Source organism: Miniopterus schreibersii, assembly GCF_964146895.1.
Source record: "Miniopterus schreibersii genome assembly, chromosome: 2".
Taxonomy (NCBI): Eukaryota; Metazoa; Chordata; class Mammalia; order Chiroptera; family Miniopteridae; genus Miniopterus; species Miniopterus schreibersii.
The window spans coordinates 135,362,567-135,650,924 of record NC_138102.1 but is presented as its reverse complement, the minus strand read 5'-3'; the positions used below and the strand labels follow the sequence as shown (position 1 = coordinate 135,650,924).

The following is a 288,358-nucleotide window of genomic DNA, read 5'->3' as shown; positions in this document are numbered from 1 at the left end:
AGCCTAAGTGGCAGATTTTATTTTTATTACTATTACTACTATTTCTATATTATTATTATTATTACCTGGAAGAGAAGCTTGTTGTTGTTAAAGGTGGTACAAGGCACAATTCCATGAAGTGGCTGAGGATTCCCGAGCCAGACTTTCTTACTCTGCTATCTACTGGCTCTGTGACCTCATGCAAGTTATTATTTTTATTCTGTTCCTCTTTTATCTCATCTTTGAAGGAGAGTAAAACTGTTTTTGGTACCCTAAGAATAAAAATATTTCATCTTATAAAAGTGCTAAGAATGGTGCTTGGCAGATAGCACATGCTAAATACCTGCTAGCTATTTTAACTCTAATTAAAGCTGTGAATTTTTTGGTATGAAGTACTGCTTGAGCATTCAGGCCTCAGGGTGTAAAAGACAGAAATGTAAGGTTAGGGCTTAGCATACAGGTCAGGGTGGTAGATGTGTGTGTCTGGCCCCAGGAGTTTTCAGGATGGAGGACTTGCATCGAGGAAGCCAGGAGCTGCCCTCCCTGACCTGGAAGAGATGAAAGTGACGAGAGACAGTGCTCAGCACCAGAGTAAATGTTCTCGCAAGTTGATATCAATCCAGACGCCTTTGAAGAAATAATACCAGCACCTCTAGTCGCTACCAACTTACTTTCAAGGGAGAATGTAGTACTTGGGTGATGGTAGTGCTGGGTGAGATTCTAAAAGCTAAAAATTTCCAAACCTAGCTGTGCGATGTCTTCCTGCTATGAATGTGTTCCCTGACTGAATGACCAGGCCGTTAGTGCTGGGTAGAGACCTGTCTATTTGACTGCTATGTTACTAATCTAAATGTGCTCTTGAGAATTGTTAAACACTGATATTTTTCCTAATGCTGTAGCCTCAAAGTGCAGAGAATAGCCAGGGAAAATCAGTGTCAGTGCTCAGCATGTGGTATTTCCCTGCCCCTGGAGTTTTAAGGGAGCAAGTCTCTTTCCAGTCAGTTACGTAAGCCTCTCAGTTCCTCAAAATCTCTCCAGAATTGCTGTTTATCTCTTTGAGTTGTCTCTCCCACAAAACAAATTCCATGTCTGTGAGATAACCCCGAACACACCATAGAATCTACTGCAGCCAGTGTTACGTGATGAGTCATCAGATAAATGGAGACATGCACAGACATATATATTTTTTTGACTAAAGTTATGTGAAATTTCACATCTCGTGGACAATTCTTTTTTTATTTTGTTTTCCACCAAGGGAGTTTGTGTTATTGTTTGCCTTCTATGCCCAAGTACACATTGAACTTAGGTTGGGAAAATTAAATAAAATTTACAAAAGTTTACCAAAATATTAGAACAGGAGGGGGAGGGTCAGGCATTCACTCATCGGTAGCAACCTTGCCAGAAGTTGCTGTATTTTACATTACCTCAGATATCTCAGGAGCCACATCATATATATATATATGTATTTTCCATTCAAAGCCCAAGGTGACTTTATGCTGCTGGTTGTTCTATTTTAATCTCCAGACCAGATGCTTGAATCTAACACACTCTCAAAAAAATCTGTGTACAATGTTTAAAAAGAATTGATAAGAAAGCTTATATTTGAGTGACATGGAAAAAGGTCAACAGATTTTTGCTTCAGTTTTAAAAATACATTTATATGTGCACAGCAATGGCAAAGAAATGTCCTTTGTTTCTACAAAAATGTTTATTTATTTAACGGTTTACTCTCATGAGGAAAAAGTCCTCAATTTGAAATGATCAATAGGATTATTTACTATTAATAGATTCACATTATACTCTCAGGTCAATGTTTAAATGTATTTTCTGGCAAGGTTGCTACCGATGACCCAGCCTCAGTGTTGAATGGCAGCCAGTGAAGCTCCTCAAGAGAAAGCAAACATTTCCATTTAAAAAATACAAAGTGTCTCAATGCAGTGTAACAAGATGTTTATAGCGAGAAGCATGTAAAGCTCTCAGCGTTTGAAATAGAGCTGAAAGATCCCTGTGGGAATCACTCAGAGGGACGGGACTCTCTCCCTGTGAGTCAGCAGCAGCGTGTTCCCGCTGCGACATCATGTAAGCTGCGGGCCAGGGGCCGCAGGCCGGCAGCCGCCTTCCAGTGCTCGCAGGGGGTGTTAACATGCCCAGCAGCTTAGTGTGAAACAGCCGCTGGGCAGCAGACTTCAGAGAGGGCCGTCAACGGAAGCTAATGTGAAAGACAGAACTGAAGCAACCAAAGCCGACAATCCTTCATCGGGCAATTTAATGTGATAACAGGAATTGGTATTCTTTTTCTTGCCAAAAAAAAAAAAAAAGCCTATAAGAAGCAATGATTGTGGAAACATGAGAATTTACTGCACTAAGCTGAACGAAATGCTTAAAATGCAATTCACCCTAAAGAACTTGAGATTACAAACGGCATACCACTCAGAAAACACATATTTATACTTATCTCTTGTAGAGCATATGGTTCCTTCCAAGCTATGCAAGGGTTTACCATTTGCCGTGTTTCTACAGTTAAATACTGTTAAATGCTCCAAGGCACAGTTCATAGCTACTTTCAAGATTAAAACTAACAAAAAATCTGCTCTAAATACATCCTTGTTATTTGATACTTTAGTGCCTGTAAATCATGTAAAGACAGCCTGTTTTATTGCTTTATAATCCAGTACTGCAAATGTTAGCATATTGAATATTAATATGATCGTTAGCAGAACATCTAATCCAATTGTATGCATTTTTAATTCTACAAAGTAATGTACTGTATACTATTACAAAGCTGGGAGAGATATCAAAGTCTGGAATATTCTTTTTACTCCATTTTTGCTTCTTTGTACAACTATGTATTTATATTTTTATCACTTTTGCTTTTTTCCTAAGAGCCCTTATAAGGACAAAGAATACTTATTTAATATACAGGATATCTTTTGTATAATATTAATCTTTTGTCTCTAAATAGCAGGACTACTGCATTTGGAATTTGGGGATATTATATCTTAAATGTTATTTCTATATTAATAAGTGCTTTAAGGTAAACTACACTGTAAAATTATAAAAATACCTGCATTGTTACTACAATACTGCAAATAGGTGAAACTCTATGCTGATTTATGTTTATTTAGTAATGTTATAATTTATCATTTTAATGTACAAGTTATTTTTGTTTGGCATATCCAGGCTGTTATAAAAATGTGTAGTATATGTTTATATTAAAAAATAAGCATCTAAACTCTCAAAAAACATATCCATTACTCCAAAAATCAAAATAATATTTGCAGACATGTATCATTTAAAGGACTTATATCTAAATATCTAACATAAAACATCAAATATTTACTAATTTAGGGATTCATAAGTGTGTTTAATAGGGCATTGAATTGCTTAGATGCTTAACGGTGTTCTAGCTTACAATTATTTTGTCATACTGTATGTGCTAGAACAGACCCAGAGTTGCTTTCTGAGGGAACTTTAAATTTTATTCATAGACAACCCTCCATTCAGCTCTAGAAAGAATTCTGACTAGTCTCTAAGTCCATAGTGTCTACATAAATTGGCTATAACAAGAGACAAATAAGGACCCACCAATTCCACTTCTGGGCATTTATCTGCAGAAACCCAAAACACTAAATCCAAAGGACATGTGCACCCCCCATGTTCATTGCAGCATTATTTACAATAGTCAAGATATGGAAGCAACCTCAGTGCCCATCAGTAGATGAATGGATAAAGAAGTGGTGCATGTATACAATGTAATATGACTCAGCATAAAAAGAATAAAATCTTGCCATGTGCAGCAACATGGATGGACCAAGGGGGTACTGTGCTGAGTGAAATAAATCATATGGAGAAAGACAAATGCCAGATGATTTCACTTATATGTGGAATCTAAAAAGCAAAGTAAACAGCCTGGTGGGGTGAGGCGTGGCTCAGTGGTTAAGCATCGACCTAAGATCCAGGAGATCGCCTTTTGATTCCCAGTCAGGGCTCATGCCTGGGTTGCGGGCTTGATCCCCAGGCCGGGGGCGTGCAGGAGGCAGCCAATCAATGACTCTCTCATCATTGATGTTTCAACTCCCTCTCTCCCCCTCTCCCTTCCTCTTTCTGAAATCAGTAAAGATATATTAAAAAAAAAAAAAAATAAACAAGCAGACCAGAAACAGACTCATAAATACAGAGAACATTTTGATGGTTGTCAGATGAGAGGGGAGTTAGGGGGATGGGTGAAAAAGGTGAAGGGATTAAGAATTACAAGTTGGTAGTTACAGAATAGTCACGGGGATGTAAAGTACAGATATGGAATATAGTCAATAGTATTGTAATAACTATGTATGGTGCCAGGTGGGTACTAGATTCATTGGATGATCACTTCATAAATTATATAAATGTCTAATCATGGTGTTGTACACCCGAAACTAATATAATAGTGTATGCCAACTGTAATTAATAAAAAATATTTTTTTAATTAAAAAATTAAAATTAAAAATTTTTAAAGAAAAATAAAGAGATGTTTACCAGCATCAGGGTGAGGACTTAGGAATGTCAATTGCATTTAATGACATTAAATTCATTGGAATTCTTTGATAGAGTTACTGTGGTGGAAAGAAGAGAAAGGAAGCCAGACATGAGCAGGCTGAGGGGTGTGTAAAGTGTGAAGAGATATAAACAAGTCTTCTGAAAACTTTGCTTTTCTAAAGGACAACCATGGGGCCAGGAGCTGGCATAGATTTAAGGACTAATTAAGGTAATTTTAGTAAATATTATCCAATTTAAACAACAAAGATTTCTTCCTATTCTTTTCAGTAAAATATAAAGATTTCTTCCTATTCTTTGCAATTTAAAAAACAATAGGAATCATACAGTGAAAGAAAAGGTCAAATAATAAAAACAGGATAATTGATTATTTACAGTCATCAAAGTTGAGAGAGGATAGCGTCCACAACAGTGCAGAATCATCAGCCTTAAGGGAGAGGTGGGCAGGTTCTCTATTTAACAGTATAAAGTGAAGAAAATATGTGTACAAGTGTGGGTAGGTTTTGTATAGAGAAAATTAGGAAGTTTCCATCTGATGGCTTTTTTCCTCCAAGATAGAAGTCAAGGTTACTTGCTGAGAGTAAGCAGGAGAGAGAGGTGCAAGATAATTGTGGAGAATGTAAAAGTGAGTTATCAGAGAATTAGAGAAATGTGGCAGAGCTGAGGGGCCATTTGAAATTGTTGCTTCTCAGATTACTTTGGAATTAATATATTGTCTAATGAGACATTTTCCAGTGGTTTTAGAGTAATCAGTGCAGCCTTAGAGAAAACAGATGGTTAGGTTCATTCAGAGTAGGGATTTGGGCAGATGTGTTCAATTAGAAAGAAGGCAAAGGAGTTTAGTTTTGCAAGAGGGTTACTGAAATGATATACCATGAAATCTAAACAGAATAGGAGTGAAGGGACCGACAAAATAAGTGGTCTCCTTTTTGTTAAAAAGCAAAAGTAAATAAGCAAGTTGAAAAGAGTGTAAGTAGTTTTCAGAGTGAAATGTTTGATTATTAGTTTTATAGTTGTTACACATGTTGACAAGAGCCAAAGTCATTGAAGGTGAATGATTTCAGTCAATGGGAGACCACTGGGTGGAACATACCATTCAATACATATAAGTTACCAGGGCAATGGGTAGATATGAGATATAGAAGGATACACAAGGAATCTGTAAGCCAAGCAATAAAATTGCAAACAAATGAGAGGTGACATGAAAGTTTAACAAGAACAAGGAAGGAAAGAGGGTACTGTGGCTGAATACCATAAATCCCAGAGAGTCTTTCTTTTCTTAAGAAGATAGAAAAGTAATCTTTGGCAGAGGCATTGATAATGGAAGAGAGGCAAAGATCACACACCTCAGCCCCCAAATTAAGAGGAATATCAGCAGCTTGAGAAGAGTTGAGAGAAAATGGGGTGTGTTGGGTGGAACCAGTTTCCCTTAAGTCAAAGAAGTTGAAGGAGCACCTTAAGGAAATATAGGAATCTTCTCCCTGAATTATGACATTTTTATAGGTCACAGTTAGAGGAATCTAATTTGAGAGGCTTGGGTCAAGTCATGGATGTACTAGAGTGTAGGAAAGGCTCAATGGGCAAGGGAAAAGTCAGGCTGTGACTGATAAGAGCTGGAATGTGGGCAGGATGGATTTGGTCTCAACAGTTACTTTTAAGAAGAATATCTTGTATACAGCAACTGCATAAATGTTTATCAGCTCAGCTGATGAATCTTCATAAAATAATTGAGAGGATTAAATAAGATTATTTATGCAAAGGAAAACAAAAGAAAAAATAAACAAATGGGACTACACCAAACTAAAAGTTTTTGCATGTCAGAAGAAAGCATCAACAAAATGGAAAGACAACCCACTGAATGGGAGAACATATTCGCTAATAACACATCAGATAAGGGGTTAATAGTCAAAATTTATAAAAGAACTCATACAACTTAACACCAAAAAAAACCAAACAATCCAATTAAAAATGGACAAAGGACCTGAATAAACACTTCTCCAAAGAGGACATACAGATGCTAACAGATATAGAAAAGATGCTCAACATCACGAATCATCAGAAAAAATGGAAATTAAAACCACAGTGAGCTCTGGAAAGTTTTGCTCAGTGGCTAGAGTGTCAGCCAGCAGACTGAAGGGTCCCGAGTTCGATTCAGGCCAAGGGCACGTACCTCAGTTGAAGGAGGTAACCAATCGATGTGTCTCTCTCACATCGATGTTTTTTTTTTCTCTCTCTCTCTCTGAAAAGCAATGGAAAAAAGTATCCTCAGGTGAGAATTAAAAAAACAAAACAAAAAACCACAATAAGCCTGGCCAGGTGTGGCTCAGTGGTTGAGCGTTGACCTAGGATCCAGGCGATCGGGGTTTGATTGATTCCCTGTCAGGGCACATGCCCGGGTTGCGGGCTTGATCCTCAGTCGGGGGCGTGCAGGAGGCAGCCGATCAATGACTCTCTCATCATTGATGTTTCTATCTCTCTCTCTCTCCCTCTCCTTTCCTTTCGCTGACATCAATAAAGATATATTTAAAAAACAACAACAAAGAAACCCACAATGAGATATCACCTCACACCTGTCAAAATGGCTATCATCATTAAAATAATAAACAAGTGTTGGTGAGGAATACAGATTGGTGCAGCCACCATGGAAAACAGTATGGGGTTTACTCAAAAAATTAAAAATGAAACTGCCTTTTGACCCATTGATTTCACTTCTGGGAATATATCCAAAGAAACCCAAAACACTGATTTGAAAGAATATATTCTCCATGATGTTTGTTGCAGCATTATTTACAACACCAAACTATGGAAGCAACCTAAGTGCCCATAAATAGATGAGTGAATAAAAAAGTGGTGGTACACATATACAATGGAATATTACTAGACCATAAAAAACCCTCGAATCTTACCTTTTGGGATAGCATGGATGGACCTAGAGGGTATTATTCTAAGTGAAATAAGTTAGTCAGAGAAAGACAAGTACCATATGATTTCACTTATATGTGGAGTCTACAGAACAATATAAATGAACAGACAAAACAGAAAAAGAGTCAGAGATACAGAGAACAGACTGATGGTTGCCAGAGGGGAGGGGTGTCGGGAGACTAGGTTAAAAAGGTAAAGGGATTGAGAAGCACAGATTGATAGTTACAAAATAGTCATAGGGATGTAAAGTTCAGCATAGAAAATATAGTCAATAATTATGTAACAACTATGTATGGTGCCTGTTGGTACTGGAAATATCAGGGAGAAACACTGTGTAAAGTATATGATTGCCTAACCACTATGCTGTACACCTGAAACTAATACAAAATAATAGTGAATGTAAACTGCAATTGAAAAAAATAACAAAAATAATTTTTAAAAGATGATTTATGCAAAACACTTTATAAAACAGGAAGTAATATACAAGTGTACATCATTATGGAAATGTCTGAATCACATTAAATGAAACAATTTAGATATCAATCTTCTTCGCTAAAGCTATAAGCATTGATCCCACTGACACTAGAGTTATTAACAATAATACAGAAGAGTATATAACATAATTTACATAAAATCTAAATTTCATCAAATTCTGTTTTTTTTTCAGATGAAATCTCATCATTATTCTAGCTTCGTCACTGTGTGGTTCTAATTTTTAAAGCACCTGATTGCCAGGTTTGCTCCTTCCAATTCCTCTTGATTCCAGTGCTTGCTAATTCTGTTTTTGGCATCATCTGACATTTTTACTTTGAATAGGGGAAACAATAAACCATATGGTGAGATTATTTTAAATGTCAAATTAAGCATGTTTCCAGAGCCATGAATAACCCCAAAGCATGTATTATTTAAAGGCTCTCTTCAAATACTGACCTTTCATTCATTGTATATATAATACCTATCATCCATTACTATTCCCCTGTATGCCAGATATTTTACAATATTATTTCTAATCTTTCCAGGAGAGAAGAATATGCCACCCCAAAATAGGTCACTTTGGCATATTGATTATTTTGAATTAAAGTTACTTAAGAAACAACCAGTGCAAGAAGAATATACTGTCCTCCTGTGTCCCCTGAAAGCAGGAAATAAATCTCCCATTTGAAAGTTACCCTCCCTGGACCAGGGGGGTAGAAGGCATCCTCACCACCAGTCACAGGGAATTTACGGCCAAGAAGGCTGCATAAACAGGCCTTGCTCTGTTTTGCTAATTTGCTACCCCAAGCTCCAACCCCTTTCTTTGTCTTGTCAATTCTTCACAAATTTATTGTTTCCTTGTCTAAAAGGTATAAAAGCTGCCTGCTTTGGTCACTCCATTGAATCTCATATGTTCATAGGCTTTGAAATTAAACTTGTTTTTCTCCTATGTTCTCCTTTCAAAAATGATTTTGAAAGTGCATCCTTCCAGGGGATGGTGCTATGGCGGGAGAGCAAAGCAAAGGAAACTGGGTTGTGCCTAAGTTCTGGCTGTTGTAGGGCCCACGAGTTTAGAGTGAGATTTAGAAATTTATATAAAAATACTTTACAAACAAAACACTTTCTTCATAATTTTGTTCACGGTTAGGCTTTACTCACCCTTTTGATCAAAATAACATGCACAGATGGGGATGAATTTTTCCTTTCTGCCTATAAAAAGTGATCAGAATATTATAAATTATATTTGATTTTTGATATACTGAAGATAAATGGATCATCCCTTTCTTTTATGTTTTCATGCATACCTATCATTCCAACTAATCTTCTTTATGATGTGCACATTTTAAATAGTTGATTTTTTTTTAAAAAATGAATGATTTTTCAGCTTTTGGCAAGTATGAACATGGTAAAATGGCTTTAACTTTTTTTAAAAATTTCATTGTCACTGCTGTATCTGTGTAGTCTCTGGGTGTGTGTTAACTGCCTAAGTACATATACACATAAAACCACATGTTCTCAGGATGCAAGTGGTTTATATTAATTTATGAAGAAAAGAGGAAGGTGAATAATTTCACCATTATTAATTTTATTAAGTTATACCGGCTTTTTGCTTATTAATTCACCACACATTTATGAGACAGATAGTTTGTAAAAATTAAATATTTTGGTTAAGTACAATATATGTACCTAAATGTTACAAATACGCATGTATATATGTATATGCAAGTGTATGTATATATATTTAATAAAACAGTTACATTACAATGCAGAAGTGATGCCTCTATCTCCTTAATTGTCATCTGTATATCACTGAGAGAAATCCTTCTGCTTATAATCTTGAACTGCTTCACTAAACCCTGACAAAAGTTGTGTTGCACATATTAATATAGAAAGATTTAAGTAAGTAAGTCTTTATTATCTTGGTTATTACAAGTCCTGAAAACCTCAGGTAGTTTAAGACCTGCCTTTCATAATGAGATCTGTTTGGTTTAAAGTTAAATGAGGAAACACAATCTCAGATTAGTACAGAAAACACAAATGCTACACTCTGTATTGATTGTTTTCTCTCTAAGCAATATGTGTGTGAGTGTATATTTTTTAATCCTTAAAAAAAATTGAAGCCTATATGAGAAAATGATAGTGATGTGTATAATACAATAGAATACAAATAATTAGCATTTAATAATATTCTGAAAAAATGCTTTATGGCCTCAAATTATCTACATTTAGATACTTATTTATTTATCGTAATTTCTACTGCCATCTGTAGACTCATAAATTCATTTTTTGGGGGAAATAGGGTAGGTCCTTATAATATTTTGTTTTAAAAAGAAGCAAGGATTTTTAGAGCTTAAGAAATGCACTTTATTCAGTCATTGGTAAGCCAGTATCTCAGATGCTTTAGATTCAAAGTTTAATTTTGCAAGTGACTTGCTTTGATTGTGATACTTGAGTAAGTTTCTTTCTTCCAGGCTCCTCCCTTAAAAAATGGGGGAAATAATGTTGATTTCATGGAGTTCTCAGATGGAAAAGCCAATGAAAACAGTAGCTATTCTTAATTGTAGCAGCAAGAAAAGCTCTGATCGAAAGAGTGTAAGATCAGAACATCTGGAGATTGATCTGGATGATGTGTTGATGCCAAACCACCACGGGTGTCATCAAAGACTTTCCTAACCTACTAGAAAACAGAATTCTCCCATGAACTGGAGAAGATATGACCTGTTTAAACAACCTGTACAAATACAAGCAACACCGATGACATTTTGTATTATAAGAAAATTTTACTAAGCCTCGGCCACATCTTTCGTTTAGAGTAATTATTCATTCATGCCCCTCACATGATGTAATGGCCCCTTTTTACTGTGACATGAAAAAGTAGAAAGGTTTTTTGTTATATCTGTTACAGATCATAGCCCACTCTTTCCTTTCAGGCAAGTATTATAATTGATTTCTTTTATATTATTGATAATCAGTTAATTGTTATAGAGACAACAGTGAAAAAAGGAAATTAAGATATTGTGGAAATCATCTGCTAAAAGCCATTGATAGCTGTTTTTCTTTGTCACTATTATAATTTATAAGATTAATTTTTGAAGGAATAATGGAAAATAATATAATTTTAAGGTGGGATAGCCACACCTATTTAAATCACAACTAACAGAAATAAAACTTAAAAGTGAAAATATTAACTAAATGAAGTCATCATAAATAAATAATCCCAAGTCTTTACTACTTCCCTGGCTTGGAGGATCTGTCCTTGGACAAGGTGCTTTGCCTTCACTTTGTAAAGCATTTTGTGAGTGTTCCATTACGTGATCTATCATCTAATAAATTACCTAATATATTATGCTGTAACATTATATGAGTATTATTTTAGGTAATATTTTATGATAGATAATATAGAAAATTGATTCACATGGATTTGTTTTTTCAAACTATGAGAGAAAGTATATTTAGAAAGTCACAGAAATAGAAGAAGTGAGTCGTAGAAAAAATGGGCTCAGGAAACATGTTACAGAGGCAAAAGAAGGGCCCTTGGAGCTTAAAGAAAGAGAGAAACACCCTGGCCGGTTGGCTCAGTGGTTAGGAAGTTAACCCACGGACTGTAGGGTCCTGAGTTTAATTCCGGCCAAGGGCACATACCTTGGTTGCAGGTTCGATCCTCGGCCCCGGTGGAGCTGGTGCGGGAGGCAACCAGTCGATGTGTCTCTCTCACATCGATATTTTTTTTCTCTCTCCCTCTCCCTTCCACTCTCTCTCTGAAAAGTAATGGGAAAAAATATCCTCAGGTGAGGATAAAAAATAAAAATAAAGAAACAAAAAGAAAGAGAGAAGCCAGGAAAACCCACGTGGAAGAGGGGTAGGGAAAGGCCTGGGCATACTCCATAGCGAGAGCCTTGCTGGGTCCTCTGTCCTAAGGGCTTTTAGGGACAGGGACTTCAGGGAGGTCCAAGGGAAGGATCTCAATAAGATATTCCCCAGCTTTCCTGGTGTGCCCTTTCAGGGCTGTGGTCTCCACTGAATGCTCATCGCCAGGAGGTTAACATCGATTTAGAGCAGCGATGTTCAACCTTTTTCATCTCATGGCACACATAAACTAATTACTAAAGTTCTTCAGCACACCAAAAAATATATGTATTTTGCTGATCATACCCCCCAAAATAGATATAATTTTGATTCATTCACATCAGACAGCTATTGTTGTGTTGGCTGTTGTCATTTTTTATTTGACAATCTAAGGGAAAAGAGGTCAGCGCCCCTGACTAAATAGTCGGGTATCGCATGTTTTAAAAATTCTTGCGACACACCTGTGTGCTTCTTGTGGCACACCAGTTGAAAACTGCTGATTAAGAATATAATGAGCACTCAGTGAATGGTAGTCTATAATTTTTTATATCTACATGAGTTTTTCCCTTAAAGAGATGGAGAAGAAATGAGCTCACAGAAATTAAATAAAGGACAGATACACTACAGAAACATTACCTAACAGTAAAATGTCTGACCTATGAAACTTTAATCATGTTCACTCTGTGATGTTAATTGATTCAGGCCACACACTCTTTTCAAACTTGTTTCCATTCCTGGAATTCACTGCCTCTATACACCTTAGCAATTTTGCCCAAACTTGTATAATAGCTTTTTCTTTTCTTTTCTTAAAGGCTTCTCTTAATTATAAACCAGCCCTATTTGTGCAGCTCTTCCTAGGCAGCTTAAATACCTTGGCCATTACCTTTGCTTCTCAGGCCATTATCAGCCATTAATATTTACACAACTACAACCAACTCTGTCCCTAACATGGTGGCATATAGTATTATGGTTTGGAAACTTTACTTCAGGTTCCACTCAGCCATAGTCTGGTCTGGTTGAACTTGACAACTTCCTGAGTCCAACTCCTATTGTAAATTAGTAATAATGTTCATGCACTCACTCTGGAGCAATTTTTTCTTCACTATTGCTATATATTTGTAAAAATCTATAGTGGCTTATAAACTAGTGTTTTTCACACTGTGTGTTACCCAACATTTGCTCTGGAAGTATATTAATCAATATTCCTTTTTCTAAAGGGACTCCTATGATTACATTGTTTTATAAGTGCTAGACTGGAATCATTCCTCTTGGAGATTCACAGAATACATTGGAATGCCAAAGAAAGACCTGGAGAAGTCTTGGAGCAAACACATCTGATTAACTGTGGCAAATAGAAGGCTATGGTTGAAGAACACAATAAATTTAACAGTACCCTCTTTTGACTCTACTTTAGAATATATTCTTACTGTTTTTCTTTACTGTCATAACCCAAAGACAACAAATAAATTACACCAAACCCTTTGCTTCTTCTGGCACAATGAGCATTGAATTAGCTTTGTTTTTTGGCAATTAATCAAGATCAGGTTCACAAATGGCCTCCTACAGAACTCAGAGCCCCAAGGGTCACATGCAGCAGGAAACCAGGAGATAAGAATTCTCGGTCCAGAGCTTTTTGGAGAGCTCATTAAAATGCAGATCTTAGCCCAAAACCATACCTAGTGAATCTGTCCTCTGAGAATGGGTTTCAGTAATCTACATTTTATTATATTTTTTATCTTTATTGATGAAAGTATTACAGATCTCCTCTTTTTCCCTCCATTTGCCCCCTCTACTGTGCTCCTGCCCCCTCCCCAGGCCTTCACCACACTATTGTCTGTGTCCATGGGTTATGCATATATGCATATAAGTTCTTAAATCAACAATCTTTAGTTAGAGTAGGACAGTCAGAGTCCGTTCTTGAAGAAGTACTATGCCCTATCATAGTAGAAAGAAATTCTAGCTGAAAGGATAGCAAGAATTCACTCAGGAAATCTCTCATAGCTTAGTTCACCGACTTCAGAAATTATCTTTCTGCTGTCTTTGATACTGACCTAAATTTTCCCCCCACTCACTCTCTGCTTCCTTCCCAATCTTGGGCTGATAAAAACATTTGTTTTACATCCTATATCTAGCCCTTTTCCATCATTTTTGGGCTCGTGTACATTTTCTAATGAACGCTTACTTGTATCCATCTAATTAAACCTCAGCCCAACGTTTCATGAGTCCTTACATAATTTTGATAATAATTACTTGAAACAACCCTGGTCACTCTTTCACTCTTTTTTAGAAAGTTATGGTTGCTTTCTCCCTCCTGGTGCATGCACATTATTGGGATAGCCTGACAACTCCTACATCTATCCAAGACACAGGGCCTCTTTACCATTAACTTATTTTAGTACAACCCGCTTTGTTTTTTAAATCTTGTTAAATATTTAGGTAGGCATCTCGGAAATAAAGGTGTTGCATGGGTCTCATCTTCCCTTTTGTCTTGCCTTTGGTTAAGAATCTAAATACTGCTTTTGGCTTTTTATTTGTATGTTCATTAGCTTTCTGTTTAGCCAAGAAAATAGGGGCTTGAGAAACACGCAAAAATTGTGAAAGTTGTTTGCATTCCACTAAAATATTTCTTTAGCTGAAGGGCATCAAATCAATAAAATATGATGAAACCATATGCTCATTATTTCAAAGGAGAGCAGCTGCTTCAGGGAATAGTATTGAGAGATTTATTAATTCTTCCACTACCTCTCATTAAGGCTAGATGTCCCAGACCTGATTTCCTAAATAAAGTGCACCTCAGTAGGAAAAGCACACTTGTAGAATTTGTACTGATATTCTATTTGATATATTTACATTATTAGTTTTATGGTAGAGAAAAACATTGTGCCATCTGAAATTATTAAGCAGAGAAAACCCACAAAAAAACATTTAATCAAGGAAAAGGTTTATAGCATAGCCATGGTTTGGAAATGCCATAGAGGAATGAGTCTTGGCAAAGATGAATGCTTACTGCTATGGGCCATATGTGCATTTAATTGAGTCTGCAACTTTCCCAGGCAAGATGCCAAAAGCATAGTCTACCGTCTGGTAAGAGAGGTGATGTGTTTTGTCTTCTTGTACTCACCGATTTCAGATGAACGAGAAGACTCAGGTTTGCTCTTTGAGAGACTTCTATTCAAGTACAGAATCAAGTTAACTGAGCAGCACAGTCAAATAACCAGTTCATTTAAGTGTTTGAGTTTAACTCATGTCTGCATACCCAGCCAGAGTAGGTCAAAGTCATGAAAAACTATTGCCCAAAGAGTTCATCCCAATTATAAAATTTAGAACAAATAACAGAAAGGAGACATTTAATATAATCACATATAACTCTTTCTTTAAAAGAAAACATGCCAAAAAGGCAGAACAAATAAAAACAAAACAAACTCAACTAGGAGGAAATGTCAAAATCTTTATAGAATTTCACAGGAAGGTTTTAACAGTGCACATTAATGCATTATTCTTTCTCATATAACTAGGAGTTAAGACAGATTGTCTAAAACCATTCAGAGGAGATGTTTTTACATCTTTATTGAGACTTAAATGGCATACAATAAACTGCACATATTTAAACAGTACTATTTGATAAATATGGACATTAACATAATCAAGATAATGAATGTATCTATTAATCCCAAAAGTTTCCTTATGCTCATTGGTAATTTCCCCCTCCTGCCCCTTCCCAGCACCACCCCCAGGTAATCACTGACTTGTTTTCTGGCTCTGTATTTTTTCCTAGAATTTTATATAAATGTATTCCTAGAGTAGGCTCTCTTTTGCCTGACTTTAAAAATACAGAATAATCATTCTGGGAATGATAAATGAGATAAGTTCTTATTTTATTGTTGAGAAATATTTCAATGTCTGATTATACCACAGTTTATACATACTCACCTGTTTTTGGACATTTGTGTTATTTGCAGTTTTTGACAATTACAAATAAACTTCTAGGAAATTTTTGTACAAGTTTTTTTATGAGTGATGTCGTGCATTTCTTTTGGGTAAATCCCTTGAATAGTATGGCTGGGTCATAGAGTAGGGATATGCCTAACTATTTTAGAAACGACCAAACTATTATTTTCCTAAGTATCGTACCATTTTTCATCCCTGCCAGCAGTGTTTGAGAGTTTCCAGTTGCTCCAAATCCTCACCAGTTCTTGGTATAATCAGTCTTTAATTTTAGCCGTTCTATTAATTGTGTAGTATCTCTTTTTTATCTTAATGTGCATTTCCCTATATCAGTAATGCTGAACATCTTTTAATGTACTCTTTACCAAATGTGTATCTTTGTTGATGGCATGTGTATTTAAATACTTCACTCACTTTAAAATTTTATATTTATCTTTTTATTATTGAGTGGTAAGAGTTATTTGTATATTCTGTATACACGTCCTTAGTCAGATATATGTTTTGCAAATATTTTTTCCAGGTTGATGGTTTGACTTTTTATTTTTGTTATGGTTTCTTTTCAACAGTGTTTTAAATTTTGATGATGTCTAGCTATAGATTTTTTAATGTAGTTTTTGCTTTCACTGTCATATTTAAGAAATCTTTACCTTATCCAAGGTCATTAAGAATTTTTTTCCTGTTTTGTCTAAGGTTTCAGAGTTTTAGCTGTTATATTTAGATCTATAATACATTGTGAGTTATGTTTGTGTATATGCTATGAAATCAGGCCTGAGATTTGTAGGGAAAGTGCAAACACTTAGGCTTTCTCGCCACCTTCCCCAGGCAAAGGCTGCAGTTATGTAAACGTGATCTGGCACAGTCATAACAGATGCCTTGTTATTTGACTAATGTCTGACCCATCGTTGGCTGAGAGCCACTATTGTCCTGGCTCCTATAAGACTAGCCCGGGACTCTCAGAGATGTGGGTTTGCCGATTTCCCCCCTGGGCAGTTTGTTCCTCCCAGGATGCAGTGTGTCCCCCATGTATGCCTGGCTGGCTGCCACCCAGAGTGGGTGTGGGTTTGTCTATCTTGTACATTTGGCCTGCCACAGCCAAATAAAGGAAACGTCTCATCCTCCTTTGGCTCCTTGGTCTCTGGATTGTCCCAATCTACAGTGAACCTCCCTGCCCATGGTCCTTGGCTCTACAGTTGCGTGATCGATCGCCACTACACTTGGCGTAGTCTTTGGCATTACAAGGTTCATTTGTTTGTGCATATGTTACAGACTCACTTGTTGAAAAGTTTATTTTTCCTCCAATGAATTATCATATAACATATGTAAAAAATCAAGTAACCATATATTTGTGGGTATATTTCTTGATTTCTGATCCACTTCCATTGATCTGTTACTCTATCTTTATACCAGTACCAAAATGTTTACTAAAGTTTTATAACTCTCAAAATCATGTAGTGTATGTCCCTCAACCTTATTTAATGTTTTCAAAGTTGTTTTAGCTATTCTAGTTCTTCTGCATTTTCATATAAATTTTAGAGTCAGCTTGTCAATTTGAAGAAGAAAAAAAGCTCCAATTTTGATTATGATTATTTTGGGTTTATAGATAAATTTGGAAAGGATTGGTGAAGGTATGAAGCAACTACAATATTCACATATTCTAATGAAAATCCAAAGTGATACCATTACTTTGGAAACAACTTAGCTGTATTTTATAAAGTTACACTTACCATATTACTTGGCAACCCAACCTTGAGTGTTTAGTGAAGAGAAATGGAAGCATCTGTTCAAACCAATACTTTTGCTTGAATGTTTATATCAGCTATATTTTCAAAAACCATAAAATGGAAACAAGTTCAAATTTTTTCAGCTAATGAATGTATAGACATGTGATATACTCATAAATGAACTAGTACTCCACCATAATAAAGAACAAACTATTGATACATGTGACAATATGGATGAATCTCAAAAACAACAGGCACAGTGAAAGAAACCAAACTCAGAAGACAATATTATATATATTTTAATGCTATTCGCATGAAATTCTAGAAATGGCAAAACTATAGATTAGTAGTTGTCAGGGGCTGGAGTGGCAGGAGAGAATTTGTTTCAAATGCACACTGGGAAACTTTTTAGAGTGATAGAGGTGTCCTATAACATGACTGTAAGGGTGTTTATATGACTGTATATATTTGTCAAAATTCCTGTAATTGTACACCTATAATTACTAGATTTTATTCTATATAAATTACAACTCAAAAAAGCTGACAAAAATGTGCAAAACTGCAAACATTTTGGAGATCTCTGAATATAATCAAAGTTGAGAAAATTCTATGTGATCCTGCCTTAACAATGTAAGGTGCATTATTTTTTGATAGTATGCTTTTTATGTACATCATATTAGCTATTTAATATAACTCAACCACTAAAGAAGAAAATCCAAATACCAATTAAAATTTAAGGAGAAATTTAGGTAGCTAGGAAGCATTAATACAACCTATAATCTGGAACAAATATACTGTTAAAGAATAAATCCTTTCTGTCAAAACCAAAATTTTTTCAATGAAGATTTGTCATTTAAAGATATTTGTATTATTATTCTTAAAATAAATTTTTCCTATGACCATGAGGCTTAAGAGCATGACATCTTCAACTTAAAGTGGTCTCACCTGATTTGAGTTGATTCAAGTTAGGTCTAATGACTAAGTGTGTTCCCTTTCTGTAGCCCTTCTTTTTTCTGTTATTAAGAAAATGCTACTCAATTTAAGAATGCTTAACATTCAGAGGGTTGTCATATAGCCTTTATTATGTAGCATCAACACTTGTTAATGATTCCAAAAATACTTTGAAATGTTTACTTTGAGTTTTGTATTAAATGTTTTGCATCAAGGGACCATATGGTCAGGTATTTTATAACTTTTCCTGATGATATTACGGCAAAACTACTACACTGAAAGTAGCTGAAAATATATAAAGCCTTACTCACATTTAAATGTTCAAACAAGAAACACATTGAGTAAGTGACGATACCAGTATACAATAAAAGCCCTTTAGTTTACAAGCTACCTGAGGCAAACACACTTTAAATTAGTGTAAATTGAGAAAAAAGTTGCTTTTTGTGCAAGAAAGATGCAATCAAAGAAAACAGGTTTTCTTGTTAACACAAAGGTAAAATTAACATTTAGATTCCCAGTGTCTCCTGTAGGTCATAGATGAGAACACTGTTTTTTTTCCTTTTACTCTCACTTAATTTTTAGCCTGTTAGAGATAAGTAGATAGAGCCTAATTCTAAGGCTATCTATGTTGTAGAATCTATGACATGGCCTAATTCCAAGGTGTACCTTTGGGGCCAATGACATTGCTAATGAAACACTAATCACAGAGCTGATACAGCATTGTGACATGGGTAAATCATACAGTGTAAGTAAAAATGGTTCAAGAAATTATTGTTAAGTAGATAGACAAATTTATCTCTTATCAGTGTGTCAAAATGTTCATATATATATGTATATATACATATATATATATATATAAAATTCATATATAATGACTTCAGATGCAGTGGGAGCACAGACGATGAAGTTCCTGAACTCTGGCTTGAGGGACTTGTTGGATGATTGGAAAGTCAAGGTAGACAGTGTCAGAAACAGAATTCATGGCACAGGAAACAGCTTATGCAAAAGACACAATTATGAGAGTATAGTCATTGTGTAAACAGTTTTATATGACCAAGGTATAACAGTTTCATGTTTGGAAGGGTGGTGCACCGCAGGAAGCTATTAAAAACAGAGTTGGTAAACTAACATAAGCCAGATGGGTAAGGGCCTATTATGCAAGCCACGTAGTTTTATTAATGGAAAAAGGAAGCCATTGTTTATTTTTATCAGAGATACATGTGGAAAGATCTGCATTCATAAAAGATCACTTGATATCTGAAACTAACTCTCATTGTTTCAGAGCTCTTTAAGGGATGATGCCCATCCCTTTGTAAACTAACACGTTTATCTGGAGAACACATTTAACATTCAACAGACGCTTGTGACAGATCATTTTTTCTTCTTGGAACCCTGCAGACAAATATTTTATCATTTGAATTAAATGGCATTATAGTCATTTTCACATATAAAATATTTGAAAGCAGAGATCATTTTGTTCATCTTTATATCTATAATAGTAACTCTTCAGTTAGTGTTTGAAGACCTATGCTCAACTGAACCAAAAAGAATGGTTGGTAATGAGAACAGACTTGATATAGGAGTTCAGTTGGAATAAACAGAAACAGTGAAACACCTGGCAAAGAGCAGGTGTTGATAAATGACTGTTATTTTGATGATAAATTTTGATGGTAGGCAGAAGCTTTTGGCATCTTAAAATCATATCAGCTTTATGTCCTATATTTTGTTATGTTAGATGGCTTAGCTTATGAGCATGAAATTTGAGAAGATAGTAATATAATGCTTATACATATAAAGTCCAGTTCTAAAGAATGTCATAATTACTTTTATATTAATTAAAAGACCTAAGTATATTCATTGCCTGAAGAACTTTTTTGAAAGCAGGAAAAAGTGAATTAGACATCTTATTAAATACTCCTGGAAAAATAAAGTACTTATCCATCCACATGATCAAAACAACCAATTAAAAGTGAATCGTGTAAACAAAGTTATATATGGAAGTAAGAACAGACAGGTTAAAACAAAAATCACTTTGTTTCCCCAAAGTAACACTACAAGAGGAGTTTAACCAAGAATGGTAACTGGTAATTTCAAATTTACTATATTTTTGTCTTTTAAAAAGCAAATTATTATGATCTGTTTGTCAAAAGGCATAATGTAAGGATATTATTCTGCATTCTAATGATATCTCAGAAAACATTCCTGAGCAACTACAAGTGCTGGGGATTTGTGGGAGGGGGGTCGTTATATTTGCTTTTGTGGGTTTTTTCCTTAAACAATGCTTATTTATTTATCAAAGTTTGTAAAACAAAAGACTGGGCAGTCTCTGATGGATTTTCTGTTTAAGGTCACACAAGACTAAGAAATATCAAATAGACCTCTTCTCTGGGAGATCTGGAGAGGAATCAGCATCCATGCTTTTCTGGTTGTTGGAAGTACCCAGCTCCTGTGTTTGCAAGACCAAGGTCTGCATTCTCTTGCTGGCTGTCGGCCAGGTATTGCAAACAACTGCTAGAGGCCAATGCCAAGTCCTTGCACATGGTTCTTTCATCTTTAAGCCAGCAGTGCTGCATCGATTTTTCTTGTGCTTTGAACATATCTGATTTTGCCTACTATGACCAGTTGGAGAAAACTTTTAGAATACCAGTTTATTATAAAAGCTATAACTCAGGAAGAGGTAGAGAGAAGAGATGCATAGGTAAAGGTGAGAAGGGGGAGGAGATTTCATGATCTCTGAACAGGCCATTCTCCCTGAATCTGCAGGTGTTCACCAAGGGCTTTCTTTCTTTCTTTCTTTCTTTCTTTCTTTCTTTCTTTCTTTCTTTCTTTCTTTCTTTCTTTCTTTCTTTCTTTCTTTCTTTCTTTCTTTCTTTCTTTCTCTCTCTCTCTCTCTCTCTCTCTCTCTCTCTCTCTCTCTCTCTCTCTCTTTCTTTCTTTCTCTCTCTCTCTCTCTCTCTCTCTCTCTCTCTCTCTTTCTTTCTTTCTTTCTTTCTTTCTTTCTTTCTTTCTTTCTTTCTTTCTTTCTTTTTAAATATATTTTTATTGATTTTTTTAGAGAGAGAAGGAGGGAGAGGGAGAGAGATAGAAACATCAATGATACAGAAACATCAACTGGCTGCCTCCCTCACGCCTCCTACTGGAGATCGAGCCCACAACCCAGCATATGCCCTGACCTGGAATTGAACCAGTGACCTCTTGATGCATGAGATGACACTCAACCAACTGAGCCATGCTGGCTGGGCCTGGGGATTTTTTTTTAAAAGAAATTAAAGAAGAAATGCTTTCTGGAGTATTCAAAGACTAATGAAAACAAAGTGGCACATTAACAAATAATTATACTGTAGCAAATGGCATAATAGAAGCACAGCATTATAAAATACTATGAACACAAGTGAGAAAACAAAAAACAAAACTAACCACTTTTTTTTTCTTCTGGCCAGGTAAGGGAAGAATACAGATTGAAGTGGTTCCTGACTTGGACATTGTTGTAGGAAAAGAACAAATGGGTAAATAGTTTATTTTTGCTATATGGGTAATAGTTTACTTCTGAAAATTATTTCATCAGAGTAGAAGGTATCTATTCAATATAAAATATGGGAAAAGAAATGGTGGCAATGAAAGCTAACTCTAATTAGTATCATGAAGTTCAGGGTATAATCAGATCCTCTATTCACTTGTACTTGCTAGCTATTTTTGGAATATCTATCATTCAGAATGTAGTGATTCAGTAAGTGAGTACTGGGCTCACCATGTGCCAGGTACAGCTGCTATATGCCAGGTACTCCTCTAGGAGCTGGTCTAGGGCCACAGAGGTGAGAAGCATCTTTACTGTTTAGGGAGCTGCCATTCCAGTGAGGTAGATAAACAATATGTGAGATGAAATTTCCTCAGACATGTGAATGACAAGCAGGAGTCTGTTATGTGACCACAGGAGCAACTAGGGTTGGCTACGAGGAAGCCCTGGACAAAAAAAAGAGAGATCTTGAGAGTTTTAAGAATTTGACGTATGTAAGAAAACAAAGCCATATTTTTTTCTGAATTTAGAAAATTTCTCTTGACTTTTCAAGAAAATTGTACATTTGTTTTAAGGAAAATACCTCCCATGTTTCTAGAAAACAAAACAACTATCGGAATGTCAATGGTTACCTAAGAATCACACCGTCCTTGCAGGTAAAGCACATGCTATGTGTAATTTTTAACCGACGCTGTCTGCAAACCTGTTGCCCTTTGGGAAGAAATGTTACTTGGCCTTGTAAGAATTTAGAGATCAAGGAACTATAAACTGATCTTATACTTGTAGCCTTGGGTAGATTGGTTTTCAAATATTTGTGGACAAAATGCTAAGGGGGAGCAGAACACACAACCCAGAATGTGTCACTTTGGCATGTGCATTATTTCCAACCGAAGACAAACAGGGCCGAGCAGACCCAGGGAGAGCTTTTTACCTCCCCCTAACTGCTTGAAAGAATTTAGATAGGGGGCCTGTACCAGGAAAAAAGCTGTTACCAGAGGTAACTTTTTATATCAGAAAGACTTCTTTGTATAGCATGGCAAACATTTGTTTATCAAACATTTGCTCTTCTAACCTTCCTGTGAATTGTATTCCTCCACTTTGAAGTTCCAGACCCCACCCCCATCTCCCTAGCTCAGTATGGCACATAAGCCTCAATTAACTGACTGTCAGGGAGTCTCATATTTTTATGAGGCTCCCATATGTACAAAATTTTTTTTTCTCCTGTTAACCTGTCTTTTGTCAATTTAATCATTAGACCAAGCAAAGGACCTAAAGGGAAGAATGGGGACGTTTTCTGCCCTTGCGCTGGGTACGATACTTCAGGAAAAATCTATAGGCATGACCTTTATGTCATACAAGACAGATTGTGAATTAGAAGCTGACTAGTATTTTTTAATAATTTGCATATGTGATTATTCAGATGAATGACTTAGCTGTGCCACTCTTGAACTTTTATGTTCCAACTGATAGGGCTGTGGCGGCTGGGGGATGGTCCCACATGCTTTTGGCAGAGGGTATAGGATTTTCTCTTACAGGTGAGGAATGTAGAAGCATCCTAAGAAGTCCTTTGCTGGAAACAAAATAAAATACATGCTAGGAATCTGAAAATGGGAACTCTCTGCACCTTGTGGCAATTTAACTTTAAATTTGGAATCATAGATATGTGTAGAGTACTCCCAGTAGTTTCTTGTGTGTGTGTGTGTGTTTTGTTTTTTGGGGTGTGTGTGTGTGTGTGTGTGTGTGTGTTTGTGTGTGTGTGTTGAGCAGGAGTTAACATCTTCCCATAAGCTAGACAGGGAAGTAAGAGATTCTGAGAATGGCCCTGAGACATGTGGACCCTGAGGACAAGCATAGTTAGGAGCTAATTTTATCTTACGCTTGGTGTTGTACTTCTGTATTCTTGGCCTCACAAATTCAGGGAAATATTAGTAAAATGGTCAGCATCCTCACAGCTGTGCAGCAGTGAATTATGAGACAGGCAAGGTCCGTGTTAAGCACGGGGTGACATTGGAGAGGGCGGAAAGGCCAGTCTTCCAAGTGCTGCAGTAAGTGACAATCACCAGGAGAGGCCGACTGTACCCTGCAGAGAGGTTCTCTGTATGATGTAGTATTACAGGTATGAGTTAATGAGTAAGCTCAAGTGGAAAATTCGAGGAACTTCCTTCTGACTACTTGTGAGATAGCTCCTTGGAGGGCTCTCGGAAATAACTGGAGGATCTTGTGTAAGGGGATTTGGTGTAAATTCAATTGAGGTGCTTAATGAGAATATACACTAATTTCCCCCACTATCATGCGAGGCCAGGATCTGTTGTAATGTGGAAGATAATAAATAGAAAGCTTTGGGTCAATATTGAGAGAAAGATAAGAGTCTGTGTCACCTTGAGTCTGAACTCCTTGGAAATGGAAAATCAGTGGCTCTAAAATGAAGCCACAATAACCACAAAACTGGGGGGAAATTCCATCTCCAGAGGTCATAGAAAAAGTGACATCAGTTGCTTATAAGGAGCTACTTTATTCTAACACAAATGTGACCAAGTGTGAAAATCAAAGGAATTGCTTTGGTCTTATTTATCCCTATATTTCCAATTCCTTGCAGAGCACTCTACACTATGGGAAACTTTTGGAAAAGTTGGTAAATAAGTAGATTTTCTCATTAAATAAAATCTAAATTATTAATTTTTAAAAATTGGTCTCCATTGTTAAAGGAATAAATCACAAACTCCAGAATAGAGCCTGGCTGCAATCTACTAAACCATCTCACCTCCCAACCCTTCTCAACGTGAACTCAGAGATCATTCAACCCCAGCCTTTCACTAGTCACATCTTTCCTAATCCATTTCTCTGTCTTGCTCAGCTCTGCCCTCCATTGACTATACATTTCTCCCAGTCCCAATATCCATCTCTATACTATTTCTATTTGATCTCAAAGGCTCAGCTCGTTCTTTTAACAAGTGTTAAGTCCACAGACAGAATTAATCATGTCTTTCTTTCCACTCCTATAGCACTAGACTTTTCGGGACTGTGCTAATTTTTGATAGGCGGTTATGCCCTACAGTTATTTTCTTGGAAAGAGCCAGAGAGAGGTTTTGTGTATTTGTTTGTTTATGTGTTTAATATCACTCTAGCTCAACTCCTCCAGTGGTTTGCCATCACACTTAAAATCCAAGTTGTCATCGTGCCTGTCAAGGTTCACACTTCTGTGGGGAGCGGCCGCCTCCCCGAAATCACCCCCCACACTCACCCCCCTGGGCCCTACGGCCTCGTGCTCTCCCCAGACATTGCCGAGTCCATTGCAGTTTCAGGACGTTTTCATCTGCTTTCTCCTCTGCCAGGATCTATCTTTTTCAGCCCTTTCCGTGGCTCACTTTCTATTTTACGTATGTTTCTCCTTAAATGTCATCTTCTGGGAGAAATGTTCTTTGACTTAGCTCATCTAAAATAGCCCCAACTAAAACCTTTATCCTTCCTGTCTTCCGCCCTTTAATTAACAAAGAGCAATTATTCACAATGTATACTTAAAAATTCCAGAGCTATCTAATCAAGCACTAGTATATTTCTACAGCAAAAACCCTACAATAGATTAGAAATAACTTGCTTAGTAATAAAACACTGAGAGCAACATAACTCTAACCTACATGCAGCTATTTTGTTCAACAAACTGGACTTATAATAAAACTTAAACAAAATCTTACCTCTTAGAAAGGAATGGGGTGTTGGCTTTTGATCAGTAAATGCTCGTTGCTCTTGAATATTCAGTTCCAGTCTCTTTTCCATGAAGTGTATCAGGATGGAGTGAAAGTAGATCCAGGCCATGTGTGTGGTATTGATACATGCTGTTGGTCTGGATCAGGTTGATTCACTAAGTAGAAAATTTTGTTCTAACCAGAAAAAACCTGATTATATTCTTTACCCTTAAATTGCATAAACCTTAGCCTTCTAACCCTGGTTTAACCTTAGTTGAAACCATAGAAAGTCCCTGTCCATGACTTTTGAACCGTGAAATTCCTTTCTGTATATAAAGTGAATTTGAATTTCCTCAGTTTCCCTGGGTCTCCAGTTGTTCCTAAGTGGCTGCCAGAAGTATATGGCTAATTTCAGTTGAAACCACAAAATTTTAACTCCCTGACTCTGCAAGGCACATAGAGAGGCTTTAGGGAGTTTACCTAGTTGTCATCTTGCCAAAAAAAATTTTTTTCAATTTATATTACTTTGAAAATTATTTTGTAGTGTGAAATTATGCTGAATTTAGGGTGTAAAGTATGTTGTTTTTTTTTGGTTACTCCAAAAGAAGCAGAGGGTAACAAACTATTATATATACAGTTAGTACTTCCATATTTTATCATTTAAAGTAATCTGCCATTAACAGCAGTTAGGGAAATACTTAATTTATGGATATCTATTATTATTTCACATTGGGTGAAGCTTAAGTTAGAAACAAATAAATAACAGAAGCTTCAGTATCCATTGGTTTTATTTTCATCATTAGATATAATCACAAAGATGGAAAGATTCTTACTAATGGAAACACAAAATAAAAGGACTCCTATGCTGCATATTCGCCTATGGCAGTTGGCATCCTTCATCACCCTCTTCTGTTTTCCACTCTATGGCTAAGGTTCTGGACGAAGTCCATGTTTTGCCAAGGACATGTACTCATGTGACAATGGGGAGACTGGAAGCAGGTAGAGGCTCTTCCTGTGGAGACACTGGCTGGCACATTCCACTGGCCAGCACCTTAGGAGTGTGGGCAGCTGGCCATCGCAGTGGAGGGATCACTGACAATAAAACTTTTCCATCCCCTGTGTCATGCCTAGCACAGTGTTATTGGAAGTTCAAAGGCCTAAATCAACCACCTGAATTTTACTCCTCCATCCCTTCCATCGATTTTGAAGCACCTACTTCCCTGCATTAAATCTCATTCTACTTGAAATACCCAAAGTGGTTTCTGTTTTCCGCACTCAAACCTGCCTGGTACTGCACTTAGTGTCTCTGTGTCTTGAGAATACATTGGACATAAGGACCTTTAATTAAAGAAAAGACTTGTTTATCAATGATTGGTATGCTTCAACACAAAAGCCAGATTTTGAAAAATCTTTTAAAGTTTCTTACCTTGCTCCTAAGTAAAGCAAACCTCGAAGGACCACACACACTTGGATAAACTCCTGCACTGCGGAGATGGGTGAGCTGGTTTGAAAGAGAGGACAGCATTGAAGTGGCACCAGTGTCAATTGCCGTCACCTACCCCTAACTTCCCGACATCTTCTTTAACATTCTGCAGCATGACTTGGAGGAATTGAGAGCTATTCTGCTTCCCCAAAACAGGTAACTGTGAAATCCCTGAGTGTAGAAAGTTCACACTCTATTGACATTGCTGAAATAGTTTAGATTATGTTTTACCAAAACAAATTAAATGAAAAAAATTCAGTATTCTCTTTACAATACTTTGTTTACCCTACTGAGATGATGACTAGAACACAGCGGGCTCTGTGGCTTTCGTGATCTATTGGGAAGGGCCTACAAGTGATCACAAATTCTAATGCCAACCCATATTTACCCCTTAACAACGGGTTAAATATTTTAGCTGAATATTTTTTCTAGGAAAATAATTCTGAAGTAATAGCTTTTTATCTTTAAAAATGTTGTTCCTTTATTTTCTATCCTGTATCATTTCTTATGAGAAAATGAGAAACCTATAATTCTTCTTTTCTTTGTTCATCTATATGGAATATATATATATTTTTTCCTCTGATTGTTTTGAAATTTTGCTCTTCGATGGTTTGGGTTTATTAATCTTTCTGGATAAGTGAGTTTAGTTTTCATGATATTTGAATATTTTTCAGCCATTATAAGTTTAATTTGTTTTTCCTATTTCTCCTTTTTTGGTACTCCAACTACAATGATATTAAACAGTTTGTATTATATGTATCCCTTAGGTTCTGCATATTTATTCAGTTTTTATCTTTCTGTGTTTTATTTTTTTATGATTTCTGCTGCAGCATCATAATGTTCACTGACCATTTGAACCCTGCATTATATAACCTGCTAATAATCTCATCCAATGAATTTTTAAATACAGGTATGTGGTTTTTTTGGCTTTTTTTGGATTAGTGATCCTTTTTTTTTTCTTAATTATTTTTTTAAGTTTCTTTATCATTATTGTTGAGAATGTTACAGATGTCCCCTTTTTATCCCCATTGATCTCCTCCACCCCACATCCACCCCACCCCCAGGCCTTCCCCAGGCCAATGTCTGTGTCCATGGGTTATGCCTATAAGCATACAAGTTCCCTGATTAATCTCTCCCCCCCACCTTCCCTCTGCGATCCCTCAGTCTGTTCCATGCTGCTATGCCTCTGGATCCACTTTGTTCATCAGTTTATTTTGTTTATTATATTCCACATATAAGTAAGATCATGTGGTACTTGTCTTTCTCTAACTGGCTTATTTCACTTAGCATAATACTTTCTTGTTCCCTCCATGCTGTGCCAAAGGATAAGAGATCCTTCTTTTTTACAGCTGCGTAGCATTCTATAGTGTAAATGTGCCACAGCTTTTTTATCCACTCATCTACTGATGGGCATTTGGGCTGTTTCCAGATCTTACCTATTGTAAATTGCATTGCTATGAACATAGGGGTGCATAAATTCTTTGTGATTGGTGTTTGGAGTTCCTTAGGATATATTCCTAGAAGTGGGATCACTGGGTCAAATGACAGGTCAATTTCTAATCTTTTGAGGAAACTTCACACTACTTTCCACAGAGGCTGCCCCAGTCTGCATTCCCACCAGCAGTGTACCAGGGTTCCCCTTTCTCCACACCCTTGCCGGCACATGTCGTTTGTTGATTTGTTGATGGAGCCATTCTGACAGGTGTGAAGTGATACCTCATTGTGGTTTTAATTTGCATCTCTCTGATGATTAGCGACATTGAGCATTTTTTCACATGTCTCTTGGCCATCCGTATGTCCTCTTTGGAGAAGTGTCTATTTAGGTCCTTTGCCTGTTTTTTAATTGGATTGTTTGTCTTCCTTTTGTTAAGTTGTATGAGTTCCTTATATATTTTGGATATTAACCCTTTATTCCATCTGTAGCTGGCAAATATGTTGTCCCATACAGTGGGCTCCCTTTTCATTTTGTTGATGGTTTTCTTTGCTGTGCAGCAGCTTTTTATTTTGATGTAGTCCCATTTGTTTATTTTCTCCTTCATTTCTGTTGCCCTAGGAGATGTATCAGCAAACATGTTGCTCTGAGAGATGTCTGAGATTTTGCTCTCTATGTTTTCCTCTAGGATTTTTATGGTTTCATGTCTTACATTTAAGTCTTTTATCCAGTTTGAATTTACTTTTGTGTATGGTGTAAGTTGGTGGTCTAGTTTCATTTTTTTGCATGTACCTGTCCAATTTTCCCAGCACCATTTATTGAAAAGACTCTTTACTCCATTGTATGCTTTTGCCTCCTTTGTCAAAGACAGTGATAGGGCAGCATTTATTCTATCTTTAGCTTAGCTCTCCTCTGTGGGCAAGGTCCTTATAGACTGTGGGCTTCTTGACTTTCGATGGCCAGAATTCCAACATTCCCAGACCCTTGTTGAGGATTTTTCTTCTCATGATTTCCTCCCATGTGTTCCCCTGTGTGTGTTTTAACAGCAGACTCTAGGAAACGTCTATGCAGATTTCTGAAACTTTTTTCATTGCTTGCTCCCTGATGCCCTGCCCCCCAAATTCTGGCTGCCTCTTGCCCCTCATCGCCCAGCTTTGGCTTCTCTATTCCACAGGACTTCTTTGATCTGATGGGGTCTCCCTCCCCATGCACCATCCGAACCTGTCCTCCAGGCAGGAAACTGTGTCAAGTGTAGGGCTCAGTTCATTCAGTGTTCTTCTCTATGAATCACTTGCAATTGTTAGTGTCTAAAAATAATCTTTTCATAACTTTTTTCTACTTTCTAATTGTTTATCATGCAAAGGAGAGTGTGGTCCTAGTTCATTATTACCGCAAGCAGTTTTTGAGCAATTTGCTTATCTATTTGGAGCTTTTCTAGATTCCAGTTCATTTCATTGGGCCACCCTGTAATCTAAGGCCCGGGTGATTTCCCTGTGTTTCAGAAATGTCTCTGTAATGTCAGTCCCAGATCTACTCAAATCAGGCATCTGTCACGTGTAGAAGTTGCTCACAGACAATCTGCTCTTTCGCGAGAGCTCCCTTCTCTGTGAGAATTTGGTTTATCGAGGTCTCTGCACATTCACCACTTTTCACTATCCCCAGAGGACAGTGTGATTTTTATTTTGACATATTTCTTCTTATTACCAGTCGATGAAAATCTTTCACATCCATCTACATTCTGACCAGGAGTGAAATTTATGTACTTTTGACAATATATTTTAGCAAATCCTATTAATACTTCTTTTTGACACACTCTAATAAATTAATTGGTCTCTTTCAGAGAGCAGTGAGGCAAGCATTCAGATTCCTTGAAACATAAATCAACCTATAGGTTCTCTTTCAACATAATTCTTTATGACACAGAATCTAAAGCCTCCCTTTCGGCTCAGCTTTGCTGAACTGCAGCTTTTGGTAAAGGAGCACTTTACAAGGTGAACCCCTTTGGGGGTTCCAAATGGGGACAATAGCGATAGTTCCTCTTCTTTCCCTCATCTTAACATGCTGTCCCCTTCTTGGATTTTAGGGAAGAGAAAACAAGTTAGGATACATGTGTTACAGGTATCCTCTGCCTCCCTGGAGACAAGATTTTCTAGTCTTCCCTCTGCTAATATAGAATTAATCCCTGTCTTTTTTTGTTTTGCTTTTATCCACACCCAAGAATATTGATTTTAGACGGAGAGGAAGAGAGAGAGGGTGGGGGGGAACATCTATGTGAGAGAGAAACTTCAATCGGTTGCCTCCCATACACACCCCGACCAGGGATCAAACCCAAAACCTAAGTATGTGCTGTGACTGGAATCTAACCCTCAACCTAACTGTATGTGACAATATATGACATCTAACTGTATATGACAATGTTCCAACCAACTGAGCCACCCAGCCAGAACCACCCCTGTCCTTTTTAACTCCAGTCTCAAATTATAGCCTTAACATTTGGGGTTTATGCAAAGTAACTGGCTCACTCTAGGAAACAAATCTGTAGAGCTTTCAAAGATACTAGCCTGAAAGTGAGGTTACATGTGGAAACGGTTGCTTTGAAAACAAACCGATATATTAGTGATCAGGATCAAAGATCATAGAACTAAAGTTTTGATGACGTCATGAAGAAGAAAGAATACAGCCTTGTATCTAACTCTTTTTTTTTTTTTTCCCCTTCTGGAACATTGGTCTTCTGCCAACCAGTCCTCAGTGTTCTTTCACATTATATCATTTGATGCAAAGAGTATAATTGAAATTGTTGTTTGGTGTTTACTCTCCAAGGTAAAAGTTACAGAGGCAGCTCCACTAATTTTCAGAAATTCTTTTTATTGAATAAATTCCTTAAAAACGGAGGGTGAGCAGAAGTGAAAGGGAAAAGCTGATTTTTGTTATGTTTCCTTCCTAGGAAATTCTCGCTTCTTCTGAAGCAAGATAAATGGTTAAAAAATGTATGTAGATAAACAAGTACATTTATGAAAGAGGACTGAGGACAGTGGTAAAGATGTATAGCAATTATATGCACAATATTTTTGCTATTTATTAACTAATCCATTAAGCAAATTGTTTTGCAAGCCAATACTACCCTGTCTAATACTGTAGCCACCAAGCACATGTGGCCATTTAAATGGAAATTAATCAAAATTAAATACAATTAAAATTCAGCTCCTCAGTCCCACTAACCACATTTGGAGGGCTCTGTAGGCACATATGTCAAAGTCCTCTAGAGGGCGGCATTGCTTAATTCCAAATGCCAAGCAGGCAGTTGTGGGTCCAGGAAAAAAACACACACAAAAAAACACTGGTGCAATAATTAAGATTAAATTCTCCAGAAGTTTCTTTGGAAATAGAAATAGTTCAACATGATTTTTGAAAGTTATGCTTAATAAAATTTTTGTGAAAAAATAATCTTTAAACATGCACAAAGATAAATGAAACTCAAGAGGTTCAAGCTTTCTCTCTTGACAACTGAGTTACGTCATCTGTCAGGTTCTCCCCACAAGATCCAGCTCTATTTCAATGACCCCACAAGCCCTAGTTCACTTACTTCTCTAGCCAGGGAGCCCTTATTTGTCTTTCATATTTCATGTGTCTATGAAATAGACACGCTTTCCTTAACCATGCCTCCCCTATACACAACTAATGAACAAATTCTCCTGGAAAACAGACGACAGGGAAATGAACCAAGTGTTCCTGGGGAAAAAACCAAGGGAAGGAAGAAAGTGTTTTAATACATTTTTTATAATTATCTTACAGGGTGAGGCAAAAGTAGATTTACAGTTGTGAGTATATGAAACAGAGAATATGTTCTTATAGTATTATTATTTATTAATTATTGTACTATTTTCCATATGAACAACTATAAACTTACTTTTTCTCCATCCTGTATACATTTCAAGAATCAAATTGGAAGTTCCTGAGACCAACGCTTAAAACTAAAAAATAAATGAGTGTTTTGTGTCCTTCTAGGGCCAAAAGGACAAATCAATCCATTAGTTAATAAGTCTTTCATGTGGTTTGTATGTACTTTGAATGATGCTCTTGAATAGAAAATATTCTTGAGTGGAAAAAATATACCTTTATTCTTTCTAATATTTTTTATCTTAAAATATTAACATCTATTATAGTGGTACCACGTGAGAAAATAAAATCATATTCCAATTCTAGAATCTGACATAGTGAACCAAACTTGTTTTTGTACCTATCACTCCCTCGTTCAACTGAGTGGCCAAATCTGATTGCTAAATAAGCTTAAATATTGCACAAAATTTGGATTTACTTTAAGAAAATGAAGCAATTTCTTGGAGTCATTATTTGAGGGAAGCAAGTAGTAAGTTCAGAAAACAGATGTCTGTACAGTCCAAACAGTAAAATCAGATTCACTAGGTAATTATTCAAGTTGCAAATTTCTCTAAAAAGTCTTTGGGAAACACCATCAATTGGCATATGATTTAAAATGACTTTATATCAAAAAAATCATTTTTCCTTTTCTGGCCAAAGAAGCTGTCTAAAATAATTCTAATATGTACTTTGGAAGAACTGCCAGTAATGAATCTAATTTTTATACCACTTAATAAAGTTAAAGATAGCTTACATTTAAGAAAAAAAAAAAAAAAGCTTGTTCTCTATATTTTCTTTACAAACTTTTAGAAGTTCTAATATTTTTGAAGATTAAATAATGTTAGGTTTAATATAACAAAGCAAATCTGTACTTTCTTTTATTTCCTTTTTGTTCATACACTTTTTCACCCCTATCTCTTATTTTCACCTAAATGAACCACATATGCTGCATATTAAAATTCTGTATACAGGAAAAAGACAATGATACATTTCACCGTTGAAGAGCAAATGATGTTAACACAATTGGAAACAGAGGCCTAGGATTCTTTATTCACTCACATTCACTGTTTAACACATTTATTAAAGAAATCCTATATGAACCTCTGTTCTAAGTGCACTGCCTTGTCCTCAGTGCTCCTGTGGCTAATGTATGGGTTATAGTTTTAGCAAGCAAATACATTGTTAAGAAAATAACAATGGGACGTATACCTTTAAAACAAGATAATAATGTTGCCTTTTCATTTTCTTTTACCTCAAGAGGTATTAGAGGGCGTCAGAGAATTGAGAAATCACTTTCACCCCAGGACATTTCCAAAAATTTCAAGAGGAAAGTTGAATTTGAGATAAAAGTTAGAAGAGAGGTAAGATTTCTTTAGGTAGCAAAGGAAGAAGAGTGTGTTGGTCGGAGGGTATAAAAGAAACTAAAGTAGAAATTTTACATAATGATGGCAGTTATGTAGTGCTTACCATGTGTCAGGTAATTGATATACATTAGCTCATGTAATTCTCACAAACACCTCAAACCTCTATTCTGTAAATAGAGAAATTCAGATTCCTAGATACTGAGTAATTTGCTGAAGGTCACACAGCTCCTAGGTAATAGAGGCTGGATGCATTCCTGGGAGCTCTCTGATCTTAATCACCGTATTTAAAACTCATCCACACAGATCTGTTAATGGATTGGAATTCATACTGGAGGGAACTAGACTGTAAGACTAGAAAATTACTCTAGGGAAGCCTGTAAGTGAATAACTACATCTGTCAGTAGCTAAGCAATGCCTTGTTTCCATGACAGACATGATATTTACAGTGAAACTGACCTTTTTTGTATGTAAGAGATTCAATACAGGATTCCATTTACAATGGCAGGATATGAAATTGACTCATGAGGTTTGACCTTCCTAGTACTTTCCAGCAAAGACTTAAAAGAACCCTGAAATTGACAACAAGCATATTACACCTAGTAACTAAATGGGAACACTGGGAGAAGCATAGCTGGAACACAAAAGTTTAGATAACTTCTTATTACACTAGGCTGTCTGCCTGCCTTAGTTTATTGTTCTGATTCCAGATTCCCTGGGGGAAAATGAATTAAGATTGCATCAATACAAAGTAGCATATCATGAAAATTATGTACAGAATATCCCTATGAAATCAGATTTTCCCCATCATTTAAACCAGAGTGTATTGAAAGTATAAAAACTTCTTCCCATAAAATACTTAAATTACATTCTAGCTAACATAAGCTTGATTATATTCTCATCAGCTTTGAATTAATTTGGAAGGTAAAATATGTGTAGTGTGTGCAAAACTCTGAATTTAACACTAATGCAGTATACAGATGATGTATCACAGAATTATACACTTGAAACCTATATAATCTTGTTAACCAATGTCACCCCAATAAATTTAATTTAAAAACAACAACACTGTATTGATTATGGTATTGAGAAGTTAAGAACCAAAGGAGGTCCATGCTTCCATTCTGACTCACATTTTCTATACAGAAGCTTCCATTCATCTCATGTACGCACACACACACACATACACATATACACATATCATATTTCTGAGTAATCTTTTATTCTACTAGGTAGATAAATGTATACTGGAATTAATTATTTTTGTTAGTCAAAGACAGCACCAGTGAGCATGTTCAAATGTTACTTGGCCATCACACACAAAAGACCTACAATTTGTATTGTAATCTTTCTCTTTTTTCACAGACAATAAGATGCAATTCCATCAATAGTGATGGAATTCATTGGAATATTAGAATAGGATATTTGCTCCTGTGGAGATAGGTGAAAATTAACATTTTGAGTCTCACTGGACTTACAGAGAACCAACTAGGCAAAAAAAAAAAAAAATGTTAGAAATAAATAGTAAAATATAAGAAGTTGTTGGCTACCATCAACAAAGGACAAGTGCTGGCGAGGGTGTGGAGAAAGGGGAGCCCTAGTACACTGCTGGTGGGAATGCAGACTGGTGCAGCCACTGTGGAAAATTTTTTGTGGAAAAATTAAAAATTAAACAGCCATTTAACCCAGTGATCCCACTTCTAGGAATATATCCTAAGAAACCCAAAACACCAATCAGAAAGAACTTATGCGCCTCTATGCTCATAGCAGCATAATTTACAATAGCTAAGATCTGAAAACCACCCAAGTGCCCATCAGTAGATGAGTGGGTAAAAAAAGCTGTGGTACATTTACACCATGGAATACTATGCAGCTGTAAAAAAGAAGGCTATTTTATTGTTTGGCACAGTATGGAGGGAACAAGAAAGTATTATGCTAAGTGAAATAAGCCAGTCAGAGAAAGACAAGTGCCACATGATCTCACTCATATGTGGAATGTAATAAACAAAATAAACTGATGAATAAAATAGATCCAGAGACACAGAAGCATGGAACAGATTGAGGGTTCTCAGAGGAAAGGTGGGGATCAGGGAGTGGGTGGGGAGAGATTAATCAAAGAACTTATATGGTTATAAGCCTAACCATGGACACAGACATTGGTCTGGGGAAGGCCTGGGGGTGGGGTGGATGTGGGGCGGAGGAGATCAATGGGTGAAAAAAGGGTACATCTGCAATACTTTCAACAATAAAGATAAAAAAGAAAAAAAAATAATAAAATAAAATGTCATTAACTGTGGGAATATATATATATAGATATATATAAAGTTCAAAAAGCTGTCCTTGAGTTGAGAATTAGCTGAAAAAATGCATTTCCTTAGTTCTTTTAACTTAACTAGACTCCTATGGAAGGAGACTTGACTTGGGGTGGTGCATGCACAATGCAATAAATAGATAGATGATGTGTTATGGAATTGTATACATGAAATGTATATAATTTTATTAACTAATAAATTTAATAAATAAATAAAAATAATAATTTAACTAGATTTATTTCAATAGAGCTTATTATTTAATAAAATGATTATATAATATACAAAACTAAGTTGTAATATCTAAAAGCTAATTTTAAACTAATCAAGGTAATATTTTCTTGAATCAAAGAAAATTATGTCATTAAATATAATTTAACAACTTTTTAAAATGAAAATTTAAGCGAACACTGTACCATCTGTAATTATGATGACTTAAAGAAGAGGAAGATATACTTCTTGGATTTGCATATATTTTATATTGAGTGAATCAAAAATTACGTCTGTGTTTGGGATCCTATCACTGTAATGCAGGTACTCTTTTTACAGTAATAACTTCCTGGTATAATTCAGTTAATTGAAATTTAAGTACAAACTTTGTTGAACAAATCAAGTAGATTGGAGTTATGTTTTCAGGGGATATATAATCTCTTTTGTTTTACAATCAAATCCACTGCTTTTGAGCTGCTGGTGATTCATGTGTATGCCAGTCTGGGTTCCGATTTTTACCTTTGTTACAAGCTATTAAATTAGCCTGTTACTTTTTCATGAATGGTAGGGGAAAACACAAGAATCCAAAGTCAGAGACAAAGGACTTTAGAGCAAGCAGCATGTGAACCTAAGCAGATGCCTCATTCCCTTACCCCCATGTTCTCCACGGATGATGCAAAGTGCCCCAGTGGATGCCTACAAAGGCAAACATGTTGCTACAATCTAGGTGACTGAACCAGAATTATGTTTAAAGCTACTAGCTTCCCTTTTGGTCAGGCTGCCAACCAGAGGGTGTACCAGTCATGCCTACCTGAAGTCACTGGTAGGAAAAAGAAACATATTATGCCCAGGAACAGTCAGGGCAGAATCCTGAACTTTCAAAATAGTTTTATGTCTTTTCCCTCCCATTTCTTCTGATCATTACCTGGGAGGAAGCCAAGAGGAGATCAAGCCATTCTGGGATGCCCGCATTTGGTGACCAAATTGTCTTCAAAGAACCAGGATGAGATATGGTAGATTGAATCAGAAATAATTTAGATGATTTTTTTAAAAATCCACTCAACCTCTCACCTGGCCGTTCAACACTGGTGGTTGCACAGTGGTTGAGTCAGAGCCATAAGCCAAGAGGTCACCAGTTCTATTCCCGGTCAGGGCACATGCCCAAGTTACAGGTTCAATCCCCAGTAGGGGGAGTGCAGAAGGCAGCTGGTCGATGTTTTTCTCTCATCAATCTTTCTATCTCTCTTTCCTTCTCCCTTCCTCTTTCTCTAAAATCAATTTTTAAAAAATCCACTCCACCTCTCAATGATACCAGCAGCCTGAAGATGATGAGGGTCATGAATGCCCATTAAAATCCATGATCATCAGCTGAATTGTTGGTGACCATTATGACAAAAGGTAAACCATTGTTAGACTATAGATAATTTAGAAAGTGGAACATGGGTCAGTTTAGATTTAAGTCATAGTCAGGTGACCAGAGTTAGCTAATTAAACTGGAACAGCAACACCATGACCAGAAAAGTGCAGACAGTCATGAAGTACCACAGACAGCCTTAAGAGAGGGATTAAAGATTCTATGTAGACCATTTGGCAGAAGGTGGCTGTGGCAATGACTTGCAATGTGGCCTCCCACTGTGAGTCAAATGGTTCAACATTTTTTATTTAATTTATCTTTATTGTTGAAAGTATTACAGGTGTCCCATTTCCCCCCACCCCAATTGACCCCCTCCACCTCACTCCCACCTCCTCCCCAGGCCTTCACCCCATCATTGTCTGTGTCCATGGGTTATGCATATATGCATATAACTTCTTTTGTTGATCTCTCCCCATCCTCCATCCCCCTTCCCTCTTCCCTCTGAAATATGATCATCTATTACATGCATCAATGTCTCTGTATCTATTTAGTTCATCAGATTCTTTTCTTCATTAGCTTCTTCTTAAAGAAGACCCTTCAACATTTCCTGTACTGCTGGTCTGGTGGTGATGAACTCCCTTAGCTTTGCCTTGTCTGAGAAGCTCTTTATCTGACCTTCAATTCTAAATGGTAGCTTTGCTGGGTAGAGTAACCTTGGTTGTAGTTCCATGTTTTTCATCACTTTGAATATTTCTTGCCACTCCCTTCTGGCCTGCAAGTTTCTGTTGAGAAACCAGCTGACAGTCGTATGGGTGCTCCTTTGTAGGTAACTAACGGCTTTTCTCTTGCTGTGAGCCTCTTTGGGTTCCTCTTGTTTGGGACCCTCTGTGCTTCCTGGACTTGTAAGTCTATTTCTTTCCCCAGGTAGGGGAAGTTCTCTGTAATTATTTTTTCAAATAGGTTTTCAATTTCTTGATCTCTTTCCTCCCCTTCTGGCATCCCAATAATATGAATGTTGGGCCTCTTGAAGTTGTCCCAGAGGCTCCTTGTGCTATCTTCATATTTCTGGATTCTTTTTTCTTTTTGCTCTTCTGGTTGGGTGTTTTTTGTTTCCTCATGTTCCAAATTGCTGATTTGATTCTCAGCGCCCTCTACTCTACTGTTGATTCCCTGTAAATTATTCTTCATTTCAGTTCCTGTGGCCTTCATTTCAAATTGATACTTTATTATGTCATCGATTTTCTCAATTATTTTCGTCATACTCTTACTAATATCCTTGAGCATCCTTATAACCATTATTCTGAACTCTGTATCTGTTAGCTTGCTTGGATCTATTTCATTTAGTTTCTTTTCTAGAGATTTCTTCTGTTCTTTTCTTTGTGACATGTTTCTTTGCCTCGCGTGTTGGCTGCTTCCTGGTGTTAGTTTCTATGTATTAGGTAGAGCTCTATGTCTCCTGGAATTTGTAGAGTGGCTTTGTGTAGTAGGTGTCCTGTAGGGTTCAGTGGCTCAGCCTCCCCAGTCACCTGAGCTGGGCCTTCCAAGTGCTCCCCTGTGTGGGCTGTGTGCACTGTCCTGTTGTAGTTGAGCCTTGGTTGCTGTTGGCATCACTGGGAGGAATTGACCCCCAGACCAATCAGCTGTGAGGACCAGCTGCAATTACAGCCAGAGAGCTGCTCTGCTGGAGACACCCCTATGGAGCAGGATTTACTTCAGTGGAGCTTTGGTGTTCACCAAGTGCACCCCTTGAGTGTGTCACTTGTGGATGTAGTAGGGTTGTGATTCAGCGTGGTCGAGTCTGACTACCAGGTGCACTGTCTCTGGGGCCTCCCGGGAGGTGCAAAGTCAGCCTGTGCCAGTGCCTTGCCCAGGGTTCCCCAGCATGAGCTCCACAGCAAACGGTAGTTGTCTGCTACTTGTGCTGGGCTTGGAGGTGTCCAGGAGAGGCCAAGCTATGAGCCAGTGCAGGCTGCCGCTAGTGCCAGGCCTGGAGCCACTTATCAAGCTGTATGGGGCCTGCTGCTGCTTGTTTGAGAGATTTTAGGAAAGTCCTAAGCATGAGGCTTGAGAGGCCACTTGCACAGAAAAGCCCCTGGAAATGGCCTGGATGAGCTGTAGGTGGGGAGGGGCGGGGCCTCCGGGAATCACGGGGCGGGGCCAAAGGTGAGAGTCAGGTGCTGGCGATTCAAACATGGCGCCTGCCTGCCGGCTGTGTGCGGGGAGGACTCACCAAAGGAGCCATGGCCTCCGCCAGCCCTTTTGCCTGGGAGGAAGCCGCCCCTCCACCTCTCGCCCGGATTCCAGGCAGGTTAGTTCCCCCCCGAGTGTCCCGGGTCCCTTCAGGCTGCTGCCCGGCGCTGGGCTCAGAGGGAGCGTCCGAGTGAATCCGTGCCGGGCCCTTTAGAGGAGCTGCTGGGGCTCCCGCGGCCTCCGCGACCCTCAGGGACAGTCCCCGCTGGTTTCACAGCCCGGAGTTGTGGGGACGTCTCTTCCCGGCCCTGGAGCCCTGGGCTGGGGGCCTGCTGTGGGGCTGGGACCCCTCACTCCTCCGGGAAACCCCCACCACTGAGATTCCCTCCCAGGTTTTAACCTCGGCACCGGGTGTGGGCCCCCAGCGCGTCTCCTCGATTCAGCCCCGACCCACCCGTGTCTCCGCCCTTCCTGCTCGTCTCTTTGCTTCTTCAGCTCCCTGGTTGTGGGGCTTCTGTGCAGCCAGGTTTCAGGAGGCTCTGAGGGATGGTGGTTCTGTATTTTAGTTGTAATTTTGATGTGGTTGCGGGAGGCAGCGGGTGCTGCTGTTACCTACTCCACCATCTTGTTTCCTCTCCAAATGGTTCAACTTTTGATGAGAGTCATAGTTTGACATGAAGTGGTGACTTCTGCACCAGAAACATATAGTCCTTCATATTATGCCCACTCTATAAAGTGGATGTGTTTCTATGTCCAGTGCATGATAAATTTAGGTAGTGGTCATGGCTATCTAAGTAGGCTTGACAGTAGCTTGATTCCAGTTGGTCTCATCAGAGAATGGGCCTTACCCCTATAGAATGAACATCTATATGAGTGATTTAGTCTATCTGATTGCCAGCTAAGATTTGTTTCAAAGTTTGTGGCTTCAAAATAGCGTGTACAGTATGTAATCTGCTAGTCTATAGTCTTCCAAGTAGTAGACCAAATATCTTGGGCCTTGGCAACAGCCCAAGTATTAATAACAATCGAAAATAATTCATCAAGTTAATATAGACCAAGGCTATTAAGACTGTCTTGAATTCTGCTCACTGGATGGAGTAACCATATGCACTTTTGTTTGCAAATAGCTGGCACTAAGATTGAACATCACTAGTAGCTCAGTGGACACCATTAAGTTTTAATTTATCTGAGCCATCAGTAAATCAGGCCTAGAAATTTATAAGAGCACCCGTGAATCAAGGATACCATTGAATCAGCAGCATTGCTTTATGAAGGCAATGGAGTGAAGATGTTTTCTTCAGTGGTGTAGCTTCTTGTTTTGATGTAAAGACAAAATGTTGCTCCAGCTTGTCCAGCTGTGCTCTTGACTATACCATTTCTATTTGACTAATGAGGCTTGTTGAGTTCCTTTCTTGTTAATGAGCCTGGACATCTTTTTATGTGCTAATTGCTATTTTTATTTATTTTCTATGAACCGTCTACATTATTTGCCCTCTTTTCTATTCAGTTGTTCATACCTGTGTTGCTTTCTTGAAGTTCTTTTTAAATTATGTTTTCCAGTCTTTTGTTGCTGTCATTTATGGCATCTTTTGCTATACTAAAATTTGTAATTTCTATATAGTCAAGTCTGCCATGTTGTATCTATATGCTTTCTGGATTTGGTGCATTACCTCAAAGGTACTTTTTACTCAATATTCTTAAAATATTTCTGTCTGTTTTCTTCCAAATATTATAATGTTTGAATCTTTAATCCATCTAGAATTCCTTTTTATATATTGGGATTAGTAATAAAACTTTATATTCTTCTAAATAAATAGTCAATAACCTAACAGCATTCATTATATTATTCTTTCATTCTCCACTGATTAAAAATGCCTCCTTTTTGCTTATAAAAATTCCAGATATGCTGGGATGTATATGTTGGATTATTCATCTGAGTCTAAAATATTCACAGAATAGTTTTAGCAGGATAGGGAAATAATTATGTGATATTGTTTTGAAATGAAAAATAATTTTTAAAGATATTGCCTAGCAGCTCATAATGTCATTGCATTTCTCAAATCATGCTTAAAATGCAAATTTTTTCATTTTCTTTGTTACAAGCACAATTATTAATAGAGCTTACATTACATTTTGGAAAAAAGAATGAAATTTAGTTTTTATAAGCAACTATTTAATAGCAAAACTAGATTTAATCTTTAAGCATCCTGATAACCAGGATCATCTTTCCAGTAAGGAAAACCATTGCTTCATTCTACTATATTCACCCTTACTACCAAGATGTGAGCAAGGTTAAAGGTGATTAAGGATCTCCATCCTTTTTGGGTTCAATTTGCTTAATTTTTGAGTTAAGACCAAAAGCTACTGAAGTCCATGTAATTGATTCTCAATCCTAAGTGAGGAAATCTTGAATACTTACTATAATTATGGATTACAGAGGTTTCATCACCAAAATGGTAACTTCTCTAACTCCTAAATCTTGTCATATGAAATCCCCCAAATCAATTCTATGTTAACTGACATGTTTATATTGGATCTACTTCAAACTTAATTACTGCTGTTTGGTTCTTGGGTTAGCCTTCAATCATATGTACGTAATGTAGTCATTCATAGTTTGACACTGGATATGCTAACTACTCTAACAAGATGAAAACTTGATTGCCTTTCATTTAAGATAAATAGGTAGTGAATGCTCAGCACTCTTTGCCTAATTATGCTATTTAATTTTCACTATGATCCAGTAAATTGATTTTATTATGTTCACTTTACTAATGGGGAAAACCATACGCAAAGAGATTAAGTGATCTGTCCAATGCCAAGAGCTAACAAAAAAGCGCATTTGGAATTGACAGTCTTATCTGTAGGATTCCAAAGTCTACGATCTTGCTGCTCTATCATCATGCTAATTAAGTTTCAAGACACTAGCTTAAAACTATACACTGATAGCTCTGAGCAATAACTCTACTGATTGAGTGAATGGTAGTGGAAAGCTTACAGAGCCGGGAGGAGACACTTTGGTTACTTCTGGGCACCAACAAATCTCTAAAGAGTTATCGTTATTTTGTTTTAAAACTCAAAGCCTGTGTTCAAAATACATGTTCAACAGTTACTTAGATCATTCCTCCCTGGGCCCCTTGTTTCAGAACAGTTGTGTTATTTACTCGAATACAACTTGGCTCCTTTATTTCTGTTTGTATTCATTCTAAATATGTAAACATTTAACAGGGAATGTTACTCTCTTCCCTCTTTCTACCCTGTTTTCTTCTACTCACTTGCTGTAAATAAGCATTTTTTTTAGTTCTGACTTATAATTTCAGTTCTCTTTTATGAAAAAAAAATAATAAAGCAGATATAGGTATATTTTACTATTTCAAACATTATCTTTTAAAAATACGAATTGTGTCACTCACCCTCTTAAAACCCTCCAGTGTCTCTCATCATTCTCCTGTAAATCAAAACTCCTTATATGATCTAGGATCTAAATTATCTACCCCTCACTAACTCTGACTTCATCATCCAGCATTGGTCCTTCCATTATGTGTAGTTGAGTGCAGTAGTTAAAGGACATGCTCAGACATGCTCAACCTTGGCTCATAGTCTTTGAACTTGCTAAACTCTGCCTGGAATGCTCTTCACACCTCCTACATTATTGCATTCTTGCAATTCTACCTTCTTACAGCGGCCATTTCTGAGAATGCTATTATTATTCTCTATACTCTTGTTTGCTTTGTTTCCAGAGCATTGGACACTTCCTGACATTATATTATATGTTTATCTGCTAACTGGTTGCTATTAGCACCATTCACTATGATTTAACCTCTATGAGGCAAGCACATTGTCTTCCTCACCATTCTATCATCTGTGCTCATAGCAGTGCCTTTAACTAGCAGGTGCTCAAAGAATACAGGGTGGGGCAAACATAGGTTTACCCTTGTTCATAAGGAAAATAATACAATAATTAATAAATAATAATACAAGAATCAATTATGTGTTTTGTCTAACTCATAACTGTAGAGCTACTTTTGCCCCACCCTGTATTTGTTAAATAGTCTGAGTTACGGTTTTTTAAAAATACACAAACTATTTTTTCTGTTTTATTGTGTCAGCTGTCTGTAGTATTATCATTGATTTTTGCCGCTTCCACTGCTTTTAAAAATTTTGCAATCGTGCTTTCTCTTTTCATGCATTTTTTTCACTGATGTCATAATTTCCCTTTTTGTGCTTGATGTCCTCTAGCAGTGTCTTGTCGAAAATCTAATGAGTTTCTAACATCCTACCTTCTATCTCATGGAAACATCATTTCAAAGAAGAATGGTTGTTTCTCAACCATTCTCTTTTTTTGAACTGCTGAAGCATTTCTCATCCCAGAGATTGTCTTCTCTTTGTCCATCTTTTACTGAGGCAGATCTGTGCTCATGCACTCTTGTGTATTGAGAGGGGTTCTCCAAAGAGACTGAGTATATCTCTGGTACAATCTGCCAGGAGAGGTTTAAGGGCAAAGGGGAATTTTTGATTTATTGTGATTGTATTTTGTCAATTTGGAATCAAAGTATCACATGGGATAAAACATAGAAGGAGGAAGTGTTCCTTCTAAGAGGCTTTCTCAGCCAGGAGCAGCATCTCTTTGCTGGATGGAGAAGGTCCTGATAAGTTTGTTACTGCAGCTGTCCATGGCTATTGCCCTATGAGTATGCCAAATGGAGTAAACACCTTTTTAAAATTCTTGCTCTTTTATCTATAGTTTCCCCAAGGATTTTGATAAAATGAAATTGTTCCCCAAGTATACAGTAGTTTACTGTGTGGGGTATTTTCACCTCAGCTTCCTGCACTTCTGACTGAGAATGTACCACCAGAGTTCATTTCAGATGCTGCAACAATTTCTTATATGTACTTTTCACTTTCCTGGTTTACAGACTAAAATAGACTTTCTTATATATTTATATACTTTTCCCCAGTTCAGGGAGAATATTGAGAAGAGGTGTCAATTAAAGATTACATTCAAGTCACCATTACTACTGAAAGTCACCTAATGTCTTAATTTTTAATGCTATACCAAAGTAAAGAGAATAGTATAATTAGCTCTAGATACTCACCCCCAAGTTGGCTTATATATCAAATGTAACTCATCTGATGCTGATATTTTTGTTCACTTACCATATTACAAGGCCAATATTTTTAGATTCATTTTCCTATAATTTGTGATCAGAATAACATATTGCCTGGATCTTAATTAGTTTTTCACTTTCTGTCCTGAACATAACAGTATCTCAGAGCCAAGATTTGCCTTTATTGAATGTACAATTCTAGGAAAAAAGGAAGCAATCGCCAGTGAGAAGAGTGTATAAAGAATGAATAGCAATTTTTAAAATGTTGGGTAAAATGTGTGGAGTTGTTTTTCCTCACTGTGTTCTAGAAGGCTGAGAGAGAAGGGAAAGAGATAAAATCACAGGGGGAAATCCCCCTCAGATTCTGCTTTATTACCTTAAATTAGCCTGATCCACCATGACAAGGTGGCTAATAGTCTTAACATAACATGCAAGTTTTTTTCTTGGCCATTCCCCTGGACTCCCTTACTTTACTATCTCTTTTTCCAGTTCTGCCTGATTTCTGACCTTCTCTCCTTTTAGGTTCTGGTCACACATGCTTGGCTCTCACAGTAAAATTGATTTCCCAGGTTTTGATCACTCAAGCTGTCTAAGCATTCGGGATGTCCTCATGCTCTGGTCAAGCTTCTTCAGTTAAATTTTTATTTCTGATTCAGGCAGCAGAGTATAGTCCATAAGGGCATAGACTACAGAGACACGATGTCTGGACTTGAAAGCTGGCTTCTCATGTAGCCAACGGAGGGCCCTGGGTGGGTAAATTTACCTCCCTAATTTCCTTATCTGGAAAATGGGGATTATAGTAATATGAGCCTTATAGGCTTATTTCAATTAAGAAATAAGTTAATATCAATAAAGTGCCTAGGGCAGTGGTTGATGCCTCACAGTTGTTAAAAACATCTTATAAATAAATAAAATAAGATAGTCCATTACCCCAGCCTGGCTCCTACAGGGTGAGAAGCAAACTACATATTTCTTTGTTTCTGGTTTCCAACAGAAAGCCCTAGTTCTTGAAGTTAAATCATTTTCTGCTTTGGATTTATCATCTTCCAAACCAGAATCTTGGATAGCGGCTTCTCTCTCTGGCCTTTTGTGTCATGCTTCCAGAAAGCCCCAAATTTGTCACTGAACAGAAGTAAAATGAGTGTTTGCAGAATTTAGGGCTCTAATGAACATAAAACTGCTTGTCACGACAAGGGCTTTGCATTTAAAGGAATATAAATTTTATGGACGACAATGAAGCTGGATACTTCATGGGGTGTTTTCCTCAAGTGGACCTGAAAGCTGGGACAACAGGATTTTAAATCTACAATAAATGAGTAAGATACCTGGCTCTAGGTTGAAAGATTAACTCTACTCTCAGTACATCAGATACATCCGTTTTTTCAAGAAAGTTACTTTCAGCATTTGTGTGATCCATATGTTTATAATTTTATCAAATAGGAACCTCTAAAACATTTTTCACTTTCCCATTTCATTTTCTTTTAGCTAGTTCTTGACTGAATTTCAGTTTTTCCCAGTTTAGAATTTCTGATTACTCCTGAAGTGCTGGAAACTTACCTATCCAGATGATCGCATCTGTTTTGCCAAATCTGTGTTAGGGCCAAGCCAACATTTTGTTTTTCTTCCAAGTGCAGATATTATCCAAAGATGGGAAATAGCTTAATTGACATTTACACCCAATTCTCATTAATTCCTTTAAAAAATTCTATCAAACATTTTAATTCTGAAAAATTTTATTCCTAATTTATCTGATGTGTTTCTATTTCCACTTGAAATTATTTAAAAAATTTTCAAGCTATCTCTTTATGTCAATTTGAGGAAAGAATATCTGTATTTGTCATTAATTTAAAAGGGATCGTGCGAGGACAGGTTCTGTCCACACGAAAAGGAAAACATGTGAATCAAAAGATTCAGTCTGGGCCCTGGCTGGGTAGCTCAGCTGGTTAGGGTATCATCCTAATATGTCAAGGTTGCAGGTTCGAGCCCTGGTCAGGGTACATACAAGAATCAACCAATGTATGCATAAATAAGTGGAACAACAAATCGATGTTTCTCTCTCTCTAAAACAAAAAAAAAGATTTAGCATGAATCCAGTGTAATGTAACTACAGGCAAATGTTATGTCTTCTTAGCTACAGGAAAGAGAGGGTAGAAAGAAGAAAAAAACAAATCTGACCTTTGGAAAGGCCTTGAGCAGGAGAACTTCCAAACGTAGAGGTATGCCAAAGTTCCAAGGTTAGACACATTCTTCCAAAAGTAACAAAGAGAACTCATTTAGCTGGGTGGAGCAAGAAATGTTTGAACTTATCTGTTTCCTTGATGTTCAGAAGAATCAACAATATTCTGTTTAGTGGGTGGTAAGCAGATTTGCTAAAAAACTATTCTTTCAAATTTTTCACACATAATGTGTATTTTTTCATACAAGAATTCATTTGAATCAAAGCAGCTGTTATGTTCTCTTGCCTTATTAGCCTTCCCAACTCCCCCCAGTCCCCAATTCATTTGCCAATATTGGTGGCTTTTATAACTGGATATGGTGGTGGCTACTGACATCTACTAGGTAGAGAACAAGGGTGCTGCTAAATATCCTAACTGCACAGGACATCTTCCCACAACAAAGAATTATGCCACCCAAAATGTCAATAATGGCAAAGTTGAGAAACCTTGAATTAGGTGTTTAAAAATATAGGGGATCAAGGAAACAAGGTTATTCGTAACTAGAAACTCATGATATTTCAAGAAACTTGGAGAAACTTTCCTCACCTTTCCACAACAAATGAGACTGACAGAAATCACACAATGCCGTTGCAGAAATAGGACAGATGTAACCACAGTGATATTTCCCTTTTACTCTCCAGCTTGGTTTTCCTGATGCAGGATTTTGGGGGATGGAGGGAAGTGGTTGTTATGTGTTTGAAGTGTTGTGTAATCTGCAGAGAGGTAAAGAGCTACAGGGAGCTATTGTCAAGATAAAAGCCCAGGGCATCCTTGAACAGGGTTCTTTGTTGTCTGATGTTGTTGCTGACTTGGTACACTCTCGACTCCTGGATATTTTATTAACCTTTAAGTCATTTCCTTTGAGCATAATCGTTACCCTTATTCCTTTCACCTAGAACTGCTTTGTGGTGTTTTCAGCACAAACAGACTGAGGCAGTTTTAGTATTAAGCTCTATTTTTCTGAAAGGTCAGAGGTGGAGTTTCAAATTCTATACAGATGAGGAAAACCTAGTTACTCTCCAGTAAAAAATTGTTCGTACAAATGTGTTTCCTGGCAGCTGGTAGACAGACGACCATTGTTGCTACAATCTGATCAAGTCTTTTGAAGGGCTTCCGTGCCCCCCAATTGACCCGATTGTCTCTGGGCCTCTGGATCATGATTTATTACGGTAATACTTCCCATTGCTTTCTCTGGGAGCTTTCAGCAATAGCTTCCTTAGTAGTTCCAGAAGGGTCTGAAGATCAACTGAAGGAGCAAGTGTCAGAGGGAACCTGAACCTTTGCTTTCCTGATGAGAGGGATCAGAGCATGTATTATCATCACTGCCAGAAAAAAAAGTCCTTGCTGTTAAGAAACTGAAGTATTCTTAAGATAGAAAGAATGCCCCTGCAACCTTTATAAGCCGGTCATCTTGTAATGTCGACCTTAAACCCCTTTGAAACAGAGAGAGAGTTTTTCTCCTGTCTAGTGTGTTCCTTCATGTAGAGAATTTGACCCCCATCCTAGGTGAGTAGCTATGAGTCAAACCACAGCTGTGTTGCTAAATCCAGGAAAGCAATATTTCATATCTGGGCCAGATTTGGGCTATTCCAATCATTAGACTTCTTGGCTCTAGATTTTTGACAAGGCATTGTGAATTAGAGATCAAAAACATCTGGGAGTAGGGAAGGCTCGTTTATTTTTGAATACTTTCTCCAATACATTCTCTAGGAAAAGGGTCTGTTTGTCTTTTCTGAAAAGAGAAGGCTGTGTCCCTGGTGTTCCCCTCACGCAGATATGCCCTGACCTTTTCCTGAGCCAATTCCTGTGGATTTGCAATATGACAATCCAGGAGGTCCGTTATTCCACCTTCTAAATCTGGGAAAAGCACTTCTTTGGGGAATTCTGGGCTTCCTCAGTGCCCACAATTTGAAGGGGAAGTAAATTGATGCTTTTTTTTTTTTTTTTGGTATCAGATGTAGTAAGTGGGTATTTAATTCCAAATTAGACTATTTCTTTATATTTTATAGATTGCAAGGAAATGGTTTTAGAGATCCTATCATTTTAGTACATTAATATAAAGTACCTTATCTTGCTAATACTGAGAGAAATACATCAGAATAAGCCACAGGATTGACATTAGCTGCCCATGTAGCCTGGTAAGGTGTTGGTCTGGGACTATAAAGCCATTTTTTGAGATGTGGGTATATGTTTCTAGTCTAGTCTTGAATCTTAGAGATGTAGAGGTGAGGGTGGAGATGAATCGAGGAACAGCTGTCAGAAATGGAAATGAAATGGAAATTTCAAGTAGCTGATGAGACTGCTGTGGCACAGCGTGACTTCTGTGCTCTGACCATAGCTAGATCAGTCTGAAGCAGGAGGTGCTAAATCTATGCCAGTAATCTCCTGCGGCCATAGCCTTTCTCTGATCAATAATTAGATTCCTTACATTTCCCACTTTAAAAAAATCCCCTCCAAATTACTATTCACATTTATGTTTATCTCCTTCCTTCAAATCTCAGAGAAAGTAGTAACATTCGTCCTTTTCAATACAAATCTTCCACTTATGCCTTTAATCTCACCCCTTTGGCCACCTCCAGGGCCTTGTTCTAATTATTCCCAGTGTCACCACTAACCTTTCTCAGTTATTTTGGTTTCCTTATTTCTAACATGAGGATAATGATAGAATCTATTTCATCGATTGCTGCAAGGACTGAATAGGTAATATCAGTAAAGCACCTAGCAAAGCAAGCATTCACGTTTTAGTTATTAACCACTGCACATATTATTATTCATTTAGCAGTTATTTCCTGAGTAGAAATAACTAGCCACGTCTTGAGATGTGAAAGGTAAATAAGGCAAGGCCCTGGTGTCAGTGCAATATGCAAACAGCTTTACTTCGCATTAAGTGGGTAACAGAGCTGTGCCAACTGTGCTGTGGAGAGGAAGGAATGATATCTGTAGGCGGAGCAGATGAAGGTGGGGACACTACAGTCTGTTTATTTGAAACAAGGTCGGTTTTTGGTCCTCTGGAAAAAGAAGAGTTCAGTGTTTTACAGAACTCCAACTTGAGTTTTAAATCGGAGTAAATGAAATGATACTACAAAACCATCTTTATTGGTATGTAGTGGACTAAGGGTAGAAATAGAAAATTTGAAATTTGGCAACACCATCTCATCTAAGTACCAGGTTCGGGAGTTATGCCAACTATTATGAGACCATGTTTACTGAAATATCTGTTTTCCCAATAGAACAATTACTCATCTGAAAATCTTAGGCAAAGAATGGTTTCAGGACCAGCACTGATGAGGGAGGTTTTCCCTTAAATACCAGTTTTATCTCAGGTAGCTGACAAACTGAAAAACGTGTATGTAGTAGAAATGGAAAACTGCTGATTTTTTAGACTGAGATCTTCAGCAGGCAATGAACAGTGCTTAATGCCATATGGAGGTAAATTTAATATGAATTTTGCAATACTTGAACAAGCATCACCACCAAATCTGCTAAATGGAGTTACTGATTTTGTTTCTTTCTAACGTGATGATTTAGTTGTAAGGTGGTACTGTCACCGGATGAGATTAATCACAATAATTATGTGTCTTTTTGCTAAGGACGTTATCATAAATCATTTGAATACAGCCCAAGAGGAAATGTTCCTAGTTAAACTTTCTAAATGTTATAAAATGGTGATAAAGCATGAGCAGTTGGAAATAGACATTATTTTCACTTTACTTGGGGAGCATATGGCAAAATGGTTATTCACTGAAGCTTAAGTGATTTAGCAAACACGCAGACACACACATTGTATCGTAAGAGACACTGAAAATAATGGTATCCTAAGATACCAATTTCATGTTTTTCCGGTTACATTTATGTGACCACAGGTAACTCATTTAAAAACTGGGCCTTAGTTTCCTTATCTGCAAATCAAATATTATATCTATGTCATAGGATTTTTATGAGATAACATCCTAAAAATGTTCCGTAACCTAAAAGGAATTCTCCCTTTCTCTCCTCTGCCTTCTGCGCTCCCACCCCTTTTCCTTTCTGTCCCTCCTCGTACTCATTCCTTCCTTTTTCTACTATTAATTAGTCATAATTTCACCAGGTCAAATATCTGTAATATATAATTTTGTAAGCTTGCTTCAGCATCCTAGAACTAACGCCAAACTCAAGGGAATTCTTCCTGTGTTAAAGTTTTAGATTCCAATTTATTCTAGTTTCATATCATGAGATTGTTTATCCCCCAAATCTGCATACCAATCATAAAGATATAGCCTCAAATTGACAATATAATCTCTTAGCTGAGAGCTTAGCACATGAACTTGAATTTCCTTATATTTAAATAACCAATTTGAAACTATTGTGCATAAAACGCGTTTTAAGATAGTCAACCCGTACTTAATTATAACCATACAATGCATAACATCTACTTTCTTCACAGCGAGTACTGTGGAGGTTAACTAGAAAAAATTACAAAACTCATTTTACTTTCTAAATGATATTGAAACACATGATGGAAAAGTATGAAAAATATTCTCAAAATTCCAGTTCCAAAACTGGTTTGTTTTCAGGTCCGTGGCTTTGACTTATTTTTTACTTTTTGCGATGCTTTCCAGTTTATCATTAATTACTAATGTAGATTCAATGCTGAATTTAGCCACGTGTAATGAAACCTGGAAAGGTAAAGAAAGGAGAGCTGGCCCTAAAATAAAGAGCTAAAGTTTTAAATATTCCTTAGAATAACAATATTTTTCAAAACTTCTACTCATATACACACTTCATTTCATTCCTCTTAATTGATACAGACAAAATGAAATTAATCTTAGTGCTCTCAAAAATTTTTTAAATATCCAATGATTTCACTTTTATAAATAAGGTGAGACCTAGTCATTGATTCATTGAGACCGAGTAACCGAGCACACTACAAAGACCAGAACTGAGGGATTTGGTTTTCCGTGGTGCATTGACTATATAGCTTAATAGTCAACGAGGGCTTAAATGGAAGATGTTGGGGTTCCTTCAGTAGAATGAAACCTCTTGAGGGTGATCAAAGTTGATTACTTGATTATACCTGTGAGGAAAAGGGAAACACTAAGTGTGTGTTTCTTCCAGTTGCTTGTTATTTTGGTGCCTAAGTTATCTCATCTTTAAAAATGGTGATCATACTAGTATCTACCTACCTCATATGGTTGTTGTAAAGATTGAGTTTGAAAAAACACTCAAAAATATGCCTGGCACAAAAGCCAGGAACAGCAGTCGCAGGGAGAGTGTTGCTAGGCAGGCTCTGTTTGGCTCCATATGGTTTTCAGACTAAGCTTCTTCTCAGGGCCCTCGGGCCACCTGTCTTCCCATCCTCTCTTTTCTTCTATTTCTTCTCTTCCTGCCTCTCTTTTTGTTCCCTGGCTGTCCTGCTGCTATGACCATTTATTTTTCTTTTATTTTATGACTCTGAATTTTAGACTTTCTCTCACTGAATTCCTAGCCACCCATTCCTTCTCTCTCCGTCTCTTTCTTCCAGTTCTTGTCTCTTCATTTTTGCTGTTCAAAGATTTTTAAATGAATTATTCATAACCCATATTCTACATGAAATATAATCTGATGGTCAGCAGAGGGGTTGCGTGGTAAGGGGGGCCCTTCAATATTGTGGGTAAAGGGGTCACAGCAGTGCCACCAGGGCTTCCCCGAGAGGAAAAACACAGTCCATAAGTTCCTATGACATAGGACACCTGTGCACTTAGTAAATATCTTTATCCTGACTGCACGGGGAGCTACCGTGTTCATTATTGCAGTATTGATCAAGCTAGGATGAGGTATGGTGGGGACCTAGAACATGAATGAGTTTGTGTCTTTCTCAATTGAGTCACAAAGCTGAATTGAAAGCTTTAGTCAGGCTGGGATCCCAGTGTTTGATTGTATCCCACTCTTGTTTTCTCTTTAAAATAAATCACCACAGTTTCTTTTTTTTTTAGCCAAATAAGGTTGAATCTTACATACTAATAATGGCTGAAATGCGTTAAGATCTGTACTTTGTGTGCCAGGCTCTATGATAGGCACTTTAAAGGCACCATCATTTGTGATCCTTCCACAGTACTAGGAGGTTTTTCTTTTATTATACAAAGAAACCGAGGCTAAGAAGGTTTATGCAATTTGCCAAGTGTATACAAGAGATAAGTGTCAGTAGGGATTTAAACCCAAGCAGTCTGCTTCCAGAGCTCAGACCCTTAATCATTTTAGAGTGATAGAGGCAACCAGGACACTGTGGCTACAGCTACTTGGTTCCCTACAGGAAACACAGAGCTGGATCTTCACTAGGATTTTATTTAGCTAGAAAATATAGAGATATGGCTGTGAACTACTAAGAAGCTCTATATATATATATATATATTTTCATATGGATCTTCTTTCTCATTTGTACATATAATTAATTCAACTAGATGTTCCCTTTTCATTTCTCTTAGTTTTCTTGTCTAACTTGATCCCAGCACACATACTTAGCTTCTTGTCAGGATCTGTATACAGCCACTGAAATAACAATCCATTGATGAGAACTCTCATTATATTCTGAGCTGTATTAATTTTTAATGGGTCAAATGCAGGCAAGTTCCTGGACATTGCTGAATCATCTCAGATCCTGAGGCTCATCTTCAAGGGTGTCATGATCTTACCAGGCAGTGAACCAGTTCTCTGAGGAATGATGACCTTTGAGGACCAATGTGAGCCATGAGTAATTAAGTCATCACAGAAAAAGAAGCATCACTTTAAGATCAGAAAGGCCTCTTCTCCTGTGTGTTTGTTTTGGGGTTGGATTTTAAGTGCTCTGTTTAAGCACAGAATAGCACAACTTTGTTCACATGTTACCTGAATGTTGAATGCACTGTGAAATCAAAAAGACTTCTGTTCAATAAGAGATAATCTTGCTGGGAAATGGAGAATGAGAATCAGTAACAACATTTCTAAATTATAGACAAGAGTCAAGTACCTATACTCTTTTATAGTCATTTTTGTGTTTCATTGCCTAACTAACTCTCCTGAAGACTATGGTGGCCTTGAGAATGGAGAGTACTGTTTTATCTGTTTCTCATATGTGAAAATAACCTATTTGAATACAGAAAAATATTGGAAAATTTGGCTCAATTTCCAAATAGACTTAGGCCTACAGAAGTTATATCACCTATGAAATCTTTTGGATGCTGTGATCACTTTGTTATTTCCTGGGTAAAACTGAAGCATTACCATAGAAATACAAAAAAAATTGATAAAACTAACAATAGCTACATTTTGGAAAATTAGACATTAAATTTCTCTTTTATATAGTACTTCACATGTATATTTCATGTTACTGTAAAACCTTATAAAGTTTTATTAGTAGTCATTAATTAATATGGCAGAAACAAGTAAAAAATGTGCACTATAGTGAAATGTTATATAAAAATATAAGATTAAAAATGACATACAGATTTATAAGCCAACATGATGCGGTTAGATCTCAAAAAGGGAGAAATTTTAATAACTCACTATATACCATGAGAAACTTGAATTATTTTCTGGTATATTATATACCCAATATTTCTCCTTCTCTCTCCCTTCCTATCTCTCTCTCTCTCAACTCTCTCTATGAGGATTTCCACAGGTCATAAATGAATAAAAGTATTCATATGAGAAGCAGATAGAGAGAGGCAGATTTTAAAAGGGCGGCTTTCCTTTTCCTAGGTTTAACTCTTCAGTATTCAGTTGGCTTACTTGCAAAATTGAATGAGAAAACAATTTTACCTGAAACTAATTAATTGCATGACTTTTAATTTGAATGATCAAATTATCTAATTCAACAATTATAATACACATGTAAAAAGGAAGCTTTAAAAAAGATATCTTTGAAAATCTCCTTCACAATCTTTATTCATTTCTGATTCTTGCACAAAGAAAAAATGCTATTAATTGAGCCATTTTTGTGACACAAAATAATTTTCTTTGTTTATAATAACAAAAAAGAACATTGTGTTTGTAAAAGCTATGAGACTTTTAGAAAATTATTTATTATACAAAGTAGAGTCATTAGTTTTGTTTGTGACATATATAAAATATTCCATGGTTGGTATTAAATGTAATTGACTGGATCCTATGAGTTTAGAATTTGTGCTTAAAATATTTGCATCTCTGTTTACTCATTACGTATCAAGTGTATTACCTAATTTGAAATACTGCATATAAGAATTCTGAGGTACATTGTGATATCGCTAACCTTTCGAACATCCAGGTGGATGTTTTCATCTTGAATGTGTGGAATGTCTTCCCCCTTGCCTAACAGGAATTGGTATGTCTTGGCTTTGCATTGGAACAACAAACTTAGCAGCCAATAGATGGCAGTGGAAGTATTCAAAACATATTCTTCATCTTTCCCATTCCATGAATACGATTATTTCTAAAAGTAAATAATTCACATAGTTAAATTAAAAACAAAGGCACATTCAGAAAGTTCATGTTGAAGACATTCAAATATTTAATTGTTGCATTCCTCTTGAAAATTTTAGCCCCCTAACAATATGAAACTATGTTTTCTTTCTCTACCATGTTGTAACGTATTCGTATGTCATTCAAAGTTATTTTACCACCACCTGCTAGGATTGCTGGGGAAGTCTGTAAGCTTACTTGGTATGTATGATGTCTGCAGAGATTTCATTCTTTGGTGCTACTTTACTGCTTATGTGATCCTGGTGGGGGTGAGGATTACTGAGAAGTGTAATTAAGTCTTTTCATTACTGGTCCTCAACTGAATTTTTCTAAAGCCAACTTCACAAGTAATCTTTTCATTCTCTGTAGTAAACAAGCCCATAAAATGTTCAATGAATCATGCAGAGTAAAAGAGAAAATAAATGATAGTACTTCAGCACAGACAGCAGTGAACGGACTAATCCATTTACAGGATGGGACTAATTTCCCTCTAAAATTGGCTAACAGTGGGCTTGGTAATGAAGACTTGGTACGAAAAGCTTCCATGTGGAGTTCTATGGGAATTCCACCTTCATAGGAAGTCAAACGGGAACTATATCAGTTTGTTAAGTGAGATTCAGTGTCTATGCCCCAATCTTTGCCTTTTCTTTTTTCTTTTTCCCCCCAGTTACATCAAGTGTCACACAAAGCCAGGTGATAGTTTCACTGTTATCAGCGTGATGCAGCATCAAACATTAAAGCTATTCCATCTTCAATTACACCCCACCACTTTTATAAAGCTCTGTCTTAAAACTATTGAAGAAACCACTGCCTTCATGTAAAACAAGTATAAATTGTTACTTTATAAAAATTCAGCACCAAATGAAACACATAGATAAAGGCCACATTTCAATCTATTTGCTTATGCATAAAATAATAAAACATTTAAGTTGGAAATGTTTGGTATTTTGTTAATACCATTTCTTTTACATGGACCATCACCTTGAAATAAATGCATACGCACATATATTTATATTCATATGCCTATTTCATGATGATGTCTCTCATGTACATACACATGAAATATGGCAATTATCTGGAGGGCCTAATACGATGCCTGGCTATTTTTTTGAGTACCTAGTAAAATAGGTTGCAGCATAGTCAGCAGAAATAATGTGTTGCCGGCTCAAACACTGAATGTGTATTTTTATAAATAATGTTTGTACACTCCCCCATGCACCTCACTTTACTAAATGGTTCTTCTTTAAGACATTTTCTACATATTGTTTCCCATAGGATACTACTCAGTGCCCTACATATCATTGTATAAGTGTGATCATATCCCCTTAACTCCTATAATCACAACAGCTTTATGTATCGTATAAGGAGTAGGATATTTTTTGAATTTTTCCCAGACAAGATTAGATATATTTTCATGAGTTCTGTGATGCCTGCGACCAAACCAAGGCAATTCCTTAATGTGGCTAAGGATGTTTGAACTTTATATATAAAGTGAGGGGACATACAAAAGAAGTGTCCACCAGTGATAGTCAGAGACTTCTGGAATCCTATAAGGGGAAATTTCTATGGACTGCTGCATTGTGACCTGCAGATACTTTTATCTTTAATACAATAGTGTGACTCTGATGCTTGAGGGTCTAGAATGACAGCATTCATGATATTTCCTCCCTTCTAAATCATTCGGTTCTTCTTTGCAATAAAAAACCAAACAGCCCTGGCTGGTGTGGCTTGGTTGGTTGGAATGCTGTCCCATACACCAAAAGGTTGTGGGTTCGACTGCCCATCAGGGAACATACCCAGGTTGTGGGTTTGCTCCCCAGTCAGAGAGGCAACTGATCGATGTTTCACTCTCACATCAATGTTTCTCTCTTACATTGATGTTTCTCTCTCTCTCCTTCCCTCCCTCTCTCTAAGATCAATAAAAATAAAAATAAATAAATAAAAAAGAAACAAACAGACCACAAGTAACCTCTTGTCTTGAAAATTAGACACAATTTTTAGAGCCAAAAGTCTAGCAGCAAATATTCTGCTCTTGTGCTGCAAAGTTGTCAAATAAATGTTTGCTGCATATGAGTGAATGAATTAATAGGCACACTATATAATACAAATAACTTTAAGCTGGGCCAAATTTAGTAACAGGAAGTAACTTCAACTAAGACGAAATAAGAAATTTGATTGTGTTTCATTCAGTTTACAATAGCTACGAAATAAATGTCAAAGTATAGCTATAAGTAGTCTTTATATCCCAGGGAAGAAAACATATACATCAGAAATGTTTTCCTGTCTGTGTTTTTATGGACTCCAGCTTATGATTGATGAGCTCCAAGTTAGCCTGGAAACCAACAAATTATAGGTGGTGACCTGGGGTAACTTACCTAGCTTCTCAAGCCCTCAGACATCTTATTAATATAATACTTTTATGCCATAGGGGTGTATGGAGAATTATATTTTAAAATAAAAGTACTATACGTAAAATGATGCAACTACTATTGATTAACAGTCTGGCAATATCTCAGTAAGTTAAACATAGACATGAGACTCAACAAGTCTACTCTTAAATATTTACCCAAAATAATTAAAAACAAGCATTCCAATAAAAACTTGTATATGAGTGTTCAAAAGCATTATTCAACAATAGTCAGAAGGATGGCAACAATCCAGCAATCCACCCATGAGTAGACAGACAAAATTTGGCATATACATGTAATGGAATATTATTCAGACATAAAAAGAATTGAAGTATTGGTACCTTTTATGACATAGATGAACGCTGAAAACTTGCTAAGTGAAAGGAGCCAGTAATAAAGGGTCACATATTATACAATCTCGCTTATGGGAAATATTCATAGTAGATAAACCCATAGAGAAGGAAAGCAGATTAGTGGTTAACAGGAATTGGTAAGAGGAGGAAACGGAGCTCATGGGTACGTGGTTTCCATTTGTGGTCATGAAAAAGTGCTGGAACTAGATAATAGTGATAGTTGCACAACACTGTGAATGTACTTAATGTTACTGTATTGTACATTTTAGAATGGCTAAAGTAATAAATTTTATGTTATGTGTATTTTACTACAATTATAAAAAATAAAAACTAACAAGAAAAAATGTATGTGCTGGAAGTTCTAAGCTTGCAGCTATCACCATGGACACAGTTTTGAGCTTGCACAATTCCTTGTGATGTGCTATGTGTGTGAAGATTAAGAATCAGAGAAAGAACTGATGAATGAAATAGGCTCAGTGACATAGATGCACAGAACAGACTGATGAATCTCAGAGGGAAGGAAGGGCGGGTGGGTGGGGAGAGATTAACCAAAGAATTTATATGCCTATATGCATAACCCATGGACACAGACAATAGTGTGGTGAAGGCCTGGGGAGGGGAGTGGCTGGGGAGTTGGAAGGGGTTAATGGGGAAAAAGGGAGACATCTGTAATATTTTCAACAGTAAAGATAAATTTTTTAAAAATCACTGAAAGAAATATTGATAAAAGAGTAACCTTGTTAAACTTCAATGGTGTTATAGCTTCGAATCTTATTGATATATCAGCTAATTAATCACAGCTGCATTGTAAAGAGTTCAAGCTCTAGTCTGGTAGAGTTTTGATAGCTGTTGATAATATTTCTAATAATAATAATGAACAGCCTGTGGCAGAACAGACATTTTGTCTATTAGGGTTGGTCATAGAAAAATGGACTTTAAGGACCACGTCCAGGATCCAGTTATGTTTGGCTTGCCTCAAACAATTATGTTTCACAGTCTGCCAAAGATAACTTAGAGGTCATTTAACCCAACTGCTTCTTCAATTTTTAGATCTGAAAACCAAGACTCAGAATGATCAAATAACTTACTTAAGATTAGTAAATGGAGATATGAGATATCTGTATGCACAGATACCTTCCTGCCTATTCCTGGTCCCTGCCAACCCCTTTATTCAATCAGGCTTGCAGATAAAGATGCTGGTTGTAGAGGTCTGTTACACATTACTTGGAAATATATTTTGATATTATTACACTTTGACGCTAAAATACCCATGCCAAAAATATTACATTTTGCACCGATAATTAGAGGCCTATTGGACAAGAAATGTGTCTCCTGGTTCTCAAGTGACTTTCCCATATTCCAGATACTGGTATAAACAGAACCTAACAATCAGAGTATGTTATCTACCCTTCCGGGTGATCCCTGTCCCCGGGTAACCCTATCACTAAATCTTGTGTATAAATGTTGCACACAGTCCTCTTTTCAGAGCTGGTTCATTTAGAATTTAGAGGAATACTCTTGCTTTCATCATTCCTTAGTGGAGAAACTGCTCAGATAGCATCTCAAGGACATCCCAGGGTTTTAACCCTGGGGCTATCAATAGAAATGTCTAAAAACGATTACAATCTACTCTCTGGTGGGCAGGCCTTAGTAATTGGATGATTCAAAGAGAAGCATGGATTCTGCCCTTGTCACTACCAAAGGCAATGAATCAGTTCGGAATATGACAGGCCATGGCGTAGGGGTGCTCCTATACACCCCCTCTGCCCCTTCTGCCAGAACCCTTCTTAGTGCTTGATAGCTTGCTTTGCACATAAACTGTCCCTCAGTAAAGGTTTGCATAATGAAAGCGTGGGCTCTACATATGTCTACTCTGTAAGAATATAGCCTCTGATCATATCTCTTATCTTCAAGCCATATGCCAATTTCCAGTGAGTATATAGTGCTCAGAGCTGCACACTCTAAACTCCAAAAGGATGCAAACGAATAAAGTTTTACAGATTTTTAAAACAAAAAAATATATTACTTAAGTACAGCTTTAATAATATGTAACTAATATCCATTTCCACTACCGCCATATTCCTGCTTTGGGAATATCTGAACCTTGAAAAACTGCTTGCTCACCTTTACCTTCTGACAAAAAACCATTGGCCTAATTTGACTTGATGTTTTCTTTGATACTGAGAGGCTATGCTAAGTACGCTTCAGGCAGGCACTCTCGGTTGATAGTTTGGGGAATAGTCACCCATTGTTTCAGAAGCTATGATCATGAATGTCTTTTCTAAATCATTTGGCTTTAAAAGAAAATCTAAATATTTCCAAAGAACAGATTAGGAAATTTTGATTACACCATATGATTAGTGGATAATTATTTTCTTGCTTTAATTTAATACCATCATTTACTGTTAAAGTCAGAAAACAGATGAGCAAAAATAGGGAAAAATTACATGTGCACATGCCAATCAAATATTCCTGTTTGACATATTATGGCATATATACTTCTGGTTTTCATAAAAATAATCAACTGCAGAAACCATATTTCATATAGTCTTACCTAGAATGGCTCCATAAAAGTAAATGCTTATTGAATTCAAACTTTAAAAAAATGTATTCCTGACTTACAGTCTTAGCTTAGCCAGGTTGCTATAACAAAATTCCACAGACTGGGTGGCTTATCACCAACAGAAATCTGTTGCTCATAGTCTGGGGACTGAGAAGTCCAAGATCAAGGCATCAGCATGGTTGCCTCCTAGTGTGGGCTCTCTTGCTGGTTCATTAACCAGTCTTCTCTCTCTGTCCTCACACATTGAAAGGAACTAGGGATCTCTCTGCAGCCATTTTCATAAGACACTAAACCCATTCATGATGGCTCCACCCTCATGGCTTAAGCACCTCCCAGTGGCCCCACCTACTAATATCGTCATGTTGGGATTAGTATTTCAATATATGAATTTTAAGAGGGACACAAACATTCAGACCATAGCAAAATTATATAACCCAGGATTTAACCAACCAACAATTTTTATGTGCATTTCTGTATTAATTACAGTAGATTAAGGTAAAAAATACCTTTCCTGGTTAGGAAAATTCACGTGTTGATTTATAGAAGTATACTGAGTTAGGTTGTGTAAGTGTGTGCATGAACCCACAAGCCCACATGTGTTTGGTGCCTATCATGTGGGTGAGGAAGGAAATGAGGTGTGAGAATAGGTATGAATGAGACACAATTCCTGCCCTAAAAACTCATTTTTGCCTCAGAAGCAGTTAAATAAAGAAAATTTATTTTCACTTCCGTGTAAGTGATTTTGATTAATATTTGCTTAAACACTGAAACAGAGAAACTGTCATCCTATGAAAAATTCAGTTGCCTTCAGTGCAGCTCAGCAGTTCTCTCACCTGCACCTAATTGACTTCCTACTGAATTTCCTGCCAAAGTAATTTCGGATTTCCTCTCATCTTCTGAAATGCCCTGCCCTGCCCCTTTTTCTTCTCCCCAAGCAGACAACCCCTGCATTGACTTTATTTAGAATCAGATCATCACAGAAGAGCTGCCTGAACTATCTTTCCCTCCCACCAGAATCGCCTCTGAATGATCACCGGGCCCGCCTAGCGCGTCTATAGTTCCTCTTTCCGGAGAAGCCCGCTCTGTCCCCAAGAGTCCTGGCCCCTTGTTCTGCAGGTGCTCCTCGCCATCCCTGCGTGGCTTCTCGGCCTTTCTCTCCCTGCCCTGAGTTGCAGAAGACCAGCCTCTTCAGACTAATCACGCAGCCACTCCTGTGCTCTGGTTTTCCTTTGGGTTCGGACAACAGCAAGCAGTGGAAGGAAACCAGAGGATGGGAAGACGAACATACCAGGCAATTTATTTCCCCTTCCTGTCCGGGGCCCCTTCGCCCTCTCCTGCTTCACTTCAGTTTAACAGGGGCTGTGTGGGTTCTGGCCTCTGCGGGAACCCCCTCTTCCTCTGCCCTCGCTCTCACTTGTGTTTCACTAGCTCTTTCATCCCCTCCTTGCCCCCTCCGGTCATAAGGACTTTCTGCTGTCACAGGTCCCTGGGTGCCTCACCAGTTCTTCCTGTTCCTTTAATGCTGTTCACACCTCTACAGATAATCCACCCTTAAAAGGAAAGTGACCCCTTTTCTGAACATGCCATCTGCATCCAGTGGCCCTGCTGAGGCAAGCTTCTTTCACCTCTCCAGGTCCAATCTGCAACTGTCTCTTTTTACTTTGTTCATAATTTCACTTTTTTTTTTTTTTTTTTGCTTTCACTGATTTGTAAATATATTTAATTCTTATCAGCATGAGGACACCCTCTCTCATCCTTCTTATTCTTTCCAGGTGTTGCCCTATGGTAATCTTGCAGCCCTTTCTTCAGAGTTGTATACAAACACTAAAATGTGGTATCTGCTTCCATAACTGTTCTAATATAATTGCATCTTGATTTTTACTAATATGGAACAAAGAAAATATAAATGTTCAGCTTAACAAATTGATAGAGGACAAATACCCTGTAACCCCTAGAACACAGCAGATCCCCAGAAGCTTCCCCCACAGGCCTTCCTGATACACCCTTCCCTACTTCCTGGGTTAATAACTATCCCTCTTTACTTTAGAGTTTTACTACCTAAATATGCATCAGTAAAAAAAAAAAAAAAAAAAGTTAATGCTGTTATTTGAATTTTCTATATGAAATCATAATGGTAATTTTCTTACTGTGTTGACTTCTTTTCCTCAACATTATGCTTTTAAGATTATCTCCCCTCCTTTTTCCCTCTCTAAAAATCAATAAAAACATACCCTTGGGCAAGGATTTATATATATATATATATATATATATATATATATATATATATATATATACACACACACATATGTATATATATTCAGAATATGAGATTTTATTGGTTGCATGTGTTGCAAATATGTTTTTCTTATTTGTAGGTTGCCCTTTTTACTTTCTCAGTACAATCCATTGATGAACATGAGTTCTTGATTTTAATGTAGTCCATTTGTCAATCTTTCTGTTTTCTCCTAATTCTTTTTGTCTTACTAAATAAAGGTAACTATTTGGTATTTTGATTATAGTTGCAATAATCCTATATGTCAATTTGGAGAGAGTTGATACAATTCCAATATTGAATTGTCCAACCCAAGAACATAAAAATGTGAAACACTGTGAAATTTATGTATTAGCTTTGCACAGGGCCATGCTACTCTCTGCATTGTTCTAATACAGACTTGGTGCAACTGGAGAACAGGAGTGAGTAAGTTAGAATTAGAGATAGTAGTCAGAAAATGGGCTACTTGAATTTGAAGTTTTAGAGGTGATTGGTGAGGAAAGGGTCAGGGGTATAACCAGAGGAGGAGGGAGCTGAAGGGTGGTGGAAGAGATACTTATTAGAGAGAAGTCTGAGCAACTGAGAGTGCAGGATCGGTGCTCCAGGCACCATTTTTGAGTTGTAGAATGAAGATAATAGAAGTACCTACCACTGAGTATCATTGTTAGGTTTAAATTAAACCATATAAAACACTAAAACTAGTATGTGGAATATTGTAAGTGTTCACTAAATATCAGCTACTATTCTTTTGTACTTTTATTAAATTCCTCTTCTATAATTAAGGAGGACTTGTTTCTCAGAAAACTTCTTGAGCTTATGTACTATTGAATCTAAGATTTCTCCTTTGACCCTGAGCTGTACAGCATTTGAAATGAGGTACAAGAGACACATGTATATACCTATATATTTTAAAATATACGCTTAGGCAATACATTTAGAGATAGAACTATATACAGCTTCTGAAGATATGTGTTAGGCAAGTACACATTCTATGTATGGGCTACTTTGATCAGCCATAAATAACAGTCAAAGAAACATTAAACTAAAAACTATAAATGTCATATAGCAAATCATTTAATTTTCAATTTATTCTAAAATACCTCTTTAGATGCAGTGTTAAAAATAAACATAATCTGTGTAAACAGGATAGTACTAGTGTTTGCTATTTATGTGGTTTCAATCTTTCTAAAAATTATAAAACCAAAAGACAAAAATCAAAACTTCAACTCTGCTGAACACCACAATAAAAGACTGATAATAAACAGATGATGTGATTTCACTTAATAGTTATTCTACTTTCTAAACATTCTGATTCCAGGGAAGATTAATGTATAATTCACTCAGAGCAGTTCTTAGAATGATGACCTAAGAGGCAGACATGCTAGTTAAATGTGTAGCAACATAGCAGCTACAGCCTTCTTAGAAGCATCACATTTGTAGTATAAATGTAGTGCAGCTTCAGAAAAGCCCTGAAGAATTACATAGAAAGATAGACAGTCTGAGTCATAGCAGTGCAAATAAGAAAAGAACCAGCAGAGGTGAAGATATAAAAATATTATCTATAATCCACCCAGAAGCAATACAGGTAGGAAGTTGGATAGGGGCCACCAATTTTAAATCCTTTCCAGTGTGCAAATAGCAAAATCTTAGAGCCACATGTCTCAAAGGACATAACTTAAACCTCCTTAGTCATTCCCAAGACCACCAAGGGGAAAAGTCACCACGATGAAAACTGTCAAATCAGGAACCAAGCTGTGGAAATTAAGGCGAATATTTTGGAATTAAATCCTGCAGGAGGAGGTAGGCATGACAAATTTGGTGGTGACAGTTTACTGGCCCGAATGCTTGTTAGGCTGGACTACCCGCCGAGCACACTCGGGCGGCCAGGCCTGAAGCGGGCAGCAGCCCTGCCAGGGGCAGGTACCAGGACCCACCAGCCACCGGAGGAGGAACGCTCTGCGGCCTTCTCTCCCACGGGTACCCTGGTGTCAGACCCCGGCCGCCCGCCATTCACTGTCAAGGGCATGTCTGAAGCTCATTTAAATATGCACTTGCTCTCTTTGTTACTTATTTCTTGGAGCTTTCAGGTTGGTGAGTAACATGTGACTAAGTGCTGGACCCTTGTCTGAGTTACCCAAACACCCTCAGTCCCTTCTGACCTTGTTTCTCCCTCATTCATTCACTTACCACATTTTATCAGGCACCACCCAGGTGCTAGGCGCTACGGTGGATGTTAGTGACGTTGGTGAATAAAATAGATACTCTCCATGATTTTACAGAATTAATCGTTTGGGGGTAGTTATTCAGTTCCTGTAGCTTCCTCCTCTCTCATTCGTACCTTAGTGGTATTTCCCATGACACTTATCACTACTTTGCAAACAATAAACTTTTTTTAATTCTCACTGTGTTACTTGCAAGTTTTGTTTTGTTTTAAATATATCTTTATTGATTTCAGAGAGAGGAAAGGAGAGGGAGAGAGAGAGAATCATCACTGATGAAAGAGTCATTGATCGGCTGCCTCCTGCACGCCCCTGACTGGGGATTGAGCCCGCAACCCAGGCATGCGCCCTGACTAGGAATCGAACCCCGATCGCCTGGATCCCAGGTCAATGCTCAACCCCTGAGCCACACCCAGCCGGGAAACAACAAATTTTTTAATAAATGTGTGTTCAACAGGAAATTAAAATAAGAGGTTGAAAGGTCATTTGGAGCTTAGAAATTACAAGTCACCAGAAGAACGTTTAAATTGTTTTTCTGAAGCAAGTGTTTACCTCTTCTTTTTTTATCATTCTCTGAGGCTTGAAAATGGCCCTGGCTGCAAGAAAACTCTCTAGAGCGTGGTTGTCTACTCTGCATTAGGGATGTCAGTGCTGATCTCCACTAGTGGGGAGGACCATGTGCTGACTCTGTGCTCAGAGAGGAAAACCAAACGGCAGTGAGTGTGATTTGGAGTTATTAATTTATTATCAGGACGGAAAAGTCTCATTGCTGCTGTTTGCTGCATGTACCTGATAGTAAGAGTCTAAGTACCCACCATTTATTCCCCAGTGACCCTTCATCTGACTTTGGGTTTGTTAAGCTTTTAACATTTATTGATTGCATTTTAAAACAAATTAATTTTGGTTAAGCAAGCAACTTTCATGAATAGAAAAAAATGCAGGATAGTGATTTTACCTGTGGGGTATATGAATTACTTTGTCTTTGCAATGAGCTTATTGATAGGGTCTTCTGACTCTACTACTATATATTGCAGTCGGGTCTAATATATTTTTAAAAGTAAAAAATAATTTAAATGGCTGTCCTTTATAATTATATATATATATTAGCTGACATCAAGTTATGTCTATAACATTATCTGTTTTAGTTAAAAAAAAATCCAGTTACATTGGATTAAATCAGATGATACAATCTTCAAATGAAGGTGATTTTTAAAAACAACAACAAAGATGTAGGAAGCTAATAGCATGCCAAGAAGAGTGGTAATCCTAAATCCAGGGACCTGTCCCTGTGATTAGAGCCCTATCCCTCCATAAATATCCTACATCTGGGTGGTTACAGGGCAAGACAAGTCCTGAAGTTGAGCCAAGTCCAGTCAAGCTTGGAAAAGATGAAGGCACTCTCTGGAGAGTTTGAAAATGTAAGGAGTTTATTTACTGCGTAAAACAAGTCCCAGATATGCAGGGGATAGAGTAGGAATAAAGGGAAGCAGAGAAATAAGACAGATTAGTCGATGAGAATTTGTTGAAGACTGAGGAATAAAGCTGCTTATAATTTCATAGACCTAAACGCGACTGGGATGTGAGGCACAGTGGAAATAGCTAGCTTCGGTTTCCTAAGTAGAAGTCTTATTAGGGCCTCTGTCACATATTAGGCCCTCTATAAAAATTCATTTCATACATAAACAATGTCAATTCAATTGTAATGTCAACCCAGACAGTGACAAACCACAGCTATTGACCACTGGCCCAAACACAGTGCAAGTAAGATGATGTAAAATGTTAATAGTGCCTGACAGAAAGTTCCATATAAAGTGTGGGTGATTAGTATTACAGCTAATTTTTATCATTATTACTATTACCAGTATTCTTCCCTTGGTTTGGAAAAAAGTAATGTTCTCCAGTGGGAAACATGGTCTCTGTGAAAGGAGCTAGGCTTCATCTTTATTTTATTTTATTTTATTTTATTTTATTTTAGTTTAGTTTAGTTTAGTTTAGTTTAGTTTAGTTTAGTTTAGTTTAGTTTTAATTTTATTTTATTTTATTGTTGAGAGTATTACAGATGTCCCCCATCCTTCCCTCTTTGGGACAGCTAGGCTTGATCTTGATTTGTGGTGTACAGAAGGAAAACTTGACTACTTTGGCAGTATTACCTAATTCTCAGGACCCTTACCCATAGGTAAAAGTACACTTCATTTCAAATCTTAGAAAAACTGAACTTGATTTTTCCACAGATGTGATCACCCCATCAGTTATTGAAAGATGTTTTCTATGGTGTGTTAACTCTTTCAAATGCCACTTGGATAGCTTTTTGAGAAAAATAATATATTATATTAATTCAAATAATACCATACCATCTTATGTTTATGTATTCAAATTAATTATAAGCTCTTAAATGTCATGTAGCTAAGGTCTTAATTGTCCCATTTTAGAGATATGTAAACTGAAGCTGAGAGAGGTTGCCTGATTTTATTGACAAGAATAATAAATCTAGGGTTGCTGAGACTTAAAAATCAAGATTTTTTTGCCACTTAGTCTTTCATTCTTTGTGTGGAACAGGTATTTAAGGGACCTTCTCTAGGGAATTTATTCTCATTGAGAAATCATTTTTTCTTTTTTTTATTGACAGCAACATGAAGAGGAAAAGGCAAAAAAGAGGGCAACACATTTGATATAAATTAATTCTTTGCAGAATGACTATCTTAGTACATTTATGCTGCTATAACAAAACAAAAAAACACAGACTGGGTGGCTTATAAAGATCAGCAATTTATTTCTCACACTGGAAGTGTACGATCAAGGTGCCAGCATGTTCAGTACCTGGTGACATCACTTCCTATCTCATGGACAATCACCTTCGTATTGTGTCTCACATGGTGGAAAGGACAAGGGAGCTCTCTGGCATCTCTTTTATAAGAACACTAATCACCTCCCCAAGGTGCCACCTCCAAATACCATTCCATTGGGGATTAGGTTTCAACATATGTATTTTGAGGGTACACAAACATGCAGCCTATAGCAATGACAAAGTTTCATCGTGTATTAATGGACAATATTAATGATAACAATAGTTAAACATATAGCACCATGTGCCAAGCACTGTTCTAAGCACTTCATATATACATTTGTTTAATCTTCATAAGAAACCTTTAACACAAGAACCAGCATTATCTCAACTTTACGTATGAAGAAACTGAGGCACAGAAAGGCCAGCTGATGTTTCCTGTCACACAGTCAGAAAACGGCAGAGCCAACATTCTAACCAAGGCTAGTCAACCCCAGAGGACATGCTTTTAGTCATGAATACAAGAAACCAGTTCCTTACCCCTGGACTCTGATATAAGATAGTGAGAAACCCATCCTGGGTTCCGGAACACTATTTTACTTTAAGGAAGCCAAATTTTGTCTTTTGATCATTTCATTTTAATCATTTTGCTTCCTTTGAATGTAATTACATTTTGCATTTAAATTGGTCTTATTTGGCAATAATGTTATATTATATATATATATATATATATATATATATATATATATATATATCTCCAGAAGTTATTTCAAAATAGTTCTTTAAAAACTAAAATTAATGTTGAGAGAAGAAAAATTTTTATTAAGTGATCTTCAAGCATGATGTCCATGGATTGAATATATAATTACAAATTTTATCACATCGGGTCCCACACTGTTTGTAGTATAAAGATATGACCTTACTCAAAAACACTGAAAAGCAACTCATATGTAGCTCAATACTCATATCTCTAATTTATTCTTTAATTAATAACAGCAACAAATGAACAGTTAAGACAAAAAGGGAAACAAAAACTCATAGACACAAACAGTATGGTGGTTACCAGAGGGAAAGTGGGGTGGGTGGTAGTACTGAGTACTTGGGGTCAAATATATGATGAAGGAAGATGATTTGACTTTGAGTGGTAAACAGTGATACAGATGATGTATCATAGAATTGTACACTTGAAACCTATATAACATCACCTCATTAAATTAAGTTTAAAAATATATATTTAATAACTATGAATTGGAGATACACTCCTCTGCTTCAGAAATGTGAGAAACTACAATTTGAATAACATTTTTATTCAATTGTCCTTAATCTATAAAACAGTAATCACATGATTCAACCTAATAAAATAATGTGTACTAAAATGTAGTCCCTCTGGGCAGGGTGTTTTGTTGTTTTTGCTTTGTTTTCTACATCCTCAGAAATATCTAAAACAGTGCTATAAAATAATAAATAACAATTATTTTCTTAATTTGGGGAATAAATGCAAATATTGAATAGAAAGAGAAAATAAAAATCAAGTTTAATTAACAAGTTTAATTAGTAATGAAAACAATGCCTTCGTTTTTTTAAAGATTTCGTAAAGAGTAGTTTTAGGTTTAAAATTGAGAAGCAGACACAGAGATTTCCCTCATAACCCCTGGCTCAACACGGGCATAGCCTCCCCACTGTCATCTCCCACTAGAGTGGCACATTTGCTACAACTGATAAACCTACCTTGGCATATCACAATCACCTAAAATCCAAAGTTTACATTAGGGTTCACTCTTGCTTTTGTACATTTTATGGGTTTGGAAAAATGTGTAATAATGCATAGCCATCATTACAGCACCATACAGAGTATTTTCACTGCCCTAAAAATCACCGGTGCTCCACCGATTCACCTCTCCCTCCTCCAAGCCCCCTGGCAGCCACTGATCTTATCACTGTCTCCAAAGTTTTGCCTTTTTCAGAATGTTATACAGTTGGAATCATACAATATGTAGATGAGCTTTTTTCATTTATTAATGTGGACTTGAGTTTCCTTTATGTATCTTGATAGCTTGATAGCTCATTTATTAGCAATAAATATTATTCCAATGTCAGGATGTACCAGTGTTTATTTATCCATTCACCTACTGAAGGACATCTGACATTTACGTGCCAGTTTCATGTGACTATAAGTTTTCAATTTTTATGATTAATACCAAGGAGCATGATTGCTGAAACATATGGTAAGAGTGTGTTTAGTTTTGTGAAAATGTCTCTCAAAGTGACTACCAATTTTACATTCCCACCAGCAATAAATAGGAATTGCTGTTGCTCTGTATTACCTATCTGGTGTCAGTGTTCCAGATTTTGGCCATTCTAATAGATTTGTAGCAGTATCTCATTGTTGTTTTAATTTGCATTTCCATGATAACATATGATGTGGAATATCTTTTAATATGCTTATTTGTCAATCTTCTTTGTTGAGGTTTCTGTTTAGATTTTTGGTCCATTTTTAATCACATTGTTATTGTTGAGTTTTAGGAGTTTTTTGTACATTTTGTATAACAGTCCTTATCAGATGTGTCTTTTGCAAATATTTTCTCCCAGTCTGTGCCTTTTCTGTTAATTCTCTTGATATATACTTGCTTTTTACAAAACATAAGTGTTAAATTTTAACGAGATCTAGCTTGTCATTTCTTTCATTCCTTTTTATGTTGTTTCTTTAGTGTTATATCTAACAAGGCATCACCATTCCCAAGGTCTCTATATTCTCCCATGTTATTTTTTAGAAGTTTTATCATTTTATATTTTGCATTCAGGCCTATAATGGATTTTAAGTTAAGTTTTGTGAAGGATGTAATGTGTGTGTCCAGATTCATGTCTTGCTCATGGATGTACCACATATTGAAGAGGCTATCTTTGCTTCATTGCATTGCCTTTGGTCCTTTGGCAAATATCAGTTGACTATATTTATGGGGGGTTATTTCTGGAATATCTATTCTATACTACTGACCTACTTGTTTATTCTTTTGTCGATACCTGTCTTGATTACTAGAGCCTTTTGAAGTCAGGTAGCATTTGTTCTTCAACTTTGTTCTTCAATATTGTGATGGCTAGTCTGGGCCTTTTATCTCTCTTAAGAACATTGCAATCAACTTTTCAGTATCCATGAAATAATTTCTGGGGTTTTTATTGAGATTTTATTGAATCTATAGATCAATTTAGGAAGAACTGACATGACAGTATTGAGTCTTTCTATCCATGAACATGGAATATCTCTCCATTTACTAACTTTTTCTTTGATTTTGTGCTTCACCTTTATAGTTTTCCTCATATAGATCTTGTATATATTTTGTTAGATTCATACCTAAGTATTTCATTTTGGGGGCTGCTAATGTAAATGACATTGTGATTTTAATTTCAAATTCCACTTGTTTATTGTTGATATATGAGAAATCAAGTCATTTTTGCATATTAAACCTTGTATCTTGCAACCTTGCTATAATTGCTTATGAGTTCCAGGAGTTTTTTGGTGAATTCTTTTGAATTTTCTATATGGATGATCATGCCGCCTATAAACAAAGACCGTTTTATGTCTTCCTTCTCAATTTGTATGCCTCCTATTTCCTTTTTTACCTTATCACACTAGCAAGGACTTCTCATATAATCTTAAGCGGTGATAAAAGGGGGTATCCTTGTCTTGCGTATGTGTGTAGTGGGAAAGCTTTGAGTTCCTCACCATTAAGTATAGTTTAACTGCAGGCGTTTAGCCTTTTTGTAGTTAGTCTTTATGAAGTTGAGAACGTTTCCTTCTATTTTACTTAGATTTTTTTGAGAACTTAACTATGTACCAGCTGCTGAGTTCAATACTGTTTTACTTTAAACCTATAGCTTTGGTAATATTATTTACCTTTTACAGTTATTTAGAGATATTCAACCATTTTCCAAAGGCAACGAAGCTAATAAACTGATCTGGGAAATTGTCAAATAATACCTCCTTCATATCACAGTAGTCACTGTGTCTGCTCTTACCTTATAATTCTTTATTTTCTGCTTTTATTTTTCTGTATCCTCCCACTAAAAAAATATGAGAGCAGGGAGTTCTCTGTTTTGTTCACTATTTAATCCCCAGTGTCCAAAATTGTGACTGGCCCATAAATAGTTGCTGAATGAATAAATGAATTAGCAAATTGCATGTGAGTTCAGTCAGTTCTGATACCTAAGCTCATGAAAGAGTCTCACTGAATACCCTCACCCTATGGACCAAAGGTGATCAAGGAACAGTGCCTTCCTTAGGTTCCTATGACTAACAGTATGGGGAAAGATGGATGGTTTTCCATTGTAGAGCTACAATCTTAGCTTTGACAACATAGAATTACACCTAACTATTGGTATCACTGATTAAATCAGACTGTAAGGATTTAAACATAGGAAGAAAGCCTAAAATTAAAAATACTCTTCACCTATTTAATTTAAACCAAAGAACAAAGAGACTTTTGCTGTTGCTCTGAAATTGTTGGCTGCTGTATGTCATTATTACTCCTGAGATCTTTCTATTATTTCAAAATCTAAAGTTAAAATTAGTAAGGGGATTTGAGTCTCTATATTTCCCAGCTGGATTTTTATTTAACTTGAATGATTTGCATGTACACACTCAGGGTTTTGGTTCTATAATTTTAATGCCAGTTATGAAGCACTCGGGTTACAGCACTAAGTTAATAAGTAGAAAGAGAAACCACAGTAGTCTTATAGCAACAGAGCATTTGTGGCATTGCAAAGAAATCAAAGCAAAAGTAATTATGTTTGGTTAGATTCAAACTATGTGACTGTTCAGAGTAAGTTCTGTGGTCCTTGTGTAAGGTCAGTACAGGTATCTACCCATTCGTGTAAGGATGGCACCTTACATTCATAAGTAGCTATATTCTACTACATGTAATTGCTGTGTACAGCTTCCTGCCAGCTGATACTGTACAGATAAGCTTATTTAGAGCTGGTTCCACAGCAGAGAGATTCAAGAAACCAGATGGTTTCTTGTATAGTTTTGCAAAGAAATACAGGCCCTGAAAGACATATATGGAAGGAAAAAAGTCATTTATAAAACTAGAAAATGTAATTGATATTACTTATGTGCTTCCCTAGACAGTTATCCATGCAAACTACTTGACCAAATTAAAGTCTGATAATATAATTCAAATTTATCCTATTAGCCCTGGCTCATGTTGCTCAGTAGTTAGTACATTGTCCCACGCACCACTGAAGGAAGGGTTGCAGGTTCAATTCCCGGTCAGGGCACATACCTAGGTGGTGGGTTCGACCCCCGGTTGGGGTGTGTGCATGAGGCAACCAGTTGATGTTTCTCTCTCTCCCTCTCCTTTCCTCTCTCTCTAAAATCAATGAAAAACATATCCTCGGGTAAGAATTTTTTTTTAAATTACAAATTTATCCTATTTTTAAAAAAACCTCACTTTCTTTACATAGCAAGCCAAAGAGGACATCTCCTTTGTGTCCCACCATATTAAACGCCAATTACTGAAGACTTATTTGCCTATGACTTAGTAGTGTTACCTCTAATCCTCATTACAAACATGAATAGCAATAATTTTAGTTATTCTTTAAGGGGAAGCTAAGGTTTTGGAAGCCTTAGCTAAGGGTTTGTCCACTCCCAGGCATATATTCTACTTAATATTCACTTAAATGCAGATCGAATAGCTTATGATTAGTAAAGTATGTGAGTTTTTACAAAACTAAGGCTTGCTTCTAAGTCACCTAAAAGATCTGCTAATGAATTTCTTTTGATGATGATGATGAGCTTCATGGAAAGCATTTGGGATTTTTTTCTAAAAATAAACATACATTCTCTTTTTATGCCCTTAAGCTATATTTTAGTATATCTCTTTCTTTTAATAATCATATTAGGAAAATTAAGAACAGGTATTGTCTTTCATGAAAAAGTAAAAAACAACTATATCCAATAGATTGGGGAGGAGAGTGTGGATTATTCTGTTACCAGCACAGCTGGGTTTTCCATTCATTCCGTATATTCCATGCCAACTATGTCAAGATACTAGGCCAGGGAAGCATGTTGATAATCTAACATAAGCTGTCTCATCAAGAGACACCCCCCCCCCCATAACTTTATGAAAGTAAAACTTCATGCTTTCAGGTAAAATCAGAGAAATATTTATTTCAATGTTTAAATAAATATTATTTTGCAAGGTACTGTGGCTTAGTGTAGTAAAATTTTTATAGTCTTTGGTCTAGATAGACCTAAGATTCAATCACCTGTTTGTTATTCTCTCTTTTATAAGGTCAACTGAGATAAATTGTTTAACTGCCCTAGGCCTCCATAATCTCATCTCTAAAACGGAGGTGATAGAACTTAACTGTTGTGATCATTAAATGAGATAGGGTGTATAGACAACCTGGTAAATAATTGATACTGTCATTATTGTAACTGAAATAGAACTTTAGACACATTCCAGTTAAAACCTCTAATTTTTCTGTCAAGGAACAGGGAGAACTGAAGAGTTTCTTGGCATCTCGAAGTTACAAAGCAAGGCAGAGATAGTATCGCTTAGTGCTCATGACCATGACTCCTGATCTCCATATTACTCCAATGCTGAGTATTTTGTATTTAAAAAAAAGAAGAAGAAAAATAACCTGATGGAGATATTATGCCTTTAACAAGGGCCAGGTTCTGTTTTCTTCTTCTGTCCCTCCCTGCCTGCCCACCTTTTCACTCTCCCTGCCCCCACCATACCATTATATAGCACACTGAAAGTTGTATCAGAAATTATCAAGGGAATGTGAGTGCTAGAGTGATTTTTTAATCTACAAATTAATGAGTGACCCACAGGTAGAGAAATAACCAGAATTAACTTGCCTCTAACATTGGTAACTCCTGCCTTTTTATCTGCCTTCTAGATTTTGTATTAATAAGAACAGGCTGGTTCAGAACACCATTAACTGCAGAGGTAATTCACAGCCACACATTATCACTTAGATCTTTCTTCTGCTTCACAACCCAGGAATGGCAGTAAGCTAATAATAAAGGACTCTGGATCATTTGGAAATGTCTATATAACCTTGATCGCTTCCATCTCAGGGAGATATTATCACTCTATTGTCCCTGAATGCACACTCAATTTCAGAGGCAGTTTGACTCCTGGGGATTTGGGGAGGTCATGGCATTGGGGGAGCCATTCTTTCAGAAATAAAGTTTCTTATCCTCAGACCTCTTGCTTCCATCATTAGGAAGCAGAAACCCTGACACTTCCACAATGGAGTCTATTACGTGCTGCCTTTTTTGTGGATGTCATTAAATATATCCTTTCCTTTTTGGACTTTCTTTTGATCATCCTGATCCACAACTTTTTTCCCCTCTGTAATTATTCATAGCAAGTCTTCAAGCCAGGCTCATTACGCCATGATGCATTTTGTTGCAACATGATATGATAAAAAGTGATGTTCCAAAATTCTGAATCAATATACTGCATCCAGACTTAGTTGTTAAAATTGAATTAGATACTAAGGCTAATTTTACATCTAAAGTGCTAATATAAATGGAAGCATTAATGAATAATAATGTTGCCAAATCAGAAAATTATTTCTGAATATTATATTTCCTTTGGGCATTTATTTATTTATTTATGGACCAATATTTAGATATAACCAAGATAATATTTAAGGCATGACTCGGTCCTTTAATAATCTATTTAATTTTAAAAATAATATGATAAGAAGACCTTAACATAGGTGTTTTTAAAGTGTTTATGGTTAATGGGAACAACGAAGTTAATTTTTTTAATACATTTTTTGGAATTCTGGAAAAAATACATTCTAATATTATAAGAAAAAATTGAAATAAAGAAAATAGTTATAAGAAGCTCACATTATATTTAGATGATGGCATGCCATGGTAACAAAGTAAAGAGAACAAAATTTACTTCTACACCCATCCCAAGACTCATATATCAAGTGATGTGGCACCCCACATGAAGACCACAGGCCACCTACCTGCAAAATGTATTTCTCCATTATATCTGGAAGCTTGGTTTCATTATATTTGACACAGATCTATAGAACTATTTCCTATGGAAACTCCTTAGTCTGAGTTCAATAACACACGTGATGTGCAAAAAAGTCATCAGAGAGTAAATTGAATTAATTAAAATATGTTTTATCTATTGACTTAATAGAATTCTATACAACATAATGAATGGAAAAGAGCCTGGATTTTAAAGCTCAGCTTTGCTACTAAGACTTTGATGACCTGGGAAAAACTGCTTAACTCCTCTTGATATCATTTTCTTTATTTTTAAAAATGAGGGTAACCAAAAATTACTTTTATCTGTAACTATGTTTTACTAAGTGCCTTTCCATTGTAACATTAAAGAAAGAAAATCAAGATTATTTCTCAAGGTTTGGTTGGAGCAGGTAAACTGAGGATTTCAGCAGCCGGCCATTGACTGGCATCTAAGAGTCTCATATCGGTCTCATATCCTCCTTCTGTAAATTCTGCCCAGCGTATAAGCACTGATTATAGAGATCTGGACAACGTGGCATGGGTCCATGTCCTTCCCTCTTTTATGAGCATCCTCTCCATTCAAAGATTTATTTTACAGAAGGAAGAAATATAGATTATCTCACTGATCAGAGACTTCAGTGTCTACACATGACAAACAATACAGACTTTATGTACTTAGCTCAAGAAGGTCACTAAACAAATAGCAACAACAATAAAATGCACAGAAAATCCTAGGGTAATATCTTATTACTAAAGTTTTCTCCTTATTTTATTTAAAATGTCAAACTTCTAACAAAAAAATATAAGACACACAAAGTATGGACCATGTATAAGATAAAAAGCATCGAAGAAACTATTCATAAAGAAACCCAGACACTGGGGCTTGCTGGACAAATACTTAAAGTTATTTATTTTAAGTATGTTCAAATAACTAAAGGAAAAGATATCTAAAGAATTAGGGAAAAGTAAGAGAATGATATCTCACTAAAAGGCGAATATCAATAAAAATACAGAGATTATTATAGAGGGGAAAAAAGTACTAAATAGAAATTCTGAATAACTGAAATGAAACGTTCACTAGAGGCATTTAAAACCATCTTTGAACTGAGAGAAGAAAGGATCCATGAATTTGAAGATAGTTCAATTACAATTGTCCAATCAGAGAAACTAAAAGATAAAAGAATGAAGGTCTCAGAGACCTATAGGATAACGTTAAGAGTACCAACATACGCATAATGGGAGTCTTGGAAGAAGGACGGGCAAAAAAATTACTTGAATAAATAATAGCCAAAAGGGTTTCAAATTTAATGAAAAATATTTATTTACATATCCAAGAAGTTCAACAAACTCTAGTAACAAAGTCAGAGAGAATCCAAAGAGAATTTTGAAAGCACTAAGGTATAAAGAACAAAATAGATATTATATAAAAGAAAAATACAATAACCACAATTTAATAACTTAGTTGATAGGTTCAGTGACAAAATGGAGAACAGAGAAAAAAATAAGGAACTAGAGAGACCCACAGAAGTTCTTCAGTCTAAAAAAAGAGAAACTAAAAAAAAAAAAAGTTTAAGAAAGCCTCAAGGACATATGGGACTATTTGAAAAAGAAATAACAGCCTGGACAGTGTGGCTCAGTGGTTGAGCATCAACTCATGAACCAAGAGTTCACCGGTTTGATTCTAGGTCAGATCACAAGTCCAGATTGTGGGCTCAATCCCAAGTAGGGGGTGTGCAGGAAGAAGCCGATCGATGTCTCTCTCTCATCTCTCTCTCGTTCACGTTTCTCTGTATATATCTCTCTCCCTTCCTCTCTCTCTAAAATCAATAAAAATATATTTAAAAAAAAGAAATAACAGAAATATCATTGGAGTTCTGGAAATAGAAGAGAAAGAAGGCAGGGCTGAAAACCATGCATTCTACAGAGTGGTCCCCCCGCTCCCCTAAGCACCACCTGGCCGCATACCCAGCTATCTTGACATTATTGACTATATTCCCCATGTTGCAAACTACATCTCCGCGGCTATTCTGCAACTCTCAATTTGTACTGCTTAATTCCTTCACATCTTCAACCAGTCCCCCAAACCTCTTCCCTCTGACAGTTGTCAGTCTGTTCTCTGTATCTATGAGCCTGTTTCTATTTTGTTTGTTTCTATTTTGTTCATTAGGTTCCACATATAAGTGAAATGATATGGTGCTTGTCTGTCTCTGACTGGTTTATTTCACATGTAGAGTTTTAAAGAAGGAGGGTAGGGCTAAAAACGTAATGTCTGAAACCTTCCCAAATTTGGGTGGGAAAAGCATAAACATAAAGATTCGAGAAGCTGAACAACCCCAGACAGGGTAAATTCAAAGAACTACATGCTAAGGTAATCTTAATATAACTTCTAAAAACTAAAATTAAAAAAAAATTGAGCCTGGCTGGGCGTGGCTCAGTGGTTGAGCGTCGACCTAGCATCCAGGCAATCGGGGTTCGATTCCCGGTCAGGGCACATGCCTGGGTTGCGGGTTTGATCCCCACTCAGGTGCGTGCAGGAGGCAGCCGATCAATGACTCTCTCATTGTTGATGTTTCTATCTGTCTCTCTCCCTCTCCCTTCCTCTCTCTGAAATCAATAAAAATATATTTTAAAAAAGAATCAAAAGCAGTCAGCAAAAATTGACACCTTACTTACAGAGAAAAAACAATTAGAATAACAGCAGAACTCTTATCAAAAATTGTGAAAGCCAACAAAGTAAAAGGTGGCACAACATTTTTAAAGTCCTGAAAGAAAAGAACCATCAACTCAGAATTCTACATTAGTGAAAATATCCTTCAGGAACAAACAGAAAATCAAGAAATTCTCAGATGAAGGAACTAATAGAATTTGTCACCAACTGACCTAACTTAAATGAATGGCCAAAAATGTCCTTTTCAACAGAAAGAAAACAATAGAAGAAACCTGGGAAGACTGGGATGGATATTATCCAATTTCTCCACTTTATATTTCCTATTTTTCCCTGTAATGAATGAGCAATCTGTTAGGAGACATCTTAAGATCTTACACACATCCCACTCCCCATCAAAATCCTCCATCCAGATTTAGCATCTATGGATTCTTCTTGATGAACCAATCCAAATTATGATGGTTGTATAATGTCAGCACCTCCTCCACATTTACCAGCTGACACTTCTCTCCAATTTATTTCTTTGGTTATGTATCTATTTAATATCAGCAATTTCTACATCTTTATTTATATTCTTTAGTTTAGTGCACAAAGTGTCCCAGACTTGGCCAGCTGGAGACACTTTGGGCTTTTGTGTTCTTGCGACACGCCCCTGTATTTTATTAGGCAGTTTTTTCATTTCTTACATAACAAGGTATGCCCAGCTCATCTCACTCCTTTCCTGTCCTAGCCCTGGAATCTGTTTTAGCAAGAAACAGTACTAGAAACCAAGTTTTGGGCACTAGGTGGGCTCATTGTCACTGGTGTATCTTTGGTTATAATGCCTTTCAGTGAAAATAGCCAGAAGCTATATGTGCATAATGCACACAACAAATATATCCACATAAATACATTTGTGTATGTATACATAAACACATACATAAAACTGTGAAAATACACATGCAATTACATGTATATATTTTAATGATATCTCCAATTCTAATTCATTGTCACAGGTTTTTCATTTTCTCCTTTCTTCCACATTTGTGTCTTACTTTTTCTACAGTGAGAACCTGGCTCATAACGGCATCAATATCTATATTTATTTGCTCATACTCCTACAATATATCTAAAATAGATTCTGAATTGCTTCACCCATGCATGGCTATATCGATATTCTCTTTCCATCCTGTAAGTCAAACTTCAAAACTAACATAGTTATTTTCAGGACAGTAAGAATTTGTTATCAATTAGTGTGTTTTCAGCTACAAGGAAGCTTGATTCAAGCTGTTTTTAAAGTAACACCGCTTGCCCTGACTGGCTGAGCATCGGTCCATGCACCAAAAGGCCGTCGGTCCGATTAGAGCACATACCCAGGGTGAGAGTTCACCCCGGGGGGGTGGGGTATGGAAGGCAGCTGATCAATGTTTCTTCCTCTCTCTAAAAAACAATAAAGACACATTTAAAAAATGAAGTGACAAACTTTGTTCTTCACTTATTCATTTGAGAATATTGAGTACCTATTATGTACCAGTTATTGATCTAGGCTTTGGAGACACAGCTGTGAACGAACAGTATCCCCAGTTCACAGAGGTTTTGTTCTGGTGGGGTTGTAGACAATGCATAAATACCCAAGTGAATCTGATACCGTATTATGTCATACAAAGTCCATTGTCGGGAAGGTGCTCCAGAGGTGGCAGTTAAGCTCTCAACTATGTCTCCACTTCCCTTGATGTCCCTGTTTTCCTTGATATTGATGTTATCCTCAGGTAGGGAGGAAAACAGATACAAAAGTGTCTGATGCCTACTCTTGCAGAGAAAAAGATAAACCATTCCTTCTTGCTGCTCTCATTTGAGAGAGAGAAAACTTTTCCCAGATCTCTTAGTCGACTTTTCTTCACTTTTAATCCATAAAATTTGGGTCCCATTCATTTCTGAACAAATTATTGGCAAGAAATAAAACAAAGAAATTACCATGATTGAGTCAGAATAACAGTCTGGGAAGGAATGGATGTTGGTGAGTCAACTGCAGTGCCCACTATAATGGCTTTACAGTAATAGATGAGTAATCGATAGATTTAAAATGTAAATATGGTTTGTTTTCAGTGAATTTTTTTCTCTTATATTTTATTTAGTTTGGAATTTTCTGAATAGAAAATAACAAAATAAAAACAGATTCAGAGGATTTCATTACCCCTCTTTTTTCCTCACAATAAGCAAACATCAAATAGCTCACTTTGAGAAGCTTATTTGTGTCTTATTTTATTACAACCTTCCTGAATAATTTTCTTTCCAATTTCAATTAATTTGAAAGCAATCGGGCCATAAATTTATTACAGGGAGAAGTCATAGATTCAACTAACTTTTGCAATATATTTCAAATATCAGAGTTATGTGGAAAATACATTCATAGAAGGGAAGTCACTTAATTTCTAACATGTGGACCATAAGGCAAACTAATTAAATTCAGTCTGATAAACTTGAACTATAGCTGTTTTATAGTAGGAGTAAGTTTTCTGTATTTGTTGCTGAGAATACATGATTTGTTTCATGTTTGTTTATTAGAGTCCATGCCAATTGAAATAGCTGAAAACTTCACTTGTTTGTCTTGGGCCCATGTTTCATAAATATTATGGTTGGTTTCTAGGATATATATTCATTGTTAACAATAGTGAATATTTTTAAGTAACACTTCATTGGTTACATCTAAGCAATGCTACACTGCTGTTCATTTTGGGGTGGTACAAAGGAAACATTGGTAATGTTGTTTGTCTAAAAGCAATTTAATTAATTTCCCACTCTTTAAAAGAGAGTATCTAGTTCTTTATAAATTTTGCATATTAACCCCTTATCAGATGTATCATTAGTGAATATGTTTTCCCATTCAACGGGTTGTCTTTTCGTTTTGTTGATGGTTTCCTTGGCTGTGTAAAAACTTTTTGGTTTGATGTGGTCTTATTTGTCATTTGTCTATTTTTTTTCTTTTGTTTCTGAAGAGATATAGCAGAAAAAATATTGCTGCAAGAAATGTTAGCAATTTTACTGCCTATGTTTTCTTCTAGAATTTTTATGATTTAAGCCTTTAATCAATTTTGAGTTTATTGTTGTGTATGGCATAAGGAGGTGGTCTAGTTTCTTTCTTTCTTTTTTTTTTTTTTGCATGTATCTGTCCAATTTTCCCAATACCATGTATTGAATAGATTCTCTTACCCCATTGTATATTCTTGCCTCCTTTGTTAAATATTAATTGACCATAAAGGTGTGGGTTTATTTCTGGGCTCTCTATTCTGTTTCCTTGATTTATATGTCTGTTTCTGCACCAATGCTATGCTGTTTTGATTACTATGGCCATATAATATAGTTTGATATGAGGTAGCATGATACTTCCAAACTTGTCCTTTTTTATCAAGATTGCTGAGGCTATTTGGGGTCTTTTTGTGTTTTATATAAGTTTTTGGGATATTTGCTCTTGTTCTGTGAAATACTCAACACCAAAAAAAAAAAAAATCCAATTAAAACTGGGTAAAGGACCTGAATAGACACTTCTCCAAAGAGGACATACAGATGGCCAAGAGACATATGAAAAGAGTCTCAACAACACTAATCATCAGAGAAATGCAAATGAAAACCACAATAAGTTATCATCTCATACCTCTCAGAATTCTATCATCAATAAATTCACAAACGACAAGTGTTAGCAAGGATGTGGAGAAAAGGGAACCTTTGTGCACTGTTGGTGGGAATGCAGATTGGTGCAGCCACTGTGGAAAACAGTAAGGAGTTTCCTCAAGAAATTAAACATGGAACTGCCTTAAGACCCAGCAATTCCACTTCTTAGAATATATCCAAAGAAACCCAAAACACTGGTCTGAAAGAATATATGCACCTCTCTGTTCATTGCAGCACTATTTACAATAGCTAAGATTTGGAAGCAGCTCAAGGGCCCATCAGTAGATGAGTGGATAAAAAAGCTGTGGTATATTTATACAATGGAATACTACTCAGTCATAAAAAATGAAGGAAATCTTACCTTTCGAGACAGCATAAGTAGACCTAAAGAGGATTATGTTCAGTGAAATAAGCCAGTCAGAGAAAGGCAAATACCATATGATTCCCCTTATATGTGGGATCTAATGAACAAAATAAACAAATAAAGAAAAACAGAAACAGACTCATAGATACAGAGAACAAACTGACAGCTGTCAGAGGGGAGAGGGGGCTGTGGAACTGGATGAAATAGGTGAAGGGCTTAGGCAAAAAAGAAAATGTATGAACAACAGAATGGTGCTTACCAGAGGGAAACAGGTGGAAAAGGGCAAATGTAGAATGAATGGTGACAGAAGAAAACTAATAAATAAGTGAAAGCTAAAAACAGAGAGCACATGAGTTCTAATGAGTTGACTCACATGGATTTTCTTTTAAAATCAATGCACGAATTGAAAAACAAATTGAGAATACTCTAAGGATAAAGTTTTCAATGCCAGTAATATTCACTTATCTTTGTTTTAGCTTTTTGTGTATTACATATGAGCTAAGAAGATATGTAATGGTATTAATCTTATCAGAAATGTCTTAGTGCTGTGTTCTATCAAGTAATCATCTTGGAAGGCAATGCCCCTCCCTCAATGATGTGGCTCTTTCCATATTACTATTTGTAATGGTTCTTTTTAGAATCCTTTTGGTGTATATGAGAAACCAGTCTCATCACTTTGAAGTCATATCTTTAACTTCCCTCCCACAAATGTTATTTTCCAGTTTGACCACCACATAATCATTAAGTTTGGATACAGTTTGGTTACCTTGATAATTATTTTGAAGGGAAAATACTCATTTGAATCTAATAATATTTGAAGTTGTTAGGAAAACACTCATTCTCAAAGAGCCAAACATGGGATCATATAAAAAAAGTCAATGCCTTACATAAATAACTATATCACCTGCAGTATTAAACATATGTATGTTATTACTGGTAGCATACATTATGCTGATAAGGAGGATTAGGTATCATTTTAGTATTTGAAACAAATATTAAATACATCTAACAGGAACAATGAATTTGTACTTCTCTCACTTGGTGTCTTCTTGGACTGTCTCCCAGACTTTCTAGGGGCTGAGAGGGTTTTTTTGCCTTTGTTTTTGCTTTTGATACATGCTTATATTTGTGGCATAGATAGTTGGAGAGATAAAACAAGGACTTCTTATTCTAAAATAACATTTTTGTTTCTAGAGAAGATAGTGTAACAAGATGCATAATGTAATGATTTGAGCCTCAGTTTGACTGAGGCCCCAAGTCAGAGTTTCTGCTTACTCCACAATAAGACCGACACTGTGGGACTTAGAAAGGAAATGGCAGAACACTAGTTCTTGACCCTTGGTGCCTCATTCACTCAGGGTTTAAAGTATAGAAGGTAAGACATTGGATATTAGATTTGTCTAGAGGAAGTTCTCTGTGGGCTCTGTGAGTTCCATCCTACACTCTTTAAGGACAGTGGAGGCATGTGAACCTCATTTTAAGACAAGAAAAAGATGCTTCATAGACCATGTGTCTCTTGGACCTTGAGTAATGTGCTCACTGGTGTTGGACTCATATCTGAAAACCAAAAGCTTGAGAGATCTAGCTGCTCTGAGAGCTGAGGGAGATATTGAAGATGGCCCGCATTCCCAGTTTTTTGGGATAAAGGATGCATGACTGTTTCCTGTGGAACAACAGTGGTCTGCTCTAGCAAGCAAGGCAAACTAGAGCTGTCTTCGATTTTGCCCAAGAGGGACATGTGGAGCTGTGAGGTAACCCTGGCAGAAACCTGCTGGGAGGGTACTACTGGTGCCTCAAGACTGAGCAGGAACTATAAAAATGATAAAGTAATTCATTTCAAGAGGGAGACCCACAGTATTGCAGGGTCCTGGAGAACCCCCAAATCACCCCATGAGAAGAGGTATCAGTATTAAATCTCTGCCAAACCCAGAGAAGACTAATGCTAGCTCCTGACAATCTCAGTCAAGTAACAACTTACCTGCAACTCACCTCTCCCATCTCTCAGGGGCAGCCAAATGGTGGGGAGGGGCACCATAAGAAGGAAAACAATGACAAGACCAGCCCCTCTTTCCATTGCAGTTAGCCCACCTGACACAGGTATGTGCTAAAAGTGACCAGAAAAGCCTGGAACTTTCTCTACGTTTTATTCAATGGGGTGTAGCAAATATATATATATAGATTTTTTTTTTCTTTTCTTTTTTCCCCCCATGGAACAGGTTTAAATATGCAGTGGGAAAAGTTTAACATACTTTTTTATTATCTCTGTGAGTTCAATTTATCCTACATAACTGTTTCAGTAGCCTTTTTATTGCTATAGTGCCAGAATTGCAGTTTCCTTGCTCAAATCCGAAAGTTATTTCCAGAAGAAAATAACCCCTGAGCTGGAATCAGTGATGCTAGTGCTAGGCAGCTAAATAGAAAGTCGAAGAAGACACCTTGTCACCAGTGCCTACTTTATGCCACACCTGTGTCCAACAGTTTATACACATCGTCTGATAATTCTTGGTAATTTTAGGGAAAAGGTGTCACAACGCCCATTTTATGATTGAAATCAAGGTTCCAGATGTTGAGTCACATTGTTTAGGTCAGATAGCTGGTAAGTGACAGAAGCAGGATTCAGTCCAAGTCTGTCTTTCTTTGCACCCTCTCAGGGAATAGGTGGTGGTCACCCATAGTCCTTGCACCATCTACCCATCCTACAGAATCAGATTCTACTTATTTTCCTTGCCCTTAGATTTATTTGGTGATGCAGCCAAATAAATAAAAGCTTTTCCTTTTAGAACTAGAGAAATGGAAAAACATATAAAAGGACATGAACAATAGAAAGTCACAGAAAGCCGGCCCTGCCAGAACCTCCCTGAACCTGTGGCCAGGTATCCTCTCCCTGACTTTCTTTACTCCAGACAGACCGACTCCTTCTTTCAAGCAAGTCAGCCATGGTCCTACTTCAGAGCCTTTGCACTGAGGGCCTTCTCTTCCTTCAAATATCTACATGGCTAATTCTCTCAGCCCCTTCCAGCTTTTGCAATGAAGGAGGTGATAACCACATTTCCCTTTACACCTGCACTGATCACCCTACTTAAAATTGCGACCTGCTCCACACTCCACAGCTCCAGTCCCTCTTGTCTTGCCCTGTGTTGTTGTTTTTTAAATTTTTTTCCTAGAGCATTTATCACTTTTCAACAGTTAATTATTTATTATGTTTATTATTTATTGTTTCTCCTCTTCACTAGAATGTAAGGTGCATGTGGTCATGAATCTACCTCAAGCATCTACAAAGATTGCCTGGCACATGGTAGACAATCTTGTATATTTATTGAGTAAACTGAATTACTGAATACTGACTTTTTTCCACTACTGGAGCGATCATATACCATTTTGACTTACTGCTACCTCACTTTTGGGTTTTTGCTCTGGTGTACTTGCCAAGCTTCCACTAATTATCTTGGAAGGGCTCATTATCTATGTCCCGACTTGATCCCATCAGACCTGTCAGAGTTTCAGCTGTAGAGTCACTTGACCTGATCCATCCAATACTGACTGAGCTCCTGCCCTCACCTGATAAGTTTTTGTCAAAGTCAACAGCCATGAAAAAGTTCTTAATTTTTCTAACACATATATTGTCAACCTATTTTAGGGTTTTTAAGTTTAGCCACTGCTTTTGATAGATGCACGTAAATTTCAATAAAAATACTACTTTTCATCACAATGAATTTTTATATGTGAATATATATATAGCCTAAGTACTTACTGGATAGATTCTTTCCAAAATATTGATTTCTGATTCTACTTTGTAATTAAAATGTAGGCATGAACCAACAATTGCATGTAATATATGGTAGCTGTTTTTGCATAAAACTCAGAAATAAATATTTGTATCTGAGATTGGAATAAAATAAATTTAACATTGTCTATGGCTGTGAAATTCATAAGCCTTGCTCCTACAAAGAACGATTTGCAGAGAAGATTATCTATTCAAGACCATTCCCATGTGGATCTATTTAGTGAAACTTTACTTGCAAGAATCTGTAAAAATGCTAATAAACCACATTTTTCACCAGCTTAGGCCTAGTTCTTTATTTGTTTTGGGCTTTGAAATAACTTTAAGGAGGCAATATAGTGTCACCATGGGTAATGAATGATGCATGCATGAAATAGTGACCTTAAAACAGCGCATTTCTCTTAAAGGGATCAACTTACAAACCATTGAAGCTTAAATTTTATGAGCAATTATGTATCGTGTCTTTACTCTATAAAGGATTGAAAATCTATTTTAATCAACATCAATTTCCATGAAATTGTAACTTTGCTAGTGTTCATTAAAAAGGGTAAACTAGATATGGCAATGACTTTAATAAAGCAAAGATTCAGAGAAAACAGAAAAATTATAAGGAAAATACACTTTTCTTCAAAAGTTATGTTTTGGAAAAAATATAGAAAATCTCAGCAGTATGCCTGAGGCATAATATTACTAGCAATCCTGGAAGATCCTCCAAATGTAAGTACAGACAGAACATACTATTGTAAATTAGAAGAATCTCTAGTACTTCCCTGTTCAGGGAATATTATTATATTAAGATAACTAGCTAGATAACATTTTTTTTCTGTTCTCTCCCTTCAAATACTTTCTTTTTTCCAGTTTTAATCTTACATAACCACGGATTGATGCACCATTATTAATTTTTTGCTTACTCATACTAGCTGCAGTAGTTCCTGGTGGCAATCCAGTGGAAGTGGGTGAACTGTAGATAGATTTGTTTACACTCTGGATCTGCTATACCTTTGAAGATATCCTCAACTTCCTTGCCCAAACAAAATAAAATAAAAACACTCTAGCCCTGAATGTATTCAATTACCCACTTTCTTTTACCTGGATGCATATTATGGAAGGGATTCAACCACAAAATCAGGCAAACTGGTATCGCTATAAATTCATTCTCACAAAACTCAAACGAGTACTTACCACCATTGATGGAAACATCAATGATGAGAGACTCATTGATCGGCTGCAGTCTGCAACCCAGGCATGTGCCCTGACCGGGAATCAAACCCTGATCCCCTGGATCCTAGGTCATGCTCAACTGCTGAGCCATGCCTGGCTGGGCTCTCCATCTATGTTTTAACATAGAAGAATTGCCAGGGATCTTTCATTTTGCCACCAAAGGCCTTGGTGATTTGGTCACTGATTCCAAGGTCATATTGTGACTCTCACCCTTTGTTGTCTGTGCTGATCACACTGTCTTTCTTTCAACTCCTAAGGAACCAAAATTTGTTTCTGCCTCATGGACTTTTCACATGATATTCCCTCTACCTGGAATGCTCTTCCTCTTACTTTTTACTTTGCTAATTTTACTTATACTTTATATCTTAGTTTAAATGCCACTTCTCTGGATAGGCCCTCTTTGAATCCCAAATCTAAATTAGATCTCTCCTGTTATTTTCAGTCTTGTAGCATTTATCACAAATTATAGTATAGGTCAATTTACCTATTTGTCTCTTACGCTAGCCTGTGAACAATATGAGGGCAGACATGAGGCATGCTTTGTTCAATCTCATGTCTAATTTTTGTAGCCATTTAATATGTAAATAAATGTGTAAATAAATAAATGTATGAATAAGTGTGTTTATCAGCAAGTTACCTAACCTCTTTTTTTCTCATCTGTGAAGTTGGTATAAGAATTTCTTCCTTACCAGTCTGTTATATTAACCAATAGAGAAAATGCTTATCTAGCATGTTTGTTTCCAAAAAGTATTATTTCCTCTGCTCCACCTACTGCTCCCACCCCCAAGCCAGCAGCCTGATATAGTGGCAAGACATTTAAGGTTTTAAAAAACTAGATTTAATTTTTTTCCAGTTATTACCTGTGTAACTCTGGTAAAGTTATTTAACATCTATGAGCCTGTTTTTTCATCCGTAATCTGATATAGTAATACCTGTCCCCATAAAACTGTGGTTAGGATTATATTAAATAATATGTACAAAGCATCGAGCATGTAGGCACTCCATATATGTAAGGTCCCAGTTCCTAAATACCCCCGATACCATATATAGTGCAATTTCCCATCATTTTCATCCAAAATCACATCTATTTTTCACACTTTTACACTAAAATGTTATTTTAGAGGGCAAAGAAACCAATGAAGTGTGTCAAATCTCCATTTTCAGAAGGAATAGGAAGAACCTGGGGAGTTTAATCAAAATGCAAATTCCAGGGCCCTCACTCACTGACATTTGATTCACTGGATCTGGAATGAACCCAGGGATGTGCTTTTTTATAAAGCCAATGGATGAATCAAATGTTCCACTAACTTTAATCTGGACACCAGTTTTTAAATGCATTTAATCTGGGACAGAAATATTTTCAGCCTTTCAAGTGTTTGAGTGAGGAACAAGAGACAGATGAGCCTGTGCCTCCTCAAAAGGTACATTTATTTCATTAAGAGCTGAAGGTTCATTATAAAATGAGCTTAATGTTGAACTTAGGAGATGCAGAGAAACTTCCTTCCCAAGGGCGCTGTTTGTCAGAATATAAATAGGCCTTCTAAGTTGTACATGAACCTGTGCTTACTCTCTTAGGGGTCTATCTACCAATGAGAAGAGTGATATTATAGGTTTACGCATGTTTCAGAAACAATGCATTTCCAAAAAAAAATTCACTATTTTTCATAAGCCTGACATGTAAGCTTATATTTTATTTAAAAAACATATATTAGAACAAGTATTACTATATAGTAGTAGTCATGAAATATAAAAAGTTCAAGGACAAATAATGGTAGAGTGATGTAAATAGACATTTAGGTAACTTTTCAAAAAATTTCAAGTCACAAACATTTCTTTATAAATCAATGCCAAATACATCACTTTATTTTTCTTTTAAAATGATTGATATTAAGCATTTTAAATCTCAATAGCTTTATATGGAAAAGCCATTTAGTTGTCTCTTTTTAAAACCAAAAGTGTAAAAGAAAATTGAATGTCAAGTTACTAAGACACCCAAGGCATAAAAGCCTATAAAGACTATAAGAAATAACTCCCAGGTGCCACATACATGTAACAAACATTCCATAGTTGCTTCTGCTTTTTTATAATACAATTGATATTGGTTCACTCCATAAAATATTTTTAGAGATGATTAAAATGTATAAATGTATAATGCCTACATTGATAAGTAAACTTTTAGTTTGTAAGACATGAAAGATGAAATTTATATCCTGCCATCTTGCTATATAGGTATGTTTTTCTCCAGATGGGTGAAAATAGTGTTCAGAGTTCTATATTTATAACAAAATGACTCAGATACATAAGGCTAGTTTGAAAACATGATAAGTTGAAAAAAAGAGGCTGTTGGGAGACTTGCTGAGAAATTGACTCATACTTCAAGAAAAATATAAAAATCACTGGTATTCCGAAAAACCATCAACAGGACAGGCCTACAGATGCATTCGTGTAAACAGGGTCAGAGAGTTGACCCTTACATCCTGAAAGCCTGTGAACACAGCTGCGTTTTGTACAGTGACCTGGGCTTGCCAAAGGCACTCACTCTGTGGGTGGGCCCATGTGAGGTGTGCTGTCAGTATGGAGAAAAAAGCAATGCATTCGTTGTTTCCAGCTTTGAAAATGAGCGTCAGAACAAGGATGAGATCTCTCAGAAAGTGGCCAGGGTCCTTGATAAGGTTGCCTCTGATTACCATTCGGGATCCCCTTCTTCAGATGAAGAAACACGTAAGGAAGTAGAGAGGAAATCCAGTTCTATGACTGCAACAAGAGCCCCAAGTAGCAGATTTCAGAACGAATATCCCTGCCTCTTCCAATGTGGCAGCCTTTTCCCAGAAAAAAGCCAGGAATATGCTGAGGGCCTGTCTATCAGAGTCACTGCCCTTCTCCTGTTCACTTGGGTATCCAAACCAGGGGAGGAAGAACGGAAATCATAAGGCCCAATTCCAGTAGCGTGGGCACCGCCTCCTGGAGTGCATTGTGACCAGAGTCACCGGATTAATCCTCACTTGTTAGCGCCTCACTAGCTGCTTGTGATTCTGCTGGTGTTGAGACATGATAGAATAAGCCTGACTACATATAAGTTTAAAAAGTTCATACTCATAGTAATAAAGTTAGATCAAACTTATTTTTAGAGAAGTTATTGAGAATAGTCTTTCTAAAAATATATATATATACTTTAGATACATTGATATAGTTTGAGAAACTTTATTAAAGCTAGTCAAGGGCCTAAGTTACTAATATTGGATTTGAGTATGTATATATTGCGCATCAGTCTATTGCATATGAGAACACGATAGGAGTGGACGATCTGTTCTAGCACCTTTGAGCATTTACTTTATGGAGAGTATGTAAGTTATTTACACATAAGGAAATATATTTTATGTCATTGTTTAGAAGCATTGTGTGAGCCCTGGCCAGTTTGCTCAGTGTCCTCATGTGAAGATTAAAAAAAAAAATTGTGTGATATCATGGAGTTGCAAATAAAAAATAGTTTGAGACATGAAAAATGAAACGTACATTCTTTCAAGATTGGAAACTCAATTCATCTTTATATCTTCATAACCTACCTAGGTAGTATGAGCTCATAATATTAATAAAATTAGTAATACAAATACTGCTTTAACACTTTGAGGCACAGTTCCACTTAATTTCCAGAACATTAATTACAACAACACTGTGGTGTGCATAATTTTATTATGCCAATTTTACAAAGGAGAAACTGAGACACAGGTGATTAAATAACATCTCTAAAACCACAGAGCTAGTTAGTTGAAGAACTAGGGTTTGAATCCAGTTAGTCTGACTCCACAGCTCATACTGCTAAGTTCTTGATGAATAAAATATGCTGACTTGCTCAATAAATGATAACTACTTTTTTAAATCCTTCTCATACTCCAGTCCCCTGGCTATGGTAAAATCAGACTCTAGTCTTCCCAAAGTGAACCTCAAAGATATATCCTGGTTATATCTAAATGGTGGAAAATACTTAAAGTTACTGACAAAGTGATACAGAGTTAAAAGCATAACCTGTTTGAATATGTAATAGAAAGGTCAGGGTAGAAACAATGTTGGTAATTTTAGATTCTTGAGTCACCCTAAATATTAACTAACAACACATACTATCATAAAATAAAACAATTAAAACAACAAGAGAAGAATTGTGTCTATCCAATTTTATTTTAAGGACTGAACCCACAACCTAGGTATGTGCCCTAACCAGGAATCGAACTGGCAACTTTTGGTTCACAGGATGATGCTCAGCCAACTGACCCACACTGGCCAGGGCTAGTTATCAAATTTAAAACATGAAAAAAATGTATGTTTGACTGCATTAAAGAGACCAAGGAAAAGGATTCTTGACAGAAGAATGTAAGAACATATTTTCTTACATGAGCACCATGCAGACTCCTAGAGTCATTTTGTTTCCGGATCCTCTATCATTTTAGAACTAGGCTCTAGATAATCACTTCAGATGCCTCCATTAAAACCAATGCAGAAGAAACTAACGTCATTGTCCTCAAGTAACTTGCATGATAATGTATAAAACAGAAAAAAACTACTGAAAATATACTAGTAGTTCTACTTCTAGTTAGAATACAAATGGTCACAGCACATTTTTGTTTCCATTGTCATCATTAGAAAAAAATAATAAACTAAAAAATATATATATTTGATTATATATAAAATCATAGATAGATGATAGATGATGATAGATGATAGATAGAGATAGATAGATGATAGATAGATAGATAGATAGATAGATAGATAGATAGATAGATAGATAGATAGATGATAGATAGATGATGATAGATAGATGGATAGATAGATGATAGATAGATAGATAGATAGATAGATAGATGATAGATAGATAGATAGATAGATAGATAGATAGATAGATAGATAGATAGATAGATAGATAGATAGAGGTAGATGATAGATAGATAGATGATAGATAGATAGATAGATAGATAGATAGATAGATAGATAGATAGATAGATAGATAGAGATAGATAGATAGATGATGATAGATAGATAGATAGATAGATAGATAGATAGATAGATAGATAGATAGATAGATAGATGATAGATAGATGATAGATAGGTGATAGATAGATGATAGATAGATGACAGATGATAGATAGATAGATGATAGATACACGATATATGATAGATAGATGATTGATAGATAGATGATAGATAGATAATAGATAGATAGATGATAGATAGATGATAGATAGACGATAGATAGACGATAGATAGACGATAGATAGATAGATAGATGATAGATAGATAGATAGATAGATAGATGATAGATAGATAGATAGATAGACAGACAGACAGACAGACAGACAGACAGACAGACAGACAGATAGATAGATAGATAGATAGATAGATAGATAGATAGATAGATAGATAGATAGATAGATGATAGAGATATGGATAGATCGACCTTGACATAAGGAGTCTACAGCAGCTAAATTCCAAATAAGAGTAAGACCTTCCTAGATGAGCAGACATCTGTGGCCACAAGGGGGCACCTGGCAAACCTAGCACAATACTTACAAGGTTGGCAATGCCATAGGTGTAGGGATCTGCTTCTGTGGAAAGAAAATGTGGGGCTTTTACCTCTTCACCCTGGATGACAGATTGGAAGCATTAAGAGCCCCCAATTCAGACATTTTTTTCCACCCACCCACTGATTCCCCCCATGGGACTTTATTAAGAACTGGGAGGTGTTGACTGCTATGTTGGCAGCGGTGTTGAAAATTGCCTGGTGCTTAGATTCCAAAGTCATTCTAAAAGGATGGGCCTGTAGTGCACACAGGTCTCACAGGTCCAGAGCTCAAGGCATTTTAAATCAGAGGGGAATAGAAACTAAAGTTACAACTCAGCAATCAACTAATCCAGTTTAGTTCCTGATTGAAATGAAGTGCTAGCTCCCTAACAGAAAGAACATGCCTTCATTGAAGGAAAATGCTATTATTTACAATCCCTATGGTTATTTTAAGTAGTTTATCTAGCATCAAATTTAAAGTTATGAAGAAAATACATAGAAGATAGATAAATGACCAATAAATATATAAAGTGATACTCAAAATATTCAACAGGAATTGCACATTGAAACCTCAGTGACATAAAAGATACAGACAATGCTGCATATTGATGAGGTTGTGGAGCAACAGGTTTTTCATACAATGTGTGGGTGTAAAAAATAGTACAATGCTTTTGGAAAACTGTTTTGCATTTTCTAACAAAATTAAGCCTACGCCTTAATCAGGAATTTCACTCCTAGATAAGTATCCATGAGAAATGTGTTTCTATCTTCACAGACTTCTATGATAATATTTATAGTAGTTCTATTTAATAGCTGTACAACTTAATCATATGCATAGAACTGTTAACACCTGAAATGTTCATCAGTAGGAGAAAAATTAAAAATTATGATTAAAAAGTTATGATATATTTATAAAATAGAACACTATATACCAACCAAGTAAAGAAAAAATGAACTGCTTATATATTCAACAAAATGGATATGCATAGTTTCTTCTCCAGTTTTCCAGTCCACAAAGTCTAATCATCTTTACCTCTTCAAACAAATGTCTTTGCCCCCTCAACTCAGCAAGTCCTCTGGGCTCTCTTGTGTTCCTGTTCACTGAGTTCTCATCTGGAAACTATTTCTGCTTCCAGGGATTACAGTCCTGTGCTGCCTTATAGTCAATATCCAAAACAACTATTTTATAAATTTTATCCATTTCTCAATTTTTTGAAGTTGAATGATGAGTCTGGTGTTCGTGAGTTCAAAGTTTTCTTCATTTTTAATGTTCCATTTTTAATTTTTTGAGGAACCTCGATACTGTTTTCCACAGTGGCTGCATCAATCTGCATTCCCACCAACAGTGCACAAGGGTTCCCATTTTTTCACATTTCACTAACATCGGTTGTTTGTTGATTATAGATGGTAGCTATTCTGACAGGTAGGAGGTGATATCTCATTGTGGTTTTCATTTGCATTTTTCTAATGACTAGTGATGCTGAGCATCTTTTCATACGTCCCTTGGCCATCTGTATGTCCTCTTTGGAGAAGTGTCTATTCAGGTCCTTTGCTCGCTGTGTAACTGAATTGTTTGGTTTTTTTTGGTGTTAAGTTGTATCAGTTCTTTATAAATTTTGGATATTAACACTTATCAGATGTATCATTAGCAAACATATTCTCCTATTCAGTGGGTTGTCTTTTCATTTTGCTTATGGTTTCCTTTGCTGTGCAAAAGCTTTTTAGTTTGGTGTAGTCTTGTTTTTTTACTTTTTATTTTGTTTCTCTTACTCAAGGAGATATATCAGAAAAAAATATTGCTGCAAGAAATGTTTGAGATTTTACTGCGTATGTTTTCTTCTAGGATCTTTATGGTTTTGAGTTTAACATTTAAGTCTTTAATCCATTTTGAGTTTATTCTTGTGTGCAGTGTAAGAAGGTGGTACAGTTTCTTTTGCACCTATCTGTCCAGTTTTCCCGAGACCATACCTAATATCTATTGACTCCCTTATTTCATTTAGACACTGTTCAAATGACACAATTACCACAAGTTTTTCTTCTCTGAAAACTCTATAAAAGAGCACTTACCATGTACTTTAACCTTCCTTACTTCCTATTTCTCTCACCCAGTTAAATTTTTTTCATAGAAATTTTTAACATATATGTTATATATGTGCTGGTTCATTTATTCATTGTTTACTGTTAGAACATAAGATCCACAAGGCAGAATATTTTTTAATAGAGTTGTCTGTATTATTGCTAGTAAATGGCAAAGCTAGGGTTTCAATGCAGGCTTGATTTTGAAGCATGTGCATGTGTCCCATTTATTAAGAGTTATCTGAGTGAGCAATGCAATATGCTATTGTCATTTTCCTCAATGTCACAATCATTATTTTAAAGTTATTTCATAATTTGTTTTATGGATATACCATGATTAACTTCACAGTTCCCCTAACTTGGACATTTAAGTGATATCTAAGCATTATACTCCATAAATAGAGTTACAAAGAGTAATACAATCATTAATTTTCATAGTGGCCTATACCTGCAAAATTCTCCTTTTGATAATATTTATATACCAAGATAGGCTACAAATACAATTGGAGTAATGATAATGAGACTTAGGTTAGAAAATCAAATCACCTCAAGATAGAGATTAAGCCAGGCTGCCAAGGCTCAGTGGTTGAGCGTCGGCCTATGAACCAGGAGGTCACTGTTCGATTCAGGGTCAGGGCACATGCCCAGGTTTTGGGCTTGATCAGCAGCCGATCAATGACTCTCTCTCATCATTGATGTTTCTCTCTTTCTCTCTCTCTCTCTCCCTCTCCCTTCCTCTCTCTGAAATCAATAAAAACATTAAAAAAGATAAAGATTAAACAACTCAAATATTATCCAAGATGGCCCCTCCTCTAATTTCAGATTTATTCACCCTTTGCCTCTCCAACACGGCACCTTTTGTTCCCTTATTAGGTCACAATCTTTCATGCTCTGTGCCTTTAACACGTGGCCACCCTTTTTCCAGAAACCACTTCCCGGCTCCCCCACTCCATGTGGCACAAAATATGACTTATTTTTCAAAGTTCAGCTGAAATGATTGATTATAAAATATACTAAAGCAATTTTGCATAAATATTTTAGAATATTAAAACTTTGCATCTTGAGAGACTGACTTTAAAAATAAAATTACAAAAAAATAAATAAAAATAAAATTATAATTTTTACTGTCCTAGATGAGAACAAATAATTCTTTCACTTAGTAATTAGAATTTATTTTGTAAGTTTAAAAACAATATCAGCATGTTATTTTAATAATGTTCACATTTCATAGATTTAATATTTTATTGTAACATTTCTGGGGGATTTGGCTTGCTATAAATCTTATTTGAAAACACATAGTCATTTGATAAATCAAAGGTCTTAATATATTTCCCCATGATGGCCCACTGACTTTTAGAAAAGATATGATATTTTCTTTCTAATGTCTTAACTGATCTCAAAAAGAACATGGACAAAAGACAAAAAGCCTTTGCACTCTGAGTCTCAAGGTGACATTTAAGACTGACATCCAGCTAGCGGAGGATCTCAAAATTTATTCTTGTCCCATGGGGATAAGCAAATCATTAATATAAGCAGGTATCAGGCCTTTAAGTGCTTTACACGTAGACAATAAAACTTTAAAATCAATGCAAACCCTGACAAGAAGCCAATATGAAAACTAGAAGACAAAAGTGATGTACTTTGACCAGGTAAGTAGCCTCACACTGTGAATGAACTGAACCTTGGGGATTGATTTATCAAGTAATCAAAGCATCAAGATGTTGTGCCAGTCCAGTCTCAGTGCTTACCACGTTGCAGTAGTTTCAGTACCAGTCACATTTCTTTGCTCTACTCTAGCGATTTTCAACCTTTTTCATCTCATGGCGCACATAAACTAATTACTAAAATTCTGCGGCACACCAAAAAATATATTTTTTGCTGATCTGAAAAAAATAGGTATAATTTTGATTCATTCACACCGGATGGTTATTGTTGTGTTGGCTGTTGTCATTTTTTAATTTGACAATCTAAGGGAAAAGAGGCCAGTGCCCCTGACAAATAGTCAGGTATTGCATGTTTTAAAAATTCTTGTGGCGCACCAGTGTGCCGCGGCACGGTGAATGAAAATCGCTCCTCTATTCAAATGGTGTGCTGTGGGCGGTAACTAGTCCTTCACAAGAGCACCATTTTGTACCGAAACCAATAACTAGACTCAAATTAATAGTAACACCTCCTGGCTGGGTAGCTCAGTTGGTTAGAGCATCATCTTGATGTGCCAAGTTTGAGGGTTTGATCCCAGGACAGGACACACACAAGAAGCAGTCAATGAATGCATAAATGAGTGGAACAGATAATCCATGTCTCTCTCTCTCTCTCAAACTAATCAATTAATCAATTAATTTAAAAAATGGTAACACTAACCTCTGTACAGTACTTTAGAGTTCACACCTTCTTTATCAAATAGAATTCCACACAATCTAGGAAAAAGGATATTCACAATTAAACAATAATATTCACATGCTTACTTTTGTATTACTGTTATCTTGATGATAAAATTGTTGATACAAATATTAAAAAGGAAGACTTATATGGTTCTAAACCTTACTCCTCATGTGCAAAATCTCCAACTTATGAAAAATAGTTCCAATTCCTTTCCAATGTACTTTTATTTGTCCATTTATACCTTACATAGACATAATAGAATCAATAATAACAACAGCTAACAGTCACTGCCCCCCCCCCCCCCGAGGCTGCATGAACCGATTTACTTTACTCCTACTGATCTCCCCATTACCCAGGCGAGGAAACCGAAGCAGAGAGCCAACAATAAGTGACGACGATTTCACAACTTGTACATGATAGAACTAGGATACTGACCCCAGAAAGTACTTTGCCACATATGTCACATATATAACCACACAGTATTTTGATGTATAGTCTAAGTCATTCATATGTGTGCATTTGTATGTTTAATTTTTAAAAATTATGATACAATTGTCACATTGCATATTGTGAAAAAACAGAGAGCTAAATATAGTCTCCAGACAATATCATCCTTTTCTTAGTAAATGAAATCTTTTGATGCTAGTGTTTACACACAAGTGACAATTTCAAATGTCAGTGATTGGAAAAGTAGGTCTGTGGTCTTTTTTTTCTCTCTCTTTCTTTCCTTAAAGGACCCTGTAAAGTGTGCCCTTGCATTGATTACACAGGATCTGATCATTGAAAGATGCACGGATCCTCAAGGTGTACTCACATAGTCTTTGTTTAAAATAAAGGATATAGGACAACAGGAGACAGAAAGCACAGGTGATCATCAAGGGGCTCCAGGCCCAAAGGCTCCCTTCTCAGTCCCATAGGATACACTTTGTTTCCAGATTGTGAACCAAGATATGAACAAAGCATCTTGATTTCAAGGGAGCCCAGCCAAAAGTTTAGAGTGGCGTCTTTCATAATCAACAATTCATGTAAGTAAAGCAGGATGTGTAATAAGTTAAAACAGGTTAAAACATCAATATACACATTTTTTAAACCATGTAGATAAGTGCCTCCAGGGAAGTTTGAACTTTTAACATCACATTACAAATCACTAACTAATACAGTCTGTCCTCATATTTTCTTGGCCAAGGATCAGTTCCCGATTTCCAGGCACCCACAGACATGAGCATAGAGCTTTCCTAGTCCAGCTGTGAGATTACCCTGTTTTGTACACTGACTGTTCTGAGCAAGACGATTGATTGACCAGCTGCTCAGTAAGCGCCAGTGGACTCTTTGGATACTCAGCTGAAACTTGATCCTTCTGTCTCTGCTGGTCCCATTTCTTACTATAAATATACCAGCCTCTTCTGGAAGAAGTGCTGGGAAAATTGAGTTGTTATTTACTATAGATCTAAAGTGGGGGAGCCCCAGTTTTAAAAAAGTAACAATATTAAATCTATAAAAAGAAGGAAAACTGAGAACATGGGAGAGAGCATGCTATTCTGGGGCAGAGAGATGCAACCTTAGTACCCCCTTTCTTTGCGTGTTTAGCAGATGCAAATACAAATTAGAAGACTGGAGATATTGGTAGAAAGAGACAATGAATTAGACAACTCACGAGCAAACTGGAAACCGAATACTCATCTATTGCTCAGAAATAGTAATGTATAATTTATGTGCTTCCAATTTGATTGGTGCCAACCTGAATTAAAAATTCGCAGCTCAGAAGCATAATTTTTCCTAGGTGCAGAAGAGGAGCTACAAGTCATAATGTTGCTCTGGTCTTTTTTCTTCTGTACTATGTGTAATAAATCATGTTGCAGTCACCCCAATCCCTACATCATGTTGTTGACTATATGTTACAAATGGACTTATTCTACCTTATTTATTGCTGCTGTGATAATGTTATTATGCACCTGAAAAATATTATAACATAACATTGTTTTTTATTTTAAAATAAGTACAATAAAGTGAAATCCAAAGACACTGAGGTTTCTTTCCTTATCTTTAGGGCTGGCTGGTTATAAGTGTTCAAGCCTATTTCTCAAGTAGGTGGTGGGTGATGGAAGTGATGGAAATAGGTAGGTGGTATGTCTTTGTGACTGAAGAGTGGGGAGGAGCCCACAAGATGGAAGGGAAGGTTCGGGTCCTGGCTGACCCACTGGAGCCTTTGGGAAGGAGGCAGAATTGTTATTAGATGATGTAGTGTTGTCCCTCTTTGAGAATCAATGCCTCAAGAGGTTCTCCCTGATGATAGAGCAGCAATTTCCAACCGGAGTGCCACAAGAATTTTTAAAGCATGCGATATCTGACTATTTAGTGAGGGGCACTGACCTCTTTTCCCTTAGATTGTCAAATAAAAAATGACAACAGCCAACAAAATAGCTGTTGGGTGTGAATGAATCAAAATTAGACTTATTTTTTTTGTCAGATCGGCAAAAAATATATTTTTTGGTGTGCCACAGAATTTTCATAATTAGTTTACGTGTGCCAAGAGATGAAGGAGATTGATAATCACTGTGATAGAGGTTGGTGTGTAAAGCCCCTAACATGGAGTCACCTGGCCCCAACATCATCTCGCAACTCTGAGGCTCTGGGTCCAGATATACTCCTTTTATCCTATCTTATTTCACCTGCCCATCCCTGGGCAGTGGGCCCTCGCCCAACTTTGACTGGGGCCACCCAATTGGAACCTTGGCCAAATTTCTGAAATCAACACTGGTTCAAAACAACAAAAACAATACCCAAAACGTATGGATGGAGAAACTAAGACAGAGCCACACGATCCTTTACAAAGAGTAAACTGTGGAATAAGACTGTCATCTCTACTATTACTTATAATATAATATTTTTATCTTTTATGTCTTATTTTCTAGTGAACTTTCTATATATCTTAAAGTAAGCTGAAAGTGTTAATATCAAGACATACTGACCAAGATAGGTATGATAGAATCAGCAAATATGTCTTAACTGCTATAAAATTTCCATATCCCCATTTATTTCAAATTTGAACATGAAACAGCAGGACATCAAATTACTTTTGCCTTCCCACAGCCACATATGTGTAGTTTATGAAAAAGCTTGAATACTGATAACGCCACAGGCAATGTGCAGAAGTGAGACTTCTAAAATAGAGCTTATAATCAGTAAGCTAAATCTTTAACTATCATCTGTTCATGCTGATATCTTCCTGGTAAGCAATTTCCTATTTTTTTACCCCTAGAGGAACTGACTTTTGTCCATTGTTCCAGCTGTTAAAGTGCACACATTTCAATTCAAATGCAAATTGTTTCAAAAGTCTTATACATGCTTTTTCATAGAAATTTGACAATGCTTATTAACCAGTAGACCACCAAATCCTTTTAGCAAAGATTATCAAATTTACCAAGTTATATAACAATGTATTTAATATTTTATTTGTTCACTCATGAATCTTTGACTTTTGATAAGACAATAACAGTCCTCCAAAAGGTATTACTGTTCATCAAAGAGGGAAGCTAATAATTTGCTGACACCTGACAGCATGAACATGGTAGTTACTCACGTTCTCCTTACAAGAAGTCAAGGCTCTTCTGTGTGGCCTCCAAGCTAATTATAGCACAAATTCATAATGATGATTAAAGATCATTCCCTTATTTAGAAAATGCTCTCTTTACCCAATGCAAACTTAGTAGTATGACATGAAAATGATAACAAAGGCAAAGAGGAAAATTGCTTAAAGTATATGCTAACAAGGATGGGAGCCCAGCTGGCGTGCCTCAGTGAGTCAACCTATGAACCAGGAGGTCATAGTATGATTCCAGGTCAGGGCACATGCCTGGGTTTCTGGCTTGATTCCCAGTAGGGGGCGTGCAGGAGGCAACTGATTAATGACTCTCTCTCATCATTGATATTTCTATCCCTCCCTCTCCCTTACTCTCTCTGAAATCAATTAAAAAAAAAGCAATCATATTTTAAAAAATCATTAACAAAGAATGAGATCTTTAGCCTTGCCAGACTGTAGTTGCGCTGGTTCAAAACCTCAGAGCTTCCTGAGTGATATCTGAAATTGGCCCCTGTAAACAGAGGGTGAGGAGAGTCTGAAGAAAGAGGGAGTCTACTCCCAACTGTACACAGGAGTTCTAATAAGCAAGGGAACTTACTATGAGGCTTGTCTTGGGTGACTACACAAGGAGTAGCATCTCTGCAAACACCTGCCAGAAACTTAAGAGCTTATATAGAGCTCGGCCGGCATGGCTCAGTGGCTGAGCATCGACCTATGATCCAGGAGATCAAGGTTCGATTCCCCATCGGGGCAATGCCTGGGGTTGCGGGCTCCATCCCCAGTAGGGGGCGTGCAGGAGGCAGCAGATCAACGACTCGCTCATCATTGATGTTTCTATTTCTCTCCCTCTCCCTTCCTCTCTCTGAAACCAATAAAGATTTTTTTTTTTTTTTTTTTTAAGAGAAGAATTTATATAGAGGCCTTAACTGGGTTTAGTCATGTACGCTGTCCAGATGACCTCATTTGACTCTCGCACGGTTGCCTCCCACTGTGGGAAAGGTGGATGGAACGTACATTCCAAGGACAGGGAAGAGAGCGAAGAACCTCCAGTTGCCTGGGGCCAGCTCTGGGGCCAACCGGTGGTCATGTCCTCTGGGTGACCTCCTCCAACGAGGAGTTTCAACCAATTGGTTATTTATATTTGCTCCTCACATGGGGTACAAAGACTCATAAATTTTATTGTCCACATTTTATTACAAGCAGCTCGAATACCACACTCATTTCTGGGAGAAAAGCCAGTACCAAATGCCAGGAGGGAGCATCCTCCCGTTGGTGCTCTAAGTGCCTCAGGGGTCTAATAGAAAACGGATGCTCAGTGGGCTTCCTTGGGCAGCGAGGACTGTGTTTTTTTAGCCCACATCTGCCAAACCTGCCTTTGCTCCTTGCTGTCACATAACCCCACAGTTGAAAACTGGTCTTCTGCCATCTCGCCAATGATGCTGTTTGCATTTCAGTAAAGTCATACCTCCTCAGATTCATTCTAAGGGATTCTTTTCAGATACTTGAAAAAAAGGAACTGTCTTCTTTTCTTTTCAGCTCAATGCAGGCTGACTCCTACCCTAACTCTTAATGCTCCATCCTTTCAGTGCTCACCCTCAATAGTCATGTTGCTCTGAAGTCTCACTGCCAAAGAAATTCTCTGCCTAAAAAAGTTGAATCTAATAAATACTTTAATCACTGTTCCCCTTACCAAGGGACACCACCCAAGGACCTCCTAGCATTCTTTCCAACCTCTGAAATACAAAGAGTCCATTCTGCCCCCCTTTCTCCCTTTCCATAAATTATTCATAGGCGAGGTTAACCCTTTTTGATAGTAAGGAGGACCCAGACCTTAAAATATGGAAAGCCCAATTTACATTGGGAGCGAGGGTCTTTCTGAGGAGTGGTCTTTTTCTTTCTTCCCATGCCCACCACTGTCCACAAATATTCAGACAATAAATTAATACATAATAATACTCTAATACTCTTGTGATAGGAGTATTATAGACTCTTGTAAAGCAATTTAAAGGTCCTGAGTTTGGTAAGTTTGGCAAATTCTGTAACAATAAGTTAAGTGTAGTTAAAGCAAAGTGAGCAAAAAGGAAGTTAGTAGGAGAAAATTTTGGAGAAAAATGCCTATTTGTAGAGCCTGGGAGTCACTGGGAAACAGTTTGAATTTTCATTGCATGATTTGAGTAGGGGCATCAATGTGATCTCATTTTTGTTTTGAGAAGAGCACTGTAAGATTGTTATTGTGAAATAATACAGACAAAAATTTATGAACAAAAAATGATGCAATACTTACTTAAAAATGCAATACCACATTTTTTTAAGAAATAAGCTTTCCATGGAACAGTCTAATGACTCTCAGAGGGAAGGAGGGGGAGGGTGGATGGGTAGGAAGAGATTAACCAAAGAATTTATATGCATGTATGCATAAGCCATGGACACAGACAGGAGTGTGGTGAAGGCCGGGGCTGGGACGCAGGAGCAGGGTAGAAGAGGTCAATGGGGAAGAAAAAGGGCACATCTGTAATATAGATAAATTTTAAAAAAAGAAAGAAAAAGAAAACAGAAAGAAATATAGTTGAAGTATCCATGTACCTTTTCTTTTTCTTCTTTTTTAATGTTTTTATTGATTTTAGAGAGAAAGGAAGGGAGGGGAGAGAGCGAGAGAGAGAAACATAGATTGGCTGCCTCCTGCACTCCAGCGAAACCCTGGGCATGTGCCCTGACCAGAACCGAACTGGTGATCTTTCAGTGCACGGCACAACGCTCAACCAACTGACCAACACCACCTAGGGCCCCATGTATCTTTTCTTGATCATATCAACCTTCCATCCCATTCTGGTCACACACAGGTAACTATTATTCTGAATTTGGTGTTTGTAATTTTTATTTCTACTTTTAAGACATTAAATATTTATGTGGCAATTTACTATACATATTATTTTACAGACATACATCATTTTATTGCACTTCACAGATTTTCTTTATACATTGGGGAAGACCATCCACCAACAAAATGTTACAATTTGCTTAATTTTGATACCTGCTTTATTGTAGTCAACTGGAACTGAGCCTGCAACATCTCCCAGATATGCCTATACTTGCTCATATTTACTCAACAATCATCCATGTAGATATAAGTAGCTCTAGCTTGTTTTTTGTTTTGTTTTGTTTTTTGGAGGGTGGTTTTTGCTGCTATATATCATCCCATGGCTAAATATCATCAATCCTTTCTCCCATTAATACTAGAGTCAATGAGTCTATGAGTATTCTTGTATGTCAGTTTGTGCACTATATTTGCACATGTTGAACCATTTTTGCATCCTTGGAATAAGTCCCATTTGATCATAGCATATGATCCTTTCAGTGTACTGTTGAATTTAGTTTGATATTTTGTTGAGGATTTCGTATCCATGCTCATCAGAAATATTGGCCTGTAATATTCTTTCCTTGTAGTGTCCTTGTCTGGATTTGGTATTACAGCATTGCTGGCCTTGTAAAATGAGTTTGGAAATACTCTCTCCTCTTCTATTTTTTTGAAAGAATTTGAGAAGGATTGGTATTAATTTTTCTTCAAATATTTGGTAGAATTTACCAGTAAAGCCATTTGATCCTGGACTTTTGTTTGATGGGAGGTTTTTTTTAACTTTATTACTGATTCAGCCTCCTTACTTCTAATTCCTCTAATCACATGTTCTATTTCTTCATGATTTAGTCTTGGTAGGTTGTGTGTTATAGGAATTTATCCATTTTTTCTAGGTTTTTCAATTTGTTGACATATTTCAACTTATTCACAGTAGTCTCTTATGATCCTTAGTATTTGTGTGGTATCAGGTTTAATGTCTCCTCTTTAATTTCTTGTTCTATTTGAGTCCTGTCTCTTTTTTTTCTTGGTAAATCTAGATATAGGTTTGTCTATTTTGTTTATTTTTTTTTAAAGAGCTCTTAGTTTTATTAATCTTTTCTATTGCCTTTTTAGTCTCTATATCATTTCTTTCCACTCTGCTGTTTATTTCCTTCCTTCCACTTACTTTGGGCTTTACTTGTTCTTTTTTTTTTCTAGTTCCTTGAGGTATAAAGCCAGGTTGTCTATCTGAGATCTTTCCTTTTCTTAATGCAGGTGTTTACTGCTACAGTGGTCTTCACTTTACTGCAAGGGATATGTTCCAAGGCCCAGTGGATGCCTGAAACTGCGGATAGTACCAAACCTTATATATCTATAGATACTATGTTTTTCCCCCCATACATACCTATGATAAAGTTCAATTTATAAATTAGGTACAATGAGACATTAACAATGACTTATAATAAAATAGAACAATTATAAAAATAGACTGTATTAAAGTTATGCCAATGTGGTCTCTCTCTTTCTCTCTCTCAAAATATCTTGTATTATAATCACCCTCCTTGTTGTGATAATGTGAGATCACAAAAACGCCAAACCTATTCGTGAATCTGTGTAACCATCCCTTGCTTGCAGTAAATGGGTTGATGTCTCTTGTTTCAGGAGACCCCCTGTTGAAGTCCTTGTACAAGCTCAGTGCTTTCCAGTATAATATGTTGCCATCATTCAGAACATGTTTTCTGTTCATGTCTCCCACCTACAAATTTAATACCTTTTCCATCTTTCCTAATCACTTATCGTGCACTGTGACCCTATCTTTTGCACTCTGAGGTATGACTGAAAAATTGGCATGGATTTCTTTTTCCTTCTTCGCAATTTCACAGATAGAAAATTAATTCATACTGTAGATCTTGGTAACCTCAGCATATGATTTTTTTTTTATTAAGTTGAGAGCTTTTATCTGTTCACACGTAGGAAGCACTTTACAGCTGCTCTTTGGCATGTCCGTCTGAATAGCTAGCATTACTACTCTTGTGCTTTGGAGCCGTTAAGTAAAATAAGGGTCACTTGAACAAAGGGCTGTGGTATCATGACAGTTGATCTGATAATTGAGAAAGCTACCAATTGACTAACAAGCAGGTAGCATATACAGTATGGATTTGCTAGACAAAGGGATGATTCGCATCTCGTGCTGGACAGTGTGAGGTGTTGCAAGATTTCATCATGCTACTCAGAATAGCATGTAATTTAAAACTTATAAATTGTTTATTTCTGTAATTTTTCATTTAATATTTTTGAACTGTGGCTGACTGTGGGTAACAAACTGTGGTAAGTGAAACTGTGGATAAAGGGGGAACTACTGTACGGTAGGTCCTCACTTAATGTTGTTGATAGTTCTTCGACTTTAAGCAAAACAATGTATAACAAAACCATTTTCAACACAGGCTAAGGCACATAAATAACAGCATCTCAATGTTATATCAAACTGACATTGAGTGAAACTGAAGTTGAGAACGTGTTATATAAACTTGCCTATCAGAACTGCTTTTGCTGCATCCCGTAAGCTTTGGTAAGTTCTATTTCTATTTTTCATATGTCTCAAGATTTTTTTTTATTTCTTGTTTGATTTCTTCTACCCATTGGTTGTTTAGTAGGTTGCTTAATATTCACATATTTGTGAATTTTTCAGCTTCCCAATTATAATTTCTAGTTTCATACAAAGATGCTTGATATGATTTTAATCTTCTTAACCTTATTAAGACTTGTTTTGTGGTCTGTAATATAATCTGCCCTGGAGAAGAATGCCTGAGGAGAATGTATATTCTGCTGCTGTTGGATGAAATGTTCTGTAAATGTCTGTTAAGTCCACCTGGTTTTAAGTGTAGTTAAAGTTCAGTGTTTCCTTATTGATTTTCTGCCTAAATGATCTACCCATTGTTGAAAGTGGAGTGTTGAAATCTACTACTATTATTGTGTCACTGTCTATTTCTCCCTTCAGATCTGCTAATACCCTTCCCATTTTCAAAGATACTTACAATTTTAAAGATTACATTGGGCCCAACTGGATAATCCAGGATAATCTCTCCATTTAAGGTTAATTTTTTATCAGTCTCAGTTCCATCTGCAACTTCAGTTTCCTTCTCCATGTAACCTAACACGTTCATAGGTCCCAAGAATTAGAACATGAACACTGGAGGAAAAGCATTATGTTGATGACTACATGCACACACAGCAGAGTTTTTCAGTGATACAATTGCTGGGATTAGGAAATTGGCAATCATGATAGCCATGGCTAAATAGATCTTAAGCGGAGATGTTGCTCTGTATCTTTACCTGGGGAGGTTTTATTTACATACAAAATGGCTGGAAGAAAGAGGAGGCCCTTTTAGGAGCGAAGGGGACAAGTGGTACCTTCAGCTTCATAAGCAGAGAAAAATCACTTTTCTTTATTTTCATCTATGGGGTGTCTGGTATTTGCATAGTTCAGTTGACTTGGCTCTCATCATGTTGCCCTAGCCATAAGGACTAAAGAAAAAGGAATGAAAATATTTATTATTTTCTGTGAGACATTTAATAAGAAATCTATCTTTTATCCAGAACCTGGTATATGAGCATTCAGCAAAAATTTAATGGAAGTGAATATTAAAAACTCAATAAAACTTCTAATACTAATACTTTTCTCTATAACGGCTTCATGTCTGAATCCAAATAAATATTTAAAGGAAGGATCTGTCTTAGTTAACCCACCCTGTTTCCCATGAATGATTTTTTAGTAGTCCTCAACTGAAGGATAAGATGTTAGAGATTTTGGCATGCTGTGCTAACTGACTTTCACTGGGAGGCAGACAGGCTAAAGCAAACAATACTTAAGACTTAAAGCAAAATAAAGATAAAGTCAGTAGAGGTACACAGCGTAGAAAGGAGGAACATGAGTAGAAAATCATCCAGGCAGTGGACATGAGGGATATCCATTAGTGAGCAGCGGCATCCATCCACAAAGGCTGGAGTGCGGAGCAGAAGTCATGATCTCTCAAAAGATTGGATACTTGGGAGAAAATATTGACCACCCCTCTCAGGTGAGCAGGAGCCAAGCACTTCAATTTGGCCTGCAACGTCAGGAACAAAGGCTGGGGGAGGAAGCGGACGTGGCAGGCTATTTTTTATAGCGTGTTGGAGAATAGATGAAATGAAGACATCATCCTGCCTGGGTCAGAGAGCCAGAAAACAGAGATGGGCTCGTATATCAAATGCGGTGGGTTGGTTAGAGAACACAACCAAAATCACAACTGGAGGGTCCACAGCAGAACCAGACAGGATAGAACAAGGCTTTAGGAAGTACAACCGGGGTTTCATAGAGGAAAAAGTTGGAAGTTGGAGTAGGGGAGCTCTATTGAGCACCTTGCACTGTAAAGCAGCTGTGAATAGAGCTGAGAGAGAGAGCAAGGCAAGATTTCCCAGAGCAAGTGGAAAATTAATGTGGAGTCAATTATGGGAGAGGAAGCAGAGATTCAGCTACTGGAATTACAGAATAACCTGAGAAAGTTTTATATCAGGCTAAAATAAAAAAAATAAAAAATAAAAATCTAAATTTTTTTTCCTCTCTAAGTACTTATATTAAGCAGAGATAAAGCCAGTCATTATACCCCATCCAATGACTCTACAAAAAATTATTTCTGTTTTTATGTAGATGTTTCAAAACAAGCAGATTTTTTTTTAAGATGGAGAAATTTGGGAGTACTAGTTTCCAAATCTATTCAGATCCTCTTACTTTGTAAATTAGGAAGAGTTTCTTAAAGATGAACGTCTCTGATGCATATGCTTGCATAATTTCTAAATACCACAATTGGATTTAGGAAATACATTTGCCACAAGATTGAACATAAAGTGTCTATAATTATCTACACTAGCATGAAAAAAGAAGAGCCATGCCCAGATTTGAAGATCCAGGACAGTTTGTATGTATTTTAATTGTCTTTTTACCCTGGAGTAACACTGTCCTGTTAACGATAGTTTACAACCATTTTCAAAATGTTTTTCCCCAATTTTAATGCAATTTTAAAGTAACTTTTCTTCTTTTAAATATGCGTTAAGCCTGAATTTGTAAAGCCAATGATCAAAAGGAGCCTCCCCCCCCCAAATTAAAACTACCCAAAAAAGCCAAACTAACAAAGAAGTTATCTTTGCCATCTTATACTTTTGGTGCAGAGAAAGAGAAAAAAATTCACAAAGATCATCTGCAATGAAGCCATTGAGAGAATGATAATTAAATGAAAGCATCTGAAATACATCTGGCAGTTCATTAAATACAGCATCTTGTCTTAAGTTAAAAGCATATACATGACACTCTGGAGTGGTTCTTGAAATGTGGCTGCTGCAAACGAACTAAATTTTAGTTTTATTTAATTATAATTTAAATACCTACATATTGGACGGCCTAAGCATAGCTCTAGGGAATAGAAACGTTGGTATCTAAAAGAAGAGAAAAAACATATTGTTTTCTTCATGTAGCACTTCATATAAGAGTTGAAGGAAATTTTTTAAAAAGCATCTTACAACATATTTAAACTGAAAACAAACTGAATTTAGTAGAAAGAGCAGTTTAAGTCTAACAGCCATGCCAAAAGGTGGGCATTTTGCTAACACTCACATTTATGGGATTATGGGAACATTTCACAGGAGAGTTGTCAGTCTGAGAGCAAAAGAGACTGTGGGAAGTTTGTAGATATGAGATATTAATACTAATGCAATTACATTATTTGGGAGAAAAGTAAATTGATTTTGTGAACCACAACATACCGATCCTTGTCTTGTTTTCAATCTGTTAAGAAAATATGGTTAAATTATGGTTTAAACCATCCCAATTTACAAATTGCCCACCTAAAACCTTGAGAAGTTCTCCTGTATTTCTGATGTTCCTCAAGGTGTACAGGGCTTCAGTCTTACAAGAAACGGATATCTTTATTTAGGCAACAGCTCTTTACTTTCTACTATATGCAGACCTTTGTACCAGGTGGTGATGGAAATTGCCAAAACACAAACACACACACATACACACACAGTAACGACAATAACAACTAGAAGATATGGAGCATTAATTACAAGAAGTATTTAAAATCTAAGTAGGAAGACAAAATATGCATGTGTCGGATGTTGGATGAACTCCTAAAGCACAGCATCCAAAACAAGGGCGTGACAGAGCTGTAAGTCCTAAGAGGCACAACAGAGTGCTTGAAAAATAAGAAATGGGGGTGTGACAGAGACCCCGAGTCTTACAGCCTCAATGCGCATGTACTTCGGGATGAGTACAAATGCCCGTGAAACAGCCCATTCTCCATAATTTTTTTATAATCCGCCTTTTAGCTAAACCTGAAATGGTTAAACCTTGATGAGAACTGATAAGAACCGAAGTGAGAAATAGGGTGTCTGTTGTTCCTCAGTGTCTTTGTTCTCTTTTGTTTCGTTTTCCCACTTTAGACACAAGTAGCCAAGGTTATGTTGGGACTATAACGCCTTCCAGTGAGCCCTCTGCCTCATTACTGGTCACTGAAACTTTATCTGAGATTGGAATATAAAAACCCATGTTATTATTAGGTTGAACTCTTCAAAATTGCCAATATTCAGTCTTTTTTTTTTTTTTTTTTACCTACAAATATGGCAATTTCCAATGTTCCTACTAATAGTATTGGTAGGTGCAATTCAAAAAATCTTATTTTAATAATAATAATTATAAAAATAAAATTAATTTTATATAGTATTGTTTCAGGCAATATATTGAAATAAAAGCAGTCCATTTTATTTTTGTATAGCACAATTTTAAATGTTTTTATTTGCAAATTTTTATTACTAAAAATAGAAAATATTCAGACGTGTCCCCAACTTCTTGTCTAAGTCCTATTATTATCTGCTTGTCTTATAATTTATACTCTCTCCTTCACAAAATAAAGACTTTTGTGCTTTTAAAAGTAAAGTTGAGCCCAGCCGGGCGTGGCTCAGCGGTTGAGCTTCGTCCTAGAATCCAGGCGATCTGGGTTCAATCCCCGGTCAGGGCACATGCCCGGGTTGTGGGCTCGATCCTCAGTCGGGGGCGTGCAGGAGGCAGCCGATCAATGACTCTCTCATCATTGATTTTCTCTCTCTCTCCCTCTCCTTCCTCTCTCTGAAATCAATAAAGATATATTAAAAAAAAAAAAAGTAAAGTTCACTAGTCGCTTTAGAACTTCATCTTTCTTAACTGGATCATTCATTCCTCAACGATCATTTTCTTAATGCTGAAATATGACGTGAAGTATTACAAAATTTAAAAACACAGAGAAAAGCATTTAGAATAAGTAGTATTGTTAAAAATATTTAATGAGTGGTAATGCATATATCAGTAATATTTCTGGATCTTCAGGATATATTAAATGACAAAAGCAAGGCATGGAGAGTGGATGGTTGGTTACCTTTTTGTGAAAGAAAGAAGAGAAAACAAAAATACCTCTATAAAAGCACTAGCAGCACACACAATATACTAATGAAAATGATGAAAACAGGAGTGGAAGTAAGAATAATAACTATATGTATCTTTTTATATTGTTTTGATTTTTGAACCGTGTGAATTTGCTACCTATTCAAAACATTAAATTAAACATTAAAAAGATGTAAATAGGCACCAATTTGCCACTTTATTGGTTTCAATATCGGAGTATAGCTGTTGCAAAGATGCCTGGTTTTAACTATAGCAGCAGTTCAGAAAAGAAATTCTCAAAAATGTTAGGTATTTAGCAGAGTAGTTTTCAAGTTTCACTGTGCATACAATCTCCTAGATGCAGGCTAAAAATCTCCATCCTTGGGACCTAACCTAGGCTATAAATTAATATGTTTGAAGTGGGGTTAAAATTTCCATTTTAGCAACCTTAAGTAATTGTCCTGCAGAATGCATTGAACCTACAATCTAATAGGTTAAAATTGTTATTTTATAGTAGTAAAATAGTTATTACATTATTAACAGATTCTCAAATATGGTAAGTAAAGTATTGCTTTAATATCTGAAAACAGAGATGTCCTAATAAGAATTTCTTTTCAAATGTAATAGGATTTTATTGTGTCCATTAGCTAATTTTAAAATTTGACATTTGCCAATCCAAATCTTTCTTTATATTTAACACATACTAATAAAATTATATAATAAACCATAAGAAGATAGTAGGAACATTGTAGACTTATAAGTAAAAGGAAAGGCACCATACCAAGTATAGAATAAATTTTAAACTTTTAAAGTAGAGTAGTAGACATTGTTCATCTTTGTGCCTCTTCATCTTCTGAATCTCATTTCTATGTTTGGGAAATTCTTCACTTTATGAGTTTTGTTGAGAGGCAGAAACTACGTTTCAACACAGAAGCTGGGTACGCTCTTCAAAAACATTATTTAGATCTGTAACCAGACGTTGCTCATATTCAGAGACAAAATTGAGGAACTGCATTCCTGCTGGGGTAACCTCCATGTCTGGTTCTCTGGCCCTATAAGAGAGACTGTGAGCTACCTAATATCTTTTTAATATACTCCTTTTCTGTTTAAAAAACCATAAATGGTTGGTTATGTTTTTTTATTATTATTTGTAAAAACCCTGACTATTCTATGTGAGTTTAGATTTGAAAAATCAGTTAAAATGTCACAAAGGAGAAATAAGGCTTAATAGCAGTTCATGCAAAGGAAAACCAAATAGACGTAGTTGATTACAACCTAACACAAGTCAATAATGCTATACGCTTGCCCCAAAATACCCAGACAAACTTGGGAAGGGAAGCAGCATTGAAAGGGTAGAGACTGGGATAAGAGAAAAAACAGTAATTCTGACTCCACAGCTCTGCCCTGGCCCATGCCATTTGGTGCACAGTCATAGGCTCTGGGACCCACATTTTAGAGAAATCTTTATAAATGAGTGTTTTCAGAGGAAGGTTTGAAAATCATACCAGAAGAACTGCCAAAGCAAACAGATATTTGCCAGTATAATGACAAGATTTGATGAAAGAACACCATCTTTCAATAATCTAAAAATTTTCCTGTGGGGAAAAATTAGAAATGTACACTGGTACAATGGTCAGGATTTGCACAAGATATTATTTCATAGTGAGGCTAACTTAACAATTAACACTACAAAAAGAAAGAAATAATAGCATTCAATAGAGGCCTAATGATAACTTCTCAGAGTGTTCGAAGGGCATATATTTCCATAAATGAAATTTCCTCTGTGAGCCCCAAATCTAGTTTTGTCCATTTACTGTCTAGTTTACATTGTCTATTTCATCAGATGATATTATGTTGTACGTTTTACTCACAACACTGGAAATGGAAAATAAGTTCCTAAATAGTTCCTACCATACTAGCACTGAAGCTAGGAGAAATGTCTCATAATCTGTCATTGTCACCACAGAGTAACAAATTCAGTCCACACAGACCATCCCTAAATTTTCAGGAAGAGGTAAAGAGATATTGAAATAGTCATGTAGAGTTTAGCTGTGGAGCATCTATAAAATGGTACTTGAGCTTTCACTGGAGGAAACAAAATCATTGTGTATAAAGTGATGGGCGGGACTTAAGAGCAGTAGGCCTCTGGCAAAGGAGAGGACATTTGAAAGAACAGGCTGACTGACTCTCAAAACAGAAACGGAAAGTGGGAAATTAAGGAGGGCTGGTAGGAAGCCAGTAGCACTCATTAAGAATCTCATTAAAATGTTGGGACCTGCTTGTTGGTGAAGGGGTAACATGGGGCTCCAAATATCAGCCTTGAGAGCTGTGACCTGGGTTTTGTCATCTGGGAATGTGAAGAACACAAACCTGTGAGAGAGCCAGAGATTTGAAACTAGGTTTAATTATTATATGCTTAAGTCAAAGAGTGTTGATGGGATAAACCTTCAGAGTCACGGACATCAGTGGAACGAGCCCAAAATTCTTACCTGCCCTCAAGCACTCTTTTGATGAGCTCATCTGGTTTTATGATTTAAATACTATTGATGTGTTTATGATTTAAATAGTATTGATGTATTCATATAAATAAATGTGTCTCAAAGCCTTACATGTCCTCTTAACTCCAGATTCTCTTTGATTATTTACTATATATCTCAAACTCAACATGTCCAGAACTCCTAATTTCCATCCATACATTTCCATATATTAATTACATATTAATTCAAATAAGAGCAAGGTTTCTCTCCCCCCTCTCAGCCCCACACAAAGCTCTCTATGGCTTTCCATCAGTGGCCGCTTCAGGATTTCTACACAGGCATGTCTTGGAGCAATAATCTGATGGGAAAGGGGAGGTTGGCTAGAGGATTTGGGAAAAATGTTTTAGAAGCATTGGCATTGCAAGCTCACATTTTCACTCAAATTGTATATTTACCTGAGTGAAGAAGGTTGGGGTGTGATGTTGAACTGCCCCTATCCACACCTTGCAGCCATCATTTGACATACTTGAGTGGCTTTGCATTGAACTTAAAATGAATGAAATATTACATTATATAGTTTCCGGGGTATTACATGAGCTGGCTCTGCTTCAATTTCTGATGTTATTGTGAACCACCGTCTATCATTTCCTCCCACTTTTCCAATTATATTCCAGACACAGTACATGTCTTGTTCAAACTAGACCTGAACTTTTCTTAGTTTTTTTAATACTTCAGGCACATTCCTGACTTAAGACCACAGGCTATTCTATCTGACTGAATTAGTTTTTCTTCTACTTTTTGAATAATTTTCTGCCTTGTTATTGAAGTTCATTTCACGTGACCCCTTTCATAGAAAATGTTCTTTAATCATCTAATTTGTACCATCTCCTCTCCCACATGTAAGATTCATCCTTGCATTTTTTATCATATTGCCTTTGTTCACCTGAGCAGTTATTTATTTTTGTGTTGACTAGTGAACGTTTGTATTCCACTACCAAGATATAAACTCCAAGGACAAAGGGATCCAGTCTATCTTGATCAACACTAGGCCACCAAAATCAGAACAGTCAATAGTAGGTGTTCAAATGTGTAGAAAGGCTAGAAAAAAATGAATGTAGGTAAATATGCAAAAGGATTGGCTAAATCAAATTTTAAACATTAATATAGATTTATTACAATGTTAATAACATTTAACTAAAAATGAAGAGATAATAACTGTAATATTGTAGTGTTAGAAACACTTTGATCTGTGTTAAGGGTGATGGGTAACTTCTAATAGTTATTTACTTGGTGATATGGTATCCATTACTTGAAATCTTCTCTGTATGAAATTTCATACAATGTAAGAGTTTCATGCAGATAGTTGTTGTTGAATGTTTGTATGTTGACTTAGTTTCTCACTGATAGATACTATAAATTAATACTGTTTAATCTTCTTCCGACATTAATTTCCAGTTACTAATGGAAAAGGTTTTTTTCCCACACCTTGTCAAGAATTTAAACACATGAAAATATTTAAATATGTAATTGGTACTTTTATTTAAACTTATTTTACTTTAATATTTTTATGAAGTAAAATAAACAATAATTTCTCTGTAAAGAGAACTATGCTAAAATTTTCCACTATTTTCATAAAATTGTGTTTTATATACTAGATTTTCTCAAAATAGGAGCCATCATTACCATATATTTCATTTTGAAAATGGATAGATCCAGGTGATTCCAGGAAACATGGATTATAAATTTTAAATTGCCAGAGGTTTATACAAATAGGAATATTGTTTCAAAAGGAATCAAATTCAATAGGCTTCCAATGCAGGGCTTTATTATTACTTTCACATGAGCTTTTATTAGAATGTCACTGGGAAATATGTAGACATTTAACAGAGCCTAAGCTATAAAAAATCCATTTAGATCACTTTGAACATCATGCTAGATGTTATGAGACATTTATTAAGGGACTCATGTCGACGTTCAGGAGATCAGATTTATTTATTTTAAATAATAAAAATGAAACTTTCCATGAAAATTTGATGTAATATAAGAAATTACTCTAAAAATTCGGTTTCCCTGATTTAAAAAGTTCCAATTGAACTGCTGCTTCTTGTAGAAATATTTATAAAATTGTCAGTTTGTGTCACTAAGTTGCATGAGAAACATGATGTATATTTTCAGAGAAAGCAAATTTATAGCAACTTCTCTTAAAGCCATATTCTTAGTATTCTACTTATCATATTTACATTCTTAAAATTCAGTCCCGAGGAGATATGGATTAATAAGGGTTATAGCTTTATATATTTAATAACTATTTAGTTCATTTAATTTTTCTAATTACAGTTTGCATTAAGTTAATTTCATTTTGGTAAAAGTTAGTAAACCTTAATAACTAGAGTTATTTTACAAAATTTAAATTCCTAAGGGGTAGTTTCTCTTGTGTCCCTATCAAATAATTAAACACTGGTCACTACAGACTAATAGTGCAGTAGGTGAGCCCCTCGCTTATTTAAGTATTGGGAAATAATAGTACTCATCTTCTCAACTGCCATGTAAAGAAGAATGTCAAAATTATAATTTGAATAAACTATTTACACAATGCTTGTTTTCTATGTCTACTTTCTTTGAAGGATGATAAAACTCATGGGCTAGAAGTTTAGAAAACCTGAACTCTAGTCCCAGAATCATCTTTTAATAGATTACTATGAATTAATAACTTTCACTTTCTGTGCTTTCCTCCTTTTACCTATAAAATGATGACAGTCATGTCTGTCCTTCCTCACTCACAAACTCTTACGTGATAAAATTATTTTAAGTGTCAAATCAGTACCTATAAGTGATTAAAGAGAGCAAGGGCGTGATTCAGGAAGAATTTGCTGTTTGTTTCAATGATAAAAAAGACAAGAAAATCTCCGGGATAAGGGTTCACTTTTTACTCACTTGTATTAGGACGAGAAGAATGGTGGGTGTGAATGTTTTATTGGAAAAAAGTGGATAGATTTTCTTTTTTTCTTCAATTACAGTTTACATTCAATACTAATTTTGTATTAGTTTCAGGTGTACAGCATAGTGGTTAGAAAATCATATATTTATTAAGTGTTCCCCGGATATTTCCAGTACCCACCTGGAACCATACACAGCTATTAGAATACTATTGGCTCTGTCCCCTATGCTGTATTCCGCATCCCGCGACTACTCTGTAACTGCCAGTTTGTACTTCTCAATCCCTTCGCCTCTTTCCCCCAGCCCCCTTCTTCCCCTCAACCATCAGTCTGTTCTCCGTATCTACGCATCTGTTTCTGTTTTGTTTGTTTATATTGTTCTTTAGATTCCACATATAAGTGACATCATATGGCATTTGTCTTTCTCTAACTTATTTCACTTAGCATAATAAGCTCTAGGGTCATCCATGCTGTCACCATTGGTAAGATTTCATTCTTTTTTATGGCTTAGTAATATTTCATTGCAGATAGGTGACACAACTTTTTTTAAAAAGTGGATAGATTTTAGTTCTATGTAATGCAGACTCTGTATTTTGGGGAAAAATTGCCACATAATACAATTTTAAAACTATGCAAAATATTCCAAATACACTCTTTAGATCACGGAAAAGCTAACAACAGTACTCATTGCTGATAAGTAGCAATAGACTGACAGTTGTCTCCTCAATAGCAAAAAGAAAGTTAAAAGATTGTGGAATACCTTATCAATACACTCAAACCAAACATTTTCTATTTAAAAGGATTTCCTTTTAGAATTGACCTAAAATAAAGACATTCTCAAACCCAAAATGAAAGAGTTTACTACTAGCAGACTGTGACTAAAGGAAATACTACCAGGATACTAAAGGAAATACTACCAGGGGACAAGTTAGTAATGCAAAAAAAAAAAGACCACAGAAACTAGTAAATATGTGAAAAAATGATGTTAAGATTGGCTTATAAACTAATAATAGATGTGATAATAACATTTTATGCCATTTAAAAGTATATAGTCTGGTGCTGACCCAGGGATACAGAAATAGATCAATAGGATAGAAGACTCAGTCAACACTTGGAGTATGACAAAGATGGCTTTGTACAGCAGTGTGACAATAAACAGTCCCCCAACAATTGAGTATTCATGTGGAAAAATGAGATTGAACCCTACTTCACACTACTGATATTCATAGGACTAAATGTGGAAGGGAAGACAGTAAACAATAGAGCTGTTAGAAGGGAAATATCTTCGTGATATTAGGGCAGGGAAATATTTCTAATATAGGACACAAAATTAAACAATGATAAATAAGAGATTTATAAATTGCATTACATTAAAATTGAGAATTGCTGTTTACCAAAGTCATCATTGGGGGTGTAAAAATGCAAAGTTAATGACATGTGTAATTGACAAGCTTGTATCCAGAATGTATTTTAAAATGTCTAGAAATCAATAAGAAAAAGACAGCACAGTGGAAAAATGGGAAAGATGAGGGCCTGAAACTCAGAGAAATATTTAATTGGCCAATATACACATGAAAAGGTACAACCTTATTAAATCCATAATGAAACGCCACCATGCCAGCACCATAATGGATAAAATAAAAATGTCTGATGATACAGTGTTAGGAAGAATTTGGAGAACAGAAATTTATACAGTGCTCCTAGGAATGTAAACTGGTGACACTACTTTGAAAAAACCCTGAAGTTTTTATCTACTAAAGTTGAAAATATGCAAAGCCTAAGGCAAGCAAATCTACTCTTATGTATTTAGCCATGGAAATTGTGAACACATGATGCACTGGGAAATACGCACACGAATGTTTGTGGGGTTTTTTTTTTGTTTTTTTTTAATATATCTTTATTGATTTCAGAGAGAGGAAAGGAGAGGGAGAGAGAGAGACAGAAACACCAATGATGAGAGAGTCACTGATCGAGCCCGCAGCCCGGGCATGTGCCCTGACCGGGAATCGAACCCCGATCGCCTGGATCCTAGGTCGACGCTCAACCGCTGAGCCACGCCCCGCCGGGCTAGGCACACGAATGTTAGTAGCAGCAGTATAGGAGTAAATCAGAAGCCTGTCAACAGCAAAATAAAGACACTTTGATTCCATTGTATGAATGAGTGGAATTCATACAATGGAATCAAAGTGAAAGAAATGAAAGGACCTGCAACATCACTGGGGAAACTGGGAAAGCAATGCCGAACAAGAGAGGTCGAACGCGGAAGAAATACACACGGTATCATTCAATTTATATACAGTTTCAAACTAGCAAAAATTAAATTATAGTGCTTAGAAATACATTTTTTAGAATACAGAAATTATACAGCAAAACATGGAAGTGTTAGTCAAGAAACAGGGGTAAAGAATGGGAAGCAACAAGTGGGAAACTTCTGGGAAACTAAATATTCCATTGACTTGGGGAGTTAATAAAAAAATATTTCATTTTAATAATTTTCATTTTTCAATTACAGTTTCCATACAATATTATATTAGTTTCAGTGTACAACCCAGTGTTAGACATTCATATAACCTACAGAGTAACCACCCTGCTAAATCTAGTACCCATCTGACATCACACGTAGTTATGACAACACTATTGACAGCCTTCCCTGTGCTGCATTTACATCCCCGTGACTATTTTGTAACTACCAGTTTGTACTTCTTAATCCCGTCACCTTTTTCACCCATTCCCTCAACCTCCTGCCATTTGGCAACCATCAGAATGTTCTCTGTATCTGTGGGTCTGTTACTTTTGAGCTTGTTCATTTATTTTGTTTTTTAGATTCCACATATAAGTGAAATCACTTGGCATTTGTCTTCCTCTCTGATTTATTTCCATCAGCACAATGCCCTCTAGGTCCGTCCATCCATGTTGCTGCACTTGGCAAGGTTTCATTCTTTTTATGGCTGAGTCATATTACATTGTATACATGCACCACTTCTGTATCCATTCATCTACTGATGGCCACTTAGGCTGCTTCCATATCTTGGCTATTTGTAAATAATGCTGCAATGAACATAGGGATGTATGTGTCTTTTCGATTTAGTGTTCTGAGTATCTTGAGATAAATACCCAGAAGTGAAATTGTTGGGTCCTTCAGTGTTTCTTGTTATTGCCTTTGTTTTAAGTCAGGTTTGTCTAGTATAAGTATTGCTACCCAGCTTTTTTCTTTCTTTTCATTTTCGTTTTCATGAAATATATTTTTCCATCCTTTTACGTTCAGCCTGTGTGTGCCGTTCGATCTAAAGCGAGTCTCTTTTCAACAGGATATGTAAGGGTCTTGTTTTCTTATCCATTTAGCCACCATATTTGACCTGGGTAGCTTAATTGTTGTTCATTTTTTAAATAATTTGAAGCTGTATACATTTGTGTTATATGTGTTTTTTGGTATGTCACTTTATCACATTTTAAAAAGATAAAAATTTTAATGGAAATAGCTAAACTCTGGAAATACAATAGACAAAAAACTGAAATGATATGAAGATTAAGAAAATAGGGAAATCACCCCAGCCGGTGTGGCTCAGTTGGTGGGGTGTCATCCCTGGCACTGAGGGGCGGCCGGTTCGATTCCCGGTCAGGGCACATGCCTGAGTTTTGGACTTAATCCCCGGTGGGAGGTGTGCAGGAGGCAGCCGATAGGTGTTTCACTCTCACACCAATGTTTCTCTCTCTCTAAAAATAAATAAAAATATTTTTAAAAGAAAATAGGGAAATCAAGAAGTTATATGACATGTATTTCGAAAGTACTTAGATTTAAATACTTAGATTAAACCTATTTGAAAAGAACATTTAAAATACCCTTAAGACATCATAGGAAAAATTTAAAAGACGTTTTCGTTGTTTTTGTTTTTCAAATCCCAGTCATCTGGTTCATGTTAATATTAACTTCCTGTAATAAGAAGCATGTGGCAAGAAAACCCTGCGGAACCCTCATTTTTGAGTGGACTCAAGCAAATCAACTTGCCTTTCACAGTGCAAAAGGATAATTGGAGGGAAGAACGAGAGGAAAAAATACAAAGAAGCTACAACTGGAGAAAAGGGTTTATGGCATTAATATTATTTTTAACGGTAAATGTAAATGAGAAGTAATAAAGAATTTTGATTTTGTAATTAAGTAGTGCCTGGAGGGAAAATCTTCATCCAGAAATGTCTAAAATTAATACAAAGTGTGTGTGAAATGTCTGTCTATTCAAGAATTAGAAATTATTGTAAATATACATAATGTTAAGTCTTCTTTTACAATAAAAAGTGTAACTAATGGATAAAGGTGAAAGAAAAAATTATGTAATAGAGAGAATATAAAGGGCTGTTAAAAACAAGACAACAGGCCCAAAATGGAGTCACTTGTGCTAGGCCCAATGTCACCAACCTGAAAATTATAGTTTCAACTCTCTCAAAAATGGGAAAAAACAGTTAGTCAGGAATCACCTGCTCAGCACAAGTTAGTTAATGCGCCTGATAGGCCCCTGCTCTCCCCTAGAGGAAGTAACATTGCAAAAACCATATTGCTTTTGAGCCCACGATGACTTTCTTATTCCCACCCCCATCGATCTACAGAAGTCTGTTTTGTACAGCTCCTCAGCGCTTCTTTCTGTCCCCTGGATTGAATGCTACTTGATTCATGAATCATTGATTAAAGCCAATAAGATCTTTAAAATTTAAGTTGAATTTTTTTTAACGAGCCCAAAGTAAAATTTTCTTTATTTTTCAGAGCTTCAATCTCTATGTTCTCCTACCTCCATGAGGATTCCTTATTTAAGGGGTCCCTGCTCCTCTGCTACCCTTTAAACGTACATCTTAAGCCTCCTGTTCTTTGCTTTATCTGCTTTCCCTATCCTTTCTAGTGACTGAAGTCACCTACATATCACAAACACAGTATTATTTCTTTCTGTTGTTCCAGTTGCCTACCGGACATTTCTACCCAGTTGCCTCAATTTTCTATTTGCAAAAAGGAATGCATAACTTTTTTTGGTTAAATTAGAATGCTTAACATTCTTGATTTTGGCAAACAGTATAACTAAATTTGTAATAATCCAAGCAGAACTCTTGAATCATCTTACATTTTCAACCTCCTCTCCTCTACACACGCACACAGATCATCATCATCACCAGTCTCCAAATAATATTGCTCTCTATAATGCTGTCGAAGTTCCCTTCTTAAAGAGCAAGCCTGAATATATGATATAGTTGCCTGCTTAATATTCTGAACTGCACCATAATTCTTCCATTTGACACTTAGAGAATTTTTGATACAGCATATAGCAACCTAGTTTTATACTTTTTACATGCCTATTTCCATCAGAATGCAAATTCTTTAAGAACTGGTTATTGGCTTCAATCCTTACAATGACCCATATTAAATACAATAAATATTTATGAAATTAATGCATTTTTTTTTACATGGCTGCTTGCTAAAAATTGAGCATGTTTTAAAGCAGTAATTATTAGCTTAGGGTCCTTACATCCCTGTGGGATCCATGGATAGAATTCATGGGTCAACAAACATGGATCAAAATTATAGACTTAATTTTTATTAACCTCTGACTAAAGTAAGCGTTGTCTTTAAACCAGAAACCACAGTAGTACCTATAACTTTGACACTAATAAAATCATAGCTATATTCATACTAGAATTATTGCAGATATTTTAAAATATCCTTAAATCCATAACTACTATGGAATATGGAAATTATTAGATCCATGTTATATCTTGATAAACACATGCATATATTACTGCATGATAATTTAAAATATTTTGGTAAACATATTCCAAAATAATACATTTCCCTTGATAATCCTATGTATTATCAATATTCTACAGATCAACAAGTGATTCATGATACCAAAATATTAGGAATTCCTATTTTAAAGATGAAATGGACAGAAATACCACTGATATATTCACTCCAACTCTTTCATTAGGTAGGTGCCTCTTCCTGCTGTGTAAGAAATCATTGAAGATGGACCAGTACATTAGTAGAGAAAAAAACCCCAAGAGAATATGAAAACAAGCAGCACAAGTGGAAAGAAAGAAATTAACATCAGTGACTGGTCAAGGAGACAGACAGAGGCATGAGTAGAAATAAAGGTAAAATATATAGAACTAATGTTAAAATAGAGGAATTTATAGCAAAGTGTGAAAAACCCTTGTACGATGGAAATGGAATTTGAGTATTTGATTAAGATATCTAAGTCTCCTGGAAAATACAGAGCAAAATAAACACAGAGTGTTTATAACAGTTAGTGAACTGTTATAAATTCCACATAGAAAGAAATTGGTTGCCAAAAACCAATCATAATTATATATTTTAAAAATAAAACTATATTTGGTTTTATGCATTTATCTGAACTTCTTAGCAAATTCAACATCAATTTTATTGGCAATATGCTACAGAGTTATTTTCAAATTTCTTGCTTAAATCTTTATTAGGTTTTATTTATATCTGAAATATAAATCAACCACTCCAAGCATCTAGTATTTATCCTGTTTACCAGCAACCAGTGATGAGGCATTCTCGAATCTTTTTACCTGCATTTCTTACTACCAAGGAGAACAGAGAATGAAGAAGAGATGGAAACATGGATTTACATAATAAAACAAGCTATTTGAATAACATTGGAAAAATATGAGTGACTATACTAAGTTATAGAAAACAGAAAGATGCCATATACCATTCTTTAAACATCACAAGATATATTAAGTATTATTCTGAGTCTATCAGTTCCTGTGTTAGTTACTGAGGATTAAAAAAACACACACAGACACCATCAGTATCTTCATGAATCTGACATTTAGGGAGAAGGCAGATTTAAATCAAATTAACATACAATGTGCAATTTAATATGATCGTGGCTACAAACACTATGTAGAATAATACATGGTATAGAACAGGGAGAAATAACCTAGTCTGGATCCCCAAGGAAACGATATTTGAGCTGAGATCTGAATGATGAGTTGCCTGGGGGATAAGGGAAGCAAACTGGAGGAGAGATACACAAGAACTTGAATGGTCCAAGAAATGGAAAGTAATCAATGACATGTAATCAATGACTGAGCATGAGGGAGGTATGGCAAGAAGTAAAGCTGGGTAGCTCACACAGGGCTTTTTATAAATAGTCTGACCATATATCCAAGTTCATAGAATACTCCCGGTTTAAGATAAATAATAATTAATAGTGATTAGTAATTAATGTTGTTCTTTCCTATCTCACAAATGCCTTAGGTTGGTGACATGTTATTCTACTTCTGTAAATAGGTAGGGTAGGATCATGGCATCAATTAGTAATAGCACTTGGCTGCTATTATCCCATGTCAGAAACAATGAAGAGTTTTACAAAAAGATACAGGATTAATTTTCTCTCATTTAAAAAAAACACACAAAAACACACACGTATACGCAGGTAGGAAGTCCTGGCCTGATTGGACACAGATATCTACTATCTTTGTGTCTCAACATTTCTAGGTTATGGTTTATCCTCATGTCATTTCATGGTTTGAGATGACTTTTGAAGCCCCAGGAGTCCTTTGTACACTCCAGGGAAGATAAAGGAAGAATGAGGAAAGAACAAAGAAGGTCTATACTGTCTTCAGGAGCCTTGAACAGAAACTCAGGCTGAAAACTTCCATTAGCATTTCATTAGCAGGAATTTAGTCACACAGCATCACTTAGTCGAGAGGAAGGTTAGAAATTCTAGTTTTTAGCTGAGCATACATATTTCCACCTCAGCAAATAAAATTGGGGTTCTGTCCTTAAGGGAAATGGAGAAAATAAATGCTGTGTAGGAAACTAGCAATTTCTGCAAAAAGACATATTAATAGTTATTATTATTATTGTAATTATTATTATTATAATAAGTGAAATGGAAGTCATGAAGGGATTTGTGCAAGGTAGTAAATAATCTGATTATAGTTGTGTGTGTTTTTAAACCTTTGCTTCCTTATGGAGATTAGATTAGAGGAGGGCAAGTATAGAAGTGTGGAGATCAGCCAGGGGGCTCAAGTGAAACTGTGCAGAAAAAGTACAAAGTAGGGCAAATTTCACTGGAGATAGAGAAAAGTGTGCTTATAAAGAGTGGATATGCCCTTAGCCTGTTTGGACCAGTGCTTAGAGCGTCGGCCTGTGGACTGAAAGGGTTTGGGTTCGATTCCGGCCAAAGGCACGTACCTGGGTTGCAGGCTCAATCCCTAGTCCTGGTCGGGTGCACATGGGAGGCGACCAATTGATGTGTCTCTCTCTCCCCATTCCATTCTCTCTGAAAAGCAATGGGAAAAAAATCTTCTTGGGTGAGTATTAAAAAAAAAAAAAAAAAGAGTGGATGTGAGTGAAGGTTGACCAGAGAGGCAGATGTGGGGGAAGACAAATATTTGTGGCTTATAGAACAGAATGAACAGTGCTACCATTGAAAGAGATGTAGACCATTGGAAGAGACACCGATTAGAGGCTAAAAGTGGAGGACTAGTTCTGAACATGTGAAGCTGGAAGTGCATTTGAGGTAATTCAGTGGAAAAATCAAGGCAGTTGTTAACTATATAGACTTAAATAAATTGGAAAATCATTGCATATAGACAATAACTAAGGTTGCAGACATTGATAAGATTATTGAAGAAGAGCATGTAAAGTAATATGAAAACATGGCCTAGCATGAAGCATAAGAAACTCTAACATCTAATAGTTTGTAGAAGAAGATGATCTTATAACATTGAAAACGCTGCCCTGGCCGGGTAGCTCAGTTGGTTAGAGCATCGCCCCCATACGCCAAGGTTGCGGGTTTGATCCCTGGTCAGGGCACACACAAGAAGCAAACAATGAATGCATAAGTAAGTGGAACAACAGATCGATGTTTCTCTCTCTCTTTCAAATCAATAGATAAAAATTTTAAAGATTGAAAATGCCTGGGCAAAAGGTTGGAGGGAAAACAGGATAGTGCAGTGAAATGGAAGCCAATGAAAGACAGAGTTTCAAGAATAGAGTTTTCAAGTATTACATATTAATGAGATATCAAATGAAAGAACTGAATTACATCCATTGGGTTTAGAAAATGAAGGGCATCAAGAGTTGCTTCAGCTAAGGGGAGGTTGGATAGGCAGAGTGCACAGAGTTGAGGAACATTGGAGATGAGGTGATGAAGGTCACGGAGATGAGTAGTGCAAGTAGCTACTCAAAGAGCTGCATTGCACCCTGGCTGCTGTGCCTCAGTGGGTTGGAGCTAAAGCCGGTGGGTTCGATTCCAGTCAGAGCACATACCCAGGTTACACGTTTGATCCCTGGGTGTTTAAATGGCAGAGTTTTAAGCAAGTTCAGATTCTACTGGTAAGGATTCTATAATCAAGTGGTTTGCTAAGTGAGCAAAACTTGATGGGACAAACAATACATTGTTTTCTATTTTTTATTTCTCTTATAAAACACGCCATTTCGGGTCTTCTTACCTTATTAATGACATCTCAGGAAGATTATACAACTTTGACACCACTCTTAAGAAGTCTGATTCTACCTTACATTAAATTTCCATCTCATTCAAGTTAAAGCTTCTTCTCTTCCCTCAGTTTAGACCTATCTGTCTTCCTGGGGCACCTGCTCTGCTGAAGAAGTGATTGACCTGGTCTTCCTTCACTTACCCCTCTCTCTGCTGATTGTGCTGCCAGGGCCAGCAGGCAAAAGCCTTACTTGACAGTGGTGTTTAACCAGCCCTAGGTGAACTTCCTCAATTCCCTGATGCGGGCAAATGCACAGGCTGACCTCTTGCTACCTATCTCCAGCTTCCATCTCCCGGAGGTAAATCACAGAACTTCTTAAGTTGGATGCCTTTGACAACTCAAGCCCAGGTATACTCCCTGGCATCTGAGGGCCTTGTGGGGGATCTTACATATTTTTCGTTTACCAAATGGCAGATGTCCCGCTTCTGAAGTTAGCTCTCTCCCTCTTTCCACTGCCCAAGTTTCTTCACCAACTCCAGCCTTTAGACTCCTGCAGGCAAGAAGCAGGTATGGATTGTGAGGACCCACCAAGACAGAGGCAGGCCCCTAGGCCCCGAGGCAGGACAAAAGGCATACATGAGTGACTCAGTAAACTGCAGAGGGTGGAGGCAGTTCCAGGAATTAACTTAAATCGGTGGGTTTGACGAATACCAGGTGTACTCCAGCTTCAGGCACCTGTAGTTGAGAAAGATCCTGAGCCCACCCTTCCTAAAGAATTTATAACCCATGTAACTTACTCAGGTGCCTGTGGTTGAGAAAGATCCTGAGCCCACCCTTCCTAAAGAATTTATAACTCATGTAATTTTGTAACTGACGATTGCTTGCTCACTGTAGCCCTATATAAGCTTGTGGGAAATTTAGATCGGGGTTCGAGTCAGAATTCCACTGCGTTGGATACGACCGAACCCCAGCTAGCTGGAATAAAAGTCCCTTTTGCTGTTACATTATCAGCTCTGGAGTGATTGTCTTTCCGCCGCATAGGGGATCTGATTCTCGGACATAACATGGATGTCTATGTTTCCAAGTTCACATATATTTCCAAATATTTGAGAACCCATATCAAGCCCTCAGAATTCTCATAGCTTTCCGTTAAGAGGTCAGGGTGGGGCAAACATAAACGTCCTTTACTTTTACAATTCTCCTTAAGAAACCTCCTTTTAAGTTTCTAGTCTTTTATCTAGGCTGTTGGGGCTGTGGTCACTGTGTTCATTTCATAATAGGTCTTTATGGATGTAATTAGTCTTTTCCCCAGAATTCTGAGACTATTAGAAAAGTCGATTACATCATGTTATAAAAACAGTCGAGAGGAGAGGTTGACTAGACAGCAGAGAGAGCACAACAGATATATATCGAACTGCCAAGAATGTGCGGAGTGGAAAGATTCGCCTCAGAGAGCCAGAGTCATTCTGTGAGGGATTAGACACAGATGTTTGGGTTCTTGTTTTGTTTTTGTTTCTAATGTGGATTGCATTCTGTTGGTATTGTGAGGCTTTTGAATATAAGATCTGCATGGCAACAGATTCAAATCTGTTCTTTCAAATGCAAATAAGTTTGGGGGTATGCGGAGGGAGATGGAGAGAGGGGGAGGGAAGGAGAAAAGAGAGAGTAAGAAGGTTGTGGAAATAATTTGAAGGGAGTAGGGAATGGTAATCCTTAAGAAGGCAAAGACAGCTGGGAATGAGAAGACAAAGTGGATGCAGGAAAGTTATGGAGGTACAAATGGCAGGACCTAGTGACTGGTCAAATATGAAGAAAAAAACAGGCCCAGTTAAAGGCCATGGTAAATAAGGGGAACTTCAGAGTTAGTTCTGGGAATTGCTAAATGCTATGAATTAGAACTGGTTTTGACCCATGTGCTATGAATTTGGGTGCAAATATTACCTCTCTGAGTCAAAGAGTCTTTATTTTAAAATTTTAATCATAACTTCCATAGTCACTTGGAGAATCTAAGTCCACAAAAAACACTAATCCTTACCTCATTTTTCTCCATGTTCAAAGGTAACATGGAGAAGGTCTTGTTCAAAAAAATTTTTAAACAAATAGAAGAATGGTACTGAGCATGTGCCAGGCATGATTCCACCTGCTTTAATTTTTGGCTCTTTCAATTTTCACAATAGCTCTATAAAATGATTATTATCTACATTTTATAGATGAAGAAACTGAGCCCCTAAGAGCCACCCAAGATTATGCAGCTAATGAGTAGCAGAGCTTGGATTTGATTCCAAGTATTTCATACTGTTAATTACTATCCTCTGCTACATTTCTTTCTTATGAAAAGCTATCCTTGATTCCTTCAACCACAAGAAGTTGCTCCATCTACTCTAGCTGGAATTGCTATAGTGCTTGATCAGGACTCCTAAGAGGATTATTTCTTTCCCCCTTGAGTTATAATCACCTATATAAATATTATTATAATATTATGAAGTAGTAAAGTTCTCTGAGGCAAGGACTGCTTCTCATTCATCTTTGTACCTAAAAGAGCCAAGCACTATAACATATTGATAACAGCACAAGCCCTAGAATCAGATAGACTTGAGTAGACTGGATGTTACTGACTTAATGTGTGACTTGAACACAGTCCCTAAGATTTATATGCTTCAGCCTCCTTATCTGCAAAATGGAGTAAAAAAGTCTTTCTCTTGTGTTTGTCATGGAAATTAAATAGGTAATTTATATAAAATTTTTAGCATAGTTCTTGATATGTAGTCAGTACTCATGAAATATCTATTGTTTCCATTTTTGTTGCACATAAAAACCCTCAGTAGATGCTTGTTAAATTATTGATTCTCCTTTTGAGATTACTTATGGATCTGGCTAGTAAAAAGCACAGACGAGATCTCACCTATTTAAAGTCTCAGTAAAAATATCTTAAAATATAACTGTAATAAAACATTTCTACTTCCAAGTATATTGACTAATTATCCATTCAAATTTTAACATGTAAGGAACAGCTGTCAATTATTGCCCAGTAGTTTATTCTTTTTTAAACATATGTTTTTATTGATTTCAGGAGAGGGAGGGAGGGAGAGAGAGAGAGAGAAATATCAGTGAGAGAGAAACACCAATTGGCCAGCCTCCTGCACCCCTCCACTGGGGATCCAGCCTGGGCATGTGCCATGACTTGGAAATGAAACTGTGACCTCTTGGTGCATGGGCAATGCTCAACCAACTGAGCCACATGGGCCAGACCCCAGTAGTTTATTCTCATGAATATAAAAATGACATTCATGAGATAATACCAGATAAGATATAGGGGCAGCTTTGTTTGAAAATTTCCCCAGAACATTACAATATTTCCATCTGTAAAGTTAATAATAAATCAATACCCAAGATTAAGGCAAACAATATTTGTAACTTAGGAAATGAAAATAAGAAATACAAAGCATAATTATTCAAATAAGATCAATTGGGACTGAGAATAAGTGGGTTTATGAGCTGTTTATTATTCTAAATAGCAATAAGAAAAGCAGATGTTTTCTAAGAAATAGTAGCAGATAATTACTTTTCATTCAACCCTGATTTAAAGACTTTATAGATTGCCCTCTTTAAGTTCTTATGTAAGAACACTTAATGAAGGATGTTATGACTCAATAAGGCATCAATGTAGGAAGCATCCAAACCTGTGGAGAATTTTTATGAGTTGATTTGAGCCAAAACTGAGCACATATGCCAGGGGGCAAGATCTCAAATGCTGTGGACAATTATAGTTTTGCAATTTCTTTTATGCCTTTGAGATTAGGGAGGGAACATAAGGAAGATTACATGAAGGCTGGAGAAAGAAAGGCAGGAATCGATTACCAAACAGTTCAGATGATATGCTCTCTTGAGGGTGGTCTGCTTTAGAGGAGGGTTCTGAAAGGGGGCATTTCCAAGATGTGTTAACCTTGATGCACAGAAACAATGAACAAAGCCTGCTGAAGGCAAAGATAAGCCTTTTATTTAAGAAGTTATGTGGCTGGGGAGTGACTATTCACCATGACCTGCCCAGTTAGGAATTTATGATCAGATCACCCTGTGAAGTTATTTCTCAAAGAACCCCTTTTTTTGTCCACAAAGGCAAATAATATTGCATGCTTGTATTTCTTTTCTCAGATTTTGGAAAGGTATAGGAACATATGATTCCCATAAACTCCAAATCACACTCTCCTATTATATGTGTCTGGCTGGATGGGAAAATATTATACGAACTACAAATTGTTGCTGCAATGGAAATGCAAATTTTACATGTTTGCATCTCTTTCTTGAGGGGGCCTCCCCAAAGCAAAGCTATTATATTACATTGGGTGGGAAACAGGGGCATCACTGTAAATGAATCTGCATACCATTTTACATGCCACACATGCCACACCTGGTTCTCTTTGGCCTTCACTTTCTACTAATCCTTCACTTTTATTGGAAGCTTTTAAGAGGAAGGAAGATAATACTGATATCCTGGCAAACGAAATGAATGAAATGCTGAAGGTGGATTAAGATTAGAAGCTGGAAATCATTTAGAAGAGTATTCTACTCACCCAGGCATATCGCTTGGTGAAGGCTTGAATTCAAATTAGTTTCTGTTATCTAAAAATAAACTTTTTATCCTTTGTAATTTTTTAGTTCAAGTTCTAGCAGTAAAGGTGTTTCCCATTAAATAGACTTAGAATTTAATGAAGCTGTAAGCCATTTAGACCTAGAGCTTATAGAGAGAAAGTAAGTGATAGACTCTGAGTTACTAGAGTTGAAACATAAATTCATTTGATTTCATGAGTCCTGGAGCCTCAGTGTGATTACTCAGTGCACGTGGGGAATCTCTGAGAACCTTGAAGCACTGAACTCTGAGAGAGAAGAGCTAGCTTGACTGATTGGAAAAGACGAATGTGAAGTCCCAGAGCCAGGTGAGGCGGAAGCAATATTAGCACATCAGACTCTCCGGGGGTGAGCATGAGGTGTTCCAGAAGCAAGGGAGCCATTTCCCGAGGGCAGAGGGGCTCCTGAAGTCACTCAGTTGGAATCGGCCTAAGACACCGGGCGTGACTGTGAAGGAGAATATGTCAGGAGAGAGAAAAAGAAGAGCCAGGTCACCGGCTGTCAAGGGCTGAGGGTCCAGGGAGTGGTCTGACTACTTGATTGTGGTGGGGGATACAGGACCGTATGCATTTTCAAAACTCATAAGACTATTTACTTAAAAAGGATGGATTTTCCTGGAGGTAAATTACACCTCATTAAGCTCAAATAAAAAAAAATTAAAAACAGACATGACTCAGAAAGATGAACATGCTAACAGAAGTTTAAAAATACCACCTATATGAATGATTTAATCCACAACTTTAAATTACAGCACGTGGTTTAAGAGATAACTGGAGTTTAAAAGGAGGAAGGGGGTGGGAACTTGCATATTAACCTGATTTATTTTATTGCTGGCTTAGTAATACTGTGTATTCTTTATGGGTGGGCCTTTACATAGTTTTGTATTTTAAATGTGGACCCTAAAGGCAGAGAGAGACAGTGCCTGGCTTGCATTTCTAAACTGGTATGTCACAGTTGGGGTTCTCCAGAAGCAAACGATGACACTGCATTCAGTGGGAAAGGTGTTAATTAGAGCGCAGGGAGTAAGCAAGATTAGGCGGAGAGAAAAACACAGCCGTGATGTCGACCCTTGGCCAATTCTGCATGGAGCTCGAGAGAGAAATCAGGTGATCCCCTTGGCCTCTATTGATTCTCCCTTAACCAGTCTTGACAGTTAACAGGTACATCAACCCCAGGTCTCCTAAAGTGTCCAGTAGTGCGGTAAATGGCCAGGTCTTCTACCCCTGCCTTGCTCGGTTAACTAAGTGCAGGTGAAGCAGTTTGCGCTAGTGGGGGCCAACTCGGAAGGGGTGATACTAGATGCTGTGTGCTGATGACACTCCCTCCAGCAAGTCATTCTTTGAAGGGTATCTGGGTGGTGCATCTTCATATCTATCATAGTTCACTCTTTGCATCATTGGCATCTAATTCTCCATATATGCTCAAGAAGTAAATGTGGTGGAGCCACATTCTGGTGGGCCTCTCTTCCAGAGGTGACTCTTAGAATCGGGAGGTTAGTGAGACAAATGACAGCTCCTGCCACGCAGTCATGCTTAGAGCCACCATTGACACTCAGTTATGATCTTCTCCCTCCTCCACTATACATTCTAGGTTTCCTTCACTCTCAGCTGTCACCCCTCTGCTGACATTAGTGACTTACCTGGTGGTGTGAACCAGACCCACATCGCCAGTGGGCCTAAGTCTCTGGTTACCAAGCCCTTCTCAGCCTGGGTTTGATGTACCTCTTTACGTAACAACTGGGTGAGGGATTATCAAGATGCTGATGTGAATTACCTGAATTCCACATGTATTTTTTCTTGCTCCCAGTGTGAGGTGGTAGCCCTGCCAAGAAAGTGATTTCTCTTCTTTCCTGTTGGTTCCTGGACATAAGGAACCCAAAGTGGCCAGGCAGCAGTGAGAGATTATCATTCAATAGGAAACTTGCTGTGGGCCATGGAAAAAGTGTGTCCTTTTTAGGAACAAGGGCCTCTACTGTAGAGCTCAGTGTTGTGGGAATAGAAGCACAAGGTCTACGTTTCTATTTCATGACCACTGTGTTTATGTGCAGCCGGCATGATCTTGCTCCAGAACCCCAGGGACCTTCAGAGGGATTCTCTCACTGGGGATTACCACAGATTCCGTTATTTTTCCCCACCACTAACACCACCAACACAATAGAGAGTGTCGAATTGGGCTTCTCAAGAAGCAAGGATCTTTCTTCATCTAGGTCCCACTCAAAGATGTCAGTTTTTCAATCCTCAGTTTGTGGGCCCAGACCAGTATCTATAGGTATAAAATATCCTGCCTCTAAAACCAGAAGAGGCAAACCAATGGCATACTTCCCTTTTTATAGTAGGAGGTGCAAAGTATAATAATTTATCTTTACTTTGGACAGGATATCCTGGCACATCATGGAACATTAGACGCATAAATTTTAGAGAAGAGCAAGGCTTCTGAACATTACTGTGTTTCTCTCCCACCACTTGGAGTGATGTGTTTTGCCAAGAACTTAGTGTGTTTGCCATCTCTTGCTTGTTCAGCCTGCTAAATATAATGCTATCAATGTAATGGATCAATATGATGTTCTGCAGGATGTCCAGATGGTCAGATCTCTTCCTACTATATTATGAGCGAAGGCAGGAGAGTTAGTAGAGCTATAGAGCGAAACTCTAAATGTATATTGTTGCCCATTCCATGTGAATGTGAACTGTTTTTCATCATCTTTCTGACTGGCACAGAAATAATTTTTTTTACCCAATCAATCAATTTTTTAAGGAGGCCTCCATTTGTCATTCTCCACTATAATAACGTTTACTTTAAAGACCAAGGATGCAATGTGGGAGTTAGTTCAACTATCCAGTGTTCTAATCCTAGAAGGAAAAGGACCACAGAATGGGTCCACTGACACAGTGAACTCACTATAAGCTGGACCTTGGCAGTGCTCCATTTATTATCTGGAGCCCACTGTGCCCAAACACTAAGAAGAGGAGTAATGATACACTCTTTGGGTCTTTGGGTGTCAATATCCACTCACTCACTCTGTCCTTTAATCCTCATAATATCTGGGGTTTCCCCTTTCCCAAATGGCTGTAAGTGCCTTTGGGGAAAAAACAAAGGAATCATGTCATGGTGTTGCAGAGTTGTTTCTCCTAGGAACTCAAAATGTTCGCTTTCTAAAAACTGGCTCAGATCTAAAACCAGGACAAAGATTTGTGATATTTAAAAAATTTTACAATGTGACTGCCTCCCCTCCCAGTATTCTGACTTTGATTTCTTCAAGATGAGCAGTGTCCTTGTCAGCTGTCCATCTATTGTGTCACTTGGTATGTCATGTTCCGTTAATCATCTTTATAACACTCTGTGGATGAGTCCCTCTAGGATGCCACACCAAGCTTATTAGTCACTGCAATAATCACTACATCCTGATTTCTGGTGGTTAAGCACTGTTTCTAAATTATGTTGTTTCAGGCCTGATCGGCCCCATTGTTATCAGTGAGCCTAGTTCTGTAACATCTTTGCCTGAACTACAGAGGAGAGCGACCAATGAACATTCTAGTGATGCGAGTGCCCCTCTGACCAGCACATTCCCTTGGCTTTGTTAAATTCTGTGCTATAAGGGCCTCCCTGTAGAAAATAATCATTTGGGAAGTGTTTTGGTTGTATATAATATACACATCCCTGCATACCAGTTATTACAGTGGAGTTACTTCCCTGAGTTTTTTAATGCTTTTCTTTACCATCTGCCACAGATACTCTGGCATTCCAACTTTGCTCACTGTGATGCTTAATTTTAAGTATCAAACTGGCTAGGCTGTAGTAGACAGTTGTTTGGTTGAACATCAGTCTAGGTGTCTCTGTGAAGGTTTTTTTAGGTGTCATAAACATTTAAGTTAGTAGGTTCCTTAAATAATAAATCCCAATTTTTCTCCCCCTCCCTCCCCACCATTGCTTTTCTGGAGAACTCTAACAAATACACTCATTATAGGCTATTGCTTTATCTATTTTTCTAGGAGCTTGTCTCATAGTGAGTTCACGCCATCTCCTGGGATAGTTGCCAGTATGTTAAATCTTGTATCATGAGCTGTTTTTCCAATCCGCCATCTGTGGTAGGACTTCTGCCAAGATGCATAGTTTCGTAAAAACGCTTGTGAGGAAGACCATTACCCTCGAGGTTGAACCCTTGGATACAGTAAAAAATGTAAAGGTCAAGATCAAGGATAAGAAAGGAATTCTTCCTGATCAGCAAAACTGATCTTTGCTGGCAAGCAACTGGAAGATGGATGTACTTTGTCTGACCATAATATTCAAAAGGAGTCCACTCTTCAACTTGTGTTGAGACTTCATGGTGGTGCTAAGAAAAGGAAGAAGTCTTATACCACTCCCAAGGAGAATGAGCATGAGAAAGAAGTTTAGGCTGGCTGCCCTGAAATACTATAAGGTGAATGAGATGGCAAAAATCAGCCGGCTTTGTCAGGAGTGCCCTTCAGGTGAACGTGTGCTGGAGCTTTATGACCAGCCACTTTCACAGACATTGTTGTGGCAAATCTCTGACCTATTGCTTTAACAACAACAAAATCCTGTATCAAGAGAAAGCACTGCTCTTTTAGGCATATGTCATCAGTTTGGCTCAAACTCTCATAAAAATTTTCTGCATGTTTGGACATTTCTTCCATCGACACTGGTTACATCTGAGTTTATGCATGGCTCTCTCAAGTTTGATATTCCAATCAAAGCCTTGGTAATATAACTAGTTTCTAATTGTGTCCTGTTATAATAAGGAGAACAGATTCTTCTTGAAGTTATGCAGATAACAATATTGCCATGAAAATGAGTTTCTGAAGTCTGACGAGGTCAAGTAGGGAGAAACACACAAAAGTCTCAATTCTGTTTACAAAGGTAAAATTTACCAAATAGATAGCTCAGAAAATAAATTCTTATAGCTGGAAAACAACAACAAAATAAAGAACCAGCAATATTTCAATCAAAAAGTCATGAAAATTGAAACCCTTCTTATCAGTTTAGTCAGATCTATGTAATTAAACTTGTTCTGCTTGAATCCAGTTAGTTCTATTAGTTCTCTTGACCTTGTCTGATAATTGAAGGTAACAGGGTCAGTGATAATTCCAAGAACTTTGCAAGGCTATCTGTCAAGGCCTAAATAATTTTCTCAGTGAAGTGAGTGCCCCAATCACTAGAGATTGTGGAAGGTGATACCCTGATTGGGAAACACATTTTCTAAGTTTTTTTTGCCACTGTGAGAGCATCAGCCTTGTGGCAGAGGAAAGCTTAAACTCATCCAGAAAACACACATACAACAACAAGAATATTGATAACCTAAACTAAGTGGCAGCTGAATGAAGTTCAGTTTAAATGTGCTATAATGAATAAAGAAATGCAAAAACTGAGAAAAAATGGTGTTTTCCAGAAAGCCTGGAAGAACTGAGTGGCCATCTTAAGTATACCATAGCCTCCAAATCTAAGTTATAGCCATTCTTTACCCATCTTCATTTCCCTGATTCCGGAGCAGACTGTTGCCATGTTGCAGGGATATCAAGATGGCAAAGGCCTGGCAGTGGAGGGTCTTGTTTGCAGAAACAGAATGGACTTTATCCTTTGAAATGACATGATACTGTATACAGAGAACCCTAAAGATTCCACCAAAAAATACTAGAACTGATAAATGAATTCAGTAAAGTAGCAGGATACAAAATAAATATCCAGGAATTAGTTGCATTTTTATACACCAATAATAAACTATCAGACAGGGAAACTAAAAATCAATCCCATTCAAAAGTGCATAAAAAACAACCTAGGGCCCTGGCCAGAGTGGCTCGGTAGTTAGAGCGTCGGCCTGTGCACCCAAGGGTCTCGGGTTCGATTTCCGGTCCAATGCACATACCAGGGTTGCAGGTTCAATCCCCAGCCCAAGTCGGGGCCCACCAGGGGGGCACACCAGCACCATCACCTTCCCCTTTCTTCCCTCTGAGGAGAGTTGCAACCAGGGGAGCAATGGGCAGTGACAGCTCATCCTGGGCTTACCCCTGAACCTGTCTCCAAGGCCCCCTTCTCTCTCTGACTCCTCAGTGAGCCAGAGCAGCCCAGCCTGGGCTCTCCAGTTGCTTCCTTGTTTCGCCGTCCTAAGTATATTTTTGCTGCCATCATGGACCCAATACCCTCTGACTCACAGTAGTGTAGCCCTTCCCTTTGGATAACCCCATCCCTTATCCAACTTTCCTTAAATAAATTCAATTTTTCTTTATTCGCCGTCTGAGATGGCTATTTAGCCTGCCCGTGCACCACTGACCTTAACCTTTCAATATTTGCTGGGCCTTAAAGGGGGACATAAAACAACTTAGGCAAGTTTGATATAAAGAAGGTAGGGAATGAAAAAAGACAAAAATGTGAGACTATATGGCGTGGTTAGGGCATGAAGAAGGGCCAGAAGGCCTGGATTATGAGGCTGTGGGAATGCAGTGCAAGATGTTTGGACTTAATTAGTTTTTGTTTTGTATGTGTTCCCTAGTTTACTGAAATGTGCAACATGAGTTGCTAGAATATTAAGTATATTGCTATTCTTTGTTTCTCCCATTGTTATTTAACCTGATGGATAGAAATCAAGGCAGAAATATTATCAAAAGCATTTCAGGTTCTGATCATATAATTTACTTTTTCCCTAAATCATATCTATTTTTCTCAGTATCTGAACAATATTGAAGCTATAAGTCATAGGATAAGTTGACCGGCCTTAATGTCAGTCATTTAATTCTCCTTTCAGATTCTTTTCTAACCTAACCAAACACACAGCTCGCCTAGCCACAGCAACAAGGTGATCTAGAAACAAAGTCCCAGATACTAACACTGGCACAGTAAGCAAGTTGGCTCCAGAGTTTTAATTGTTGGAAAAACAAGATATAAGAAGAAAGCTTGCTACAGTTATGGTATAATGCTATGGGTAGTGATGTTTAGGAGTTTGAAAATGAGTTAAATAGGACAAGGACATGGAGTTGTAAAAAAAATACAGGGCAAAAAAGGAAAAATCAAAGAGAAGGAAAGGGGTTAAAATTCAGGAAATATATGGTCTTTCTTCTTTCTCCTTTTTGAAATAAAGATGATGAATGGGCGGGAAAAATGCATTAGCAGACACTCAAGAAGATTACCTTGAAATGGGAGTCTTAAAGTTTTTTGTTTTTTTTAAATGTACATTCTTTTATAATAAAAATGAAATGTGTACAGTCACCGCTAGACATCCCATCATCATCAAATGCCTATAATATACAAATGTCAATTTATGTATTTTAGCTTTAAAAAATCTAAACTTCTTTCTAGAATTCTCTGCCTTAGTTCCTTGATAAGCACTTGGGTGGAGGAAGAAATGTTCCTCTACCCTCAAGGTTTTCCTGGCTGGTGTAATAATCAAATAGACATGAGACAGATTAGTGTGGACAAAAAAGGGGCAGAAGCTAACCTGACTAGCTCAGGGAAGGCCTGCCTGGAGGGTTTGCAAACTCAGAGACCTAAAGTAACCACAAAAGATGGTCTGAAATGAAAACTTTTTAACTAAAAACAGTCTATGGTGGGTCATCACATCCTAAGGCAGTATTTTTCCCTGACAAAGGCTAGTTTTCACCTTAACAAAGCCTGTCCATTTGTCTTTTTGCCTTTGTCTTTTTGCATCTGCGATAATATACCTTAAAATGCCTTCGCAAAAACAAAGTAATTTTCCTTTTTCCGGACCTTTCAAACTCTTCAAAGCACAGGCACTGCTCACCGGAGACCACAAATCCCCTGATTGTTATCTTGTTAACTGTTGACAACTATCCTACACCCACCTGAGTAAAAAAGTGAGCGTCTATCATTTTACTTTTTATCCAATGCCAGAGATTTCCCCCCTTTGCTTTCTCCCCACCTCCCTCATCTATCACCAATGGATTTCAGGTAACCCACTTATGTCTCACCTTTTGATTGTAAAGCATAAAACAAGGTGCAAAACTGCCATTCTCCGGAGCATTATCTCAATCCATTGAGATTCTGCTTCCTGACACGGTGTCGACAGTTTGGCTCAAATAAATTCACAATAATTCTTCACAGGTTTGAATGTTTCTTAGGTTAACAGAGGCTTCAAAGTGTCATTGCAGGCTGATAAGAACAGAGGTTTACTAAATAGAAATTTACTCTGCCCTAAAGATAGGTCAAAAGAGGCTATCTCTGATAATCACTTACCGGAAAGGCCCTAATTCATGTTCTAGGCAGTTAAGTTAGGGGCAGAAGTTTCTCTTGAGCCTGTATCTAGAGTTGCCTTTAGCTTAAAACAATTTTTATGCCACAGAGGCACATGTTGGGGTGACTTGGTCTGAACTTCCACACAATAAGTGCAATTTTCTTTTTAACTGTTATTACCATTTTGATTCTTTGTCTTTTGGGCTTCAAAGCTCTAGTTATTTTAGCTAATTTATCTTGGCCTATAAATGACCTTAAGTTCCAAAATAAACAAGAAAAGCTTCTAGGAGGTTATATAATTATTATCTAGGATTAACGTAACATTTTATGTTTTTCACTTTTTAGACGCAAGAATGGGAATGGGGGTCAGTTAAATTGACAGAAAAATTGCAATATGGATCCTCAAATCCACCTACGTTTACTCATCTAGACAGTTTCTTCTTCTCTAAGTAGAATTCAACCTTCAAGACATTAAAGGAACCCAAGCTAAATGTTCATTTCCATTTCCCCCATGAAACATATTCTAGAAAAGGGAGAGAGAAAAAAAAAAAAGGTAAAAGAAGACAAACCAGTAACTGTAATGACCATTACCCCTAGCACTGTTCATTGTCAAATAACCAAATCCCTACTTGGAAGAATATAGTCATTTGAGAAACTAAAAATGAAAGGACTTATTTACAAATGCCTTTCTTTAATTTCTTATAGGTTTTCAAGTTCTTGTGCTATTTTCTATACTCTCCCTCCCACCGTGTAAGTTTTATTTTCCCCTTAGAGGGATTTGGCTGAGCCTAACCTCCAGCACTGCCATCCCCCACTCCCCAAAGGCCTCCATTGAAAAGCCACCCGACCTTTTCCCTCCAAGCTCACACCGAGGGTCTTCCAGTCGCCCTGCCCCCTGCCAGGCCCCCCTACTTCTGCAGGCTTTTCTGTCTATCGTTGGCACAACTCCCCGGGGTGTCTACCCTGAGCTACCACACACCTGGCTCCTGGGCCACGCGCCCCGGTACTGGGGTGAAGCGTGCCGGGACCCATCTGGAACAACTTTTTTTCTCCCTCAGACTTTTGGCTTCCTCTCGGTCGAAGCTAAAACCTGAAGTGGAGTGACCTGAGCCGTGGAGACAGAGTCTCTAGCGTTGACAGTCGCTTGGAGCATGCTCAGTCCCCTTTGAGTCACAGGGCGGCGGTCCGTCCCCACCCGCGCGGCCCGGCGGGTTCCTGCCAAAGCCGATGGCGCTGGTCCGGGTTCTCCACCTCTCCCGCCGCGTCCCGCCCCCTCCTGCGCGGCTCGCGCCCGGGACACCCGCGAGGGCGCCCCGCAGCCGCGCCTCCCGCCGCGCCGCCGCCTCTTCCACGCCTGGCCTCGGCGGGCGCGCGTCAGGCCATAAATAAGTAAGTAACTCCATTCACCGGGGCCGCGGGCGGGCGAGGCGCGGCGCCTGCGGCCGGCAGCGAGCGAGAGCGGCGGCGCCCACCCGGTGCCGAGCAGGTAAAGTTCCCGCGCGGAGCGCGGGAGGCGGCGAGGGGGAGGCGCCCCGAGGACGGCGAGCGCCCGTCTGCCCCTGCGGCCCGGGAGACCGCTCGCGCGCGCGGAGCAAACGGCCCGCGGTGAGACCGCCCGAGCGCGGTTTGCCTGTGAGCCCTTATATAGACAAGACAGACAGACAGAACCCCCACGCCGCCCGCGGAGGAGCGCTCGCCTCGTCCCGGGAGCGCAGGGCGGCGCGGGGGCGCTGCGGGCGCGGGCTCGGGGCGCGCGTCCGCGAGGGGGTCCCGGGGAGGGAGCGCCGCGCGCCCCCCGCGGGCTTTCGGCCGGGAGGCGCCCAGGTGTTGGGGTTTTGCACAGACTCTTCGGGCGCGCCGCTTCCCCCTCTGTTTGGCCCATTAGTTTCCCGGCGCTGGTTCCGCCCGGCGCGTCCGCAGCATCTCGCCCTTCTCCCCAGCATCCCGCCCCGGCCCGGGAGCTTCGGGGGTGGCGCGGTTGCTGCGCTACGTGGGGACGAGGGTGGGGCCGGCGGTCAGGGTGTGTGTAGGGAGTGTCTCCCCTTTGAGCAGAGGGTCGGGGCTCGGGGCGGCGGGGACGGGCCGAAACGCGCGGGAGGTCTCCTTCCGTCTCTCGGTCCCAGGTAGCGTGGCGGGGTGGGGGCGGATGGGGAGGCGGGCGCGGAGGCGGTGCGCGCCCCCCGGCCGACCGGGAGCGTGGCCTGCGGAGGGTCTGCCCCCGAGGCTCGCGCTGCGCCCCCCCGGGCGTCCTGCGCCACGCTGGGGGCGCCGGGCCAGGTGGCGCGGGAAGTTGGCGGCGGCTCGGTCGCCGAGGGCCGCCTCCGGGGGACGCCGCCCCGCAGCTGCTCTCTCCATCCGCCCTCACCCGCGCTTCCGCGGGGGGCTTGCCCCGGTCCCGGTGGCACGAGCGGGGCCCCTTGCGGGCTGCGCCAGGGATGTTAAAGTCACACACACACACAGACACACACACACACACACACGCTCCGTCCGACAGGAAATGGGGCGGCTTCTCTAGTGTCTGCCACACGCTTGCAGAAGCGGGGCTGAGCCGGCGGGGCTGAGTGAGAGCGCGCCGGTGGAAGTGGGAAAACCAGTGCTCAGCTCCTCGCTTCCTGGATCTGATGAGACGCGTCAGAGGGATGAAGTAGGAAACGATGAGGAGGGAGATTATGAAAAAGCCTGGGCAAGAGGAAGCAGTGGGCCCTAGATGCCCTTTCCTGGCGTCCTGTGCTTTATGGCTCAGCACAGGCTGAGAGCTCTCGAGGCCGCGCTGTGCTGTGTCATTGGAACCGCACCGACTCGTTTGCATCTGGGGAAGCGGGGCTGCAAAATCTGAGCGGGGTGCTGGTGCCTTGCAGAGAGCAGGTGAGCTCCGCGCAAGGTGACTGTTCTTAACCTTGGCCAAGCAGCCCCGGCTCCACTTTCTGCTTCTGACATTGCGTTTGAAGCAATCTACGGGAGCAGGCAATTGAGTGATCTCGGTGAAAGGGAAACATTTACTTTAAGCAACTCCGTGTTTTGTATACTAACTCGTGAAGTCCAACGCTGTTTTTTTCAAAATTCAAATCAACAGTTTGCAATTAGGTACTGCCTCTTTCCTCCAGGGAGTGTTTTAATAGTGGTAAGTAATCTGAAATTTTAACAACTCCTTTCCCAACGTCCAGTTAGAGCATCTTCCCGTAAATGCTGAGTTTATTTCCAGACATGCATTTACTCTTTTATGTTATCAGGCTTATATTTTTGGCCTTGAGCCCTCCTAAAGGGAAGGACAGCAAGTGACCTAAAGAAATATCCTTTATCCAGAGTCATATTTTTGGATCATGGGTCTGAAATAAAAAAGGAAGTATCCTGCATTTGTTTTTAGTCCCATTCTTTCACCGAACATTTTGTTTGATACATTCACAGGGAAAAAAAGTAACTAACTTTAGAGTTAGACCCAGATTTCAGGCTCAGTTCTGCATTTTGTAAGGTTGTAATTATTTAACAATCTCATCCTCAGGTTTTCTTATCCAGAAAATGGGATTGGTGGTACCTACCATGAGGTGCTACTGTGAGAAATAAAGTATATGGAAAACACCTAAAATAGAGACTAGCTGTTTTAAAACCCCTAAAACCATTCCAGACACTAAACTGTGCTTACTTAGATGAATGAGGTTGGAATTCTGCTCTCAAAAAGTTCATATGTAGTCATTCAACTTATCTTCCTCCTGCCCTATTTGCTTTCAGCCATTTCCTTCTCAGTGGGACACATATTCATTCCAAGTAACTTGGAAGGGCTTTAGCAGTCTAGGAAATGTTTGTAAGATCTGCTAATAGGCAAATTTGAGAAGGGTATCTTGCCTTAGAAACTTGTGTATTCAGTCCCTTTTTTTGGCCCATTGAGAGTGACCTTGTGCAAACACATAGGGAGGATTTTCTTTGAGCTCTGGGGGGTGGACACTCCTTCCCTGAACACTATCTTTGCCAATGAATTGATTTCTACTTTTTGAGAGTAGAGACTGGAGCTGCAATATCTTCCAGGCTTTGGACAGACTAATCTTCTCACTCTAAGAAGCCAAGAAGAGTACAGTAATTATAAAAACGTCTCTATAATGTTCACCATGTTCCAGGCATGGTGTTGCCACTTTCTGTATATTATTAACTCCTTTTATACCCTTAACCACCCAATGAGGTTGTTTTGTCAATATCCACATTTACAGAAGAGGAATCTAGGCACAGAGAATTAAGTAACTTGCTCAAATAGCAGTTACCAAGGGGCTGAGCCTGAGACAAGCACTTGGGCATCTGTCTTTAACCAGTAAGTAGTCCAGCTTCTGCCTTGAGTGAAGCTGAATGAGGGCAGGGATCTTGTCATGTTCTCCATTCCCAGTGCAGTGCCTGGCACATAAGAGTTCTGAACTGATTATAGAAAAACTGAAGGAAGGAAGGAGGGAAGAAAACAAAAATGGAGGGCAGAAGGAGGAAAGAAAACGAGAGTGAGCCTGCTTTCCTGCCCCCTACTCTAACTCTGTCAGGAATCCCACAGAAGTTCTGCCCTGGGGACAGAATAGTTTGGATTCTTTTGAGGATTCCTTTGCCTTGTCCTGTGATTAGTCATCTGGTCACTTTGTGTGACTTAGAAAAGTATTCTTTCTTTGGGATGACAAATTAGCAAAAGGCGCTTATCCCCTATAAACATAAAAACGAAATGTACTCAACATGGAACAAACAAAACAGGAAAGATTATCTTCAGCGTTTCTGGGTTCAAATTTCAGTTAAGCCACTGGTTGACTTGGTTTTATGTGATGTGGTCTAATACTTGTATGGTTTTTCGGAACAAAGAAGATAACACATGTAAGGTGTCTTCTACTTTACCTGACAAAGAGAATGGCATGCAGTAATACTAGTTGTGTTTCTTTATGCCTTTTATCTCTCTTCTTTCCCTACAATCCATCCCACAGAAAATTTGCCCCAGGTTCCTTTATTTTCAAGAAATCTGTGTTCATCTGAACTGCCCTGTAACTTGATCTGGAACACTCTATGGCCAGTTAATATATTTTACCTGGAATCATAGTTATTTAGGTAGATGTTCTCTCTTTTTCTAGGTGATATGGTCCTTGAGAATAGAGACCATGTGTGTTTCATCTGGGAGCCCCTGTGGGCCCAAGGTCTCTGGGGCAGGCCAGGGCAGAGGGCTCTGAAGTTTGGCCTATCAGGGTTTTGATCTTGGCTCTGCTGCTTACTAGGTAGGACAAGTTGCTAAACCTCTCTAAAGTTTGGGTTCTTCCTGTGCAGAAACCTGTCTAAATCTGAGTTTGAGTTTCTTCATGTGTAAAAAGAGGATCATAATCAATTTTGTGTGTTGGTTGTACAGATTAAACAAGATAATGTCTGTAAAATACTTAGAAATAACTCAATACATGGTAGCTAGTGTTAGGTATTAAATATTTGACCTTATGTCTGTTAGACTGTTACAGGGATCACTGGCTTATTCTTTTAAACAGATTTTTGGGAAACTTTTGAAACACAAGTTTCCCATTGGATCCCCGGGGTTACAGTGTTGGATTGTAGAATAAACTGCTAAATGGACTGTCATTGTCTGAGAGGTCATCTTGGTTTGTCACAGGCTTTTCAACACTGTTTGAATCAAAGCTATTAGGAAATGTGTTAGGAAGCAACTACACACTAAGTAATAGAACTTATTTTTTTTTAACTTCTAGAGAAATTTATAGAGAAAGCGTCATTTCCTCAATAGGCCCCTTAAATGGTGAACCCTGGTACCTAGTCTACTTGCCGCCTACTATCATAATATGAGAGAATAATCTAATATGGACCATTGTCTAGGAAGAAATAACCTTTACCACACATATTTGGCAGTTAGTAAACAAGAGAGGTTAGGCGCTTTTAAGTATAAACTGTAATAATCAAGAACACTGGAAAAAATTAACCACAACTTAAACAAATTGAACTTGACTATAATAAAACTAGTTCACCTTGAGCTAGACTAATGGGTGTTTGGGTGCTCCAGACATATTCAGAAACATACTCATAAATATCAGTGTTATTCATAAATATCAGTTTAATAAAGGATGCATATATATTTGGAAATAATTTTCCTTTCTTAATACCAAAACTGCCTTGCAAATGTTCTCATTAATATTCACCAAACCTTAAGTGAGTTCATAAAACTCTTACAGGGCATTTGAGTGACGGCTACAAGAACGCTGATGTAAAGATGTTAAAAGTTTTGAGCAGTTAGAGTAGTCCCACAAAAATGTATGTGTTTTAATGATCTAAACTGGTGATGTATTCTTGGTAATATTAGTCATTAAAGCAGCAATTTTAAATTGAAAATATTTAGTATGAGTGGTGAGTGCAAGAGAATGCAGTTGTTTAGATAAAGATCTGTATAAAATGGTGGTGTTTTTTAGAAAGCATTTTATTTCAAACATTGGTTGTTTCCTCACCTAATAACACAATGAAATGTATTCTTAACCGTCTATACCCCTACTCAGATTCTGATTAGAGCTAATATGTGGAATAATTATAATTTATTTTTAAAAAGCTGCTCTACTAAATAATTTACTTAAAGCCTCATTTCTTTCATAACTAGATTAGATAGTAATAAACAGTAAAACTAAAAGACATATGTTTGCTTGAACCGCTTTTAAGGGATGAGCTATGTTAATGATATTTACCTTATTTTAAAATCGGTTCTCCAACATGCCAGAATCTGAAGTCCTATCAATTTTTCTCAAATATGCCAAAGATGCATTTAGTGATAAACAGCATCATGTGATAGTGTTCTCAACAGATGACACTTGGTATTTTTGGCAGACACCTCTTCATTGTGTGGAAATGCATGACTCTTTCATTAGAGAACATTTGGTGCCAATGGCCTGTGTTCTCCTTATACTGATAGCTTCCTCTCAGTCATTGTAATTACCTAAACTGCCCCTACTTTTAAATGTACCCCTTGGAAGACTAGTACTAGCTACTGGCCAACAGGATCAAAATTGAGAATGCTAAGGAAAGTATCGCTGAGAGCAGAGTATCTTCAAATAAGAAATTGTTTTGCTTTTCCTTCAAAGGATTAAAAAAAATCTCATGTGAAAATACTTTGATTTGAAGCAATACGTTCTTTCTTGTAAGGCATATGTAAGTATTAACATTTAATTATCAGGTATCATGGATTTCCTAGGCTCCAAGCCTTCCTTTGCTTTAAACCGTCAACGGCCTTTGGCGATATGGGCACCCGCTGCTTCTCAGACTCCTCTTTTGGCTTCTCTGCCCTCTGTGTTCTCTTCTTACTTCTCTGACTCTCATTTGCAGCTTGGTTGGCTCTCCTTTCACCTCCTGCTCACTAAAGTGTGTGTTCCTCAGTTTCTGTTTTGAGTTTTGCTTTTGCGTATAGTATCGCCTGGCAAAACTCACCCTCTCTTGGCCTTGGCTTTCACCTTAGTAGGAATAACTGGAGTCATTAGCCTCAGCCCTGACCTTCACGTAATCTCTAGGCTGACATTTCCAGACGCCTTGCTGGACAGCTCCCCTTTCCTGCGGCTGACACCTCCAGCACCCTGTGGTCTCTTCTGAGCTTTCTGTGTCTCCCTTCCTTCTGTTTCCCCCTTTGCTGCTATTGGTCTTACTATTTTATAGCATTTGAGTCTGGAAGCTTTTGAAACCCTCCCCCTCTTGGCCTTATCTCTCACAGTCAGCTGCTAAAACTTCACATTTGCATATCCTATTTTCTGATGTCTTCAGAGTCCAGCACTTTTGACATATTTCTTAGAGTCATGCTGTAGTTTTTTTGAGGATCTTCTCACTTCTAGTCTCTCACTGTATAAGTTAATTCTGTCTGTGCCACCAGAGGCTCTAACTGAAGTGCTTCTCCCTTACCTACATGTAAATAACACTTTGGTGACTCCCATTACCTGGGTCTGAGGACCAACGTTTCAGTCCTTGTTTTTCTAAAAAGCTTTCTCGGGCTCCTCTCCCACTGCCCTCATCATCAATCGAACTGTTCCCTGTGCCTCATTCATCTTCATGCCACTGTGCCTTTGGTCATGCTGTTCTTTTATCTTAAAATGCCCTGACTTCTCTCTATTTCCATACTTAACTTTAATCTCATCTTCAAGCTGAGTTTAAACACTGCCTTCAAATTTCCTCTGAGGCCCCTAGATAGGACGCTTTTCTAAAATTTCAGTAACATTGCATTTGTAGTCTGTCTTATTTGTGTTAACCATTTTATTACAGTTGCATTTGTGTAAGTCTTCAGTTTCTTCATATACTACCAATTCCTGGGTGACAGCAATAATAAGGTATTCATATCTGCATATCCGTTAGCACTTTGGTGGATTATGGAGTTTCAAGGAATTTAGAGGACATCTGTTTTCACTTTTATGTACTGTTTTTTCGGCATCTTTGTTTACTTTAATATGAACACGGAGGCAGCCTGGCCTTTTTAACCAGTTACAGTTGTGACAGTTCTTACTGCTTCTACGTAGGGTCCTTACTCAGCTTTCTGGGGCCACACAAAATAAATCCCTTTTTGGGTTGATTGACAACCTGTACATATGTGGTGACAGCTCACATGTTTATGTTTTCTCTATTAATCTAACATTCTGTTTTTCTACCTGTTCTTTACATGACCTGGTTAAGCTCTTTCTGAGGATCATCGTGTTTCTGGAGGCATTCGCGTTCAGGAAGGTCAAGAAATGTACAGTATAGTTCAAGGATGAAATGACCGTTTATGAATATAAATGTTTGGACTCTTGTTCATAACTCAACCAACCATTCATGCCACCCCTTTTCAGATGAGGTCAGAAGGTGAGAAACAGAGGTGTGTGGGGGGGAATCCACCTGTGGCAGAACCCACTGTTATCTCATGGCTGAACCTTTTCTCTCTGTGGCCCTCTGCGTAATGAATAACTGAATAAACCACTGAAAGAAAGGAGGGGAAGAAAGAAAACAACTTTAAATTTTGGTTACAATTAAAAATCAGCCACTCAGTAAAATTATCCACCTTTGTAGATGAGTACCATAGCAGGTAAAGTGACAAACATGCCATGTGTATGTGTATAATAAATGAGTTTAGAGATTCTGGGCCAAAGAAGTGCCTATTGGGTTAAGCCATAGATAGACCATCTGAATAAAAATAGCTTGCTTTTATTGAGCACTTCAATATGTGAAGCATCATTTTACATGCTTTAACTAATTTAATCTTCAAAGCCTTATGACCCTCATTTTACAGATGAAGGAATTAGGGCACAGAAGTTTAAGGATCTTACCCAAGGTTATACATCTTGTCAGTGGAGGGATCTGGATTTGAACCTATTAACCACAATGTACATTTTCAATAGTAGTATTTTAAGATATTCAGTGATGCAGTGGGTTTTAAGAGATTCCAGAGGGAGGAAGTTTGAGAAATGTTCAAAAACAAACAAACTAGTCAACTGTAATGAGAATGAGCAGAATGATACGCTTCCTTATTGTTTAGAGGATGCATCTGGAACAGAACTAGGAAGCTTAGAGAGAATAATGGCCTTGTGGCTGATTGCAGACTCAGAGAGGCTAGAGAACCAGGAGGGACTGAACGAATGATAAGTCCATAATGTGATGTGATGGAAGGAGACTTGACTTGGGGTGGAGAACACATAATACAGTACACCAATGATGTATTATAGAATTGTACACCTAAAACCTATATAATTTTATTAACCAATGTTGCCCCAATAAATTCAATTTAAAAAAAGAGGTTTTGTGGGGTGGGGTTGCTGGAACGGCCACAGGTAACACAAGTAAATTTTCTGGGATGATGGGAATTTCCTAAGATGATAGAAATCGTCTACATGTTAATGGGCATGTGGATTATATACACAGGTGTATATATTTGTCAAACTAAAACTGTACACTTAACTGTGCATTTCTCTGATTATAAATTATATATTAACTTTATGAAAATTTACAATAAGTATTTATCTGGCTAATGAAAAAAAAAAAAGAATATGACCCCTTCAGTGCTAGTTGCACAGTGGGAAGAGTATGCATGGTGTGGCGGGATTCTGTGGAAGTCCCAGGCTGTTGATGCATGGACAGAACAGGGTCTGGTGAATTCTTGTTGATGTATATATGTCATTTCTTCAGTGAAGTGGAATTTTAAATAAAGCCTCTGACATATTTCAAGCCACAGAATCCAATTATTCTTTAGCAACTATTTATTCGTCCACTGTACTCCAGATACCATTTTATTTTATTTTTCAATTACAGTTTTCGTTCAGTATTATTTTATATTAGTTTTAGGTTTAAAGCATAGTGATTAGAGAATCATATACTTTACAAAGCGTTCCTCCCAGTGTTTCCAGTACCCACTCAGTGCCATACCTAGTTATTACAGTATTTATTGACTATATTTCCTATCCTGCACTTCACATCCCTGTGATTATTTTTGTGAAATCACATTGTATTTGTCTTTCCCTGTTTGATTTATTTCATTTAGCATATCCTCTAGGTTCATCTATGTTGTCACAAATTTGCAAATGGTAAGAAATCATTCTTTTTTTTTAATCATCATCTGAGGATATTTTTTCCATTGATTTTTAGAGCGTGGAAAGGAGGGAGGGAGGTGTGGAAAGAGAGAGAGAAACATTAATGTGAGAGAGACACATCAATTGATTGCCTCCTGCACTTGCCCCATTTGGGGCTGGGCATTGAACCTGCAACCCAGGTATGTGCCTTTGCACAGAAATTGAACCCATGGCCCTTTGGTCTGTGGGCCAACACTCTAATCACTGGATCACATTGGCCATGACGATTTCATTCTTTTTCATGACGGAGTAATATTCCATTGTCTGTATGTACCATAACTTTTTATCATTTATTGATGGGCACTTGGATAGCTCCTATATCTTGGCTATTGTAAATACTGCGGCAGCGAACATAGGGGTGCATGTATTCTTTCAAATTTGTGTCCAGACACCATTTTAGATATTAGAGAGAAAACTGGGAATAATACAAGCTCCTTTTAGTCTTGAGTCACACAAATAATAGAACATATTCTCAAAGCAAGGTTAAGCAAATTTTGTTCTTCAGTTGACTTTTTGTAGATCTCCAATGTCATCTTCTTCCTGTAGTCTTATTCACTCATTAGTTTTCTCTTTTCCTTTTTCCTCCATCTCAGTGTCATATGTTGGATCAGAGACTTTGTAGAAAGATAGAACTTGATGGAATTTTGACTTAGTTATGTCCAAACTGTTTAACCAAAATCAAGATATATAAACCTTCAGGGCTCTGGTGTCTTCATTTTTTAAAACGTAAACAATAAAATCTGTATCATGGGGTTGTTGTTGGAGAGCAAATAATGTCAGTAACCAATAAATGGTAATCATAATTATTTTGCTTTTTTTCTCTACCTTTTTTGGGCAGAGTCCTATTCTTGAGGAATTCTCTTCTGTGCACAAGTATTTATGAGTTATAATATTGCTGTTTGCAGCCTGAACCAGTTAGGAGATTTATAAAGCAACAACAATAAGAACTTATTGACTTCACAGTAATGTGAGTCTTCCCAATATGGACAAAACTCTGTTTCTTGGCACATTCAAGCACTGGTAGTGATGCTGCAAAAATATTTAAGTGCTGAATTTTTCACTTAGCTACAAAGTTAGTGATGTTAATTGAGACTACATCCCAAGGGAATTTTAAATGGACATTCCTTACTTTCCATTTAGATATAGTAGTGCACAGAAGCACATTTAAAAGCTACCACAAAGAAAAAGACAAGAATCATTCTATTATCTTGACTTAGAGATGTTTGTTCATATTAAGACATAAAATGTATGCCAACATAATTATTGATACCATTTACATGTCCCCTATGTGCTTGATCTTTTATTTTTTAAATTTTTATTTATTTTTTATTGATATTTAGAAAGAGAGAGAGAGAGAAACATCCATTGGTTGCCTCCCATACACACCTTTACTGGGGATGGAACCCGCAACCTAGGTATGTGCCCTGACCAGGAATCGACCCTGTCACCTTTTGGTGTAGGTATGTATGGGTCAATGCTCCAACCAACTGAGCCACACCCAACATGTAGTATTTCTAATCCTCATTATTACATTAAACCTATATAATTTTAATAACCAATGGAATCCTAGTAAATTCAATTAAAACACACACACATATTCCCTTGGAATCCATTAAATCTCATAATTTGCAGCTATGAGGGGGGACTATATTGTTACAGGCAGCTACCCTACTGGGCAATATCACACTGTGCAGCTCCTGTCACCAGAGGCAGCTTCCCGGCTGGGCACTATCTCTGGAGGCCTCCACTGCTGGGACAGGCAGACACTACTGTGACAGGCAGTTACCTGACTACGCACTCTTGTGAAAGCTAGTGTAGCCATAAGCAGCTACGGGGGCCAGATTATGTTGCGATAGGCATCTACCCGGCCATTTCCATGACAGGTAATAATAATAAGGCGGAAAATACAATATGGTCTCAAATGGGGAAAAAAGAAAGGATAGATTATATTCATTACAGAGAGAATAAAGACAGCAAAGTGAGGTTGTCCCTTAGAGAACCCCAAGAGTCAACGCTTTAGGAGAAGTTTCAATGCATGTAAGATGCTGAGGGCAGCTGGCTCTTAACTCTCACATCTTAAATCAACTTCAGTCAGTAAATAATTGAGCATTGCTATATGAAGTACTCTGCATAGAGACCTGAAAAAAAATATGTATAAGACATCTTTCCTGACCCCCTGAGGAGACTAATTCAGAGATAAACTGTATGTATGTACTAAAGGTACAATCCAGAGTAGGATTGTCAAAATAAATGGTAGAGAGCAATGATTTTCTACAATAGAGGTTGACAAACTATAGCTCTTGGGCCATATTTAGCCAACTGACTGTTTTTACAAATAAAGTTTTCCTGGAATACAGCCATCAGTTTGTTTCAATATATTCTGTGGCTGCTTTCTTGCTACCGGGCAGAGTTGAGTAGTTGCAACTAAGCCTGCAAAGCCTAAAATATTTACTCTCCGGCATTTTGGAGAATAATATTTGTTGACCCTTGCTCTAGGATTTCAGAAGAGCGAGACTTTACTGTGTGATGGAAAAACCGAAGAAGGCTTTAATGCAAGAAATGGGTATGTTTTGGAGCTGAGAGATAGGTAGTATTTAAAGTGACGCGAGGAGGTGGCCATTGTTAGTGTTATAAAACTCAAAAGCGAAAGCAAACACAGAGATAAATAAAAAAGCCTGCTTAAGTATAAGAATCATATCACCATGTATAATTCATATATTATAATCATTTCTCTATGAGTATATTTTTTGTAAGTATTCATCTAGTACACTGATTCTTCAACTTGATGAGACATTTAAGTCATTGGTGAACTGCTTAAAAATAAGATTTTTGTTTTACTCTGTAGTGTATGATACTAAAGTATAGTCCATGTAGACAGTCACCGATCTAGGATATTTACTCATTTGATAAAATTGATTCTTTTCAGTTGAGGACAGAGACTATTTCTTTTTCTCTCATGTTGTCTCTACCTTTATAAAGTGCATGCATGCTGAACAGACACTAGTAATTTTTGCTAATAACTAGTTACAATAAAAGAAATACTAAGTATTGAGCACACATTTAAGTGACAGCCCAGTGCCAAGACCTTTTTATGCCTTATCTTATTAAAAACTTAAAATAGCCCAATGAGATAGATATTATTTCTAGAAGAGAATACTATGGATCAGATGAAAAATACTTGACTTAAGACTACAATATTAGTAAATAGACTTTTTATTCAATAGGACCAAGAAATTATCTCTTTTAAAAAGAAAAACTTTTCTCCCATCTGGGCGTGGCTCAGTGGTTGAGCATTGACCTAGGATCCAGGAGATCCCAGTTCGATTCCCGGTCAGGGCACATGCCCGGGTTGTGGGCCCGATCCCTAGTCAGGGGCGTGCAGGAGGCAGCTGATCAATGATGACCTTCTTATCATTGATGTTTCTATCTCTCTCTTCCACTCCGTTCTCTCTCTGAGATCAATAAAGATATATTTTTAAAAATAAAATAATTAAAAGAGAAACTTTTGGAGCTAAGATATAGCTAGGAGTGGGCTTCTAGAAAATTGTTTTTAAAAAACAAATTTGCTGGCATACTCTCCCTCCTTGGAGCACACCTGCACCTTTCCCTCCCCCCCCCCCCTTTTTCCCTCACAGGACTGCATCTCCTTAACTCTATGTGACCCCAGGAGACCTGCAATCAGGGGAGCAATGGGCAGCAGCAGCTCATCCCAGGCTAGCTCCTTGAACCTGTCTCCAAGGCCCCCCTTTTCTCTGACTTTCCACTGGGCCAAAGAAGCCCCACCTAGGCTCATTTCTTTTTCTACGACTTTTATTTCTCAGTGAGTCAAAGCAGCCCCACCTAGGCTCTCTCCTGTTGCTTCTTCTGTCCTAAGGCCTTGTTTCACTGTCCCTAGCTTTAGCAAACATACTCTCAAAATAAATAAAAAAAAAGAATTGGCCAGTTTGTTCTAATGTAACGTAATTCTTTTCTATTAAAAGCATTGTGCCATATTTTTATAAAGGTTGAGTCTGCTTTCACTAAAAATGTTCCTGCAAATTTTTGTTAAAAATATTGCTATTTTATTTGACCAGAAGAGTACCTTTTCTCTCTGCTTGCTTTCTGTTCTGTCACTTTCTATCCACAATTCTCCTTTCTTTTTCTCACCTATTAACATTCAGTTGTTTGTATAGTCCATTTTTCCCCCTCCCTTTTCTTTCTTTTTCTTTCTTTTTTTTTTGTAGTGCTACTAGCAAAACTCTTTTTATTTATTTTTATAGAATTTATTGGGGTGACATTGGTTAATAAAATTATGTAGGTTTCAGGGGTACAACTCTATAATGCATCATCTGTATACTGTACGTGTGTTCAGCACCCCAAGCCTAGTCTCCTTCCATCACCAGTTACCCCCGTTTACCTTCTACCTCCCCCCACCCCCTTTCCCTCTGGTAATCACCATGCTGTTGTCTATGAAGGGATGAAGAAGTTTTTTTGTTTGTTTTTTGCTTAATCCCTTCACCGTTCTCACCCAGCACCCAGCCTTCTACTTTCTGACAGCTGTCAGCGTGTTCTCTGTATCTATGAGCCTGTTTCACTCATCACTGGTCGGCTGCCTCCTGCACGCCCCCGACTGGGGATGGAGCCCGCAACCCGGGCATGTGCCCTGACCGGGAATCGAACCGCGATCTCCGGGATCTAGGTCGACTCTCAACCGCTGAGCCACGCCTGGCCGGGCTCTTTCTTTTTTCCAATATTCATATAATACCGAGCTACTCATTGCCTAGTATCTTCACTGTAGCACTAAAGTGCTTGGATGCATTTTCCTGAAGGGATGGCCTCTTTCTGGAGGAAAACAAAGAATCAATGCAAGTTAATACCAGTTCCTTTTTCCGAACTTAAAAAGCAGCAGGTACTGCAGAAATATTTGCATACCACTAATTGATAAGATGGAATAATGAGTGAATGGGAAAAGGTGAATAGATTCAGAAGAAGCCTCAGGGAGAGTAAGAAAATCTAAGTCTGTCCCCCATGGGACACATTAGCATCTCTGTGGAGAAGAACCTGGCCATTTGTGCCACAGAGAATATTAATTACACATGTCAGTGGCCTGCCACTCGAAGATTTACAGATCTAAAGCTCATCTAAAAATTATTTTTTTTGTCGTTAATTTTTAAGTTACATATGCGTTAAGTAAAAAAGACTGCATTGTGAAGACATGCAAATTTTTACTGTTTTAAATATTTTTATTAATAACATAGATTTGTTACTCTATCTCAGTAAGATACCTGGATGCATTACCTACATTTGTTTTCAAATGTTCCAAAAAAGGGAAGAGACACTTCTATAGGCCTATCATTAATTAAAAATATATATATATGTTAAAAGCTTAGAAATGTAAGTATTACTTTAGTATTTATGATTAAAATCATTATGCATATTTGGTGTACAACTTCCATTTAAGAGTGAGCATTCCATCCAACTTTTTTAGTCTATAAGTTATTTTAAATTAGTTTGGATTTTATTTTGCCTCTTATTTTACTAGATTTTGTCTTGAAGCAATATACTTAATGTCTCTTCCGCAACACACTTAGATACTGAGTTTCAGTCTATGAAATCTAAATGTGAAAATGTAATTTTGCCCTGGCCAGTGTGGCTCAGGTGGTTGGGCATCTTCCTGTGCCTGGAAAGGTTGCTTGTTCTATTCCCAGTCAGGACACGTGTGGGCTTGATCCCTGGTAGGGGGCAGTAGGGGGCGTGCGGGAGGCAACTGCTGGATGTTTCTCACATCGATACTTCTCTCTAAAAATCAATTAAAAATCTTTAAAAAAATGTAATTCTTTGTATTCTGTTGGTGTTCTAAGGATTCTCAAAAGGATTTACACACTCAGGTTTTTGGAGTTGGAAAAGGGGAAAGAGAAGGCAAATAACATACTCTGTGCTAATTGTGTGCCAGAGATATGGGTGTGGAGGCTTTATATGCTTCACCTCCTGAAAGTGATTATCTGACAGCCTCAACCGCCCTATAACGTAGACGTGGTTATCACTAATTTAGGATGGAAATGAAGCACCCAATGTCTCAGACGGGTTGGGTAACTAAGCTCTGTTTCCAACATCTACATTTTCTCCCCTCCATTCCTTGTAGTTCTTCCAGGTAGAGTTGAGTCCTCCCTCTTTGCACATACATTTTATAGGAAAGTGAAATTATGGAGAAGATAAAAGAGAAATTTGTAAGATTCTTTTTGTTTTAAATGTGCTAATTAAATCAATCATGTCTCTAAATATCAAAATCATACCTGGAAGGTTTTCTTAAAAGACAAAAGACAAAATTAAAAGAATTAAAAAAAAAAATGTTCGCAAAGTTATTTTTAGCCCCTCTACCACATTGTTTTAGTCTGTTCATGCTGCTATAACAAAACACCAGAGGCTGGGTAGCTATAACAACAGAAATTTATTTCTCATGATTCTGGAGTCTAGAAGTCTGAGATTAGGGTGCCATTTGAATGAAGGCTTTCTTCTGGGTTGCAGACCTCCCATTGTATTCTTGCCTGGCAGATGGGACTAGGGGGCTCTGCAGAGTATTTTTATACAAGGCACCAATCTTTTTCATGAGGGCTCCACCCCCATGACCTAAGCACCTCCCAAAGACCCCCGCCTCCTAATACCATCACATTGGGCATTAGAATTTTAACATATGAATTTGGGGGCCACAAACATTCTGACCTTAGTAAACATACATAATCTTTGTTTTCAAAAATGTTAATTCTGTGAACTGTGTATGTTGGGACTGGTGTAAGTCCAAGAAATCAAAGAGACTTAGTTAACACTTTTTAATTAGGGCTGTGTCTAAATAAATGGGATTTGAATATTGTTTTGTTTTTGAACACTTGATTATACTATATTAAACAAGTACATTCAGCTCCATTTATACCGTAATAAGAGGGGTATCTAAAACAATAAAATCTTATTAATAATTGCTTTATTAAAATAGCAGAAATTCATATTTGAAATTTATTGTAAAAGTCCATCTTAAATTCCATTTCAAAGGGTCTTGAGAAGTCTCTCATTTTGAACACTTTAACTCTTAACCATAGCCTAGTGATAGGAACTTTGAAGATGGTACTATAATGAAATTCCAGCATACATGTTTAAAAATCTGTTTTAATCATAGTAACATAACTTGAAAATACGTGATTGAGATACTACATGTTTCAAAATGTGAGGTAGTTGAGTTGAACATTATGTTTTATTTATCAAGCCTCTATAGTATCTAATACTCTTAAAATGCAGTGGGACTTTTCTTTACAGTTGACAATAAAATATGGTTTGTACATGGCAATTGAAATATCATCTAACTTGACTCCAAAAAGATATCCAAATGATGAGGTGAGAGAATATTATTAGTTATTATTACTACCTACTGAACAGTATTTTATAGGAGAGAGTTGATGGGGAAAACAAGAAATGCTCCATTAAAACATTTTTTTAATAAAAATTATTGGGAGTGATATTAGTTAATAAAATTATATATGTTTTAAGTGTACAATTCTATAATGCATCTTCTGTAGATTGCAGTGTGTGTTTACTACCCAAGGCCAAATATCCTTCCATCACCATATATCTGATCCTCTTTACCCTTTACTAAGGGCCCCTTTTTTTTTGGAGAGAATGGGGGCAGTGCAGAGGGAGAGAGAAACATCTGTGTGAGAGAGAAGCATCAATTGGTTGCCTCCCACACACCCCCCCAACTGGGGACTGAACTCACAACCCACAGGCCCTGACCAGGAATCGAACCACAGACCTGGTGCATGCCACGATGCTCAACCAACAGAGCCGCACTGGCCGGGGCAAATAGAGATTCAAACTGAAAACATACTAGGATTATGACCAATCGAAGATTATTAGTCCTGAATGAAATAAACATAATATTGCCAGATTGCCTATTGAAGTGAGAAAAGTTTTTAGATGAATATTTCGGCTCCTGAAAAGGATCATCTTTTGTAATGAAATCATTAATGATCTAAAGGAAGTGGTTCTGATGTGCTCTTTATGTTATTACAAGGCATCAGAATAATATGAGGTAGGTGAAATGCCATGATTCTTTAACTTTATTTCTTTAGAGAACTAAACTTAAAAAAAAAAAATCATACATTTTTTTGCCTATACAGCCATCTCCTTTTTACATTCCTGAGAAGTCTCTCAAATCCCTAGAAATCTGAAAATAAAAACACATAACCACATCATTTTTCAATTTTTCAGCATAGATTTGTTTAAAATATGCCAGTGATCACTAATAAAACTTTCTCTACCTTCATCGGACAGTGACTTTCACCATTTTATTTCTCTTTACCGTCGTTTGCAAGAGGAATTTCCTGACAGGGCTGCACACAGGCACGTGGAGTGGAGAGAAGTATGTGCCAGGACTGGCAAACACTCAGATGCTGAGTTTGCTGCCTCCGTGAGACAAGTAAGCTGTGCCGTCGCACAGCTGTGCCAGTAACGATACCAGCGCAGTTGCCAGGCATTCTTATCTCTGCGCCCTGCTCCCGGTCTTGTAGTGTCATGAATGGCGTTGCCATTTGGCCTGTTGCTGAAACTGTCCTGATCAACAGAGACTCTTATTTTCTCTGGCTTTCACCTTGCTCATCAGATGCATGATTATCCTGTGAATTCCAAAGGACCAGAGAGCCTGAAAAGATGAGCCTGTCGGAGGCTGCTTATTGCCTCATCTTGGACCCTGGCCTGGTTCTTGCTCCATGACTTGACTGTTGAATCTTGGCATTGACTCTGGCCGGGACCTAGTGACTATTCCCTGAAATGCCCTTCAATTTTATTGGAAGGGGAAACTACAAATAATAGTCATGGGAATCTAACAGTTGCCAAAGGCCAGAGAGACAAAGAAAAGCGTAAAGGGCAAGCAACAGCATGTTGCCTGAAGTAATTGCCTTGTAGCTTTACCACCCTGGGCCTGTGACCTTTAGGTATAAATACATAGAGTGAGGATTTCATTGTACAGTATTTTGCTTGTCATATAACAGAATTGGAAGCACATATTAATGTATTTACGGAAGGTAGGAGGCACCCTATAGTACCTAAATAACATCATTATATGGGAATTCTCTCTTTTGCTCCTAACCAAAAGCATTTTATCATTTACTTTGAACTAAACCAAAAAATTAGACAACAAGAAAAGTCATTTGTCATGCATTTCAGATATTCTGGTATACCACTAAGAGTATCTAAATTTGCATTTACCCTCTTAATTTTTCCTGAATTTATTTTAAATTTTGATAGTTATTTTAGTTTTTTAATGAAAAAAATATTGAGTTAGATGTTTTTCACAAATAACAAAAAAGTACCCAGTTTTTTTAAGTGACATTATTTGGATTTTATTGTGTAAAAATAGTGCTTTCACTTTCTTAAGACTGCTTGATTCTATTCCTTAGTTATTCAGTTGTTTCAAGCCAGCTGTTTGTAAGGGCAAAAATTAAAGAATGTTCAATAGAATGAGGAAGGGGAACTGAGGAACTTTTATTGTGGAGAATATTATTGTCCATGGAAATTAGAGGAAGTTCAGCATTTCCAGAACTGGCCCTTTATATGAGGAGAGCTCAAATACATGTACTGGATTTCCACAGTTCCCTTAACACTCATTATTTAAAAGGCATCTAGAACTCATTTCTGCTGTTACACTCAACATATTTTCCATCATCATTACTCACTTAAAAGTCATATTCTGCTTAAGAATTTACTTTAAACGAGTGAGATTTTATAGATTTTAATTGTTATATGTTGTGGCATAAATACAGTCTTCGGAGAGGTGGCTGGCTAACTTTATTAAATAATTTATATGTTTTTTCTAATGCATAATATTTTGAGTTAATATGTATTGTGAGGATGAAATTACTTCTCTTTTTTTAGCATTATTTTTTTTATTTTTTATTATTTTTTAAATATATCTTTATTGATTTCAGAGAGAGGAAAAGAGAGGGAGAGAGAGAGATAGAAACATCGGTGATGAGAGAGTCATTGACTGGCTAGCCCACAACCCGGGCATGTGCCCTGACCGGGAATCGAACCCTGATCGCCTGGATCCTAGGTCTACGCTTTAACCACTGATCCACGCCCGGCCGGGCTTTAGCATTATTTTTAGGTCCATTTCTCCATAAAGTATGGAATCAAAAAATTTAATCTGCATATATTATTGCTCTATTCTTCAAGTCTTTAGTCATATGAATATATTACTTAAATTAGTGTACATTCCAAGATTTATAAAGGCAAAATGGTTTCTTCTTATTAAATATATGCCGCCTTCTCATCCATCATTATTAATATACTCATAAAATCCTACTTGGTTTTGGACACGCACTAGCCTCCAATCTACAGTTATTCAGGCAATGCCTAAAGTTCATAATTTTTCAAACTTATTTGATTACAGATGCCGTTTTTGAACAGGATTTTATATCATTGGAATTTTATGAAACACCATTTAGCAAACATAGCCTTGAGGAAAGTGCTTCATGTGTAAGACAAAATAGATTTCTGAAAGTATTATTTATAAAGCCCTGAATGTGCCTGAAGAGTAACTAAAATTTAGATTTCATTTGCAGAGTTCTAAATGTGACATTCTCAGGTATTTTATAATGCATATCAAAGTAGGTAGCCACTGTCCCCATTTTCATAATAAAATGACAAACATCAAGATCATAAGGGACAAACACCAAGATCATATAGCATAATAAAATTTTAATGTTGATAAAATAATAAAAAGCAAAATGATAAATGAAATTATTGAGGTGGGGAATTAATTGTTGAGACCTGGGGCCTGGCCTAAAAGACTCAAAACTATTTAAATCTAACTTCATTACTAGAGACTAAATGAACACTTCCCATGGGGGCTTACTCTGGTTATTTTGTTAATTATCAATACTGTTTATATGCTTATCTGATAAGCAGACTTCACAGATTTCCTTAAACACACAACTCAGCATCTCTCAGTCATTTTTCTCACCACATTCTAAAACTTTATTTTATATGCCTCATGCTCAAACATTTATTAAACTACATGGCTAACCAACATAAATTTTAAAATATGGATGCTTAGTATTTTTTTGCTAATTGTGTTTCCATATAATCTCATCCCATTCTTTTTAGCATGACTGAGACCAAAGCAATAAAAAAATGTTGCACTCAGTAATGGGGCTAAAAGATGAATAAAATCACCTGCATTCAAGAAGCGCAGGAACAAGTTTCCCAAATTTTGACTAATGTTTGCCAGTCTACTAAAAGAGCACCCTGGACTTTCCCTTTCACACTTCCTATAGCTTCCAAGGAAGTGAAAGTAAAGATTATGCAAAGCAAACTCTTAAAGCAGAATGTTCTTTTGCAATTCCAAACTGCATGAGTTTAGCAGTCTTACTGTGTGGATCTTCCCTTCTTAATAGTGGCTTTGGTAAAACTGTATACATGGATATTAAGGTTAAGCACTTCCAAAGAGAAATGCTTGTGACTTTTGATTGCTGACAGAGTTATCCCCTTCTCCTTGCTCACAGCTCACTTTTTCCTTGATTTTCTGGGAATCACCTATCTACAGTGAAATTTTGATATATAAATTATATCACTGATAGTAGAAATGGTGTTTTACTTGGAAGTTGGCTAAGCTTTCTATGTAGAATTTTATACTGATATAACTTTCTGATTTTTCTATTATATTTTCCCATTTATAACACCTGATTATAAAGAACTATTCAGTGGATCCATTTTATTTCTCACCTACATGTGAGATTATATCTAAAGTGAGCATTTAAACTTTTTGAGTGACTTCTCACTTGACATGAAGATTTCATCAAATACTTTCTGTTGAAATAGGCATTTAGCTTTTGCCAAACCTGATTTACAAGGTATACCCTTTTCCTTTTCAGATTTGTAGGATTCAAACGAAGGAAAATTTAAGTTCTAGATTTGCACTGAAGACTAAGTATCATGGATTTTACACAATCTGTGCGTATAATGCACTCGAAGGAACTTAGAGGTGGTTTAGCCCCGTGCTTCACCCAGTGTGTTAATCCTACTGAATCTATGAAAAGTGATTACCCAGCTTCAATGAAAAGGTTTGCTGGCATACAGTGAGCTCATCTACAAGCAGCTCATGTGTTTCTTAGCCAGTCTCCTTTGTTAGTAAGTTTATTTTAGCATTAGCCTGAGAGGGAAAGTGCCTGTGAATTGCGTTCTTGACATTTTTATTAAACTACGAATTGGCAGCGTTCATACCAGAAAGGCAGGTCTTTGGTTCGCTGTGGACAGATTCTAAGGGCTCTATCCCCATGCGCAGTTCTAGCGAAGGTAGATCTGTATACGGCACATGGGGTGGGCTGAGAAATCAGAAGTGGTGGGCACTCGAGTTGTACGATATTGTTAACTCTGAGCTGGTGGCGGTGTTGGCATATGGGCATATGTGCAAAGGGAAGGAGCTGCCAGGCTGAGGGAAGAATGAATTCTAATGATGTTATTACAATGACGCGTTTATTGAGCGCCTACTGTCTCAGGCACTATCTTAAACACTTTACATGTGTTACCTTCTTCAACCCATACGTGTAATATAGGTACCATTATTACTACTTTACAGAAACAGGAACCAAGACTCTAAGACATTAAGTGACTCACCAAAGTTCACAGAGTTAATAAGTAATAATGTTTGAAACTAGACACCCAGATGCCCCATTGTAACACCTAAATCATACTCTTAGCCTCTGAACTAGTCAGGGCCCTACAGAGACAGAGGACAGCTGCCTGACAACACCTCAGCTCTGCAGGAGAGTTCTGTGTTGACATGTTGATAACTGTTCTTTAAGCTATACTGAGTGTATTTTGATTTCTTGCAACCATAGATCCCTACCTATGAAAATGTATTGATTAATCATGTTAAGTTTTGCTTATTTAGAGAACTCTGGATTATAGATTAATTGTTGGGATTTTATGTGCAAAGCAAAACAGATCAACTGGAAAATTATCTGCTGCCTCAGATAAACCCTTTCCTCTGAAAAAGTACAAGCAATTATTGAATTTATAATAAGCTATGTGTATGAAATATTGCATATGAAGGCAGTACAATGTGGTCTACATTAGAGTTAATATTAAGGAGGCAGGAGTCAACAAGAGGCCCTGCCTATGGATTTAGAACACAGTTTTTGCCATGTGATGTTCACAAAATTACAACATTTCTCTTGGCATTTTTGTTAACCTGGAAAGTCGATGAATAAGGCCCTTCTAATCACTTTCTCTTCTTGGTTTTGCAAAACCAACGATGTCTGTACTTTTACCCCTGTGACAACACCGTTATGGATGTGTGTTTTCTTTGGAAGGAACAGAGAATAGGAAATTGGAGGAAATAAGAGGTACACATTTGTGAGGAAGAGAAAACGTACACAGTAAGGATATACCTCAAAAGGGAACCATATGGGATTGTTAATTAGAAACATAAAATTATGTGTGAAAGTTCACCCCCTCCAAACTGGGAGAAATATTTATAGTTTTTATTATTTACAATATTACTTTTTTAAAAACTACCTTTCACACCAGCATCTGAGTTTATGGCCTTTTGTCTGCTTTATTTATCTGTACAAAGTTGGCTCACTGGTTGTACTTACAAACCCAGCCCAAATATAATGTGGTTTAGCAGGCCATTCTGAACAGAGGCGGAATGTATACTTAAACAGTCTCTGCCTAGGATCCTAGGAAGCAGCGAGGCTAAGCTGGAATGGGGTTCCCTATACTGACAATGGGAAGGATTAGTTTTTGGCTATGATTCCCAACAAAAAATCTGATTCAAGATTTAGTGCACTGTGATTGACCTATGGGTCTCCACTGTCATTCTATCAATTCTAGACCCTTTTTTTCTTATCATGGTAGTTACAGGACTGCATTCATGAGCTTGAGTTTCCCACCCCCATTTTCCTCTATTATTAGGGCTACCTTATGCTTGGCTCCATGTGCTAATTATTATTTTAAAATTTTATTTATTAATTTTATTATTTTATTATTATTATTTTTAATATATCTTTATTATTTCAGAGAGAGGAAAGGAGAGGGAGAGAGAGAGATAGAAACATCAATGATGAGAGTCTTTGATCAGCTGCCTCCTGCACGCCCCCGACTGGGCATCGAGCCCGCAACCCGGGCATGTGCCCTGACCGGGAATCGAACCCCGATCGCCTGGATCCTAGGCCGACACTCAACCGCTGAGCCACGCCTGGCTAGGCTATTTATTAATTTTAAAGAGGTGGGGGAAGAGAGGGAGGGAGAAGGAGAGGGAGAAAGAAGCACAGCGATTTGTTGCTCCACTTGTTTATGCATTCATTGGTTGATTCTTGTATGTGCTCTGACGGGGATTGAACCAGCAACATTGGCGTATCGAGACATCACTTTACCCAACTGAGCTCCCTGACCAGGGTCACATGCTGATCATTGATTGTAGAAATCTCTAGCTCCCCTAACCTCTGAATACTCGGGTGCTGCCATGTTCTTCACCATCTCTTTTGCAGGAAAGAATTCTTAGACCTCTGCCTAAGAGCCGAAGGCATGCTACCCTAGAGTGATCACGTGTGTGGGGACTTTGCTTGCCTAGCCCTCAGGCCCTCAGGCACCATGCACTCTCCAGCCATGGGGCTGGGATCCTGATTTGTGGTATAGATTCTTCCTAATTATTGCTAGTGATTGTCATATGTTCTGTAATGTTGAACCTGACTTGAATGTCCCATTCTCTGAAACTATCTAACACTATTCACCTTGAGGGATGAAATCATGTCATAATCTCTTGGGATCCACAGAGTGTTCCCTATTGTCTATTTGCTTCTGACAAGTTGAGCCTACTTCTAGAACCATTGACTTATACTCACACTGCCCAAAATGTCACATGTTACTCTTTGGTATTTTAAGATACTAATTTATAGTTTAAATTATTCTGTAGTCATTTAACGTCATTAATTTTTTTATAATGTGCCAAAATAAAAGGTCAAAATTCTTTAATGCTTCTCTTAGACTTTGGTTAAAACTAAGCGTAAATTAGATCGCTTGTTAATGTGGTGTGACTGTAGTTTTGTTTCAAATTGTAAGGTACATAAGCAAGTTTTTTTAAAGTATGAAAACCTTTTTTTTTTTTTTTTATGTAGAAGCTAGGAAGGTGATTTATTTTTTATCCTGTCCATGCTTGTTTTGGGTGAAGAAGTGGGTGGTGCACAAAGTAATTACTCACTAATTCAGGGATGCAATTTGTCTTTGCTTTAAGGATACTATTTATTTCAGTTATATTTTTACTAGTTCCTTATATATTTATAACTTTATGTGCTTTTCTCATTCCACCTTCCAATCACACGCAGCTCTGAGTTCTCTGATTTTTCTTAAGTCAATACGAAATTAATGCCTTAGTCACCACCAGAGTCTACACTCATATGAAAAGTTTTCATAAATGTACTATGTGACTCTCAAGTACTCTACTTTGCGCTTGAAATAAGGTAAAGATAAATTGTTAGGTGAACTAGAAAACTATTTAATGAAGGATAAGCCAACATCAGAAGTATCTATTTAATTACATGATTAAACATTATTATCGACCTACTTATATGTTGCTGGGTGGCTGTCTAAGCCGGTATAATCTTCCTTCCAGGCTGAAAAATAGGTTGTTTTTCCCCTCTTACTCTTGGTGATTTAAAATAGAACATGAATATTGATAAAAATAAATCAGACTATAATTATCTTTTTCTGTCATCAAATAGAGCGAAATACCTGATAAGTCTTTAGTCTATTTTTCTGTAAGATTGTTTATCTTTTTATTGTTTATATCGATTCTTTATATATCATGTATATTGTGGATATACTTATTACAAATACCTTAGCATCCTTCAGATTAAGGCTTTTTGTTTTCTGTATAGTTAGTATCTTTTGATAAATGGTTCTGAATTTTAATTTAATAGCTGAATTTATCAGTTATTTTCTTCTTTTTGTTTGTTTACTTTGTTATTTCTTGCTTAATACATCCTTCCAAAGCCCCAGGTAGTAAAGATACTATCCTAAGTGGCTCTCAGCACTGTCTAATAGACTTTTTCTACATTGATGAAAGTATTTTGTATTGGGTACTGTCCAATATGATAGCCATTAGGCAGATGTCACTATTGAGCACTTGAAATCTGAAGAGTGTGACTGAGGAGCTAAATTTTTTAACATGATTTTAATTAACAAGTTTAAATTTAAATAGCTTCATGGGATTATTGACCATTGGATTGGATAGCTCAGCTACAGCTTTGTTCTATTGTGAATGGTGATTCATTTGCTAATCATTTGTCTGCCTGGTGTGAAGGGATAATCTAATGTCATATTGTGCCTTACGGATGACCAGTTGGCCAGAGCAACAAACAGCTTTTCCTTACTGATCAAGAATCACAGTTTTGAAATGAAAAATAAATTATGTGTGTGTTTATGTGTGTGCATTTCTTGGCTTTCTTTCCTGCCCCTTGGTGAATTCATCTGTCCTGGCACGAGCACCTCTCACCGTCAGTTATCACAGCTTTATAAGCTCCTCGCCTCCCACCCTCTTTCCCCAGAGCTAATCGCCATTGGAGTTTGTGTATTTGTTACTCATTGTTTTTTTCCGGGGCAGGGGAGGTGTTGTTTGGTTTCAGTAAGTTTTATATGGGTAGAAATGTGGTGTGTTTTTTAATGTTTAGTTCTTGTAATTCTCATGGTCTCTTATTCTTTAATCATTTTAATCTTTTTTTGTGTTTTCTGGCTGATAATTTTGCTATCTAATGCCTTTATTGACCTGATTCTGCTCTGCACTCCCTCCTGGTTCTTGCTTCGTAGGACCTTACAAATGAGCATCACCTGGATCTTTATCATGTGGGAATTATGTGAAGCTTGGGCTAAACTGGATTCACTAGTTGAAAGAATTCCCTCTGCCAAGGCCTGGGATGTTACCCAACACTGTACGCTGTTTTTATATGTTTGATCCACCATGGTAATATAAACTTTGGCTGCAGAACCATGTGAGAGATCACTTGGTCATGAGCCTATATGATGTTTTTTGTTTTCCTTCACGAATGCCAACTTCAGAGGCAAGCTGGTTTCTTTGCCATTGCCAGCTGGATATAGCGTGTTGGTGTGTTTCTGGTACATTGACTAATACAGTTTTATTGAGTCACAGGAGGGCACATCACCTTTTAGACTTTCCATCTCCAGCTGGCCTTGGGCCTTACGATCTTTTGCAAGCACCCTTTGGGCTGTGACCCCCCCCCTCAAGTCTAAGTCCACCGAGTTCATCAAATGTTCCAAGAAGGCTCCTGAATAAAGTACTCCTCTTAACCATCTGATTTCCCCTTTCAGCTGGTTTTATTCTCTCGACATTCCTTTCTATCTACTTTTTAAACTTTATGCACAATCCTTAGTTGCTCCTAGTGGAGAGATTTTTATACTGCCAAGGACAGGGACTTTCACAAATTAACTCAAATAATACATTCAGCAATTGGAAAAACAGGATTTTCTTGGAGCCTAATTTTAGGAAATATGGCCAGGTCTTACTGAAATGGTATTCCCGAGTTGGTTTTCCCCAAGGCTTACCAATTTTCCATTTTGTTGCAGTGTTAAATGACCTCACACTTCTAGTTTCCAATACAGTCCAACTGACTCAGTCTCTTTATGCAGACTTCAGATTCTGGAGAGAGAAAATACAATTGTCTTAGCCTCAACTAAAGATGGGGTTAAGGTGGTATGCGATATATAAGGACGGTATACAATAATGGTTAGAGCTCAGGCTTTTCTCCTGGACTGTCTGGATTTGGATCTGAGCTCCAAATCTTGTAATCTTGGGAAACTTCCTTTAGAATTCTGTGACTCAGTTTCTTCTTCTGTAAGTGGGGGTGATAATAATAGCATTTCCTCATAGTTGTGATGGGCAATAAATAAGTCGTTACATGTAGGAAGTGAAAAGCAAGAGTAATGCCTTGGATATAGTGACTACTGACTAAATACTAGTTACTTCTTTCCCCTCCCTTGATGTAACCCCTGACCTACCCGGCTGTGGCCAGGGGTTAGGATGATGTGGTACAAGCATGTTTTCCTAGGTAAACATCACCAGGGACATGCACATTGAAAGAAAGGAGGAAATAGCAAATATGACTAATGCAAGCTGAAGAAGTAGAAACAAAACAACTTGTCAATTTGCTGAAACATTTACTATAAGTTTATCTCTACAAAAATATACTTGAATGATAGAATTGTTACCTAAAGAGACAGATTTAAAAAAAAAAAACATTTACTGAGCTATATTATGTGCAACATTTCACAGCTGAAATATTTCCTGTTTCAATTTATCGTATACTTATTGACAGCCTATTGTGTGAGAAACATTGTATTATGTGGGCAGGCAGAGCACAAAGGAGGTAAAAGCAGAATATATTACTAGGTACAGTTATAGATTATAGAAGTAGAACCATGAGCATTTTACAGAAAAGAGTCTCATTTTTACCTAAATAATTCTAGAAAGACCTTAAAAATTTCAGGAATTGTTTTCTCTGTATTCCTTTTAAGTGCTTGAAGGTTTTATTTTTATTTAATTTTTGGTTGTTTTTGTTTGTGTTTTTAAGAGAAGAACATGTGATTTTGAAGTGAAGGTCAGTACCTAGCCTAACTCCCACAGGTTAGTACATTCAGTTATGTACTGGGTCATTCCAAGTCCTTTGTAACTGAAAAATGAGTAACTGAAAATAACTGCATGTATGTACCACAGATTTTTATCCACTTATCTACTGATGGGCACTCGGGCTGCTTGCAAATCTTGGCTGTTGTAAATAACGCTGCAGTGAACATAGGGGTGCATATATTCTTTTCCAATTAGTGTTTTGGGTTTCTTCAGATATATTCCCAGAAGTGGAATTGCTGTATCCACCTTCTTATACCGTACACAAGAAAAAAAACCCAAAATGAATTAAATAATTGAATGTAAGACTCAAAACCATAAAAATCTTAGAAGAAAACACAGACAGTAAAATCTCAGACATTTCTCATAGCAATATTTTTTCTGATATATCTCCTTAGGCAAGGGAAACAAAAGAAAAAATAAGTCAGACTATATCAAACTAAAAAGTTTTTACACCCACTGAACGAGAGAACATATTCACCAATGATATATCTAGCTGATAAGGGGTTAATATCTGAAAATTATAAAGAACTTATAAAACTCAACACCGAAACAAGAAACTATCCAATTAAAAAATGGGCAAAGGACCTAAATAGACATTTCTCCAAAGAGGACATACAGATTGCCAGGAGACATATGAAAAGATCCTCAACATCACTAATCATCAGAGAGATGCAAATTAAAACCACAATGTGCCCTGGCTCGGTATCTTGGTTAGATCCATGTCCTGATACCCCAAGGTTTCCACTTTGATCCCGGTGAGAGCACATCCAAGAATCAACCCATGAATGCATAAATAAGTGGGACAACACAGTAGTGTGTGTTCTCTCTCTCTCTCTCAAATCAATCAATCAATAAAAAACAAAAATAAAACCACAATGAGCTTTCGCCTTACACCTGCCAGGATGACTATCAATCAAGAAATCAACAGACACGCGCCGGCGAGGGTGTGGGGAAAGGGAGCCCTCGCGGCCGCTGGCTGCAGTGCCACTGGGGCAGCCACCGTGGAAAGCGGAATGGAGTGTCCTCAAGCAAACCAGCAAAAGTAACAGTGCTTTTTATTTGTGCAGTGTTTTACCATGAACACGGTGCTTTCACGGATTCATCTCATCAATTCAGTGAGGTGGACCGATGCACTAAACCTCTGCATTTTACAGATGAACGCAACAAGGCTCAGGGACTTCATCTGACTCGCTCACGGTCACATAACAAATACCGTGCAGAGCTGGACTCCAACGATGGAGCCCCGAATTCAAGTTCTGGGTTCTCGCTGCTTGCCAGCAACCAATCTGCTCATGGGAAATGAATTCATTGCTGTTAATAATGTGTTAGAATACACCCTTGAACTCCGAGGAACTCTAAAATGCAAGTTTCTACTAAGTTTCCTTTGATTACGTTGCCTCTGCGCTTTCAGGCTCACAGTGCATGACATCTCGGCCAGATTGAGTAATAGGGAAATGAAGTTTTGTATGGTGAAAACTAAAAGGATACAGATTGTAACCAGGACAGTTTTAATTTCTTTGCCACTGAGTAAAGTCGATGTAAACTTTCCATCTAAATGTATATGGTGTAGGAGTTCAACGTATGCCAATAAGAGACTGTTCTTAAAACATTTACAAATATGACTTAATATAGGTTTTTTCCTACTCTCAAAAACATGGAGAGAAGTTGTTGAAAGTACTCGACCTTTAAATGCAGAGTGTATAAATTAATTCATGTTATTACTTCAGTTTCACAGCTGAGTTGTCTTGTAAATAAAACTTTCCCTCATTAGAAATGAAGCCAGTCTTGCAGTTCCCCGTGGGTCTCATATCACTTACACCAGGCTGTGCTTCGTACATTGACCTGGAACCCAAGAGAGTTTATGCACGATTGGTGAATTAAAGCAGAAATAATTTCCTGTGGCATTATGTCACAACCTCAATGATGAAAAAAATCCATTAATTTCTTTTGCATTTAACTAGAAAAATTTAAATGAATTCTTTCAGAAGTATATAAATTCAATAGATCACTATTTTAAGATGTCTTGTGCTGTACAAAGTACATATCCATTTCTTATGTAAACTATGTTATGCAATTATCTATATATGCATCTGTACCAGTCTTCTGATTTTTCCTTATTTATCATTTATGTCTGATGTTTGCCATGAATCCTGCTACAGAGAAATCTTCACCTCCTGAGGAAAGATTTCTTTACTTTTAAGTAATGACGTATTTTGCCCACAAAGTTTCACAGGAAATAAGATTAAATATGAAGCCTTCCTCTGGATGAGTCCCTCGTCTTTGCTCAGTTCCCATTCCTTTTTACACATTCGGTAATCTTCCTCCGTACTTTCGTCTGCTTCACAGGCCCTTCTTTTTCTACCGCCGAACACCATTTCTGAAACCTCTGTGTTTTTCCTTTCCTGACTTGTTTTTTTCAGTGCCACATCTGTCTTTAGAGTTTCAGTTCAGCCCTTCGAAGCTGATGGTTTCCCTGTCTGCTGAAACCATCCGCTGTTAACTGATCGCCTTTGCCGCAGTCCTGCGTGGCCCTTGCCTACTTGATATTCTTCCATTCACAGTGTGCCAATGTTACAAACCCATTAACTCCCACCCACTCTTTCACACACCAGTCATTCTTGACATTTCTTACCACCCACATCCAAATTTTCTTCAAACACTTAAGACTCAAGATATATCCTTGAATCCAGCATCCGTTTTCCATACCTGTTGCCATGCTTTCGTTGAGTTCTTTTGTATCTCACACCTGAATGATTCCACAGCTTCTCTCTGTTCTTTTTAGTAATTCTCCACTTTGCCCTCAAAGCAATTTTACTAAAGGACAGATCTAGTTCTATCCCTTTCATGCTTACAAACCTATATCGACCTCCCCTTATTGTTGTAATCCTTCGCGTTCCTTTCCTGTCAAACACCATCTTACATTTCCAGCCTCCACTTCTGCTCCTTCTGATCATGTGGGACTCAGGGCCGTCAAGTGCTAAGGCCTCGTTAAGAATTGTGCCTTTGAATATCCTGTTCTTCGTATGTGAAATGACCTATCAGACCTTTTCCTCTAACTGCTTATCTTTCATAACTCAGTTCATTGTCACTTTTCTATGAAATTATGCCAGAGTCCATAGGAATCACGTATTGCTTTCATAGGAACTTAATCTACCCCTGTTGTAGCTTTTAGCACATATGACTATAGTTATTTTTTTATACATCAATCTCCCCTACTATGTAGTAAGAGAAAAACACATTGCATTCTTGGTGTGTGTGTGCGCACGTGCTCACGTGCGTTTGTTTGTGTGTTAGCTTAGGGCCTACCATATGGTAGGCCCCAAATTACCGATTAAATAAATGAATCAATTAATTAATGTCCCACCTGGCATTCAGATTAAATTTTTCCCTCCTTACACTAGAGATAGAAATCATCTCTTAAGACTACATTGATTCTCAAAAGACTAGTCTGTTCATATCTTCATAACTCTGTCATCTTGGAGGTCAATTTGTTTGTCAGTTGGTCTATCTGTTTACATATTTATCTGTCTTAGTTGGCCTAGGCTGTTTTCACAAAATGCCACAAACTGGTGCCTCAAACAACAGACACTCATTTCTCACAATTCTGGAGAATGGAAAGTTCAAGATCAAGGTGCTGGCTAATTTAATCTCTGGTGAGAGCCTCTCTTTCTGGCTTGTGACAGCCACCTTCTTTCTGTGTCCTCACAGGATGAGAGAGGGTGGGCACATGATAGCGATAGAGCAAGAGACAGAGTTCTCCGGTCTCTTCTTAGAAGGGCACTGATCCCGTCATGAGAACCCCATCTCCCCAAGACCTCAGTTAAATCCATTTACCTCCCAAAGACCCCACCTCCTAATATCACTTTGGGGATTAGGGCTTCATATGAATTTGAGGAATGAAAAACATTCGGTCCATAGCATTTTTCATCTAACTATATATATTTGTTTCCATTTCTGTCATATACAATGGTAAAATAATATTTGGAGAACTAAGTTTTCTCAAATGATAATAATAAAAATTTTTATCTGGAAGTTATGTGCTTAACTGTTAAGATGATATGCTCTTCTCATATTTGCTTAAAATAGTATATTTTGGTCAGTATACATATTATACATTAAACTACAAAATGATCTACTCATAAGTAATAAAATGAAAGAAAATAAATCGATAATAGCAACTTTTAAGCGGAAGTGGTTGGCAATATTTATGTCATTGTTATAAAAATCTGCTACAAAGCATTTAAGAATGTGGGCCTATGTAGAGTGCCTTAAGCTTCATATTTATTTCATTCCCCAAATATGATGTGCCTTTCTGTATCCAAACTTTTGATCTCTCAATTTAGTCTATTTTTTAATAGTCTGTACCTATTGATATATAGCCTGCCCTTCAAAGGCAACTCAAATTCTATCCTTTTAAATAACAGCCAATCCTGGTGACCTCAGCTAGAATAATCTGTTGCTTCTTTGGAATTTTCATAGCACTCACTGATTGAATAATACTTTTGGAACTTGTATATTATTTTGCTTATTAAATTTCTTATGTATTGCATGTAAGCTTTCTGAAGAAAAACATGTTTCCATCTTTTTATGCTATATAATAGGCTTAGACTAAAGTGCCTTGTTCGTACTAGGCCCAAATCCTCAGTTGTTGGAACAAGGAACAGAAGAGTGCTAACTGGATTAGCACTGTGGGAATTGTGATACCTCCCAACTCTCCCTCCCTCCTCTCTGTGTACGCCACTGAAAATCCAGCTCAGGGATGGCTTCCTCTTGCGGCCACTGTCCTCTATGTGGTGCATTTCCTCTTTACACTTACAATATGAGCAGATTTTCTGCATCTCAGAGGTTCAGTGTAATCTGGAACTTTTTGTGGATAGTAGTAGTTTGACATAGCTAGATGATCATGCTTTTAGAAGCACTGTACACCAGTGATGTAAATATTAGCAACTTGCTAAACCTCTTGAGGCCATTTCCTCATCTGTAAAGGGTGGGTGGTGAAACCTCTCTCAGCAGGTTTTTACAAATATTGAATGAAGCAAACATGGAAATTACTTGGTTCCTTCCTACTGGGTGCTCAGAATAAGTCATCTTCCTCCTCCCAACTAATGGTTATGGACTAGACAGTTAAAATGATTCTTACTTGTCACAGAGTCAAACAGCACCCTTAGAAAACCTAATGTAGTAACTCCATGTCCTCTAGTTTTGAAAGTTATCATGTCAATGGGATATATATGCATTTAATTTTCAATAGAGTTATTTTTTTCGCAATAACTGTTTCATAATAAACTCATAAGATTAGTATTTAATCTTTCCAGGTACTAGTTAAAGGGTAAGCTGATTCTCTGATAAGAAGATTAAATGATTAAAATCAATAGTTTCATGGTGTCCATAGGAGGAAAGCCTGCAGTTTCCTTTTTCAAGTCACATATTAGAAACATAAAATATAGTACATTTGCTTCAAGGCCACATTAGCTGGAAAATTTGACTGTGTGCAGATTGTATTCTTTTCAAAGGAGTTGCTTGTAGTTAGATAGTAATGACTTTGATTGTCTTGGCTTATTCTTGGTTATATTCAAAATTAGAAATGTTTCAGAATAGTTTTAAGGTCAAGGGTGAGATTAATGGAAATGTGCTTTCAAGCTGCATCTATTTGGCTTCCTGAAGAGTTTGACATACTACAAGGCTATTTCTCCAACTGTTATCAGGAATTAGATTTATTTTCTTCTTTAAGCTCGTAACTTCTTGATTTTAGTCTCAAAGATTCTGAGCTCTTCTGCTCTTAGAATAGGCCTTTGGGGGTAAAAATACATTTTATTTCATACTTTTATTTGTAGCAAAATGTCAAGCCAGTTACCTAGGGAAGACAAATCTCAAGAAATCTGGGATATCAAACTTGATATTAATGGAGACATCTGCCAGGAAAAGCAAATTGGTACTGGTTTAGCAAGGTTTAATAATGCAATGTTATGTTTAGATTCAGATAGTTACCGGGAAATATTATGGTTCATGCTGTCTGTTATGTACTATTATGTAGACCTACTTCATTGATCCATTTAAAACATATATTAAGTACTTTACATGTTCAAAGCACTGTTCTACATTGAGGTGGATAGGAAAGTATAAAGAAAACCTGGGCCCTGGCCAGTGTGGCTTAGTTGCTTGAGCACAGTCTCATGCACTGAGAGGTTGCAGTTTCTATTCCTGACCAGAGCGTATGCCCGGATTGCAGGCTCAATCCCTGGCAGAGGTGTGCAAGAGGCCACCAATCCAAGTTTCTCTCTTATTGATGTTTCTCTCTCTGTCTCTCTCCCTCTCTCTCTAAAATCAATAAAGAAAACCTGGCCCCTGGCCATAAGGAAGCTAAATTAGTATGTGGGTATTTGTTTGCATGTTTGTGTTGGGGGGTGGGGATGGGTAGAGTTAAATAAGTAAATATATGACTTGTGTAATAAGGCCCATAAGGGAAAGAAACAAGTCTGAGAAGGAAGGGGCCACATTTTGATGGGAAGATGTCAACTAGAAGGTACCTTTGCATCTGGACCTTAAAGATAGATGGGATGAGTGAATGACACACCAGCAGAGGGAAGACTGGGGCTGAGCGCAAAGAGGAAAGAAAGAGTCGGGTTAATTTAACTTTATTGCAGGCTATGTGAATAGGACTAGAGTAGGTTAAACCTAAATGCTAGAATTTGGTATGATTTCACTTTTAGGCACATTTAACATAAGTGTAATTTTAAATTTGTAACTTTTAGCGGAAAAGGGAGGGGATCAAAAGTTTCCAACCCAGCTTTTCTTTAGGTTCTTCAACCCAGTCTGGGTTTCTCAACCTCTGTATTATTGCTCTCTCGAACTGAATAATTCCTTTTGTAGGGGATGTTTAGCTGCATCCCTGGCCTCTACCCAGGCCTGGGACTAGGGTGAGGCCAGGGAGGCAGCTAGGGCACAGTATTTTACGGAGGCACTCATTCTCAGGGTAGTTCAGATTTTAATCTTGCATGGCATGACCTCGACGGTGAGTGAATGTCTTCTTACCTTATGAGCCCCAAGCACCTACCTGGCTTCGCCATATTCCAGATACTGCCTGTATCCACCAGAAGCTAGTAGCACCCTCCCAGTGTGACAGCCAAATATACCTCTAAACAATCCCAAATATCCCCTGGGGAACAACCCCCTCAATGCCCCTTTAAGAACCACTGCGGTCTAACTAGAACAACTCAGCATATTTCTTTTTTATTTGTAAAATGACAAGAACAGCAGCCCTAAGTGTAACCTTTTTACCCAAGGTAGTAACTAAATACAGATATAGTCTGGGCAGTGTATGAGCATCTGAGACACACTTAGGGAATAAGAGTTTGAAGAGAGCTGTGGAAAGAAACTTACGATTAATGGGCTGGTGGGCCTTAGGAAGAGTCAAAGGTTTGTATGAAAGTTCCCTAAAGGTGAGGAATCCATTCTGCTGTTAATAATATACCTGACTTCTAGGCCTTATTTGACTACATCAAAGAATAATAATTCTGCTGTCAATCTTGGTAGGGATATGACAAGATTTCGAAATACATTTTCTTGGTCCTGGTACAAATGCTAAAAAACAACAATGCCCTTGCACTTTATGTGCCTTTTACAAAATTAGGCAGTCTTCTTGGTTCATACTTCATTGTTCCATTCTTATTTGCTGTTATCAGTTCTACCCCTACCCTACTCTATCTTCTTGGGCTTTGGGGAAACTGTGGCACTTGGGGACCTGCAATTTGTACAATGTGTCTGCCAAGCAGATTACAGATTCACCAGGCCCTAGTGAACCACTAATCATATCAGTTAGCACAAGATGAGAAAGCTGCATCACCATACTGTAGATGCCCATTTTCATGAGTGATGTGGTTGCTTAATGTTTACCCATAGAGTTTAATCTCTAAAATTACAGGTGTCTCACATTCAATGTGTCAGCCAGCACATTTCTCTCTTTTTTTTTTTTTTTTTTGAAACACTTAATGCAAAGATTGGTACATGGTAATAATAACAAATTAAACAGTTGAGTTTCATAGCTCACTAACTTCTGGCAGGAAGTGTCGTACGTGTTTTATTCTCATTTATTGCTCAGGAACCCTTGGTGGTGCTTAATATTAATATACTCATTTTATGCATATGGAAGCTGAACATAGCCAGGTTCATTACCTTGCTCACAGTCACATGGTTAGGGTCACTTGATTCCAGACCTGCCACCCCCGGAGTCTGTGTTCTTAAATATTACTTCAGGGCGGGCTGCAAATGGCCTTGTTGATTGTACCTGGCACAACTCCAGGCGGTCTTTCACACGTGAGTGCTCTGAGATTATACTGGTAAGGACACAATAAGTGCTAAGTGAATTCCAATGATTTTAAGTGTTATTTACTTTAAAATATTTTGAATGAGTGATGGAAATGTGGGCAGTGATCTCTCTCCCTCTCTTTCTCTCTCTCTCTCTCTCCTGTAAGGACATGCCTAGATATAAATTCTGTGGAGGAAAGGATGGCTTTCAACTAAAAGGTTGTTCCTTGCCTATTGTGATTTTACATATTCTAGTGTAGCTGAGGTACTTAGGGGATTGAAACTCCTTCAGCTAGTGTTAATGAAAATTGTATAATGCCAACAGAGTTCTTTTTCTGAGGCCTGAGGCTAGAATATTCTCTCACCATTATTTATTATTGTCGTGGAGCCATTAGCTTTTGGCATTGGAACTATACTTATACTAAAGATATTATAGCTGAATGTATGTGCTCCAAATTCTCATTACATGCTGCTGACCTCTCCTTATAAATCTCAGCTTGGAGTTATCAGCTTTCTACTTGTTGGCCTTAATTGGAAAGTTCTCTGCTACATCCAGATACAAAATATACTATCGGAGCTTGAATTTCTGCCCCTTATTAACATTGCCTTTGTAACTTATTTCCTCAATTCTCCTTCCATTGGCAACCCAGCTGAAACAAATTCCTCAGTTTTATATACAAAGTGAGCTTATGGTAGAACACATTACAAGTCATGCAATGCAGTAAACAGGAGCCCAGTTTAATACTTTTATCATTATAGAATATTAAGTCCTTTACTTTGCTAATTACTTGCACATTTTTTTTCACTTAATAATCTAGAAATAAATTCATGCATTTTTCAGCAGTTTGAAACTCATTTTATACTTTGAAAATTCAAGATGAAGTATACATTAGTGAATTCCATGAAGGGTTTGCAAGGAATTGTGATACAATTTCCTGAAACCCACCTACACTTCAGAGGGATTCTAATTTGGCAAGACTCTTGTGTAGTCCAAAAGTGGCAGAGGGAATATTTGTGACCTGATTCATCTGTCTATTAGAAAAAAGTACTTGCCTGAGAAAATCTTCCAGATTTTCTATCTGTTTAAATTGTGGATTTCCCACTGGTCTATCACCATACCCCTCCCCCCCCAAGAGGTATACTGCACCTGAAAACTCCTCACCGCTCAAACATCCTTATTCTGGGTTCTTTATACATGTCAATAATGACACACTAGGCCTCAGTATTACTCAGAAAAATTCATCTTTTTAAAAAAAATCTATCTTTATTGATTTCAGAGAGAGGAAAGGAGAGGGGGAGAGAGAGATAGAAACATCAATGATGAGAGAGTCATTGATCAAGCCCGCAACCCGGGCATGTGCCCTGACTGGGAATCAAACCCCGATCACCTGGATCCTAGGCCGATGCTCAACCGCTGAGCCATGCCTGGCCGGGCAGAAAAATTTATTTTAAGTAAATACTTAGAAGTATTTTTATTTTCAGTACATATTAAATATAAGTAGTTATTTCATGAATTTCAATTAAATAGCTCTTACTTTGAAACAATTGTGTAGGGTAAGCCAAATGTGGGTTTTGTTTCCCTTAGATTTTTATTTATTTATTTCTATTAAAAGCTGATTAAACAGTCTTCAAATAAACAAAGCTTGACATTCATGAACTCACTAAGTCAAATGATCAAAACTGCATAGGTTTAAATTAAGATCTATGTAAGAATTATGATAGTCCCAAGAAATTCAACACAAACCCTTCTTTTTCTCCTCAGATGAACTTACTTTTTACCAGCATTAATAATGTTAAGAAACAATCAAAGAGAAAAAACTTAATTTAGAAAATTTTCATCATTGCAATTTGAGATTAACCTCTTTTTTTCTAAGCATGGAACAAAAGTTTTTCAGGCCTTTTCTGATTAGGTTATTGTACAGAATACTCAGGCTGTGTTTTTCTTTATTTGGCAACAAAAATATGTGTACAAAATAGTAATTTATTATTGGACATTGTTACTACATAAATATAGGGGCGATGAGCAGACATAGCTGGAGAGAAATGTGAAAAGATAAAATGAGGCCTATCAAGAATTTTAAGAGTTTATTTGAGCAAAAATCTACTTGAATTGGGCCATGGCAAACCAGAACTGGAGAGGAATGGGTCAAGTCTTAGGGAGATATTCTTATTTTAGAAGTGAAGAAACTTTGATTTTCGTAGGTTAACTTAATTTTCAAGACTCACAAAGCTTATTAGTGGTTGACCTAAGAAGAAACAGATCCTGACTCTCAGTTATTAAATATGCTACAAGTAATTATTAGATATCTTAGAATTAAGCATTTCCTAGAGATTTTCTCCAGTCCATTAAGTATAAATACTAAAACGTCTTCCATGATAATCTTCTAGAAAAAGGTTTCTAAAAAATAATGTACTGAGATCTCTGATAGCTTTGTTTGGTAATAATTAAGCTAGGAAACACAATACTTAGTACTTAATGAATATCAAATTATAAGACCAGCATAGGTATTTTCATGTGCCCTGATGAGTTATTACTTATTTCTGTACCTTTTCTTTTAATACTCGAGGTGCATTATACCTTGATTGTTGAACATGGTCTGAATTAGAATAGTTAATTCTTGTTTTAGCATCAAATATGGATCTCATAGCTTGCAGTCCTATCCGGTTTTTATCTATCATTAGGAAGTATCAACTCAGTAATACATACGTGAGCAAACTTACCCTTTTGGCTCATGCGCTTTGACCTTGACGCCTTAAAAAAATATGTTGATTTTATTTTCTAAAGATTCCAAGATTTGATTGGCGAGTTGAAAGCTAATTTTTCAAAATGCTCTTGTAATCGTTACCATCCTCCTTTGGTTTTATGGTTCTTAATTCTGGAGATTAGTTTTTAGTTTTGTTTAGTCCAGAACAGTGCACTGTTTTGCTGCTGTCTTACCACTTACTCCTCTTATTGTTGCCCGCGGGAGTGGGATTCTTGCGGTGTCAGGAGGAAAAGCATTTCCGGGGACCCACAAGAAAGGATGAGCTCTGGTGGCAAAATTTATTCAGGAAGCAAAATTAAAGAAGTTCCCAGTATCCCACATCTGTCCGTCTCTCCATGGAGAATCAGAGCCAGAAACAGAGTCAATGTGGAGAGATTCTGTGCGTATTCAAGCTTAGCTCAGCCCAGCCTCTGACTAGCTTAGCTTGTGCTCCCGGCTGCACCCAGGCCCGGCCTGGAGCCTGCGTGCAGGGCCCACGGTCACTGGGCCACATGGCTAGAGAGAGAACACAGGAATGAACAGGGCAAGTGCTGGGTCCCAAGCAAGACAGAGAGAGTCCACCTGGAATGATGTATTCTCAAGCATGGCAGGAACCAGAAACTCCTTCAAAATAGCCAATCAGTCTCCCAGACTTTTGCGGGCTTCTGATGGGGTCCACCCCTAGCCAGTGATGTTTTTCCCAGGTTAGACCGACGGGCCACCATGGTCTAGCACCTCCCCCTGCACGTTTTGACTTGATTGCCAATGTCCTTACCTCCCCTTGCTCCCCCCTCCCACACACACTCTGGTACCAGAGGGGGAAGGGAGGGGTGTTAATCCCCTTGCAGGGCCGATGCTGACATTTCTTGGTTTCTCGGGGTGTGAAGTTGTAGCTTCCTAGCGAAGCGAACAGGCCTCTGCTTCCCGGCTGACTGTGCTCAACGATCTCTGACTCGTCCTCTGCTTCCTTTCCCATCGATAATTAGCTAACAAAGGTAACGTTTTAATGTCCTTGCAGACATTACTGTTTATAAGCCAGCAAGCAAACATAAAAGCAACCTGAAACTGCAACGCGCGGGAGGGAGGGAATTGAAACCATCCTGCACAACCGAGGTGATGTAGCGGAAGGCAGTGCTGCCAGGCGAGGGGGGTCACTGTCACTGGCCCATCCTCATCCTGGGTTGCAAGTCACATTCCTGCTTGGAGCAGCTTTAATAGATGGGGACCTGTTTCTCAGCCTTGCGGTTAAATGGTTGTAAGGAAACTCGGGAACACTGCTAGAAACAAAGAACACTCTGGACTTATATAATTAGTAAGCAGACCAAAAGGAAATCTGTGATTTACTCTTTGTTTTTCATAATTGATTTTGGGGGGAATTTCGTGATTTCAACTCACGTATTTTCTTTACATTTTAGTGAATGCCCCTTTTTGTCATTTGAAATGAAATCTGATGTTAACTTCAACTCTGCACCCTTGACAGGAAAAAAAATATTTTAGAATTTTATTTTTCCAAACAGGTGATTGTTATTTTTGTTTTGTGAAATTAAATGACTGAGATTCTGAAAAAAATAATGTGCTTTTCCTAAAATAGTCTCGGATTCTATTCTATCTACCCAAACAAGAGGAGGATTCATACCAACCTTGGATACTAAAACCATTTATCATGCCAGATGTTTGTAATGTGTAGGATTTTTTCAATGATTTTTTCCCCCTTTTACCTTGATTGACAGGTATAATGAAAGTCATTGGCAGCCCCTATTAAAAACAAGTGCTGCCATGTGTTAACAACAGGAAATATGTTTCATCTTGGCGGCCTAATAAAGAGGCTGACATTGTAAATGTCTTTTCTGAAAATGAAAAAAAAAAAAATTAAGAGAATATTTTGGTGCTTAGGCGAAGTTCCCTCAGGAACCTGTACACTTATGCTGTAGAGGTGTTCTGAAAGGAACTGCAGGTATGAAAAATGACTTACATGGGCAAACTGAGAAGTCTAAAAGGGTTTCTAGTTGAACAAAAGTATTTGAACTTATAGGTTTTAAAGAAATTGTAATGTTAATTCATTTTAATTTAAACACAATCTAAAATAAGCCCTTTCCTACACATTTTCATGCTGCGGACATACTTTGTAAACTATATAATAAGAGTTTCAAAAATAAAATTTTATCAGCAGGAAACAAGGTTGGGGGAGGTAGAAGAGGGTAAATGAAGAATAAGTGGTGATGGAAGGAGACTTGACTTGAGGTGGTGAACACAATACAATATATAAATGATATATTATAGAATTGTACATCTGAAACTTATATAATTTTATTAACCAATGTCACCCCCCAAAATTCAATTAAAATTAATTAATTAATTAATTAGTTAATTTGCTGTCTTAACGTATCCTATATGAATACGCTGTCATTTGTTTCTGTGCCTCATACTGACCCTCGGGCTTTTTTGTCCATTGATTCCTCTGTATCTTTAAAAAACATTGCTTTTTCTAGAATTCTGCCACTGTCCTTCACTTACCCCAGGCTGGTTAGATATTCTTTCTTGTTTTTGTTTTTTTTTTCATAAAGCCATGCTCATTATTTTATTTACTTTACTACATTTTTCATAATTACCTATTTCTAGGTTTGTGTCCCCTGATTAGATTGTGAGCTCTTTGACTCAAGATACTAGAGGCCTCACTGTGTTCACCTTTGTAACTCTATAATCCAACACGGTACCTGGTCATAGGTTATCTTAGTTTGTTCAGGCGGCTATAACAAAATACCATAGACCGGGAAGCTTATAAACAACAGAAATTTATTTTTTACAGTTCTGGAGGCTGGAAATCCGAGAGAAGGGGGCCAGCACGGTCAGGCGAGGGGCTGCTTTTAAGCCACAGATTTCTCCTTGTGCCCTCGCCTGGTGGGAGAGGCAGGCTAGCTTTTTGGAGCCTCTGTCAGAAGGCACCAATCCCATTCCTAAGCACCACATCCCGCCTCCCAATACCATTACCTTAGACATTAGGTTTTCAACATATGAACTTGGGCGACACAAACATGCAAATCAGAGCATAAATGGCGCTCAGTATAGGTGTAGTGAATAAATGGATGAATAAATGCTAAGGGTTGAAATTGGACTTGATTCCTCAGAGGTACAGTCTGGAAGGGAGACACATTTCAGAGACGACTGCTTTTTCCCCTCTGATAGTGGCTGAAGTTGTGGAATATAAGGGTAATAATGAAATGAAAGTAGATTGAGGAAGAGCATACAGCCTTCGCCAGAGAATTGCACTAACCATGAATTAAGATTGTGGTTATGGGGACCAATTGAGATGGTTGTGAAGAATTTGGAAATAGTGTGCAGAGTAAAGAATGATGAAATTAATTGAAAGTAACTTGTTCAAACAGCTTATAATAATTGGGAAAGCAGGCACAAAGTTATTGGAAAATTCATTTTAATGCCATAAATTATTGATGAGTTATTACTGTCCACATGTGCTCCAAATGGACATTTTTAAAAGCTCTAGGGTAATTGGAATTAATGTATACACTTAAAAGCTATATAGAATATTAATAACTGATGTTACCTAACACACTAAGGCCTTGGTCCATGCTTTGGACTGGGCTGTATACTTTTGTATGTATTATCTTTAATACTTACCTCAATTCAACTGTTTCCTTTTTACAGATGAGGAAACAGTGTTGGAGAGTTCAATCCACCTGTCTTTGATCACTGAACTCTTCAATACCAAACCTGGCATTAGATTCATTTCCTCTGAATTGAAAGTCATCGCTTTGTTATTCTACACTGTGCTGTGTCCCAATGAGTCTCTGAAATATGTGTACTTTTCCAGCATGAGCGTAAAGTGATAAGCATAAATGTACATAAATTTAGTTATAGCTTACATGGTCATCCATCCATTCATTCATCAAACATTTGTTGGCCCTCTAAGCACTGTACTAAGTACTGCATGTACAACACATGCCCTTGGGGAATGTATAGTGCAAGAGATAGGCATTAGAAAGATAAAGAACTGTAGAATAACAATTTTGATAAATACTATGAAGAAAAATATAGTGCCTTTTGTTAAGTACATTACAGAGCAGGGTTTGCGTGTACTTACTTTTCTGTGGGCAAGTGTAATTAGATTTGTAATATAGCTAACTGTAACCCAAGAAGATGCTTAAAATAGCTTTAGATAAGTGGTACCACACCAGTGTAATTAAGCTGAACATTTTGAAAGCATTGGTCTTCCAGCCGTCTTTCCACAGAGCAGAAGAAATTTTGGTGAACTGAAGAAATTTGTGGCCAAATGTCACATCTTTATTTCACCTTTGGAAGGTAACTTTGGAACTATCTCAGGAATGACCTACATCTGTTTAAAAAAATGCCAAAGTATCCATGGAGATGGTGATGACACTGCTCTTTAGAGAGCAGTATCTTCTTGCAACTCTGATCATGTGGGTGATTTTGTACTAGAAATATTGAGTATTTGATAAGTTTGAATACTTGGTTTCATATGTTGCTAACATTTGGCATAAAATCTAAATAGCAGTCAAACAGGAGAATTTATGTCATTTAGAATTTAGTAAAACTGGATGATCAAAATAAAACCACCCAAAAACTGTAAAAATAAACAACAAAGCAAAATTTTTACCAGATGTTAATTACAATCTAGGCTCTGGCTTTATTATAGTTCAAAGCTTATAAAGTCTTAAATTCCAGTTTCAGAAGTTACCTTAGGTTTGTATTATAATGATATCAGCAACTGGTACAAAAGAAATTTGTGAAAATGGCAGAAAAATCAGTGATCTCTGTTTATTTGATTTTGATTTTCTTGCCAACACATATGTGTGAAAACTTGACTTCTTTTCTCCCTCTCTCCTTTCAAAATGTCTTCACAAACAGATGGAAAACTGGTAATTTCCTGACAGTTAGAGATATTTTTGTAATTATCTGCAAATCTGAAGGGCTTAAGACTATTTCTTAGCTGTCAGGGAGCAGTTGAAATACTTTTCATTAAGCGTAAATGTATATGAAAGATAAAATTTAATCAAGAAATCTGTCGTCATAATTGAAACTCATTATCATCTATCAACTCGAGACATTGTGAGGCTTCCCTCTTATCACCATTCCTGGAGCTTCCTCATTGGGTCCTGCATTCGGGCTCTTTCCTGAAAGAGACGTCTTCTAACTGCATGGTCACTGTGGAAAGGGCGAGCAAAATCAAGGTTGCAATATTGCTTCCTGTCCTTAAAATTCTGCAACCCTGAGAACTTGGTTTCTTCAAGCCATGTGTCTCTTGTTCTGTAAAATGGGGATGTTAGTGTTCTCAAAGAGGAATTGAGGGGATTGGAGCAGCCTATTTAAGCTTTAGATATCTATCAGAGGGTTATATATTCGTGGAGCAAAAATCCATCTCGCTGCAGTTTTCTAACCCATTTGCTGTAGTTCAGCTGCCTGAGACTACATTAAGAAGCTGAAAATCATCTAAAAACTAACTTTTACACTGAGTTCAATTTTTGATGTTTATGCAACAACCTGCAGGGGCTTTGACAACTCAATAATAACAATAGTTTATTTTCCCAAAGATAAGTGATGAATATCCAGCATATGCCAGGCAAGGCAATGCAAGAGTCCCAGCCAAAATCAGTCATCAGAGGAGTTCCACATATCTTAGGAATGACCTGTTTTAGTGTTCCCATTGGTTTAGTTGTGGCCTGTGAGCAGCAGGTGGGAAGTGTGGACTCTGCAAATCCAGCAATGGGTTTCAGAGCTCAGCAGCTTGGGCCCTTGGTCAACTACACTTCCTCTAGTCAGAGATCTCTGAGGCACATTCTTAAGAGCACCACACCATATTTCTCCACTCTAATTATATATAAAAACAGTATTGTTAAAAGCTCTGGTGTACAATTTGCTTCATAGAATAAAAGATAAATGTCAATTTGGCTGTAAGGGAGATAGTAGCTAATAGAAGCTGCTGCCTTTTGGCTCACTTCACATTTTCCCATAGTGGCCCCCCTCGCAGCCTCCCCCACCAGCAACATAGAGCTGTGATTAAGTATGGCGACACATCATCAAGACAAGCTCACCACGATAGGCTTTCAAAGTGTGATTTGGCTTTGGCCTTCTTCATGGTTAATTTTCAATGTGGTACTAAAAAAATTATATTTGTTTTCAATACCAATTGATTTTCTCTCATCCTGGACTCCCGCCATAGAAGGACAGACAATTTATATCTCCATAACAAAGATATGTGAGTAAGATTAGTGCATTCAATATTTTTGCTAAAGTTCTGCAATCAAAACCATTTGTCTTAGCATTTTCTTACTTTATTCTCACTATTAAGATGGTATAAGTCATTTCCTTAGATTCCACTCGTGTAATTTTATTGCACTTGTTTAGAAATTTTAGGTTATAGGACTTATTAAGGGGTGTGGTAGAACTTGGTTTAGAAATTTTAGGTTATAAGACTTATTAAGGGGTGTGGTAGAACTTGAAGTCAGTCATGAAAACGGCTATGTACAGTAGCTGTAACTAACTTGAGAGACTGTCTCCTGTGACTTTCAGAGATCACCCTTGGTGGTTGTGTAAACTTAAAACAATGGATTTGTTTCTGGATATCTTCCAGTGTGAGGTGGTGTGGCACTCATGCCTGACATTTAACAGCAGGAGAAATTCTTCAGCTTGTCATACGTTCTCACGGGCTCTGACCTTGGGTCAGTCAGCCACTGATCAGCTGATGTGATTTCACAATTTTTCCTTGATCATTTATCACTCACTTTGAGTCCTTTGTAGTGTTTGCCATTTGTTTCCAAAACAAACATGTTTTCTGGGTCTGTGGGGACAGGAAAGACAAAGATTTATAAGAAAATACTAGGTGGGTTCTCAGTTATTTTGGCTTTATTACTAATACTAATTATTATAATAAAGTATGAAATTATGAATTAGGTGTTAATGAATATTTCATTCAAGGAATGTTTTCTTAAGCTCCAATGAACACTGAATATTTACAAATATGATTGGATGATGCTGTTAAGTTAAAGGGAAAAAATTTCTCTCCTAAGAAAGTAAGAGTATCTGCTGTTTCTCCTGAAAATTTGAGTATGGCCCTGGTGGGTTTGGCTTAGTGGTTACAGTGTGGACCGTAGACTAAAGGGTCTCAAGTTCGATTCCAGTCAAGGGCACGTACCTAGGTTGCAGGCTCCATCCCCAGCCCCAATTGGGGCACGTGCAGGACTCAACCAATTGATGTGCCTCTCTCACTTCGATGTTTCTCTCTCTCTCCCTTCCACTCTCTCTGAAAAACAATGGAAAATAAAAAATGTCCTCAGGTGAGGATTAAAAAAAAAAGAAAATTTGAGTGTGGATTTACATAGTGTTAAATATTCCTTTTAACTTTACTTTGGTTTCTAAAAGCAGTTCTTTATTTTGGGAGGATTTTTTGTCTAGTTTGTCAAATATATCAATAAAATTACATATTTTCACTGATATAATTTTTTAATTTTTATTACTCTGTAGGTAATAACCAACCATGTGTAAACATGAGTAATACAAGGGTGGGCAAAAGTAGGTTTACAGTTATTCATATGGAAAAAGACATGCAAGTTATGATTATTACAATAGTTTTATTAACTCAAAAGAATGTTACAACTGTAAACTTACTTTTGCTCACCCCTGTATATTTCCCTCCTCTATTTCATACATATTTAGCTCCTTTAATAAACACCTTTGTAAAAATATGTTTTAATTATGTCTCAATTAAAATTTGTTCTTGTTAGAAAAGATCATGGACCCTGGGTATTGCATTTTAGCTGCCACTCAAATTCCCAAGTCAATCACTTATGTGATGACTATATACCAGACATAGAGTTTTATGACACCACAGAGTATTAAAAGAGCTCTATTGAAATAGCTGCTGGTTCTTTCTAAAAAGCACCTAAATAATGTCTTCTCAAATTACAGAATTAAAAATATCATATTTTTTTCTACCTGATAATTGGATAAGAGGTTGGACATCAACTTACAGGCTGAGAGATTTCTGTATTTTTGTGTCCTGTTCTTATTTGTGTTGATTTTCAGCAGAATGGATCAAGGAATTCCTCTTAGCTTTTGGACTTTTCTAGAGGTTCAACCTAAGCTTTTAATATTGGGTTTATATTAAGGGAATTGTAAAGCAAGTTGTTATTTTTTCAATAAATAAAAGTCTTTGTAAAACATATATATGGTTTAGACATGCATGATTCCAAAGGTCATATATACTAACTTTTGTACAAGGGGAAGTTTACTCAGAAATTCAAAAGCCATGCCAAAACAAGTAAAAAACATTTTATTTTTTTAAAACTACCTTTCATTTAAAAAATCTTTCTTTAGTAGATATGATTATATAACTGTAAAATTATTCCCTATTTTTTTACATATCAATCCACAAACACACACTTCTTAAGGTCTTTTTTGTTGTTGCTGTTGTTTCAAAAAGGTGCACATTAAAGCAAATGAGAAAACTTTTGCTGCCCTATTTTTGCATAACAATATACTATAGATTAAAATTGCATAGCAAATTATTGTAAATGAACATTAAGTCTTATACTCTAATATTCTAGAGTAAAATTAGGGAATTTCTAAACTCACATTTTTAAAATAACTTTATATTGAGATAAAAAGAAAAGAAAAAACTTTATCACATCATTCTTAAATATTAGTAACATTTAATCTTCCATGAGATAAAATATGAAGCATGTTTTTTAGGCATGGCATAAGGAATGTAATTATGCAGGCAAAAGTGGATTGTAGCAAATAATACTGATATAGCATCATATCTGTAAATAAATGAATTCAAAATGGTATGTTCCAGTGGTAGTCACTAACACAAGAAAGAAAATTAATTGTAGTAAGATGTTTTATCCTTAAACATGTTAACTTTATTATATAAAACTATATTATATAAATCCCAATAATTTGGTAAAATATATTTTAATATTCCAAATTCAAATTAATTATCACTATAAGAAAGTTTATGGCATGCCAATTGACAAGTTTTCATGTGCTATTTACTAATTGAGACAGTTATGTGTACATAAGCAGGTTGACTGTCTGCCAGTCCAAATTCCTTCCATTTTAGACTATAATGTTAAGATTCTCTGGTCAAATCAGGTAACATTACAAGTGCCATTTAAATGGCATTGTATTATCTCTGTTTTCTCCTCTTAGTCTTTGCTCCTGTGAAATATATTTAAATAATCTTTGCACTACACTAAGTGTAACACAATGTTTTTTCTGAATCATATCTGAAAGCTGATTACTTATATTGGTTTAATCGTAGACAAATACCAGGACTTATATTGTTAAGTCTTGTATTTTTCAAATTGGGAATGAGCAGAGATCTAATATGTATTTGCTTATATAAACTAATATTTTTTCTCTTTCTTAAGTAGTCAATATTAATAATTCTTCCTATTGTTATTATTATTTTGCCACACACGGTGCTAGCATTTTACAAGTATTAACTGACTTAACTTAGTATTCACAGTTTTGAGTTAAATATTACTATATTCTCTTTTTTTCCAGGTAAGAGAATTAAACAGAGAAGTGGAAAACTTATTTTAAGGTTTGTATAATCAAAGGACATATAAGAATTGATAGTCAAACTTTGATGATCTTTTTGTTTCTGATTTATTATTTATTAGACCTTAGAAATCTTATTTAAATGCTGCTTCAAATTTTTTAATTAATACGTTTGATGTAATAGAGTTTTAATGTATTTATGTAAAAATTTCAAGTTACTGCTTTATAAACACACATATGCATGCATTTATACATTAGCCTACCAAAAGTAGAGGGAAAAGTCTCCCAAAAGTTAAAAACAAGTTATTGTTTTGAAATCCCAAATACGTTGGAATGAAGTGAATCTCTTTGATCTTTTTGCAGGAAATCCTCTGCACTTTGGGAAATATGGCTTAGGGCAGGAAATGTAAAGGCAGGCACCATAGTTATTATATAGGACTAGTGGTAATGTGAAGTAATTGAACTAAATAATCTGTCCGTATCTAAAGGGGGCCTATAAGTAAAACCTTGGAGATTTATTGAAGGCAAACAGCAGTTTCAGCCAGTAAAACAGAAAGCTACAGTTATTAAGTCTTGCAGAGATGGATTTGGATACCTTTTTCTTTTCTTTTTTAACTTGCACCTCAGTATTTAGATGGTTACTCTATTCTCCAATTATTCTAGGAGTCAGTCTTAATATGTGATGCTTTCCTCTGAAACCAGACAAGGGAATCTTGGAAATCAAAGGACTTTAGGACTCTGGCCAACAGAGCTGCTTTGTGAGTACCCGCGGTGTACAGTGCTGTTTGTGGAATTGGTGGATCATAATATCAATGGAAATTTTGGCTTGTCTGATATTTAAATTGTTTTCAAAAACAGAATGGATTTTAAAGTTGGCAATTTTAGCCATTAGCCCTTCTATGACTCTATATTCTGTGTGATCTGGGTCAAGAGATTAAGCTTCAGTTTCTCTGTATATACAATAGAGCTAAATATACGTCTTTCATCAAAAAGATGTTATAAAGGTAATGAATGATAAAGTTCAATAATAATAAAAATTATGTTATTATTACTAATGTTAAAATAAATGCGGAGGCTATAGGTATTTACTTATGTTATTTATCTTTGTCCTTGGTGCCCTTTAAAGAAATGACTATAGTTTAACAAAAAAAATGATCATATTGGGATTTCTTATATTTATATTTTATCTGTATAGGCCTTTAATACTCAAAGAGTCTCAGCACTAATGATTTACTGTAATTTGATCCTCAGTACAATCCTGGTGTAAAGCAGGCCAGGCCTTAGTCCCACTGTGCAGATGAGAAAGCTAGCGCTCAGCACTGTAAATATCTTGCTCAAGACTGCATAACTTGTATGAGAGAGAATCTGAAATCAGATGTTGCCATCACCATGCTGTTTTCAGAAACTATATTTAATTGGTCAAATTTCTTTTTTTGCATTTGGGTTGTTACGTATTTTAACTATAAGAGCAGTGTTATATATTTACCAAATGGTATTACCTATTTGTCACGAACAGTTCCTAGACCAAGTTTATAGCTGTATTTTGTCTTCTACCTCAAGTTCAGAGCAAATCTTGGTGTGTCCATGTGGAAGGCAAGAATAGGGCTCCCTACATTCTAATCCCCACACCCAATGAATATGTTATGTTACATGGCAAGGGAGAATTGGTTGCTATATTAGATGTCCTTGAAGTTATCCTTGATTATACTCATGGGACCAGTGTAATCACCTGGGACCTGATAAATGAAGGAGAGCTGATAGCATGGGAAGGGTTCATTCAGCCTGACCTTGATGGTTTGTAAGTGGAGGAATGCAGTCACAAGCCAAGGAGTGGGGGTGACTTTCAGAAGCTGGAAAAGGCAGGGAAACAGATTCTCCCCCAAGCCTCCCTCTGATACCTTGATTTTAGCCCAGTGAGACTTTTGACCTCCAGAACTATAAAATAATAAACCTGTGTTGTTTGAAGTCGCTGAGTCTGAAGTCTGTAGTTTATTACAGAAGCAACAGAAAACTGAAACAGACAAGCAGTGTGAAATTACAAGAAGTTTGAGAGTAGAGTGCTTGATGCCTGGGTGACATGAGGTCAATCATGGGACTCTTTGGCTTATTGATTTGTTAATTTTTGTCCCATTCTAAGTGTCTGATTGTTGAGGTTCCCCATAATGCATCATATTGTTCTTTTGGATACATGGTTTACTAAGGGGACTGACTTGTCCCTGACTTTTCCTTATGAGTTGAGAACTCAGACTATGTATCCTGAGTATCCATTTCAGTCGCAGACCTATTGAGTATGTGGTTAAGAAACAGACACAAATAATCCCATTGTGTACTTTTAGTTAAATGAGATTTCTGGGTTTTTTTCAAATACATCTGGGATCTTAGTGTTGCCCTTTAATCAATTCCTTCAACTTCTGTTTTATAACCCTCTTCTTCCCATTCTTCACTCATTAGCAGTTCATGTACCTGTATACAGCTAAAAGTCACAGAAAATTAGGAAGGGCTTTCTTCAGGGTAGCCTTACCTGTGTGGAAATATATAGAGATCTTCGTGTGGCCTCAGCGAAACCTGTGAATGCTGAACCTACAGAGGATAGCCCTCTTTCTTGCCTCTGTTTTAACTTTAATCTAGCAGTTGACAGAGGGTAGCAGGAGAAAAAAAGAAAGAAAGAAAAAACAAAGAGAGAAATTATTTGAGGAAAAAGTCACTGGAATGAGTTAGTGGAAGGTTTCAAATAAATTGCATACCAAATACATAATTTATTTGAAACCTTCTACACACCTTTGTGCCTTGAAACCATACAAGAAATCACCAGGGAGGTAAGCAGAGCACACCCAAAAATATTCTATTAAAAATTCCACCTTCTCACTCACTGTGTTGTCATTTCTTTCACACAGATTGTGGATTTTGTGGGTAGAGGTCAAAGCTGATTACCAAATGATTAGGCTTTTTCTTTAGTCTGAATTGGCCAGATTTATACACTTTTGGCAGAGTATTAAACCTTGGAAAAAATTTAAATTATATGTTTAGTTTTCTCCATTTATGTAATGATCCAGAAAGAATGACTTGAGACTTCCTCTTAAGAGCAAATCAGTCACATTTGCTAATGTGCCCATGGAAAATCTGGTTAATAAGTATATTGGTTTCAGATACAAGGGAGTTTTTCTATGATATTATCCTGATAATGAAATCCTAATAGTGTTGACAAAACAGCTTCATGATGTTATGGCAGATGCCTTGAGTAGGTTTCATGATTTTGTTTCTTACCTATAGTATATGTGAATATGTGAGGTGGACTTAAATTATATAATGTATTACAGGATATGAGAACTCTAATAATACTTTATTTTACTCTACTAATTCTAGCTTGTTAACTGTACTTGAATCTAGCTTCCATCGTGGAAAAGTGACTATATGAGAAAAGAGAACCTGTCTAATTTATCCTGGGATCTCCACTATCTATAACATAATAACTTTTGTATGCTAGTTACTCACTGAATGTTGATTAATTAATTCATTAACGTAGGGAAAAAATAGATCCAGCTAGTCCCTTTGTCTCATCTGTTTGCTTCTGAAAACTGATGCTGGAATGGAGAACTTAGCTTGGCTGTATGGTCAAACGGAGTTTCTAATTTGAACTTTCTTCCCAAACTTAGACTTTCCTCTTGTATGAGCAGAACCTGCCCTAGTGAAATTATCACATGGTATAGACCAAGCCATAATGCACCCTACTCAGTAGGAGGGCACATCTGAAAAAGAGATGTCTGTACTAAGCTTGTTTAATTTTTCTCTCCTAAATTCAGCAATCAGGTGTGGGACGGCCTGAAGTGTTATTTTTCCGGAAGTTTCTCCATTAGGAAATATGAAGCTAGGAGGTGAGAAGTCTGAAATTAGGAGGTTAGGGAATTTGTTCAAGGTGAGAAATAGAGTGCAGGTTTGAATTCAAGCTTTCTACCCTAAATCAAATACTTTATTCTTTTTAAAGAATTCTTTAGAATAACATGAAGAAGGGTAGCAAGGAATTATGCTACACCATAGTAGGAAATAACTTGTTCCCCAAGGGCCTGGGGCCTGTCACAAGGCCAGAGAAAGGCAAAAAAGGCCCATGGGCTCTGTGTTCTGCTGAGGAGGACACTAAGAAAGTCTAGTTTACACAGGAAAGTAGAAAGGAATAAAAAAAATGGAAGCCCCAGGACTTTTATCAAGTCCTAGGGCATGGTTCTGACTCCTACAAACTGCCTTTGCCATGTGATTTTAGATTACTTTATTTTCCCTAGCTTTATTGTTGTTGTTATGGTGAGAACATTAAAACTACTCTCCTAGCAACTTTGAAGTAAATAATTCAGCATTGTTAACTCTAGTCACCATGCTGTACCTTGGATCCCTGGAACTTACTCATCTTATAACTGAAAGTTTGTACCCTTTGGCCAATATATCCCATTTCTTTCCCTACCCCTCAGCTTTTGGCAACCACCATTCTACTCTCTTTTTATATCAGTTTGATGATTTTAGGATCCATATGTAAATACAGTATTTTCCTTTTTCTGCCTGACTTATTTCAGTTAGCGTAATGTCCTCAAGGTCCATCCATGCTGTCACAAAAGGCAGAATTTCACTTTTTTTTTATGTCTGAATTATTTATATATAATACATACATCTTTATCTTTAATACACACTCACACACACGTCTTTACCCATATATCCATCTATGGACACTTAGGTTGTTTCCATGTCTTGGCTATTGTGAATAATGCTGCACGGGAGTGCAGGTATCTCTTTAAGACAGTGATTTCATCTTCTGTATCTATATACCCAGAAGTGGGACTGCTGGATCACACAGTAGTGCTATTTTTAATTTTTTGAGGAATCTCCGTACTGTTTTCCACAGTGGCTGTACCAGCTTATGTTCCCACCAGCAGTGCACTAGGGTTCCCTTTTCTCCACACCCTCCCCAGCATTTGTTATCTCTAGTCTTTTTGACAATAGCCATTCTACTTTTCTTACTTATAGTCCATAGCATCAGCATTTGAAAGTTTTATTCTTTTGCCTAAAATAAGTACAGATTTTCAAACTTTAATTTACTTTGACTAAAGATAGAAACTTACTTTGAAGTGTGGAAGAATCTCATGCCTGCTGAGATGTGAATGTTCCAGTAGATGCAATGTTGCTTAAACTTTATTTATTCATATTCTCTTAGTGTCTAATGCCTTTGTAGTGTTTTTAAAACCTGGAGAAATAATGGCTCTTATTTTACTAATGGCAGTGAAAAGCCAAAGCACATTAAAACACCTATATTAGTTCTATTGACTATAACAATGGATAGAAACTACACACTTGATCATATTATTTTATAACATATCCCCGGGTATTTGTGTGTGTGTGTGTGTGTGTGTGTGTGTGTGTGTGTGCATGCACTCAGATGGTTGTGGTGTTTGGGTGTTGGAAAGAGGAGGTGAAGAGTTATTGACCTGTTTTAATTAGGAATGTATCATGGTCCGAGCTTGTCTTAACTGTACAATTTAGTCAAAGATATTGAGGCTTTACTCAAGTAGAGAGATTGGAGGCTGGGATAACAATTAGAAAGCTACCAAATTGATTGAAATGAAGTGGTGCCTATAGGTAAGAAGAAAAGGAAGGAGATTTGAGTCATCCTGTTGCCTGAGGAAATAGGGTTTTTCCACCATATGACAGGAAATGCATTTCAAGGATATATACAGAGGAGGATTTGAGGTGTAGTGGCAAAATTTATTGGAGTGAAAACAACGGATTGTCCCCAGGTACCCTGTGTTTCATACACAACCAGGTGGCTCATTTCTGTCTTGCTGCTGAAAAAGTACAGCCTCTGGGTCCTCAGGCCTGCAATTGTCCCTACCAAGCCCAGGAAGAGGGCCAGGACCCAGAGCTACTGTACCATTAGCCCAGCATCTGAGACTCCAGTCTCTGTTCCTGCCCATCACAGCCTCTGTTCCTGCCCATCACAGCCTCTGTTCCTGCCCATCACAGCCTCTGTTCCGGTCCGACTTGATCTGCGCTGTACTTCGGCCCCTGTAGGTTCTAAAGGGAGAGAGCCTCCAGCCTTTGTTAAGCTCTGTTTATATATACTTGGGTTTGGGGAGGAAGCTTTCTTTTTAACTATCCATTCACTTACCTGTATCTTCCTGGGGCTGTAATGGTGCCTCCCCCTATCCAGACCCTTTCCTGGATCTTCCAGGGTTTTGTGCCCTTATCCTGTCTGATCTTAGCCCCAGATTTCCCCCAGGCTAGTCTCCCCCTCTTTACGGTTGCCATTTGGCTCCTACTTTGCATGCCTCACAGTGTTGCCTCCTCATCTGGATTCTACTGTGTGGGCGCCTGGTAGAAGGTCTGCCTCTCGCCCACCCCCCCACCCCCCGTTTATCCACCCCACCCCCACAGGGCTAATGGGTAGACTGGAAGGTGGTCTTTCCTGCCTACTTGGGGATTAATGTCCCTTTGGCGAGGAGCTGTCCCCTGGGGTGTCTGTGAAGCTGTAGCTTCCCAACTTTATCAGTCGCTTGTGGACGTAGAATCTACTAGAATTGGCCACTTTGACTTGATGGTAGAGAGGGGAAGACAGTGTTGCTGACTCTGAGACTTTTGAGCTGAGTCACTGGCCGAACGCTGGTGCATTCAATTGAAAGCTGTGAGACCACAGTGCGTGCTGCGAGTGATGTCAGGGAGCTAAGTGAAGTGAAAGGTTCTGGACTAGAGGATATTTTTAAAGCACTCTTTATGAACATGCTTCTTTTATTGGCTGAATATAGTAATGTTATCAGTGGGACATTCTCCGTGTCCCCACCTGTTGCCAATGAAAGTGGGCTTCGTTCGATGTCACAAGAAAAGGAATTTTCTGAGACTTGCATTGGAGGATGAGTGATATTTATTTGCACGGAATTAAACTCCTGAGTTTCCAAGGTCCCATCTCCCTCCCTCCCACCAAGGAAAAAGTCCCTTTTTATCTTCAGCAGGGCTAGGATTGAAGCCACTGCCCAGCATCCCCACCCCTTACTTGCACAGTCTGGTCCAGCATGCGGCTGGCTTAGCTTGTGTGCCCATCTGTAGTCCATTGTGGCCGCGTGACTATGGAGGGAACATGGGTGAGTGCAGGGAAGCAGGAGCAGAGCCAGAGCAACGAGAGAGAAAATTCCTTTGTTTAGAGATTTTGTGTTCCCAAATTTTTTCAGGGTTGCGTTGGGTTCCACCCTCCTAGCCAATGATCTTTGTTTCCAGGTTAGGCTGATAAGCGTGTATTTTCCCTACATCACCCCAACTTTACTGCTCAGATGCCCATCTTCCTTCCCCCAGTGATTTGGGTGGAATGGGCCGGTGGTTCCCTGCAGAGTGTAAAGTTGCAGCTTCCTGGTGAAGCTGCCCAGATGGCCATGCTTATAATGTCTGTCCTGCCCTGCGTTCCTTTGCTATTATTAATATTAACTTGGTAATTACAACCATAACAGTAAGATCTTCTTTTGACCAGATACCAGTCAAAGTAGGAAGGGTCTTAAATGTCCTATATACTCGATTGTTCCATTAGTAGTGAGCCACTGTCACCAGTAAAAAGGGGGAACTCTTTTGAAATGATAGAATACGTGCCTATTTTGTGTTTCTGACCACCCTGCTCCCATTATATTTTCCTATGATCTTAAGGAATTATTCTATGAAGACAAATTTAGCTAAAGACTTTTTTTCCCTTTTATGCTCTCAAGGTTAAAAATTCCTTTTACATTATAACTCTGAGGGATAATTAAATGAGGGAATAAATTTGGATTGTTTTCTCCTGTGTATGCTGACTTTTAGCTCCATTGTAACTCTAGAACTCAGAGCACAATAAGATCACAGTCAGTTTTGCTAAATGAATGTTAAGGTTACGGTACTTTTTCCAGACAAAGAACGTGGGGTAAAAAGTTTTATCTAGATGGGAAAAGGAATTCATTAGACGATTCCCATGGTATTTATGAGGAATTTAATTTTTGTGTCTTCTGACTAGTTTACTGCCTTTTCTCGCCCAAAATATATGCCTGAGCTTTCTGCCCTATGGAATTTCTTGCACTTTTTATTCAGATAAAAAACGTAGGCTTCCAATATTAACTCAGTTTTCACTCCTTAGTCATAATGCAAAAAATATCAAAATCTCACAAATGAAATGTGCACATGTGTAGAATCGGGGAATAATACTATAAACAAATTCACTGCCAAGAACTTATTGTCATGTTTCAAACTCGGAATTAAAACCTGTTCCAAGAGCACACATGGTCTTCATCAAGGTCTCCCCCTGAGACTGTATTTCCTCTCTCCTGAACCTGCATCACTGAAGAATTTTGGGAACTGGAATTGGAAATAAAAGCTCATATTGTCATACTTTCAGAATTACTCTTGAGAGTTTGCAACCTTGGCAAAGGTTTGTCACCTTCAGCTATTTTCTCCCCAGGGCTCATGGTGAATAAGTCCTTCCTGCACTTGGCTGTTCTTTTGTCAAAGGTTTATGGAGCAGCACTGTGGTCTGCATTTGTCTCTCACCCCACAGAAGTCGTTCAGTGTTAATAACATGATTTTCTGTGATTTAACTCAGATATGTTTCTTTTAAACAAAAGGAGTCAAATTGTTGAAGTTTTACTGTGATTATGTAGGTGTTAAAAGTTGCATATTGAAGTCAGTTATATTTGTTATTTTTTTCTACTTCAGCAAACACAAACTTTAAATTAGGTCATTTTGAATTTTGGGGTAGATTTGCTAAAAATGAACTTAAGATGTTAGGAGAAATAACTTATGTGAAGAAAATGGAATTCTACATATAAAAAACAAATATATAATTTATAATTAGAGCTCTTTAAACTTTTCTGACAAGCTCTATAAAGTTATCAGACCAGAGTTTCTATCACTTAGATAGTAATGTTTTAAGGATTTAATATTGTAATAACAATGAGCAAAATCCTACAAAATAAAAACAATACAAAATATATTGTTCACACCCCAGCCAATTCTAATTTTTATACATCTTGTGTTGTCAAGTTACTTTCTTGATAATATATTACATATCAAACTTAGATATATCTTTGTATTTCTTAACTTTAGAACTTTTCATAATAATACTAAGTAAAAAGAATAATTATATACATAAGGCTTTTTTTTAATTTAGCATTCTTATTGTAATTAATGACATGTTTAATAATAAAGTTAATAATCATTTATTTGCATGAAAATCAGTCTTATTGTTCATATTGGCATTATATAAAAGTAGTTGATAAAGCAAACAACCTTATTGAAATTTTATTCCTTCACCTTTTTTGAAGAAGAAAGTCCTTTGAGGTATCTCTACAGAGTACAAAATGAAGTTATATGTAATCAATTAATCACCTGTATTACATCAGGTAATTTTACCCTAAATAAATGTTTTGAACACTTATTAGCTACTAAGCACCTTGCAGTGTTGGGACAAAAATATTTGAAGAGTTCTCAGTAAGGATGTTGCTTGTTTTTGATTGTCAGATTACTATGTAATTGTGCTATTCATAGTACAATTTGTTCAGTGTATTACAATCTTAGTGTATGTTTAATTTTGAACTACATATAACTTCCTGATGCTTTTATTTTATCCTTTGAACTAAAGTTTTTAATAGAAGATACAGAAAAATACCATCTTATTTTGTAACAGCACTTGCTTTATTTGGTTAAATTATAGGAAATGTCAAGAGATTATTTGTAATTATTGTAGCCTTTACATACATTTAGAAATACAGCCCATTAAAGTCTCTGGGAAGCACGCTTTACAACAAGCTAATGCTTAATGCCTAGGTCTAAATAATGGCATCTTCCATGTGGGAAATCAAATTTCCCTCTGCCACTGACTATGGAAAGGCTGGATTGCTGTTCAATGGAGAAGAAAATGGACCTTGGATCTAGGCAAACTAGAATTGGCATCCAGAACCTAATATTTATCAGCTGTATGGCCTTACATAAGTAATCAAAGCTCTGAGCTTTGGTGTTCTCATACTTAAATTATGTATCATAATGTTTACCTTATATGGTTTAGAGAATGATCATGGATGTAAATTGTTTGGTAAAACACCTACCTAGAATATGAGACACACCCAATAAATGAGAGCTCTTTACTTTTCCAAAGGTTATTGTAATTTCTTAAAAAACAAAGATGGCAACGCTGACCCCCCATCACTCTCAGAGAGGACTTTGGTGACAGAGGCCTGCATTTACGGAAGGCCCGGCTGAGTCAGGAGTGGAATGCCCGGTTAGGCAACAAAATGGAACTAACCGGCTCTCAAGGGATTCAGCACTGACCTTGGCTTCTTTATTATTGTTCATAACTTACTGAGTTATCTAGTCTTAGACTCGGTGAAGATTCACTGGGGCTTTATGTATATAGTACTTTTGCACTGTGTTTGATGGATGATATCCATACACAGCAAAATGTGGCTGTATCAACACCAGCGAAAGAGAATCGGATGAAATTTAGCAGTTCAAATGGCGGGACTTGGTCACCTTCTTTGACTCAGGATAATTTAAGCCAAGTTAACTTTAATTGTGGAAAGTATGAACTGATTGTGAATGTCAAAGCAAGTTCTGTAAGAGAGAGAGTTACCTTTCCGCTATTTGAGAGATGACAGAGGGAAGGGTGAGGTGGGGAGTCTCTTGAGATTTGTGTGCAAGGTTGCCTTTAGCTAAAAGTTAATCATCAGTTGCCTCTGAGCCCTGAGAAAAGTGTCAAACTCATGTTCTGTCTCTATTCAAGTAACTTTTAAATTATACAAATTGTAAGCATGTTGAACTATACTGTAGATTATAGACATGAGGGGTTTTTTTATTCCTTTAACATAAAATGATTTCATGTTCTCAGTTTAATGAAAGAACAATGGAAAACTATAAATGTTGGCTGATAGAAAAAGATTTTACTTTTTGAGTTGTACTGAGTTGAAGTTAATGAAGAATTCTGTGCTCGTATGAAGAAAATACAATTTTTAAATAGTTTTTATAAAGCTATTGTCATCCTTAAACCTCTTGGCTCACAGATATATTAATCATAATTACTTAAAATAATTTAGTACATTATATAGTCTTCCAAGTCTTCATTAGTCAGAAAAAATTTTGAAGTTTGCCGAACATTGAAATTTTGAAAATAACACCAAATCTTTAATCCCTAAAACTTTACTTTTATTTGATATAAAAATATCAAAAGTAATCTTACTTTTCTTTGAAATTATAATGATTTATAAATGTGTACTTTGCTAAACAAATTGTAAAAATAAATTAGGTTTAATTGTGGGGCTTAGGCAGTTTGTTCCCCAAACACTTGTGATTGTATTATGGCAAGAGATGAGGTTATTGTATAGTTACAATTCAGGTGGTGCCATCTATATAATTTAGATGTAATTAAAGACAGTGTTTACTTAATTCTACAGTTTTCAAAGCTGCTTCCTAAAAATAAAAGTTTCCCCTCTGTACATTTACAGAGAAATCATGTACTTAATTGAGTTCTCAATATAAAGAGATACATTGCTTAAACCAATGAAGCCACAAATTAGATGTATTTATCTAGAGAATTCCTGTTCTTCTAAAGTATCTGGCCGTTATTATCTTTATTTAGCAAGTATCCCAGGGCAAGAAAACTTGTTTTGGTTGTATTTAGGCTCAAGTGATAAAGACAAGCACGCCTTGAAAGCTAAACATTATTACGGTGCTACATGTGCAGTTTTTCATTTACATTTCTCTTGAACTGAAATTAAACATCCGACAGTGATTGATGATTATGCAGTGGAAATGTGGAGCCAGTAGGCACCTTCAAGAACAAATATTTACCAGCTGACAAAAAATAGAGTTAATGGTTTATTAGTCAGTGTTTATGCTGTTTTTGAAAGGGAAATAAATATTTTATTCTTTAATATATTTCTATTTGGAGGTGTAGCTAAATAAACCCTGGTGTTTAAAGTGTAGTTGTGAAGTGATTTTTCCAGATTCATCCTTGGCATTGATAAAATTTGTGTATCTATTTATTATAATATATATAATCCAGTCCTTCTGTCTTTATATGGATTTGCTTATGTATATTTATGTTCTCAAGGTTAGAGAAGAGAGTACTGCCTGTTTTTTTAAACTTTATTTTTATCGTTGACATTATTACAGATGTCCCTGTGCCCACCTCCACCCAGCCCCTACCACCCTTCCCTCTGGCCATCACCGCACTGCTATCCGTGTCTGCGGGTTATGCAGATATGTTCCTTGGCTGATCCCTTCGCCTCCTTTCATCCAGCTCCCCCCTCCCTTCTTCCCCCTCCCCTCTGATAGCTGTCAGTCTGTTCCAAGTATCCGTACCTCTGGCACTATTTTGTTTGTCAGTTTATTTTGTTCATTAGATTCCACATATAAGTGAGAACATATGTTGTTTGTCTTTCTCTGACTTGTTTATTTCACTTAGCGTAATAAGCCATGCTGATGGGTTCGTAATTTATAAGTTAAATGTTCAGGTGACTGAAGTTTAAATTGGAGTAATTTAGGAAATTTAAAATATGAGTAAAATAAAAATATATGGATAAATATGAAGCATCTTCATTTAAAATTTGAAGCAATCTGCAGGCAATCTAAGTATAAAACAATTATTTGTCTTATGATGATTAAAAAAATTAAGTTTGAGCCCAGCTGGCATGGCTCAGTGGTTGAGTGTCGACCTATGAACCAGGAGATCAGGGTTCGATTCCCAGTCAGGGCACATGCCCGGGTTTTGTGCTCGATCCCCAATCGGGGGCGTGCAGGAGGCAGCCGATCAATGACTCATCATTGATGTTTCTCTCTCTCTCTCCCTTCCTCTCTCTGAAGTCAATAAAAACATATTTTAAAAAAAATTAAGTTTGAGATTTTAACAATTAATACTGTTTTTTTTAAAGTTGAGTATATATAGATTTCTTATCGTGTTTTTAGTAGACTCTTCAATTCATCTTTTATTATTAAGTATTTATATTCAGAACCTGTCTTGCACATATTTAATATGTAGGTGCTATTTGCTGTGTCCAGTGTATATTTACCTACCTCTCCATTTTTTTATTGAGAATATGCAAGTCAAAAAGGTTACCATCAAAAAGTTTGTCTCTGCTCTTTTAGCCCATTATCCCATATATTCCATGAATTGCTAAAAAGTTCACCAAGACCCTTTGGCAGTTACCCATAGATATTAAACACACGTGCGCACGCGCACACACACACACACACACACACACACACACACACACTATCTATCTAAAAAGGAGAGACAGAGGGTATCAATATTTTCAGTGTTATAAAGGGAGTAGGTGTTGGAAAACCTCGCTCAAAATCCCAGCATCACAGTTACTTGTTTTGCATATCCTGGGTAAATCGCATAGCCGGTAAGGGCCTCTGTTAAGTGAGCTATAAACGGGGGTTATAACAATAATAGTAGTGCTTCCTCCACTTGTCTATATGAGAACTATGTGAATTCATATAAAACTTCACCTTGTAGTCCATAAATCATTACAGAGCACTTCGTGGGGCTGTCATAACTCAGAGCCACAAACAAGGTGGCTTAAAACAACAGAAATGTATTATCTCTTAATTCTAGAGACTAGACGTTTGAAATCACAGGGTCAGTGAGGCTGTGCTTTCTTGGAAGCTTCTAGGGAGAGAATCCTTTCTTTCCGTTTCCACCTTCTGCTAGCCCCAGGCTGTGGCCGCATCCCTCCAATCCATGCCTCCGTCACAGTGGCTTTCTCCCTGTGTGTCTCTGTCTTTACATGGCCGTCTTCTTATAAGGACACCTGTCATACTGGATGAAGAGTCCACTCTTCTGCAGTATGGCCTTATCTTAACCAATTATATTACCTATTTCCAATAAAGTCACATTCTGATGTATTGGGGGTTAGGATTTAAGCATTTTATTTGAGTGACACAATTCAACCCATAACAGTCTACCTCCTGACCCCCAAACTCAGGTCCTTCCCATGTAAAAATATGTGCACCCAATTCCAGCACCCCCAAAGTCTAAACCTTTCAGCATCAACTTCTATCTAAATTAGCATGGGTGAGATGTGGGGTTTGGCCCACCCACTGGCAAAATTCCTCTCTATCTATGGTCTTGTGAAGCCTAGGAATCAAGCATGAGCTTTCAAGATGCAACAATGGAACAGATATGAAATCGACATTCTCTTTACAAAAGGTAGAAATTGGAAGGAAAAAGGGGTCAATGGTCTAAAGCAAGTTTGCAACTTAGCAAAGCAAATTCCATTAGGTTTTAAGGCTTGAGAACAATTCTCTGTGGCCAATGCCCCGCCCTCTGGCCCTGCTGGGGCAACTTCACAGCCCCAACCCTGACACTAGAGCCGAGGAGGTGGCTGCACCCTCTAGGCCTCTGCCTCTGGTTCTCCCCTCAGAGTCATTCTTTCTTCATTTCATCCTGTCTCTGTTCCTTCCAATCCAGGCTGACAGTGTTTGTGTTGACCAACTTTTTAAAAAACCATGTCTGCCTCTTGTAATTCACGGGGTCCAAATTGTCAGACAGGAAATTTCTCCACAGATCTTTTCTGGGGACTTGCATCTCTCTTCCTGACTTCTGCTGAGATAATTGACTGGATCCAGGTTGTCCTTGACCGTTTTTAGGGTGCCTTCTCTGGATAGGCTGAAGATTTTCCAAACCATCAAGGTGTGGTTCCTTTGTCATATACTTACTTGATTTGTTTATTTGAGATGCCTAAAACATAGCTTTATCTCGTACATTTTTAACTCTCTATATTCCATTCTATGAATATACAAACTTTAATTATCTATTTTTCTATTGTTATACAGTTAACTTGTTTCTATTTTTTTTTAAACTCTTGTTTCCATGCTGCTAAAAACATTTTTTTACATGTCTTCCATGCACACCCAGGAGAGCAACTGATGATTGTAATATACGCAGGACTTCAAAGAGCAGTTTTTGGAAGTGTAAGTTTCCACTGCTCCACATCCTGTGTTTGTCTGGAATTTAAAGAAATCTAGGTTTTAAGGCATGGAGTCGCTTAATTTGTTTTTTGTTGCAAATTTCTACCTGTGTCCCATTGGCTTCAGTGTAAAAACAATTATTGTCCCAGATGGTGATGGGAAAGAGTTTTATTTTTTCTTCTCCATTCAGGAGGGACTGAGGGTATGGAAGGCAGGCCCAGATCAGCACCCGGTTTGCATCAGTGAGTTGGACTCTTGTCTCGCATCCTGCGTGGAACACTTCAGTCCCCCCTCTGTTATGCAGAACGTGAACTTCTGTCCCTTGTCTGCTTCCAGTTCCAGATTCCAGCAGACTCATTGTTTGACCACGCTATGCTTCAGGTCAATGGAGATGCTTGTTGTTGTTGTTATTATGATGGTTAGTTATTGGTTAGTTTTGGTTAGTTATTTAATTTGGTTTTTTGCTTTTCAGATTTTATTTTTCATCACCATGTACTTGCACCAGAGGGTTATATCCAAATGTAAATTTACAGAATTATCTTGATCTGTTAACTAACTTTTGATTAAAATTGGATAGCAAGTAATCCAGACTGAAGTGGTTGGCAGTTGTGTATTGCCTGTTGCAATAAGCTAAATCCTCATTGTATTCTAATTGGGTGGGTAGCAAAAGTGGGCCAGTCTTATAGGGCCCAAGACAATAGTGGCTCTCAGCCAACAGTGCATCAGGCATTAGTCAACTAACACGGCATCTGTTATGACTATGCTATATCACGTTTACATAACTGGGGCCTTGGCCTAGAGAAGGTGGCGAGAAAGCCTAAGTGTCTTCACTTTCCCTACTATATATATTTAGAGAGTGTGGAAGAGGGGAGAGAGAGAGAGAGAGAGAGAGAGAGAGAGAGAGAGAGGAGAAACAGAGAAACATCGATGTGAGAGAGACACATTGATGAGTTGCCTCTTGCACGTGCCCGAAAGGAACCAGAGATTGAATTTGCAACCCAGATACATGCCCTTCAGGAATCAAACCTGAAACCTTTCAGTGCATGGCTGATGCTCTAACCACTTAACCACACTGGCCAGGGCAAGTTGGGATATTTTGTAGGCAGTAAGTTTCCATTTCTCCTGTATTATAAAATAACTTACAAGGCTCTTATAAAACTTAGAATTTTGAGCAGTATAATATGCATGTCAGGATGATTTTGCTACATAATACTTCACCCATAATGAAGCTAATCTGTTGGGTAGAATTTTTAGCATTTTATATCTGGTGTAGAGTACCTCCCAAAAATGAGTTAGTTTTGGCATGATTAACATTGAGCTGTTTTTCTGATCGTGACTGGCCAATAGATTCAGTTGTTACTTGAGGCTAGATCTGAAATATACTAGTAAGACCACCCTGTCAACATAGACAGAATAAATAGTGAAGATGAGAATCTCATGATGTTGAACAAAATTAAACTTAACTCAGTAAGGTGATGTACTGTGTTAATTAGAGACTAGACAATTTGGCAGTCAATATAGGTTTCTTTGTCCATTCATAATCCTTAGTAAATTAAAATTTTTAGCAAAAAAACATTTTCACATTAACATTTAATTAATATGTTTTCTTTTTACTATAAGTTAAAAATCATAGAAATAGTAAATAACTGTCTCATATAATCTAGGAAGGCATAGGCAATAATGAAAAAAATCATATCTCTTACCTATAACCACTGAATTTAATATTGGAAACACTTTATAAATCTGAAACTATGAGTTTCATTTTGTGTCTCACTTCTTCCAAGTGACTTTAGTCTCTATAGGACTTTGCTGTGATGTTTTCTGGGACATCGTTGGTTGTCTAACAGAAAGAGGGAGTCTACTTTATTCCTTAGTTCTCCAAGTATGTCAGCATTTCTCTTACCAGGAACCTCTGCAAAATATATTCTTCTTGGATCATTTTTGTCTCCCTCTTTTTTAATCTGATTAAGTCATGCCCTTCATTCAGAACTTAACTAAAATATATTTATGATCTCCTCCGGCTTGTTTAATTATACTTCCTAATACAATACTTATTACCAGAAACCAGTTTTTCTCATCTAGAGTTTGATGAGAAAATTACACCTTAGTGCCATAAGTCTTAGAATGGATTGAATTAACTTATCTCCTGTGCATTGAGTTGCATAATATCTATGTAACATCATTGGGAGAACTGAGAATAATTACTTGAATCATTTTCTGTGTTTGATAGTTCAGATAACACCAGTTAAGAAAAACTGCCACAGAGTATTATAATCCCCCCACTCCACCACCCCACCACCCCCCGCCACAGATTTGCTGTTGTCCCCCAAAGAACTTTATAGTCTGTGAAGGCACAGATCGTATCTCGTTCCATCATTGTACTGCTGATTCTAGCACATTGAACTCCTTTCGTCTAGGACTTGTTTGAGAAATATTTGTGAAATAAATGATAGAATGAAGGAAGCTTTTTCTGGCAGAATTTTGATGGTAGAACCATTTAAGGTGACCAGTAAGTCATATCATAATGTCCAAGGAGGGATATGTGAGCCTAGTCACATAAGAACTAGTGTAAATATTTGAAAGGTCCAATCAGGTGGGGAGAGTGGGGCTAATCTGTAGTTATAGCTGTTCAGAGTGATAGCACTGATCTTCAGCTCTCAGGTCAAGCTCTCAGGTCATTCTGTTCATAACTGAGCTAGCCTAGGTCAGCAAGATCGAAGATGGGCCAAGGTCATGTGCCTCTCATTATCCAGCAGGCTGGCTTGGGTTCCTTTATGGGGAGTAATGACAAGGGTCCCAAGAATAGCAAGAGAGGAGGGGTTGAAATGCACAAATGGGTTTCAAATACCTACTTGCTGTTGCATTGGCCACAGTGTTGTGGACTGTTGTTTATATCCCCTCCTCCAAATTGTGTGTTGAAGTCCTAAGACTCAATGTAGTGGTATTTAGAGATGGAGCCTTTGAGAGGTAATTAGGTTATGAAGGTGGGGACTTGGTCTGATGGAATTATTGCCCTTATAAGAAGAGACACTGGAGAGCTCAATCTCTGTCCGTCTGCACACATGCACCAAAAAGCCAAAGAAGGTTGTTACTTGAACCCAACCATACTGGCACCCTGATCTTGGACTCTCAGCCTCTAGATGTGTGTGAAAATAAATTTCTGTTGTTTAAGACACCGAGTCTATAGTATTTTGTTATGGCAGCCCGCAGAGACTCGTGCACACAGCAAGTGCATGGCCAAATCCAGAGTAAATGTGAAAGAGAACTATTTTAAGAGGTAGATACAGGGAGGGGAATAATTTGTGGCCAATTTTGCAATCTACCATAATTGCATTATAATCTTTGAATAAATACAATGCATGACTTAATCAAAATTGTGTAGTTGACATAAATTAATGAATTCTGTTTCTTTGGATATAAAACATTAAAAGGGAAAGCTAACCCTTTAGAAAATAAATGACCCGGAGTTAGATATTTTGATATTATTCAGTGCTTACATATCATGTACTTAATTATTAAGTATACTTCAGGACTGTTGTATGTTTTACTCTTTTTGTAGACTATCTCATATTTCCCAGTGGATATATTTATGAAATCAAATAACAATGCAGGCTAAGTATTCATTAAATCCACTGTCATGAAATCTGTTCAAAACTTAAAATCTCTATTATTTCATTGTCAACTGACCTTCAGGCAAATTGTCAATAAATTTATGAGGGTACCATTATGAATATGTGTTCCCAAGCGTCTCTTGGGTAAAATATGACTCATGTCTTTCTTGCTCCTAAAATGATTAAGCTTCAAACCTGAACCTGACAGCAGAGTCATTGTACAGATTGATGTTCTCAGCGACTCAACATTTGACAGAGTTTGCTTCTGATTTATTATGCTTCTAGGTAAAAACAATTTACCTCGCTTTTTAGTATTTTTACTATGCTCTTTTACTAATTGGATGAAAAAATTTAATTTCTTTTATACTGAGGACATGTGCATTTAGAATAAACTAATTTTAAATTACCTTTGCTCTATTAAAATGTATTATTTTAATGTGTTTTTTAGTATGCTGACATAATTCTACTCTTTTCCTTTTTGATGCCAAGTAGCTTTTGATTTTTTAAAAATTTATACCTAAGAGTAACACTAATGCGTATATAAAAATCTATTTACCAATTATTGGATTTTTATTACCATTATCTAGTCAAGCACAGCAAATGCACTTGAAAAACAATCATAAACAATTAGGTGCAGCCCCCACTAAATGAGCTTGTAATTTCTGAAAAATGGAAAACAAAGAAATCACTTTTCTCTTACTCCTCAGGAGTACTTGAATAATTATAACATTTTAAAATTATTTTTTTAAAGAATTAAGGTACATCACATTAAAAAAGAAAACAAAATGCAATAAATAGAGGCAGGGAGGATAATATATCATTCCTTCCTATAGTATTTTCTTCTATTAAGTAGATAAAAGAACATTACTATTTATTATATACTTTATCACATATATATCTGATAGTACAATTTTAAGTAACATTTGCATTAATTAGAAAACAGATTAATATAATGAATTTTCTGGAGCCTACCATTCAACTGAAGAATGCTTACTAGAAACATCACCTGAAATGATTTTATTCCTCTCTTTTATCCCCAACCTACCCCCCAAAGAGAAATCCACTTTTTAAAACTAAGTCTCAATTTATTGCTTTGTGGGTGGGTGGGGGGGGGGTGTCTGTGTTTCCCAGCTTTATTGAGCTATAACATTTTGTAAATTTAAGATGTAAAACATGATGATTTCATATACATGTGTGTGGCAAAATGATTACCCCAATAGGAGTAGTTAACACCTTCATCACCTCATGTAATTACAATTATTATTTTGTGGTGAGAACATTTAAGATCTACTCACTTAGAAACTGTAAGTATATGATCAAGTTTGTTAACTGTAGTCACTGTACTATACATTAGATCCCCAGAATTTACTCATCTTATTACTTGATGTTAGTACCCTTCATTTAACATCTCCCCAATTCCCCCATCTCACAACTCCTGGCAGCCACCATTCTAGTTTCTGTTTCTATGAGTTCTATGTTTTTAAATTCCACATATAAGTGAGCTCATATAGTATTTGTCTTTGTCTGTCTTATTTCACTTAGCATAATGCCTTCAAGGTCCATCCATGTTGCCATAATTGGCGGAACTTCCTTTTGTTTATGGCTTAATAATATTCTATCACAAACATTTTTTTTTCTTTTAGCCATTCATCTGTCAGTGGGCACTTAGGTTGTTTCAATGTCTTGGCTGTGGTGAGTAATGCTATAGTGAATGTGGCCTGTTAGTAACTCTTCAAGAGAGTGATTTAATTTTCTCCAAAATGGAATTGTTGGATCATATGAGAGTTCTATTTTTTTAATTTCTTTGAGGAATCGCCATGCTGTTTTCTTCAGTGGCTTTTCTTTTTTTTTTGAAAAGATTTTTTAAAAATTGATTTTTAGAGAGAAAGGGAGAGAGGGGAAAAAAAACATAGATGCAAGAATGAAACATCGATATGCTGCTTCCTCCGTGCCCCCTACTGGGGATTGAGCCGAAGCCTGGGCACGTGACCTGCCCGGGAATTGAACTGGCAACCTTCCGGTGCATGAGATGGTGCCCAACCAAGTGAGCCACATGGCCAGCACGCCACAGTGGCTTTTCTAATTTATATTCCTACCAACAGTACACCAAGGTTCCCTTTTCTCCATATACCAGTCAACAGTTGTTATGGCTTGAATTTTTAATAATAGCCCTTCTACCAGGTGTGAAGTGATATCTGATTGTGGTTCTGATTTGGATTTCTCCCATGATTAGTGATGAGCATCTATCTTTTTACGTACTTGTTAACCATTTGTATGTTTTTAGATCTTCCGCCCATTTTAAAATTGGATTGTTTGTTTTTTATTGCTATTGAGTTGTATGAGTTCCTTATATAGACTGGATATTAACCCCTTATAAGGCAGATGGTTTGTGAATACTGCCTCGTATTCTGTAGGTTGCCTTTACATTTTAATGATTTGAGGTTTTTTTGTTTTTGTTTTCTGCTCAGAAGCTCTTTAGTTTGGTAATTTCATTTCATTGTGGTCAGAAAAGATATTTGGTATTATTTCAGTCTTTTTATTTTCTAGGACATTCTAGAGAATGTTCCCAGTGCAATTTAGAAGAAGGTACATTCTGTTACTGATGGTCCATTTGGTATAAAATATATATATCAAGTCCAGTGTTTCTGTATTGATTCTCTGTTTGGATCAGCTATTTATTGTTGAAAGTTGGCTATTAAAATCCCCTATTTTATTGTATTGCTGTCACTTTCTCTCCTTCAGATCTGTTAGTATTTGCTTAATATAGTTAAGTGCTCCATTTTGGGGTTTTATATATATATATATAAATTGTTATATTTTCTTGATGAATTGATCTCTTTATTATTATATAATGACCTTCTTTGTTTCTTGTTAGAATTTTTTACTTAAAGTGCATTTTGACTGATATAAGCACAGCTAGGCCAGTCTCTCTTGATTACCATTTGCAGGGAAACATTTTTCCACACTTTTCCTCTGCACCTATGTATGTTCTTTAAGCTGGCATGAGTCTTTTACAGGCAGTACATAGTTCCATCTTATTTTATTTTTGTCTTCCTTTTAGACACTCTATGCCTTTTAAGAATTTAATCCATTTACATTTAGAGTAATTATTAATAAGTGAGGACTTACTAATGCCATCTTATTGTTTTTTGACTATTTTGTAGCTCCCTTATTCCCTTTATCCCCTTTTTACTGTCTCTTTTTATAAATTGATCATTTTCCTTATGGGTATGCTTTAATTTCCTTTTCTTTATTTTTTGTGTATCTTCTGTAGGTTTTTGCTTTGTAGTTACTATGAGGATAACATAAAATGTGTTATAGATATAAGTCTGTTTTATGCTGATAACAACTTCAATTGCACATAAATACTCTACTTGCTGTAGCTGGTTTGGCTCAGTGGGTAGAGTGTCAGCCTTTGGACTGAAAGGTCTCGGGTTTGATTATGGTCAAGGGCATGTACCTCAGTTGCAAGCTTGATCCCAGTTTCGGAAGACAACCCATCAATATGTCTTTCTCACATCAATGTCTCTCTCTGCCTCTCTTTCTCTCTCTCTCCCTTCCACTCTCTCTGAAGAGCAATAGAAATAAATATTCTCTGGTGAGGGAAAACAAACAAAAAAGCAAACTGTTTTAGTCTCTCTCACTCCACACTTTGTTTTTGTTATCACAGCATACCTCTTTTTATATTGTGTGTTCATTAACAAATTATAGTTATTATTATTTTTAATAAATAGTCCCTCCTACTCTGTCATGGCTTATCTAGATTACTACAATAGAACTTCACTATTTTGTTGATATATATTCTATCTCCCTTCAACCATTTCCTTTACCTTATCTTTAGGATTATTTTCTAAAATGCAAATTAACTAAATCATTCCCTTGCTCAAAAAGCAAAATAAAAATTAAAAAAACACACCACCAACAACAACAAAAAACAAAACAAACAAAAAAACTCACCTTGAATTCTCTGAAAAGTCTCCCACCAAATACTTCTGGGAATCACATGAGATCAGAGAAAGAAAGAGATCAAATGAGTTTTTCCATTACTGTTTCTCACCATTGCTAATACCCTCAGTGGAAACAGCAACAGCAACAACAACAACATTGCCTATGTAAAGGGTCATGTCTCCTGCCCCAAAGTAACTGATCCTGGAGGACCAAAGCTGAGGTGCAGGCAGTAATGACAAAAATATTCCCTGTCCAAATCTACATCACATTTTATCTTCTGAATCTTAAAACATCACTGCAGACAGAGCCTCAGAGCCCAAGAAAACAGTTTATTTAGCCTCTGTCTTTAAAATCTTTGTCCATTGGAATCCCCTTTCTGCTGTTGTTCCCAGGTTTGAAATGTCATTCTAGTGAGCAGAGCAGAAGGATGGCAGCTGGCTGTTGTCCCTTTTCCAGCTGCTTGTCATGCTGTCTATCAGGCTGGGTGTTTGGTATGGGTAAACAGAGGTCAGAGAACGCATAGCACTCTCTTGCGGAGCATGAAGGAATGTAAAGGAAACAATGGGACAAAGAAGAAAGAGCTTTTCATCCAACCTGAAGCAAAGTCAGAACAGACATGAGTTTATCCTGTGGAGCTGAATGTACCCAGTCAGGCAGGAGAACCTCTGGTCTGGAATGATAGGTAGATGCCAGGATGTATGAGGAAAAGGCAAGGTGGAAACAAAATTAAACAAATAAAGTGATTAAAAGGTAGAAAAATTAAATTAGGATGTCTTCTCTGCCCAGACCTGAAAGAGGGCAGCCTTTAGGAGAAAGCTAAGGGGGAGAAAAAGGAATGCAACGTGTGACAGTGAGAGGTTTCTAGTGGTTTTGTTACTTCTGGTTTGCTGTGGTACAAGTATGTCATCAATTCCCAGAGGACTTTGTTTGTTTATTTATTTGCATATTTTTGTGGGAGCCACAGGCTCGCTTAGTATAGTAGGAAAAGGGGAAAGGGAATGAGAAGTTTTTCTTCCCTATGCATTTGTGATGATGCTTCTTCTCGGTGCCCTCAACACGAAGTTCATCATCAGTGTTCAGTGAATATTACAGAACAATAACATCGAATTGTAAATATAAGGGCTTGAGATTGTGAATTCTGTAGCACTTCACAGTGAGGCCTCCTTAGAGAGGATCTTTATAGTGAATCTTCAGAATGTCATAAATGTCAAGAAGGTGAGCACTTTCAGCTCTGCCTCCTATTTCAGTTAGGTTTTATTGATCTTTTATAAGAAATGACAGCAGTTAACAGTCCCCACTGATGTCAGTGTCATAAAATTTATAAGTTTGACATGAGGAATATCTTTTGGAATGTTTGTAAATAGTCAACTTTTATTCATTATTAATCGTATCTTATTTAAATTCTATTGAACAATATATTATTGACATGATCCCTATTTGGTAGTTTTATAGTATACTTTTTCAATTTAAGGGTATATAAATTGGACAAATGGGAAACAAAGCTGTACAGCGTATGAACTGAAATATTACATAGCTCTTTAAAACATTTTGAGTATATAATATGTGAGGTACTGTTTGCATTCTATCCTTGAAAAATATCTTCATGTGATTTACTTGCAAAATTGAACCAATTGTCCCACTTTTTTTTAATATATCTTTATTGATCTCAGAGAGAGGAAGGGAGAAGGGGAGACAGAGAGACAGAGACAGAGAGAGAGAGAGAGAGAGAGAGAGAAATATCAGTGATGAGAGAGTCGTCACTGATCGGCTGCCTCCTGCACGCCCCCGACCAGGGACTGAGCCCACAACCCGGGCATGTGCCCTGACCTGGAATCTAACCATAATCTCCTGTATCCTAGGTTGATGCTCAACCTCTGAGCCACTCCTTTCTGGGCCAGTTGTCCCACTTTTAACGGAATATATTTATTTATTTATTTATTTTTTATTGAATTTTTTGGGGTCTCATTGGTTCACAAAACCGTACAGGTTTCAAGTGTATAACTCAATAAAACATCATCTGCACACTGCATCGTGCGCCCTGTACCCCAAGCAAAGTGTCTTTCTGTCCCCATTCCCCACCTTTGCCCAACTCCACCTACCTCCATCCCCCCTTTTCCTCTTACTACACCGTTGTGTGTGTCTATGTGTTATGTATGTATGTTTTTTTGGTCAATCCTTTCACCTTCTTTCATCCAGTCCCCAAACTCCTGCCCTTCTGACAGCTGTCAGTCTGTTCCATGTATCCATGTCTCTGTTTTTATTTTGTTCTTCAGTTTATTTTGTTCATTGGCTTCCACATATAGGTGAGATCATATGGCATTTGTCTCTGACTGGCTTATTTCACTTAGCATAATACTCTCTAGGTCCATGCATGCTGTCACAAAAGGTAAGAATTCTTTCCTTTTTTTTTTTTTTTTTTACAGCTGCATAGTACTCCATGGTATAAATGTCCCACAGCTTTTTTATTCACTCATCTACTGATGGGTACTTAGGCTGTTTCCAGATCTGGACTATTGTAAATGCACTACAATGAACATAAGGGTACACATATTCTTTCAAATTGGTGTTTTGGGTCCCTTAAGATATATTCCCCAAAGTGGAATCACTGGTTCAAAAGGCAGTTCCAGTTCTGATTTTTTGAGGAACCTCCACACTGTTTTCCATAGTGGCTGTACCAGTCTGCATTCCCACCAGCATGTACTAGGGTTCCCCTGTCTCCACACCCTCGCCTGTACTTGTTGTTTGTTGATTTATTGATGACAGGTATAAGGTGATGTCTCATTGTGGTTTTAATTTGCATCTCTCTGATGATTAGTGATGTTGAGCATTTTTTCATATCTCTCTTGTCATCTGTATGTCATCTTTGGAGAAGTGTCTATTCAAGTTCTTTGCCCATTTTTCATTGGGCTGTTTGTCTCTTACAGTTTATTTGTAGAAGTTCTTTATATGTTTTGGAGATTAACCCCGTATCAGATGTATTGTTGGCAAATATGTTCACCCAGGAACATACTCTTTTAAAGGACATAACAATGTTCTTCAATATTTTAATCATGATAAATGAAAAAACTATTCAAATGTATACCATCCTCTGAGGATGTCATACAAGAGCTTTTATGGAAACTAAATTGTGATCTGGGAATTGAATAAAATTCTAAGTCCACTTAAGGAACTAATACTTGGCCTTTAGTAGCCTCTTGTATCTAATTAAGCACATGGCCCTGTCTGCTTACATAATAGAATTCCCTCACTTGGTTATTTCAACAAGAACTTTTCCCATTCAGACTACGGTTTTTAGAATCTTGGAAAACTTGCTTAAATAATGTCTATCTGTTCATTAGTTATGTTTGAATGGCCATAGCATTTTCCCAGAGAAAGGGAGAAATATGTTTTTTCACATGCCAAGAAAGTTTATAAATAGGACTATTTTAGTGTCATAGAATCAAATATGAGCTGAAAAGGGACCTCAGGGAACACTTAATCCTACTCTATTTTCATACAAAAAAGGCAACTAAGACCCAGTGTGAGCGTCACTTGTTCAAAGGGTTACAACAGTTTATTGTAATACCGTGACATTTATTGTGACATATGTATTTAAATTTTTCAGTGTTACATCTCCGTACATCACATAAAGCAAGTTATAGGGCATTGGAGTCATTTTAATCACTTGGTCATTTTACATTTCCAACAGTCAGTATTTTTTTTTTTTATTCAGGATGATAGCACATTTTATAGTATAATCCTTTGGACAATATTTTTTACATTATTTGGTTCTAGTTGGTGCAAATAGTAACTCTCTCAGTTCTTTGAGAGACATGCCTTTTAAATACTTAATTATAGAAAATTTAAGTTTATTAGACCTTCTGGGCTCACACCATTGATCACTTCTTCACCCACACTCCCAACTATTTTGCAAACTGAAAGAATTTACTGGTGTCTGACTTAAGCTCGGAAGAGGTTTTAAGAGAAAGTACTAGGGCCACACTTGAGGATCTTTTACCAGACTAAAGATTGGGGGGAATGTATCTTTCAACCCTGCAACTCCTGTAATACGTGGCTTGTCTTTTTTTTCTTTTCATCACTACTTACAATCAGGTCAAGTCTGTTATGACCTCCGTGCCTCTCCTAGTAGCTATTTAACATAGCTAATACCAACCAACTTATGCTACCAGCAGTTTTTCTCCAAATCAGTTGTCCCAGAACCCAAACTGCAGTGTGTGCATTTTCTGTCTTTCAAGATACCACAGCAAAAGGATTTACCAAATCTTTTGCTACTTCCTAGCACAAGTTGTCATTCTTCGAACCTCTTCTAACAGAGTCCTCACCATCAGCTGCCCATCCCTAAAGCCAATGCCATATATTTGAGGATTTTGTTTACACATCCACCCTGAGGTGTTGTTGCTCCGTCAAACAACCCCAGCATCTTAGGATTTACAACAACAGATACTTATTACTTTTCATGCTTTCTTGGAGGCTGTGGGTCAGCTATAGCTCTGGTTGGCTCTGGAGGGTTTAGTGACCTTCAGACAGATTCTTCTTTTCAAGGATCTAGATTAAAGGGACATGTTTTCATATTGGGATATAAGGACTACAGGTATAGAGTCAAAACATAAAAACACATTTTAAGCTTACTCTTGGGCATGGCCTGTATGTCGTTGGCTTACATTCTATTGTCATATGGCTTAGCTCAAAGTTAGTGGTAGGGAAACATGACAAGCATGGGTGAGAGACAAATGATTATGAACAAAACATAGAAACACCAATTTAATTCTCTCCTAAGTGTATAGAAGACAAACATAACCTGGTTAGTTCCTAAGAGTTCCGCAGCCCTTTCCGTCAAAGTTTCATAATCCTGACTGATACCGTTTCTCTAAATTCACTAAATGGTTCATCTTCTCAGGTGTCAGCTTTAGCGTCCCCTTTTTATTTTGACAGTTACCAGCTAACTGAGTGTCACCTGAAGTGTGTGGAGAAGCACACAGTGGGGATGGGTGGGGGACTGAAAGCCTAGGCACCTGACCTATGCGAAGCAAGTGTTTGAACAGGCAAAAATACAGTAGGGTAGAGAAAGGGTGGCGATAGGGACACCTCCAGCAGTCCATGATTGAAAAGTAGCATGAAGATAGTAGGGGATGGATAGCTCTTAACTCTTTAAGAGCCTAGCCCCAGAGTGAAACAAGTGCTATAGGTAGACTTTAAAAAATATACTTGACATGGTTGAATTTTATGTTCATTGTCTGCAAAATGGAGGTGATAGCTACTAATAGAATTATGAAAAAAAAGCATGTGAAAGTGTCAAGTGTTTTAATCATCAGTGATGCTTACTTGTAACATAAGATATAACATTGTTATTTATATAAGTGATTAGCAATCAGCAAATGTAATTTATATCTTATTTTATGCAAGGGAGCCACACAAACATTTAGTCTATAACATTCCATACCTGCTCCTCTAAAATTCATGCCCTTCTCTCATGCAAAATACATTCATTCCATCCCAATAGCCCCGCAGTCTTGTTCCAGCATCAGCTTAAAATTTTGCAAGTCCAAAATCTCGTGTAAATATCATGGAAATCCAGTATGGGTGAGACTTAAGGTATGATTCATCCTGAGGCAAATTCCTCTCCAGCTGTGAACTTGTGTAATATTTCAAAATATAATGGTGAGACAGGCATAAGATATGCACTTTCATTCCAAAGGGAGAAACAGGAAAGAAGAAAAGAGTAGCGGGTCCCGCGTAAGTCCAAAACCCAACATCAAACTTTGAGAGCAAATAACATTAAGTCATAAGGTCAAGTATGATCTTCTCTGACTGGATGCTCCGCTTTCTGGACTCACTGGGGCTGTGGTCTCACCTCTGCAGCTCCCATGGGTTGGAGTTCAGTGGTTCTCCAGGGCTCCACTGGGCATGGCCCTAGCTGGGGCTGTCTGCAGAGTCCCGTCCCTGTAGCAGTCCTCTGCCTGTGCTCTGCCTCTGCAGGATGGAGTCTTGTGTCTATGGCTGTCCCTGGATGGGACCTGGAGCCTGTGCCTCTGCCAGGCATGTTTTGGAATGTGGGTGGAGGCAGCCATGCCCCCACGGCTCTTGCATTCTGCATGCTGGCAGAGATGGTGGATGAGTTTGGAAACTACCAAAGTTTGTAGCCTGTGTCCTCCAGAGGAGTGACCACAATGACCCCACACTGGGCCCACTGGAACTGCACCGGGGCAGCAGGGAGCTCAGTGCTGGGGCGCAGAGAGCAGAGCCTCTGAATGGGGCAGCACACTTCAGAGTTCCGCATGCTCAGACAGGCCCTCCTCTGCCCCTGGCGCCCTGGTACTCTGGGCCTGTGATGGGAACAGCTCTAAGGATTTCTGAATTGTCTTGGGGGTTGTTTTCCCATTGTCTTACGACTAATCTTATGGAATGGTGTTTTGTCCATTCCTTTAATGTTTGTTTCTGACCACACTTTCTCATTGTTTTCAGCGTAGATGGGCTGAGAATTTTCCAAATATTTAAGTTCTGCTTCGTTTTTTTAAAAGTTGCCTTACACAACTTCCTTTCAGTTTTATGTTTATCTATATTTTTTATTTATTTATTTATTTTTTAGAGAGGAAGGGAGAGAAGAAAAAAAAACCCAATGTGAGAGAGAAATATCGATTGGTTGCCTCCTGTATGCGTCCTGAGTGGGAATCGAACCTTGACCGTTCTGTGCATGGACAGTGCTCCAACCAACTGAGCCATACTGGCCAGGCTAGTTCTCCTTTTTAGATTGACAGTTCTGTCTTCATTTATTTCTGTCTCCTGGCTTTTTACTATAAGGAATCAAGAGGAATCAAGGCCACTCCTTCAACACTTTGCTTAGAAATGTCTTCAGCTAAATATCCTATTTCATCAGAAGTTCTATGGTAAAAGTTAGAAGATGATCATAATTCAGCCAGTTCCACTTTATAATAAGAACTGTCTTTCCGACATTGTCCAGTAACATTTCCCTCATTTCCACCTGAGAATTCTTTAGAATGACCTTTACTCTCCATATTTCTACCGATATTCTATTCAGGGTGATTTAGGCATTCTCTTAAGAAGATCTAGGCTTTCTCTACAGCTTTCCACGTTTCTTCCTGGGGTCTCACCAGAATCACTCTTAACAGTCCATTGATGGCAATAACTTTTTTCTAGCATGTGCCTCAAAACTTGCCCAACTTCTACCTGTTACCCAGTTCCAAAGCCACTTCACATTTTTCGGTATTTGTCACAACAGCATCTCACTTCTGCTACCAATTTTTATCTTAGTCTGTTCGAGCTGCTATAATAGAATACCATGGACTAGATGGCTTATAAACAACAGAAATTTATTTCTCACTGTTCTGGAGGCTGGGAAGCACAAGATCAAGGTCCCAGCAAATTCAACATTTGGTTGGGGCCCCCTTCCTCGTTCACTGGGTCTTCACAGGGCAAAAGGGTCTCAAGGGCTCTCTGGGGCCTCATTTATAAGGGCACCAATTCCATTCATGAGGGCTTCACCCTAATGACCTAATCACCTTCCAAAGACCCCACCTCCCAATACCATCGTATTGGGGATTAGGTATCAATATAAGAATTTGGGGAGAACACAAATATTTAGTCTATAGGACCATATAAGGCATATTGCAGGTTCTGGGGATCAGGACAGGACATAGACATACTTTTTGACAGCCACTATTCAGGCCACTACAATTGCTTTTACATGATTCTAAAAGTATAGTATTAGGGCAATTGTTTTATGGGGTACCAATATCCAATTTAATTATGTGCTGGTTCATATTATTTTTCCTAACTTGTCCATTATAAAAATAAAAACATATTTAGTTACTTTGACCCTTATTACAATTAGCATTTCCAGAGTCGTTTTATCTACAGCAATAACTTACATCTAAAAACAGGTTTTGTGTTACTGACATTTTGAGGGCTATGCACTGTTGATACCTCTCTTGTCTAGTTGTCAAAGTAAATCAGTCAATAGGTTTTAAAAGATGGTCCACTTAAAACAAAAACAACAACAAAAACCCTCCTGAATTAGATTCCAATTTTAATTCAGTTAAGTGTTGGAAAAGAAAATATTTGGTTCAGTTTAATTCCTGTTAAAAAATTGGGTGAGCTGTCACCTAAACTTAAACACTGTACATTAATTTGGCATTACTATATCCTTTTATATAAGAGGAAATAGAGAACAAAAAGACTAGTTTGTTATTCTTTAAAGAACATATTAATTCCTTTAGGTGAAAACAAAGGCCACTTTATAGGTAGGATGTCAAGAACAACTTGTGCCTTATCTGTAAGCTATCTAGAAGAATTTATAGTGAAGCCAATAGTCTCTTAACAACTATTGATTTAATTTGGGACTAGTTTGCTGAGTACATTATTTCTGGACTCTATTTTGAAATATAAACTTCTGGATGACATAGACTATTGACAAGGGTTCATTAAATTGATGCATCCTGATTTAGATTTGGGAAGTTGAAGAAATAGTTATTCATAAAACATGTAAAAAACATTCTACTATTCTGTACAACTGAAAGAGAAAGGCCCTTGAATATAATACTAGAGTCTAACTATGACCATAGTTGATAGTTTCATTATTTTATTTTTTTTTTTCACCCAAGGATATGTTCTTATTGATTTCAGAGAGAGAATAAGGGAGAAGGAGAAAGAGAAATATCAATGGGAGTGAGAAATATTGACTGGTTGTCTTCCGTATGCACCTCAACCAGAGATTGAACCTGCAACCTGGGTATGTGCCCTGACCGGGAACAGAAGCCACAACCTTTCAGTGTACGGAGCACCGCTCCAACCAACTGAGCCACACTGTCCAGGGCTAGTTTCACTACTTCTTTATACTATGTGTTCTTCTCCATAAAGTAATCAACCCACGTTGATTTCTAGAAGACAAGGCAAAGTTCTTGGGTGTCAGCATATCCCACCAGCTAAGTTTTTGAAAAACACTTTGCGAGGGTACAGAATGAGCTGCCCTAATATGTGCCTCTGTCATAGGCAGACTACTTTGAGCTAAAGGCAACCTTAGTCACAGGCTCAAGAGAAACTTCTGCCCCTCCATTAATTACCTAGAAGAACCTGAATCAGGTTCTCAGAATAAGAGACTATCAGAGATAACTTCTTTTGACTCATCTATAGAGCAGGGCAAACTTCTGTTTAGTAAAGGTCTGCTCTTATCCTTTGATGACCCTTTGAAGCCCCCAGGTGCATTACCTCATCCCTAACTCAGAATGTCTTGTATACCTCAATCCTCCGTTCTACCTCTGAACACCTTGTGCATGTGGGGGTCTCTGATTCTCTCATGTATGTGGGTTCCCATACATATGTATGTATTGAATTTGGTTATTTGCTCTTGCTAATCTGTCTCATGTCTATTTGATTACCAGACCAGCCAGAAAAGCCTTGAAGGTAGGCGAAAGTGTGTTCATCCCCACAACTTAAAATAGCCAAATATTTTCAATAGCCATCTAGTCACCCTTTTGTTAACAACGACATTATATTGTGGTCTGTATGCTCAAAAACATTATAAAAAGACAGATAGGAGTAAGCTGGAACAATGATGAATTTCCAAAGACTCTGAAGGATAGTTGGGATTTAGAATTCCAAAGGACGAGTATTTGAATTCCAGTGGACAAGACAGGTGAGGTTATGTGCGAGAACTGAACTCGGAAATTCATCGTGGAGGTAAAACTGAAAGTACATTTGTAAGCAGAAAGAACAGCCTCCAAGTTGCAGTGTTAAAGTGGAATCAGTCACAATGGGAAGGACGAAAAGATACCGGTCATGGTACCAATTTGATCACTCAGGGGACATTACACTTTGGAAAAATCACTTTGCACCTCTGATTATTTATGCTCTCATCTATAAATATTATTTTAAAAATACCACTTCCTCTTAGTTCAGGGCATTATGATAATTAGTTGAATCTTTAGAAAAAAATTAAACTCTCTAAAGCATTTTTCAATGCACCTACTATAAGTAAAACCCACCACAAAACATGGGTTATATGTGAATTGCAAATAAAACAAATTTGCTGATACCACTGCCCAGCTTCCAGTTACAGTAATTAGCACTGCTTTCTTAGGGGAGAATCAGCTTATGCCTGCGTGGATGGCGGGAGGCTTTCCAAAATAGTTGCTTTCCTACATTAAAGGACAGCTTCCACTTGCTTTGAGGATTATTGGTCTTCTACTGTTATTTTAGTCGGACACACCAGTGGTAAAATAGTACCTTTTATTTTTAAGACTAAAGGCCAATATGTGCATTGCATAACTATATCTGCACAAATGTGTATAAAAATATACTTTATTAATCAATGTAGAGAAATAGTCTATTATTGCCATATCTACCAAGCTCTGGGTTCTTGGATTATTGGCCAATTTGTTGGAAAACAAAACAAAACAGAGCAAATCCAGATATCGGTTAGTCTTTCTGGAAGGAAAGAGACCAGTTAGGTTAAGGTGCTGTGAACATCTTGTGGTTATGGTGACACTTGGAACGTGGGCTGGTAAAGATCTCTGTCCCTGTGTTTCTTCCGTGGGCCTCCGTAATCCGTAATGATAACCAAGCGCAGGCTGGACGGACAGAGTCCAGTTTTCAAGAGGGCCCTGAACTCAAGGCAGCTCTCTCTGCCACAGGGAATGGAGAGAAAATGTATTTCCTCAAAATATAAAAAAAAGGGGTTTCTACATGTGGATGGGCTGGTTACTTGTGGTAGGATGGAGCTGCTATTCCCGAATTATCTGGCTTTAAAAAGTCACAAAGCCTCCCAAGACCCAGGAGACCCATTTAGGTGAACGCCTCGCTCTCAGCACGAGTTAAAACTTGAATTTGGGCCCTATTTCTCAGATTTTGCCCATGCCTTTCTGATTGTTGCCGATCTTGGCCGCGGCCCCTCCGTGCTCCTTGGCCTGGCTCCTTGAGCACAAAGCGCCCGCCTGGCGGCGGCCTGGCCGCGCGCACCGCCTAGGACCCGTGGCCGGGCGCAAGGCGGGCAGCCGGCGGTGTAGTTGGAAGAGCTCACTTTTTCTTAGCTTTGCTCTAAGCAAAGGAATGCTTGGCCCAAACCAAATAAAGTACTAGCTGCTACATAGTCATCTCCAGATTTAAGGCTCAATAAAGGTGTTTGATGTATTAGGGAGATTTCGCAGGTTCATCTATCACCCGGACTTGATTAGGAAATGTGAATTCCATATCAGAAGATTTCTAAAGTACTGTTTTCTCAGGACCCAGTCTGTCTTATTGTAAGACATGTATATTATTGATGGTACTTCTAATAATTTTCTTTTAAACTTTCTACTATGTTCATTGTTAATGGATATTTTATTTAACTGAATTGTACCCAGTGAATACCAATAAATGTCCTTCTCATATTGGTGCGTATGTAATCCATTGTTGATTGTTTAAAAACCGAAGTCTTCATGTTATATTTTTTTACTTTTTCTCATGCACATATATAACCCTTTTCCTTACACCTTAGTGGCCCTGTCAATGGGTTGACAAAGAAATATAAACATAGATATATGTGTACATATATTTAAATATGTATATATGCAGGGTGGGGCAAACATAGGTTTACAATTGTTTATATGGAAAATAATACAATAATTAATAAATAATAATACATACTCACAGCTGTAAACCTGCTTTTGCCAAATCCCATATATTCAGTTTTGCTCATTGTTAAACCTTGGTTACAATGTATGGGGGCGATTTATGGTGAGTGACTCCAGTGAGGCTTGTGGGACTTAGTTATATGTGTAACCCTTGCTTTCTGTTTCTTTAGATAATCCAGAGTCCTCTCTACCTCTCTTCCTCCGTATTGCCTTCAAATATCACACTTCAAGGAATAGTGACTGGGCTTACCAAGTCCACATATAAACCAAAGGAGTCTGCTCAAGTGGGAATTTGTCAACAGGTGAAGTTATACTTTTAACTCTTTTTCTTGCTTATGCCCACAAATAAAAGCCATAAGTTGTATAAAATATTACAGAATTGTGGACAGGAAAATAAATGAGGCCAATGAGTGTGTATGATTTGGGCCTGGACTATGAATCGACTCAATAGTTGTTAATAGTGAACAGATGACAATCTTAAAAGTAGAATTTTTCAAGGGTTAACTGGTCTTGGGTTCACTTTCCAATGATTTCGTTAAAAAATCATTAGATTTCAATTTGTATGGAAGAAACAAAACAGGTAAGAGATAAGGAAGTGTTAAGAGGTATATGAGCAGTGACTTGCAATTTGGAGTATGCAGTTACAATTAAAATTAAGGAAATATGCTGGAAACAGAGAATAAAAGATCATGTACTAAGATAAACTGGTGAATTATGAAAAGAGAAAAAAAATAGCTCAATCATATAATGCTTTTTTTTTAAAGGCCCTTCACTTGTTTTATGAGCATAGATTTCTGTCTGTAAAGTGTAAATCTCAACATCAACCTAGTTGATTAGTAAATTTTAATATTAATATTTATAACATAATTGAATATTAGTACATTTCAGTATTTACATTGATGTAATTATTTTAAAATATAGAATTAAAATTAGTTAGAAATGTTGTTATGACTTTTGAAATGACTGAAAAATAAATCATCCGGTTGTCTTTTTAAGTGTTTACTATAGCAGATGTAATAAAAGCTACAGCAGTTTAAACTCATGAATTAATAATGAAAGGTTTCTGTTCTCCATTATACTAGCAGGAAAATTGCAGAATAAGGACTTTGAATCTCATAATTGTTTTTACACTCTGGTAATAAAACAAAAAGTAGGTGCCCACATACATGCCCTTTGGATATTTCCTCAGTATTCTCCTAGGTTTTAAAAAAGATATGTTTAAGCAATAATAAAATTGACTACTTTAAAATGTACTAACAAACTTCAATAATATAGAAATTCGGATTCTTTAGACAACTTTCAAAGACTGATTGCTGTTTTCAGCTTGTTTAACCAATATGTACAATGTCTCCTTTTTTCTTAAGTAGTATGCTTTTAAAAAGATATTATTTCCAGTGGTCATGTGCTGTAAACCCATTATGTTGGGTTAACTGATGGCCAAGGAGAAGCTTAAATTCAAATTAAATACATAATTTGTGTTATTTCCAAGAAAGCAAAATTTATCATAAAAGCAGACTGTAAATATATTGAAGACATACAAATCTTTTCATGTCATCAGAATGAATCAATTAATGGATCAGGACACATAAATGGTGATTAAGTCCTGGAAGTCCTGGTCAGAGCAATTATACAAAAAAAAAAACATCAAAAGCATCCAAACTGCAGTGGAAGAAATAAAATTGTCTCTGTTTGCAGATGATGTAACCTATACTATAGAAACCCGAAAGACTTTACCAAACACTATTAGAACTAATCAACGAATTCAGTAAAGTTGCAGAATACAAAGAAACATTGATATTAGGGAGCAAAGATGTTTTTAATTCAATGTCAATTGTATGAAATTATGTGTGATCATTGCTTCCACAGGAGAGTGACTGTTCTATACCTTAAAGCAAGCTGTTGTGTTCCTAGGCCTGCCCAAAAATATAGTACCTTTTTTTAGTAAACAATAACATACCATCCATTTGACTGAGAGAATTTTATTGCTACAAAAAAATACATAAAATATATTATTCAAAAAATGATGAGGGAGCCCAGCTGGCGTGGCTCAGCGATTGAGCGTCGACCTAGGATCCAGGCCGTCGCTGTTCGATTCCCGGTCAGGGCACATGCCCGGGTTTCGGGCTCAACCCCCAGTCGGGGGCGTGCAGGAGGCAGCCGATCAATGACTCTCTCATCATTGATGTGTCTCTCTCTCTCTTTCTCTCTCCCTTCCTCTCTCCGAAATCAATGAAGACATATTTTTAAAAAAATGATGGGAGGTAGCACCAGTATTGGAAGTGCATTAAAAGTATCTTAGTTCTTTAGAACCATACAATTTTTAATCTTATAGGTTTAGAAAACAGATCTGTGCTGAAATATTTTTAAGTACTCAATTTTTTTTTTTTTTAATAAGTGGTCCGTTTTAACCTTTGTATTAAAAACTCAAACATTTTGGGTTTAAAATAAATATTCAGTTTTAAGTGATGATAGCTCCATTTTCTTCACACTTAGAAATCAGATTGAGATAGCTTTTAATCTTGCTTCTGGTACTTCAGTACAAATATGAAATCTTAACTTTTCTTGGAGGAACTTTTGCTTCCATGAACAAATTAAATGCTTTCAAGCTTTAGCACATAACAGCCAAAGTTACATACCTCACTCCATTTTTTTAGTTAATTTTCTGACAACTTTCTGAGTACAAGAGTGTTAAAAAATATTTATGAAAAATTATATAGTTGTAGTTATAACTGGAAAATATTATTTTAGTGACTATCAAGAGTGATATATAAAAATGAAAATATGGTTTAAACTTTTCTTTCATTATTTTGATATAGGTTACCTGAATTTCCAGTAGAAGAGCCGAAATGCCACCACCCGCAGGTGGCCCCCCACTCCACCCACCCCCTGATGGAGGATGGGGCTGGGTAGTCGTTGCAGCGTCTTTTATCTCCATTGGATTCTCGTACGCCTTCCCCAAAGCCATCACAGTATTCTTCAAAGAGATTCAGCAGATATTCAACACTAGCTACAGTGAAATAGCATGGATATCATCCATTATGCTGGCTGTAATGTATGCAGGAGGTAAGATTCTTTGCAATAAATAGAATTCTGGATTAGGAAAACAGTCCCTCCATGCCACAATGTTGTGCATATAGCATCTTGATATATTAAAGCCCCAATTTCATATTATTGTCACTTAAAATCAACTAAAAGAATAGTTAGAACTGAATTTTTAATAATTTCAGTGATCCAATATCTTAAACTATTCACATCCTTCTGAGTCTTGCTAGAGTATTTGTTTGAATGAGGCTGTCTTTGCACAAACTAAGATTTACTAAATTATGGAGCTTCTAAGGGAGACTTCTTTCCATTTACCTTGGGATACAGTGTAGACTACAATGTTAGTATCATTTCTTATTATTGCTGCAGTTAGTTCAAACACTTTCTTCTGAATGGGAAAGAAACTCAAGGTGTTGACAGTGGGTGAGCCTAGGAAGTACTTCACCCGAAGCTGTGAAAGTGGAGTGTTCTCATGTACCTTTGGGCTGCATCTAGGTTTGTGTGATTAAAATAATTCTTTATCTCTGTAGCACTCATTTAATATGACATCTTAAAATGTAAATGGTTGCCTGACAGTTATCTTGTTACATTTCATGTTCAAATGAGAGTATGATTCATGAGGGATAATGAATAAATTGAAGGATGATATCACTTCTGAATGTTAAAAATTACATGTGTGTATATACGTGTGTGTGTGTGTGTGTCTGAATTAGTGCATTTTCATGTCACCTATCTTCTTTAAATCAATTTCAACCACCTGCCTTATAGATTTTTTAAGTCATTACTTAAAATATTTAGATTCAAGTTTTTATCTTTCAACTGCATGTGTGACTTTAAGAGACAGGTATAAGCTCAGAATACAGTGCTTAAAGGACTCATACAAATCATCTAGTGCAATTGGTTACTTTCCAGGTGAGGATAATATGGCTCACAATGATGGAGCTATGTCATTAGTTAAAATAGCCAATACTTATTGATATTAACTTTCAGCTAAGGCCTCTCTAAATGCTTGCTGCGTGTCATATGACCTAATCCTCGTAATAATCTATAAAATAGGTATTGTCTTCCCTTCAGTCTGTAGTTGAGGACATAGAGAGAAAAAATAGTTTTTCCAACCAAATCAAACAGCTCATTAGTGGCAGATAGATATGGAGACGCCAAACATTTCATCACTATGGTTTTTTTGTCTTTCTCATGCTTCCTCTTAACCTGCAGAAAATGACAGAGCCAGGTCTAGGCTAGGCTTCCTATAGACCTAACTCAGGTGTTTCGCCCACCAAGGTCATTTGTTTAGTGACATAATAATTATTCCTTAGGATATTGTCTGTTGTACACCAAGGTAAAAATTTGGTCCACCAATAATCTTGTGTGTGTGTGTATGTATTTTCCATTTTCTGTATGTCAGCAATTTTACATTAATTCAGCATACATCTCCCTTACTCTTTTGGTTAGGTTAAATTGATGCATTTTTGTTCCAATAACAAAAGGTATCTTTAAAATGCTACTTGGGTATGTCAGTGAAAAGTTCTGCTTCTAGAACGCTTTCTGAGATTCTCCTTTGGACAGTTGTTTTAAGGCTTGTGACTGTTGTTGCTGATGCCTGTAGAAATAGTAGATACTGCCCTTCGGGTTTTCTTCCTGTATCCCGTGGGCCAGGTGTTCTTTAATAATGATTTGCTAGAAAACACACAAACTCATCTTGTCCTGAGCTCCAAACTGTGCTAATGTTAAGATATGAAGATTTTTCCCCTCTTCTTAAACACAAGTAAAACAAATTCCTGTAGTGAATTAGCATGTCTATTGAATTTAGAATTTAGGTCCTATATATTCATAATTTTCTGTTGAGTAGATAGTTGACAAACTCATAAGCAAGAAGAAAATTTGTATAACTTTTTAATTAAGTCAAGTCTTAATTGACTTCATTAGTTTTAAGCAAACAACCTCAAAGTCCCAGTGCCTTAAGGCAATACGAGTTTATTTTGCTCAAGCAATACATGCTCAAGCAATGTTTCATCCAGTGGCTATGCCATCACTTAAGGCTTTGTCGTGTTCCCAAATCTGCTCCATCCATCTGGACAGGGAATGAATGCAGACAGCATGGAAGATCAATGGGATGTTTTAATGGCCAAGTCTGGAAGGAAAAAATTTCATTTCTGCACACATTCACCGATTATACTCCCCTACCTAGATGCAGGGCTGGAGTGGCTGGGAAATGCAGGTTTTCTAGAGGAAGAAACAAAACAGGGTAGCATCCACTGAGTCTCAGACAGAGCTTGATAGCCCAGCAATCACTCTCCATTCCATGAAAGCAGGATGTGTTTATAGACTTTCCAAGGTCGTATGGCAGCCTTCTACTCCCTGGCTGGATCTAAAAGGAGGCATAGATTTCTCAAACCATTAAATCTCAGTATCAATTTATAAGTAAATGCCTATAACATATTTATCATTAAATAAATCTTTTCATTTTATTCATGCTTTTCTTTGTTTTTAATATATTCAGTATAAATGTTAAAAAGCACAAAGGAGAACTCTTTTGAAGTTCATCAAGAAAAGAGTAATTTGGTTAAATAGTTATCAATTGGGAAAAACTACCTAAAATGTTTAGGATAATAGGTGAATAAATATGTCATTAAAGGTCAACAGGCATTTTGTACCTGGTTGTTTAAAGGAAACAATGCCAGATACACGAAAATACTTAGTACATAGTAGTTGATGGTAATATTAGGTGAGATCCGAGGAAGTAATTGGAATATTGCTTAGAGTCCTTAATTATTAGGGCTGAGACATTTTGTATGTCATCTCTGGCCATGGAGAAAAGTGAGGAATTGTAGAAATTCTTCTGTTCTTTGTTTTTTCCCTTAAAAGTGGAAAAGCAATTCCAGCCCACTGTCTACTGGATAGAAATGTTACCACCTGCCATGTCCACTGTTGAATGGAGCCCACATAAGCTTATGTGGTTTATGGAAATAACATCCATGTCTTCTCTTGGTTATTAGTTTTTAATCTTTTAACAAGAAATAATTGTCACATTTAAAACTGTAATCTCAATATGAAAACAATTCCTACTCTGTGGATGCAGATAACTTTTTTCAAAAACATAACTATTTAGAACAAAAAGTCCAATAGATTCAATTAATATAAGACACAGATATTGGTCCTGTTACTAAAGTGGGAGTGTTTTTTCAAGTGAGGTCCACAGATTTTCTGCTTCTCAATCATGGGTCACTTGTTAAAAATGTATAATCCTGGGTCTTATCCCAAACCCCCTTGTATGAGAATTTCTGTTGCTAGAGCCCAGAAACTTGCATTTCAACAAACATCTCTGAAAAACACTTCACTTTATGTATAACTTAGGGAATCACTGTTGTAGAAGAAAATGAATATTTGACTTAAAAATATTTAAATTTGCCCGGCCAGTGTGGACCAGTTGGTTGAGCATAGTCCCATGTACCAGGAGGTAGCCAGTTCCATTCCAGGTCAGGATACATGCCTGGGTTTCGGGTTAGACCCCCAGTAGGGGGCAGGAGGGAGGCAGCCGGTCAATGTTTCTCTCTCTTCGACGTTTCTTTCTCTCCTTGTCCCTTCCTCTCTCTGAAAACAATAAAAACATATTAAAAATAAATAACTAAAAATAAAAATATTTAAATTTTTCTTTAGTGTTTGAAAGATCTCTATTTATAGAGGGCTTTTTTGATTAATGATTATAATATAAATTCAAAGACCACTAAGGTGAAAAGGCATATAGTTTACTATGAAGTATGAATCTCTCTACCAAGTGACTGAAATACCCTGTTCAACATAATGCTAATTACATTAGCTTAGAGAACATCTAAGATCTGACACACTCATTAGGGCTTAGCACTCAACCTATTAATCACCACAGTGGGGTCACTGGGTAAGACGGAGTGTGGTCAGAGGCCTGGCCTCTGATGTCAAGGCTGGAGTCTCTTGTAGTAATTAGTTGGCATCTGGGCCTTGGTAGCAAGGTATTATCTTCCCTTCTGATGTCTGAATTAAAAATGAAGCTAATAATAGGTATGCAGGGAGGATGGGAAGGAATGCAAATTATGTTACTCCCTTACTTCACCCTTAGAATAATGGCATTAAGTTACACCACCCATCTGCTTGTCCATATGGGCTCCCGGAGTTCTAAGAATTTCAGCAACAGGTCAAGCAGAGTGGTCATCCCATTAATAAAGCGCTAAGTAGAGGTAGAAAACATATTGAAACTTAAACTTTCCACATTGTTTTAGATGGACATGAGGATTTGTTTTGTGAACAGTGATTACATAGGATTACATTTTAGTGAAATCTTTATCTTTGTTACTCTATTGAAAGATGATGTGAACTCGGTTAGCTACGTAATTACTGAATACAGATTTGGGGCTGCCTGTATCTGTGAGTATCTCAGGTTGTTTTTTCTGGGGATATTTGTTATGACTTGGATGAACCAGCCATTTTGGAAAGGGGAGTTGGCCCTGTCTCCTTGGTAACTTCTTTATTCTCTGTGAGCAGTGACTGCCAGCTGTGCGAAAACGAGGGTGATGGTTTTATGATGCACTACTCTACAGGGGGCCAAGCGGTAGACCAGTGGCTTATTTTACTGGAGGCCAAGAAGCAATAGGTTTTAGGCATAGGAGGTTGGAGATCATAATATACAATGTGTAGTTTTCTATTTTTTTTAAGTCTAAATAAATATTTTGCTTTATGCTCTAAATATTTTGTAGAATAAAGGAGACAATTAAAATAAGTCATAGAGGGCTGTATCTTAGCAGCAACAGTAAAATAAAAGAAGTTCATTCCTTTCCTGTGTTTGAGATACCTAAGGCTTTCATAGTAGCTTCACAAAACCCAGAAAGTGCCAGGTACACGGGGCAATCTTGTGCAAGCAGGCTGGGTACTTCTTATACCTACGCTGTGGTAGATTTTTTTTTCCCATCCAGTAACATAGCCATTGCTGAAGTATTCCTAGGGTGCAGGGCACAGTGTGGCAGGAACCACCATGCTCACCACTCATCCAGGAGCTCCTGGGCATTTTGCAGCTTCTTTATACTTAGGCTGAAGCCAAGTGACCAGTTCTGACCAATGAATTACAAGTGGAGAGACATAGGTCGCCCCCGGACCCCTGGACAAGGCAGTTCCAGCTGGTGTGTGTCTTTCTTTTTCCCTCTTCCCTGCTGCAGCAGCTTAATTTCATCTGACATGACTGTAAAGGGAAGATCCTTGGCCCACTTATGCTTTGAATAAGAAAAATTTTTATTAAGCTTCTGCTGTGTTCTATACAGGACAACCTAGGTTTTACTGATCGATACAAACATGAAGACTTAGATTGCTGTGTAGCTACAATATAAATTATGTAAATTATAAGCGGGGACTAGTACTGACTATGGGATGCCCTTAGTCATTTAGCTTATGTTATGTCACGAGAAGGTTTGTAGATGTGCAGCTTCTTCAGATCTCTGTTGGAGAAGAAAAAGCCTTCAGTATCTTAGATAAAAAGGAGTTCTAAGTGGAAATCACCCTTGCCAGTTTTCATGGGAATGAAGTGAGAGGCAGGTCCTTCAAGGCACAGAAGTAGGGACCAAGTCATGTCCAGGCAGCTTTCTACCATTACAGGTCTCTTCGTCCCCCTGAAGACAGGACTGGAGAGAGGCGGGAATCAAGGGCAGATCGCAAGTATACTTAGCCCTGGGAAACTTTTCCAGGAGATACTTTCCCTACAGAGGGCTGATAATCCAGTCCAAATAATATCGGATTATTTCTAAAGGTTATTTTCAGCAGAAAAAAACATTTAAGAAACTTTATTGAGATCCTTTCTTATATGTGTGCTTTAGATAGTGAACATTTCACTCACTAATTTATTTTAAAAACACTACTTATTATATGACCTGGAGAGAACATCTTTTCTGGTTTTTGGCATAAAATTCCTCTAAAATATGTTATTCTATCATTACATATTTTATGCAGATGTATTTTAGTTGCAAATGACAGAAACCTGATTCAAAGCCCCTGAGGTCTAAAGAGAAATGTTCCTGCCCAGCTGGGCGTAGCTCAGCGGTTGAGCGTCAGCCTAGGATCCAGGAGATCATGGTTCGCTCCCCAGTCAGGGCCTGCAGGAGGCAGCCGATCATGACTCTCTCATCATTGATGTTTCTGTCTCTCTCTCTCTTCCTTCTTCCTCTCTCTGAAATCAATAAAGATATATTTTTTAAAAAAAGAGAAAAATGTTCCTGCATGTAAATCAGAGGTACCAGCATCTTCCAGGTCAGCCTGCACGAGCGATTTCTATTTATCTATCACGTTGCTCTCGCTCCTCTCTCCTCTGTTTTTTCCAGTGAGATAACTTTGTTTATTAATTTTATATCTTCCCCATGGCACAGGGCAGTGATTACCAGCATCTCAGTCTAATATTTCAGTCTCAAATTTGACATGAGAAAGACTGGCCCTCTTCCCTAAGTTATAATTTGCCAAAGTCTAAGGAATATTGCTAGGATCTGGTCTACTTTGCATCTGCCCTTGCAAGCAGTGGATGAATGAGGGGCTAACCAACATTGGGAGCCTGAGTGGATTATGTATTTGGGTTAGGAAAGAACAGTTCTCAAGAGAAAGATGACTGATCCTAGAAAAAGGAAGGTTTTTGAAGAGACAAAATAAGTGCTCACTACTCTACTTTTAAGAAAATAGACTAATATATGAATTCCCAAGAATGAAAGGAAATATTATTATTATTATTATTATTATTTACTAATCACTCATGGGTAGTTTTACATTAGATAAATTTTCTATAGCCACGTAGCTAGATACATATATGACAAAATGCATATACTGTGTTTAGAAACTGAATCGCTTAATGAAATATAGTACTTAGTAGCCATCCAAAGGACTCAGTTGGACCTTGTAAGAGTTGGCCTCTTCAGTGGAGTTAGATATGGAAATTCCTGGGATCTCAGGAAGCTTTCTTAATGAACTCCAGAATAACATATGAAATGTGGATTCTGCCACTCTGTTGTTTGGGTCATCCATTTGATCTTAGAGCCTCAGTTTCCCCATCTGTGAAATCACACACATGTGGTGTCTATTGATCAATGTCATCGTTGTCAGGAATTATAACGTCAGGATTTTAATGTATATAAAGTACTGAGTTTCATGCTTAGGAATTTGTAGTGTTCGATTCATGGTAGCTGTTACTGTTGTTGTTGTTGACCTTGATATCAGCCATTATAGAATTAAACCACAGATTGGGTACAAGGAGGATAGTAAGTCTGACTAGAGCAACCTTTGCCAATATGGTTTGGAAACAGAGGGGAAAGTAAGAAATAAATAGATTAATAATTAGTTCTAGAAGAAATTCCATGGCCTTTACTCATATTTGCTGGGACATTCCCCTCAAGCCTCCTACTATTCAAGTGGTAGAGTGGACATTGGTCATTCTTTTGGGGCCATTGTATACCTTTAAAAATACTTCCTATATTTAGGGGATTCCCCTACTTTATGATTTCCTGACTTCCCCCATGAAAAGCTGGAAATTCACTTTCTCAGAATTCCTTGCACTTAGGGCCAGGTTTGATTCAGAAACTACTGATGTGTAGAAACAGAGGCCTCAAGAAACACATTCAGATGAGGTGGTTACAGATAATCCATGATCCTAAGGCAGCCCAAAGTGGTATCAATGTTTGGAGTCATGGGATTGTGTTATAGGCTGTGGGTGTATGTGGCTATTGGTGGCAGCAATGATGTGCCTACTGGAGCAGTGAGTTTTATAATGTGATTTGGGCAGTGCTATGGACTGAATTGTACCCACCACTCCCCCAATTCATATGTTGAAATGCTAACTCCCAATGCCTCTGTATATGGAGAAGGGGCTTTAAGGTGACTAATGTTATATGAGGTCATAAGAGAAGGGTCTTACTCCGGTAGGATTGGTAACCTTATAAGAAGAGGAAGAGAGAGAGAGCTCTTTCTCTCTGTGCCATGCCCCAAAGAAGGGCCATATGAAAACATAGCAAGAAGGCACCTGGTTTGCAAGCCAGCAAGAGAGCTATCACCAGGAATCGAATTGACTGGTATCTTGATCTTTGACATCCAGCTTCCATAACTATGAGAAATAAATTTCCATTGTTTAAGACATTCAGTCTATTATTCTATTTTGTTATGGTAGCACAAGCTGACAGTTACAGGCAGCATCAAGCTTGGTTTCTTCAATCATCCTTCATACTTTGTTGCTGTGCAGAAGAATCATCTATAGACCAAAATCATGAAAGCATCATTTTAATCCTTTTAATTAAGAGAAAAGAAATTATACAGTAAGTTAAAAATATTTGAGATTTTTCCTCAACTGGTGTAAGCTGCTGTAATACTAGTGGGAAAATGAAATGGTGTGTGCTGTGGAAATGAGAGTTGTGAAATCCGTGTGGCACAAATAACAGATGGTTGCTTATTTCACTTTGGGCAAGAACTGGGCTATGGAAGCTATTTTTGAACAGAGGTCTGTCTCAGTGTTGCAGACTTCTATCATCTTCCAACCAGTAGACATGGATCTAGAGATTGAGAAACTTTTAAAAGCCTCAGGATATTCTTTGACCTTTGTTATCTGGGACAAGCTTTGTATTTTTTCCTCTAGATGAGTGCATAAAAAAAGCTGTGGTACATTTACACCATGGAATACTATGCAGCTCTAAAAAAGAAGTAAATCTTACCCTTTGGGACAGCATGGAGGGAATTGGAGAGTATTATGCTAAGAGAAATAAGCCAGTCAGAGAAAAACAAGTAACACATGATCTCACTCATATGTGGAATGTAATAAACAAAATAAACTGATGAACAAAATAGAACCAGAGACATAAAAGCATGGAACTGACTGAGGGATCTCAGAGGGAAGGTGGGGGTGGGAGAGTGGGTGGGGAGAGTTTAACCAAAGAACCTATATGTTTATATGCATAACCCATGGACACAGACCTTGGTATGGGGAAGGCCTGGGGGTGGGGTAGATGCAGGGTGGAGGGGATCAGTGGGGAGAAAAGGGGACATCTGTAATACTTTCAACAATAAAGACTTAAAAAAAAAGAAATATGCAAAGGGTTGAATTTTAATAACCTTATTTAGAGTGTCCTTGGACACTTAGAGGTTGTCATTAGCCTTCCAAATGCTTCTTGGGTACAAGGAATATTTCACAGTTTGTGAGAAATCTCAGAGGGAAGGTAGGGGCGGGTGGGTGGAGAGAGGATAACCAAAGAATTTATATGCATATATACATAACCCATGGACACAGACAACATTGTGGCGAAGGCCTGGGGCGGGGAGTGGGTGCAGGGTAAAGGGTCACTGGGGAAAGAAGGGGACATCTGTAATATTTTCAACAGTAAAGATAAATTTGAAAAATAAAATAAAATACGTGGTAAAGACCTATGTGGAGTTAGTTTTGCCTTTTCAGACAAAGAAAAACAAGCTTAATGAGATGACTCAGATAAAATGACCTAAGGTTTTTCTCATGAACACTGCTCCTATCCAGAAATGACATTAAATACCTTTATGTTGTGGCCAAAATATTACTTAGAGCTGTTCCTTAAATTAAACGTGATATGTCTTTGAAGCTGTATAAAACTTTCCAAGGGCAGCATAACCTTTGCTCCCTAAAGTTGGCTCCTATATCCTTTCAAACACAACTGAATGGGGAGCTTGAGGCAGTTCGTGAGTGCTTGGGAAACTACTCTCGCTGGCAAAATAGCCTGGTCCGTGTGTACCATTAACATTCCAAAGTACACTTGTGGGAGGAAAACAAAAACATTATTTTAAATTCATATTTGTGACCTCTTCTTTTGTCTCTTTAACTACTTTTATTCTCTTTGGTAAAAATGAATGAAGCAGCTGTTAAGGTTTTATACATAATATATGTATATATAGTGACTAATTATTATATATAGATTTTTAAAAAATCTATCTACTTGTGAAAAAACAAACTTGAAAATAGAAATGCTTTTTGTTTTCTTTGTTTTTGGCATTCATTCTACCCTGGGGAGTCAGTAATAGCGGCAGAAAAATATCTCACAAAGAATCTGAATTTCTGTTTGGTTCCTGACAACACTTTTTGTTCCTTTAGCTAAGTCATGAATATTTATTTACCACAGAATGAATTTAATAAGGTCCAAATTAAATTAGCTAACTGTTTTACCTTCAGTGATACAGAATACTTATGACCTTCCAACAATAACTGATTTTATGTTATATTTTTTCTAAGAGGGGTTCCTTTCTCTACTGGCAGTTGGTTTCACTTATTTCTTTGTAGTGCATAATCATTGGCTTTTAAGTGCAGATGAGAAATTGATTGCTTTTCACTAAGTTCCTAAAAAAAGAAGTATTTTTTTGGCCTTTTGTTTGTTCGTTCCCTTCCCCCACATAGTGAAACTTAGTGAAATAGTGTTTTAGGTTATGGATTTGGATTTGGCTGCGTTGAGATTCTGGTGCTGCCAACAACTGAGTCGTTCTGTCAAGTTACTTAATGCCTCTCTGCTTCAATTTCTTATAAATAAAATATCCACACTTTTGTTCATGCGTGTGTGTGTGTGTGTGTCTGTTCCTGAGCTTTCTGTTCTTTTTGGCTCCCCTAATTAAACACAGTAAGAAAGAACAGTGTAGTTATCTGGGCCACCGTACCATCTGCAGCTGCATAGGTAAGGTCGTGGTCCACCACTGAGCTTACGTAGCTGTTCCGAAAACTCAAAATCATCCAAAGACCTGGACAGCATCTCCAGCGTGGAAACTAGGAAAAATGGATTAAGAAGGAAAGTATCATTTGATAATGCCAACTTTGCCTTAGATTTTAACCTAAAAGAATTATAGATCCAGAGACAGAAGCATGGAACAGACTGACAAATCTCAGAGGGAAAGCAGGGGCGGGTGGGTAGGTAGAGATTAACCTAAAAACTTACACGCATATATGCATAACCGGTGGACACAGACAATAGTGTGGCGAAGGCCTGGGGGGGGGTGCAGGGGGGAGGGGATCAATGGGGGAAAATGGGACATTTGTAATACTTTGAACAATAAAGATAAATTTTTAAAAAAGAATTATAGAAATAAAAAGATCCATCTATTACTTAGATGATATTTTGCCTGTCTTCTAGAAATTGTCTAAATTAGATGTTTTAACTTTTAGTCCATGCTTAATGTTCTAGCTTCTAGGTTTCTTTTCCCTCATTTTTTGTCTTTTTAATGCAATAGGCTGAGAAAAGCTATTTGATATGGGGATAAATGAGTTGCAAAATCCATTGTAATTGCAGAGAAACCATTGTGCTTTATCTCCTTTAGCTGTGAATGGCTGTGTATTTTTTTTGAAGAGATTCTAATACAATATGTGCACAAAATGAGCACCACATACAATAACACGAGGCAGCCAGAGAAGCTTCAAAACAGAGAAGTGAAATTGATCAGAAACACAATTTGTGAGTTTGTGTTTGCTTTTGAAATAGAAAAACTCTCTACTATCAAGACAGACAAATCAGATTTTTTTTCTTTACAAAGTAGAAATACCAAATCTAAGAAGAGATATAATAAAACAGTATGAAGTCCTGAAGGGTATAGATTATATGAACGGATGTGTTAACTAAATTCCACAATATTGGAATTGCAGGAAAAGAAGAAGAAAAAGTAGGGCCCAAGAGAAGCCTGAAAAGATAAATTTTATAAGAGAATGGTAATTCAATAGAATTTATGGCCCCAATAAAAACGAATTAGAACAAATTTTTAACAGAATCAAAGTTTTGATAAATTTATGAATGATCTATCGATATAGATAGAAACAAAGGGTGCGTCCTTATTGGAGATTGTTGAATTACGAATTTACTAAGAATAAGCATGTTAATCTTTCAAGGAATTATTGGAAACGAGACTCAGGCCTCTGTCTGACTTTAAAGTTCATATTCTGCTCACTTTTATGTTTTAATTATACTATAAGAATTTCTTACAACACTATACCATATTCTTTTCTTTCCTAATCTCCAGGTTGAGATAATGGGCAACAGCTATATATTTTGTCAAATCTGTTATGGCATCGCTGTCAAAATAACACAGAATTGGGAGGACAATAGATTTGTCCTTGTTTAGAATTTTCTCATGTTATTGTTACCTATGTATTTATAGTTGACCAAAATTTTTTTATTAGGTTGTGTTTTCTTTTTCTTGCAGCACACACTCATGAATTTGCTCTATGTTTTCTCGAAATAGAATATAGTCTTGTGAACACATAATTAGTTTTCATGCTAATAAAAAAAATATCTTTCCGTTAAAAAGAACCAGTCATGACAGTGGGAACTTCTTATGTCATTAAAAGGAAACAGAGAACCCGGCCAGGCGTGGCTCAGCGGTTGAGCATCGACCTGGGATCCAGGGTATCAGGGTTCGATTCCCGGTCAGGGCACATGCCCGGGCTGCGGGCTCCATCCCCAGTTGGGGGTGTGCAGGAGGCAGCTGATCAATGACTCTCATCATTGATGTTTCTCTCTCTCTCTCCCTCTCCTTTCCTCTATCTGGAATCAATAAAGATATATTTATTTTAAAAAAAAAGAAATAGAAAAAAAAAGTGTATTTTTGAAGTCAGGCAGACCTAGGAATTTCCCATTTCCAACATACTTAAGCATCTTATCTATCCTCTCTAACCTTTTGTGATTTCTCTACAAAACGGGAGGTTCATTATGGACTCTAACCCCAATATTTTGTTGTAATAGCAAAGGTAATTCATGAAGTAGTCATCATCATCATTATCATCATCATCGTTGTCATCATCACCGTCCAATGCTTCTTCATTACCAATAACTTCAAATCCTTCATAATCTCAACTTTCTCTTCACCACTGGGTCCTCTCTCCCAGCCCATTTCCTGCAGCTCCCCAACTCTGCTAACCTTCGCCCCCACTGCTACTCCGCCTCTCCTGGCAGGGCCGCACGTAGGCTGCTCCCACATGCGGTCTTCACCCTCTTCCCGGCCACGTGTCAGGCTCAGGGGGTGTCGCTTCCTCGCAGACGGTCACTCGCATTCCTCCCGCTCCCGCTGCCTGCCGTGTGCCGGAGGGACCAGGCTGCGTGAGGCCGGCCTCCACCCGCTCAGCTGAACGGACGGGACAGTGCTGCGGGGCTCACTGACTGGCCTTCCAAACTCGTCATTGCTGATCTCAGGAGGCCCGCAAGCTGCCTGGGAACCACGCTGCGTATCCTGTTGCCCTGCGCCGTCTCTCTCCCTGTCTCCGAGATGATTAGTTTTCACCGAATCGTCACTCACAAAGCCCACTGTCGTGTCCTCCGTCATCCTTCATGCCCGGCCATGGCTTGGATTCTTACTGCATTCAGAGGATGGACGCAATCAGAACTGCCGCCCGCCCCACTACCGCATGTTCCCACCTGTCTATCTGGGCCTCTCCGCCGCACCTTCCTGCCTGTACTGTCTGGGCCCAGCTCAGGCCACCCCTTTACCCAGGCCACCCCTTTATTCTGCCTTCCCATCCCGTTGACGGGCATTGCTTCCCAGGCCACCCCTTTATTCTGCCTTCCCATCCCGTTGACGGGCATTGCTTCCCAGGCCACCCCTTTATTCTGCCTTCCCATCCCGTTGACGGGCATTGCTTCCCAGGCCACCCCTTTATTCCACCTTCCCATCCCGTTGACGGGCATTGCTTCCGATGAAGACCTTTCTTTTCCCTCAACAGCAATAGTTTCCATCACAGCAGGATCATTCTCATGCTGCATGAACATAATAGGACACCTTCCAACTTGGGGAAAACAAGAGACAAGTAAAAAACGTTCTCTAGACCCATGTTTCCTGTCAGCCATCATTCTGTTTCCTTCCTTTAAGCAAAACTTCTTGAAAGCGTTGCTGTATTTATTACCTCTAACTTCTCTCTTCCCAGTTCCTTTACCCCCACCACCCATCTGAAATTGCTGTTCTTAAGATCTCGCATGACTTCTGTTTTCGGTTTAGTGGCTTTTCTCCGTCCTCATCATGCTGGACCTTTCAGCAGCCTTTGATATCGTAGTTCACCAGTCTTTCATTAAACGCTTTCTTAATTTTACTTGTAAAAGACTACACTTGTGGTTGTATTCTGCTATTAGCCATGCCATTTTAATATTTATTTCTCATGTTTCTTTATTTCCTTAAGCTATCAACATTGGATTGCTCTTGGATATTTTCTCTTTTCCATAGGGACTTGCTCCATAGGTGACTCTCACTTTTTCATGAATTGAGCTATTATTTATAAGTGGATGCCTCTCACATTTCTATCTCCAGTCACAATCTCTCCTGAACTATAGAGCTGTGTGTAAATCTCCTTTCAACGTTTCCACTCAAACGCCTGATAGACGCCTCTAACTTAACCTATCTAAACTTGACCCCCAAACCTGTTGATCAGGTCAAAACAGATTGCAGCCAACCTTGATTTTTCTCTTTCTCTCTCTTTGTTAATTCTCACTTGATATTTCTTCCATTGATTTTTAGAGAGATGGAAGGGAGGGAGGGAGAACGAGGGGGAGAGAGACACACAGACAGACAGGCAGGCACGGATCTTGCTCACTCTACCCTAGTTACATTGGCCACCTACTAGAATATGCCAGCCACGTTTTCACCTCACAGGTTTGTATTTATTCTTTTCTTTGCCTGGAATGATGTTCCCTTGAATTTGTAAATGGCTACCCCTGGGCCCTTACTCAAATTCACCTTCCCAGAGAGGTCTTCCAGAGCTATCCTATCTAAAATTTTTACATCACATCCAGACAATTCTATCTTACTTTCTTGCATTTTCCCCGCTGGGTAGCACTTATCACTGTTGTTGAGTTTTTATGAGAATGGTATTGCCCTATAGAGCTTTCTGTGATGATACAAATGTTCTTTAAATCTGATTGCCAATATATGTTACCTACTACCCACACGTGGCTATTGAACACTTGAAATGTTCGAGTTAGTTTAAGAAAGGAACTGATTTTTTTTATTGTATTTCGTTTTAACTAATATAAAATTTAAAAACCCTCAGTTGGACATGGAAGCATGCAACAGACTGAGGATTCTCAGACGGAAGGGGGAAGGGAAGAGATTCACCAAAGAACTTATATGCGTATTTGCTTAACCCATGGACACAGACAATAGTGTGGGGAAGGCCTGGGGGGTGGGGGGAAAGGGGGTCAATGGGAGGAAAAGGAGACATTTGTAGTACTTTCAAATAAAGAAATCAAAAACCTCACTTGACTAATGGGTACCATATTAGAGAGAGAAGATTTAGAAGGCAAACTTACAGCCCCTGACTGGAATATAAACTTAATGAGAGCATTAAGTTTTTCCCCATTTTGTTCACTCTTGTATCTCTAGCGGGTCCATACGCTCTGGCGCTTTGTAGGTGCTTAATATTCTTTGAGGGGATGAACAAATATATCATTATCAGAACTATTGTAGTCATCATAAAATAAGCTGAGAAAGGTGGTCCTATTCCTAGATATGCTACTGCGCAGTGGTGTGGTTTTTCAGGACTCACTTCCTTTCTCAGAGCCCAAATTCCTTCATTCGTATTTTATTATTTCATTTTATAAACATGTATTGAGCTCCTCCTGTGTGCCAGGGATTATGCTAGATATTGATGTACAAAGATGGGGGTTGGGGGACATGGTTCTTGACCAGGAGTTTTGTGCACATAGGGAGCAAGAGAAGTAAAAATTATTAAACCTCTGTGGAAATTCTGAAGACAAGGATATGACCTGCTTTGGGGGAAAATAAAATAAAAGGCAACTTTAATCCTCAAGACAATAGTTGGTGGAAAGGGGACAGGCGGGACTTCCTGAGGACAGAGGATTTGAAATGTTTAGAGTCAGCCTTTTAATGTAAGGGCAACAGAGATCATATTTGAAATTAATTCCTTCCTATAACATATAATGTGGAAATGTAGAGTATATGAGTGTGATAACGACTTTATGTGCTATTATGAGGTCACGGTGTAGACAGGCAGAAAATTCTCCTATACATTCTGAAATCCTTCAGTTACTTTCTGTTACCAAATTCCAAAACAATAGTTGTTTTTAACTGTTGTTTCTCTGTTTACATTGCTTTTTAGTTTCCATTGCCTTTCTTTTCCTGTATATAAGGATTGTTCTGCTTATAGTTTATGAATATTTTACAGATCCTTTTTTTATTCCTAAACGGACATGCAGTTATAAACACTGACAATGAAAAATTTAATTGTGGAGATAAAAATATATATTTATATAATGTCTATTACGTATAACTTATAATGTATATCTATGAATCTATCTATCTATGGCTTTAATATTGTAGATACCCCCATCAACTCCTAAGCAGTCATACACAGTTTCCAAGAAAACTTTAGAGCAGAAAAGCCTGACAGGCCGAGGCCGTGCAGAGAGACTTCTCGCCGATCGTCGGTGGAAGACAGCTTTTGTGTCCCTCTCTCATTCTAGTACAGAGGATCAGGTGACAGTGGAAGAAAGAGTACTGTTAATGTGGTGAAGCAGGGTGCTGTTTCACCTTTCACACCAGCCAAAGAACGTATTAGGTGTCTCCCCCGAAACCTTAGCTTGTTGTCATAGTTCAATATCAGTTTTCAGGGCCACACATCAATATGGAAAGAAGAAAATAAAATTATTAAATAAGAATAATAAAATTAATATTAACAATGTGTTTAAACAACTACATCTCAATTTTTCCTTGAGGTTAGTCTTCAGGGTTCTATATCAACTATAGACAATTAAAAAAGGAATTATAGTGAACTTTGCTAATCTGATGTATTACTTTTCAAGTAAATATATGTTGTGTTTTACGTGATGGAACTTATAGTTGACTGTCTAGAGCTAATCAGGCACTTATATCTGAGATGTTTCCCAAGCTGCAAAACAGAATAGGGCTAGAATTTAAGATGTGTGACTGGAATTTCATTATATGGAATATTATTAACTTGTTAATGACGTCGTGAGAATATTTTCATTAAAAGTATATTTCAAAAGATGGTGGAGGTATTTTATATTTTAGAAATAATTTTTTAAAAGTAGAGATGTATCTGGAATTTCTGCATTTAAGAACATAACAACAACAGAAAGTCCGATATAAGGTTTTGACCTGTGAAATGGTGGAAATAGAAAATTTTAGGTTTTTGAAAATACCAATAAAGTAGATATATTATGCTAAGTGTAGTGTAGTATGTACTATGTAATATATCACTCAAAAATGATAGCTTCGATATTCCAGGACTCAAGAATAATGGTGTATTCCACAAATATTGTTGAATACGTGCTCTTCCTCGAGAACACATCCAAAGTTAATCGAAGAGATACAGGGAATAAGTCTGGCTCATATTTATTACTGAAGAGAGTGCTGCTGATGAGTACTTAGTGTCGTGTTAATTGGTATAGTTTATCCTTAATCAGCTAGAACCCACTCCCCAACTCCATGTAATTTAATATTTAAAGAAACAGTTACACTTTCAATCATAATGATACGAATTTATATACATTTGCAAAGTGCAGGGAAGTCTCCTTCACTCAATTGCCACTTTACAGATAAAGCAAATTAAGAAAATTAAGAGTTTTCCAAAAGCCACACAGAGAGTAGCAGTGATAGGATTGGGTGCATTTACTTCTGACTCCTGGGCTTTTGTGGTGCCATCTTTTAGGATTATTTCTCCTTGTTAGGCCAGTGTTCGTCTTTCCTGTTAAAAAATAATGCATACCATTCTTCTATTAGAAATAACTGTCCTTAAATTATTTTCACCACAAAAATGTTTTATGGATTTAAAATAATGTCTGTATAGTTTAATTACATCTGACATATGTGAGATATATTTTGAAAATTGTACTAAAGAAATGTAAATTATAGAGTGATTATTATTATTATTATCCTACTGGGTGAGTAATAACACTTTCATTTTCAACATGCTTAAGCCTTTCAAACAGTGCGAGCCGATATTCCATCACCTTCCCTGCACTGTTTAACCTGCCTACTCATTTTTGGTTCTCTTAATCACTCCTCATAAATCAGTCTCTTAGCCTTTTAAACATTCCGCTTGTTTCTCCCGGAACTGCCTCCTACCTGTTCTTATTACTGTAATTTATTTTTTTCAGCGTTGACAATTTACTTGGCACTGTTCAAAACATACCATGACCTTTCTTTTTAGAGAGGTGGCTCGGGCTGCCGCGTGGTTCGCGTGGGCTCAGAGGCCGCGGAGAGAATGCAGGCCGATCCTTCCAGGCGAGGCCAGGATATGAGGGGGAGATCACGACTACGAGTCGGTGGGTAGAGTTCAGAAGCATTTTTTCACCTCAGTTTTGTTTTCCCCCTGACTATATTTAAAGATATCTCGGTTAATGTGAGGAATGAGTCCGTGTGACTGGTTTGGGTTGTCTTGGACGGGAGGGTTTTCAGAATGCTTCCCTGAACTCCAGGGGCGTTCCTGGAGAAACTAAGAGCAACTTGAAACTCCTTTGGAAAAGCCCTTCGGAATTTAAAGAATGGTTATTTGCAGTTGGCCAAGGTGTGTGTGTTTTTTAATCAATATTTTGAACTGTTTTGAAAACAGAATATTTAAAGTTTTTAGGTATAGATTAATAGACAGTCTTATCACTATTGTCTCTGCCCTTGAATATCTAAATATATGATCAAAAATCTTATTGGCCAGTTTCTGATGTATTAGATTTTAATGACTCTGTTAATAGTGAGCAAGTTAATAACTAACATTGAGAATTAAAAAGCTACAGAACCGAGCACCAGGAAATCTGACTTTTAGTGTTGGATGCCCCATGTTTAGGCGGCCAGGGTTGCTGGCTGTGATGGTGCAGGTTGTGCTCTGCTCCACCTTCCTGTCCTAAGATCTAGTAAGATAAAATACTTGGAAATAAGATTTTCCAGAGATTCGTATTTTATGGCCAATGCACAACTGGATCAGAATAGAGATATACAAAGGTACCTTAAATAATAAGAAAGGGATTCTGGGCTGTAGTAGTAATCATTCTAAATCCATTTACTCATCCAAATAAGAATGATATTCAGAAGGAGAGGTCATGAGGCAAAATTATCAGAATCTCTTCAAGCACTATCCAGTGGTGAATGAACTTTTACCAACTGATATTGAGTATTATAATTCTGTTAGCAAGATCACTGAAAATGCGAAGTAGAAATAAATATTGTATTGAGAAGGGATAAGAGTGCATATTCAGGTAGAGTGGAGTATGTAGCCATGGAAAGATGAATTAGTTCCTGGTGATGACTTCTCTGGTGTCACCACAGGCTGAGTGTGGACAGGTGGGTACTGGTAGGGTGAGGCTAGGTGCTTTGGGGACAGAGGGAGTGCTGTGTGAAATCTCAGACAGTGGGAAAGCTTGATTATTTGAAAAGCACATAGCAGTATTGGGACACTGTTAAGAAGACATTTGAAGATTTTTAAAGGCACCAGTCAGTACAGTCTTATGATTTTTCTACAGCAATTTTCAGGCTTTTTGTGTAGGAAAGGGAATATGCTTGAGGCCATCCTGGGCTGCTTATTTCCCAGATGAACATTATGGAGGGAGAGTAAATGAGGCAAGGATGCTTTCAAAGGAGTTATAAGAATTAACATCCAATTTGAGTTCTATAAGGGAAAGAAATATAGGGAAACTTGATACATGTTAGAGATTGGAGGGGGAGCAATAGTATCTATGGAATGAAACCTTGATGAGACCAACAAATTATGAATAACAAGAGTCAGAGCAAGTGAACTTAAAGGCCCAAGTTGGTGAGGGGGATATTTACTTTTGAATGGGGGGGTAAGTAGCGCCATATTGCTTGATTCCAACCATCACCATCATTGAAGTAGAATGCAACACCAAGAGAAAGAAAGGCAAAGGTTGGGGGAAATAAAAAGATCAACAAACTGAAAAGCCACATATATATATATTGATTTCCCTAAGAAAGATTATTGGCAGTGAAGTGAAGATACTTAGCCCTGCACCAGCTATGAAAGTGTGAGGGGGTGAGAGACCCAGGTGCCAAAAGATAATAGCAAGGAGGAGGTTGGAGAGGGTGCTATTACTTGATGGAAATAGGTTCAAAGAAGCGCATAGACTTATAAAAGACAGAGCAATGGTGGAGAGGGAGGTTAGAGGTTGACAGAGAACAGGGAGAGCACTTATGCCACTTTCTGGTTCTGAAGTATTTATGTGGGAGATAAAATAGTTCCCAACTGAGAGGATGTCAAGGGAAGTAGTTCTGTAGTGGAATGGCCATGACACTCAGCAAAGCCAAAACAACAAAAAACAAACAAACAAAAGAATTGGAGCTCCATAGTGTATAGCAGAAAGGTAGAAAGTAGAGTGTTGGGTGATGGATTTGATAGGCCAGCATGGATTTATAAGATCACTTTGGGACTATTTAGGATGAACAGGAATTTGAAAGATAATGGGACTAGGCCAGATAGAAGAGTGTGGGCCTCATGCAGTCCCTGCTGTCTGCTCCTAAATGTTTCCTTTAATGGCAGGGTGGCATCGACTGCATATTCTCCTCCTAGCTACAGACAAAGGGTATGGCCCTGATAGCTGTGCCCCGCCCTTTAGGCAGCATTTAACAGTCTGTCAATACATGATAGTGACTTGAGCTAGGATGGCAAGTGGTCAATATGAGTTTGCCCCCAAGAAGATGGATATGCTTTCAGAGTACTGACTAAAATAATATTTGAGCCTTCAAAACTAAGACTCTGACAACCAACAATGTTGTAGATAATGATTGCCACACTCTGAAACCTGTGGGATGACCTTCAGCCATAGTTCCCCCTGAAAGGACATACACTTCTATACATTGTGGTGTAGTTTTCTTTTTTATAGCACAGGAAATTAGGAAGTTAGAAATTATGAAACTTTGTTAATTTCTGAAACAAGGAAGTATCTAATAGGTAGGTGTCTTACAGAGATATTTTGTCTGAGATTGTTTTTTCAATATGTCTACATTTTAATCATTTAGCCAATAAAAATTGCAAAATACCTTTCCACTTCAGATTATTAGTGGTATTATTAAGTTGGGTGCAAGTCATGCCCCATATGTGCCATTACTGGACACTCAGAGTATTCTCATTAATCATGCTCTTGTGTGATTTGGATGGTCCATAATTATCCATTTTTCCTCTTAATGTCATTTCTTTTTAATATTGAGCTTACTGTTAAAATCTATAACATTTCATAGACTCCATAGAAGTCAGGGCATCTACTGATATAATTATAACATCCTGTTGATTACCAGGCAGGTAAGGGGAGTATTCCCTTTCCCCATCATCACTTTATGATTCCTTACGTCATGTTTAAGTTTTTGTGACAAAAAAAGAAAAAACAATGTATCTGGGAAAATGGTGTCTTCTCTCTCTCAGTCTCACTGTCTTTCTCTCTTGTTTCTCTCTTTATTAAATGTCATTATCTATTTCTCCTATCATTATTTATTCAAGATTTTCATTCTTCTGATAATTTTATAGCCTTAATTCTTTAATTACTTGTGAACACTAAAGCTTTTTTGACTTACCTTTCTCTACAAGAAGGTTAACCTTTTTTTGTTGTAGGATAGTTGAAGAGTTGAAAAGAAGGGTTTATTAATCACATGCTTTTGTGGTTTTAAAATGACTATTTAACAAGGAAATGGATCTTCACTTTGCAAACAGATTAGTTTCTTTATTTTTTTTGCCTAGACCAAGTTGCTATTTGCCACTTAAAGCTTGGCCTGTTTAAAGTAGGCATCTGAAGACACAATGACAGTTTAGGAAAAGCAAAACACAGCTTCCAAATAGCACAATGAGGCTTCCTGACAATTTAGCTGATTTTTATATCTGAATAGTGCTATGCAGTTCCTTCTGCGGAAAAGTTTAAAGTAGTTCTAGGAAAGAGAACCATTCTTTCAAATTATTGATAATTATTGAGGATCTACTTTTGTTAGAGTAGGTGACCTATAAGCATTCACGTTTGCAAAAACACGGAGATCAGTTATGACCCAGTGACTTGTGGGGATCTAGATTGAGATTTCAGGACAGAGGTTCCCACCATTATGTCACTATCTATCAGAAATAATTGAAACCTTCCTTACCTGGCAGGTGTTCAAACCACTTATTGCTACTGCCTTTATTGTTTTTTGGAAACCCTAATACAGAAGGCAAAGATCCTCTGACACTAATTTAGGCACATCTCTATCAGCACCATCTACCAAAAAGAATTCTTAATCTTCTAGTCCTTCCCACATGAATAATCTTATTTGTACTCTGAAAGACTGTGCTCTCTAACATTATAAATAACCAGAAAACACAGCTCCTAAAATGATAAACTACTAGAGTTTCTAAATATTCTCCCAGATCCTGTGCTAGTATATAAATATATTTTAAGTGTGGGAATTAGATATGTTAGCATGTAAATGTAAGATCAACTTGTTGTTATGTAGTTGCAGCTGAGTAAAATGCTGGTAAAGCAAAAAGCAATTTTATCAAATAAACAAAGGAGGTCACAAAAAGACACAAGGAATGACTTAGCCAATGAGCACTAGACTGGTGGCTATATTACAGAGAACATTTTGCCTGAGTATCTGGGCAAAGACTATCTATTTTACTTTTACTTTCCTAATTTATTTTAAGATGTATTTAGATTCCAGGTGGCATGTTTGTGCTCAGCAACTCCCTCTTGAAATACATGCTTTCAGAATGAAGTGGTTTAGTGCTATTCTAGTCTACTAAAATTATGACCCTGTTAATAGATCTAAGAAACTCTCGAACTCTGCAGTCTCTTCATCACCTATGCCTACCTATTGCAATGTTTATCCATGCAGCCTTCCCAATCATATCCCAAGACCCATAGAAGCCGTTTTAATAGATTAGAAACAAAAGGGAAGGAAAATATACCACTACACAAAACAAATAATCATGAATACCTAAAACAAGTATGTGTATTGAATTTCTGCCAGGACGGGTCCTAAGTGTCTTTATGCCAAGTGCCATTTTGGGGGGCCAGGTCTAATTTCTTTTATATAATAAATAGTTAATAATGCATATTGCAAATTAAACACAACATATGCAAGCTCAAACATGTTTAGATTTTTAGATTTTTACATTTTATTCTTATGTATATTCAAAGCTTATGAAGAAACTACCTTTCCCTTAAGACTTTTTCAGAAAATCTTAAGTGACAAAAACACAGTAACACTTTATATTTGCATAGTATATTAAAGTTTATAATGTCCTTTAATATGTATTCTCTCATTTGAATTTGACACAACTTATGAATTTGGGGAAGGACATGATCATCACTTTGTAGATTGCAGAACTGAAGTTCAGAAAGGTCAAATGACTGGCAGAAGATCACAGGCCTGGCTGTCTGTAGGAGAGCAAGCCTTGTAGCCCCAAGCTCGGTGCTTTGAAGTGTGTGGGAGCAGGGTAAGAGTCCGACACAAGTCTTACTAACTTTCGTCTCTACTTTTCCAGATCTTTGAATTCATTGGCTATCTGAGCACTTTGATTTAAAATGAAAAGGCCACATGCTAGTCTTTGCTCCAGTGTTTGTCATGTGACCCTCCCGGAAGTCACCTAAACTCTCTGAGTCTGGCTTCTTTATAGTGTGGTTATAATGCAGCTCCTAGCTTGGTCCTCAGAGGTCATTTGACCCACACCCAAAAGGGAGAGAGAGAGCTTGGAAAATGAGTGAGTACTGTTCTAAATTATAAAGAACTATTATTTCATAAAACTGTGGCATTTTGTCATGAGGATTTCACCCTCAGGTAAAGGCAGAGAGTCAAAGCTTAGCTCCACCATTGATTCCAGGCAGGACCTTATGCCAGTGTGCGAATCTGTTTTGGCTACTATAAAATAATGATTGAGTGATGTTTATATCACTACGATGGTAATGTTTATATATTACAGATTTTTAATGTGAAGTCAGATGGGATAAACAAAAATGTGAAGGTCTTTATATTCTGAAAAGGTGCTTTGCAAATATGCATATATATGCAGAAGAGCCTCATGAGTGTGTAGTATACTTAAAAGTGTTATATTTTTAACCCTATGTCAAAAATCATAATGGTTTGTGAATCTTTATGGGTTCTAAAGGCAGTAAGCCAAAGCAGATATATGGAAGGGTGCCATGCACAAAAAGACCATATGTGACAAAAATTGGCTTATCTCCATACATATTTTTTTTTTTTTTTGCCTTTCTCAGGAAGTTTCAACCTCTTTCTAATTTTATTTCTTAATAGCCTTAAATACTCAAGATTCTTATTTTTCTGCTGCTTTATAAGGGAATTCATAAAAGCTGAACTGACATTCCATGCCGACGCCTCCCTTCATGTATAATTCATCACCCCATTCACTCAGTCAAGTGACTGCACGCTTGAGCTCCTCAGCTAGACTTCTAGCCTAGTCCTCTCTAGCCTCCTTCCCCCTCCCTGCCAACACCAGTTTTGCAAAAGAGAAGGGTATTAGATGAAGGGTTGATTTCTCTAAGAGATGACATAAGAGATCACTTTATAACCTCTTTGTTGAAAAAGTATGCAGTTCATTCCCACTGGTATGTGGAAACAAATCCCTGAAGTTGCCGATGCAAGGAGGGCACATAATGGGCTCTGAGAGGTGAACGAACTTATTTAAATAGTAATTATACACCAGCAATGTGCAAATATTGTGAGTTATCTCAATTCAAACCTAACTTGGCTATAGAGGGGAATCCACAGTGTAATCTGGGAGATTCAGGTTAGAATCACAAATATTCCTAAAATTCCCCTAAGATTATAGTTGATTTGGATTTGGGGACTTCAGTGAGTTAGATAATTGTAATCATTAACTTTATTTATGTAATTAGATATTCTTTAAATGTTATATTCTAAAGAAAAGTTATGAAATGAAGAGATTAAGAAAAGTTGTTTTGCCTGGCAGCGTGGCTCAGGGGTTGAGCTTCGACCTATGAACCAGGAGGTCATGGTTCAATTCTGGTCAGGGCACAGTGCAGGGCATGCAGGAAACAGTTGATCAATGACTCTCATCCTTTATGTTTCTATCTCCCTTCCCCTCTCCCTTCCTCTTTCTGAAATTAAAAAAACAACAACATAAAAGTTGTTTTATTGGGTTTATAATCACATTTTTGAAAAAATCCTCACGTATTGCTATAAATTTATATATTCATGCATTACTCCCTAGTTTCTTAAAATTTGACTTGAAATTTCCTTTTCTATGAGACCAACAATAAAGCCCAGTGCTTTTTCCTGAATAATTAAATCACATTGAAAAGAGTTTAAAACATGATAGAAAAATGAATGCAAAATTGTCTTTTATTGCTCATGCTCATGAATATATTTTGAACTCCCCTGTATGCTTAGAGTGGCAGATAGCTGAGGTATAAATAGTATAGCACTACGAGCTTCCTGAAAAGTCATTTTGATTTGAGACATATTTAACTTCTACCTCAAAAACATAGCTTTTATATTGGAAGAAATGTTTTTTTCACTGCTAGGAAACCTAAATAATCTCATCACAAGCATAACATGCTATATCCTTCCTGAAGTCAGTGTATTTCACTGGATCATTTTAATATGCGCTGGCTTAAGACTGTCAGTATCACTCTTCAGATGAAAGGTGGCTCCAGTAATGCCTGATGTCTAAACATCATTTGTAATACAAATGGCGGAGAGTCTGTGGCTTAATGGGCACTAATTTATTTTGAATTTATGATGCATTGCAGCCCTTACAAAGAACTCAGCTGCTTTACAACAATTCATGGGGAAATAAGAGTTCTGTTTGTGGTTGGCTTTATTTCTTGGTGTCAGATCAGAAAATGTACCCATTTCAAAAGAAAAAAGAAGGAAAAAGTGTGCAATAAAATAGGATTAGGTTAGAAGTCTGCCAATTCTATGTAACAGTTCTCATACATCATGTTTTATGCCAATGTGCCCAATCACAGGTAACCATAAGGGTGTTTTTAAGTGAAAGACTGTGGCCCTGTTGGTTTTGCATTATATGCAAACATAATTTTAACATGTAATTTTTTATCATTTTTGAAACATTGTTTTGTAATATTTATCCTGAATTATTTCAAAATAAGTAAAATATTATAATTTTAATGTAATGGAGATTGCCATATATTTAAATACACACTGTTAGAGTAAAATTAAACTCTGAAATAACACTTATTGAGTATAAATAGTACTCCATGATTAGTACTGCAGAAGAAAAGAGAAGCCATACGCATTCATTTACTGTTCAAGGAAACTACCATCTACTTGAGGTAAGAGGATTTTGGTAGGAATAAGTATATTAATGCATGATTTTAATAAGAATGCCAAGTAACAGGTGGTAAGATTTATTCCCAGTAAATAGTAAGAGATTTATTCCCACATCTGAGAATAGATAGAGTCAATGGTTAGAAACTTGTGAGCAAGGCTACAAAGACAAACCATCATGTGGTGGAGTTTAAGTTGGTCTTAAAGGAAAAGCAAAATATGAGCAGGAACAACATGCACATTAGACATGGTGGAGGCAAAAGAATAAAAAGAATTGCTAGGGTCTAGATGTTATATCAACTGGTTTATCTGGGGGCAGAGATTTCCTAAATATGGAATAATAGAAGATAGAGCGTGCTTGGGTGAAGTACTTTAAATGCACTCAGAAAACAAAAACAAAATTCTGCAAATGTTTAAAAGTAACTTCAAACACGATATGCAAGTTTGTAATGTAATGATAGTAGCCACTAAGGTCCATTGAAGTGAACTCATGCTCTCCCCAGCCTTTGGCTCAGGCATCCCTTCAGGGCTGGTCCAGGAGGTTATAGATGGTCTCTCATTGCACTATAAACAGCTGCAGACACTGTGACCATTTAGATAAATCATTCCTTCCAAAGAGCAGTCTGGGAAAACATCACTGTAGGACCCTAATGAAGGAGCTCTGACCAGCCTCATTAGAATCTCACTACCTAGCTCCTCCTGGCAATTAAACCATTTCCTTTCTTATCTTTTAGACTTTAGTGCTACACATAAATCCTCTCGATCATCTGTCCTCATGCATACCTTTCTCCACATGCTGACCAATGTTTCTTCAAGGCTTTCTAGTCCCACACTGACATGCCTCCTAATCCTTCCCGTTGAGCCCTCTGGAGATGCTTTGACTTCCTGGATCTCATCTTCTGGTCCCTACAACCTCAGCCTCTTTCAGTGAACAAACCCTGTGACTCCTTTTCCTAAGCAAGCCCTGGTGTCTTCTCTGCCTCCACTTTCTCCCAAGTGGAGACTGCATGTAGCTTACCAACATCCTCCCCACCCACCCTGAGACTCAGTAGTTGTGTTTGTGTGCTGAGGCACAATTGCACATGTGAGGGGGAGCTAAGCACGAAAGACATTGCAAGTCAGCATCAAACAGGATGCACAGCTCAGTTTAACTTATCTACCTAATTCTATCCACTAGGCTATCTTCTTTGAAAGAGTTTTGGTCCCTACCTAAAAGTTTGGAGAATAGGAATGCTGCTGCTTGTTACCCTATGAAATCATTGACATATTAAAATACAAGTGTTATAATAAATTAAAATGCTAATGTTTGGGCTGATTGCATTAAGGAGAAAGGAATTTCACACCAGGCTATTGGAGTTCTCAGTTGTGATTATTGCTTAGTAATGGACCTGTAAAAATCAATGCAGCCTCTAAGAACCCTTTCCTCTTGTACCATCATTTAAATAATTTTGTTACTAACAAAGTGTTGATGTTCCTTAATTGCTCTGGCTGGGATAAAAGTGAGCTGCCTTTTGAGTAACTGGGAAAATTAAATGGGACTTTTTAGTTTTTCTAATGCCATCGCTGTGGTATGAAGAGACTGGACTTTTTTGAGGTGACTTGGCCTCTTCACCTCTCACAAGTTTTCTCATATCTCTGAACTAGTGTTCCCATCCCTGGTAGAACAGGATAACTGACTGATACCTTGGCTCTGGTTCTTTCTATCTTGCCAACTCATCTACCAGCAGAACTGATGGAACAGTGTGTTGCTTCTTTAATGTTTTAATGGCTTAGCTTGTGTCCCGTAAGTCATTGCTCTAAACTAGAATACATACAAAGAGCTCCTGGATTGTAAACACTAGTCATGCTTTGTCTCTAGAGTATGAGATAAAAATCAGCATTTTTATATTTTAATTCATTATTTTTTATGAGATTTATATCATTATACCCTCAAAGAGCTCTATGCTTTGTATTCTCCTGGTGCTTTAATTGATAATTATATTTGGGGGGGCGGGGGGGAGGAAGGTTTATAACAATCCGAGGACAGATATCTGGTCTAAGCCGTTCTGCTCAACACACCTACCACAGTTCATTTGGGAGGTTTCGGGTTTTTATTTGAAGAATCACTTCAGCAATCTAGGTAGGTCACACCATCACAGGAATGAAATCTTTCTTCCTAGGAATAAATTTTAAATTTATCTACCAAGTGTAGCACTATAAGATTTTCAAAGATAGTTCACCTTTTACTAACAAAACTGTAATTCTTAAAAGCATATGCGAGTGATTATGAAATGCAACTATAAATTGGGACTGAGTAAGAAAGATTAGGTCAACTGAAAAATAAAATTAAGATGTTAAATACCGCAGAATACCCGATATTCAGTCTTCTTAGTATTTCCTCAGTTGGTATGTTGCAAGAAAGTTTATGGGTTTGTTCACTGGAGGTTGAAGTATTTCTACTTGATGTCTTCTGTGTTTTCCAAGTAACAGCTTGAGAGAGTCATATGCTGTGTAATGGCAGAGTGGGAAAAGGAGAGACATTTAAATTTTGAGAGAGTTGGGGGAAAATTAAAATAACAATTGCATGTAATTTGAGCTGAAAGGATGGCTAAGTAGCTTGGAGATAGACACCCCTCAATGAGATAAATGATCATGAATTTAAATTAATAAAAATTTCTTTTTAAACTTTAAAGAAGTAAATACCAGTCAGCATGAGATGACTACAGCAGTTCTAATGAGTAACCAGTGAGTGACATTGTCAGAAATCTGAGTAGGGCAGCTTGCTATTGGCAACAGGACAAAGAATGCATTCAAGCTCTATTTGCAAAGTGAGGTGAGTCAACAATAGGAAGACTTTCTGCTTTGAAAACTTCCCGCAATTCATCAAATTAGGGGATTGAATTATTTTTCAACAAAAGATACCTGACTTGTTTAGCCATACTTTTCAAAGGTGGCACCAGTTGAAATGGATATCTTACTCTGACAAAAATGCAATGGCTCAAACAAATCTCTGGAAGATTTACTCTGGGCTATGCCTTCATTCAGATTTTCCTCCTGATCTTCTTATGTTTTTCCCCTGAAGGTTTAATTATTTGATTTAAAAAAAATTTTAATTTTCTTTTATTGTGGTAAGAACACAACATGAGAGGTACCCTCTTAACTTTTTAAGTGTTCAATACAGTGTTGTTCACTACAGGTACAGTGTTGCACAGCAGTCTCTGAAACTAATTCATCTTGCTTAACTGAAGCTTTATGCCTGTTGGTTAGTAATTCCTCAATTTCCCCCCTTCAAGCCCTTGTTAATCATCATTCCACTCTTGGTTCTATTAAGTGGGCTATTTTAGATATCTCATATATGTGGAATTCATGCAGTACTTGTCCTTCTGTTACTGGTTTATTTCACTTGGCGTAATATCATCCAGGTTCATTAGTGTTATCCCATATTGTAAAGTTTCCTTCTTTTGGAAGGGTGACTAATATTCCATTGTATGTACATTCCACATTTATTTTAGCTATTCATCCATTGTGGGACACTAAGGTGGTTTCTACATCTTTGCTATTTTGAGTAGTACTTAAATGTACATGAGAGTACTAATATCTCTTCGGGATTCTGATTTTAAATTTTTGGGGTGAATGCTCAGAAATTGGATTGCTGGTCACATGGTAGTTTTATTTTAACATTTTGGGGAACCTCCATATTATTCCCCATACTGGCTGCACCATTTTACAGGGCCTCCAACAGTGCACAGGGTTCCAGTTTCTCCACATTCTTGCCAACACTTTCGTTGACTTTTGCTACTTTGATAATTGCCATCCTTACTGGTGAGAGGCGCTATCTTACTGTGGTTTGGATTTGCATTCCCCTGATGATTCAGGATGTTGATCACTGCCAGAACCTTCTTCTCTTTGCTCATGGTTCTGGGTTAGTCCTAGAATCAACGGACTAGCTTAGGTTTTGCATGGATGCTTATTTTAAAAAGGGCAACAGATCCAGAGGTACAATGAAGGGTGGGTTCTTCTTTCTTCAGGAAAAAAGAAAAAGAAGGGTAAGTTTTTCCTAATGCAGCCACTATTCTGAGCTACCACCATCCTTACCCTTCAGTTTTACAGCTTTTCTTTCAAAAAGAAAGCATTGGCTTAAACCTTAAGAAAACCCCTAAGCGCGCATGAGGCCAACCAGTAGCTAACAGCAGTGACTCTATGCTATTGATAGGTGGTTTACAGCTAATTTTAGGACACAGGAAAGAGGTGCCCCTTCAGTGGTCACTTTGCTGCCAGCCAGCTAGTCTTCCACAGTGTTTCCGATTGGTAACCTAGGAGGAGGGCAGGTGAGAAATTACTGTGGAAGTGGGGAACCCAAAGGAGTGTTTCTTTAACAGGTGCAACTCTCTTATATGTGCATCACCTCATTTGATTCTCCAAAGATCCCGTGACGAAGTCTGTAGTCAATAGACTTAAAACTGAATTACAGAGGAATTATGATTACCCTAAGTCACTAATTTACAAGGTCTATCTGATATTTGACCATAAAGGTTTTCTGAATTTTTTATTTTTTTACTTTTTTAAATATATCTTTATTGATTTCAGAGAGAGGAAAGGAGAGGGAGAGAGAGAGATAGAAACATCAATGATGAGAGAGTCATTGATCGAGCCCACAACCCGGGCATGTGCCCTGACCTGGAATCAAACCCCGATCGCCTGGATCCCACCCAGGTTGACGCTCAACCGCTAAGCCACGCCTGGTCGGGCATTTTTCTGAATTTTTAAAAAACATTATATCAGAGTAACTGTGCTGTGTGATTTCACTTTCTATCACACACAGTGTATCCATGTTTTTTCTTTTTTTTTAATACTCACCAGAAGATATTTTTTCCTTTGCTTTTCAGAGAGAGTGGAAGGGGCAGAGAGAGAGAGAGAGAGAGAGAGAGAGAGAGAGATAGAGAGAGAGAGAGGAAGGGGGGGGAGAGAGAGAGTAACATCAACTAAGAGAGAGACAACCCTCTAAGCACTGAGCCAAACCTGCCAGGTCAGTGTATCCGTCTTTTGTGTTGAATCTGAACATTTGATACATACATCATGCAGACAGACACTTAAAGCCAGTATTTTGTATAATTGCTATATCGTGCTTTTTCTGATTGTTGGGTGAATTGGCTGGTATTAAGAGAATTCTTTTTTTGTGTGTACAAGTTCTTTTTAAGCCCTTTATATTTAGCAAATTAAAAACAGACATACCCAGTTGAATACGAATTGAGGCACTAATGATTATCCCGTACACAGTGATTATATTTGAATGATTATAATGACTATATGTATACAATGTATATTTGAAAATAATGTGTAGACCACTCAAGTGAGTTTTTTGTAGTACTTTTAGATCTTACATATTTAACACATCTGTCAACTGTGATAATTATCCATCATTGTTGCTGTTCCATACACACATTTCTGTTTATCTCTTTTAAAATAAGTCTGTACTTCACAGTTAACTGGTTCTTGGGCATTGAGTTATGAAAAATAAACAGATCTTCATTTGTCAGGCTGCTTGAGGATAACATTATTTTAATGAGGGTTTTCTTTATTTTTGAGTCTTATTGCCATTTTTAAGGCTGGCAGCTTTTATATAATTTGATATAAAAGATATTCTTAGGTTAATCATAGATATATCATGACTTCTGGATGGGTTTTTTGCTATTTAAAGTATGACTTCTGTGTATGCTGAAAATAGATGTATTTTAATCCACTGTGTGATAATTACTACCTCTGCATATAATGACAAGCATGTGACTTGGAGCCACTTACTCTTCAGAACCACGAAACACCCCATCTTGGTACTCATGTCACCAAGTGTCTGCAGAGTGCCTCGGTTAAGATCTACCTACCCACCTACCTACCTGTCCATCTTTACAGATCCACTTTTCATGGGAGATTATGTTCTTAGAAACATTCAACAGTCATTAAAATACATTATAAGTCATATTTTCTGGCACCTTTATTAATACTTCTGAACCATAATTAAGGAATTATGAAATTATAAATTCTACTTATGTTCCATTGTTTCTTTACAAATCATTATACTAAGAAAAAAGTATCCAGAGGGATTCAGGTTTTTTGTGGTTTTTTTTAATAAATAGAAATAGACATCTCTCTAGACACTTATGGTCTTAAAATATAAAGGAAATATTTTGTCAGATAAGTGTGGGATAAAAGTTAGGAAAACCTTTTAATTCGGAATGCTTTGTTCCGCTTCTGAGTGAAAGCATGATGCAGTGGTATATTTAGGGGTAAATAATGCAAATGTTTAAAACTATCTTTTCAGCAGAATTATTTTAAGTCAGTTTTTATAAACTCTTTTTCTTCAATTGTGCATTACTAATGTTAATGTGACATTAAACCCAGCCATTATGTGTTCCTGATGAATTATTTGTTGATCAGAAATAGATGGACTGTGCTCTCAGTGGTCACAGAGAAGCTAAAATAATGTGTTGTTAGCACCAAGAATTTTTTCAATTCTGTGGATCACATTAGTTTAAAAATCAAAAGTTATAGTCACTAAGAAGTATGCAAACAAGAGAGCTCTATTATTCCAAGAACAAAAACATTCAGAGTTAGGTTTTGTGGAACTCAGTCTAAACTGAGGCTTTTATTTATGTTGCAGCCAAAAAATGCTGGCATTTCTAGGAATAGTTATTGACTTTATAGTCTCTGAAATATAGCATTTGGAGGAAACTTTTTGAGAAAAAATAAAAATAAAGGCATATTTTACTAAACATATGACCTTGTGAAGGACCCAGGCAGGTGTGAGACTCCGGAGTGTCAGCTGCTTGAGCTTCACAGGAAACCTACATTAAGATACAGTGAAAAGACTTGAAGCAAGAAGCGGATTGGTTAATGGCTTTCTTATCTTTAGTTAAATATTTGGTAACATTGTACACATATTTTCCTGTTAAATATTAAACCAAGTGTACTTTTAACCAGCTAGTTCTCAATACTTCCAATACTTAATTCTGTTTGAAAAAAATTCACATGTATCTTGACAATGCGATCTTTAATTGCAGGGGTTACTGCAAAATGTACTTGTTTGAAGGTAGAATATTTGAAATTTTTCTTGAGTCCTACGGCCTTCATTCAGTGAAGCTCAGAGTGAGTCACAAAGACACAGAACTACTCACTGTTAAATAATCAGTAGATAGGATTTAAGTTTTTGTCAAAGTCTGATAATAGGTTTCCAAGTCTTTGAATATTTGAGGGGATACATTTACTATTTAAACTCAACTTGATTGATATATAAATGCTCACTTTATTATTTGTAACGGAACTCAAAATCTGAATGCCTTTATGATTGTCTCACTAGTAATGGATGTTATAGAGATGTAGAAAATAATAATTTACCTTAAACTTGGTTGCATCTGAGTCTATTCAATCCTTTTACTTCCTTTACCTCTGTTTGGCTAACATAAATTATTTTATGTTTCTTTTTAACTAACTGTAATGATCAGCAATGTTAAGATAGCCCTAGTAAACATTTCAGTTATAATTAAAAGAAAAAACTTCAATGATTTGAACTGCTCCAGTTCTTCAAAGGTGCTTTTCTTTCCAACTAATGACATATTCTGAGAGTGAGTAAAGAGAGTAGCTGAAAATAATTAACTGAAATTTTCAAACAATCATCTTTAACAAACTTTATCAATGCTCTCTTTACGTTGTTCTCATCAGAGTCTCCCTCAAAAGCAGTGCTTTCTTTGACTACAGTTAGAAGAACTGAAGTCATTGGACAAAAATTGCCATTCTTTCTGCTACGCACACTACAGTGTGCATGGCTTCCGAACACTTAAAACTAGGACCCCAAGTCCCCCAAGTATAAAGCCTGCATACCTTCCACAGTAATATGCATGAGACAGCCAGGAGGTTTCATAGAGGGCTTTCAGGAGTTTGTTAATCCTTAAAAAGCATCTAGGAAAATTATCTAACCAATTGTCCCCTTGGTGCCTTGGGGATTTTATCACCTCTGAGCAGTGGACTCGTGAAAACAGAGATAGGAAAGAAGAATCTACATGATACTTGGATTAAGTATATACGGAAATTGTGGATTGAAATAATTGATCCCTTCAAATACCAACACCTGTATATCCTTTGGAAAGTTTCCTTTACCTCCAAGAGTAAGTACAGCGCAATTTGAAAACCACTTGTCTAGAGAAGTTTAGGTTGATTGAGTCATATCACTCTTTCCTCTGTCTACAATGCCTTCCCTCTTACCCACTGTTAAGTTTTCCTAATTCCTGGAGGCAACCCTAAGTGCTCCTTTCTTATAACTGCCTTGAGATCTCCATAATAACAGTATCAGATTACAGTTTCCTTATGTGTTTGAACCACCCTCATTTACTAAACTCTGAGTTCCTTTAGAGTGTAACCCACTCACCCCTTTGCAGGGTAAGGTTGGGCCTTTTTAATCCCCAGCAACTAAGGAAGCATTTAAAATGCCTGGCATATAAAAAGTACTGTCTATATATTTGTTAATTGAACAAATGAATTCCCAAGCAAGTCACCAAGGCATAGGATTGTCAACCTTTATAAAGAAAGCTTAAAAATCACTTAGCCTTGTGATTTTCAACAACCATTCAGTCAAGGGAACTGAACTTTTCTTTGAATGAAATAAAAGCATTCACTTTTTCTAAGAATCTTTTTAGATGTGAGAATCTGCCTCTCTTTGAAAGTAGTATCTCCATGACTGCTCGAGCGCAGGTTATTGATTGGTTGAGAAGTAGAGATATTCAGAGATATGCCCCATGGCGTTGTAGAACCATAACCATTTGTTTGCCACCTTACTAAACCACATTGCTATTTACTCACTTATTTCTCAATTTGAAATGAGAAACCAGTCGTCTACTTCATAATTTCTGGTGGAGCATCCACTACCTTCCCAACAGAGTGCTAAATGTCTAATTAAAAAAAAAAATTAAACTTATTGGAGTAAATTAGTCAATAACATTATCTAAATTTCAGGTGTACCACTTTATAATACATTTGGATACTCTATTGTGTGTTCACCACCAGAAGTCTAGTCTTCTTCCGTCACCTTGTATTTGACTTCCTTTCTCCTCTTTGTCTTCCCTTTACCCCTCACTTTTCCCTCTGGTAACCACCATTCTGTCCTCTGTATTTATGAGTTTGTTTGTTTGTTGCTTTTTGTTTTATATCCCACATATGAGTAAAATCATATGGTTCTTGCCCTTTTCTATCTGACTTATTTCACTAAGCATAATACTCTCAAGATTCATCCCTGTTGTCTCAAATAGCAGTATTTCATCTTCTTTATGGCTGAGTAGTATTCCATTGTTAAACATCTAATTTCTGATGAGCAACTAATTAACAGTCACTTCTTATTAACTTGAACAGGAATAAACTATGTATATTCCAGAATGCTGAGATTTACTTGCATCTTTTTAAAGTTCTTTGCTTTTCTAGCATTCTTTCCTAATCATGTCATTTTCCAAAATGCTATAAATAAAATTATAAAAAATGTGTCATGAATAATGACTGTTTATACTAAAGTATAACAAAATCAACAAGGCAAAAAAGCTGGTTTAGCACTTTACCTAATAATGAACCTACAGATTGCATGTTTTTGTAGAAAACAATTTTTGATGAGTAATATACTTTGTTTTTAAAGAATGTCAGTCTTTCCGGTAGCTACTATGAAATTAAACTTAAAAATAATCCCCAGTATATTTAATTTTTTTAAATGTCAAAACTAGACCAGAATTAGTCATGTAAGGAATTTGTAATGTAACATATTTTAAATTGTAGCTTTTATTTGTAAGATATGAAATATTCTATTTGAAAACCTTAGTCTAAAAATACTATAAATGTCTGACTAAACTTTGGTCCTTAAATTGCTCTACAATATTCTTAATATGTGGTCACATGACTCTTATTTGAACAGTTTAAGGGCCAATAACTAACTTTTAAAGAATTAAGACTATCTTTCTTATACAAAATAAATCTTCTGTAACTTCCATCTATTCTATCCAATAACTCTCTCAATGGAAAGTTTTTCAAATAATGAAAGGAAGCTATTATGTTTTTCCTAAATTATATTTTTCCAAGATAAATATATACATTTTTGTACCATTTCTCATATAACATTGTATCAAGTGTTCATGTGTAAAAGAACTCTCCTCTTTAGAGGATCCACTTCTGTTTATCTAGCCCAGAGTATTTCAATGGGAGCTTAATGGAATTTAGGATTAGACAAATCTTTGTGTTGTACTTTTTGCACATTGCAGGAGGTTTAGCATCTTTGATTCCATTCACCAAATACTAACAGTGCTTCAAACACCCATGAAAATAGATGTGTTTTCTAACATTTCCAAATGTCCCCTATAAGAATAGATTTTACCTCAGTTAAGAAGCTCTGATGGACAAAGGATTTGAACAGACATTTTTCCACAAGAAAACATAAAATAGCCAACAGGCCTATGCAAAGGTCCTCAACATCACTACTCATAAGGGAAATGCAAATCAAAATCACAATGAAATATTATCTCACATCTCTTAGAAGGGCTATTAGTAAAAAGACGAAAGATAACAAATGCGAGTGAGGATGAGAACAGGGAATCCTCATACACTGTTGGAGGGAATTTAAATTGTTACGGTGGTTATGGAAAACAATATGGAAGTTTCTCAAAAAATTAAAAATAGTACTGCCATATGATCGGCAATCTCACTGCTGGGTATATAGCCGAAGGAAATAAAATCACCATCTCCAAGAGATATCTGCTGTCCCGTGTTCATTGTGGTATTATTCACAGTATCCAAGGTCTGGAAACATCTAAGTGTCTGTGAGTGTGTGCATGTACACACACATAAGTATATCATCCAGCCCTAAAGAAGAAAATCCATCTGCACCAACATGTGTAACCTGGAAGATACTATGCTAAATGCAATAAACCTAACACAGAATGACAAATATTGCATGGTATCCCTTATATGTGGCATCTAAAAGAGTTGAACTCAGAATTAGAAAGTAGAACAGGGGTTGTCAGGGGCTGGGGGGAGTGGAGAAATGAGATGTCAGCCAAACTCTGATTCTGGAGACCTAATGCACTGTATGGTGACGCTGGTTAATAATAGTGTGTTCTATACTTGAAAGTTGCTAAGAGAGTAAATATCAAGTGTTCTCACCACACACACACACACACACACAAAGGTAACTGTGAGGCGACTGATAATGTTAACTAGCTTAACTGCGGTCATTTCACAATGTGTACCTATATCAAAACATACGTTGTACATCTTAAATATATACAATTAAAAAATAAGCTCTGATAATGTCAGTGGGTGGGTGTTTATTTTTTGGTATTCACAAGTTCTCTATTACTTGAAGTCAGCATAAAAATGTTCACCCAAGTGGGACTATAGGCCACCAAAACACTTCATGTAATCTTGATTGAGTAAGGAGTAGAGATACTCCTTACTTTTTCATATATTTTTCTCCATAAAAATTTTAATTTGCTGAGGTTTGAATCCCATGCCTATTAAGTATCTCAGCTGTTACACATTTGCCTGTCCTCTCCCTTCTCTGGATCATTCTTCATGACTCTAGTTTTAATTCCCTCAACTGTATATTATCACTCCTCGCCAGGGTTTCCATTTCTTCTCCCCCAAATCCCCACTTGCCTTCTATTTAGTAATCTTAAGCTTATTAAAAGTAATTTCTTACTTTTGCCTATCACATATATAATTCCCAATTAGGGGGGGGGGGGGTTGGTTTGAACTCACATTTCCAGACATTTATAGTTTGTTATTCCTTCACTTTTTATATTATTTCTCACATTCTGTCTAGGATTTTTAAAATCAAACTATACTACAAATGCTTTCCTTTTTTCTTAAGTACTGTTATAAGCTTGTTTCTGAATACCAGTGTTTGTTACTCATATGTCAAGTTACTCCTCTTTCCATGGCCTTCATTGCAGGTGCTTGTGTTACAAGTAGCATGTGGTAGTCTTTGCAACTTGTTGATTCCTCATTCAGAAAGATAAGAACAGCATATACCCCTTATTGTTAAACATGGGGTCTCATTCATTCATTCATTTTAGATTTGCTTTGTGAACACTAATATGGTTGGATGTGCTCATAGAAGTTATAGACTATGTCAAAGGATATAAAATGATGTATTGTGATTTTTTAATAATATCGTCTCCTGGATTAATAGCATGTTACATAGATTAGAACATATATATCCCACAATCAAGAATAAATAATGGGACTTTAGAGACCATTCTTAACCTTTCTAAAAACTTTGTGTATTTGTGTGTGTGTGTGTGTGTGTGTGTGTGTGTGTGAAAACAGTTTGTTATGAAGAGTTTAAATATAAGCCAAACACAAAGACCTATCTAGACGATGTCAAATTTTTTATCTAAACCCCTAAGAAGTTCAAAAAAGCAATAGACCTTTGTCGACTCAAAGTTATCATTTATGAATGCATGTAGTAGGATAAATTTATGTGTGCCACTATTACGGAAACCTGTAAAACAAGCTATTAAACAAAAGTACCCAGTTCTTCAAAGTAAAATTGATTAACAGCTTCTCAGTTAGACATGCGATTAAACCAAACTTCTTTGTTATAATTGCTGTTGGTACCTCTAGCCTTATTCTTTGCTATACACCATATTTAAGAAAAAATACTTTATTTTACTGCAGGTTTATCTAAGGGGATGCTTTCAGCTTGAACATCAATAGGCTTACATACTAAGTAAACACTATCTCATTTAATAAGAAATTTAAATACAGGGTCACTGTAGAGTGTCACATTAGGGTTCCAAGTCTACTTCACTGGGATGCTCTTGGAATAGCTACCTTCTGTGTTTCAGCTTTTTCTTTCAGGCCAGCTCTCTTTATAGTCACAGGTCGACTGTTGCGGTTCAGGCAACATATGTGTATGAGACAACATTTAGTGATGTCTCTGTATCTCTTGAAGAAAAGGAAAACTTTTCCCAGAAATTGCTAGTAGATTTCCACTCATGTCTCATTGGCCAGAATTGTAACTTAAGCCCAGCCCTAATCATTCAATGGAGAAGGGAGTGAGATTTCCGTGATGGTCTTTCTTAGTAAAACAGGATTGATGACCACCTCAATATAGACTTTAATTCTCTGAACTTATGGCTGCACGGGGAAAAGCAGACTCCTGCCGGAATCCAAGTTCCTCCAAAAGAGGAAGCAGGAGAAATGGATGCACAGTTGATAACCAAGAACATTAGCCAAGGGAGGACTTTTAAATATAAGTTATTATTTATTCTCTGGAATAAGTAGAGAATAGTGATTTTTATTAATCTGTAGTACTTTATAGTGTAATAGAACTTATGTACAAAGTGAACAATGAATATTAGGAACACATTTTCTTGGTACTATGTCCCTTGGATTCATCACACACACACACACACAGACACACACACAGACACACACACATCTCGACACTATACATACACTGTACATGCTGCAGTAAATAGTAGCAAGGATGTTGGTGTAAGAGGACCTTATAGCTTTAATTGGGAATTTTGTTTGCTTAAAACATCTTTACTCATAAACCAAGGTACTTTTAAAGAGAAGAGTTAAGATGAATGGAGATCATCTACACATCTCTAAAACGACCTTTATCCTGGCATATGTGTTGAATTTTTTGTATTATTATGATTTAGATAAGAAGAGAAAGGAGCTGAGTGGATTAAATATCTTCTTAAAACCTTCTCTATGATAAATACCAATACCATGTTAATTAAGTGACTGTAGCATCATATGACAGTCCTAAATCAACTTAGAAAACAACTTAATCTAATTAAATTTAAGATAATCACTATCTGAAGTAAATTATCTCTTCCATGCCTAAGTAAATTATAAATATGAATAAAATTACACCTCTGCCCTCCAAGAGTTTAAACTCTAGTGATTAATGCAAATGTGCAAATAAATATACCACAAGGTAGAATATTATTAGTATCTTAAGAGAGATAAGAAGAAAGTAATGTAGTAGTTAAAAGCTTAGGGGATTACATTAGACAGATGAGTTCATGGAGTGCATTATGGAAGTGTTATTTAAAACTAATTTTGAAGAATAGATGGAGGGAAAGAATGTAAAATGTTATAGTACTTCCTGCAGTATTCTATGTACAAATAAGAGTTATGAGGGGAAAATATTCATGATCAGAAATGCATTTTAACATCCTTTGAAAATGGTCATATTGTTTATTAGTTGCCTAAGACAGATAGGGATCTTCAATTTACAAATTGAATTTTCCTCTCTGGTTAATGAATATATATATATATTTTACAATACATTTTTAATTGCATATTATTTCAAAAATCCCATTGCGATTAAATGATTCCAGCATTTAATTGAGTATAACAAATTGGAAAATGTCAGAATCACTTTAAATGTTCTGTAGTTAGCTCACATTGGGATAATTATTTGAAACTAAGTAACTTTTCAAGCTTTAGAGGAAAAGAAGGTATGTAGAAGATGTTAACTACTTCTTAGTGTGAGATAGTCTTAACAGATTTTATGAAATTTTTAAAGAAATTGAATTTTTTCTAATATTAGTTGGGATATTTTTGACTGTAAGGAAAAAATCTAGCGTCCATTGGTAAGCTAATAAGGAAATTTTATGATATTATGTCACAAGAGGTCTGTAAGTAAGGCAGCTCCTGGTTTGGTTGATTCATCAGCTCTTTGATCTAATCAAGGGCTTAAGTTTCTGCCTAATCTTCAAGCACCTTCATGGTCCATAGATGACTATGGCACCTCCAGGCATCACATTGTCATGAGAACATACTGAGGCATTTTTTTGCTTTGTGAGACTGAGGAAATACTTTCTCAGATGTCCCCAGAAAACTCTTCCCTTTATATATTGCCACAAAATACTTATGTTCCAACCAGGATTTGGTAATGGGAATGGTCCTATCATGATTTGCTTATAGTACCTATAATGCACCCCCAAGTGTTAGGCCTGGGCCCTCACGGAAGAGGTTGGCTATAAAACAAAATCAAGGTTCACTTAGGGAGAGAGAAGGGGACATGGCTCGTGGGTAGGCAACCAGCGCATTCTGAAAATACAGTCTTATTTTTTATCTTCTTAAGCATTATTGCAAAGAGCAGGGAATGGCAGATATAAATTTTGTGGAATGTAGTATAAAATGTAAATTTTTATTTTTAAAGAATGAGCATTATGCATGTAAACGATATTTCATCATTCCTCCCAGAAAAAGTGACTCTTCGTACAGGCGGTTCTAGCAGAGTGCTTGAGCAATCCTTAAAAGTTATTACTTTGTTCCCCAGTTTCCTTATTTATAAAACAGGAATGAAAATAAAATAAAACAAAATGGGAATGAAGAAATACTACCAACTTTTAGGAGGGTTGTAAGATTAAATGTGATTTGATAATGTGAAGAGCTTAGAAGTGCCAAGTCCTCAAGAAATGTTATTTTTATTACTATGCAGCCATTGGACCAGCCTTGAACAAGCAAGGAGGCCTTTCCTGGCTGAGAATGATGTAACCGATAAACACCAAGGAAGTGCTTGGCATTTCTGTCCTTGGGCATAGAGAATGATCACTTTCACGCCCTTTGGCTTGTATTAAAAGATTTTGATAAGATGTCAATTTGCCCACTTTCCCAGCACACGTAGCGTGATTATCCCTTTTAGACAGTTGTGATGACGCCTAGTGGAAACAATCTGTGGTTGAATGACTGTAGAAATGGAAAGAGTTCATATACAGAGACGAAAAGGCAAAGAAACATAAAAAGAACTATCTTATTAAAATAAAATCCAAGAGCTTGTCTTGCAACTAGGCCAGTGGCAGGCAGGCATTGAAATATGCAAAGAAAGAGAAATATTTAATATAGGAGGTATGGAAAATGAGCTATAGATTTATAGGTGTATTTTAAAATAGCATTTAATACCTCATTAAAGCTTGATAGCTTTCTCTATTGGAATGGTGTGCAGTCTCTCTGAGGAGTTGATATATCTGCAGAGATCCGAGTATGAGAATAAAACCATTTACATATAAAGGGGGGAACATTCCCAACAGAGGGAACAGCAAATGCAAAGACCAGTTTGTGGACCTTGTTACCCTCTGTCCCTGTTATGTGCCAAGTATATGTACCCTGTTAATCAGTCCCTTTCTTCACTTCTACAACTACTCAAAACCTTTATTTGTTTAAACTTTTGGTTAAATGCTGAGTGAATGCACTCTGAGTGTCTTCAGCTGACATAAAGATTCATTTTTTGTGGAGCTGGAGGAGCTCTAGTAAGTTAACATGGGGCACTTATCATTGAGCAACATACTAACTGATGATTTACCTGGTTAACACTGACGTCTTCATCGTTCAAAAAACAAATGCAATAGCTGCTTTCCAATGATCAGGGACACTCCCTTCATGTTTTTCACTGAATTTAAATTAAAGGAAATCACCTGAAGAGAGAAACCAGGTGGATTTTCAGTCCCAACTTCAGGGCAGGGATAGACCTCAGGCAAACAAGTAGCTAATGAAGAGGAGCCCACCCGCTGTCCAGCTTAAAATAGCAACAGTTTTCTAATTTAAAAAAAAATCTCTTTGAAAAATATTTCAAATTTAGAAAGTCTCTGTTAGTAAGAAAAATACTATGCTAGTAAACACAGATAAATTTCTGAAATAGCAAACAACTTTCTCCCAGCCCTGCACTAGTGCTTTTTATCATTTAATTTGACAGGATACTACATATACAAATTGGAAATAAAGCAAATGAAAAATAAATTATAGCAGTTTATCATTTCTTCTGTTAGTGTTTATGCTATGCATAAAAATTTTATAGAGCTCAAATTCATAGTCAATTTCAATTCATGGTTTTAGATTGATCAAATATATTTTATGAAATGTTCATTACATAACATGCTCTCCAAATGTTCTCATAGCATTTATTATGTACTCATGCAATATACAGAAGAAATAAAAACAAGCACCGTGAGTTTATGTCTACAGAACAGAATAGCAATATACAAAACAATAGACCAGTATACATACATACATACATACATACATACACATGTCATACCTTTTAAAAATATTAACAAAAATCCATCTGTTTATAACTACTATATGCAAAGCTTAAAATTAGCAAAAAGAGAGATCACACCCAGGTTTGATGATTCGCTTTCTAGATTCACAAAACTCAACAATGTCTTCTATGGCTATGATTTATTACAATGAAAGGGTGCAAAACAAAATCAGAAAAGAAAAAAGCACATAGGATGAAGTACAGAGGAAACCAGTTGCAAACTTCCGAGAGTCTTTTCCCATTGGAATCACGAAGGATGGGCTTAATTCCTTCAGCAACTGGTTTGGACCAGTGTGAAGTGTTGTCGAACAAGGAAGCTCATCAGAGGCTCAGTGCGTAAGGTTTCTGCCGGGTTAGTGGTCACATAAGCATTCTCTGTCTGGCATATACCAAAATTCCAGACTCCCAGAAGAAAAAGCAGACATTCAGCGTAAACCACATTGTAAAACAGTTCAGGCACAGGGAGCCACTCTTATCAGTGAGGGAATGGTGGGAATACTTCTGAAACCCAAGTTCTGAGATGCCAGCCAACCTTGCAGTCAGGCCTTTCGAAGGATGGTGTCTTAGCCCTATTGTTGTTGACTCTTCTGCACAGTAGTTATTAGCACAGTTTTATAATCAGATGACCCTGGGCTCATATCCACATTCTACCACTTACACTGATGTAATCTTGAACAAGTTATCGAAACACTTTGCACACCTCAGTTTTATCAACTGTGACATAACTTCGATTAGGCAGTCATATCATCAGGTTGCCACGGAAATCATATGCAATAATGCACATGCATTTCTTAGCACACTAACTGCAAAGAGTAGTAACTCAGTAAATGTTGATGAATAATAATAGTATATATGGCAGCTACCTTCACAGAGCTTAGAATAGAATGAACAAGATTCAGACAAATGAAATGGAGAGTCAGTGCTTTGTGTGTGTGTGTGTCTGTGTGTGTGTGTGTGTGTGAGTGTCTGTGTGTGTGTGTTACCAAGTAAGTGCAGCAGGAGTTGTAAGAGTGGGCAAACTGTGATTTACAAGAACCCACAAAAGCTTCTGTGGCAGAATAAGTATTCTTTTGCTAAGTGTTATGGAGCCACAACTACCAAAGACAGAAGTAGCTGACAGAAGTAGCTTTCAGGAGACAAAGTAGTAGCTGAAATGCAGGTGACAGTGCTGGGATCCTCACAATAGTCTTTGTGTAGGAAAGTCTCCTACACAACTTTGTAGTTAGCATGACTGTGGCCATTATACTTGACGCTAAAAACCCTTAGATTGGAAAGCAGGATCAGAAGAAATTAGTGAGCAGATAATCTGACTTAGATACAGTCTGATACTTTTGTGAATTTTTTGGAAATAAGACATTATTATTCTTGCATGTCATCTTTTATAACTGCTTGATGAGCAAATAGAACGAAGACTTTTGATGAGCAGTAACTACTGTACTTAGATATTGATTCAGATATAACTATCAGCAGGTACAGAATTTTCTTTTTGACATAACGAATGATTAAACATCTTGATTACTTGGAAAACACATGCTGAGTACAAACTTCCAGACTGATTGAATTAATAAATAAGTGAATGAATGAGCTCAGAATATAATTGGGTCCATGATTTATCAAAAAGAGACACCCGGGAGGCTAGCTCATGTTTAATAAAAATCAGATTTGATGAGAATCTATTTATTCATTTATTTTATCTTTCTTGTTAATAACAAACTAAACTGCTTGTAGGATGGAGAGAGGTAAAGGATGCTGTTGTTTTACATCTAATGTTAGAGGCCTCCTCGAGCTAATATTAAGCATTAAAAATTCTTTACAAAATGAGTATATTTTAAGTTTGACCCACAACTATTACAAAGCAGACATTTTTTAAGTATTTAATATTAAGGAGTAAGGAGCTTTGATTATTTCTAAATAATCACTTATAAAATATATCTTTTTTTGCTAGAAAAAAGATTATAGATGAATTATGTAAATATACCCATACAGGATATCATTTAACTAAAGCGTATAACTTTGTTAAAATTATAACTCTTGCTGTATCTTGATTAATTCCAACGTAGAAATTATCAAAACCATCTCAAAAAAACAAACAAACAAAACAAATGCTAATACCTCTAAATGTTTTCTTAAGAGGTTACCCTTAATTAATCAGTGATGGAAAAAGCCTTTATGTGGTTATCCCAATATATAGATAAAATTATTTCACATACATTGCAAATTTAGTTGTCATTCACAGCCTATGTCCCAATTTAAATTTACACATTTTGGGCAAACCCATTTATAAAATGTAGTAATCTATTAACTCGTTTGTTAATGATCTAGGCACCACATAGAAAATGGTATACATAATATCAGGTATTATTAATCCAAGCAATTGGTAAGTGCCTTTGAATTTATTCTCATGGCCTAATTATTATCAAAACATCCATCACAGTTCTTAAAATAACTTCTTGATTATTTCTTTCTCTGGACTATAATGCACTGAGGATTATAGTTATGCTTTTATTATTTTATTCTTGGTATGGCTTTATACTGGGAGCTCAAGAAATACTGCATTAAACCAATTTCAGTTAAATAGAATTAAATTGAGTTAGTTCAGTAATTTTAAGAAAAGCAGTGTCCCTAGTTTCAGATGAAATATAATTTTAAATTAAGAAGGGAATGTCAAACCAAATAATTTACACATGACAAGTCATAAAATAGCGTGGACTTTCATTGACTCTAAACCTCAATTGTCAAGTTGTATCATTATTTTAAATTTTTATTTATTGATTTGAGAAAGAGAAGGAGAGAAAGAGAGATTGATTTGTTGTTCTACCTATTCATGCATTCATTGGTTGATGCCTGTAGGTGCCCTGACCGGGGGTCAAACCTGAAACCATGGCATATCTGGCCATGGCAGTTATACCATTATTTTATAAAGCACCATTAAAGAAAAAAATGCATTAAAATAAGGCACAGCGCTTTATTAATATTTATAACTTTAATTTTATAATTACCAAAAGAGCTTTTCTAGACATACTTAAACAGATTATTTTAATAATTTTAATTACTCCTGAATATTTTATGCGCGCGCACACACACACACACACACACACACACACATATCCAGAAAATGTGCATTACATAAATTGAGTAAGACATTTCAAAACCTTCTTTCCGGGCAGTATCCAGCTCTTCTAAATTAGTTTTTGATTCCAAGTCTTTGATCATGTTTCACGTAGGAGATTTTTCTCTTCTCCCATGTGGAAGCCTATTTTAATGGCTAAATGCACCATTTTCTCTGGTAATTCCATCCACACTGCTGCATCCATTCTGCGAGTCTGATGCTGGTGCTTTCTTGGTCTTACCAGAATGTGTCGACAGAAGATTTTTCACACAACAATGAGGATTTCCTATTCCTTTTTAAGTGGTCCTTAAATGGTTTGATTGAGCCCTGGCTGGTGTTGCTCAGTGGTTAGAGTGTTGGCCCATGCACGGAAAGGTCTCGGGTTTGATTCCCAGTCAAGGACATGTACTTGGGTTGCAGGTTTGATCCCCAGCCCTGGTCAGGGCACCTGTGGATGGCAGAGAGTCCATGTGTCTCTCTCAAATCAATGTTTCTTTCTCTCTGTCTCTCTCTCCCCCTCCCCCCCCTCTAAAAAAAATCATTGGGAAAAATATCCTTGAGTGAAGATTAACAACAAAAATGGTTTCATTGAAATGTGAGTTAATGTGAGTTACTGCCATCGTCCAACTAAGCCACAGAAATAACAATCCAGTTCAAACATTCATAGGCCATGATAGCTATATCACTACCTATGAGTGTGTGTGTATGCACAGTATACTAAAAAATAAAATTCTAACACATGCAAGTCATTTATATAATGCCTAGATTTTTGTTACATATATTTACCTGCACTTATGAAGGTCTTTAGACAGTTTAGCTATATCTTGTTGAAAAACTTTCCCATCAAAAGTTGAGTGGTTATGGTCATAAACTATATATTAAACAGTTCTAATTTATTTTATATGTTTTCATATATATGGTTACAGATAACCAGTCCAACTGATTGGAAAGTACTGAAAAGTCTTTATATTCTATGTGAACTACTATTGTTCTTTGATCATTAAAATGTGCGTTTTCAGCTTTCAAAATTAACAATGTTAAAAGTAAATAAGTGACCCAGCAACTGACTATTTCTTAATCTCATCTCTACTCAGGTCCCATCAGCAGTATTTTGGTGAATAAATACGGGAGCCGGCCAGTGGTGATGCTGGGGGGCTTGCTGTGCTGCGCGGGCCTGGTGGCGGCCTCCTTCGGAACCAGCGTCCTGGAGCTCTACGTCACCGTGGGCTTCATCGGAGGTGAGCTTTCAGCTGGTTCACACTCAAGCTGCTTACAAGGCTCTCGAACAGCAGAACATTCTATTGTTTTCTTTAAATTTAATTTTCATAGTGGGTACAATCTTAAATTATTTTCATCTAGTACATTGAAATACTAGCTATGGAATGTCCAATCAAAATTATTTCAAGTCATGGAAAAAAAACCCCCGATTTATCAGATACATAACGTGCTATGGTATAAATGTCAAAAACAAAACAGTGTTGGTCTGTTTTTATTGTTTTACCCTTTACTCTTCCGCTGGTTAAGGTGGTGGACAGAAGCTTTCTGACATATAAATAGCTTCATTTAAAACAAAAAAATTTTTGTTACTTATTAGTATTTAGAGTATCTGATGTATCACTTATAATAGGTTAAAAATGGTGACAAAAAGTATTTTCTGGACACACTGACTTGGTTTTAACAATAGAATTATTGGTGTCTGAGTTCTCTTTATGGTTCAGCTCTGTATTTGGTGCCCCCTTTTTTCCTTACTGAAAGATTCTGTTTAAAAGCTCTATGAGGCACATTTGCCACTAAACACAAATATTTTCAAATGACATACTGTCATTTGATTGTAGTTGTTTCTCATGCATGATGTCTCTGGACTCAAACTGACCCGAATATGTACATTTGGAAAACACTATTTTTATCAGCTCCAATAATAAATTGAATCAAACTCAGTTTTAAGAAAAACTAGACTTTAATATATAAAGAAATAGAATCTTTTTCTTATGCCCACAGATAAAAAAGTAACCATGTTTCTTTTTTTCATGTGATTTTAGATCAGTCTAACCTTGCACTTATGTATCATGTGATGAAAAAAGTTAGACTCATTAAAGCCTACAACATAGTGATGTTAAAGTCTTTTTCTTTACTACTTATCAACAACTCTCTCTTTTGATATCGTAAAACACCTTTTGTGAATGGGAATCTTATTATATCTAAGAATTCTCATAGTGGAGAAAATGCCCTTTTCTTTGTGCTGAATATTCACCATATATTACATTTGACCATGGAAGCTGACTGGGCCTACAAGATGTATTAGGGAAAAGATGATTTTGGTATTACTGTACCACAAATATCAACAGCATTATACAGGTGGAGCAAAAGTAGGCTTATAATTGTTTGTAGGAAAAACAACACAATAATTAATAAATAATAATGTAAGAATAAACTGTGTTTCACATACTCAAAACTGTAAACCTACGTTTGCCCCATTCTAACTTCAGTTCCATTCCTTTGAGTCTTGACGGCTTTGGTGCTGCCAGAGTCTACCGTTAAATACACCTATAAAAAATTTATATTAAGTCATTATCAGCCAGTACTTTTTGGTATCTGAAAACAGAGAGGTCTTTTTAAAAACCTGACTTAGCACATTTTAGCTGTGTGATTACGGGTAAACTAACCTCCTTATGCCTCATTCTCTTTGTCTTTAAGTGAGGGAAATGATAGCTCCATTCTTTGGGAGTTCTTGGAATGATTAAAGGAAAAAAATAACATATAGCACTTTACAGAGTTTCCAGCATTCTGTTACTTTGAAATAAATATTAGCAAATAATAATCATCACAATGCCATTATATAATATCTTAGAGTTCTGGAACTTAGTTGATTTTGGCGAACTTATTTTTGTTGTTAAGGGAATTAGAGCTTAAGTCTAATTGCTGAGTAGTACACATAGGTAAGTAGTTGAGGCAGATTTAGAGTTTTTAATTTCAAACCTCATGTTTGTTTTGCTATGCCAGAATAGGAAGTAGATGGCCACTCTCTCCTAAGGAGAACTCGGATTAACAGCTGAAGGCAAAATTCCAGGTGACAGAATGGAGAGATGGCACAAGATAAAGAACACTCAGCACACAATGTCAAAACACAATTTGGACCCTGGCTGGGTTGGCAAATGGTTAGAGAGTCCTCCCCATGAGCCAAGGTTGTGGGTTCCATTTCCAGTCGTGGCACATATAAGAATCCACCAATGAATTAATAAATAAGTAGAACAACAAATCCATTTATCTCTCTCCCTCTCCCTTTCTCTCTCTAAGCAATAGATAAAAATTAAAAAGAAAAGCACAATTCAAATCAATTCCTGCATTTTAATTTTGGTTCTTTTACTTACAAGCCACTGACCGTAGCCTGGTCAAACTTTATTATTTGTAAGCTGGGCCTAGTTACACTTCTGCCTGTCTCACAGGAACGGCAGGGGTAGAATCAGAGAGCACGTTGCCTTGTTACTCTCCGGGCATGTTCTTGGCTCCGCCCAGTCAGCTTTTAGGGACCCTCCTACTTGTAGAAAACATTTGTATTAAATGTTTGCAATAAGTATTTGTACTTAGTATTTGTATTTAGATTCTGAGTGTTCCAGAATCTAAATACTTAACTACTTTGTAGTATTGTCTCTATTTACATAAATTGGTAAATGTAGAATTCTTCTATAGCTCCTAAAATATTATGGAATAATACCTAGGCTAAGGGTGAAAAAAAGGTAGTTTATATAAATCAATTTTATGTACTTTTAAAACAAACTATTCATTACTATTGCTAAATAGTACCTTGGCGAGCCTTAAGACATAATTCGTTTTCAAAGACTCTATTTAGCATGGCCAAACAGTTCCCTAGACAGCAGGAACTTGTGACTTATATAAACAATAACCTTTACTCCCTGAAATAAGAATATGTTTCAAGTCCAAAAAGTATTTGTTTTTTTAGTTAACACACATGTGCATCTATATTCATGAAATGTGGAATGTGAGGGATGGAGAGCATGAAACTAATGTCATGCATTTATTCTTTTTTATGATTTGCATGGTTTTGAAGAAATATCTCTGGGGAAACCTAAGATTGTTTATAAGTGACAAAGATTTTATAGTCTGTTCAATTCTGAAAAGAAGGCATTCCCTTTTTAAATGTGGTCTTCCCCACAAGGAAAAAATCTATCACATATATATATGTGTATGTATATAAATATAAAGAGATGGAAATCTGTGGAATTAAGTGATTGTAATTAAAGAACTAATAATTTTGTCTCAGCTTCAACCTATTCTATGTTTATTGAAACATCCATAAAAATTTTTGGTTTTACTTTTGTGTTTTAAAATGAAAGCAGTATGAACTGTCATACCTATCAAGTGCCCAGTGATGAGAAACTTTTTATGTGCCATTCTCCTGATATTTATAATTAACAAAAATCACTACCTGCCTTTGCATTTTGAGTTTTGCCTTACCCAATTGAATGTACGTTTTGAAGAGTAATTTCTTTTGTGAGTGGCTTAATGTGTTTGTGTTTTTCTTCTGTTTTGTTCTTTGCAGGTTTAGGTCTAGCCTTCAACCTGCAACCCGCCTTAACTATCATTGGCAAATACTTCTATAAGAAACGACCTATGGCGAATGGACTCGCCATGGCAGGAAGTCCTGTTTTCTTAAGTACATTAGCTCCTTTCAATCAGTTCCTTTTTAATACTTTCGGCTGGAAAGGAAGCTTCATGATTTTGGGAGGTATACTGTTGAATGCCTGTGTGGCTGGGGCTCTCATGAGACCCGTCGGACCCAAACAAACTACTAAGTCTCAAAATAAGATTGGAGAAACAGAGCATGAGTCAGGTGTGAAAAAACGCCCTAAGAAGAAATCAGTATGGAAAAAAATTAATGAGTATTTAGATTTTTCCCTTTTCAAGCACAGGGGATTTTTGATATACTTATCTGGAAATGTCATTATGTTTCTAGGATTTTTTGCCCCCATTATATTCTTGGCTCCATATGCTAAAGACAAAGGAATTGATGAGTACTCTGCAGCCTTCTTGCTGTCTGTTATGGCTTTTGTTGATATGTTTGCGAGGCCTTCTGTAGGATTCATTGCAAACACCAAACTTGTTCGACCTCGAATCCAGTACTTCTTCAGTTTTGCAATTATGTTCACTGGAGTGTGTCATCTCTTGTGCCCATTGGCAGAAGACTACGTAAGCCTGGTGTTTTATGCTATATTTTTTGGCCTTGGATTTGGAAGTGTTAGCAGTATCCTTTTTGAAAGTCTCATGGACCTTGTTGGTGCTCAAAGATTTTCCAGTGCTGTGGGCCTGGTCACAATTGTGGAGTGTTGCCCAGTTCTTCTTGGCCCTCCTCTTGCTGGTAAGAATATTTCTCATCAAGGAAAGCAAAAGCATAACATCAATAGCTATTAACTGAGATGTTCTTCATAGTATATCATGTGCTTTGTAATAAAAATATACTAATAGCCTGAAAGGCTATGAGTGTGTTAATTTCAGGTGTTATTATGTATTTTTAAACTTCATAATTAGTTGAATTTAGTTCTAAATTTGTTTCAAAACCTGAACCTATGAATTTAAGAATTTAAGTTAAATTGATAATTAGTAGCATAATTTTTAGGTTTTTACCCATATCAGTTGTTTTGTGCTTTAAAAAATGCACATAAAAAAAGTCACTTTTTAAAAAATTTTATCATTGGTGACTAAATTTCTCTTCTGTATATATTAAAATTAGTCAAAAATTTAAAATTGTGCTCTCAAAAAGTCAGGATCTATCTTCTTATTGGTTATATTGATATGCAACTTGTTATATGCCTAAGGAAGGAATACTTTTAAAATACCACTGATAGGAATATATATATATGGCAGGAATGAAGGGAAATCCATTAAAAGTCATTTTTTTAATCAAACACTTACATTTCATATTTATAAATTATATAGACTACCTATTAATTTTAAGATCTGAAGTATTTTTAATATGCCTATAAAAGTATCTGTTAAATAATCCAGTAAGGAGACACACGTATAAGTTCATTTTGAAGTTTAGACTTTGTTTAGTCTTAGACTTTAATGTTATAAATATTAAATACTTTTTGTGGGCCAGTCTTTTCCAGTAACCACTGTATATTATTTTGGTTAATGCTAAACTTATTCACTTAGACTCCTAGCCTGCCCCCTAGTGGTCACAGTAACTGTTGGGCTAAATGTAAAATTTTCAATGTATTTAAATCAGTTTATAAATGGTTTCCTACAGGACATAAAGGAATTATTTCAAAAGTGGGGAAATTCATGATTAATTTGCTAATCTTAAGGCACCTTGACATTTTACCTTTTGCTTTTTTACTTGGTTAGGAACGAGCTGTGTATTTGTGGACTTTCCGTCCACCAGTTGCCCTCTAGTAAATTGCACAGTTGTTTTGGGTGGTATATCTCTCAGTGTGGATATACCATGGCACCAAACCAATTTTCAAAAAGAGTGAAAACCAGTTGGTCTTATTATTAGCCAATTGATTTTGTTTTATAAGACAAGTACAATTGGCCTGTCTTTTCATATAGAAGCATTTTTACCAATGGGTTTTAGAAGCCTATTCATTAGCAATAAAATTCTTAGTGTCAACAGAGAAAATCAGCCATGGTGGGATGATTAAAAAAAAAAGTCAGGTGAACAGATGTAGTAGGTGGGCTTTAAGGATGAAAATGAAGGAATCTGATTTGGCTACTTCTCCTTGGGCTGAGAACCTTTATTAATAATATTTAAATCTATTTCTGTACCCTTGAATGCTTATTGTTGCCAGACTACTGCAATAGTGGTGCCGATGGTGGCAACTGATTTGTGGCTCCTTCTCAAAGCTCTCACACTACAGCCATAATACTTCCATTTTTTCCATCCTGTTTCTGCCTCCTGCTACCCCTGACACTCCATGGCTTTTAGGTGGGCTTCTTCTCTACAGTATTTGGTATCCCCTGGATTGGTGCCTGGTATATTGTAGGCACTCAGTAAATACTTTTGAATGAATGGGTCTTCTTGTAGTTACTTCTCATACAGTTGCTGCTATTCCTACTACTCTTGTTAGTAGAGCAGAAAAGGGTAGGGAAAGCATGATTTTAATTTTAATTTTTTGTCAGCCCAAACTTTCACTGCTGTACTCACAAAGAACTGAAGCTTTAGTTCTGGAAATCGTATATGGCTCCTTGATGATGATAAAAAATTCCCAACACATTTAGTTAGAAAGTATGTTGATACGGCAGCCCAAAGTGATATGAACTCTGATGGGGCCATAGAACTGATGTTTATGGGTTTTGAAGTGTCATAATCATTGTGTGAATAGAAATATTTGACTTAAAGTCATAATGGAAACCCAAATTATGCAGTTTTTGTTATGCTTATGTCATATGTATTCAAATAAGCCTATTCCACCATTTACCTAATTAAAACAGGGAACCTTGTTCAAATAGATAATTTCACAAGTAGCTAAATTTAATACTGAGCTACTGACTAGATATCAGTTAAACTGATAGAGATTCTGACTAAACAAATAGGTTTATATCAGAATCACCTGGAATAAGTATTTAAGAAACAACATGGATTTGTGTGCACTCACTTCTGCTGATAGTAAGTATTGTTAAGAATCAGGTGCCTGCAAAAGCAAGAGGCAAAACTGTGAACTGAAACATTTTTAAAAATCAATAAAACCTTCAGATTATATGGCGCCAGGCTATTTCTTTCATATTTTCAATAGTCAAATGGAATGAACATCTTCCTGATTATTTGGCCTTAATAATTTATTTAGATAAAGTAGAAAACTGTAATTTGCCACAAAAGTGACATAACACTTAACCAAGAGGTTTGGTGAAGCCATCGTACAGAACAGTTACAAAGAAGAAATTCAGACAGACCTTGACCAGAACCCAGATTCTGCCCCCCCCCCCCCCGGGCTGTGTGACTATGGTCAGCTTACTTCATAGTGCTCTTGTAGGATTAAATGAGATATCGCAAGTCAAAGTGTTTAGCCTAGTGCTCAGCATAAAGAAAGCATTTAGTAAACATTATGCCCTGTTATGAACTTGGTAAAAGCCTTTGGGTCTTTCCTAAAGAATGTCATGTTTCCCTCTTTATTGAAAAGATAGGAAGCATGGCAAGGAATGAAGCACTCTCAGTGTGCGTGCTGTAAATAGACAGATAGATAGAGCTATTTCTACATGTAGAGATATAAAAAATGTACCTCAAAACACGTGTATGTATTTATGAATATGCACCCCAAAGCATATCTACCTACTTTGTCTTAGCTGTACATTTTTATTGAGGGAAATAATGTTCAATAATTTTAATATCCTGGTAATATAATGCTGCATGTGCCCATACATGCCTTTATTTATATATATAAAGTCATAAACTCCAATATTTTTCTTTATTAAAGTCTCATTTAATATTAACTTAAATAAGAAATAGGTACAGACTGTGTCTGTGGGAGAATTTATTTGAAATTTTTATTTATGGTTCTTTTATTATTTTATCCTAAAAGATTTTTTTTTGTCTCTTAGGTAAACTGGTGGATGAAACTGGAGAATATAAATATATGTATATAGCCTGTGGAGCTATTGTGCTCCTGTCAAGTGTGTGGCTGCTCATTGGCAATACTATAAACTATAGATTGCTTGCAAAGGAAAAGAAGTTGGAAAAAGCGAAGGAAGAAATGCACAACAAGCCTGAGTCCAGAGAATCTGAACCCTTGAACACATCTAAACAACATGATGTTGAAGTCAGAAGTACAAGACCAGGGAGTAATCCTTCAGAAAGAGAAACTAATATATAGCAAGAATCACATCTCTGTGTTTATGACCTTTTTTTTTTTTAAGTATGTTTTTATTGATTTTTTAGACAGAGAGAAAGGGAGAGGGAGAGAGAGAGAGAGAAACATCAATGAGAGAGAAACGTTGATCGGCTGCCTCCTGCACCCCCCCTACTGGGGATCCAGCCTGCAACCCGGGCCTGTGCCCTGCCCTGATCGGGAATCGAACCAGTGACCTCTTGGTGCATGGGACGAAGCTCAACCAACTGAGCCACACCAGCTGGGCCGGTGTTTATGACTTTCTTAGGAGTACTTTTTTGTTTTTTCATCAAAATATTGGAAAGAATTTTAGTTTAAATAAAACTTGATAATGAGTTATGGAGATGAAATTTTCCTCAATGGTAGATTTTAAATATTTCCTTTTTAAAATTTTTATTTTGAGATTATGCATACAAAGAATCCATGCAAGGGTTTTATTTTCATACATGACTCTGGTTGTGGTGGTTAAAATAATTTGAAAGTCTTCCAGTGACTTTCAGTCTTGATTATAGAGATCTGGGTTCCAAACCCCTGGTTTAAGTAGTTAGAAGGAGTATGTTTAACCCTATAAGAATACACTCCCCGTATTTCATTTTTTATTTGATATTAAGGTGTGAAACGGGATTAAAGGAAAATGAATTTCCACTCACACTATCTCAAGAACAAAAGACAGACAACTTCAAAAAGAACATTATCACCATACTATTTTTTTTAACTTAAAAAAAATCCATGGAGAAAAAAAGTGTATTATATTTGCATACTACTGTACGTGTGGATTTTAAAGATAAGAACATAGGTGAAAATGAGGTGATTTTCATTTGAAAATACAACTAACTGTTGTGAAAAAAAAACATTTGCGTATATAAAATAAAATTGAAGAAAAGAAAATGCTACATTTTAAACCATTATTTCTAAGCACTGTTAGATTTGATTAATCCATGCACATGATTTCTCTGAGGGGGCCATTAGTACCTGGTGCTAGAGTATAGACCCCTGAAATAATTTGCAGAATGTTTACCTGGTATGTAAACTAAATTAAAAGCCTAAATTACTCCAAGCAATGAACGAAGTCCATTGATTTTTAAAATTATTTTTTAAAGATTTTTTAAAATTGATATTTAGAGAGAGAGGAAGGGAGAGGGAAAGAGAGAGAAGAAGAGAAACATCGAGCCCGAAACCAGGGCACGTGCCCTGACTGGGAATTGAAACAGCAGCCTTTCGGTGCAGGGCATGATGCTCAGCCACACAGACCAGGGCTAAAAAGGAATTTTGTTAGCAATCCAGAAAGTAATAAGCAGGGATTTATTTTAACCAGAACGTATCCGGTGTATTTTCAGGCTGAGACAGCCAGTGGAATCCACCGCAGTCCAGGTGGACAGGTTTACAGACAGGCCAAGCTGTAATTCTGTAGTGGTGATCAAAAGGTTACTGTTATGAGTAATCCATTTGTGTAAAGCTAAGTGTGGGAGGGGCTTATACTGAGCCCTCTAACCTTTCTCATTTCCCTCCCTTCCCCAAAAGTGCAAAAGCAAAAGACAAAAACCATGAATAGGCTTTTTACTCAGCCACCTAAAATGCCTCATGTTAAAGAGATGTGAGCCCTTGAAAATTCTGCCCTCTACTCACTGAGCTTCCTGCTGCCTGTGAACATAACTAATAACTAAAGAAGGAGACTGTCAAAAAAAGGCTTCTAGAACTGGAGGCTGTGTGTGACTTGGTATCTATACTTGTGAAGTGTAGGGATCGTGTATAACACAATAGCAAGAAGCTTGCCATCCTGCAGCCCAGATCAGTTTAGCAGTTTCTCATTTTCATAACTGTGTGAAACATCTGGGAATCTGAATCACTCTCGAATACAGCGGCATATGATAGTTCTGTACACTCGGAACTATAAATACCATCGTGGGTTACAAAGCGCGTTTAAACAAGAAAGAAATTGTGCATTAAGGCTAAAGTTATAAATATTTATGCCTATAGATCAGAAGTTTAAGATCATGATTAATAAAAAGCATTCAATGCTTGAGTATTGAAGTGATTTCATTCTTAAGTTGTTAAAAGGAATGTGCTGTTTTTCTTTCCTTTTTATTTTTATTGCAGTAGAGGCAGGTGTTATTCTTATTTCCTGTAAGATTGTACCTGTATACCAAGCTTTTGTGATAGTTTCGATTAAGGATTCGATTTGTAAAATGTATGCACTGTTTAAGCATGTGGCTCATATTTAGGAAGCTATATAAAATTCCATATATCATTTAACATTCACTTTTTGCATATAAAAGAGGCATTTGTATTTTTCAAATATGTAGTAAAATAATATGTGCCAATACCATAGGTAAATTAATCAGGGAAATGTGGCAGTGTATGGCTGTTTTTTTAATTTCGTTTTGCCCAACCTTGTGTCTTGAATGAGCTATTTTGATATTACTAGTGTTTTCTGTGGAACTCTGACTTGTCATAAGAAATGTAACATCTTGAATTATCTGAAGACACACTTGTAAATTAATATAGATATCAGATGTGGGGGTGGGAAGAATGAACAACCAAGTCACGATTGTGGGGTTTTAGGCCTAAGGCTATAGTCCTTACCACCTGCTTGTAGAGACATGCTGGCAGGTGCATTCCAGGGGTTTTCTCCACGAAAGGAGGTTTATTCACACACTGATGAATTTCTGGTCAAAAACCAATCTGTATTTATTTTGTTGCTCTTTGGTCATTTTCTTTTTCTTTTCATTTCTAACACTGATTAAAAAAGAAAGGGAAGGGAAATTGTGCATTCAAAGCACATGATATGATGTACACAGTCCTGTCTGACCATAGCAATGCAGAAAGTTACAGTGATGCACACATACAAATTCCCATACCTAGATACTGAAAATTAAATCAGAACATACTGGAAACAGTGATGTAAATTCACCTACAGGACCTAGAATTGTTCCAGGATAAAAGAAAATTTTCTACTTGTTTACTCTCCCTACTCCCTTGAACTTGTAAAAATATTTGTTGCTTTAAAAGAATCTTTCAAAGAGTGAAAAGAGAATATCAACCTAGAACATTCATTATTAAATAGTCACAAAGACGGCGGAGGAACTATAGTGGGCTTCTGTGCCTGTAACGATTAGTTCAGAAAATATTTCTTCCCCTAAGAAACAATCAATTTTAGATGTTCAAGATATCAGGAAGCAAAATCAGAGCACACTCAACACTCTTCAGTCCCGTTCCCCCCGATGGGGTTGTACAGGAGGAAGGCGATCGTGAACCAGGGGACCAAAATAACTCACAACCGCTGCCCAGTTTATTTTTCCAGCTGTGATAAGTGAGCACCCCATATTTCTCACCATCTAACCTTAAGTACGCCTTTACTAATGTATGGATAGAATATGGGGTCTGGATTGTCCTGACTTACCCCACCCTCTCTCCTGATGCTTTTTAGGTCCGATCAGCGCACATGTAAGAGGCGGGGGTCAGGCTCCGGGTGCTTCGTGTTGGAAGCATTGGTGCTTTCTCAACATAACTTCACGTGACTCCTAAGTTTCGCTTCCTCAGTACCAAGTTCCAACCACCTTATCTCACATCCCCCTTCCCCAGACACCAGAAAATAACTAAAATCACTAGGTTTGATACATTTGAATGTGCTCTCTAGAGAGCCAGGTATTTTTTACTGTTCCTTCTCTAGCTAACCATGGCCATAGAGGATACAGAATAAACGACCACAAATGTATGGTGTAAGTTGCTGTTATAAAATGTAGCGATACCGTTAATCAGTTAGTTGAAACTTATTTTCAATCCAAAAACACCTTTTCTGAAAATAGATAAATAAAATTTTAAAATTATGACTGTTACGCTCAATTTAATAAAAGGAAAGGATGCAAAGTAGGAAGGGAACTAGTATTTATGTATTATGCATTTTGCCTACCTAACACCTTTTAATATTCAAGCCAAATCATAGATAGAGGCTATTGGCCTGATATAATAGATGAGTGAGACAAAACCAAAAACAGATATACAAAGAAATTCAATAAATTACCAAAGATGAGAGGTAACGTGGCAGAATCAGAACTAAAACTCCGGTTTATCTAAAAGCAGAAAGAGCCCCTAGGATGTTCACTACCATGCTGCCTCCTAATGGAAGCTGTAGACCCAAAGCTGGATACAATATAGATACAAAAAAATGTAAACCTCATACTGTAAACCAATTAGGTTTAACTTCAGTTTGTATTATGATTTATATAGTGTTTATTAGAGACTGCATTTGCTATGATCTGAATACATAATTTCAACTTGGCTGCTTTTCTAGCCAGTGCACATTATTCCAAATCATGGTAATGATTATATAATATCCATAATTGTTTTAATGTGACTTTTTTCATAAAAATGACATGTTTATATGACTCAAGCATAATATATTTTCCCTAAGGTTGGATTTAGAAGAAAAATGTTATTTTCTTTATGGATAACTAATTCCCATATTGGTTGCTATTTATAATGACTCAAGAATTAAAGGTACTTACTATGAAACATTTTCAGAATCACGATTCTCATTTGCAAAATTCTCCACAACTACCAAAGAAAAACCTTTAAGAAGTTATGACATATGAATGATATGGTTCATCTATGCAATATGTATTTATTTCCATTAGCTTATGCTATGGCCCCTACACCTTTACTCAATTTTCAAGTTTTCCTGAACATCTGTATTGTCATTTTTCTGTCCATTTGTTCTATAAAATAAACAAATACCATTGCCTTTTCCCTCTCATTCTAGGCTTTTGGCAAGCATAGAATATTCTCCTTAGCTTGATTTCAGAGAGCTCACTTCTACTGTCCAAATCCCTCACAAAGTCACCCATCCTGTGTCTGGTCTTATTTGTGATTAGCAGCAATGGCCATTTCCCTGGAGCCAACAGTGTCTACTTTGGGCAATTATCACTCATCTTCACAAATAAAGGAACTCATGTGACTGTAGCTTTGAGGTTTCCTGAATAAAGAAGGTGCTTATATTCTAGATTTGTTAATAAGTCTTTATGCACGATACATACAGGGTATCCCCTCCAAAAATGTGTACACACTTTAACCGCTGATAGCTCAATTTTGAAAGTGAAATGTATTTTAATAAATGCTGCCTTTATAATTATTCAAAGTGTGTGTGTATACATTTTTTTGGGACACCCTATATATACTTGAATGTGATTTTTAAAAATCTATAAAAGTTGAGCTTTCTGTCCTTGGCCCTTACTATCCTGGATGTTTCTAATTTTCGTAACATGCCTGACAACTTGGAGAAATCAAGCTTACCATCAAGCATAACACCGTAACATCCGTCCCTTAGGCCCTTTCAATGCAGTGGCATCACTGATACAGCATACTAAGTAGATTCCTTACCACAACAGTTCCTAATACCAAAGGGCATCAAAATTATTGAGATCACAGTCTTGGCTCATGTAACTTTTTTTAGCTGTAGGTTTCTATATGTTGATGTACATGACTTCATGTTTGAGAAGTGCACTTAAAAGCTGAGAGGCCCAATTTTCAGTAATTATAATGCTTGTGTAATCAAAATCACAAACTGTCTCCGTTGATAATTGAATAACTTGCTGAGCTGGTGATTTTTCGTTGTTCTGATATTCCCTTCTTTGCTATCAATAGTTTGGATACTGTAGTCTTTAACTCTACATGGTCCTATGATCTGGTTTATTTTAGTCTTCTGTCCCCCACGACTTTTCTTTCACCTTATTTAGCTTATGTGCAATTCATGAAAGAATTATTAGAGTAGTATTGAGAATCATAATTTTAGGTTTCTGCCTCCAGAGGAAAAGGAGTATCTCAAAAGAATTTTGACTTTAGTGGAGCATATGGGAATTTTTTTAGACCTTTTTCTCCCCATTCCAATTCCATGTACCTCCCCTTGACTTTTTTTTTTTGTATAATTATTATTTTTTAATCATTTTCTTTTCATTGTTTTTTTATAATATCTAGGTCAACTTCTTTAGCATTTTTCATCTAATGATGGACATTTTTAGTCTAGAATTTTTGTTTATTTGGTGGGTTTAGTTTACCTCCCCTATTTGCACGATCTCCATGTTTTTCAGTCTTCATAGGTACTTGTTAGTAAGGTATGTGATAGTATTTCAGCAGGCAATTATTTGGTGTTTTAAATTCAAATATAACAAAATAAGCTAGAGAAGCTCTATGAAAACACTGGTACTCATTCTATTAAGGTATAGATTGGTAAAAAGTTGTGGTTAGATGAACAAAGAATGGAATTCTTATCTCATATGAATGTCAAGGTGAAATTTTAAAACATTCTTTTAAGACTTTCATTCTAGTTTTTCTTATTTTTTTCTCTCATATGCATCTAAAAATAAGGTTTTTAAGTTTGACCCAGTTTATATAACTTGTTCATTAAAGTACAGGAAAAATATCTGATAGGCTATTTAATTGATTTAATTTTTCTACCACAGTTTATTCTCTGTAAAGTATAAATATTTCTGGATTTAGTGAGAACGAACATGTAAACTGAACTGTTTATTTTTGAAATGTTATATGTAATTTTGATTTGTATTGTATTTTCTTCTTGATATATTTATGTATCAAAGATCTATTTCATTAATGTGTTTCATCATCTCAGCCCTCTAAGGTAGGTTTGTTAGATACTCACAGTTTTGCAGAATAATAGTAGAGCAGGTGAAGGACTTTGTCTAAATATATACCTGTGCTCTGAGTAAGTGACTGATGAGCCATCCCATCTGTCC

General features: G+C 37.1%; 1 protein-coding gene and 1 pseudogene across 6 annotated transcripts; both read left to right on the top strand.

Annotated features, from left to right (window-relative positions):
• Positions 1 to 90,135: 90,135 nt before the first annotated feature.
• On the top strand, positions 90,136 to 90,838 carry LOC308552530 (protein BTG3 pseudogene; annotated as a pseudogene). Its single transcript has one exon. The product of its transcript is annotated as a protein BTG3 pseudogene (transcript).
• A 49,707-nt stretch (positions 90,839 to 140,545) lies between these two features.
• On the top strand, positions 140,546 to 284,092 carry SLC16A7 (solute carrier family 16 member 7). 5 transcript variants are annotated; one of them, XM_081128015.1, is made up of 8 exons: positions 140,546 to 140,767; positions 189,196 to 189,235; positions 189,856 to 189,950; positions 223,495 to 223,626; positions 226,141 to 226,387; positions 273,867 to 274,010; positions 277,331 to 278,146; positions 281,326 to 283,637. In XM_081128015.1, exons 5-8 carry the CDS (start codon positions 226,171 to 226,173, stop codon positions 281,595 to 281,597), a joined length of 1,449 nt encoding a protein of 482 aa, XP_080984141.1. In that variant the 5' UTR covers positions 140,546 to 140,767; positions 189,196 to 189,235; positions 189,856 to 189,950; positions 223,495 to 223,626; positions 226,141 to 226,170; the 3' UTR covers positions 281,598 to 283,637. The 5 variants fall into 5 exon arrangements, with proteins under 5 accessions (XP_080984141.1, XP_080984143.1, XP_080984140.1 ...); XM_081128014.1 differs by having other exon boundaries at positions 140,689 to 140,864; positions 281,326 to 284,092; XM_081128016.1 differs by lacking the exon at positions 140,546 to 140,767 and adding an exon at positions 148,016 to 148,183.
• The last annotated feature ends 4,266 nt before the right edge of the window (positions 284,093 to 288,358 follow it).

Bases quoted from the DNA above. Each gene is read 5' to 3' on its own strand.
- SLC16A7 (XM_081128014.1), top strand. From the start codon at position 226,171: ATGCCACCACCCGCAGGTGGCCCCCCACTCCACCCACCCCCTGATGGA. The intron at 274,011-277,330 runs GTGAGCTTTCAG...TGTTCTTTGCAG, and splicing joins CACCGTGGGCTTCATCGGAG to GTTTAGGTCTAGCCTTCAAC. The intron at 278,147-281,325 runs GTAAGAATATTT...TTTGTCTCTTAG, and splicing joins TCTTGGCCCTCCTCTTGCTG to GTAAACTGGTGGATGAAACT.